The sequence below is a fragment of the Marmota monax genome, unplaced genomic scaffold, assembly GCF_021218885.2.
Source record: "Marmota monax isolate L192 unplaced genomic scaffold, Marmota_monax_Labrador192_F-V1.1 WCK01_AAM20220418_F8-fsc00131, whole genome shotgun sequence".
Taxonomy (NCBI): Eukaryota; Metazoa; Chordata; class Mammalia; order Rodentia; family Sciuridae; genus Marmota; species Marmota monax.
The window spans coordinates 4,673,293-4,877,773 of record NW_026693141.1 but is presented as its reverse complement, the minus strand read 5'-3'; the positions used below and the strand labels follow the sequence as shown (position 1 = coordinate 4,877,773).

At 41.7% G+C, this 204,481-nt stretch overlaps 2 protein-coding genes and 1 non-coding gene across 17 annotated transcripts; 2 read left to right on the top strand and 1 right to left on the bottom strand.

The window, feature by feature from the left end:
- The first annotated feature begins 940 nt into the window (after nucleotides 1-940).
- On the top strand, nucleotides 941-140,711 carry Nrf1 (nuclear respiratory factor 1). Of its 15 annotated transcripts, none has more exons than XM_058582846.1 (15): nucleotides 950-1,061; nucleotides 50,865-51,027; nucleotides 52,414-52,645; nucleotides 52,769-52,807; nucleotides 62,605-62,719; nucleotides 63,128-63,259; nucleotides 65,811-65,937; nucleotides 76,868-77,008; nucleotides 93,606-93,764; nucleotides 94,714-94,905; nucleotides 95,503-95,604; nucleotides 100,021-100,190; nucleotides 108,536-108,660; nucleotides 125,034-125,089; nucleotides 138,687-138,847. In XM_058582846.1, the coding sequence occupies exons 3-15, from the start codon at nucleotides 52,423-52,425 to the stop codon at nucleotides 138,705-138,707; spliced, it is 1,602 nt and encodes a 533-aa protein (XP_058438829.1). In that variant the 5' UTR covers nucleotides 950-1,061; nucleotides 50,865-51,027; nucleotides 52,414-52,422; the 3' UTR covers nucleotides 138,708-138,847. The 15 variants fall into 15 exon arrangements, with proteins under 15 accessions (XP_058438825.1, XP_058438823.1, XP_058438829.1 ...); XM_058582845.1 differs by lacking the exon at nucleotides 138,687-138,847 and adding an exon at nucleotides 125,504-126,168; XM_058582839.1 differs by lacking the exon at nucleotides 125,034-125,089 and adding an exon at nucleotides 19,130-19,221 and having other exon boundaries at nucleotides 968-1,061; nucleotides 138,687-140,711.
- On the bottom strand, nucleotides 54,689-57,552 carry LOC124099853 (cytochrome c, somatic-like). Its single transcript, XM_046455095.1, has 2 exons — nucleotides 57,548-57,552; nucleotides 54,689-55,016 (listed from the first exon to the last, which is right to left on the bottom strand). The coding sequence occupies exons 1-2, from the start codon at nucleotides 57,550-57,552 to the stop codon at nucleotides 54,704-54,706; spliced, it is 318 nt and encodes a 105-aa protein (XP_046311051.1). The 3' UTR covers nucleotides 54,689-54,703.
- A 6,997-nt stretch (nucleotides 140,712-147,708) lies between the features above and the next one.
- Nucleotides 147,709-147,781, top strand: Trnaa-ugc (transfer RNA alanine (anticodon UGC)). Its single transcript has one exon. It is a non-coding gene; the product is annotated as a tRNA-Ala (tRNA).
- Nucleotides 147,782-204,481: the final 56,700 nt, after the last annotated feature.

Genomic DNA, 204,481 nt, shown 5'->3' with positions numbered 1-204,481 from the left:
GACCTTGTTTTAAAATAAAAAATAAAAAGGACTGGGGATGTAGCTCAGTGGTAGAGCTACATTCGATTTCCAACGTGGGGGCGGGGGAAGGAGAAAAATGCTGGTTGGTATGCTAACGAGCCAAGATTCTAACGATACCAATTGGGGATCTACGTTTAAACCACGAGTCTGAGTGATTCTTATGGAGGTGGTCTCCTGCTTACTTTTAAAACAAACAACAAAACTACTCCTCATGTCTCCAAAATCAGGTTGTGCTCCCACTGTCCATTCATTTGTCTGGCACTTGCTTGGGGGATCCCAATTGCTTCGTATAAAACTACATGAGAGCAAGAGCAATGACGTTATTTATTTATTTATTTTTAGTATTTTGCGTTGATAATAGGTGTATCTTAAGCGCACCCAGAACAACATTCGGCACATAAAGGGTTCCCTAGAAATGTTTGCTGAACGAATGAGTGAATAAATTTTATTATCTTGCTTTGTATAAAAACTTTTGCTTTTAAATATCTGGGTAGGGCTTGAAAAGTCACTGCGAAGAGAGGGTGAGGGTGCAAATGGCCCGACAAAGCGGAGAAAAGTGCGAGAGTGAATGCCTTTCCGATCGTCCTGACACACTCCGGAGGTCCTAATTCCTCGGGCTGGGGGCGAGAGATGACACTCTTTTCAGATCAGCAACCATTTTATGCTTCATGCACCCCTTCTCTGCGGCGACCACGTTTTGTTCATCCAGTCGCTTTCATGGTTCCGGCCCCAGACAAACGTATGCAGTGACAGGAGACTTCAAGGAGTAGGCGGGGAGGACGCCAGAAACCTAACCGAAAGCCCCCTCCCCAACCAGGCGCGGAGGAGCAGCGCCGACCTCCCCATCATGGCGGCCGCGGGCGGGGAAGCCGAGCCGTGCGTCGCGTGCGTGCCTCCTCCCTCCCCTCCCCCTCCTCGGCGGCGGCCGCGGCGGCAGAGGCGGCAGCGCTCGCCATTGCCGCTGGTGGCAGGAGGCTGCGAGGAGCCGGCGCGGTCGCAGTCTCCACGGCGCAGGCCCACGGTAGCGCAGCCGCTCTGAGGTGAGTGCCCTACCGCGCAATCTCCAGCTATTTCAGCCCCGGCGCAGCCGCAACACGCCGCCCGCCCGCCGGCCGGCCGGCCCGCCCCGCAGCCGGCACCCTGCCGCCCCCGGCTCCGGGCCTGGGCCCCCGCTGGATTCTGCCCGCCTGGGGCTGGGGGCCCCGGCCCGGCCCAGTCAAACCGCCACCCCGAGGATGCGCAGGCCGCACTAGGCCCCAGGCGTCCTGGCGGGCTCGGGAGGGAGGCGCTGCCCTCCAGATAGCTCCAGGGTTCCGGCCTGCCCTGCCACCCGAGGCTCTCGGGGCCGCGGCCTCCTCCCCGTGGTGGAACCCAGAGCCCGGCCTTCCCGCGGGCTCGGGAGCGGGCGGCCCGGGAGAGCGCGCCGGGCCCGGGAGCGGGAGGTGGGCGGGCTGCGCGGGACCGGAGCCGCGGCTCGGCATTCGCCCCCTGGGCCCTTCCCTGGTCTCGTTCGCTGGCGGCACGGCCCGGCGGGACCGGGCGGGGCGCGGGAGCTGCTGTCTCCTGCGGGAGAAGAGGCTGGCTGAGCTGACGACCTCCGAAGCTTCCCTCCCGCCGGGGTGGCGTGGGCTTATTACCCAGGTGGACTGGGGGACGCTGGAATATGGCGCGTTGCCCACCTTCTTGCAAGTTGTTAGGAGGCGGCCCAGGCGGCAGTTCGAGGAGGAGGGCGCAAAGTCCTTTTGTACGCAGAAATAAGGAGCGACATTGTGTTTTTTTCCCCAGCGGAGATGTGACCGTGGCGGGGTCTCGGTTCTTCCTGTGCCTGGGGTGGTGGTCTCTTGGGTAAGGGAGCGGGGAGTGGCGCGCCCCTCCTAAGGAACCGAATTTTTGCCACTGGAAAGACGGGGCTCGGAGATGGTCTTGTGCGTGGTATTATTACCGTATTCCCAGCCTTTTGGGGGAATTCGAGGGTTTGCCGTTGCGTGTTATGCACTTCACTGTACCGTGATGTCCACCACTTCTCTCACCTGTTGTGTTGTTGCTTCTGGTCCCAAAGTTTCTACTGTGCATCTAACTGTGCCCACCAAAACTTGAAGTTATTTTAAAATCTTGATGTATTTAGGGCTTCAAATGATATCTGCCAACCAGTTGGAGGAGCTGTTGCCTGTTCACCTTCCCTTCTTCCAATCATTAAGTTAGAATACTGTATATTAATTGTTTGCTCTAGAGCTGGTGTCAGTTGTGCTGAATTCTTTTTGTGGTCATAGCAAAATTCACATATTAAAAAAGCGTTTAAAGGATATCATTGCATTGGGAGAAAGGTAGTGTGAGTGAGCCTGTCAACCTGGACGGTGTTCAATAGTATGGGTACAGCTTTTGTAACAGGGCATCTTCTGTGCTCACAGTGGTCCTTTTCCCGTTCTATCTCAGCCTTGTCTCTTAAAAAATTACTATTATTATTATTATTAGGCCTTGAACAATAGGTTATTGGATTCTTCTTCACTCAGGGAAAGCTTTGGAGATGTGTGTGTGTTTTGGTTTCTTAATTCAGTAGTATCCTGACTCCCTAGAATTGTTTGAAAGTTCCTGACAAGTTATCCTATAAATTAGTGAAAATTTGACTAGTTTTATCTGTGTATCTGAATGTAATTTCCTTGTGAGTGCAAAAGGCAACATACAATTACCATATGTAATGTAGTTTATTTAACTCTTGGCTCCTAAATTGTGTGCAGAATTTTTTGTGTCTGGGGACTCCTCCTGCCCCATTTTTCTTTGGTGCTGGGGATCATGCTCAGAGCCTTGGGGCATGCTAATGTTATACCACAGAGCTGCACTCCCCAGCCCTTTTTTTCTTCTGATAGTACACTTTCTTTCAACAGGGTCTTTGACGAAAACAAACAAAACAAAAATCTGATTAGAATAACTGTTTATTTAATCCTTTGGCTCACCTTATTTGCAATATCATAGTCTCAACACTCAGCATAAAGAAGGGAAAATGACCTTTTGCTTAATAGTGAGTAGTCCATATTCTCATTTAGAGGGAAAAAGAAAAAAAAATCTCACGCAAATAATTTATTGCTGTGTTTTAAGGAAATGTAGCTTCTGGAGTTAGTTACAGTCACCTAAGGGACTATAGGAGTTATGAATGTCCTTGTCCAGATACAGAGGGAATAAAAGCAGAAAGGATTTCAGTTTTTCCTCCCAATTCATGTGTAGTCCAGTGGAATCCAAAACTGGAGTTTTTTTGTTTTTTTGTTTTATTAAAGCATAGTTATGCAACCATTGCTGTTTTAGGTAGGGTGTTGAAGGCCCACTTCCTACAATTAAAATACGAGTTTACATTGCCTGTACACCAGATTTAACCAGACCTCTGGGTTGTTTTCAAGAAGCATTTTAAGTGAAGTACCCAAAAATGGGTGACTGAGAAATTAAGCTTTTTGTCTAGGATTAATTTTTTACAACTTTTCTTATATGTAGTAAGGCATTCAGTAAATGTTTGTTGGGGAACAATAATGATGAATGACAATTATTGAAATTAAGCTTTTTTCATAAGTATTTGAAAAGGCATGATGAATTTTTGGTTTGGTGGGAGGGCTATGAACCTTAGCCTTCAGAAGCACACACTTCAGGAAGTTAATGTGTATGTCAACTTCTGTCAGATGTCTTTAGACAAGCCCTGTGCTTGATGCTGAAGCAGGCTTATTCATCTACTCCAGGTTGAAGGGTGAGGGGAAATTGTGGGTTGTTGAGTTTCACAAATACCTACTCTAACCTCAAGAGTTTATATGCATCCTTTCTGGGTCTGTAATCAAGGCCAGTCCAGGAAATGGGATATTTGAGAATTGAGATGTGTATGTGTGACTATATATGATGCTTATTAACATATAGAAATAGTATTTGGAAAATCCATTTTACAAAATATCATTCTTTGGTTTCGTAAAAAACATTTCAGAAACTGTTCAATGCTAAGGACGTTTTCTTTCAGCTCTTTCATGTTTTCCTTGAGAGCTAAGGCTAGTGTTTTCAGCCTAAGCTTACCCATGAATGTTGAGTAAAATAGCCATGAAAAAGAAACCCACTTGTTAAATTTCTTTTAGAAACATTTTATTTAGTCCAAGTCCAGTGTTTTTTGAGTCTCTGGATACATATTAATTTTTGTGTTATGTATCATATAGTTACTTCTTTATTAACTAGAGGGGTGCATTATCCACTTTGTTGGGTGTTCAGTTTAGTGCTTTTATCCATCAGTATTTTAAGGTGAACAGGCTAGAAGAGAAATAATAAAGGTAAAATCTATTTTGGTGTTTGCAAATTACAACCACATTGAGTTATTGGAAACTTTTAATCTCAGAGTAACAAAAATGTTTTGTTTGAGATTATTGTTTTAAATATTTTTTTAGTTGTTGATAGACGTTTATTTTATTTATGTATTTATATGTGGTGCTAAGAATCGAACCCAGTGCCTCACACATGCCAGGCAAATGCGCTACTGCTGAGCCACAACCCAGCCCTGTTTGAGATTATTTTATGTAGCATGGACAAAACTTGAATAATGAGTTTTAGACTGCTCAAGGAAAATAATGGGATTATATATATATATATCTTGGAATATATATATTTTTCTAAAGTGCAGTTCAGAGTTAGGCTAATGTGTTTTCAACTTCATGCAATGCAATTTAGTTGCTGAGATATTAAAAAGGTTTCATCCTGTGTTCTTTTTTTTTTTTTTTTAAGCAGGTTACAGGTTTATTTTTTAGTTTTTTGGTGGACACAACATCTTTGTTTGTATGTGGTGCTGAGGATCGAACCTGGATCGCATGCATGCCAGGCGAGCGCGCTACTGCTTGGCCACATCCCCAGCCCTCATCCTGTGTTCTTTATGCCTAAAATGTTCTAAATATGTGCATTTATGTGATATCAAATTAAACCTATGCACTGAAGAAATGCCAGAAATACAGCTGTTTAAGATGATTGAGTATATTAAGGAACAAAATTAGTTGCAGTTGTGGCAGGCCTACTACATTTGTGATCCTTTGAGGCAAATCTGTATTCTGTCACTGATATCAGTCACTTACTTAAAAGAGATAATTTGACCATGAGGGATCTTCTGAATCCCAGACTGAGACATCTGCTTTGGCCAACCACAAATGGTTTAAAATTCCACCTGCACCAAACCATCAGGCAATTTCTTTAAGAAGCCATGTCTTATAAAGAAGGTATGTGTGTATTGAGGAAGGGTTGGTGGGGAGAAGAGGGAAAGGGAAAGTGATATCTGATTTAAAAAAAATTGGTGGGGATATTTGAAAAAAAAAATTGTAGTTGTAGATGGACAGAATGCCTTTATTTTACTTGTTTATTTTTATGTGGTGCTAAGGCTCGAACCCAATGCCTTGTACGTGCTAGGCAAGGGCTCTGCCACTGAGCTACAGCCTCAGCCTAGGGTGAAGATATTTTTAAACCTACTTTAATCATTTTGGTGATTTAGAGTATCTCTTGTTTGTGGTAATTGCATTTTTTATTATATAAGCATTGTATTTAATTGGGGTATGCTGGTTTCTGTGGTTAGAAATGTGAAAAGTTTGATAATTTAAGTGGACATTATCTTAAGATTTCTTAAAGTGGTGCCTGTTGGATAAACTATATGGGCCTTTTTAAGGCATCTTTGTGAAGGACTTCAAATGCTTGTATGTTAAGACCTTTTTTTTTTGAGAGCTTGTATTTTACTGTTGCTAGTTGTAAAGTCTTTGCTCTTTAGAACTTAGTCTGTTTTGTTGCTGCTCCTGAATGCTAATGTGGTTAGGCTGGCAGCTAAACCTACAAATAACAAGAGGAAATTAGGAAATGTCCCCATGAAACATTGCTTAAAGCTATTAAAGCAGTGGACTAGAAATGGGGAGCTAGGGATCAGGAGACCTAATTTTTGTTTTGTGTTCAGAAGAGAGTGAGGCATACCCTCCATTGAGAAATAACCTCCATAAGTGTGTCCTTTTTTTAGAGTTTTGCTTCATTTACCAGACATTGATTAAAGACATTGAACATTCTTGGCATGTGCTAGGTGCTAGAGTCACAAGTGAACTGGGGGCCTTGTCTAGGAAAGGATAAAGATTGGGCTCTTCAAACTATAGTATAATTTGTTGAAAACCAAAATAGAGTAAAGAAAGAGTGGTGTGGGATTGGGAAGAGAGGGAGGGATACCTTTTGGGAAGGGCTCAGTGACAGGGAAAATAGGTGAGGTTAGGGATCACTTTTTTCATGTAGGAGAGGTTTGAGGCCTCTGAAGGAAAAATAGCCATTTTACTGATAGAGAAGAGGCGGCTACAAGAAGGCCATCAACAGTATAATTTGAGAAATGGCAAGTAAAGTTTACTGTAGTTGTGAGTACTAGAAAATGGAACCAATAAAGTTGTGGCTTCATAGGAAGAGTTTGTAATCGCATGCTCACAAGCATGGATTTTATTCTGTAGGTATTTTGGGGACTATATGAAATTTGAGTAGGAAATCTCTGGTTTTGAATTTTTTAAAGTAATAACTATTTTTTTTTTTTTTTGTTAATGCTGGGGATTGAATCCAGGACCTTGCTCATGCTAGGCAAATGCTCTTACATTGAGGTACACCCCCCATTCTTACTCTGGTTTTAAAAAAAGATGATGTGAAGATTGGATTGGATACCTTTGAGACTACTAAGTTGTGATTTAAGAGGAGATAAATTCTGGAGATTATTTTTAAAATTGTCAGGTTTTGGTGGTATTTGAGTACAAGATTATAATCTGGTTAAAGGATGAAAATGTATTTAAGTTAGAGAATGTGTAGGAAGAACAGAATTTGAGGAGGAAGATAATAGGGCATTATTCCAGATGTGTTTAGTTTGGGGAGGGAATGAACTGACTGAAGCGAATGTAGGGATTAATTAATAAGAGATTTGCATTCATCAGCATAATGTCATGGAAACTGTAAAAATAGTATAATATTAGAAGTGAGGAAAAAACTAAGGGCAGCCTTGGGAACATCAACATCTGAGGGTCAACTAGAAGAGGATCCTAGAGGGAAGTTGATGAAATTGTGAATAATTAATAGAATGATGTAGGGTTGAAGAAGCTGAGGAGAGGGATTAAGAGAATCTTAAGAGGGAAGTTTGCCATGTGAAATACTACAGAGAACTTACTGGGATAAAAATTGGATTTGGCATTTAAGAGGTAAAAGAAATTTTCAAAATATCCCTGTATATATGTATTATGCATGTATTGTTTTGCCAGGCATCATGATAATTTAGACAATATATTTCTAGAGCAATTCTAAATATGGGTAGAGGCCTTTGAAACCCAATTTAATAGAAGACCCATGCTTAGAAATAGGTTTTGTTTTTCCCTTTCTCTTATGGGAATGGCAGCTTGAAAGTTTCAGGAGGTGACCCCCAGTGGGGACTGCCTAAAAATCTTTTCTCCCCATTGTTGGGCTTTTGTTGTTTAATTTTTTATTAACACCATCTTGAAAGCCTGTTTCTAATTCTGAGAATTAGAATCCATTTGAGTTGCTAGTCTCTTAAAATACAAATTCCTCTTGGAGGATTTTGAGGTTTTATGATATTAGTATGTTAAATATAGGGATTTCATACCTAAGATTTATGGTTCTGGGGTTCAAGAAAATATATTTTGACTGCATGACCCTGAATCTCTTGAAACTGCATGAAAAATTTTTACGAGTACCTGTGCAATAATGTGGGGACAAGGGTTCCTTCTCACTTTTACAAGATTCTCAAGGAGCTGGGCCTCGTGGTGCACACTTGTAATCCCAGTGGTTTAGGAGACTGAGGCAGGAGAATCACAAATTCAAAGCATGCCTCAGGAATTTAGCAAGGGCCTAAGCAATTTAGGGAGACCCTTTCTCAAAAATAAAACATAAAAAGGGTTAGGGATATGGCTCAGTGATTGAGTGCTCTGGGTAATCCCTGACTACCCTCTCCCACCACCACCAAAAAAAAAAAAAAAAAAAAGATTCTCAAGGAGATTTTGACACAAAAGTTAAGGGTCTTTTCACTAACATTAATGATTAAATAAAGTGTTGATTGTGTTAGTTGGCTGAAACCAGTTATCTTTACTACTGGAATAAATCAAGGGAAAGAAATTTTGAGTGAGTGTTTAGGTGAGGAACTTTTGGAAGATATGAGGCACCTCTTTTTTGGGGGGGCAAGTACCGAGAATAGGGGCACTCAATCACTGAGCCACATCTCCAGCCCTATTTTGTATTTTATTTAGAATCAGGGTGCCACTGAGTTGCTTAGTGCTTTTGCTGAGGCTGGCTTTGAGCTGGTGATGCTGCTGCCTCAGTCTCCCAAGCCTCTGGGATTACAGGCACATGTCACCGTGCCTGGCTGATTCACCTCAGAGATGGGAATAAGGACCACCAGGAGGAAGATAAGGGGAATGCTAAAATAAAGCTTAATAACCAGTTTCATAATTTTGCCAGTATTTTATTGGAGTCCTTGTTTTTTGTTTGTTTTTAATATACCAGAACTCATACTAATAGATGACTCTTTATGCACTATTGATACAGTAGGCTTTGGGGGTGATTTAATGGTAACACATTGTAGTGTTCACATACAAGAATGATATGAATAAATGGGTAATCTTAAACTGAAAACTTGTGTTATTTAATTTGTAAGTAGCTTGTTTGTGGATTACCTGTTTTGACACATAATAATTGTATACGTGTGCTACCGTGTAATATTTTTACTTATATTTTATATGTTTACTATTGTTTTAAAGGAAAAGTGTGTTTTACTTCATCAATTATACTCGTAGACAAAATTCATTTTTGAGTTAGGAGTTGCTTATACTTTGGAAAATTTCAAAGGTGTACAAATGTTTTAGTGATATGGGATAAGATAAAGAAAAAGGAAAAAATTTTCTTATTTAGTTTTTCTGACCACAAAATGAAAGTACTGTTGAACTATTTTGTAAGGTCTTTCTGAAATACAACAATTATAGAATACCTTGAGATCTAAGGTGATTTAATGGAAACACATTGTAGTGTTCACATTTCTAAAGTCATGAATAAAATGTAGGTATTTAAACACATTATTTATAAAATATTCCATACTAGAACTTATTTGATTTCTACAATATTTCTTTCTAAAACTTTAGATAATTGTTCATTTTTAGTTTCTTCCTGAAGTCTTTGGATCTTTGAAATCGGATTGGGAGACAGTTTTGTCTGCTAGTCCCTAGTTGCCAGGGCAGTGATCTTCAAACTTTTTTTTTTTCTTGAGCTACACCATTAGCACAATCTCCACATTTTTTAAAAAAATATTTTTCAATTGTCAATGGATTTTTTAATTTATTTACATGCGGTGCTGAGGATCAAACCCACGGCCTCACACATGCCAGGCAAATGCTGTACCACTGAGTCACAACTCAAGCCAATCTCCACACTGTTAATTGCCAAACTTTATAATTAAAATAATTAATATCAGTTGGCATTGTTTTGTAGGATACCCTATGAAAGTATTAGTAAAAGCAAGAATGATATGAAATAATGGGTAATCTTAAACAGAAAACTTGTGTTATTTAATTTGTAAGTAGCTTGTTTGTGGATTACCTGTTTTGACACATAATAATTGTATATTTGTGCTACAGTGTAATATTTTGACTTTTATATACAATGTACAATGATAAAATCAATAATTAGCGTATCCATTACCTCATTTATCATTTATGTTGTAAACATTCAAAATCCTCTCTTATCGCTATTTTAAAATATGCAATTAATAAATAACTATAGTGACCCTACTATGCTATATAGAACACAAGAACTTAATCCTTTGATATTATTTATGTACTCATTAATTAACCTTTTTCTATCCCTTTCTTCCCAGTACTCTTCCTAGCCTCAGGTAACCACTATTCTATTACCAACTTCTATGAGATCAACTTTAGCTTCTACTATGAGTGAGAACATTGGATATTTCTGCCTGACTTATTTCATTTAACGTAATGTCCTCCAGGTTCATTCATAGTGCTACAAAATGGATTATCTTTACATTTGCTAAATCTACAAAGAGTGTCCAAATAAAACTAGAATATTTTGTCTTTTCCTTTGGGCACTTGTATTTGTTTTGTCTTTCATTAAACAATTATGACAATTTTTGGTAATGTATCTTCCATATAAAAGTGGCCCATAAGGGGCTGGGATTGTGGCTCAGCAGTAGAGTGCTCACCTAGTGCTTGTGGGGCCCTGGGTTCGATCCTCAGCACCACATAAAAATAAATAAAAAAGGGTATTGTGTCCAACTACAACTAAAAAATAAATATTAAAAAAATAGCCCATAAGTCATAGAACCAGCCAAGGTTTGCTAAGTAAGAACAGTGTCATAGAACTAGCATCTTGACCCAAAAGCTAGCTTCAGGTAATAAATCCGAAGAAAAAAATAATAATCCTGATATATCACCAATTACATGACTTAAAATTTTTGCCTTTTAAAATTCTTGACTCTAAAGTTTCTCTTAAATAAAAATTCCTTCTAAAATCTGAGTCTCTTATAAGACTATAGACTGTATATTTTATATAGAGACTATATAACATTTTATACTATATATTTTTATATATTTTAATTTAGAAAGGCATGTAATATGTGCTCATTGTAAAACAGCAGAAGAGTAATCATGGTTCTACACAAAATTAATATTTTAATTGTTGATTTATATGATTATACACCATATGTATGCATATATAAAAATATAAAACAAAATAATACAGTGCATACTGTCTTGGACCAAAAATGTCTAAGCACATTTGATATTATCAGCCTTTTTTTATTCTGGAGATTGAACTCAGGAACACTTTACCACTGAACTACAATCCCCAATTCCTTTTTTTTGAGAAAGGGGCCTACTAAGTTCCTGAGGGTCTTGCTGAATTGCTGAAGCTGACTTTGAACTTTGATCCCCTTGCCTCAGCTTCCCAATTCATCGGGGTTACAGGTGTGGGCCACAGCTCCTGGCCCACGATCAATTTTTGTCCTGAAACATTTAAAAAAAAATTTTATTGATAGACCTTTATTTTATTTATTCACATGTGGTTCTGAGAATCGAACCCAGTACCTCACTCAGTACCAGGCAAGCATACTACCTGTGAGCCCTGAAACATTCTTAATGGGACAGTTACAAATCTATAGTTTAAAATTTTCTCTCAAATACACATTTACTTGAGAAATGCTTGCTATTTATTCCATGCTCTGTGGTTTTGCTGAGGTAAGGATAACTTTGGAGTAAGGGTGTAAAGGCTTGCTAATGAGAGCTTACTTAGTAAATACTGAAAGCTAAATCCTGGGTTAACCTCAATTTCATTCACATATTAACTTGCTGCTTCTCCACTCTGGCATCATACTTCCTAAGCAAAGATTTCTATTTGCAGGGTAATTTCAGAAGTGAACATCTTATTTCAGTATATTGTTGGTCTTTCATGTTACCCTGGGACCTTCTGAGTTGTTATCCCCATTGATAATAAATTAAGTATTATTATTAGCGGTGGTATAATATAGTTGTGTTAAAAATACCTTTTTTGGGAGGCTGGGGTTGTAGCTCAGTGGTAAGTGCTCGCCTCGCACATGTGGGACCCTGGGTTCGATCCTCAGCACCATATAAAAATAAATAAGTGAAATAAAGGTATTGTGTCCAACTACAACTGAAAAATAAATATTTTAAAAAATACCTTTTTTTGGAAGAAAATCTTTGGAAGCTCAAAAGACTTTAAATCTATAAAATATAAATATTTTTATTTCTATGAAATATGTAATTCATATTCCCCCAATGAAGTGATATAATTTATGTGTGTATATAAAATTCTAATTTTACATATAAAGTAACTGGTCTTTCTCAAAGCTTCCCAAAGATTTTTATACAGTAGAATCCTCTTTAGAACTATTAATATAACCCAATTTTCCTGACTACTCACTTAATTCTGTATTTAATCCTTCTGATAGCTGTTTAGTTTTTGTACAAAGTGGTAACCAAATCTTGGGTAACATTTTTCATCTAAGTGCAGTCATACTTTGGCTTAACAATGGGGACATGTTCTGAAAATTGCATTGGTAGGTGATGTTGTTTAAGAATACCATAAATTGTGCTTACATAAACCTCGATGGTACAGCTTTCTTCACACCTAGGCTATATGGTAGTGAATCTCTCCTAGGCAACAAGCCTGTACAGCATTTTACTGTACAGAATCCCAGTAGTTGATTATAATAGAATGGTGAATACCTGTATATCTAGATGGAAAAAGGACTGTAAAATACTACTTAAAAGAGGGTATGGGGTTGGGGTTGTGGCTCAGCGGTAGAGCGCTTGCCTAGCATGTGCAAGGTCCTGGGTTCGATCCTCAGCACCACATAAAAATAAATAAATAAAATGTATTGACAACTACAACTAAAAAATAAAAAGAGGGTACATCTGTATCAAACACTAGTGAATGGAGCTTTCAGGACTGGAAGTTGCTGTGGGTGAGTCAGTGAGTGGTGAGTACATGTGAAGTCCTAGGACATCACTATAGACTATTTTATAAACACTGTATACTTAGGCAACACAAAATTTATGAATTTTTCTTCAGTAATAAATTTCTCATACCTTTCTATAACTTTTTAATAAACTTTTTACATTTTAACTTCCTGACAGTTAACTTAAAACAAACATTGTATAGCTGTACAAAAATATTTTTTCTAGGCTGGGGCTGTAGCTCAGTGGCTTGCCTAGCACCTGTGGGGCACTGGGTTCAATCCTTAGCACCACATAAAAATAAACAAATAAAATAAAGGCATTTTGTCCATCTATAACTACATTTTTTTTTCTTTTATAAGTTTCTTTTTTTGTGGGGTGGAGGAATAATGTAAGTTGAACCCAGGAGTGCTCTACCATTGAGCTACACCCCTATCCCTTTTTATTTTTTGAGACATGGTCTCACATAATTTCTCAGGCTGGCCTGGAACTTGTGGTCCTCCTGTGTAAGCCTCCCATATTGGTGGGATTATAGGCGTGCACTACAGCAGGCGAATCAAATTAAAATTTTTAATTTAATTTTTTACTTTTAAAACTTGTGGTGTTATTTAAAACAAATTAAAGAAAAAAAACTTGTTAAAAACTAATCTAGACCTATAGAGGGTCAGGATCATCAATATTACTGTCCTATCTCCACATCTTTTCCAACTGGTAGGTCTTCAGAGGCAAGAACACATGTAGAACTGCCATCTCTTAAGATAACAATGCTGCCTTCTGAAATTCCCCTTCAAAGACCTGTCTGTGGCTTTTCTTGAGGAGTTGTCACTCTTTTCTGAAATATGTCTAGAGGGCTTGCTTGGTTTGTTTCTTTAATTCATCATAGATTTGCGTGTTAGCAGATACTGCACCATTAGCATTCCTTTCTATTAATAAAAACCTTTTGGTCTTGGTGTTCATGGTTTTGAACTTTAGGGAACTGGTTGAAGTCTGCAAAAGCTTTAAACCCTTGACTGATTTTTTTATCTTTTAAAGTGTTCTGTAGTTTCCTTTTCTCTTGCCTCTTCTTCAGCAGTGTATTCCTTCTTTATTTATGCTTGACAAGATATTAACTCAGTGTCTTGTAGATGTAGTGGGAGGTAGAGAATCTGGGAATTAAAAAGTATTGATGTTTTGTCTCAGATTTTGTTTTCAGTTTTTTTATATCTGAAAAGAGTGAGAGCAGTAGCTAATTTTCACATGAGAGTCCACCAAGAGGATGGATTGTCATCTCTCAAGTTTTATAGCCAAATGTTACTCAATATTCTTTAAATAGATAGTCTTTGTTTAATATTAATTTAGTGCTTGTGGTACAGTAGTGATTCTTTCAGATTTGCACTGTTTTGAACTTTTTAACTAGAAATAATGATGTTCTTATGAAATAATTGTTTTTCTTTAAAGATAAAAGATTGTGCAAGTGTTCTGCATCAATATGCATACTCAGATTTGGCCAACCATTGGAGGTTCAGGATTCTATGTACACTGCCTATTCTTGAATACCTGGAACACACTGCATTACAAAATGAACTTCCTTTTCAAACTTGCCCTGTTCCATTCTTGGTTACCTCAGTCAATAGTGCCATTTCATCCAGTTTCTCACAGCAGACTCCTTGTCTTTCCATATTTTATAATCCTGTTCATTTAACCTTCTAAATAAGCTTAGTCTGTCCTCTTCATTTTTACCACTACATTTCTATCTTAGCTGCTTGTTGTCTTTCTTGGACACTTGCAAGTGGTCACTTGCATCCAGTGTGACCCAGCCACTCATACATTAGTGCAGCCAGAATGAATTGATTTTTCTAAATACATAGGTCTGAACATGTTATCTTGGAATTTAGGATGAAGATGAAGTTGCTTAATGTGGCTGTGCTAAACTTTTGGACCATTTTGTACCAACCATTTTCCCTATTAGATTTTTTTCTGTTTCTTGACTAGAAAACCTTTTATTTCTTCTCTATGTAGGAAATCTTATAAATTTTTTGAGTCTCTGCTCAAGCATAATTTCCAAGTTATACTTGATTTCCCTCATTTTTGAGCTTTTTCTTTATGCATTCATTTATGCAATTTTATCTTTATTGCATATTACCCACCAGATTATAAGAGTGGATAATGTGCTTGTGTTCATTTTCAGGCACCAGACTTACCAGAAGATAGTACCTGACACATAACAAGCTGTCAGAATTATTTGAATGATTGTAGAATCCTCACAAAACTAATTTGTATTATTATACCTTATTGTTAGGCTGTTGTGGTACCATCTAACATTTTATAATTTTAGGGACTCATGGTGGAAAGAGATTCTAAGCCAGCTGTGTTGCTTAAAAGTAAAGTCATCAGTCACTCCTTGAATACATCAGTCTGGCTAGTCTTTAACACATTTAGGTGGTTAGAAAGTATAATTTCAACTGAAATTTCTCCTTGGAACTTTTATCTACTGATCTTACTTCTTTTTGGGGTGTGGGGCTTCCAAAAACATAATTTCCATTTTCATTGTAAAGTCTTCTGAACTCTGTTTTAGTGTAAATATCCTTATAGCCTCCTTCAGCTTTCTGGGATAGGGTGTGCTTGAAATATGAAGTTTGGGGGCTAAATATAAATACCTTCCTTAACAAATTACAACAAACTTATTGGTTTAAAACAAAAATATATTCTCTCACAGATCCAGAGACCCTTTGTTCAGAATCAAGGTGTTTGCAGTGCTATGCTCCCTCAGAAAGCTCTAGGGAAGAGTCTTTTATGCTTTGTGTAGTTTTTGGTGGCTTGCCGTCACTTGTGGCTACATTAGTCAGGTGTTTGCCTCCATGGCCCCATTTTCTCCTACTCTCCTGTCTGTAATCTCCATCTGTCTGAGTTGTATGAGGACAGTTGTTGGTTTGTATCATCTTGTGACAATATAATTTCAGGATCCTTAATTTAGGGCTGGGGATATGGCTCAGTGGTAGAGTGTTTGCCTAGCATGCATGAAGCCCTGGGTTCAATCCTCAAAAAAAACCTTATTTGGTTACATCTGCAAAGACACTTTTCCCAAATAAGGAAACATTCATTAATTCCAATGATTTAGAACATGGCCATGTCTTTTTGAGAGCTACCATTCAAGCCATTACCAGGCTACAGGCTTAAATTATGGTAATACCACCTACTAGTTTTGCAACCTTGAACATGTTGCTTAACTTTTGAGTCTGAATCTCCTTAAAATTTTAAGTCAAGGACAATAATGCTTTTATCACTGATGTGAAGATATAAAGAAAATTCATGTGAAGTACTTAGCATATGGTAGCTAATGCATTAAATGTTGCCTTCTACGTGTCTAACTACCCAGATCCTACTGTGCTTGGTCAGCATCCCTGGACATCATGTGTGTCCTAGAATCTCACATGAGTTGCAAGACTGATCTGATAAATGCAGGTTTTCTTATGTTATGGACACAATTTAGCCAACTATGATGTTGCCCAAATTTAAATTTAGGTTTATCTGTAGCTGCATCATAGGGCTTTATTGAACTTAGAATTGGTTAAAATCCCCAAGCCTTTTTCATTTATGATTAAATCTATATTGTGTAGTGGAATTTGTGGGTTCAAGTGCATGTTGTCAAAAATTACATTGTATATCACAAGTGCTGATAATATCAAGTCATAGTACCTAGTGCATATTGGGAGCTAAAGCTCCCAATTTTTAAATGCTGAGTTTTTTTAAATATATTTTTTAGTTGTAGATGGACATAATGCCTTTATTTATTTTTATTTTTTATGTGGTGCTGAGAATGGAACCTAGTGCCTCACACATGCTAGGCAAGCGCTCTGCCTCTGAGCTCCAGCCCCAGCCCATGAATGCTGAATTTAATGTTGCCTGTGGTTTAAGAAATTTAGCTCCTTTGTGCTATTCAGAGTATTTTTTAAAACAAGTGCTGTGATTAATGTAAAAAGGAAAAAAAGTTACCAGTGGAGTAGCAACTATATCGGTTAATGTTGGGCAGTTGAATGGCATCACTAGAGTCTCCTGTGAACAAGATGCTCTTCAGGTAATCAATGGCTGATCACTTCTGGTTAATAGACAGTTCTTGATAATGTCTTCAAGTGTGAGATGTATGTCATTACTAATGTGACAAGTGTGTATCCAGTGATTTTTCAAATCTATTTTCATACTAGCATTTTTTGGCATTTGAATTTGAGATAAAAGACTAGAGAAATCAGTGATGTAGAGATGGATTTTTGAAAATATCTAGTCCTTCCCACCACTGCCTTGATACTGGGATTGAGCTCAGAGGTACTTCACCGCTGGGCTACCTCCCCAACCCTTTTTAAGTTTTTTCTTTTGAGACAGGGTCTTACCAACTCTTTGAGGCTGGCCTTGAACTTGTGATTGCCTCAGCCTCTGGAGTCTGAGCCACTGTGCCTGCCTAAAAATATCAAGTTGTGAGTAAGTATTACATGCATGCGGTTAAGAAGACAATGTAAAAAGGAATACAGTGCAAAGCGACTTTCTCTTCCATAGTTTCCCTTTCTGGAAACCACCACCCCTATTTTTTTTGTCCTTCTAGGTAGGCTAAACAAAAATGTTTGTATCCGTCCCTTTTAAAAACAAACATGAAGCTGGGCATGGTGACACACACCTGTAATCACAGCTGTTTTGGAGTCTGAGGTAGTGAATTCAAGTTCAAGACCAGTGTTGGCAACGTAGTGAGACCCTGTCTCAAAATTTCAAATAAATAAATAAATAAATGAAAAGGGTAAATCTCTTCTTAGTTAAATTCCCAGTACTGCCATAATACAAAAATTAAACATAAATGATAGCATATATACATAAACAAGTGCTTTCTTAACAAGATATAGAATTTTTAAAAAATATAGGACCAATGTAGGATTTCAAGGGTTTTTTTTTTTTTTTTGCCCTTTTTTGAGAATCAGGGAACCAAATTCTGTTTACACTATAAATTAGGTTGTGTGGGATCCATTTCCAAGAGAATTGTGAATGAGCTAGCTCCTGTGTAAGAACTCTTTTTAAAAGGCTGACTCAAAGTTATTTATTTAGAAAAGAATAAATAAAAACTCACCAATTCAAATTGGCTTAACACAATACCTTATTATTGCTTGGGCCTTTTTCATGCTTACTAAATGAATTACTCATTTTGATTATATTGACATCAATAGGTCTAGTTTGTCTAGGAATAACTAAAATATCCAGGAATAGAAAGGCTATGGCACACATTCTGCCTTGGATTATTATTTGTTTTTCTCCCTCTTATATTTTAAGCCAGTAATTTTTTCTTTCTTTCTTTTTTTTTTTTTTTTTTGGTACCAGGGATTGAACTCAGAGCCACTGGGCCACTGAGCCACATCCCTAACCCTATTTTGTGTTTTATTTAGAGACAGGGTCTCACTGAGTTGCTTAGTATCTTGCTTTTGCTGAGGCTGGCTTTGAACTCGAAATCCTTCTCAGTCTCCTGAGCTGCTGGGATTACAGGCTTGTGCCACCATGTCCAACTAAACCAATAATTCTTTCCTTTTCTTTCTTTTGGGGATTGAACTCGGGGGCATTCAACAACTGATCCACATTCCCAGCCTTATTTTGTATTTCATTTAGAGACAGGGTCTCACTAAGTTGCTTAGTGCCTCACATTAGCTGAGGCTATCTTTGAATTCATGTTCCTCCTGACTCAGCCTCCGCAACCACTGGGATTATAGGCTGTGCCACCATACCCGTAGTAAGCTAGTAATTCTTAATCTTTGGTCTCAAAACCCTTTTATTCTCTTAAAAATTATTGAGGACTTTAAAGGGCTTTTGTATATGTTGACTACAGATATTAAGACTAAGAAATTTAAAGAATGTTCATTAATTGATTTTAAGATAATAGTAAATTTACTGCATGTTGAAAGGTGTTTCTATAGCCAGTGTGGTGGTGCATGCCTATAATCCCAGTATCTCAGGAGGCTGAGGCAGGAGGATCACTATTTCAAAGTCAGCCTCAGCTATTTAGAGAGGCCTTAAGCAACTCAGCAGTCTCTTAAGTGAAATACTTAACGGCTGGGGATGTGGTGCAGTGGTTGAGGGCCCCTTAGTTAAATCCCTGGTACCAAAAAAAAAAAAAAGATTTCTACAAAGCAATTTTCTGAAACAAGTTAGTGAGATTTTGTTTTCAGTTTTTACAAATCTTTTTAATGTCTGGTTTGAGAGGAAATGGTGGATTCTCATACCTACTTTTGCACTCATTTTGCTGCAGAATGTTGATTTGGTTAAAGTAAAAAAAAGATCTTCTCATACCAAATATGTAGTTGGAAAAGAGGAGTATCTTAAGAGCCATTTTAGATTTTTTTTTTTTAGTGTTAGGTTGACACAATATCTTTATTTTACATTTATGTGGTGCTGAGAATTGAACCCAGTGCCTCACGCATGCTAGGTGAGTGTGTTACCACTTGAGCCACATCCCCAGCCCTCCATTTTAGATTTTTATGCTTCTTGTTCTTTGATGTTATGCCCAAACTCATTAGCAGTGATTTCTCTTTCTTTCTTCCTTTCTTAAAAAAAAATTTTTTTTTTGTAGTTATAGTTGGACAGAATGTCTTTATTTATTTGTTTATTTTTTTGAGGTGCTAAGGATCGAACCCAGTGCCTCACACATGCTAGGCAAGCACTCTGCCATTGAGCCCCAGCCCCAGCCTCAGCAATAATTTCTTTAAAGGTGAGTTGTAATATGGAATAATGAAACCATAACTGTACTCTGTTATGCCCAAACTTACTGGTTTGTCATGCACTTTGAATGGCTCTTTTAACCTATGCATGATTTTGTAATATTGTAGCATTGGTCATTGGAAAGTATTAGTTCACTGAGTTGTACAGATTTTCTAAATGCTGATGCAGAAATCATATTAATATTACCAACTGATTTCATAAGAAAAGCCTTTTAAGTAATGAAAAGCTATCAAGCTCACTGTGGCAGATAAGTTTTCCAGAATTCTAATTATCACTTAAAATTTATCAAATTTCATCATTGACAACAAATATTGCTAGTGACAGGCTGACTTTTAATTTTTGAGAAAATGTCAAATACCCAGGTCTGATCATATAATTTGTGTGACAGCCATTCTTTCAAGTAAAAATAATATTCCTTCAGGAAAAAGTAGCTAATTTTAGCTTGATTCAGAGAATGGTGCCCATATTTTTGTGACCATCATCATACTTCCACATGTAACAGAAATACTTTGTGCATGTTCTGTTTGTTGAATAGAATAAGAAAGACATGAACTCAAGGGTGAATATTTAATAAATTATTAATTTTTACTCATTCATTGAGCCCATTCATAAATAAAATAAACTGCCTTATCCTGCCTTTTTTTGTGAGCACATGATGGTGAAGAGTATAATAGCTACTATATTGTGGCTACTATAGTAGTTAGTAGCTGTTATCTTAAATTGTGCTGTCAGTAGTTTTACCCCACCATTGCTTTGTATCATAAGTGTAAATATAAACACAGTGGGGGGAAAGACAACTAGCTTTTAATTATTATGAAAATGATGTAGATCTCATGGATCCCTTGAGAGTCTGTGGTTCACTTTGAGAACTGCTATTGATGTTTTCCTGCAGTTCCTGATCCAGAACGTGACATGGAAAAGGTGCTCAAGAATATTTACTTAATGAATGTGATATGCTGGCATTTAAACATGTCAAAATTTGGTGAATGAAAGTATGTAGACTGATGTCCATCCAGGCAGTTTGATTGAGCAGCTTTTCCACAGATATTGTGAGAATAAAGTGAACAAATGGAATGTAGGTGATATGTGTTGGCAATGCAAATGATGAAATAAAGAACTCAATATAAGGTGATAGTACCTACAGAGCTAACACTTTGAGCCTTGTTAGGTTGCTATTAGTGAGTCCTCTGCTTTTTGTCTTTAGTGGTGTAAAAGAGGATTCTAAATAGGATGGATTTAACCTGAAAAGCAAATTTCAATTTCAATAGGTCACTGCTGTGCTTGATTTTATTTTTTCAAAGTAGACTACAGAAGGTAAAATGTGAACAAATAATTTCATTTTCCCTTGTGAGTTAAATAAATTTTGTTGTTCCTCTTCTAATTCATATTCAATATGTTGGACTTGCTTTCTTCTTTCTTCTCTCTTTTTCTTTTCTTCTTGTTGGGGGAAGTTGGTTCAAGGAAACCTTTTTCTATAACTTTTTATATTCTTTGAATTTGAGGAAATTGCTTCCCAAATAAGAAAGTCTGACCACACAAGGTAAATTGTCATATTATTTTATCCTCATGGGAATTAAAGTATAAGATTAGGTTAGGACATTGCTTTAAAACGGGGGTTATTGGTTTTCTGTTCTTTTAAGGAAATAAATTAACAAAGGGAATGGTCACATCAAATACTTAGAATACCTTTAAAATAGTTTAACACAAAACTGTTGTAGGAATTTTGAACTTTGACCCCATTTTTGTCTTAAATGGATTTTAAATCAATATCAGGTGGGGGTGGGGAGGATGGTATAAACCTGTAATCCCATTTATGTGGGGATCCTGAGACTAAAGGCTCTCGAGTTTGAGGTCAGCCTGGGCAATTTAAAGAGACCTCATCTCAGAAATTTTTAAAAAGGGATGCTGGGTTAGCTCAGTGGTAGACTGGCCCTGAGATCAATTCTGAGTACTGAAAAAAAAAACAATAATGTTAAATGCTGAGGACCAACAAATTACTCATCTTATGTTGAACAACAACAACAAAAAAAATTAACTATCTTTTAGTTGTCAATGGATCTTATTTATTTATTTATTTATATGCAATGGTGAGAATTGAACCCAGGGCCTCACATTTCAGGAAAGTGCTCTCCTACTGAACCACAACTCTAGCCCCCCAAACAAATTTTTTTTTATATTGAAATATTATCTTGAATTTGAGACAATATTTGAACTGAAGTTTTTGCCTTTATGAATAAGAGACATTTTTGTGAGCTATTTAATTTTCGTAATTTTTTTTTAAATAAAATTGAGTGAGACTGTATAGCAAACTCATGTATATCCTAGAATATATCTGAATGTTTCTCAGAAACTTGATTTTTTAGGGAGAAACCTATTTAGTGTTTCATTGTACTTCTACCTGGTTGGCATAGCATACCACAATGATAAACTATCTGATAACCAGGAAAATAATAATTGTTTAATTATTAAAGTAAATGAATTTCTCTGAGACATTGCCAATGTAGTCATTTGTAAGTATGGACACTTTTAAGAAAAGTAAATAAAAATCCTGTGTGTTTGTAAGTTCTAGGTTGCCACATCTGATCTCATGTCACTGTCAAAACACAGGCACATTACAAAAATATTATATAAAATTAATTTCAGGCTATTTGTATAAGGAAGTATGAAACATTAATTTCATATTTAGACTTGGGTCCCATTCCCAAGGTGTCTTGTTATGTATATGCAAATATTTCAAAATCTAAAGCACTTCTGGCCTCAAACATTTTGAACAAGAGATACTCGACCTATATTTTATTCCCCTGCATTTTTACAAACTTTTAATATATATATATGATTATATGATTATAAACTAAATAATGTACATATTATATGTAAACTGTATTTTCTATGGATATATATATCCATATAAATATATATCCATAGAAAAAGTATATTGTTTTATATCTTTTAAAACTTTGTATAAGTGGTTAAACTTTATTGATATGTGTAGTTATACTCATTTTAAATGCTATTAATATCTAATATAACGGCATGTGAAAATAATTTTGTAAGGCATCTTAAAAATAAAGTAGTAAGATGACAAAAATTTGTAAACCTACCATCCAGAAATATCACATTTGATATTTTTTTCCTTCACTTCCTCATTTCCAACTTTTGTATGTATACTTTTGGTACCTTTTAATATCAAAGGGATCGTGTTTTATGGATTACATAAAATTGTAAAACAGCCATATAAAGACTATAATCCCAGTTTAGTTGATTCCTAGTTGAATAAGGAAAGAATATGGATGAATACTGCATATCAGATATACATAGATATTGATGATTTATTTCTTAGTATAGAAGCACCATATAGGTGGCATCTGGGAAGAGGTGGGTCATATTGTTTAGTGTGTCTTAAAAATTAAAGATTTTTCTAATAAGCATAGTTACTAGGTAGATGACACTTATCTCTTTAAACATTTAGAGCTATTTTGTTTTTAACCATTTTTAATGGAAAAAAATTGGAAAAGAAGCCTATGATGAGTATCATTGTTCTGTTTAAACTGTAATACTATGTACTACTTATAATTTTATCTTTCCTTGTTCATCACCATGAAAAGCACTGATGACTGAACTCTGTTGAAATTTCTGTTAGCCTCTTGTGCACCCTTAGTTAGATCTTTATCAGCATTCCATGCCACTGCAAGGAGGGAGTTGGAAGAGCATGATAAAATCTAAAGGCAGTTCTCACCAATGGCAGTAGTGGGAAAGGCCACCAGCAGCCTTGTCTCTTCATTGGATGAAGCTGACCCACCCTCCTGATCTCTTCAGTCTCTTCCTGCCAGTACATCCTTTATGTGCATGTGTTAAACATTATATGATTATTAACTAAATAATGTACATATTATATGTAAACTGTATTTGAAGAATATAGTTATGTATAAACTATTATATATAAATGATAACACTATATAACTAAAAATATTTGGCATCATGGTGAAATTATTGGAAGAGTTCCTGACTGCAGTTGAAAAACCCTCTATTCCACATTTACTATGATTTCTAATGGGAACGTTTTAAAAACCCTTTTTAATTTTATATATCTTATTTTTTAAAGTAGTTTTATATTTGTAGAAAATTTTGAATGGAAAATATGGAGAGTTCCCTTCCTATCTATTCTGCTATCCCCAGTTTCCCTTAACATCTTACTTTAATGTAAATTTGTTACAGTCAATTAGCCGATATTAACTAAAACTCATAGTTTACATTGGATTTCTTTGTGTTGCTGTCTATGGGTTTTGACAAATGCATATTGATATATCTATCATCTGTTACAGTATCATTCAGAATGGTTTCACTACCCTAAAAATCTCCTATACTCTCCTTCCCTCCTTACTTGCAAACCCTTGGCAGCCACTGATCTTGTTACTGTCTCCCTAGTTTTACCTTTTCTGAAATGTCATATAGTTGGAATCATACATTTGTAACCATTTCAGATTGATTTCTTTCTCTTAGAAGTAAGTTTCTTCCATGTCTTCATGGCTTGATAGCTTATTTTCTTTTTAGTGCCGAATGTAATGTCCCATTGTATGGATGTACTATGGTTTATCCATTCACCTACTGAAGGACATCTTGGTTGCTTCCAAGTTTTTGTTTTATTTTTTGCAATTATGAATAAAGTTGCTTTGAATATTTGTGTGTTGGTTTTTGTACGGATATAAGATTTCAACTCATTTGGGTAAATACCAAGGAGTGCAATTGTTGGATCATGTGATAAGAGTATATTTAGTTTTGTAAGAAATTGCCCCACTGCCTTTCAAAATGGCTGACATGCACTTTTAGCTTGCACATGCTTTTCAAAAACACATTTTTCAGGTACATAAAGGAATGATTGCCTTGTGATCGGATGTTGTTCTTCCAAGAAATTGAGGTTAGTAGGACTGGTATTTCCTACATAAATAATACTGGTTGGTTGTACTTTGTTCTTGTGTGTTTTATGTTGTATTTGTCTATCTTTTCCTTCTTCCATATTGCTCCTACTCTCTTTACTGTATTATACTGTTTCTCCTACTTTGGAAATCAGAGGACTACACTTGTTGGAATAATGCACACATTTAAAAGGCAAAGTAAGACAAAACTAAAGTCCTTCCCAAGGTTCTCTTGGCTGTGTTGTAGATATGGTTGAGATTGCAGCATTAGGTAACACATTGGATTATTAGTTTCACGACATAATCTAAAGAAATAGAAATAAGGGAGTGGTATGTTACTAAAACCTGCTTTCCTTTGTAATTTGTTAATAATTTTTAATTCTATGATATAATAGGGTTTTTTCCCTACATTTCTCTACCCCTAAGCTTCTGTTATAGTGAGAAAGAAATCTATAGAATAGCAAAAACCTCTTTATAATCCAAAATTTAGTTTTTTGCTGTTTTATAATTCCTTTTGTGGGTATATTTCTCCATACCCCTAACTGTTGTAGAATTATAGCCAAATGACCTGATCCAGTTTTTCTTTCTGTTATAAGCTTGTGGATCTCATGGTTCAGAATCTCCTAGAATGAAATGACTTTGCTATCTTTGTGTATGCTAGTTGGAGCCAGGATGCATGCAAGAGCCACGTCTCCAGTGCCCCCAAGTGGTTGTCTGGTATTTGCATGAAAACATCTAGTGGTGGGAGAACTAATTCACTACTTCTGACAACTCACCATGTCTTCACACTCCTGTTAGAAAATAATCTGTTGTTCTGAGTTCAGCCCCACCTTAACTTCTCATCCATTTCTTTTATTAGGGTCCCAAATTGTCTACTTCCTCTTCCTTGTAGTAGTATTTTAATGAGAATGATCCTTTTCAGGAAGAGTCCTTTTTCTAGATTTAAACATCTCTTATTTCTTCCAACTATTCCTTATAATACTGGGTCTTTTCATAGTCCCAATGAAATACAATGGGGTTTTTCTACATCTTTGAAAAGTATAGTACTCAGCACTAAATACAAGTTGGTTGTTATCCACATTTTGTGTGTGTTGCTTATAATGTTTCTTTCCATACTAAGTTTAGTGTGAATCAGTTCCCCCTGATTTTTTTCTTTCCGTGATGATGACATAAGCTCATCATCTATATTTTTCTGCAGAGACCAAAGTTCAGAAATGATATGTTCATGTCTATTAAAATTTATCCAGAGGCTCAGTGGTAAAACACTTGCCCAGTGTGCTCAAAGACCTGGGTTTGATCCCCAGCACTGGGAAAAAAATTATGAGCCAGGCATGATGGCACACATGTAATCCTTGCAACTCAGAAGGCTGAGGCAGGAGGATCACAATTTTGAGCCAGCCTCAGCAACCTAGCAAAACCCTAAAAATAAAAAAAGGGGGCTGGGGTTGTGGCTCAGGGGTAGGGTGCTCGCCTTGCACGTGCGAGACCCTGGGTTCGATCCTCAGCACCACATAAAAATAAATAAGTGAAATAAAGGTATTGTGTCCAATTACAACTAAAAAATAAATATTAAAAAAATAAATTAAAAAGGGCTGGGGATGTGGCTCAGTGGTTAAGCAACCTGCGTTCAATCCCCTTTACTCTGCCCCCTCCCATTATGTTAGATATTCATATTATTCTAGGCTATTGGAGCCATTTTGGAATTGATTTTATCCCTAAGGGTAGATTTTACTAGTTACCTGTCTACTTGGTGAACATACCTTCACAAACAGCCCCTTGGTACTATTTGTTTTTTCCATCTACCTTTCTCAGTGGCTGCTTCCATTACCGCAGTGGATACGTTTGGCTAAACATGAACTCAATAGAAAAACATACATCTGCAAAGCCATCAAGGAATGTGATATGCTTGAATCATGTAGAACTTCAAAAAACCATTATGATTCTTTATTTTTTTGACATTTAATAGTTTTTATTAGTTTATTAGTTTTAATTATGCAGTATTCTTTTGATATTTTGGAGCCAATTCATGGGTGCTTTCAGTTTTCTCTAAACTTTTTGTATGTATATGAAAAGCTCCAAGGCCCAATGTATTTGTAATTTCTAAGATAAAATGACCTTAGGCTAATCAGTAAGACAGATGTCTTAATAGGCTGGGACCCAGTTTCCCAACTGCACAAAGAAGTACTTAATTGATGTGCTCTGTGGCCTTCTAGGGAGTCTCAGCAGTACTGCAGGGGGTAAGGAAGAAGAATGGTCATTGCTCTCCATAGTCCCCATACCCCGCTCACAGGAGAAGTTCCACTTTTATTTATACTTTTGAAGTTCCATAGAGGAGTCTATTTAAAGAAAGAACTTTGTTTAAAAAGAGAAAAAAAGAAAGAAATTGTTTCCCAGAGGACATTGGGCCACTTTGAAGATCACTATGTCTCTGACTCCCTGAGTTTGGACACCTCATATTTTTTATTAGGTGAAGAGAAGTGTTTATCTTTTTTTTTTTTTTCCTTTCCAAAAACTGGAAATAGCTACTATTAGGAAAGTAATTACATACTTAGATTTCTATCTCACTTTAAAATACTAAGTATGTAATTACTTTCCAAAAAAACCTCTTTATAATCCAAAATTCTATTCTGCATAGACAAAAAAAAAAAAAAGCATTCTTAACAGTTTCTGTGTGTCTTTCTAGATTATTTTGTTTGTTCATGGTCATATCCATACTTAAAAAAAAAAGACCATACTCATTCTAGTAGATTTTATCATTGGTTTTTCCATTTTCTAACATTGTGGATATTTTTCTATGTCAATACGCACAGGTCAACTTTATCCTTTAAGACTTCTGTAGTCGTCTTCTGTTTTAATAATTTGTAGCTTCACTAAAAGCCAATATTCTGTCATACACAATACAGGGAATCTGTTATAAAGCATAACCCTAGTTTTACTTATGCATCGGTACGGGCATACTCATTGTGTTTTTCAAATGGCCACTCTTTGGGAATATTATGATACATGTTGCTTTTTCCGGTTTCTTCCTTTTCCTCTGGTTTTACTACATACCAGGACCCCAGTAAATGTTATCTCAGGCAAGCTACAGATGGAGATAGCCCTTTTCTTTAGGCAATAGCTCTAATTTAATGTTCCCTTTAATAGTTACAAGTCTTTTCTGAAGAACAAAATCTTGGCAGCCTGAATTATCTGTGACACTTTTATTCTAGCATATTACTGCTGGTGAGAAAGGCAGTTGATTTGTTTTGACCCAAGTGAGCTTAGTTCTAAGAGACTAGGAAGGTGGGTGACAAGCAGCTTTTGGTTTTTTGACAGCCAGCTGCAGGATGCCCATTGTGGCCAGGCCCAAGCGGCTGCTGATAAATGTATATGGTAAATTATATTTGATGGCCTCTTTTTCCCCTTCTGTTTTTAAGAATTTCATCAAAGATCACATTGAGAAAATGGTAGTGAGAAAAAATATTTTTTATCATCATGGGATAATTATCTTCTTTCCCTTGTACAGTGCTCTATACTTTTTAAAATACATATTCTAAACCGATAAAACACTTAGTTATGGCAGTTTTTAGAATTGGAAATACAGTGTTGTAAATGGATTTAAGCAGTTTTAGTTTCTTTAGAAACCTAGGGTAACATTTTAGAAATCTATGCCTCTTTGAGTTTAGGGATATCTTTTAAAGGTTAAACAAATTCTAAAATGGATATGTTGTTCCTTATTTTTGGTGAAGTTGTTTTAGTTTTACATTCCTAAATTTCATTCAGTCTTGAAATGTGTGCTTTTTTACTTTTCTCTTCCTTTCCTTATCTGAAAGTAAGACAGGCACGCCCACACACACTATCCTAGATTTAATATTGTTTAATAATTCAAAATAATTTATTTTAATGAGTTACAAAGTAGATATGGAGATATTAATTTTTTTGAATGGGTACAGTTCAAATTTATATGTCTGATACTTTTCGAAGTGTTTATGTTATGGGTAGGAACCATTTATATCTTAAATCCTTTAGAAAGGTTTGTTATTTACATTAAAGTATTTAGGGGCTGGGGCTATAGCTCTGTGGCAGAGCACTTGTCTAGCATGTGTGAGACACTGGATTTGATCCTTAGCATCACATAAAAATAAATAAAGACACTTTGTCCATCTACAGCTACAGAAAATTTTTTTAAGTATTTAGGTACTATTTATCTTTGTCTTCACATGTATTTCATATATTTGTTTTCTTGTCCAAGTAGTTTGGGATGTTATAATTTCTTGTTCCTTCAACCCTTGAATATGAGTGCTTATAGTGAGCCTTGAACAGTTCTAGGTATAGGGATAAAACACTGAATAAGACAGAAAAATCTTTGCCACCATGAGCCTACTTTCCAGTGGGATGAGAAAGAAGATAATAAATAAACAAATTTATACTTGGTGTGATGAGTAATGAGTGCCATAGGGAAAAGGATGTCAGCTTGAGATTGTTTCCATACTGATCAGACGATTAAGCCTCTAAAGTACCAAGGCTGCAGATGGAAACCTAGGCTGGGTGTATAAGGAACTTTTTGATTGACTTGATTATCAGTTGATATGTAATTTGAATGGATTTCTCTATGTCTGTTCTCTTTAACATTTCCAGTTTCACAATTGTGTTTATACCTCTTAGTCTAGTTCCATTTATTATTACATAGTACTTTACAGTTAAACATTTTCACACTTTTTTCTTTCCTTTATCCTTTTATTTTTTACAGTCCTGGGAATCAAACTCAGGGCTTTTCACATGCTAGACAGGCGCTCTACCATTGAGCTATATCCCCAGCCCTCACATTTCATTTATTTAAAGTGGTATAGCATAAGAGTCAAGGTTTAACCATTTGAAATAGCTAATGTTTATTTTGGACCTGCAAAAAGTAATTTCACATTGTTTAGTCTAATTCTGTGCTATACCAACTTTGAAAAATAAAATGTGAAAATATCTTAAAATATAAAGCACCATGCACCAAATTGCTAAAGCTTAAAATTTTTTCTGCCATTCACTTCCAGTGTTCCCTAAAACAGTTATTTAACCTCACTGTCATGTCGTGTGTCACCATCATAATACCTCACAGAGTTGCAAATATTACATGAGATTGTATATGTAAAAGTACTTAGAATAAGTGCCTAGCACATAGTAAGGGCTCAATAACTGTAAGCTGTTACTACTATTACTACCCTGTAAGACAGGCATTATCATTCTCAGTTTCATAGATGAAACGAGCTCAGAGTTTATGTATTTTCCCAAGCGTTTATAATGAGAAATCAAGGGCCGGGGATATAGCTCAGTTGGTAGAGTGCTTGCCTTGTACACACAAGGCCCTGGATTCAATACCCAGTACCAAAAAAAAAAAAAAAAAAAAATCTATAGTGAGAAATCAAAAGCAGACATTGTTAACTCCAAGTTCTGGCATTTTCCCCCTTCTGCTTACAATACAGTTATCTCTTATAAAGAAGGAAGGGAACACCAGGCACAGTGGTGTATACCTGTAATCCCAGCAACTCTGGAGGCTGAGTCGGGAGGATTACAAATTTGAAACCAGCCTCAGCAACTTAGTGAAACCCTGTGTCAAAATAAACATTAGAAAGGGCTAAGGATATGGCCAGTGGTAAAGCACCCCTGGGTTCAATCTCTAGTATCCCTCCTCCCCTGCCCCAGAAAAGGATGGAGGGAGGGGGAATATTTTTATAGTAATTTGCAGAGCACATTCTTTAATCTCTCCAGCATTTGTGTAGCTACCTTGTTTTGGTGGACTGGCTTGACATCCTTAAAGAAAATAGCAAACAAATAAAATATGTAATTGTGATCTAGTGTTGTTACCATAAAAAAAGTTAACAGTGCCCCCTGCATCCTGGTACTGGGCATTGAACCCAGTGCCTTACCACCAAGCTGCATCCACAGACCTTATTTTTTGAGACAGGGTCTAAGTTGCTGAACCTGGATTCAAATTTGTACTCTTCCTGCCTCACCCTCCAGAGTCACTGGGTTTTATAAGCATGCACTACTGTGTCTGGCAACAATGATAGTTCTATAAGTGATTTGAAAAACTAATGATCCTAGATAAAGTTGAACTTAACATTTTTCAAAATATAAGTATAATTCTTTTTTTGGGGGGGGTGGGTGGGTGGTACCAGGGATTGAACTCAGGGGCACTCAATCACTGAGCCACATCTCCAGTCCTACATTGTATTTTATTTATTTAAAGACAGGGTTTTACTGAGTTGCTTAGCACCTTGCTGTCGCAATCCTGCCTCAGCTTCCAAAGCTAGTGATTATAGTCATGCACCACTGCGCCTAACACAAGTTTAATTCTTAATTGTGTTCTTTAAAACAGGGCATGAAAGTAGCTAGGAAAAACAAAACAAAAATAAGCCGCCAATTCACATTCTGCTCAGCATTTCCATTTAGATATAGTCATCTAGTCGGCATCTAAGCTGTTTTTCTGATAGTCATTACTGTCTTGGGAAAATGATAGATATTCATCCAGTTGCTCAAATCAAAAACTCTTTGAGTCATTCTTGACTCCTCTTTTTCATTCTGCCTTTCATTCAAATCATCAGGAAATCTTGGCATCTCTATCTTCCAAACATGCAAAATATCAGTGGTTTTTACCACTTCTACTACTATTCCATGGTCCATGCCACACTCATCTTTCAGTAGCTTTATAATTTGTGTCTGCTTCCACTCTCCACCCTCTCTTAGTCTGTTTTTATCTACCACCCTAAGTAACCCTTTAAAAATGTAAATCAGATCATATCTCTCCCCTGCTCAAAACTTTCTGAAGCCTTTCCATCTCATTCTGGGTAAAATGCAACAGTTTTAAGTGACCCTCAAGGTCCTACAAGCCTGACTCCAGGTAATGTCTCTGACCTCACCTGCTACTCCTCTCAAGCTTAGTGCCTTCAGGCACAAGACCCATTTTGCTGTTCCTCTGTCACTTTAAGTGCACTCCTGCCTCAGTGTCTTGGCATGTGATGTTCTTGCTGCCTGCAAGAACACTTTGCCCTAGTATTTCATGCTGTCTCCCTTACTTCCTGCAGATTTGAGTTTAGATGGCTTGTCAGAAAGGCATTCTCTGACTAGTACCCTTCCCTGCCCTATCTCCCTAATACAGCTTCATTATATTTTCCCTTGGCACTTATTGCTCCTAAAAAGACTATTGTTGGTGTGTTTGTAGTTTATTTCCCACCTGGCAGATATAAAATACAAGAAGTCAGGGTTGATTTTTGTTCACTGCATCAATGTTTGACACACAGTAGATGACTCTCATGTATGTGTTGAGTGAATGAATGAACTTCTTGGCAAGTCATTATTTCAATTCTTTTTCTTCTTTCACTGCATTTGATCTTGTTGACCTCTCCCTTTTAGCTTCAGGACACCGTTTCCTGCTTCTCATCTTTCCTTTTGACATCTCCATTTTATCATACTCTTGCCTTCGATATATCCCTTTGAATATTCCCCAAGTTTCCTTGCTTTTGTTATTGTCACACTTTACACATTATTCTGGTAAATTTTTTTCGTGTTCTCTGCTTTCATTACCCACTTCTGTTGATGAGTGGGCAGCTCCTGTAAAGGACCATCAGGTACTATCTTCCAATGCAAATCTGCACTTTTCTTGTTTGTAGCCTGGTTAATGAACCAAAGCCAGAAGGTAGGAGTCATGCTGAACATAACCTTTCCTTGCTGTTCACATCCAGTTCACCAAGTCCTTGGGGGTTTTCACCACCCAAATAAACATTTCACTGGAGCTTTCAGTTTCCATTGTGCTCTTTCAGGCCCCTAGTAGTCTTCTTCATGGACTACTGAGTTAAGTCACCTGACTAGTTTGACTGCCTGTAGCCTCAATCCTTCCTAAACCATTCTTCACACAGTTGGAATGTTTGCAAAACTCAAGGCAGCCATTCATCCTTAGCAATGTTTCCATCATGTAACCATGAAGGTGGCTGGGAGTTATTCAGAGGGCTTTTGTGACCTGTGGTTGTTTATAGGTGGAATAGGTGGTGCTGTCTCAAAAGTACTGCTTACTAAGTTTCAAGTTATTTGTAATATACTCTTCTCATTATTGTTTTTAATAAGTACAACTGTCTTGTAAGGTTACAAGCAGTCTTTTTTCTTTTTTTTGGCAGGGGGTGGGGATGCTTAACCTAGGAATGCTTAATCACAAAGCCACAAACCTAGTCCTATTTTCCTTTTAACATGAGTTGCTGAGGCTGGCCTTGAACTTGCGATCCTTCTGCCTTAGCCTCCCAACTGACTGGAATTATAGGCTGGTACCACTGCATCCACCTATTACAAGCAGTCTTGAAATCTTTCCTGCACTACAAGGGTTTTTTTTTGTTTTTACTTTCTTTTGTTCTTTTTGTGTCATTAAGAAGAGATCTTCATAATATTGGGTACCACTGAACTATAGGAGGAACTACATATTACTTTACAGAGCACATAAGCCTCCACCATCCAACACCCACCTACCCCCGCCAGATGTTGCTTTTTGTGCTCCTGTGTGGCACTGTTTTCTCTACTCAGAATGCTGCCAAACCTCAGCAGCACCTCTAACATGGCTCCTCCAGAGATCTTTTCTGATCAGTATTAAATCCAAATTCTTCCCAAAGCCTTACATCATTTTTCCATGTTGTCTCTTCTCATCTCCACTTCCTCCCCCTTTTCACTGTGCTCTAGCGGTCCCTTTTGCCTGGAGAACGTTTCTCCCAAGCCCTTCACAGGGCTGCCTTTCATTATTCAGGTTGCAAATTAAATGTGCCTAAGAGTTACATTGTCTTGTGGTACCTTCTGCATAGCACATACTACTTTCTGAAATTCTTGTTTATTCTTTTATATTTTTATTGTTATGGGCTCCTGCTATCAGAATGTAAGTTCCTGTAGCTCAGTGGTAGTTTGTGTAGCATGTGTGAGCCCTGGGTTTGATTCCCAGCACTGCCAAACAAAAAACAAAAAAAACAAAAAAAATTTTTTTTTCTTTTTTTTAAGTTCCTTGAGGTTAGGGACTCTGCCTTCTTGCTCATCATAAGTGTCTCTGTCCTAGAATCTGGACCTCAATAAATTTTGTTGAATGATTTATTTACCTGACCTCTCCTTTGAGCCTTGCTCTTCCCTCCATTATCTTCCTTAGCACGTATACATTGTCTTACAAAGTCTTTGTTAGGGTTGCAATCTCTGATGTTGGGTGGACTGGCAGGCATTGTAAATAAGTAGGGCAGCCCAGGAGTGAACATCCTGAAGAGAACTTGCTGGTTGATAAGGAACAAGCAGGGTCTGCTCCCTTTTGCAGTCAGTTGTTGCCAGGCTGAAATAATAATGGTTAGCATTTATTGATAGGGCACTCTACTGAGTGCTTTACTTCATTTCATTTAATATCTTATAAGGAAGGTATTAATATATTATCACCATTTTACAAATAGAGAAAGTGAGGTACACAGGGATAGACTGACTGCTCAGGCTGCCTCTCATCAAGTGGGAGATGAGAAGAGACAACATGGAAAAATGATATGAGGCTTTGGGCTAACAAATGACAGAATTGTTTTCCTTTATCCACCACCCACCCCAGTGCTAGGGATCAAACACACATGCTAGGGAGGCACTCTACCGTTGAGCCTTATTCCTAGTTCCCAGAACTGTACACATATTTTTTTAATCCAAGAAGTCTACAGAGCACAGCTTTATATACAGTATTGCTTCCTGATGTTCCCAACCTTCCTGAGTTTTTGAGAAAAGTCAGAAATCTGGAATTTTATATTATCTTCTAATTTTTAAATGTTTGACCATTCATTTACATTTAAACAGTGACCAAACAAAAACTATTGCAGGCCAAGCAAAACACGTATACGGGCTTTCTGCATCCTGCAGGCTGCCATTTTGATGCTTTAGTTCACATGGTATGTCTCTGATCAGACCAGAAGCTTCCTGCATGTATTAGTCAGGGTTTTCTAGAGGAACAGAATCAACAGGAAGTATGATTATAAAAATAGGATTTATTAAGTTGGCTTACATGACCAGAAGCTGGATAGTCCACAGTGGCTGTCTGTAGGCAGGAACTAGTAGCTGCACAGTCCAAGTGGCTGAAGCTTCAGAACAAGAGGGATCAGTGGTGTTACCCTAGTCCGAGACAGAAGCCTTCTGGAGAATCACTGGCTGAGTCCACTTTGATGTCTTCATGTGATTACAACAGTAATCAAGAACCTGTTGAAGAAGAATGAAGTTAGCATCTACTGTTGCTTCCTTGTTCCAAGTTTTATTCCATCCAAGCCACCATCCTATTGGACGTTGCTACCCACACTTAGGAAGGGTCTCCACTTTGCTATCCCACATGCCAATCATTCCCAGACACACCTTTAAGCCTCTTAATCTCCAGCCACTCTTAATTCAATCATTCAAATTGACCATTACACTGCCTGAAGATCTGGCACTTTGATGCTGAATGGATGGTTTCATGAATGTATGCAGCAGTTATTTGTTCCTTTGCTTCTCTTGCTTGCTCCACCGTGAGACAAAATATTGCCTTATGTTTCTATAGCATGTTTCCATTACAGTGTATTTTTATATATGTTATTTGATTGTTTAAAAAGCCTCAATTGGTATTGTCACCACCAAACTTAGAAGGATTTTTAGCCCTCAGTTTCACAGTGGATCAAAGAGAGAAATAAACCAAGAAATGAATGATAGGCTGGCTGTTCAGACTGCCTCGTCAAGCAATGCTGCTGTTGTTGCCCCACAGACCTTAGGCTCAGCTCATGTGTGAGAAAGCTTTAAAACATTCAGTATGTTTATTTTAGATTAGTGAGTGTACTATTCATAAGTTGTGTATAATTTGTGGAAAATACAGTAGATGTTGGGGTTTTGTCATTAGCTCTTCATACATTTATATGTACTTGATTTCCAGTGATTGGCCTGGCCCCCATTTTTACATGTTAATTTGTGTTTCCCTGCTCCGGAATTTATATAAATAATAATCTGTAGTGTCTTTCACACTTTAAAAATTCAAAAAATAATTTTTATAAAGTAGTATAATGATTACAAACAAAAACTTGGATGCCCAATTCCCCTTTCCTTAAAAAGTCAGCCCCTTCTGGGGAGGTGGCTCAAGCGGTAGGGCGCTCGCCTGGCATGCATGCGGCCCAGGTTCGATCCTCAGTACCACATACAAAGATGTTGTGTCTTCCGAAAACTAAAAAAATAAATATTAAAATTCTCTCTCTCTCTCTTTAAAAAAAAAAAAAAGTCAGCCCCTTGTGCCACTACCATCAGTTAAAAAAAAAATAGTTATAGATGGACACAATACCTTTATTTTATTTATTTGTTTGTTTATTTATATATGTGGTACTGAGGCTTGAACTCAGTGCCTCATATGTGCTAGGTGAGCACTCTACCACTGAGCCACAGCCCCAGTCCCCCAACTACCATTTTTTTAAAATTTAAACCATTTTGTTCCATCAACTGGAAATAGAGTGGATACATAGTGAAATCATTTAATATTTGTGAAGAAGAATATGAAATCAGTTGACAGGGTGCTCACAGAGGATTTCTTTGGAAACTTTATGAATGACATTTATTTCTGTGGCTTAGAAGCATGCTATCAGGCTTCTCAGTTTGCAGGCAGCAGTCCTCAAAGTAGCTGTATCCCCTTATACGGCAGTGGTGTAGAAGGTGAGAGGAGCAGGAGATATGTTAGAGGTACTACAATGGGTAACTGCTGGTGCAGTTTGAACAACCACTTCAATGCAATATGCATATCATTTTTATAACATACATGATAATGTATGATAGTAGTTAGGGAGCCCAAGCAAATGAAGCTTAGAGGGGCTGGGTTGTGGCTCAGAGGTGGAGTGCTCGCCTATCACGCGTGAGGCACTGGGTTTGATCCTCAGCACCACATAAAAATAAAGTAAAGGTATTGTGTCCACCTACAACTAAAAAATAGATGTTTTTTTGTTGTTGTTGTTGTTTTGTTTTTAAATGAAGCTTAGAGACTGTACTTCAATTAAAAAGGGTGAGTCTTTGATGGAACAGATGGAGCACTTGATTTGGAAGCAGGAGATATGGATTTGAGTTTTGCCATCAGCTAGAAATATGACTTTGGATAATTCAACTTGACCTTTTGGGATCATAATTTAATCTGTAAAATGAGAAGCTCAGAATAAGTGATCTCCAAGATTTTAGGTCTGCATCTGGTTAAGGAATGCTCTGTGGCCAGTTGGATCTGACCATTTATCAAGATAAGAGGGCTGCAGAGGCAATGTGAATAGTTGCAGATTTTTCAGCCAGGTTTTGTATACACTGACAAATCAAATAACCATGGAGAGTTTAAGATGAGTACCCTCAAGTCTCTTGTCTCTCTTTCCTTCCATTCCTAGCCCCATCCCATTGTCCAGAGATAGTCTTTAAAGATGGTTTCATCATTTGTTTTTAGCTTCTCTGTGGTTATTTCCATAAGGCTAAATAATGTGTTTAAATTTCTATTCCCTCATTTATCAACCTTAGGCAATATTTTTGGCTTTTTTTAATGTGAAAAATAATAATTTAATTTTTTCTATCCTCTCTTCATCTATCATTATTTGGTATTATCTTGAAAGTTACTTGTTAATTATCTTTATAATTTCAAAAGGTAAGCTTTTTTTTTTAATTCATCAATTTTTGTAGGGTTTATTAGCTTGCCATTTTGGAAAATGGGGTTTTATGCCTCAACACTTCCCTCTTTCTATATTCCACCTTCTAACAGCTTTTCTGACTTTCTTTCCTTCTTTCTTTCTTTGGGTCTTGCTGTGTTGCCCAGGATGGCCTCTACCTTCTGGGCTCAAGTGATCCTCTTGTGCTGCTGAGACTGTAGCATCAAATCATACTTTGCTTTTAAATATATGTTTAAATATAAAGTCAAGGTTAATGGGTTAATATTTTTTATTCTGTCCTCTAACATCAGGTATTATCTACATAACATTATGTTTGGATTATTGTTCTTACTACATGACCTTTCTATATCTGCAGTAAGAGTGTGTCCAGAATGATAAATGTATGATTACTTAACATTTTTAATGTCCTTTAAAGGTAAAAAAAAAAAAAAGGCTATGTGCTTAAAACTTAGCCTAAAAAACTTTTGTTTATTCAAATAAGTATCCAATAGATATTTATTGAATACCAAAATTATCATAGCAGTGTTTAGCAGTGTTTTTCTTTTTTTTATTTTTCTTTTTCCTTAGAGAGAGAGAGAGAGAGAGAGAGAGAGAGAATTTTTTTAGTTTTCGGTGACACAACATCTTTATTTTTTAAATTTTTTTATTTGGTGCTGAGGATCGAACCCAGCGCCCCGCGCATGCCAGGCAAGCATGCTACCACTTGAGCCACATCCCCAGCCCCAGTGTTTTTTATAATAGTGAAAAATTGGAAACAATCTAATTGACTGACTTTAAGGAATTAGGAAAATACAAAGAATGCTCTGTAAACATTTTTAAATTAATGGCAAATTTTACTCCATATTAAATGAAAAATGTTTATAAACAGTTTGTACAATATAAGCTGTCTTTTGTTTAAAAGCATCAAAACAAAACCAACTGTATGAGAAACTGGAGTAGGGGTAGTGGGTGGATTCCTGAAGCATGTAAACCAAATGGTTAACTTGTAATGGTGGTGGTTTGAGTTTCTGTTTTCTCACACCTGTATATTTTCAATAACCTCCCCTCATAAAAAAGTGTGTGTCCCTTCTTTAAGAATGAGTGTTTTTTGAACATAATATATAAAGTGAGAGTTGAAAACTCGTGCTAAAATAAAATAGGAGTATCTGATAAGAATTCAGTAAAGATATGTTGAATGAATAAGATTGAATTGCAGAGATTCCTAGATCTGTGTCATTGGCACTTATACTTTTATAATTTGATGCAGAAGTAAGTCCTTAGTTCAGTTATCTCAAAAGAAAAATCATGCATTGAAGTGTTCTGCAGAAGCTAGGAAACAGCTTTCACTGAATGTCAGTTGTGCAGTGACAGAACCAGCAGAATTGAGGCCCGCCACAGAAGCAGCCAGGCAACAATGCTGTGTTTCACAGTATGCAGGGTCTGAATGAAAGTGTCCTTTGTGTTGATCTCAGACTGAGGGGCGGGATTTGTGGCAATTTATGTTATTTCTCCTTAATGGAAATTGAGGCAGCCTCTAATCCTGCTATCACATGACAACTACTTATTTGATTTTTGGTAATTTGGGAGCAGCTGTGGATAAACGATTATTCTGTAATAATAGCCAGGCCAGCTGCATTCTGACCCAATCGCAATTGCTTGGGCACAACCAGACTTTCCATCCACCATGTTTCTACACCAGGTATAATTTTGTCAAGTCACCTGCTTTTTAATTGATATTTGTGGCTACTTAATAAGCACCTAAATGTTTGGGAATGCATTTTCAAATCCTTTTTATCATAGTCACCAACATTTATTAGGTACCTACTGCATTCAAGGCACTGTGCCAGACACTGGGTTATAAACCATGTGCTGTTCCACGTGCTTTCATCTTTGATAGATGGGTCAGTGTTGGCTTTGTTTTTAGCAGACCAAGTTGCAGTGTAAAGAAAGAATCTGGTGCAGAGGCAGCTGAGAGCCAGGTTTCTTTGGTCCCAGATTCTTCCTGTATCTGTAGTCTTGAGTGTTCATTGATGCCTCTTTGTCATGCCATGTGCTTTTGTAGGTTCTTGCCTCTGCCTGCAATTCCCTCTTTCATTCCAGAGCCCGAAGACTCTTGTCTCCCTTTCAGGATCCCGCTCCACATCCTGGCAATCTTCATAGTGTTCCTTTAGCCCTTGGCAGTTTGCTCTCACTATAATAGGATTTGTTCTTTTTTTAAATAGCAAAGCCTACATATTTAATTTATTGACTCAGTCTTTCAATATGCACTTTTTTTCAAAAGCTTTTTATAACCCAAGGGCTTAAGAATATGTTTGAATTAAATAACAGAGAATTCAGTAGGTAGAGTATTTGGTGAAGAGTAGAAGAAAGCTTTATTTTTGATTGTGAACACCTACAAGGTGGGGAGCAGGCAAGATAATCTTTATCTCTGAAATATTGAATTATTATGAAAGACAGATTGGTGAGAATTATTCGATGAACCCCTTCTTTTAGAAATTCCTAGTAACAACCATATGTAGTAGTCTGTGATTAGAAATCATTTTAAAACAAAAACAGAATATAGAACTTCCCAGAGTACGGTAGTAGCCACAAGCCACATGTAAATTAATTAGATTTAAAATTAAATAGAATTAAAAATGTAATTCTTTAGTCACAGTAGTTATATTTCAGTGTAGTCAGTGTCTACTGTTTTGAACAGTGCCAATTTAGAACATTTCCATCATTGCAGAAAGTTCTGTTGGGTGTTGCTAATCTAGAAACTGTAAGTTGGCATTTTAAAGCATTTGGTGAAGTAGATTCACTTAACTTTTTTATTTGTTCCAGTTGATGAATGTGAGGCAACCTTAAATACCTTATGCTGTCTTTACATTTTTTGCTTTGGTTGTGGCACCCTCTAGTGTTTCATATTTGTTATAACAATACTATCATGAAATGGTCTGTATGTCATTTGAGTTAAAGAGCTTTTCATTATGTATATGTATTTTTCTAGGGAAAAGCTGTGTAGCTTTTACTCATCCTCAAAAGGGTCTATGATTCAGAAAAGATTAAGAACTGTTCTCTGATAGACATCTTTGTGTAGTCAAAACTCCTTGTGTGATCTGTAAGCATTTTTTTCTTCCAGTATTAAAAAAAAAAATCATGTAACTTTTGGCATTTCTATACTTTACCTGTCTTTGTATGTGAAATACTGTTCTGATAAGCTATACTTATACAGCACTCACTGTGTTGCATGTCCCATTTTAAGCCCTGTTACAAATAGTAGCTCATTTGATTAATGTATTCTCCCCATTTTAACTAAGTCACAGAAGCCCAGTGAAAAGGTGCCAATAAGTGGCAAAGCAGAGATTCAAATTCTGTATTGTGACTCTAGAGTCTCTTCTTAACCATCCTGCTATAGCAGTGAGGATCGGGATTGAGATGGAATGGACCCTTATACACAATGGGTCCCTTGTATAATAATAATTAAATCACTTCTAGCCTGTGCTGGAAATTATAGTCAGCATCCATGCCTTATTTTCAGTACATATACATAGACCTACATATACTACCTGCCGCTTATCCACAGTTTTATTTTCCATGGTTTTAGTTATGGTCTGAAAATATAAAAAAGAAAATTCCAGAAATAAACAGTCTATAAGTTTTAAGGGTTTTATGTTTATCCATAAATGTTTGAAATTTTTGGATAAATGATTGTATCTCCTTCCTTTTCCGTCTGTACCCTCTTCTCACTTCTTACCCGTTTCTCTCTTTGTGAGTGATTTTATACTCTTTAATTTTTTAACGATTTGAAACTGATTTTGTACTATCCTTCATCAGTGTATGGAAACAGAAACAGTTTCTGGAAACAGAAGCCCTAACGGTGGTCTTCTAAAATTGGGCTTAGACTCACTTCTTTATTGAGAGCATAAGAAGCCCAGATTGTTGTTTAGCAGTGTTCTAGGAGTAATTTCTGATGAAGATACATAATTTCTTTCCTTTGTATCAAGCAGTGCCTAGAAAACGTATGAGGGTATTTCAGAAAATTTAATTCCAGGTGTTGGAAGACTGAAAGAAGAATAAAGTATACACTGAGATAATCCATACAGGAAACAGCTGCCACCCCTAGGGGTAGGGGAACAAAAAGAGAAGAACCTAAGGAGCTCAGAGGGGACAAGGCTGACAGTCTGACCTCTGGGTGGGATGCCTTCCGGCTGGTGCTCAGCCACCAGGGACAAAAGGAAGGACACAGCTGGAGTTGGGGGATACAGTGTCCTCTATTATTGGAGCAATACTGATGTGAATGAAAACATCAATGAAATACCTTCTCTCCTCTTCCAATCTCCTTGTGCAAAATTTTAAGAAGGAAGCTGGTTGGCAAGTCTGGAAAACTTCCTTAACTGATCCATCCCCCAGCTGGGTATAGAGCCACTCAGAACAAGTGTAGTTGGCCTTCTGCTTCCAAGAGTTCCACTTCCATGGATTCAACCAACAATGGATCAAAAATATTCAGGAAAAAAAATGTACCTGTACTGAACATATGCATACTTTTTTCCCTTATCATCATTCTTTAAACAATACAGTCTAACAATACTTTGCATATCATTTGCATTATGTTAAATATTATAAGTAATCTTGATGATTTAAAATATATATATGGGAGGATGTGTATAAGTCCTATGCAAATGATTCATATGTCATATAAGGGACTTGAAATCATATATTTTGGTGTCCATGCAGAGTCCTGGAACCAATCCTTCATGAAATTTTTAAAAATATAGTTGTAGAAGGACACAATACCTTTATTTTATTTATTTTTATGTGGTGCTGAGGGTCGAATCCAGTTCCTCATACGTGCAAGGCAAGTGTTCTACCACTGAGCTACAACCCCAGCCCCTTCATGAATATTAAAGGACAACTGTTAGAAGTCTTGGAAATGGGATACACATACATACACACATCGATTATATATAATTAACAAAATTATATCTATAATAAAATTAAATATGTATAGAGAAACTGTAATTTTCTGGGTTTAGCTTTAGTAATTAAAGTGCAACCAGTCACCTCCCAATCTTTTATTAAGGGACAAATTATGACATACTTTAAGAGACCTGTGGACCCAACAGTGCCTTCAATGAGCTTACAATGTTTTGTTGTTTTTGGTACCAGGGATTGAACCCAGGGCACTTAACTACCAAGCCATATCCCTAGCCCTTTAAAAATATTTTATTAAAGACAGGGTCTTGCTCAGTTGCTTAGGGCCTCACTAATTTGCTGAGCCTGGGTTTTAACTCATGATCCTCCTGCCTCAGCTTCCTGAGTTGCTGGCATTACAGGCATGTGCCACCATGCCTGGCACAATATTGTTTTAATAAAACCATCCACTCATCCTCAAGTCGTCATGAAATTGTATGGTAAATCTTGTTCTGTAAAAGCATCATTATCGACCAGATGGTCATTGTTAATGACTGTTTACAAATTTAATCAACATTAGTATGAAAAATGTTGTGATTACAGTCATATAAAATTCTTTTAGTTTCAGATACTCCAAGTTAAATTAGTCTTATTCAAGATAAGGCAATTTCTAAACTCTAATGGGGCTGTTCTCTTGGTTCTTAGCATGAGAAGGGTTTGATTTTTCTAGTGACAGTTTTCCTAGCATATCATTGGATTTTAATTTTCAAAAGGATCAGTTTAGAAAGCAATATTTATTTGTTTTTAAAGATCATTTTGTTAAGGGACTGGGGTTGTGGCTCAGAGATAGAGTGCTCACTTAGCATGTGTGAGGCATGGGTTTGATCCTCAGCACCAAATAAAAATAAAATAAGGGTATTGTCCACCTACAACTAAAAAAAAAAATTTAAAAATAAAAAAAATCATTTGTTAAAAGTCATAATTCATATGATAAAAGATCAGATAGAAGATTATAAAAGTCAATGGTCTTTTGCCACACTCTTCCTACCCGCAGTCCCTATTACAGTGGCAGTTACTTTAACATTTTGTTTATAGTTTTAACTATTTTGTTTAGTAGGGTTATCAAACAGTAATACCTCCATAACTCTAAAACATCTATACTATTTTTTCTTGATTTATCACACTTGGGCATTATTGACTTCCTTCTATGAAATGTAATGATTACTTTACAGTATTTTCTTCTATTTTTTTAAATTTTTATTAGTTATTGATGGACCTTTTTTATTTGTTTGTTTATATGTGGTACTGAGAATTGAACCCAGTGCTTCACACATGCTAGGCAAATGCTCTACCACTGAGCCACAACCCCAGCCCCATTCCTTCTATTTTTGATAGTTACATTGTAAATTAAATTTTCCTGTTATGATAGGATCTGCGGCCTCCTTTACTATGAAGTAAAAGACACTAATACTCCTGACCATTGCTCCACCTTTCTGCCCCTACCTCCTGATTTCTGTCAGCCTTATTTTCGCTTTTATGTCATTAACTTTTACATTGTTTGGTATCACACTTAATTGTATTTTGGTCCATACTTGGAGTTTGGAAATGGAAAACAATAACTACACATATGACTGTGACTTTTCTTTTTCTTTCTTTCTTTCTTTTTTTTTTTTTTTTGGTAGTGCCTAGTCATATAGGAGGTTGGTTTGGTTGTGTGTTTTTTTTTTTCCCCTTCAACAATTCAGATATTACACTGTGAAAGAGAATATTCCTGCTCAAGTAGATTCTTCTAGTCTTAAACTCAATTTCTACTCAGAATTAAGCCATATTTCAACTTCTGTTTTCAACTGACTTTTTTGTGCAGTTTACTTTTTTTCTGCTGTGGTGTGAGGTTTGATCCATTACTCTATGTCCTACAAGAAGCAAATTCTAGGGTTGGCTTCAGGCTTTTTTGTTCTGTTGAGTGTAATTTCTGTCTTAGTGATAGTTTGAATTCTAGATGTGTCCAAGAATGTAAATTGAGCCTCTCTGGGTTTTCCTGGGTAGGCACATTGCTTGGTCTGAGATTTTTCCCTTAGGCAGTTCTTACAGTTTTTCTTTTGATATGATAATACTATCGATTAGACTAATGCTTTCTTTTACATTTAATTATACTTTGATTAGATTTCCTAACCTGTTCTTTGCACTTTGATTTTTTAAAAATACTCTACACATAATGTTATCCATTATGTGTGGATTAGACTAAATTTAGCTCCCTTGAACATGTCTCCAGACTCCAGCAGTTCCCTAGATATTATTGACCACAAGTACCAGGATTTGCTGGATGAAGAAGTCTTTTTCTGCACTCTCCTCCATTATCTTCAGTCTTACCCTACCTGGCTTAGAAGGGCAAAAGTAGATACTCATCTCTACTCGGACCTTTAGATGAAGCACATATTGTACCCCAGGTGATTATACCTCAGGCTTAGGAAGAAGTTTTAATAAACTGGTTATACCCTTTTATTTGAATCCATATATATTACCACTATTTTCATCTTTTCACATTGGTTCAGAAGAATCATTGACAGGTCCATCCAAGCCTCTCTTTTTTGGGGGGTGGGAATAGAGGTGGGGGTGGCACCGGGGGTCAGTGTTGGGGGATCTAACCCAGAGCCTTGTACATGCTAGGCAAGCACTGTGCCACTGAGCCACACCCCAGCCATGATCCTCTCCATTTTGTGAGTTATCACAAAATTATACTAGGAGTATTGGTTTCTTGTAGTTTCTTTATTTTGTGTCTAGGAGAACAGTATTTCAGTTGCTGGAGTTAATATAATATAGGGCTTTAGGGTGCAAATCTTTTGAATACAATCAAGAAAACCATCCTCAGAGATGGGTGTCTAATTTAAAGATGAAAAATTGAGGCCTGATGCTTAGGAGACTAGCCAAGGACATGAGTCAGGAAGAATAGAGTTATAAAGTCACATGGATTCTGGCATCATCATAATTAATGTTGAGTACTTGTGTGCCAGGCACTGTGTTCCTGACTTTTATCTGGATCATCTCATTTAATCCTCACCTCATCTTTTTGAGGATAGGTACTGTCATTTTTTTTTTCCACTTAAAAAATGACAGAATTGAAGCTTAGAGGTTATTAAGTAACTTGTCCAGGTGTTCTATATATCTGGGCAATAGTCTATGCTGGTTTTTTTTTTTTAATTTTATTTTAATATTTTATTTTTTAGTTGGACACAATACCTTTATTTTATTTATCTATTTTTATGTGGTGCTGAGGATTGAAACCAAGGCCTCGCACATGCTAGGTAAGTGTTCTACTGCTGAGCCACAACCCCAGACCCTGGTTTTTACAAATTCACATTATCTAATATATTTCAGCCTTTTAGCAATTCCCATCAGTTTTGCTAGCCAGAGAATCTGATTGCTCATGAATGAAAGCTAAATTGCTTCACTAAAATTGACTTAACTGGATGGAGTCTAATGATCTCATGTAATATGTGTATGTCAGTCATATCTGGCTTTAGACAACCTGTTTAATTTATGAAAACATTGAAAGCAACATTTACAGATATCTCACTCTGGTTCAAAGAAACTAGAACACCCTTGCCTTTGCATTTTAGAGTGTGTAGAATACAAATGGTTAGAGAGACTGAAGACTAGGATGAGGGAGGGAGGTGGAAAGAGATGGGGCACTAGGCAGAAGTGACAAGCCTGTGCAGCAGACAGCCCTATTGATTTATACCGTGAACTGCATTTGGGAGCAAAGAATTGAAATCCATTATGCCAAGCATATAGCGTACAAATCCCTTTGAAAAGCAGTTTGATGCCATCTAATCCCAAATCATTTGAAAACAATTTTGAAGTACCCAGAATTCTAAAATGCCCTATGCAATTTGTCTCTTAGATTAGGAGAACAGAGAAATGGATGGAAAAATAGCACTTTATTGGTATTTTCTTCTCATATATTGTGTTTAACTGTGTGACTTAGTGTGTTCAATTACGTTTTAGATAAGTACAAATCTGGGGGCAAGGACATATTCCCTTCGATTTTCTGAAACTTGCACCAAATACAAGATATGGATGAAATCTTGGGGCAGCTTATCAAGTATATCTCTTTAAAAAAAAGATTTTAATAGTCCATAATGTCAGACTTTTAGAAATGTTCCAAATATGATACAAATAATTGTTGTAGTCTCCTTACCCAGATTTTCCAAATGTTAACATTTTACCCTGTTTTTCTTCCTTTTATTTCTCTATTAAATAAATATTATTTTGCCATGTTCCTCTTGAAAAGCTTCATTTGGAAAAAGGAGGGTGTGATGGCGGGGGGAGATGACCTCAACAGGAAAGGAAGAGTGAGAAGGGGATCGGTGTGATAGCTGAGTGCTTGCTAATCTTTTTGGATTTGTGGAACCCTGTGGTTGTTTTATTTTGTAATTATAGTGAACTTTATATTGAAATACAGCATACTCCTTGAGATAATTAAATAGTTCCAAAGTTAATAATTACTATGTTAGAAGGATGAATTGTCATATGTGTAGAATGGTATGAGAGCTTTTTTAAAAAAAGGCAATTAAAAAAGCAGAAAGATTTGTGAATAGTGCAAGAATTAAAACAGAATCAAGAACAAAAAATAAGAATCTGGTCATCTGCATGCAAACAGTTGACCTGAAGAAGAAAGACAGCAGGATGAAACTTAAAGTGATTACTCAGAGGAACAAAGGATTTTAGAAGTCCCCAAAGATGGAAAATGAGACTTATAATAGAGCAGAGTAAAAGTGACAAGAATTTAAATAGATTATTATGTTCCTTTTAGATGTAGCCATAAAAGTCATATGTCTGTATCTATATGGTTGCAATTTCTTTTGGTAAGTTCTAGATATGCAGTGATGTATGTTATCACAATAGTCAAATTTCACATTTTTGTGTGGGTTTATACACATAAGGTTGTATACTCAACTTTTCAATATGGGTGGGTCAAAATTTAAAGTATATGTCCTTTGACCAAGCAATTATATCTTCAAGAATTTATTCTTTTTGTTTGGTTTTGTTTTTGTGGTTGTGGGCATCAAACCCAGGGCCTCATGTCAGGCAAGCGCTATACCACTGAGCCACATCACCAGTTCAAGAATTTATTCTTAAAAACAATTATCAAATAGTGTGTACAATTTTTAAATAAAGAAAATAAAGGGCTAGTTTTTTAATTCTGTTCTGATATTAATCTCATTCTTTGTATAGAAGTGAAACTTGTATAAGGATTTTGAAATTTCAAGTTGTGGTAAAATCATATTGTGCATCCAAGCTCCAGAACTCTTTTCATCTTACAGAACTGAAATTTTGAACCCATGAAGCACCTCCTCATTTCCTCTTCCCCTCAGCCTCTGGCAACTACATTTCCACTTTGCTTAACTGTGATTTTTACTACTCTAACTACCTCATGTAAATGAAATTATATAGTATTTATTTTTGCCACTGGCTTATTTCACTGAGCAAAATGCCTTTTCCTCAAATCTCATCCAGGTTGTAGCAATGTGTCAGAATTTCCTTTTTTAAAAAAATTAGTTTCAAATAGACTACTTTTTTTTGTTTGTTTCAGTAGTTCAAGTTTACAGCAAAATTGAATGGAAGATACAAAGATTTCTTTTATAATCCTTGCCCTCATACATTCATGGCTTTCCCCTCTATCAACTTACTGCACCAGAGAGGTGCATTTGTCCTGGTCGATGAGCCTGGATTTACACATCATTGTCACCAAATTCCAGAAGTATACATTAGGTGTTTACATTGGTGTTGTATGTTCTATGGGTTTGAACAAATGTATAATGATATGTATCTACTACCATGTTGTCATACAGTGTAGTTTTACTGCCTTCAAAATCCTCTGTGCTTTGCCTATTCATCCCTCTATTCCCCTTAATACCTGGAAATCACTGAACCTTTTACTGTCTGCATAATTTACCCTTTCTAGAAGGTCATATAGTTAAAATCATGTGTTATATAATCCTTTCAGATTGACTCCTTTTACCTGGTAATGTTAATTTAAGGTTTTTCTATGGCCTGATAGTTAATTTCTTTTTAGTGCCAAATAATAATTTCATAGTTTGGATCAACAACATTTTTCTATCTGTTCATTTACTGAAGGACATTGTGTTGCTTCCAGGTTTTGGCAATTGCAGATAAAACTGCTGTAAACATCAATGTGCAGATTTTTGTTTTCAATGTGCAGATTTAAGTTTTCAATTCCTTTGGGTAATACCAAGAACTATAATTGCTGGATCGTATAGTAAGAGTGTATTCAGTTTTGTAAGAAATGCCAAACTGTCTTTGAAAATGACTGTACCCAGCAATGAGTGACAATTCTTGATCCACATTCTGGATAGCATTTAGTGTTGCTAGTGATTTGGATTGTACCTATTCTAATAGGCATGTAGTGGTATCTTGTTTTAATATCCAATTCCCTATTGACATATGATGTTGAAAATTTTTTTCTATGCTTATTTATCACTTGTATACCTTCTTTGAGATCTCTCTTCAGATTGGTTATTTTACTATTGTTGAGTTGTAAGAATTCTTTGTTTATTTTGGATAACAGTCCTTTATTAGATATGTCTTTTTACACATATTTTTCTCTAACCTATGAGCTTGCCTTCTCATTCTTTTGACAGTGTCTTACACAGAATAAATTTTTTTTTATTTTTCTGGTTTTATGTTCTGTTTTGTTTTTGGTACCAGGGATTGCATACAGGAGCACTTAACCACCGAGTCACATCCCCAGCCCTTTTTATTTTTTATTTTGAGATAGGGTCTCACTAAGTTGCTGAGAATGACTTTGAACTTTCAGTCCTCATGCCTCAGCCTCCTGAGTCACTGGGATTACAGGCATAACGTCACTGTGCCTGTCTAGAGTAAAAGTTTTTATTGTTTTGAAGTCCAGTTTCTCAATTCTTTCTTTTATGTATCCTGACTTTGGCATTGTATTTAAGAAGTCATTGCCATAAGTTATCTAGATTTTTTTTCCATATTATCATCTAGTCGTTTTATACTTAGGTACATGATCCATTTTGAGCTTATTTTTGTGAAGAATAGAAGATCTGGTTGGGCACAGTGGTTGGTGTCTATAGTCCCAGCTACTCAAGAGGCTGAAGCAGGGGATTCCTTGCACCTAGAAGTTCAAGGCAGCCTGGACAAGACTCCATCTTAAATAATTAATTAGAATAAGGTCTGTGTCTTGATTCGTTTTTTGATGTGAATGTATATGTGTTCTAGCACCCATTCATTGAAAAGACTAACTTTGTTGAAACTTCATATTGGCTTTGCCCCCCCTATGAAAAAAATCAGCTGACTGGGACTTGGGTTGTAGCTCAGTGGTAGAGTACATATCTAGCATATGTGAGGCTCTAGGTTCAATTCTCAGCACTGAATTTAATAAATAAAAAAAGTCCATCAACAACTAAAAAATATATTTTTTAAAAAATCAGTTGACTGTATTTATGCATGTCTATTTCTAGGCTCTCTGTTTTTGTTCCATTGAACTAATTGTTCTTTTGCCAGTACCATACTGTCCTGATTTCTGTTCTTAAAGTCAGATGGTGTCAATCCTCTTACTTTCTTGTTCTTCAGTATTCTGTTGGCTATTCTGGGTCTCCAGCCTCTCCGATAAACATTTGTATGTGTGTGTGTGTTGGTGGCAGCCCGGGGCGGGGTGGGGCGGGGGGGGGCGGAGGTGAATATTGAACCCAGGGGTACTGTACCACTAAGCTATGTCCCCAGCCTTTTTGAGATAGGGTCTCGTTAAGTTGCTTAGAGCCTCACTAAATTGCTGAGAATTTGTGATCCTCCTGCCTCAGCCTCTCAAATCACGGAGATTACAGGTGTGTGCCACCATGCCTAGCTAGCCTCTCAGTATAAATTTTAACAGTTTGTTGATATCCACAATAGCTTGCTAAGATTTTGTTTGGGATTATGTTGAATTTAGAGATGAAGTTGAAAGAACTGACATGTTGATTGTCACATCCTGAGCAACAGTTTATTTACGGGTAACCAAACTGGTTGATAAGGGGATTAGGAAAAAAACAGACAGACACAAAAGTAAAGAAAAAGCTAGGGCTTTGCGGTCCAGCCTGCTTCTGGTGGAGGAAGACTGACCACAAGCAAGCTTGCACGTTTACTATATAGGTTTAAACTTCAGAAGGATTTATTGTGAGAAAGCTGCTTCAAGATAAACAAAACCAGGGGCTGTGGTTGAGCACTTGCCTAGCGTGCACAAGGCACTGGGATCCATCCCTGGCACCACGTAAAAATAAAAACAACTAAAATACAGGTATTGAGTCTATCTACAACTTAAAAAAAAATTATAAGATAAACAACACTGAAGCTGAGGGTAAACGCAGCCCCATTAGAACTCTACTTCCAGGCAGCAGACATTTGAACCCAAAGTTTTGAAATAATAAAACTCCTTGACTAGCAAAGAATTTCCCTTTGAACAGGGCATCACTAAACAACTGGGCAGTTTTCTATCAGGACCTTTGCACTGAGAAATTCCCTTGTCTCAAGAGACATGTTGCCTCTGTCTTTGGGCAGTTCAGAGACCCATAATTCATTTGTTACTCCTGATAATTGATAGTATTGAGTCTTCCTATCCATCAATATGGAATATCTATTTATTTAGTTGATTTCTTTCATCAGAGTTTTATAATTTTCCCTGTATAGATTTAGTACCTATTTTGTTAGATTCATACCTTAGGATTTCATTTTTTGTGGGTGTTAATATAAATAATATCATGTTTTAACTTCAAATTCCATTTGTTCATTGCTGCTGTATAGGAAAACATTGACTTTTGAATGTTCATTTTGTATCTTGCAACCTTGCTATAATTATTATTAGTTCCAGATTTTTGTTGATTGTCTTAAATTTTTTACATAGAAAAATATGCCATCCATTAACAGAAACGGTTTTGTTTCTTCCTTCCCAATCACGGTACTGTTTGTTTATGTATTGTCTTATTGCATTAACTAGCATTTCTAGGACAATGTTGGAAGTATTGAGAGGAGACATCCTTATTTTTTTCTGACTTTAGTGGAAAAGCTTCTAGTTTCTCACCATTAAATATAATGGTAGCTGTAGGTTTTTTGTAGATGTCTTTTAACAAGTTGAGGAAGTTCCCCTTTATTCCTAATTTGCATTTTTTTTCCTTTTTAAGGCTGAATAATATGTGGTATGTATGTACCACATTTTGTTTCCCAATCACCCGTTGATGGACACTTGGGTAGCTTCTACCTTTTGGCTATTGTGAATAATGCTGCTATGAATATGAACATGGGTATACAAATCTCTCTTTGAGACCCTGCTTCCAATTCTTCTGGGTAAGTACCAGAAGTGGAATTGCTGAATTGTACGGTAGTTCTATTTTAAAATTTTTCAGGGACCAATATACAAAATATTATATGCAAGAATTCACGATGCTGATGTTTATAACATCAAAATTTTGGAAGCAGCCTTGCTTCATCAGTAGGTGATTGGTTACATAAATTACAGCACATCATACAATGACGTATTCTGTAGCTTTTTAAAAACAATAAGGTAGATCTATATAGTGATTTTTCAAAATTTATTTTTATTTATTTATTCGTTTATGTATTTATTTATTTATTTGCGTGTCTCACATGTATTAGGAAAGTGTTCTACCACGAGCCACAACCCCAGTCCCTCTATATAGTTTTAATGTGTTAAAATGTCCAGATATATTTTAATATGAGAAAGGTAAACAATATATATAATATGCACATTTTAATTTTAAATCTATATACATATATCTTGTGCTCATTTTTTTTTTCAAGAATAATGAACTAGAAAGGGAAAGGAGATTGTAAGTACAGCAGGAGAGCAAACTTCACTGCATTATAATTTACTGCTTCAGTTTAGGGTTTACAAGAAATGTAGCTTTGTAAGCAGAGAAGTCAATTTGAATAATTGTATGAGGGGGTTAACTCCCATTTTCTTTGAAATACAAAGAAAATGTTAAGTATTTCACTTATTTACAGTTTTTTTGTCCATAATGTCAAATGCTAGTCACTGGGATATTTTGTTTTGTTTTGTGTTTTGCATTACTAGGGACAGGTCCCTAGGACCTTGCATGTGTTAGGCAAATGCTCTGTCACTGAGTTATATCCCTGGCCCTTTTTATTTTTATTTTGAGACAAGATTTCACTAAGTTGTTCATGGTGGCCTCGAACTTGTGATCCTCCTGCCTCAGCCTCCTGAACAGCTGGGATGACAGGCAGGTACTATCATGCCTGGCAATTTTTGTTGTGTTCTAAAGTCTTTTTGTTATTTGTGTCAAGAATATTTGTTAGTTGTGACATGAGATATAAAATTATCATAGTGAATTTCCATCAAAATGGTTTCACATAAGGAAAACGTCCCTCCATTAAAAAAAAAATATTTATTTAGTTGTAGATAAACACACAGTATCTATTTATTGTTATGTGGTGCCGAGGATCGAACCCAGTGCCTCACATATTCAAGGCAAGCACTTTACCACAGCCCCAGACCCCCTCCATTTTTATGTTATATTTGAATAGTGCTTTCTGTTTCCCGTGGCTTGGTGTGATGAGGTAAGTAGTAAAATCAGGCTTGTCAAAGTCCTTTTGTTCTTGGAGAAAGTGTCAATCTTTTTCTTAGTTTAGGAATCGTGCTACATTACACACTGAATTCTGTTTTTTTGTTTTGTTTTTCTTTTATTCTGGCAGTAGATCTTCATGGAGGAACACGGAGTGACTCAAACTGAACACATGGCTACCATAGAAGCCCATGCAGTGGCCCAACAAGTACAACAGGTCCACGTGGCTACTTACACTGAACACAGTATGCTAAGTGCTGATGAAGACTCCCCTTCTTCTCCTGAGGACACCTCTTATGATGATTCAGATATTCTCAACTCAACAGCGGCTGATGAGGTTACAGCCCATCTGGCTGCTGCAGGTAATATTTGGACTGGGTTTTTTTTTTTTTTTTTCCTTTGCTTGTGGTACCATTCTTATCTGAAAGATTTAGGATCAAGGCAGGCACTCTCACATTTATCTTCATCACAATTTTTTTTTTTAGCGGTGCTGGGGATCAAACCCAGGGCTTCACGTATGCTAGGTAAGTAGTCTACCACAATTTTTTAAGCCTTGCATATAATTACTGGGACTTGATCTACAGTCATTTACTATTAATATATGACTTTGGTTTTATTGTCTTATCCCATTCTGAAGGTCTTTGGTACCAGGGATTGAACCCAGGGGCGCCTAACAACCACTGAGCCACATCTCCAGCCCTTTCATTATATTTTATTTAATCAGAGTCCCACTGAGTTGCTTAAGCCCTGGATAAGTTGCTGAGGCTGGCTTTGACTCACAATCCTGCTTCTGTCTCCCAAGCCACTGGGATTACAGCTGTGTGCCACTAGGCCTGGCTCTCTTTTGGCTTTTAACAGAAGTATTTATTCCATTTATATTAAATGTAAGAACTGATATATTTAGATTTATTTATTTATTTTTTTTAAACAAATGACAATGTGGATTTTTTTTTTTTTAAATTTATTTATTTTTAGTTCTCGGCGGACACAACATCTTTGTTGGTATGTGGTGCTGAGTATCGAACCCGGGCCGCACGCATGCCAGGCGAGCGCGCTACCGCTTGAGCCACATCCCCAGCCCTATATTTAGATTTAAATTTGTCATCTTGGGGCAAGGGATGTAGCTCAATGTTAGAGTGTATGCTTAACATGCTCGAGGTCCTAGGTTCAATCCCCAATACCAAATAAATAAGTAAATTTATTATTTTTTATTTAACATTAAATCTTTAATAATTTGTCTATGTAAACCTTTAAAAATTAAATAATTTCTTCACCTATTTATTTGACATATTTACTACATGTTTTATCTTTGCTCACCTGTTATATTTACCTTTCTGTTTGGCTTTCTGTTTTTTGAGTGATTGAAAAGTTTTCTTTCTTTATTTTTCTTGTTAATTTGGAAGATATATATGCCTTTACTATTGATGATTCCCCTTGAAATTAAATCATACATCATTCATTTATCAGAGTCTTATATACTTGGTACTTTTGTCCTTCATGGGGATATAATTTCATTCCTGTGTTCCTGTCTTATGCTATTATTATCTGGTGTATTCATTCATTGAATATTTTAAACCCCACAAGATATTGTTTTATACATAGTTGATATTCACTTTTTCTATGTCTCCAGCTGCCTTATCAGATCATTTTTCTTCTGCCCCAAGGACATCATTTAATACTTCATTTAGTATGGATCTACTAGTAGCAAATTCTGCTTTTGCTTATCTGGGAACGCTTTTATTTATCCTTCAACTTTGAAGGATATTTTCTCTAGGTATGAAATTCTAGATTGGTGGTTATATTCTTTTCTAATATTAAAGATAGTGTACTACTGTCTTTTTTTTTTTGAGAAGTGTTAAATATTCTTTATTTAATATCATACATAAACCACACTAAAATGCCTTTCCATAAGGAAACAACAGCATTTTAGATACAGGGAATTCTAATTAAATGGGCATGGTCAACAAAAATATAAAGTAGACACTGCTTCCTTATCTTCAACCACTGCCTTTAATAGGCTAATGAACACCAATTGAAACAAATGTGAATCATGCTTGGTTCTGAGAGAGTGAAGTGATTTCACCCATATTTTAAACATATTCACATAATCAGTTCTATAAAACTAAATATAAAGCCAGTTTTCAGATGTCATTCACCATTTTTGTGAAATACTGAACATTACTAATTAAGTCCAACCACAACTTTAAAAAGGGGAAACAGTGATAGAATTTACTGAAGTGGGAATTATAACCAAAATATTAATTTAACTACAAGTCAGTTTTACTTAAATCAGGATTGTCCAACAAAAATAATTTTGTCAGTCATTCATGATCTGATTTCTGGTGTATCACATCAATTAAATTATGGTGCACATAAAAAAGCCAAGAGACATTTCTGTTTTGTACTAAATAAGGCAGTAGCTATTCCTCATTAGTGGCTTTTTTGAGGTAAGCTATTAGGTCTGCCCTTTCTCCCTTCTTCTTAATGCCAGTGAAGATCATTTTTGTTCCAGGGATGTACTTTTTGGGATTCTCCAAATACTCCATCAGTGTATCCTCTCCCCAGGTGATGCCTTTGTTCTTGTTGGCATCTGTATAAGAGAATCCAGCAGCCTGACCTGTCTTCCGCCCAAACAGTCCATGGAGATTTGGCCCAGTCTTGTGCTTGCCTCCCTTTTCCACCGTGTGGCACTGGGCACACTTCTGAACAAAAATCTTCTTGCCTTTCTTGTCGCTAGTGCAAAGAAGGTTCCCGATCAGAAGCTGAATGTCCCACTCTCTCGCGTTCTATTGTCTTTTGGGTCCCATTGTTGCTATTGAGAATCCAACTGTTTCTAGTATCTACTAATTCTTTGAAGGTTATCTCCCATATTGGTGCCTCCCTACTAACTGTTTTTAAGATTTTCTGTCTTTAGTTTTGTGATGTATCTGGCTCTGATTTCTTCTCTTTAGGATTCTTTAGATATCTTGAATCTCAATTCTGAGAAATCTGAGCCATTACATTTTGTTTATGATTCATTCCATCTCTTTGCCTTTATGACTCCAATTATATTCGTTAGTCTTCCTTACTGAATCCTTCATGTCTCTTGCCTTTTGTTCTGTCTGTACCATTCTTTTGTCTTTTGATGCTTCATTCTGTGTAGTTTGTTCTTTTAATTTATTAATTTTTTTCTTAGCTGTATCTAAAATGCTTTTAAATCTGTTCACTGAATAACTAATTTTGATAATTGTTAGTGGTTTGGGCTGTTTTTTTTTTTTTTTTTTCCCCCTCTCTCCCTAGTTTTAGATGTTTATTTATTCACAGTGCTAGGGATCAAACCCAGGGCTTTGTGCCTAGGCAAGTACTATACCACTGAGTTACATCCCGAGCCCTAGAATTTCTAGTGTGTGTTTTTCCCTTACAAATCTGCACTGTTGCAGTTTCTAGTTGTGGTGGTGGTAGTGGAGGGGAGTATTCTTAAATCCCCTTGAATAAAGTAAACACGATTTTACAATTTATCTGGTTATTCAACTTTCTGCAGTACTTATGGATCTCTGTTGTATGCTATTTAATGCCATTTCTTGTTTATGTTGGCTTGTCTCTTCATATACTAGTTATGTTTGAATGCATGCTGGATGATGTTTTTGGAAACTTATTTTTAGAAATAAATTTTGGGTCTAGGATAATGTTAATTTCCTTTTGAGATTTTTTTTTGGGGGGGGGAGTGGGGGGTTGGAGTATTAGGGATTGAACCCAGGGACACTTTACCACTAAGCCACATTCCCAGCCCTTTGAATTTTTTATTTTGAGACAGGGCCTCATTAAGTTGCTTAGGGCATTGCTAAGTTGCTGAGGATAATCTTGAATTCTCAATCCTCCTGTCTCAGCCTCCCAAGTCTCTGGGATTAGAGTCTCTGCACCCAGCTTACAATGATTTTTGTTTGCTTTTGCCAAATATCTGAGGGCAGTGGGAATCCTGGATCATCTTAATCCAGTTTAAGATTTTGAGACTTTCTAGAGTACTAAGTGACTTAAAGCTGGGCTGTATTTTATATTATTCTATTTATATTGTAATAGCACCATAAAAATTATGCCTAGATGGGTCTAGTGTTATATAAAGAATAAATACCTTAGAAGATATTTAGGAAAAGCTGGACAGGAAATCAGTGATCAGGAGTAGCAAAAATACTATCTTTATAAATGAATGCTGTATTTAAGGGGAAGGAGACGGATACAATGAAGAATGAGTAATCTTATATTTTCAGTTATTATCTAATGTGTTAATTCTGGAATAGTGATTTAAAAATAAGGCTTAGAGCTGGGGATATAGCTCAGTGGTAAAGCACTTGCCCAGTATGCATGAGACCCTGGATTTGAACCCTGGCACTCCCGCCCCCACCCCCAAAAGGCTTAGTGGTGTAACAGATGAGATGTTTAACATATGTTTTGTGAAATTCATACACTTCCCAGAAGAGGGCATCCTAACACAGTGAATTTAAGTCAATGTTTTTCCTATAAAGGAAGATACTGCGTTGTCATAGTGTTAAGATCAGAAAAGGTGGCTGGCATGTAGCTCAGTGGGCATGCTTATCTAGCATGCATATTCCCTAAGTTCAATTCCTAGCACTGCATTAAAAAAAAAAAAAAAAACTTAGGATAAGTATTGTAGTGTAACCCTTTCACGTGACATGTGTGGAAACTGAGGGAAAAAAGATTTAGTGTTAACAATAATTATTGAGGAACTATTACTAGAAGACAGGCAAGAACTTGCTCCCAAGAAAGCTGTCAGTCTAGTGGTGGAGGAGGGATACAAATAGTAAAGTGATATAATTTCAGTGAACATTGAATGCTCTGAAGAAAATAACAAGGTAAAGTAATGGTGAGAGAAGGTGGGCTAGTGAGTGGTTGGAGAACGTTCTCTGGAGATGGTTGTCATTGACAGGCAGTTAAGTATCAACAAAGGAAAGGGCATTTCAGACTGAGGAAATAACCAGAGCAAGAACTCACTAATGGGAAATAGGAAGGAGGAAGCGGTGGTTGGAGCTTTGTAAGCCAGAAGAGAAAATGGTGCAAGAGGGCAGGTGTGAGTCAAACCACACAGGGTTTAGGAGCTGTGTAAGGTAAAGAATTTGCAGAGACTGCAGAGGCCATGGTTAATTGCCTGGGCTTGCATTTGAACCCTAACTCCACTTAATGCTAGCTAGAAGATCTTTCTAAGGAGTGAGTCTATAGCATGCATCATGTTTGAAGGAAACCCAGAAAAGGTAAATAACCATCCATCTTACCACATTGTACCTCAAAAATGCTTCTAATTCTCAGCAGCCCATTTTAATGCTGATAGCCCCTAATTAGTGTTGATTTTCAAGGCAGAAAGTTTAGAAGTAGTACAACAAAATGAAGTCAGTAGGTAATAAAAACAATAATATCTCAAGATAGTCAAATGTTTTGGTGTCAATCACCAATGTGAATTTTAGAGGACTTCTTTTTTTTAAGAAAAATTGAATTTATTTTATTTTCTTCAAAGTGATAAGGGATAGCGTAACAGATTATGTCACGTGGTCTTAGACATAATTAGTACCTTCAATGTGATGTTTGGAAAAGTTGCCTCATACTAAAATATAAAATACTTGAATATTTGAATATAGAAACATTCAAGATTGATATGACAAACACATGCACTCACTACCCAGCTTTGTCAATTATGGCTGCTATTTTGACATGTTTACTTCAGTTTTTTTTTTTTTTTTTTTAATAAGAATTACAGATGTGGTTGAAACTTCCAGTGTTCCTCTTTCTAATCTTGTTCTTCTCCCTAAGGAACCATTATTCTGGATTTGGTCTTTCTCATTGTCTTGCATTTCTTTATATTTTTGTTCTGTGTACATTTATCATTAAATAATACCTGGCATTGTTTTACATATTTTAAATTACATATTAATGATATTACTCTTTTTTTTTTTTTTTGTACTGTGGATTGAACTCAGCAGGTACTTGACCACTGAGCCATATCCCCATCTCTTTTTTGTATTTTATTTAGAGACAGGATCTCACTGAGTTGCTTAGTGCCTCACGCCATTGCTGAGGCTGGCTTTGAACTTGCAATTCTCCTGTTTTAGCCTCCTGAGCCGCTGGGATTATAGACATGCGCCACTACACCTGGCTATATTATATTATATTATATTTCTATAATACTATGTTTGATTTAGCATTATTCTCTGAGATTTATTCATGGCAATAATATGGCTGTGTATTCATTTCAACTTTTATTTGGGATTGCATTCATTACCTGAACATTTCATTCATAGATGCTTAGGTGGTTTATAATTTTTTGCCATCATAGTTGCTGCAAATGAAAATCATTTTACATATATTCTTATACATATGTGTGATAGTTTCTCTAAATATGGCTTTCAAACTCTTTATAATGTCTCACATTAATATATTTTAAATTGTGATCCAGAATAAACAAACAGTCAAACCACACAAGGTTTAGGAGCTGTGCAAGGTAAAGAATAAAGGTGGGGGTATAGCTCAGTGCACATATAACAGAAATAACAATTTTTCATGAAATAATACTTAACCCTATTACAAGTAATATTACTCTGTAATATTTTCTAGTCTGTTCTGTTTTATTCTATTTTAGTGGGGGAAAAAACTGCTCACAAGCCACCAAATGGTCATAATCTACAATTTTAAAAATACTACTTGAGGGTATACGCAGGAGGGGAGCTAGAGGGCCAAAGATAGGCACATTTTTAACTTTACTAAATATTGTCTTTCCAAATCAGTGTATTAACTTAAATTTTCATAAACCGTGGTAGAGCAAAATGGGAACTTTAGCAATTTAAGAGCTGACAGGCTGTGGTTTTGCATGCTGACACTCTACAGCTCTGCTTACTGACATTTAACCCATAGGGGCTTATAGCCGCTAATCAGGTACCTTACAGATAACAGCAGTAGTGGAAGCAGGAAACAATAACAGGGACAGAACAATTCCCTTTTAGGCTTAGTGCAATAAAAGTCCCTAAACTATATGAGCTACAAGTCCCTGGGCTGTTGACAAGCTTCATCCATATAAGAAATGAAGAATGCACCCTCCAAGAAAATGACACCAACTTTCTTGCCTGTGTGTACCCAAAACTTGCTTATGCATAAAAGTTAAAACCCTACTTTGATCAGGGTTCAGACTTTGGACTGTGCTGCTGCTTCCAGATCTCGGGGTCCTGACCCTTAATTCCCACTACACTAGAGTACCTGTTGATTCTCATCCTCACATTTGGTATTATTAGTCTTTTTCATTGTTCCCAATCTAGAAGGTATAAAATAATATCTTGATGTTGGTATTTTTTTAGTTTAATTTAATATAATTTTTTTGCAGTTTTGGGGATTGAATCCAGGGCCTCAAGCTCACTTTGGCTCCTTTTCTACCACAGAGCTGTGTCCTCAGTCTTCAGTGTTGGTTTAATTTGCATTTCTCCAAGATAGAGTCTGTTTTTCCACACAGACAATTAGCACCATATTTTTGATAGTCTATTCTTTTCTTACCCATCTGCTCATATGGTAGAATGTTTATGAACTTTTCAATTCATTTTTATTGGCTTGTCATTCCCTGAGCCAGTTCTACACTTAATAACTATAGCTTTATAGTGACTATTTAATTATAGTTATTATTTAATATGTGATAGAATGAGTGTCCTCTCTTCTTAATATCTTTTAAATTCCCTATTCTTGGCCATTGCACTTCCATTTAAATAATAGATTCAATTATCAAGTTCCCCAGAAGCCCTTACTGGGATTTTCATTTGAATTGTGTTGAATTTATAGATTGATCAAATTAAGCAATTTTATTCATAATAGCATAAAACTGGAAATAGCCCAAGTGCCATGGATTAATTAAACTAGTTTATTCTTACACTGGAATACTACTCAACAAGCAAAAAGGAACAAATGACTGAATAGATGAATTCTAAAAACATTTTTCTAAGTAAAAGAACTTTACCAAAGAGGATATATGTTGTATAATTCTGTTTATTGAAGTTCTAGAATAAGTAACACCAAAGTAGCGTGAAAAAAATCAGAAAATAGTAGTACCTTTGGGAGGATTAGAAAGGGGCATGAAATAACCTTTTTTATTTATATATACACACACTATATACTTGAGTTTGTGTGTTTCATTATATGTAGATTTTACCTCATGAAAAAAATGCAAACAAATATTGAACTGTAGCTAATGATATGCCTGCTGAAGTATTTAGGGCTATCATTGACATTTGCATTTTATTTTGAAATGCCTTAAAAGAATTTGGATTGGTGAGTGGATAAATGTATGTAGTGAAATGTTAAAATTCTTTTAACTTTGCTTAATGTGTGGAAGTATTCATGATAAAATGTTGGATTCCTATAACTCAATAGAAAAATGAAGAAGCTGATTTAAAAATGGGCAAAGGACTTGAATAAATGTTTCTCTAAAGAGTTAAATAGATGGCCAACAGCTATATGAAACGATGCTTAACATCGTAGAACATCAAGAGATGCAAATCAAAACCACAATAAAGTAGCACCACACACTTGTTAGGATGGCTGTTATCAAAAATATGAAAGATAACTAATTTTGACAAGGTTACAGAGTAATTGGAACCCTTTTTTGGAGTTTCCTCAAAAAATTCAAAATAGAAACTGTTGGATATTTACCCAAAAGATTTTAAATCAGGATCCCAAAGAGGTATCCCACGTTCATTGATGCCTTGTACACAATAACCATGATGTGAGAACAATCTACATGTCCAGTGATGGATGAATGACTAAAGAAGATACAGCATATATGTACACAAAATGGAATATTCAGCCATACAAAATGAAGGAAATCCTGCTGTGTGACGATGTGGATGCATCTTGAGGACATTTTGCTAATTGAAATAAGCCAGTCACAAAAGGACAAATACTGCATGATTCTACTTATGAAGTATCTGAATAATCAGACTCGTAAAAGCGGAGAGTAGGATGGTGGGACTAAGGGGAAAGAGATCTGGGGAGTTTATGTTCAGCAGAGTTTCAGGGCTGAAGGATGTAGCCTAGTGGTAGTTTTTGCTTAGGGTGTGCAAGGCCTTAGGTTTGATCGTTAGCACCACACATGTGCATGCATGCATACACACAAAGATAGCTTCACTTGTGCAAGAGGAATAAGTTCTTGATATCTGCTTGTACAAAATTATGCTTATAGTTAATTAATATTGTACATACTTAAAAGTTTTGTTAAGGTAGATTTCAGTAATTTAAGTATGCTTACTATAATTTTGTAAAATAAAACATTGGGAAAGAATGCATCAATAAGATTTCTTTCTGTACCAACTGAAAGAAAGCAGTCAAATATTTTCAACTTGCTTTTGGGAATCAAGTTTGGCTGATTAGGCTACTAAACAACATGCACAGAAGCTCATCTGGGTTTTCCTGAAAGCTTATTTTAATTCAGTCACTTAGAATATACATGCTGGTATCATTGTGAGCAATTCAATTTAGATTTATTTAACCCTTCTAGAGGGTTCACTAATTAGGATAAAGGTAGAACACCTTTTTAAAAAGAAAAAGAAATGTATTTGATATATTGAGAGTGCAGGTATCAGAGACTCTCATTGTTCATTAGGGTTACCTTTCATCCACCCTGCAAAAAACACACACACACAAAATACATGAGTTTTAGGGCAAGCCAGACCAGATTTTATTCTGATTTCCTCCTTAGAGCAGGGAAGTTTTCATCTCTTTTCTGCCAGGATGCTTTCATCAACTTGACCTAATGGCCAACATCTCCCCTTTTTGGCAAAATTCCCAGAGATAACAAGAAAAGTTTTCATTTAAGATGGTATTCTTTTACATATTCTTCTTATAGGTGATGTTGTTGCAGTTTCAGGTGTGAGTGTTTTCTCTTGTACCTTAACTTGGCTGAGTGTTATAGTAATGGGAGAGGGCACAGGAATGCAAATGAAAGTAATTTGTCTCGGTTTTGACAAACCTTCATCTTAATGCCACAGTTTGTCCTAGCACCTCTGAGAATATTGCCATTACAGACCAGGCATGCTGGCAAAACAGCTTTATACAAACTTCAAGCTGGTGTGTGGTGAGGAGGTATAAGTCATTTGTGCTGTAAAAAGATTCATTGTAAGTTTTACTAGTAAATCGAAGTATGATTCATGTTAAACAATAGTGAAGTATATTGTTAGTATCAGAAACATTCCATTTTCCCTGACAATATATTAGGAAAGAAATGCTAAGTTTTTTGTGTATCTTTAATTGCTTTCTGTCTTATACAGTTGCAGCCTTCAATCTCAGCACATACTTACTATTTCAGGTCCTGTGGGAATGGCTGCTGCTGCTGCTGTGGCAACAGGGAAGAAACGGAAACGGCCTCATGTGTTTGAGTCTAATCCATCTATCCGGAAGAGACAGCAAACACGTTTGCTTCGGTGAGGGATCCCTTATCCCTATTATAACCCTCCCTCAAATGCTTCATGAATAGATGACAGGGTTCCTCAAGGACATCAAGAGTCCTTAATGACAGATTTACTCTAAAGTAGTATTATAAAATTAAAGAAATGAAAATCTAGAAATATGATTTAAAAGATGTGTTATATTCCATTAATTCATTCAGAGAAAATTTGTATGCTTTCTATGTGCCAGGCATTATTCTAGGCATTGAGAATATATCAGGGAACAAAAAATTCACTTAAAGAGCTTATATTCTGATAGAGGGGGAAAGAAGAGAAACAAATCATGTCGGATTGATTATAAATGTAGTGGAAAAAAATAAAGTGGAGTAAGGAAAATTACTGTAAGAAAGGAGGTGGGGAGAAATAGTAGTTTTTCTCTTATAGGGATGGTCTGAGAAATCTTTTTGATAAGTCAACCTTTGAACAGAGACCTGAAGGAACTGAAGGAGCAACCATGTTGAAGTACAGGGGAAGAGCATTTCGGGCAGAAGGAATATCAAGATCCAAGGCTCTGAGGTGGGGACTCGCAGTCATGTTGAGGGACAGTTGGGGAGAACAAGAGAGGAGAGATGGTAGCATGCTGGAGTAGAGCCCAATCATGAGGTCTTACCTTCTTATATCAGTGTTTTAACTCTTATAGTCTTAAAACCAGTGTTGTAAGTTGGGCACAGTAGCACACATCTGTAATCCCAGAGACTATGGAGGTTGAGGCAGGAGAAGCACAAGTTTGAGGCCAGCCTCAGCAGCTTAGTTAGACACTGTCTCAAAATTTTAAAAAAAAATTTAAAAAGGGCTGGAGACATAGCTCAGTGGTAGAGAATCCCTGGGTTCAATGCCCATTACAACAACAAACAAACAAAACAGACAACCCAATATCAGAGCAGCAGAGGTAGTAAGAAGTGGTCAGGTTCTGGATGTATTTCAGAAGTCAACTCAGCATGATTCCTTGATGGATTGGATGTGGAGAATGAGAGAGAAAAAGAAGTGAAGAGTAACCTCAAGATTTTTGGTTTGATTACTGGAACCAATAGAGATGGCATTTGCTGGAGGAGGAGCAGGTATGGGAGTGAAGGCAGGGCAGAATCAGTCCTTTTGATAAGTTTGTATATCTCTTAACCATTCAATGGTGATACAGAAGAAGCAATTGGATATATGAGTCTGGAATTTAAAAGAGAGTTCTTGACTGAGCATTATATACATATAGATAGTGTTTAAAACACAGAGACTAGGAGTTGTGTGTACCGAGACCTGACCCACTCTACCCTTTTAAGATTGTAGAGATAAAAGGAAGCATCAAAGAAGTCTTAAGAAGCAACCAGCAAGTCAGGAGAAAAAACCAAAGAGTGGTATCCCAAAGGCCAAGTTCAAAAAGTGTTTCAAAAGAATAACCTATGTCAACCCTGTCAAATGTGATTGAATAAGATGCAAATTGACCATTAGATTGATCAGCATAGACCTCATGATTAAATTTGTTGACTGTTTTTCATAGGAATGAGGGTAAAAGGATTGGGAAGAACAGAAAGATAGGAATTGAATACAGTGAATATAAACCATTCCTTCAAGGAATGCTGCCAGATTTCTTGCTGAGTATGTGGTCTTTGCTTACTAGTACCTTGAAAGGGTAGACTAGAACCCAGAAGAATTATGAAATGTAGGACTTTAGAATAATCTGCCCAGGCTTCTATTTCATCCATTGTTGCTATACTGTAGTCTTATCTGCGGGTTTATTTTCTAAGGTTTGTTACCTGTTGTCAACCATGGTCCAAAAGATAGTAAGTGGAAAATTCCAGAATAAATAATCGATGAGTTGGAAATAACTTTTACTTTATAGTGTATTTTTATAATTGTTTTATTTTATGATGACCGTTGTTAATCTCTTAATTGTGCCTAATTTATAAACTTTATCATAGGTAAGTATGTATTAAAAAAATATATTTAAAAACCATATATGTATGTGTGTATATATATATATATATATATATGTGTGTGTGTGTGTGTGTGTGTGTGTGTGTGTGTGTGTGTGTGTGTGTGATTTGATACTATCTGATGTTTTAGGCATCCAGTGGGGGTTCTGGAACATATCCCCCACAGAGAAGGGAGGAATACTATATTTGTAAAGAGAAGGAGGGGGAACTATTTGTAAAAGTTCTTACTCCATCAAGTTGTAAATTCTGGAAAGCAGTCCTCTGCCTCAGGCTCCTGATGCTGATACTAAATGCATGTGCCAACTCACCCACCTTGAGTATTTTTATTTTATAACTATAGTTAATTTTCTAAAAATAGTATTTTGCCTTTCCATACATATACAACATCAACTACTCTTTCTGTGGTCTTTAATCATTAATAGAATAATAATCTGACAGGATTTAAATTACATTTGTTTCTGTGACCCTAGAATTAAGATGCATAAGTGTTATTGTTTATATCACAATGGAAATCTGACACTACAATGTTTTTTAAATAGTATTTTTGGATAAAATTATGTCTGTGAGAAATAAAAAATGACTGTCAATAAAAGAAATTAGAAGCAAGTCATTTAAACCCCTTCATTAAGCATAGACATGATAATAACGTTTGTAAGAGGAGATCTCAGCCATAATCCTTGAAAGTAGCAATAGATGGTGTTGGTTAAGATTAGGAAGACTACTGCTGTGTTCAAAATCATCCAAGGCAGGGGCTGGGGATGTGACTCAAGTGGTAGTGCTCTCGCCTGGCATGCGCAGGGAGCTGGGTTCGATCCTCAGCACCACATAAAAATAAAATAAAGGTGTTGTGTCCACCGAAAACTAAAAAAATAAATATTTAAAAAAATTCTCTCTCTCTCTCTCTCTCTCTCTTAAAAAAAAAAAAAAATCATCCAAGGCAAAATTTTTGTATCACCGGGCTCATTTTTGTTCTTTAGGAGAATGGTCTAAAGAGGCTATCACACCTCACACTCCTTTTTTCACATTTAGGTAAAACAATGAATATCTGATCAGAATTACTTACCAAGTAAGTTTGATTTTTCTTTGTGTCACTATAATTTCTTTTCTTTAACTGCTTTTGTTCTCTTTTCATTCTGATTCAGGAAACTTCGAGCCACATTAGATGAATATACAACTCGAGTGGGACAGCAAGCTATTGTCCTTTGTATCTCACCCTCCAAACCCAACCCCGTTTTTAAAGTGTTTGGTGCAGCACCTTTGGAGAATGTGGTAAGTCAGAACTAAGCTGTGTGCTCAGATGCCCTTTGCTTTGTGTGGGTGTTGTCTTTTGATCTTCTTTCCAGTACAATAGTTAGCACTTCTGTATTCTTCTCCTCTAGGGATAGAAGATGGGAACCGGTTTTCAAACCTTTTAATGCAGATTAAAACAAAAAGGATTATTAGTGTTTCTACTTTCTATAACAAGGTATTTTATCTCGTCAGATGCAATAGGAGAAAGATAATGTTTTGTTTATTAAGAAACCAATGCAAGACTTTGTAAGAAAATGAGTGATTTATGTTTATTAAGAAACCAATGCAAGACTTTGTAAGAAAATGAGTGATTTATGTCTGAAACAAATGCTAGATAGTTCTAAGGTGTCAACTTTTTAAGGGAAACCTGGGAGGTTTTTTTTTTTTTTGACCAGGGATTGAACTTGGGGGCACTGGACCACTGAGCCACATTCCCAGCCCTTTTTTGTATTTTAATTAGCGATAGGGTCTCATTAAGTAGCTTAGCAACTTGCTTTTTGCTGAGGCTGGCTTTGAACTCATGATCCTCCTGCCTCAGCCTCACAAGCTGATGGGATTACAGGTGTGTCCAGCCGGGAGCATTTTATTGACCAGATAACTGAGTTACATTTTTGCATTTCTTCAAAGAATTAATTTAATACTCTGCTTCAGTTGAGAAATACATTTGAAAAATACGTTGCTCAGGCTGGTCTCAAACTTGTGGCCTCAAGCAGTCCTCTGCCTCAGGCTCCTGAGGCTGATACTAAATGCATGTGCCAACTCACCCACCTTGAGTATTTTTATTTTATAACTATAGTTAATTTTCTAAAAATAGTATTTTGCCTTTCCATACATATACAACATCAACTACTCTTTCTGTGGTCTTTAATCATTAATAGAATAATAATCTGACAGGATTTAAATTACATTTGTTTCTGTGACCCTAGAATTAAGATGCATATTAGGACTTTTCCTTAGAAGAATATGATAGAAGCCATCTAGTTCAAATGATGCCTGACAAGCATTCCTTACCATCACACTTTTAATAAATAAGAAATTTGGACATGGCTTTTCCTCTTCAGTATTTAAAATCGTAAACAGTGCTACTACTAATAAAAATGATAATGTGATCTATGAAAAAGACTCATCTGGAAGACCCAGAACAACATTTCTGAAAATTAGTCACTGAAAAATCTAAAAAAAAAGTTTTGGGAAATTGTTGGCCTCCTCCATGGAATACAAAAAGATACTGTCTCTATAAACAAGATGGACCAGACTAAGATTAAAAAGCAGTGTTTGATAAAATATAGGTTAAAAATGCAAATACCAGCAAAATTAGAAGCAATATGCAGGAATTAATAAAATGTGGTTTATCTATGTATCTAGTTTTCCAGACATCTAAAGAAAATTAAAAACAAAAAGCCAAGTCAGTATGCAAAAGATAGAGAACAAGGGAAGAAATTTAAAACAAGAAAGACAAAAACACAAAATATAGAGCAAGGTAATATTAGCAAGGCAAACTAATTCTGTTTTAAGCCATAAATATGAGTGGTTTAAACTGCTTTGTTAAAAACAAAGATTTTCCTTCAGATTAGAACAACAATCCAAATCAAAACTGTAATCAATTTATATGAAATGTTCATAGCCAATCAAAAATATCAAAAGTAGCTGCAAATGATACTACCAATGATTATACCAAGAAAGTATAATCATTAGTTATTAGGGAAATGTCAGAATCACAATGAAATAACACTTTATACCCACTAGGATAAGAGTAAACAATAATGAGTGTTGGTGAGGATATGGAGAAACTGGTGAAAATGTAAAATGGCACAATTGCTCTAGAAGTCAGTTTCACAGTTTCTCAAAATGTTAAAAGCAGACTTATCATGTGCTCTAGAAATTCTCCTCCTAAATTATACCCAAGAGAACTGAAAATATGTTCATAAACAAGCTTGTATACAATGTTCATTATTTATAGTAGCCGAAAAGTGGTAACAACACAAATATTTACCAACTGATGAATAGATAAATAAAATTGGTGTATCTATACAGTGGAATATAGAAGTGGATATGTTGGTGGAAGCCAAGAGGTTGGGTATCTACAGGGAAGGGGTCAGGAACCAGGGAATATAAGCTAGGCAAAAGCTAAATAAGGCAAAGAAATGGAGGCTCCAGCCTTCTGACAACCTTGACTTTATCCCAGAGGAACCAAGAAAATCAATTTGTGATTTTAAGCCATTAAGTTTGTGGTAGCCATAGGAAACAAATATGTATGGTGTGAATTATATCTTAATAAAGCTGTTTTAAATGTTAAAAGTAAAACCAGGCAAAAATGTGTCAGACAAACATCTATAAATCATGGCTGGGTGTGGTGGCTCATGCCTGTAATCCCAATGGCTAAGAGAGGCTGAGGCAAGAGGATCGAAAATTCAAAGCCAGCCTCAGAAACTTAGCAAGGCCTTAAGCAACTCAGTGAGACTCTGTCTCTAAATGAAATACAAAAAAAGGGCTGAGGATGTGGCTCAGTGGTTGAACACACCTGGATTCAATCCCTGGAACCAAAAACAAACAAATAAACAAATAAATAAATAAATCATGGATCACGGTACTAATAGCAGATGAAGCCAGATTCTCAAGGCAAAAATGTATTAACTGAGAACCAGAGGTTATTTAGTATTGATAAACAGTATAAAATTATAATGAACTTTTTATTTTTATGCCTCAGGTACCATTAGAGCAAAACAAGTAAATCAAAAAGTTAAAAATGTAATAAATGAAAAAAGGGAGAATTCCAAAAATGGTAGTAAGAGCTTTTATTATCTTTGCCAGAACAAAGACACAAAATATAAATGAGAATATAAAAATTAGAACAATAGAACTGGTAAGGTTGTTATATAAGAATAAACAAACACATGGAAGAAATTAACAAGTTAACAAACAGAAAAAAGTATAAGAGGGAGACAAAAGGAAATTGATGTAGAAATTCAAGAATTGGTTCTGTGAAAGGTCTAATAAGATAGAAAAACTTCTTGTATATTAAGGAATAAAAAGGGAGAAGAAAAATTTGCAGCCTTAGAGATGAGGTATAGACAGTTAATACAGGCAGCCCCCAACTTCAGATGGTTGGTTTTACCAATTTTTTGGCTTTACTAATGGTGCAAAAACATATACAACCATTCTCTGTCTTTTAAATACTATTCAGCTTATGATGGGCTTATTAGAATGTAACTTCATTGTTAAGTCAAGGAACTTAAATCAGTAAACTTAATAAATACTGATAAGAAAAAAAGGAAGTTATAAGAAATATACAGTAAGGACAGTCTATATATATATATATATTAATCCTGTTCTTTAAAAAAAAAATTTGTAGTTATAAATGGACAGAATGCCTTTATTTTATTTGTTTATTTTTATGTGGTACTAAGGATCAAACCTAGTGCCTCACACAAGCTAGGCAAGTGCTCTGCCACTGAGCTACAGCCCCAGTCCTTAATCCTGTTCTTATAAATTAAAAACTCCAGCTAAGCAGCAAAATGTGATAAGAAAAAATAGCCAAAACATATCCAAACCTCAGCAGAATAATAAAAATATTAACTGAAACTTCAATAGAGCAATAAACATATAAAATTGGAAAAGTAACTAAAGAACTATATTCCTCAAAGAACTACTAGGCCCTAATTATTTTGGTTGACTTTTTGTTAAACCTTTTTTTTTGTTGTTGTTTTGTTTTGGTAGCAGGAATTGAACCCGGAGGTACTTGACCACTGAGCCACATCCCCAGCCCTTTTTATTTGGAGACAGGGTCTTGCTAAATTGCTTAGGGCCTCACTAAGTTGCTGAGGCTGGCCTCAAACATGCAATTCTTCTGTCTCAGCCTCTTTTTTTTTTTTTTTCTTTTTAAATTCTTTTTTTTTTTTTTTTAGTTGTCAATAAATCTTTTGTTTTATTTATTTATATGTGGTGCTAAGTATCAAACCCAGGGCCTCACACATGCCAGGCAAGTATTTTACCACTGAGCCACAATTTCAACCCTGCCTCAGCCTCATGAGTCACTGGGATTACAGGTGTGCTGCATCACCTCAGAAGATTTCTGTTAAACTATTAAGTTATGAGTAATTCTCTGCTATGTTCAGTGGTCCTGGTATTCCCAATGGTGTTAAAAAACTAGAGCCCATTATTTACTGTAATCAATTATGCAGCATATTTTATCACATAATTTCACATTAATAATAGTTAAAAGAAATTATTTAGATTTTAGGTCTTATAATATTAATAGCTAGCAATTATAGAGTGCTTACTGTGTTCAAAGTATAATTATAAACACTTTGTGTTATTCATTTAATAATTTGAAAACTGGGTTGTTTGCATTTTGTTCCTCTGCCTAAACTCATCATAAATTTTTCTTTTGCTCTTCTAGCTGGAGGCTAATCAAAGTTATAGAAAAATTAAAATGCAATAGACCTGTTTATTTTTGGAATATAGACTTCAGATTCAAAACTGCTTTTTTTTTTTATAAATACTTTTTTTTTTTAGGTGTAGATGGACACAACACAATACCTTTATTTTTATGTGGTGCTGAGGATCGAACCCAGGCCCTGCCCATGCTAGGCGAGCGCTCTACCGCTGAGCCACAATCCCAGCCCCTCGAGACTGCTTTAAGTATTTGTTAAGAAGAGATTGAAAGATGTACTAAGCCTTATAATAATATGGATTTTTTTAAAAAAATTTTTTGTAGTTGTAGATGGATACATTACCTTTATTTTATTGATCTTTATGTGGTGCTGAGGATCAAACCCAGGGCCTCACATGTGCTAGGCAAGTGCTGTATCACTGAGCTGCAACCCCAGCCCAATAGTATTGGATTTTTAAAATTTCTTTTCTAGAGTGTTATTTGTTTCTACATATTGTACTTTGCCCATATTACCTCCTTGCCCACAGTTGGAGTGAGTATTAAGCCACTGGGAACAAAATTAAATGGCTTACAACAACTGAAAAAAAATTTTTTTTTTTTTTTTAATAATAACAGCGGGGCTGGGGTTGAGGCTCAGTGCTTGCCTAGCATATGCGAGGACAGAGTTCCATCCTCAGTACCACATAAAAATAAATAAAGGTTAAAAAAATAAGAATTCTTTAAAAAAAATAACAATTGTAATTTATTGTTTATAACACATACCTGTTTTATTCTGAGCACTTTTTAAGTGTATGATTTTTGTTTTATCATTAAAATAACTATATGATATATATATCTGACATTATCTGTGCTTTATAGTGGAAATTTAGGGTTTGATACCTAAATATTTTAGCCAAGCTAATGATTAGTATTCTTAATATAAAAAGAGCTCTCAAAACTCAATAAAAGAACCAGTGTAGTGGCACACACCTATAATCCCAGTGGCTCAGGAGGCTGAGGCAGAAGAATTGCAAGTTCAAAGCCAGTCTCAGCAACTTAGCGAGGCCCTAAACAACTTAGCAAGCCACTGTCTCAAAATAAAATATAAAAAGAACTGGAGATGTGGCTTAGTGGTCAAGTGCCCATGGGTTCAATCCCCTTCATTGTATTGTATTTATATATGATAATACTATTTTTCCAAGATGCGTGCTCAAGTGTTTAAGTATCACAATGTCTGTAAAATCCACCTTAAATGGCCACACAAAATATTGTGTTCCAGAAATAATTGTGTATATGCATGTAGATGGTAGGTGAAATAATTGTGGGCAATTATTGAGTCTTGGTAGCAGATACAGAGCCACTTATTTTTACCATTCTTTCTACCTTTGTGCTTACAAATTTTCATTTAGAAATTATTTTGAAAAAATAACACCATCTACTCGGGAGACTGGAGGCAGGGGGATCACAAGTTCCAGGCCAAGTTGGGCAGTTTGTCGAGATCTCTCTCATAAAATTTAAAAAGGGACTGGGGACATAGCTTAGTGGTAGTCTCTCTGGGCTCAATCCCCAGTAAGGGTGTGTGGGGATGTGGGTGGAGGGCAAAGATAAAAGGAAAAAGGGCCTGAACCAAAAGGGAAAATACAAATGACCAGACATAAAATTTCAAAGAAATGTGAATTAAAACAAAAAGTCATCTTGCTTGATTCATGTTACCAAACATAGAAAAGATATTTAACCTACAGTACTGTAATGTCAAACATTTTACATTGTTATAATTTTTTAGAGGGCAGGTTGGCAAGATAAAGTACCCCAAATGCCACTTTTAGCTGAGTTTTCTGTTTTTATAATTGTTTTAATTTGTTCTTTTTAGTTATACATGACAGTAGAATGTATCTTGACATGTTACTCACATATGAAGTATAACTTCCATAATTGTGGTTGTACATGATGTGGAGTTACACTGGTCATATATTCATATAAGAACATAAGCAAGTTATGTCTGAGTCATTTTATTCTTTTCTATTTCCATCCCCCCTCCCTTCCCCTCATTCCCCTTCGTCTAATCCAATGAACTTCTGTTTTTCCCTACCCGCCCCGCCATTGTGTGTTAGCATCCACATATCAGAGAGAACACTCAGCCTTTAGTTTTTGGGGAGTGGCTTGTTTCACTTGTAGTATGATAGTCTCCAGTTCTGTACATTTACTGGCAAGTGCCATACTTTCATTCTTTTTCTTTTTTAATTTTTTAAAATTTTAATTTGTTATATATGACAACAGAATGCATTGCAATTCATATTATACGTATAGAGCACGATTTTTTATATCTCTGGTTGTATACAAAGTAGAGTCGCATCCTTCGTGTCTTCATGCATGTACTTAGAGTAATTATGACCATTGCATTTCACTGTCTTTTCTACTCCTATGCCCCCTCCCTTCCCCTCCCTACTCTTTTCCTCTTTCTAGAGTTCATTTAATCTTCCCATCCCCATCCCAGCATATTATGGATCAGCATCCTTAAATCAGAGAAATCATTCAGCACTTTATGGCTAAGTAATATTCCATTGTGTATATATACCACGTTTTCTCTATCCATTCGTCTGTTGAAGCGCACCTAGGTTGGTTCTATAGCTTAGCTATTGTGAATTGAGCTGCTATAAACATTGATGTGGCCACATCATTATAGTATGTTGATTTTAAGTCCTTTGGTATATATCGAGGAGTAGGAAAACTGGGTCAAATGGTGGTTCCATTCCAAGTTTTCTGAGGAATCTCCATATTGCTTTCCAGAGTGGATGCACCAGTTTGCAATTCCCACCAGCAATGTATGATTATACCTTTTCCCCATATACACACCAACATTTATTGTTCTCGATAATTCTGATTAAATTGAGATGAAATCTCAGTGTAGTTTTAATTTGCATTTCTCTAATTGCTAGAGATGTTGATGTTGTTGTTATATAACTTTTAAAAATGTTTTCATTTACATAAAATGTAGAAGCATTTAACTGTTTAACACTGTTAGGTACAAAGTATGAGATAAAGAGTCCATCTAAATCCTTTGAAGTTTCCAGGTTCAAAACTAGGAACCCTCAGGTCTAGGGAGAAACTAGAGGGAAGGACTGAAGCAGGAGAGGAAACGAATCTGTCACTGGGGCTAGAAGGAGAACAGGATGAAGCTGGCATAAATTCATGGACACAACCCAGTCCTGGCTCAAGACCAGGTATGCTCAGAATCACTAGTTTGAGGGCATCTTTGTAGTAGGGCAGCTCTTAGTTTTACACCCCCAATGACAATGTATTTTTAATGTCATAGGAGTTTGTAGATAAACTTTTTATTAAATATATATGACTTCTTCAAGACTCCTCTTGTATCCAGAAAAGCTTCAGAAATACAAAAGAATTTTGATGTCTTTTCTGGGTCTGTTTCAATAAGCACATGCTGTGCCCAGAACTATGTGTCTAACTACAAGAAACATGTTGCTAGAGATGTTGATGTTGTTATATAACCTTTAAAAATGTTAAAAAGTAATAACATTTTATGTTAAAAATATGCAAAAGACCTAGTCTCTGGGCTTAATAAAATCATGCACTCTTGTATATAGGATATTCTGGAAACAACATTATAAGCAATACATGATTATTTAGACTATGGAAATTTAAAGGAGGAAGAGTTATGGCAGTAACACTGCCATAATTGGAATGCTTTTCAGAGAACATGGGAATGGAGTTAGGCCTTGAAGATGGGTAATATTTGAATAAGAAGCATAATTAAAGACCTAAAGGTAAGAACTTGCTAGATGTAAAAAGGTTAATGAGGAGACTGGCCAGCTAAAGTGGGAAAAGGAAAGTGGGTTGTATACAACAGGCCCCAGTTGTCTATGGGGTGGGGGGTACACCCTGAGATCCCCAGTGGATGCCTGAACCACAGGTAGTATTGAACACTATGTATACTATGTCTTTTCCTATATATATATACACCTATGATAAAGTTTAATTTATAAATTAGGCACAGTAAGGGTTGGGGTTGTGGCTCAATGGTAGAGCGCTTGCCTTGCACACGTGAGACATTGGGTTTAATCCTCAGCACCACATATAAATAAATAAAGATATTGTGTCCATCTACAATTTTTAAAAAAATTAATAAATAAATAATTAGGCATAATAAGAGTTTAACACCAATGATAAAAATCATAATTTTAACAGTATATTGACATAAAAGTTACGTGAATATGATCTTTCTTTCTTGAAAGAATCAAGAGAAATAGTAATATTTTAGAGCACATTTGACTATAGGAACCGAAGCCATAGATAAAGGGGACTATTGTACTGGGAACTCAGGAATGCTATTCTCATAGTCTGTGCAGGTGAATTTGGTGGCAAAGTAAGTACTGGAAAAGCGGAAAATGACTGAAAAAGTTGAAGTACTGGAATGAGAAGCTTAAACTTCATCCTGTAAGAAGCAGGGACTTGTGGGAGTTTTTTTGAGAAAAAAAGATAATTGATAGTAAAATAACTGAATATTCAGGTATTGGAGCTAGATAAACAGTTTGATTTCCAACAATACTCCTTTATTAACTGCATGATATGGAGAAAATTAGTTTATTAAGCCTCAATTTTATTATCTGTAAAGTGGACATAACACTATTTTCTTTCCAGAATTATTGTGAGGATTGAGACAACATATGTAGTGCTTAGTAAGTGTTCAGTAGATGGTATTTTATGATGATATGTGTTTAGGAAATTTTAAATATCATTAGTATATAAGATGAATTGGAGAAAGAAAGATTGGTACCTGATTTTGATTTTAAGTATTTTTTTAATTGTAATTGTAAAACCAGTTAGTTATTACATTATTCAGTGTCCTGAGTTACCTGTCCTCTGATATTGGGATACATTTTAATATTGCTGTGGCCCAGGCAATATGGAGGCACAGTTGTCACTCCTGCACATACATGACTGTTATATCTGGTCACATACTGCAACACCTTACCTTTTTAGTCAGCAAATCATTTAGTACCATCTGAGAAAGGAATGTGAGTCTTGGTTGTGATATGATAACCTTCCCAATGACAATTTCTGCAACGATCAAGAAGTACCTGACTCTTACTTGTGGTGACTTGGGAAAACAAAATCTGAGATAATCTTAGAGAACTTTTAAAGAAATACAGTAATGTCCATGCTATTGATGGCACAGAAAACAATATTGCACGAAAAAACACAGACAACAATGACTAAAGTAAGAAAACTTACTAAAGTAAATTTTTCTTTCATCCTCTTAGTTATAGACCTATTTGAAGGATCCTTTAACTCCAGAAGGATTGAGACAACATATGTAGTGCTTATGTTATGGACCACACAGCCAATAATATTTACTTTTCCAGGTACTTGGGATAGAGTATGGAAATCTTTCTTTTTTAATCCTCATAATGAGGTATCAATAGGGAAGTATATCCTGACTCAGAGTCCTGTTTACTTAGCAAAAAACCAAGGACTGAAACGTTATCAGAACTTCTGGGAAAATCTCATTTTCTCTTTATTTTATATCCTGAGATAATATCTTGAGGCTTGAAAGCAAGTTCATTTTTTCTCCCATCTTGTCACATTTCCACAATTCCTTTGCTTCTTTGTTATCCCCAGAGTTGTCCCCCAGCCAGTCCCCTGGGTATTCTTCTAAGTGAATGAACCAATCACTGGTGGTTGTAAGATCCAGTGTCTGTCTCCCCTTCTGTTGGTGTACATGTATGTACATTGTGCTGTTGCAAGATTCTCTGTCCTTTGAGAGATGTTTCATTGGCAATGGTGAGGAATGGAGTCAAAGACCAATGCTAATTCAGACTGGGGCTAGAGCTAGATGGTTTTGAAGTTCACCTTGCTCACCAGTATAAAACAGAGTAACAAAAGGGAGGAGGGTTGACCACTGGGGCTCTCTCTAGTCCTAAGCTTTATTGGTAATGGCATTTTTGACACTCTGCTATAATATATGCTTCTGTTTTTTTTGTTTGTTTCCTGATTCTCTTCAGTCCAACCTCTTGTGCCCTTGAGTCTCCTGTGTGGTAATCTGGTTTTGCAGGAAAATAGCAGCAGTTTCTTAGCAGGTTACTTAGAGTTTTAGAAACATAAGTCTGCAAAGATCTTGAAAGTGATTTTTCAATTAACTCTACAGGTAGGTGTTTATCAACCGGCCTGAGAAATGCAGAATAATGAATACCATTCCTGTTAGATCTGGAACAGGTGATGGGCCTGTGTTGACTGCAAAAACATAATTTTTTTTCTGAGAAGCAGTCTTTTTGTAAAACTTTTCCCACTGGTTCCTTTCCACTGTTGTTACCTATAATTTCATCATCTTTTCATTTAATTCTGTTTAGTATGATGTCTTTGGGGCCAGCGAGTATTTTTACCTGCTAGTTGTAGGCGTGTTTGTTTCTAGGGCTCTGAAGTAGCTTGGGGAAGTCTGCTTCACCCACTTGCTTGTTGCTTGGCACAAGTCCTCTGTGGTTGTTGGGCATCTTGTTTACTTCTGCTGTTAATTCCCTACAGGTGCGAAAGTACAAGAGCATGATCCTGGAAGACTTGGAGTCTGCTCTGGCAGAACACGCCCCTGCACCACAGGAGGTTAACTCAGAACTGCCGCCTCTCACCATCGATGGGATCCCAGTCTCTGTGGACAAAATGACCCAGGTAAGGGGCGGGAAGTGAAGAGGAGATGCAAAGGCAAGAGGCACTCATGTGGGCGGGCCTCTGATCACTTTTCCTTGGTGATTCAGAGACTGGAGTGTGATGGTGAGGCAGTATCAGCCTTGGAGAAGACATGGTAGTGCCAGAAGTATGCTCCCAAACAAGGGCATCATTTGCTCTCCTCCTTTTGTTGGCAGTTCTCTCCTTTCACTGGGACCTTTAGGTTGATAAAGAAACTTAGCTTGGGGCTGGGGATATAGCCCAGTTGGTAGAGTGCTTGCCTCACGTGCACAAGGCCCTGGTTTCAATCCCCAGCACCACACACACACACAAAAAAACTTAGCTTGGAGTTGGTTTGAACAGGTGAATGTGAGATTGTTCAGAGTGTGATCACAATCAGTTAGGACAAGTTTAGTCTCAAGCTGAGCTTCTTTCCGTGAAAATTCTGAATACCACCACATTATTGCCAAGTAAAGCTCCCTCCCCAGAGAATAAGAACACAAAGCTTCCAGGCAGAGTGTCATACACTTGTAATCCCAGCTACTCAGGAGGCTGAGGCAGGAGAATTGTAAAGTTTAAGGCCAGCCTGGGCAACTTAGGGAGATTCTGTCTCAAAATGGAAAGGGCTAGAGATGTAGTTCAGTTTAGTGGTAGAACACTTGAGGCCTTTGTTTCAGACCCTAAGGATTGCGGTTCAATCCTCAATACCATATTAAAATAAACAATATTGCCGAAAACAAACAAGAAAACCCCACAAAACTCGGAAGGACACCTACCGGACTCACTCATTCTTTCCCTCTTCCTCTGAGACATCAGTATACCTCATTAACTTTGTCGAAGGCTATCCCTTTTGTGGTTTTCTAGTTTTAAAAGTGATAGGTTAAGATCAACATTTTTTATAACATTTTCCAGTCTATTTATTAATGTATTTCTGTCTTGCTAAATCTAGTCTTCAGTTTTCTTTCTTTGACTGAGTCTCCAGCAGTATTTAACTGAGTTGATTTCACCTTCCTTCTTAAGTAGCTGCTTCTCTCAGTCTCTGTGACTCCTCACTCTCCTGAATATCCTCCTGCCTTACTGGCTGCTACCTACCAGCTCTTTTGCTGGCTCTTCTCCTCTTCTCTCCTGATCACTGTTTTTGTGTCCCAGAGCTAAGGCCTGTGTATACTCTAGTTTATGATCACTGAAATGTCTAGCACCTAACATGCTCAGAACAGGACCTTTGGTTGCCCTCACTCCACTCCGAACCTGTTCCTTCCCTATGTTACCTCTATCAGTTAATAACATCACCATCCATCTGGTTGTTAAAGTCCCAGGGTAAGAATAATCCTTTGAGCTGAGGTGGTAAAACACATGTGAGGCAACAGGTTCAATCCTCAGCACCATATTAAAATAAACAAATAAAGATATTGTGTGTCCATTTATTAAAAATAAAAAAAGAATAATCCTTATTTTCCTGTTCTACTTTCTACCCCTACCCCATTAATTTATTGGTAAATGTCAATTCACTTTTCTCTTTTTTTCTTTCTTTCTTTCTTTTTTTTTTTTTTGTATTACAGATTGAACCCAGAGGTTCTTTATCACTGAGCTACATCCCCAGTTATTTTAAATTTTTATTTTAAGGCAAGATCTCACTAAGTTGGTTAGGGCCTTGCTAAATTGCTGAAGCTGGCCTCAAATTTGTGATCCTCTTGCCTTAGCCTCCCAAGCTGCTGGAATTTCAGGCATGTATCACCATGCCCAGCTCAGTTCATTTCTGAATCACATCCCAAATCTGATTGTTTTTCTCAGTTCCCATCGGCACCCAGGCCAAGCCGTTAGCATCCCTCATGTCAGCTTTTTCAGTTGTCACTGATCCTCCCTACTGCTACCTTTGTTCTGCAATTCATTCTTATGTAGCCAACATAGAGATTTTATTTTTAAACTTACTTGTTTCAGTCCTTTAGTGGCTTTCCACTGTTCCTAGAATCAAATTCAAAGGTTTGAAGGCCCTTTTTAATCTTACCTTTTCCAAATTGTCCTTATCCCCTCAGTCAAGCCTGCAGCCACAGTGGCTGTCTTCGTCATATACCCCAAAGCCATACTTTTGCTTTTGCTTCTCCCTTTGCCTGAAGCATTGTCCTCCTAGATCACTGCAGGATTGACTTTTCCTTATGCAAATCCCTGAGACAACATTCCTTGATTATCCCATATAATCAAAGTTTCTCCTCCCTCCCACCCTCCAAGTTACTGGCAAATACATTCCTGGTAGTGTTGTCTTGGTAGCACTTGCACTGCCCAAAATATCTTATTCATGAATTTTCACACTAGTTTGTGGTCTGTCTCTCCAGCTAAAATTTGAGAGTGAGGACTTAAAGTTCTTGTTCTTTATTGCTCTTTATTACAGCTGCCCAGCACCTTAAATAACACACCATCTAAACACTAGTATCTATTTAGTAAATGACCTAAGGATCAGAGCAAAAATGTATTCAGTGCAGTGACAGGTGAGACCCCTGAGTAGAAGTGTACATTCAGTACAGACGCTGATGATGTTGCTCACAAAATGACACTTTGCTTCCTTAGGTTTGAAACAGCAACACTGAAGTAATACCACATTTTATAAAAATGAAGCTAAATTGTATTTTTGATTGTTGGGTTTATAGACCTTTCTATGGACACTTGAAGGATCTCTAAATAATGGTTTGGTTTTGTTTTTTTAAACTGTCCTTTCGTTGGTTGTTATTACTCTATCCTAGGGCCACTCTGATAGGTTAAAGTAAAGAACACCAAAGGCAAATTTTTTTGCCTGATGTGAAGAATCAACTCTGTACCTCAGATGTAAATTTAGCTAACTTTAAAGCTGACTGAGCCTCTGCTTTAGAATACTGTTAGGTAGACTGTTTCCTCTGAGGGGTGCTTTTTTCTGTCATGGTTATATTTGATGTTTAAAGTTGAAGAAGTCCAAAGTTTTGATTATACTAAATCATCAGATACTGATTTTTATGAAAACTGGTTGATGACCACAGAAGACAGAACATTCAGTTTAGTTATCATTTTGGAGGTAAAACATTGGAGTCTTGGTTGCTTTCCATTTCTGTGAACTGCACTCAGTAGAGTATGGTGCTCTGGTGGATCTAAGGGGCTCTGGTATTTGGTGTCATCAGTCACAACAGAGGGACACTGTTGGAGGTTTCTTGTCATCATACATTCATTTTCCTTTCTCTTCTCACCGTATGTGATGACTAAGAAATGAAACAAACAGTGAGGAGGAGTGAGCAGAAAAAATTTAAAAACCAGCCTGAAATTTTCCTCTTCAACCTTTGTTATCATTGTTTGCTTTGTTTTCCTAAAATACTTCTTCTTAACCTAAGCTAAATACCTCTCTATTCTAATTGATCCTAAAGCTTTTTACTATTAATAGAGTGAACCTAGACAGGCAAGGGTATGGGGAAGTAAGTGCTTCGTTACACTGTTGATAGAATTGTAAACAGGTACACTTTCTAGAGGGCAGGTTGGCATTGCATAGCAAACTTTAAAATGTGCATGTTGTGCCCTCCAATTAAGCAAGATGCTTGGTGTCTGTTTTTCCACAGCAATTATTTACAATAGGGAAATCTAGGAGCAATGTGTTTAGTTTAATTATAATAGTGGTGTTCAGTATTTACATGGAAGGAAGAACAATACAGCTCAAAAAAGACTAGAGGTTTACTATTCACCAAATTATTAGATACTGAAAATGATAATTTGCTTTCTGTTACAGTAGAATAATACTTGTAGTACCTTATGTTAACAAACTGGCTATAAAATAGCATTTTTTACATACTGCAATTTTAGAGGGTTAAGACTCTTTTTATTTCTTTTGAATGGCTAGATTTTTTTTTCTTTTTCTTTTTTTGTACCAGGGATTGAACTCAGGGGCACTCAACCACTGAGCCACACCCCCAGCCCTACTTTGTATTTATTTAGAGACAGGGTCTCGCTGAGTTCTTAGTACCTCACTTTTGCTGAGGCTGGCTTTGAACTCTTGATCCTCCTGCCTCAGCCTCCCAAGCTTCTGGGATTACAGGTGTGCACCACTGCGCCCAGCTAGATTTTTTTTTTTTTTTTTTAAGCTTAGGGTACCCAGAATTAAACTAATTAATTTCATTTTCTAAAATATGTACATAAAATGTATTCAGGTGGATGTATGTGTTAAACTTTTGAAGAGATATACACCAAAATATTTATAGTGATTATTTATACTTGGTGGTGTTATGGATGATTTTCCCTTTCTTTAGTGAGCATAAATTACTTTTATAATCACAGAAATGCAAAACAGTATTTTAATATTTTATATTAAACTTGCATTTGGGGGGCAGGTACCCACGATTGAACTCTGGAGCATTCGACCACTGAGCCATACCCCAGGCCTATTTTGTATTTTATTTAGAGACAGGGTCTCACTGAGTTGCCTAGTGTCTCACCATTGCTGAGGCTGGCTTTGAACTTTTGATCCTCCTGCCTCAGCCTGCCCAGCCACTGAGATTACAGGCAGTAGCTAAACTTGTATTTTTTTTTTAAGTGTAAGTTTGATGATGTTTCTGTTTTCTTTTACCGAAAGATTACTTTTTTTTAATATTAGGGTAAAAATGCCAACATCTCTTTTTCCCACCTTGCTTTTCTCTTAAATAGCTGCCGTATGTTTGAAGGCACATTCCTCAATTCTTTACTGGGCATATAATTTAATCTACCCTCCAGGGGATATTTATGTGTGTATGGTGTGTGTGTGTGTGTGTGTATGTATGTATGTATGTGTATGTGTTCGTTCGTTGATTCAAGGAAGTAGAACTCAGTTATGAGCTATACCCAGAAAGAACAAAATAACTATAACTAGACCTAATTCTAGATTTCAGACCATTTTGGTAATTCATGATTTCCTTAACGTGATCAAATCCTAGAATTGTCAAACTGGACTGTAATAGAGGTAGCCTTGGTTTAACCAGACATCTCTGTTAATTTTCTTATCTGCACTTAATGCTATGGGGATGACTGATGTTTATGCTGATAACCCTAACTTACAAATATAATTCTATATATATGATCATGTGATGTGTTCCGAACCATTCAGAGAGTAAACAATAGTTGATATTGTTCCCATGTTAGGTGGTTCATTAATTCTTCACAAATTAGAAAGTTTGCTTGTTTATTGGAAAGAATCATATACTAACTTAGAGTCAAAGATCTAGTCTACAGTCTAAATTTTACTGTGTTAGCCCAGATTCTCACTTTCATCTTCTGAGAAATAATGCATACCTTCCTACATTTATGAAGTCAGTGGAAGAAAAAAAGTGAGATTTTGTAAGGAAAAATGCATCATACAATTATTATTAACTTTTGGATAACCTGAACCATCTCTCACCCATGTTATATTAGGGAAAGTTAAGGAACTAAGAATTTTTATTTTTCTAAGCAATGAAGTTGGTCAATATAGGTGATAACATACATTGCAGGTTTAAAATTGAGGCATAAATAGAAAAAGCTATTTATTTATTTGTTTGTTTTTTGTTTGGGGGAGGGAGGTACTGGGGATTGAACTCAGGAGCACCCAACCACTGAGCCACATCCCCAGCCCTATTTTGTATTTTATTTAGAGACAGGGTCTCACTGAGTTTCTTAGCGCCTTGGTTTTTGCTGAGGCTGGCTTTGAATTCACCATCCTCCTGTCTCAGCCTCCTGAGCCACTGTAATTACAGGCATGTCCCATTGCACCCAGCCAAAAGCAATTTATGAAACAAATTAAAACTAAAACAGGAATAGAACTTAGAGTTCATATTGCCAATGATTTTTTCTTTTGTTCTATAAAACTATATGTGATCACCACCCAGGTTGAATGTTTCAGCTAATCTTTAAAAGAGTTTCTGGACTTGCTTCAGAGACTCTCAAAACCATCTCCTCCATGGATAGAAATTACGTAGAACAGAGTATCAGAACTTCTGTCAGAACTAACAGTCCTTCTTTTAGGAAGTAGCTCTGTATGGATTGGGGTGTTTTGTCTTTTTTTTTTTTTTCCTTTTTTGATAAAAGTATAATTCTTCATTGGTGAATAGAACATGTTTCCTGAAAAACTTTACTCTTATGTCTTAATTCTGATAATAAATAGTCTTTTCTTATGGTTAATACACACAAACATACACACATGCAGAGCTTTGTAATATTCTTTGTGATAAAACGAAAACTTAAGGCACCTTTAAAAATAGTGGCTGGAACTCAGCCCCTATCTCCTGTCTTTCTGACCATCCTGTGTAAAAATTGGAGGAGGTTGAAATAAATTTTAGCAGAAGATATTATTAGTTTAGGGTAGGTCCTATAACTCCAGAATTCATCAACAATGAAATAATGAAGTCACCATTTTTAGAGATTTTGAAAGTCAGGTCAGCAAATTTTTCTAAAATCATTCAGATCAGTCAGGGCCTAGAGCTTGAGCTAATTGGAGCTTCTCAGATGTCGTTGTGCATAGGAATCACTGGAGAGTCTTCTTTAAATGCAAATTGGCCAGGCGATGTGATGCACACCTGTAATCCCAGTGACTCAGGACACTGAGGTAGGAGGAGGATGGCAAGTTTGAGACCAACCTCAGCAACTTAGTGAGACTCTGTCTCAAAACAAAAAATTAAAAGGGCTGTGGATATAATTCAGTGGTAAAGTGCCCCTGGGTTCAATTCCCAGTACCAAATAAATAAATAAACAAAGGAATCATAGGTATGGAGTGGGACCTGACATTCTGCGGTTGCAGCAAGTTCCCAGATGATGCCAACAGTGCTGATTCTCAGGCTGTTTTGAGTTCAAGGAATTGATATTGCTAATGAAAAATCAGTTCTGTTCTCTCCCACACTTGAATATTATAGGATTCTTTTGTTCTTAGGAATCTGTAAATCTTGGGATCTGTATTTCAAGAGATCCAGGCAAAGATTATTTTATAAAAGAATCATCTCTGGAAATACCTGCTCAGTATTGCTGGCTAAAATCCATTCATCTATCCCTTCTCCCTTCTCTGTGTACCCCACCCCCCATGAACTTTCTGTCCTCCTCTTACTCTCACTGGGCAGTCTTTGTTCTTTAATATTCCCTTGGAGTGATGATGCAACAATATAGTAATTCTTCACCAGTTTCAGAGAAACCTTCAGAAACAGCACAGCGATTTTCTTCATTAGGAAGAAGTTATCTACCAGACTTGACCCTTTTTACTTAGGAAACATTCAGCCAGTTATCATTTTAGGTCTTTTGAGGGTCTGGTTTGGTTTTGAAAAAGCTTACACATGGCATAGCTCTTCTGACAAAAAAGTAAAAAACATTACGCTAAGTGAAATAAATGAGACACAAAAAGAAAATGCAGTCTGGGGGCTAGAGTTGTGGCTCAGCGGTAGAGTGTTCGCCTAGCATAGGCAAGGCCCTGGGTTTGATCCTCAGCACCACATAAAAGTAAATTAAGTAATTAACAATATTGTATCCAACTACAATTAAAAAGTAAATATTAAAAAAAAAGAAAATGCAGTCTGATTCCACTTGTATGGGGTATCTAGAATTGGCAAATTGTAAACACAAAAAGTAGAATAGTGGTTACAGGGGCTGAGGTGAGTAGAAAAGAGGAGTTAATATTTTAATGGGTTTAGAGTTTCAGTTTGGGATGACAATGAAACAATTCTGGAAATAGATAATGAGGATGGTTATATAACAATGAGCGCAATTAATGTCACTGAATTGTATGTGTTACAACAGTAAATTTTATGTTTATGTTATATGTATTTTACCACAATTAAAAAGAGTTTATTAAAAGAAGAGTTAGATAAGAAGTATTTGAGTTCAATTGTCCTCAAAGGTGGCTACACAATAGAATCACCTGTGAATTTAAAGTCCTGGTGCCTAGACCATACTCCAGACCAGTTAAATCAGAATCTTTGAGGATGGGATACAAGTATGTCTGATGTTTAAACTCTTCAGGTTTCATTTTATCTATTGTGGATAACAATGCTAAATCACCTCCTTGTGCTACAGTGTTAGAAAAGAGGTGTTTTTTTTTTGTTTGTTTTTTGTTTTTTTTACTGTCTGATATTATCAGAAAGTGTTTTTGTACATGACACCATGCCACATGCAGGATGAGATTTAAAATATATAGGTAACAAATGAAAACATAGGATGTATTCCTAAATAGAACATAGAATATGTTAAACAGAGAAGAATTAAGCTATATTCAGTAATACTAAAAGATGGTAATAGTCATATAGATTACATATTCAGGATACAACCAGACTAGGGATATATTTACAGTTTATATGGCAAAGAATTAGTATCCAGGACAGATTAATATTTCCTTCAAATTAATAAAAAGATAATTAGAAAAAATATGCAAAGCATTATAAGTAGTGCACAGAAAGAAAAAATAGTGAACATATAAAAATATTCTCAATTCACTAGCAATGGAAATTAAAAAAACCATTTCCCCCACATCAGATGAACCAAAATAAGAATGCTCATAATAGCCAGATACAGGGCACCTGCCTATAATCTCTAGGTACTCAGGAGACTAAGGCAAGAGAACCGCAAGTCCTAGGTCAGCCGGGACAATTTAGACAGAGTTTCAAAATAAAAACTTAAAAGGACTGGGGAGGGGTTGGGGTTGTGGCTCAGTGGTAGAGTGCTTGCCTAGCATGTATGAGGCACTGGGTTCAATTCTCAGTACCACATATAAGTAAATAAATAAAATAAAGGCATTGTGTTCACCTACAACTAAAAAAGATATTGGGAGTGGGGGAAGGACGTGGGATATAGCTCAGTGGTAGGAACACTTGCAAAAGGTCCTGGGTTCAATCCCCAGTATAGGGGGATCTAGGTAATGGCAAAAAAAAAAAAAAATGGGATGGAGGGTGTGAAACAATGGGTATGGTGGGAATGGGATTGGCTAAGTCTTTCTGGAGGACAGTCTGGCAGTAGTTATTAAAGCCCTCAATCAGTGAGTCCAGTTTCTGAATTTCTCCTCAGGAGATGTACATGTGCACAAAGAGACATGGTCAAGCACTATTTGTAAGAGCAAAAACCATAACTATCAATAGAGGAATGATGAAATAAAATGGAAAACCTATACTATGGATACTAAGCAACTGTTAAAAAGAAAAACCATTTGACCTATTTATCCTACTCCTTAGCATATACCCAAAGACTTAAAATCAGCATACTGTAGTAATGCAGCCACATTAATGTTCATAGCAGCTCAATTCACAGTAGCTAAGATATGGAACCAACCTCTATGCCCTTCAACAGATGAAAAGATAAAGAAAATGTTATATATATATATATATATATATATATATATATATATACACACACACACACACACACACACACACACACAATGGAATATTACTCAGCCATAAAGAAGAAAGAAATTATGGCATTTGTGGGTAAATGGATGGAACTGGAGACTATCATGCTAAGTGAAGTAAGCCACTCCCAAAAAACTAAAGGCTGAGTGTTCTCGCTGACACGTGGATGCTAACACATAATAAGCAAGGCAGGGAGTGGAGGTTCACTGAATTGACAAGGGGGAATGGGGGGAAGGGAGGAGGATTGGGAAAGACAGTAGAATGAATCAGACATAACTTTCCTATGTTCATATATAAATATATGACCAATATAATTTCATAACATGTACAATCACAAGAATGGGAAATTATACTTCATGTGTATATGATATGTCAAAATACATTCTACTATCATGTATAACTAAAAAGAACAAATAAAAAAAAATTTTAAAAAGAGATCATTATAGTTGTACTATGAGAAGATCTCTAGGACAAAATATGGAGGGGAAAAAGCAAGTTTTAAAATTTGTACACTATGGTACCATTGTGTTTTTCTTTAATCACATAACTCTGCCTTTTCAGCATATATTTATGTAAATGTATAGAATTTGGCTATCAGGAAGGCTATTGATCAACCTAATAATGCCTCTGGCAGGAGACTGAACTGGGGAGGGTGAATGGCATGAACGCCTGTGCCTTCATCAGTATCATTTTTGTACAAAATCATGTGCTACTCCCGCACATGATAACAGAAACTGACCAATCTGAGATTCTTTTTGAAAGAGAAGGTAGGACTTTAAGAGCATTTTGATTACCAAGAGGGAGTACTTTAATAGGTGGATAAGGTGTAAAGATAAGCGGCAGACATTTTGACCTGAGAGAAGTCTGAAGTCTCTAAATGAGAGTGTCTCCTTTGGCTGGCCCTGAATTTACTCATTCTGAAGTTACACTTCTCTTTCTTTCCAAACTGGCTCTTCCTGTATATTCTAAGGGAATGTGTTTTGTGGGACAATGAGATTGAGAGAAGCCAATGTATCTGTTGGCAAATCTAGGGAAACAGTGCATCAGAGAAGGATATCCACCTTTGTCATTTCTATGAACAGAGACTAATAGTACAAATATAAGTGCAGAGAATGAGCTAAGAAATTATTTATAATGCCCTTAAAATGCCTATTTGAGTATAATTAGGTTTATCAACCTGGAAGTTCATAATTTTAAAATTAAAAAAATAACAATATTGTCTGAAATTTTTTTAGTTTTCCTTCTCTTTCTTCATATTCCTATTTTCCTGTAAGCTATAGAAAACTTAACCTTTCAACTTTGTTTGATTTGCATTGTGTTCTCTTTAAAAATTTATTATGCTTTTGTCCCTTGGTATCCATTTGGGATTTGTTCCAGGACCCAAAGTTGACTAATATTTACATCTCTTTTATCAAACGGCATAGTATTTGCATAGAACCTACGTACATTCTCCCATGTACTTTAAATCATCTCTTGATTACTTATAAGTAGGACAATGTAAATGCTATATAAATAGTTGTCTGTATATTATATACTACATTTATACTGTAGTCTGAATAATGACAAGAAAAAAAGTCAGAACAGACAGATGAAATTTTTCTTCCTGAAAATTTTTGATCCATAATTGCTTGAATCCATGGATACTTCATTCAGATGTGGAAGAGCACAGACCTCTTCAATAGAGAAAGAGTTGGGACACATTTTGCTTTGAAAGTCCTTTTCTTGGTAATTGAACCTAAAATAGACTTGAGGATCCTTAAAATCCCAGGACTTGGGGGTAATAGAGCAAAGATAGAAGGTATGAGAGGAGAAACAAAGAATTAACTGAATTTGTAAGTGGCAGATTTCTAACATAGTAATAATTGTTAGGCTTTTCTTTTTTCTTTTGGTTAGAACCCTGGACCTACCACATGCTAGGCAAGCTATACCGCCAGGCTTTTAGAGTTTTAGGAAATCTTATTTTAAAACATTTATAGTCCCCACATCATCTTTGCTATTGACTGCCAGTCATATGAATTTGATATCCTTTTCTTTTCTGATTGTGCCCTTAGAAAGAGTAGTATTTTCTACTTTTTACTGGTTTGGGTTGGTTTATTAACCAGACTGGGGCACTTTAGGCCTATATAGAGCTCTAAATCAGAGTGAAAGCACCCAGAAAAGCTTGTTCCAGCCCAATTAAAGGACAATGGGAGAGGTTAGGCTTTATCTTGGCTGTTCCTGTTGATTGTCTCCCTGTGGATTAAAGACAGACCTTCCTTAACAAGCACATTGAGGAGCTTTGGTTTCCAAAACTCTAGGACAAATAATTAATCCAACTGGTAATGAGGACATAATGCTGAATTCTAGAAAGAAATCACTTAACTCTTTCTATACTAGACAGCTCATTTTTCCCTTATAATAGTCTCTTTAGACCTAACAATATTTATTTGGGACAGTGTATAAATGGTCTGTTAGAGCCAGGCACACAGTGACACATACCTGCAACCCCAGAGACTCAGGAGCCTAAGGCAGAAGGACCACAAGTTCAAAGCCAGTGTCAGCAACTCAGCAAGACTATCTCAAAATAAAAAAGGGTTGAGGATATGGCTCAGTGGTAAAGTACCCCTGTGTTCAATCCCTATTAGCAGAAGAAAATAATAATAATAAAAAGTTTAGTAGAAAATAGTCTTTTCCAATGAAGTCAGATTATCGTTAAAAGTGAAAGAATCTACCAGGCATGTTGGCACATGCCTGTATTCCCAGCTACTAAGGAGGCTGAGGCAGGAGGATTACAAGTTTGAGGCCAGCCTAAGCAATTTGGTAGGATACTATCAAAATAAAAAGGGCTGGGGATATACCTCAGTGGTAGAGCACCTGTGGGTTCAATTCCTGGTACTAAAACAGTAACCAAAAAAGGTCAAAGAATCCTCCATCCCCAAAACGCATAACTTGAAAAATTAAATTCTATAGTAAAAAATGCTTTTAACTCCTGTTTTAATACAGGGACAAATTTTGTATATTTGGTAATTGGTACTTGGAAAAGTTATGTCTGTCTCCAAATTAGAACTTGTAAGCTAGCAGATAATTTAACTCTGGTTCCTTTGTTTTACTTGTTGCGATTCTGCCTGAGGAAGTCACCTTCCCTTCATGCTGCTTCCATTTCTCCTGCCTTTCATATTAGCTTATTCTTAGAATTTTGAAACGTTTCTCATCCAGGAATTTATAGCATATAAAATGTTTTTGAGAAGTTTTCTAGTCTGTATTTTCTCTAATTACCCTCAAGTCACATTTTCTAAAATTTTCATTAGTAATGAACATTGTACATTTTTTAATGCTGAAGGATCCAGCAGAACAAGTCACCTAAACTACCTATGTATTGAGGGTAGGTTAGTGACAACTGTTTCCTTAATGCAAAGGACTGATTCACATGGTTAATTCGGTTCCTCCTTGGTTCTAGCATTCTTTCTTTCTTTTGTTTTATGGTGGAGGTAAGGATTGAACCATGGACCTTATGCATGCTAGGCAAACATTCAACTACTGAGCTACCGTCCCAATCCTTGATTCTAGCTTTTTTTTTTTTTTGGTAGTTGTAGATGGACAGAATGTCTTTATTTTGAAGTGATAGAAAGTGATAAAGTGCTTGCCTAGCATGCTCAAGGCCCTGGGTTTGAACCCTAATACTGCAAAAGAAAAAAAAATTGTGTTGAATTAGCATCATGATGTCTCTCAACCTTATATGTTTTGCATACAAAATTTGAAGAGTTGCTGTTTAAGATATCTTTTGGTTAAAAAAAAAAATAGAACATTTGTTTTCCTCTTCATAAAATTAGAAATATTAGTCAGTTGCCAAATAACTATGATCTACCTATGTGGAGGATAAATGGTGTCTAAAAGACTTAATATGTCAAGTTCTAAATTTTATGACAGAGTTATGAATGCCAGAGGAGTTGTTGAGGACAATGACATGACTGAAGTGATACTAAAACTGCTATTAATTCTGTGCACTATATCTACATATTTGTTATCATTGATCCTTGCAATTGACCCTGTATGTTTGTCAATATCATTACTATTTCACAGATGAGAACATTAAGATTTAGAAAGAGTTGGGATTCAGAGCCAACTCTCTTGAGTTTGTGCTGATAAAAAGAGCTGATTTGAAAATTTGTATATATCTCATGAAGAATGTAGGACTTGTTGGGCATTAAAAATTGAGTGTTGGCATTGGAAAAGTAGCATGAGGAAATAGTCCAGTAAAGGAGCAAATTAAAAGGCAAAGAAGCAGGAATGAGCTCAATAGCTCATAAGACAGTATGGATACTTGCCTAGAGGACCAGAGCTACTGTGGGAATGAGAGTAACGTGAGGCCATATTGTGGTGGGCAAGAGGAGCTGGACAGAGGGGTAGTTGCTAGTAGTTTAAAGCCATATGAAAATTTTTTTGAGTGTTGAATCTGTGTAGCATTAAGGAAAACTGTCTGTCAAGGATATGTAGAATGAGAGAAAGACATGGGAGAACTTGAGTTACACAAGAAAGTCAACTTTCTGGTTACATTATCCTTGGGGTAGGAATTGGGGAGTGAAGGTGAAACCAGAGAAAAAGGAATGGGCACCACAGACATTTCGAAAATGAAAGAATTGGACTTGCACTTGGCATCTAAGTGAGTATTAAAAATAAGATAACAATAAAGATAACCTTCAGGTTTTGAGCTTGGGTGGCTGGGGGAAGGGGGGTTTCTACTGGCAAAAACAGAGAAGTTGAGAAGACAAGTGGTTGGAGAAAAGGTAGAGTAGGGTTTAAGTGAGGAGGCATAGGCCTATATGTCAAGGAACCAGTGGGTTACCAAAATTCTGTGGAAAGCCTATTAGGAGGACCAAAGCAAGACTGAGTATGAAAGATCTCTATAGCCAGGTGTCAGAGTCACGAAGATCTTCAGAGCATAGAGAAGTAATGTGAGGGATCAGGAGCAGAGAGATCATCATATTAGAGAATGTATGGGCTCCACTTGTATTTGAGCAGGTTGTCAACCTTCTGTCCTCCACAACACATTCTTTCTGAAAACTTTAGAATTTTATTAATTTAGATTTAGTTATCCTTCACTTTTCATTTTCTCCAGACTCACCTAGGTATGATATAAAGGATTCTCCTTTTTGAAGCCTAGTAATAGGATTAAAATAAAGGGGAACTTTTAAAAATCTGTGGTATCAGTTTATTTAATTTATGCATTTGAGAAAGCTGTTCTTTTGTTTATGCAGAAATATAAGGACTAATCCTTTTTCTGCACTGAGTATCTAAAGCTAAAAAAGGAGCACTCCCAAGAAATCAGGATAGGGGAAAAATGACTTTGAGATGCACTTTCTTAAAATAACTGGGTAAATGACCTCATGAGCCAGCTGATAGCATGGGTTTGCAAATGGATACTTTTCTATTAGTCTGCTGCCCAATGCCGCAGAGCCAAATATATATGGAGTATATGATATCATGTCCTGTAGGCAGGAGACTATCTGGGAGGGAATGAAATGGCAAGCTCCGTAGAGGAATTTACAGTATAAATACTGCCCATTAGACCTGTCTTTATTAGATAAATATTACTGATTTGGTTCATGGTTCATCCCTATTACATAACAATTTGTGTCATGTTCTTAGTAAAATAATACCTGGTATTTGTTATAAGAACATGGAATAGTTAAATAAGATCTTCAATATTAAAGGCTACCATACTCCTCTCTCATTAATACTTAAGTATTTTTGTTCATTTGTTTGTTTATTTTTTGGTTTTATAGCTATAGCCAGGTCCTTGAGTCTGACTCATTGTTCAGAATGTCCTTTCTCTTTGGTTGTGTGCTGCAGAGATAGTGCAGACATGTCTTTGGAAGATGTAGGATGTTACTTCTCTGTGCAGTGCTATAGACCACCGGGTCAAAAGGGGAGCAGTAGGTCTTGGAGGAATTCTAAGCTCATAACTTGAGGAACTGCTTTTCTTGCCAAAACTCATTATCAATTATGAAGAATATTCACAAAGCAAACCCCCCTCCTCAGCACACACCCAGAGTGTGTTCAAAGTGCAAGAAATAAAGAAGAATGGCAGGACTGGGGTTGTGGCTCAGTGGTAGAGTGCTTGCCTAGGTATATGTGAGGCACTGGGTTCAATTCTCAGCACTACATATGAATAAATAAAGGCCCATTGGCAATTTTAAAAATATTTTTTAAAACAAATAAGAAGAAGAATGGTAGTTGTCTCTGTGGTTTAAAACCTGTTTGGTCTGAATTCAATTGTAAAATAAAGTCTTAATGGGTCTAGAGGTATAGCTTGGTGGTAAAGAAATTGCCTAGAATACACAAGACCCTGTGTTCAATCAATCCCCAGGGCCTGGGTTCATTCCTCAGCACTGAAAAAACAAAATTTTTAAAAATCTGATTGATGTCCATAATGTATTTAAAAATCATCCAAGCAACTGGGTGTGGTGACACACATATATGATCCCAAGGATTCAGAGACTGAGACAGGAGAATAGCAAAAGGAGGGCTGGCCTGTACAACTTAGCAAGACCCTGTCTTAAAATAAAAAATTAAAAGGGCTGGGAATGTAGCTCAATGATAGAGCACCTCTGGGTTCAATCCCCAGTACCACAAAAACAAAAGAAAGGAAAAAAAATCATGCAAGCTTCATTGTATCTATAGATAAGACTCACAGTGGCCTAGCTTTTTAGAAGAGTTTTAGGGTATTTTCCCCCCTTTATTAAGTAGAAAGTCTGTTTATTTTCATGTGTTTTATAATCAACTACCAAACTGAATTCTCTGATATTTGTAGTAGTTTTTCATTTGATTCTCTGGAGCGATTCAGTCATTTCATCTACAAATAATGATGATTTGATCTGCTCCTCACTTCTAACTCCTCTCGTATCTAATTGCGTTAATTACCAACTCCAGAACAATGTTTAAAACAGCTTGACTTGGACATCTTCAAGTACGTGGAAACTACAGAGGGAAATTAGCTGTAGTGCCAGTAGTATCCTAGGAGGCAAAAATCAAACTTGGGGGTAGATGTGCTAGTTCTTTTAGGAACAGGTCTACAAAAAGAAAAGGGGCCCTTTACCAGCAAATCTACACTTCTCCATCACCCATGAAACGTAGTAACCTGTGGAAAACAGGGTGTTCTCAGCACTAACATTAGAAATTATTTGGGACCTTGGAGGAAGGTTTCATAATCTTAGAATTTGTTAGGGGACATGGACATACCTGAGATGTCTTTCATGAATACTAATGATTACACTCTTCTCTTTCAGGCCCAGCTTCGGGCATTTATCCCAGAGATGCTCAAGTACTCCACAGGTCGGGGAAAGCCAGGCTGGGGGAAAGAAAGCTGCAAGCCTATCTGGTGGCCTGAAGATATCCCATGGGCAAATGTCCGGAGTGACGTCCGCACAGAAGAGCAAAAGCAGAGGGTGAGCATTCCTCAGCCTGAGTTACCCATTGCTTTTCCACTCTGAATTAATCACCTCAAATTTTGTCATTACTATTTCTAAAACGTCTAAAAACATTTGTGTAATAGACCTATCCCTCCCAAGAAGTTCACTGGTCACTGATTTTATAACATTGCTCATTTGTCATTTCTTCCCTATAAAAAGTCCAGGATGGGTCCATGAATTTATATTTTGTCTTCTTAGTTGCCTTTTGAAGCAGCTTTAATTTTATGAGGTGCTTGGGAAAACCCAAGAAACTTAAAGTGAAAATATTAATCACTTGAAGACATAGAAATATTAGTAAGAATCACTGTTGAAAAATACAAGTATGAATTAGAGAGAGATGAACTTTTCCAAGTGAGCCTACTAATAACAAAACTTTGAGAAGAAAGACTAAACTAGATAATAGATAACATCCCTATTTTTCTGCATTTTTTTAAATTTAACTTTGAAGTTTACTGAGAATCTTAATATATGATTCTTGACTAGAATAATGTTTCTTTGTCAGAAGTTTAATAAGAGTTTGGCCTTAGTTTGGAATAGGGTATAAAACCCAAAAGCTAAACTAGACTTTCACCAGGAAGGAAATCATTGGGAAACCTCCTTTAATATTTGGTGCTCAGTTTGCTTATTCCAGAATCAGTCTGTGGGAAATAATCCTAAAACAGTTTACTCTGCATAAGATTTGATTTGGGGCTGGGGATGTGGCTCAAGAGGTAGCGCGCTCGCCTGGCATGTGTGCGGCCCGGGTTCAATCCTCAGCACCACATACAAACAAAGATGTTGTGTCCGCCGAAAACAAAAATAAATAAATAAATATTTAAAAAAAAAAAAGATTTGATTTGGTTTGAAACATAAGCAGCTGCATTATTGGGTTTAGATACTATGGTACTTTGTGGTTTAATGTGCTTTTCTGGTCTTTTGGTGACAGGTTTCATGGACACAAGCACTAAGGACCATAGTTAAAAACTGTTACAAACAGCATGGGCGGGAGGATCTTTTATATGCTTTTGAAGATCAACAAACACAGGCTACTACCACACACAGTATAGCCCATCTTGTACCATCACAGACTGTAGTGCAGACCTTTAGCAACCCTGACGGCACTGTCTCACTCATCCAGGTGAGTAAACCTAATGGTTACCAGAGAGGTGGGTCACTGGACACCTTCCCCAGACTGCAGGAAGTTTTCTTGTGCAAACTCTTGTATAAGCTTCATACACCTCCCCTAGATCTCTCTCCTGGCTAAAATTGACTTTTAAACAGTATTTTAAATTGTTTTCATTTTACTCAGTTCAGAGCTATGAGTAGCTTTCCTGGACATTTCCAAAATAAAACCCTTGAAAGTGGCTTCTTTTTTACTGTTTCACTATCAGTGGCCAGGGAATATTCCTTCTGAATTACCTCTTCTGTGGCAAACCCAATTTATTGACAGGAGGGGAACTTCTAAATTTCAGGTTGGGATGAGAGTAAGAAACCAGTTGACTAGCTCTGGCCACTGATTAGACATGTAATAGCTCTTCTAATACTGATCTATTTGGTTGAAATAAATTTCTGAAACTCATATGAGTCTCTGAGAAATAGTTTAGTAGCTGATTTTACATCACAATTACATATGAATCATTATCTGCTGAATTTGGGGTTCAATGCATCTTAGTTCCTGAGGAGAGACAAGGCAGAGGGTCTAATCACTGATATCAGTTCCCGTGTTTTTCCTTAGGTTGGTACAGGGGCAACAGTGGCCACATTGGCTGATGCTTCAGAACTGCCAACCACAGTCACTGTTGCCCAAGTGAATTATTCTGCTGTGGCTGATGGAGAGGTAAGAAAGAGGATTCTGTCTATATCTGTTTAAATACCTAGATGACTAGGTGAGGGAGAGCTGAGGATTCAGAAGATGAAGAAGTAGCCTCTATGTCTATAACATTGTATTAAGTGTTTTTAACATCATGCTTTGACAATTTGGGGGGGTATCTTATGCTGTGTTTTTTTTTTTTTTTTTTTTAGTTGTAGTTGGACACAAAACCCTTATTTTATTTATTTATGTTTATGTGGTGCTGAGGATCCAACCCAGGGCCTCGTATGCGCTAAGCGAGCGCTCTACCATTGAGCCACAACCCCAGCCCTTATACTGTGTATTTTAATTGTAACAATTAAAATCCACAGGGGCTAAGGATATGACTCAGTGTTGACCGCTTGCCTGTAGGGTGCGTGAAGTCCTGGGTTCAATCCACAGCACCTCCAAAAAAAAAAAGTGAAAATTCATGGATCATTATGAACTGAACCTAGCTGTTAGAAACGTGTAATTTTGCATTTACAATATAGCATTTTATATAATACACAGTAAAAGAGATTGTCTCTTTAATACTTTCATGAGAAGGACCATTTGGGAGCCTGGTATGCCAAGAGTATGCAATAATCTATAGTTATGAAGAAATTAAAATTCTGTAGCTTTAAGCAAAATAAAATTAATTAGAGACAGGTACAAATTACATAGATATTTAGAATTGACTAAAGAAAGAATTTCAAAAAATATGAACATTGCTTATGGACATACATGTTGATTTTAAAATATACACTAACTGAGTGTGGTATTCCATTCCTGTAGTCACAGCTACTTGGGAAGCTGAGGCAGGAGGATTACTTGAACTTATGAGTTCCAGACCAACTTAGGCAACATGGTGAGAACCCTATCTCAAAAGACAAAAACAAAACAAAACAAATTGAGCTGTACCTCAGTGGTAGAGCACTTGTCTAGCATCTGTAAGGCCCTGAGTTTAATCCCTAATACTGAAAATAATAATAATAATAATAATAATAATAATAAATTAAATAAATAATTTTATGCTGATGGCATATGTAAAAATGCAAATGGTTTTAAGAATTTATTCCATTGTGTGATGGGACCAACAGTTGGTATTGGTGATATTAACAGCCATAGGTGTCAAAAAAATCAAAATAGAATATCCAGTGATAATGATCTATGATTCTGCTGGAAGAAGGAAAAAACACCAACGTTCAAAGACATTAGAGACATGAATTTTAAATGGAACTATCAGTACATATATTCATTTTGAAATTGCACAACTCATTTTAGTGAGTTTTTAATGAATGTCAGTTTAACTGAAATAGGGATAAGTTGGATAATAAGTAGAAAAATGTAAATAAATGAGTATATTCTCCATCCAGACACTCAGCAAACACTTTTGGCACCCTGTGCCAGGTGCAGGACAGTAAAGACTGTCCTTGCTGGTAAGGAGCACTAGGCAGGTGATAGGAAAAATCCATGCAGAACCATGGCAGTGAGCTAGATCAGGTGAGCCCAGGATGCTATGGAACTCAGAGGAGAGAGCCTAACTTTGAACCATAGGCTGATGGGTTTTCTCAGGAAATACTTCCTGGGGGGAGTAGAACCTGAGCTCAGACTAGGAGCATAACTAGAAAACAAAAGACTCAAGGATGGGAGTTGGGTTCATGTTGAAGGCAGCAACACATTCTATGCACTGCATTGTGAAAGCATGAAGAAGCCACAATTCAAAGGGCCCCAGTGCAGTGGATCTTTCAGGCATAGAAACTCATAGGCCTTCTCTGAATATCTTCTGTCTTCAAGCTTGTAGCCCTTTCTTTAGGTCATAGTGACATCTAGGCATAGACTATCATACACTGGCTCCCCCCAACAGATGGGAGCAGAGACAACAAGGGTTTAAGCAAAGTACTAAGACTCTAGGATAGGAAGTTCCAAAGAGATCGTAGCACAAAAGCTAATTTATTCCTCACCTGCCATATTTCTGATTAGAAAACTCCCATTTTCTCTCCACATTTTGCTGTCATCCCTGAAAATCTTGTGCCATATAATTTAACTTCTTTAAATTATGTTGTCTATGGCTACATCCTAAAACTATTTTACCACAATGCACTTGTAACTGAATGAGTCTATGCTGAATTGCTGCCACTGGAGAATGGAGATTTGGAAGTTGCCCCAGACCAAGCTCAGATAAGAGCAGCAGCAATAGGATCACTAAAAGAGAGGGCTGGATCAGGACAAAGGAAGACTTGTGTAAGGGCCATAGGTGACAGTGCTGCCAGCTTCAACAGCTATTTTTTTAAAAATATCTTTATTTTTATTTATTTATTTTTATGTGGTGCTGAGGATCAAACCCAGGGCCTCTCGTGTTCGAGGCAAGCGTTCTACCACTGAGCTACAACCCCAACCCTCAGCAGCTATTTTGATTGGAATCACGAACCATCTAAGAATTGACAATGTAGCTTGCCATCGAAAGTGGCATTATTGGTAACAATGCTCCTTAGAGAAATGAGATCAAAGTGATCCTACCTGGGGAAGCAAGAGTTTTTTAAGTTTCTGAGTAGGCAGCTTTGCAGCTCTAGGATATCTCTTCCTTTGTAGTGAGGAGCCATGAAGGCTTGCTGGCACAGCCATCTGCCCAAGAGAACCAAGAACACACACTAAGGAGCTAAGGAATGTCTCCTCTGGGAGGCTTTTGAGAAACATGCTGAGAAGCATTGTCCTAATCTTAGGATGTAATTTTATGATTCACAGGACCAAACCAGGTTATTTTAAACGTTTCTCCTAGAGCTATGGCACTTTCTATGGATCTAGCAATGTGAAGCAGGGACAACAAGAACCCTTTGAAGCACAGCTAACATCCTAAGGTCTAGGAGTTCAAGGAGGTTTTAGGCCTGAACTGATTTATCACCACCACCCCCATATCTTTGCCCTGCTCTTTTTTGGTTGGGAGGGTGTGTGTGATAATTAATCAACCAGTATTTATTGAGCCAAATGAATTAAAGTAACTAGATACTGATATCCAGAACAAGAAGTCTTTCCATAGAAGGTATGTTACTAAAATCAGTGGTTCTTAACCCAGAACCAGAAGGGACATTTTGACAGTATCTGGAGACATATCTGATTGTCATGACTGGTGAGGATACTGTTGGTAGAGTGCTTGCCTTGTTTGCACAAGGCCCTGGGTTCATCCCCAGCACCACACACAGACATACACACACACACTCACCAAAAAAAAAAAAAAAAAAAGATATTCCACAGCATTGTTGGTAATAGCAAAAGACTAGAACCTGAATGTCCATTAAAAAATGGCTGCTATGTCAGTCATGGTATTTCTGTGTAGTACAGTGCCCTGCAACCATTATTATGAATTCTGAATCATGAATGAATGAGGAAGTTTTCTGTGTTCTAAAGTGGAATCATTTCAGAGACGTATTGTTTGTGGGGGAAAAAAACAAGGTATAAAGGGTATGTAAAATAATCTGTCATTTTCATTTTTTAAAAAGAAGGAATAGGGGCTGGGCTTGGTGGCACACTCCTGTAATCCCAGTGACTTGGGAGGCCGGGGCAGGAGGATGAAGAGTTCAAAGCCCAGCCTCAGCAACTTAGCGAGACCCTGCCTTTAAAACAAAACATAAAAAGGGTTATGGATATGGCATAGTGATTAAGCACTCCTGGGTACAACCCCTGTATGTATGTATGTATGTATGTATAGATAAATAAACAAATAACCAAGAAGGAATAAGGGCTAGGGACGTAGCTCAGCACAGGAAGAAGGAAATAGATGTGTGTATATGAGAGAGAATGTGCTTGCATATAAAGAGAATACCTCTGCAAAGATACATAGGAAAACAAACAACAGTAATCAATGCCTAGAGTACTGGCATTTCCTCTGACACAGTTTGAATTTATCAAACACAGCATGATGTTTTGAAGTATATATACATTATGGGGTATAGTGAGAACACTTGAAATCTCTCTTAACAGTTTTCCAGAATTCAGTACAATGCTTTAAATAAAAATTTTGGTAACTACATTTATTGTCTATTTTTAAAAATTACCTTAATTTTTGAATAGATAATATTGATATGGTCCAAATTTTTAAAACAATATTTAAAAGTAAGCAGTGGAAAGTCTTGCTTTCTGTCACATATTCAACCCTGAGGAAGTATTCTCAGTGTGATCCTCCACATTGAGAATATGTATGTTTTCTAGAATTTCTTTATGCAAACTTCAAAAGAATTTAAATATTTATTCTGAAACCCCCCTTTTTATACAAAAGACAACATACTAAAAAACTCTGTACATAGTAGGTCCTTTGCTTTAAAAGTATATATTTGGCTTGAAAATAGCAATTTATTATAAAAATTACTTTTTAAACTCATAACTTTTTCATGGCTTTAATTTTTGATTGTCTTGTCCTTTCTGCCTCAGGTGGAACAAAATTGGGCCACATTGCAGGGAGGAGAAATGACCATCCAGACGACGCAAGCATCAGAGGCAACACAGGCGGTAGCGTCGTTGGCAGAGGCCGCAGTGGCAGCTTCACAGGAAATGCAACAGGGAGCTACTGTCACCATGGCACTCAACAGGTGGAGGCAGGGGTAGGGGAATAAGTGGGAATGGCAGGACTTTGTCTTTAAAGAGAAGCGCTATACCTCAGTTTGTCAGAATTGGCAGTTGGGCCTAACACTCTCAGCTCATAAGATACCATGGGTTGATTTCTAATAAGCCCTCACCAAAAACATTGAACTTTTTTTCTTCCGGAATGTTTAGGAAGGATACTATGGAATGAGACCCTAGTGAGAGGTGGTTTCTTCCTGAATTGTGTTGTTCCTTTCTTGGTTCTTTCTACTGGTTGTTGAAAGGAAAGATTATCCCTATATTAGTCTTCTTTTTCATTCTTGACAGAATTTTAATTTCAACAGATCCAGACATTTTAATTAATGGTTAAGCATATGGTCTTAGAGCCAAACTACATGGGTTTGAAGCCCAGCCCTGTCACCTACTAGCTGGTTGTCCTAGGAAAGTTTAATTGAACTCTCAGTGCCCAGGCTTTTCTCTTCTGTAAAATGAGGGTAATAACTGTACTTATGATAGTGTTATGAGAGAAGTTACTGCAAGTGAAATTCTCGGATGAGCGCCTGGCATGTAGTAAGGGCTGCAACTGTTGTCACTGTGGGCAGCTGCTATTAGTCTTACATAACCATTTAACTCTGCCATGCCAGCACTCTGCTAGATAAGGCTGAAAATAGGGTGATCCAGCACAGAATCTTTGCTCTTGACAAAATCATACTCTTATTGAAGAAACTGATTTCACTAAAACAATCACCTAGCCAATAGTATTAGACAGTAGTTCACTATTGAATTGGGTAGTACAGACTATGCACATTGTAAAATTCAGAGGGGGAGTCACCTCCCCAAAAATATAAAATCAGTCAAAATTTAGATTGGTTGGAACAGATGGAGAGCCTTGATGGGTTTGAATAAAAACAGTGCATTGTGTGAGGCTGTTCATGGTGGTAGTTGAGAAGAGGTCACGTAGATTTGATCCAGATCCCAGCTCCTCCACTTACTAGCCATAAGCTCTTGAGAAATTTCACCCCTGAGCCTTGTTTCCTTCTCATTGTTAAGAGGATAATATTCATCAAATAGATTCAATGATTCAATGATATGATATATATAAAACTTTCATCAGGGTGTCCAACTCATTAGCACTTAGGAATTAATACCTATTGACATTTAAAATGTATTTTAAGATTTGTTTAGAATTGTTTATGGTGATTAGAAGATCAGTTAGGAAGAGGCAGTCTAAGTGTGCCTTATTAAATCTGGAAAACTAAAATAGTAAGAATGGGACTGCATTGAATTGCAATGCAGTAATGGCCAGGTGAATCAGGAATAAGACTGAAATACACACACACACACACACACACACATATTCATATTCTCTCTCTCTCTCTCTCTCTCTCTCTCTCTCTCCCTCCCCCTGTCTCCCCCTCTCTCTCTCTCTCTCCCTCTCCCCCCACTCTCTCAGTGTTACCCGTGAGTCTCTCAGTGACCTGGAATTGAAGCTTTTTTCTCAGCCCATTGAACCATGTCACTCTTCAGGAACATGAAAGTCTTCTTTGGTTCCTTAGACATTGGCTCAGTCTTACTCCTTCCTTTAAAAGAGTTCACCCAGATAAACTTCCTGAAAGGCACAGCCAGAGTGAGAACCATCCTCCCCAGTAACCCTTCACTGCAACTTCTGGTCTAACAGGCAGCATTAAAGACCAGCAAAACCTGAGCCTTCCACTCACACCCTGGATATTCCAGTGAAGTGTAGCGTCCTGGGAACTCTGTATTCATAGTGGAAAATCTGAGGCATGTTCTGGCTCCCTTTGCTGTGAGGACTAGAGCTTATTTCTAAAGGCTAAAGGGGGGGGTAATGGTATCCCCTGAGGGCTTGTTAACAAACTAGGATGCAGCTGAGGTGGCTACAATGTTTACTCCAAAGGAAGGAGAATGTGGTTCACTGTGGCATGAAGGAGGAGTAAAGAGATGTTGAAATCTGTTTGCAATCAGATAGTCCAATGCCCCAGTGAGTCTAGGGGGCTGCAGGGGTGAAGAAACCAAACCTGGCAGCAAACACTATAACCCATGGTCTAATGTCTTAGGATGGTTGGATTTAAGGCAGGCTCTTGGTGATTGTTTCTCTGTGGATGAGACACAGTGGAATCCTTTAGGCTCTGCACTTGTAGCCTCTCCATAGTTTGTTGTTGGAAGTCATCTTAGTGAAAAAACACACAGAGAAATCTGGTCTTTGTTCCTATGGTTACAAAGTGATTTCATAATCTGCCCCCTTCCAGCCTGTCTCAGTTTCAGGTGCAGATGGAATAAGCATGGTTCTCTAATAACCACCTGCACCTCTGCTGCACTGTAAACAGCAGATGCGGGCACAGAGTTAGAAGGGGGAGGCAAGCTGCATGTAATGGCAGGTGGCAGACTAAGAAGGCAGAAGGACTCCTTCATCCATTAGAGGGGAAGGGGATCAGGACAGAGGCAGGACAGACCTGTTTTTCAACCATGTGTTGAAATAGTTTTGTGTAGCAAGTCAGAACAAGGGCCTAGGGCTCCACAGCTGCAGCCCACCCTGGCTTCATCACAATCCAAAGGGGCTGTGGAAAAATTATCGCGAAAACTGAAGACTAAGTTAATTTAAAATTTCAAAATAAAGAATAAAATAGCACTTTTAGGAAGGAGGTAGGGAGGGAATCAAGGTAAACAAATGAAAAGCAAAACATCACAGCCCAAACAACCAGAGAAGAAAGAAGTGATATCTTTTAATTATTGCCATACGGTGGTAAATTTGAAGTTTCATTACTTCGCATAGCTATCCGAGACTTATGAGTTGCGTCCGCCTTCCTCTTCCTCCTCTTCCTGTTCCCCTTCCACTTCTTTTTGTGTATGGGTGTGCACACTGGGGATTGAACCCAGAAGCATTCTACCTCTAAGCTCCATCCTTCCAGCCGTTTCTAAAATACTATGGGTTGGGGACGGTACTGGGAATTGAACTCAGGGGCACTCAACCACTGAGCCATCCTCAGCCCTATTTTGTATTTTATTTAGAGGCAAGGTCTCATTGAATTGCTTAGCGCCTTGATTTTGCTAAGGCTGACTTTGAACTCCTGTCTCAGCCTCCTGAACTGCTGGGATTACAGACATGCACCACTGCACCTGGCTCTAAAATATTGTTTTGAAACGGGGTCTAACTAAGTTGCCCAGACTGACCTCAAACTTGTGGTACTCCTTCCTCTTCAATCTCCTGAGTAGCAGGGATTACAGATGTGTACCACCACACCTGATTTATAATCCCCCTTAAACAGGACTTCCTGCATAGTCAATTCTTGTGTATGACCAATTTAGCCCTTGCACGTAGAGATTCATGATATGGATTCATAGACCAGCCTACATTACCCCAGTAGACATGATGTTAATACTGAGAGAGTATTTATTGTGTGTCTACTGTGCATAGTGCTGAGACTCAGGGTTGTAGGGAAACAGATGTTTAGATCACTTTCACTTCTCAAGGAATTTAGAACTTGCCTTTCTTTAGCTATAGAGATGTGACTTAATAAAAAAATGAACTATATTTTTAAATAAAAATTTACTCTTTTATTTTGGATTGATACATAAAAATTGTACTTATCTATGGGGTACTCTATGATATTTTAATACATGTGTACACTCTTTGTTAAGATGAAAATATTGACTTAAAGTTAGAGACATTATTAAAATATGGCTTTACCATATAGACTGATAGTAATCCATAAAATGGAATGGATAGTATAGATCACAAATTCTTTCTGGAAACAGTGGGCAAAGACTACATAACTGCTTTTCTTTCCTGTAGATAAAGGTTGGAAACTTAAAAAGATGATGGAGCCAGGCCTGATGGCACACACCTGTGATTCCAGTCACTTTGGAGGCCGAGGCAGGAGGATTGCAAGTTCAAGTCCAGCCTTGGCAACTTAGTGAGACCTTGTCTCGAAATAAAAGGGCTGAAGATATAGCTCAGAGTTAGAGTGCTGGCCTGGCCCTGGGTTCAATCCCAGTGCCTAGGGATAAAAAAAAAGAAAGAAAGAAAGAAAATGACTTTTGTCTAAAACCTGTAAAGTGGTAGCTTAAGGAAATATTAATCTCTGTTCACCTTTAAGTAAAGGTAATCTTTTTCTCCTACTTATGTTTGATCATTTCCCATTAGATCTAGTATAAATGAGTAGAACCAATATGGAAATGATAGGCCTGCTAACCACGAGAAGTCATTGCTGTCTTTATGTCCTATGCTTTTTCTCTGGCTCCTGACCAGGGGAATAACTAACTTCACCCACCTGTCAGTGCATCACCCCCATCAGACCACTCATCCTTAGTCATCACAAATTGTTTTTGGTTATTGCTGGGTTTTTATTTTTTTTTTATATTTGTTTGATTGTTTTGTTGCTGGTTTTAAATCTTCTTCTTCCATACCATATTTTAGAAAGAATTAAAGAAAATAACTTCAAATACATAGAGCTTTAGGAAGACTAAAGGGCATGCTTAGATACAGACATGCCGAGTCAGGCCTGGGAGCTGCCTCCCTTCACTGCCCCTGCCTCGCCCTGCAGCATGTGTCTAGGTTGGATACTTTCCACTTTCCATAAAGTCTCAGGTCAGAATTGTTTTTGTTTTTGCAGTACTAGGAATTAAACCCAGGGCTAAGCTCCATCCCTAGCCCTGTTTTGTTTTGTTTTATTTTGAGACAGGATCTCATTAAGTTGATGAGGCTGGCCTCGAATTTGCCATCCTCCATGCCTCAGCCTCCAGAGTACCTGGGATTATAGGTATGGGCCACTGTATCCAGTCTGAATGTAAATACTTTTATCATTAAGGCATGATAACTAAGTAATATGAAATTGACTAGTAATATTATTTATTGATTAAAGTTTCTTTAAAAAAATATTTAGGACTGGGAATGTATCTCAGTTGGTAGAGTGCTTCCCTTGCATGTACAAGGCCCTGGATTCAATTCCCAGTACCTCAAAACAAAACATTTTTTAAAACTATGTGAGGGCTGGGGGTATAGCTCAGTGGTAGCATGTTTGCCTTAGCATATGCAAGACCTTAGGTTCAATCCCCACTACTGGTGGGGGGAGAGGAGGTCTGGCTGGTCATGGTGGTACTGGTCTGTAATCCCAGCTACTAGGATGGCTGAATCAGGAGGATCACAAGTTTGAGACCAGCCTGGGCAACTTAATGAGACCTTGTTGCAAAATTTGAAAAACTAAAAAGGACTAGAGATATAGCTCAGTGGTGGAGTTCCCCTGAGTTCAATCCCCAATACAATACAATAAATAAATAACTGTATTGCAGTATGATCCTGATTATCTGATTAACATTTAAGATTAGAAAAAATAATTGCCATCTGAGATTTAAACTTTTCTACTTACTAAAATGTTCCCAATTTTTGCATATGTATTGCTTTATTGTCAGAAAAAAAATTAACTCTTAAATAGAGACATAAAAATTAAAAAGGAAGGGCTGGAGTTGTAACTCATGATAGAGCACTTGCCTAGCATGTGTGAGGCACTGGATTTGATCCTCAGCACTACATAAAGATAAATAAATAAACTATTGTGTCAATCTACAACTAAAAATATTTTTAAAAAGAAAAAAGAAAGGCCTTTCTTTTTTTTTTAAAATTTTTAGTTGTAAGTTAGTAAGGAGAGAATTTTCTACTTAGAATTTTTTCTGCCCACTGAGTTTCTTTTACTGCTCCCTAGAATCCTGAAGTAACCAAGAAGTCCTTCTAAGGGGAATTACTATGTCTGTTACCTTATTTCTCTGCTGAGTTTCTTAGGATAAAGAGAGACAGTGAATTTTGTGCTTTGCACAGTCATAACATGTTTGCACCAACAAAACCCTGTCCACTCACACCCCCCACCTAGAGCCTGTGACTGCAAGATGCTTGCCTCTATGACAGGAAAGCCTATAACTTCAGAGTAAAGCTGAGTCCTCTGGTTTATTTGGGAATCAAACCAGGTCTTGGCCCACCTCTGCAAAACTAAATAATACCACCTTTTCTGCTACATGCCCACTTCTGATATTCCCTCAGTAACTGCAAATTGATACTTTCTATTTTACTATGAAGAATACTGAATTTATGTTTTTTTCACATTTTAACATCTCTGATATTTGTGAGGATTTTTTTAATAATTTTATTTTTTTTATTCTGATTTGTTATATATGATAGCAGAATGCACTACAATTCATATTACACATAGAGCACATTTTTTCATATCTCTGGTTGTATACAAAGTATGTTCACACCATTCATGTCTTCATACATGTACTTAGGGAAATGATGTCCATCTCATTCCCCATCTTTTTTACGCCCCTTACCTCCCTTTCGCCCTGTCTAGAGTTCATCTAATCTTCACATGCTTCCCCTCCCAACCCCACTATGAATCAGCCTCCTTATATCAGAGAAAACATTCAGCATTTGGTTTTTTGGGATTGGCTAACTTCACTTAGCATTATCTTCTCTAGCTCCATCTACATACCTGCAAATGCCATTAACATCTCTGATATTTGGTTAACAAATTTTAATCTTATAATTTCCCCCAATTTTTCTTTTATTCTTTACTGGCACATAAAATAATAGTACATCTTATAGTTTGTAGCATCATAGAATCAAGAAAAGTGTATACTTATGCTCATAGTTAAAGCATACAACAAGGAAATGAAAGAAAAATGAGAAATAGGATATAAACTGCTAAAATACTGCTCCATCTAAACAGATGGTTAATGTCTTTCTATTCTACACAGGGTTTGCTTTACAATGAAAGGGAGTTTATTATTTCCTTGTATTTACAGAGGCAAGAAACTTAGGCATATAGTGATAGTTTTAAGCCTTCATTTTTAGCCCTATCTATATATACAGAGAGGCAAAAAGAAGAGTTGGACTTTTCAGGGTATCAGTCACCATTTATTGTATTAAAAAACATGAAGAGAGGGGCTGGGATTGTGGTTCAGCGGTAGAGCGTTCGCCTAGCACGTGCGAAGCCCTGGGTTCGATCCTCCTCAGCACCACATAAAAATAAAATAAAGATATTATGTCCAACTACAACTAAAAAAAAAAAAAAAAGCTGGGGCTGTAGCTCCGTGGCAGAGCACTTGCTTAGCATGCGTGGGGCATTGGGTTTGATCCTCAGCACCACATAAAAATAAACAAATAAAATAAAGGTATTCTGTCCATACACAACTACAAAAAAAATTAAAAAATTAAAAAAAAAGGCATGGAGAGCCAGGTGCAGTGGCACAACTAGGGAGGCTAAGGCAGGAGGATCACAAGTTCAAAGCCAGCCTCAGCAACTTAGTGAGGCCCTAGGTAACAGCAAGACTCTCAAAATAAAAAAGAAAAAGAACTTGGGATGTGGCTCTGGTTAAATGTCCCTGGGTTCAATCCCTGGTACCAAAAAATAAATAAAAGGCATGGAAAACTGGGTGCAGTGGCATACCTCTGTAATCCCAGTGACTCAAGAGGCTGAGGCGGGAGGATTAAAGGTTCAAATTCAGCCTCAGCAATTTAATGAGACCCTATCTCCAAGTAAAAACTAACCAGAGCTAGGGATGTTGCTCAGTGGTTAAGCGCCCCTGAGTTCAATCCCCAGTACCTAATAATAATAATAATAATAATAATAATAATAAATAAGTGAAATGAATGGATATAGCCAGGCAGTATAGCACACACCTGTAATGCAGCTACCCCTGAGGTTGAGGCAGAAGGATTGCAAGTTCAAGGCCAGCCTTAGTGAGACTCATCTCAAAAATAAAAAGGCTGGAGATACAGCTCACTGGTAGAGCACTTGCCTACCTTGTGCAAGGCCCTGGCTTCAATTTTCAGCTTTAAAAAAAAAAAAGTATAGATATAAACTAAATTGTTTTTATTTAGTTAAATAGCAAGTTCAGGTTGCTGATTCTTCATATTATCTTCCATTCTTGGCTTAAAAGATAGTGTCAGTTGGTCAGCCCTGTGTTACCATAAAGAGGAAGAGAAAACCTGTGATTGCCAATCAAAATGGCTTTTGCATTGTGAATATGGATCACACCTTCCATTATAGCTTTCAAGCACTCAGTTGATATTGATAAGAAGAGACACATAATGAACATCTTCTGTCCTCAAAAACTCATTACCTGGGTTAAAAGAAAATTTCAAATTAGTTTTATAAATATATGGCTTGAGATTTTTCTAGCTTTTTATTATCATTTTAGAATTACTCCTGGCTCTGTCTGTTGCTCTGACTGGCGTCAAAGATTTTCTAGTAGGCTTGCAGCCATGAAGTCAGTAGAAAGATCCACAGTTTGTCTTGCTGCGGTGCTGTACCTTTATCTACTTGCATATCCCTCTCTCCTGTTTCTGTACCCACAGTGAAGCTGCCGCTCATGCTGTCGCCACCCTGGCTGAAGCCACCTTACAAGGCGGGGGACAGATCGTCCTGTCTGGGGAAACCGCAGCAGCCGTTGGAGCACTTACTGGAGTCCAAGATGCTAATGGTAAGAGAGCATAAATATTTTATTGAATTTCTTCCCTGTTTCCACTTAAATCTTCGTGACATGACTGATAACAAACCCTTCAGAAGGAGGTTGAGCTTGGTTTAATTTTTTCTTTATGGGTAGGTATTCAATGCCTAGGAAAATTCTGGGAGCTCCTAATTCCTTTACAAGTAAGAGACTTGGGATTTCCTGAAGGAAAACACCATGGTAATGGCTACCTATTTGAATTGTGTATTTAAAAGTGACTATTTTGCTGTGACAAGACTTGCTGGGAGGCACTTTAGAATTTGCTGTGGGGTACATTTTGTCCTTTACTCTCCTGTTGAGTAAAGGACAGTGTACTTTACTGCAGCAGAGACTCTCCCGTGGGCAGGTGGAATGTTCTGACTCCCTCCAGAAAGGCGCCATCATTTCACCTGCCCCAGGGTCAGGCAGCAGGCTGTGACAAAGGCATTTTTCTGGTTGGTACTATGGGTTCTGCTTCCTGTTATATGTGGCTTCACTAAGGACATCTGGATTTAGCCAGTAACATGCCACCACCCTGCCCTTCTTTCCCAGCTCTTTGTCTTACTGGATATTGGTGAATATCCTGAATAAACAAAAAGGACAAAGTTCATAGAACTATGGTGGCAAAAACTTACAACTCCGATCCAGCTCTTTGGATCCACTTCAGCAGGCTCTGGGAGTCAGTGGCCAAGACTTGGGCTGCCCAGAGAAGTGCCTCAGAAGTCTGGATCAAAGAGGAGGACCAGCCCCAATCTGTGAGACTCTGTGCTTGTTTCTTAAACTTTAAAAGTATATAATTAAGCAGGAAATTAAGTACTCTTTGGTTTGGGGAAAATTGCTGCTTTACATCCTGGAAATGAAATAGATAAATAATATACTTTTATTTAGGCAGAAAGTTCCTTAACGTCATTAGAGGCCGACAGAGAAGTTCCTGGCCCCTTTTTGATGGTGGGTTCCTAAGATCTGAATACCCCATTAGTTGTTGGGAAAGTCTTTGAAGAAAGACAATATATCTTCCTTTGGAACTGGGAAGATATAAAGTACTCTGTCTCCCTATAGAAGAAAAACATAGGAAGTACAGGGCATTTATGGCTTCTGAGAATCATTTTGGGAAGAAAATCCAATACTACAACTACAACTTTCTTTTTCCAGGGGCCTAGGTACTTTCTTGAACTGACCTAAATGGGGCTGATCTTAGCCACAATACTGCAAGATAAAGTGTTCAGAATGAAATAGACCTTAGATGGAATTAAGGGAACATTCCTCTGTAGCTAGAATCCTACACCTATATTCTTGCTTTTTTTGTACCTCATCTGAGTCCTAATCTACCCTGAATAAAGGTAGGACAACTAGCTGTGTGCATCCTTCTGAAGTTGTTGCTATTCACAATAGAACTGTTAAAAACACTTCCCTGTGTGGGCTTGGTAAGAGACTTTGTTACCCATTTAATGGACTTGACCCGTCTGGGAGACAACAGACTGCTTTATAGTTCTGGCTGATCCCCAGCCTCACCCTTTCAGATGTATAAATTCATGGTTAAGTCTAAGGACCCTCTGGGGTTCCAGCCAAGTACACCTGTTCAACCATACAATGAGATTGAACCACACTTATTACCATTGATTACTGGAAGCTGCCTCTTTTCAGTAGCATTGGGTTATGTGAATCTGTAGGTGTTGATTTCGTGTTGTTGCCTGAATTTATAAGAGAAAATTCTGGTCTACATGCTAAATGCCAGTAGAAATTCCATTTAGGCATGGTAGCACATGCCTGAAGTCCCAGCTACTCAGGAGGCAACAGAGTGAGACCCCCTCAACCCCCCAAAAAAGGCCAGTAGTTCCCCTGAAGCAGGCTATACTGTTTGTGACTGCCAGCACTCGCCGAACTTGAACCTTAAGAGTTGGACTTATCCCTTTCTCAACATAGCTTCTCTGAATTAAATCAGATTGCTACCTCCTGCTTTACCCCAGCAGTGTCAGGCAAAGGCCAATAATTTTATAAACCCGTGTGAATCCAGAGAATTAATACAATGTTGGAGATAAGCCAGATAATTCTGATAACTCCTTCTGTCTTCTAACATTTTCACCCAGAGTGCCACAGTATTTTCTCTAGAACTAGAATCGTTTTTTCTACTTAATTTGTTATCTGGCTATCATTTTTTTCATATTGTGTCCTGTTGCCCATCTTTGTCACTTCTGTAATGACAAACTTATGAAATCTGTCCATAAGGTTTTTTTCTTATTAGGAAGAATGAGATGATGAAAGAACAAGGTACTAATTGTAGACATAGAACTTAGAAAAAGACATGCCTAGAAAAAATACACCACAGATTCTAGAGTATGGTTAAATAACAAACTAATTAGCAGATGACTCTTAAGAGCAATATGAGTATGATTTGGACCTGAAGCAGAAAGAGTTTGTGGGATACAACTAGGAGCAATGGAGGACAAGTGCATGGGGAGCTTGATAGAGTCCCATAACCAGAGAATGGTGGGTGAGGGTATGAAATTGTATCCTATAGTGTAGCATTAAAAGAATATGACTCTTAGCATGGGAGAGGGCCTGGGTTTGATCCCCAGTACCACAAAAATAAAATAACTCATGGCAGATGTTTAAACTTCTGGTACCAAGGCAAACCTGACAAAAACTATACTCTGTATCTGAAGACACCCTTTTTTCTGGACACCAGCCTCACTCCAACACTGAAGAAACTACTTAACTCAAGCACTAACATTACTTCATTTCATTTACGTTCTTTGTCTTTTTCAATAGAGATAAATAAGTCTTTTGGTGTCTTAGGATGGCGTTTCTAGGCTAGGTTTGGTTCAGTTTAAAGATTTTCACAGGTGTCTTTTCTTTGAGATAGAGATCAAATTGCCAGAGACTAGGAAAGACCCCTGTATGGGTTCCTTCCTTTACTTCTTTATTTTTTTAACATAATTTCCTCCATATTTTTCTTCCCTTAACATGCCTTAATATAAGAGGTTAGACTCTTTAGCCTGTTCATCCCCTTTCACTCTACCATCCTCTCTTCAGGGACTCACAACCAACAAATATAGGTGTTCACTGTGGGGGCCTTTCACCACTCACCCAGACTGGGCCACCCACTGTGAGCATGCCTCAGAGAACAGGCCTGTAGACCTATTCTCCTTCTTATTGCAGCAAAAATAAATGTAAGAATTATATATGTACTTGGTCACTTCAGAAAGCCACTCTTATGTCTGAGATCTTATTGCAGATTCATCCAACTATCTTTTCTTCCCAAAAATGAGATGGGGCAAGGGGCTGGGGATGTAGCTCAGTGGTAAAGTGCTTGCCTCGCATGTGTGAGGCACTGGGTTTGATCCTCAGCATCACATAAAAATAAAGAAAGATACTGTGTGTTCACTTACAACTAAATAAATATTTAAAAAAAAAAACAGAGATTAGAATCAACATTATTAAAAAAAAAAATGGGGTAAAAGATGACCAAAGTTCATAAGTAATCAAGTCTCTTACCAAAGCTGCTAAAAAAGTCTCAGCATTTTCTAAAGTAGCTGATATTCTTTCTTATGATGCTATAAGAAAAAAGAAGGGACATGGACAGCATTTGCTTTGGACTTTTTATTTTTTGGTATTGATTATAAAAATCATTCATAATTTCACCTGACAGAATGCTTTTGTTTTGTTTTGTTGGTACTGGAGATTGAACTCGGGCACTCAACCACTGAGCCATCTCTCCAGCCCTATTTAGAGACAGGGTCTCACTGAGTTGCTTAGTGCCTGGCCATTGCTGAGGCTGGCTTTGATCTCTCTGGCCTTTAGCCTCAGCCTCTGTGCTACTGGGATTACAGGCAAGCACCACTGTACCTGGCTTGTTTTATTCTTAATTTTTATTTATTTGTTTATTTATTTTTTAGTTGTAGTTGGACACAATACCTTTATTTTATTTATTTATTTTTATGTGGTGCTGAGGCAATTTATATTGGAAAAACTCTTTACATGTTAAGGTTGTAACTTTTATGGTGCATGTTACAAATGAGTTTTCCCAGATGTGTGTTTGTGTGTGTATGTGTGTGTGTGTGTGTGTGTGTTGTTGTTGTTGTGGATGAACCTATTTTTAAATTTGTTTATTTATATGCAGTGCTGACCCAGTGCTTCACACATTCTAGGCAACTGCTGAGCCACAACCCTAGCCCCTCCCAGTTTATTTTTATTTTACTTGTTACTTTCATATTATTTCCCTAATTATTTGTCTTTTGCTTGTATATTATGTTACATCTTTCCTACCCTCAAAATTAGATAACTAATTATAATTTCTATCAGTTCTAGGGTGGTCTTAATTTTTATTTTGAATACTATAAAATACCTGCAATTTCTTTTTTTTTTTTTTTTAATTTTTTATTGTTGGCTGTTCAAAACATTACATAGTTCTTGATATATCATATTTCACACTTTGATTCAAGTGGGTTATGAGCTCCCATTTTTACCCCATATACAGATTGCAGAATTACATCAGTTACACATCCATTGATTTACATATTGCCATACTAGTGTCTGTTGTGTTCTGCTGCCTTTCCTATCCTCTACTATCCCCCCTCCCCTCCCCTCCCCTCTTCTCTCTCTGCCCCCTCTACTGGCATTCATTTGTCCCCCTTGTATTATTTTTCCCTTTCCCCTCACTTCCTCTTGTATGTAATTTTGTATAACTCTGAGGGTCTCCTTCCATTTCCATGCAATTTCCCTTCTCTCTCCCTTTCCCTCCCACCTCTCATCCCTGTTTAATGTTAATCTTCTTCTCATGCTCTTCGACCCTACTCTGTTCTTAGTTACTCTCCTTATATCAAAGAAGACATTTGGCATTTGTTTTTTAGGGATTGGCTAGCTTCACTTAGCATAATCTGCTCTAATGCCATCCATTTCCCTGTAAATTCTATGATTTTGTCATTTTTTAATGCAGAGTAATACTCCATTGTGTATAAATGCCACATTTTTTTTATCCATTCATCTATTGAAGGGCATCTAGGTTGGTTCCACAGTCTTGCTATTGTGAATTGTGCTGCTATGAACATCGATGTAGCAGTGTCCCTGTAGCATGCTCTTTTTAGGTCTGTAGGGAATAGACCGAGAAGGGGAATAGCTGGGTCAAATGGTGGCTCCATTCCCAGCTTTCCAAATTGGCTGCACCAATTTGCAGTCCCACCAGCAATGTACAAGTGTACCGTTTTCCCCACATCCTCGCCAGCACTTGTTGTTGTTTGACTTCATAATGGCTGCCAATCTTACTGGAGTGAGATGGTATCTTAGGGTGGTTTTGATCTGCATTTCTCTGACTGCTAGAGATGGTGAGCATTTTTTCATGTACTTGTTGATTGATTGTATGTCCTCCTCTGAGAAGTGTCTGTTCAGGTCCTTGGCCCATTTGTTGATTGGGTTGTTTGTTCTCTTATTGTCTAATTTTTTGAGTTCTTTGTATACTCTGGATATTAGGGCTCTATCTGAAGTGTGAGGAGTAAAGATTTGTTCCCAGGATGTAGGCTCTCTATTTACCTCTCTTATTGTTTCTTTTGCTGAGAAAAAACTTTTTAGTTTGAGTAAGTCCCATTTGTTGATTCTAGTTATTAACTTTTGTGCTATGGGTGTCCTATTGAGGAATTTGGAGCCCGACCCCACAGTATGTAGATCGTAGCCAACTTTTTCTCCTATCAGATGCCGTGTCTCTGATTTGATATCAAGCTCCTTGATCCATTTTGAATTAACTTTTGTGCATGGCGAGAGAAAGGGATTCAGTTTCATTTTGTTGCATATGGATTTCCAGTTTTCCCAGCACCATTTGTTGAAGATGCTATCCTTCCTCCATTGCATGCTTTTAGCCCCTTTATCAAATATAAGGTAGTTGTAGTTTTGTGGATTGGTTTCTGTGTCCTCTATTCTGTACCATTGGTCCACCTGCCTGTTTTGGTACCAGTACCATGCTGTTTTTGTTACTATTGCTCTGTAGTATAGTTTGAAGTCTGGTATCGCTATACCGCCTGATTCACACTTCCTGCTTAGCATTGTTTTTGCTATTCTGGGTCTTTTATTTTTCCATATGAATTTCATGATTGCTTTCTCTATTTCTACAAGAAATGACTTTGGGATTTTGATTGGGATTGCATTAAACCTATAGAGAACTTTTGGTAATATCGCCATTTTGATGATGTTAGTTCTGCCTATCCATGAACAGGGTATATTTTTCCATCTTCTAAGATCTTCTTCTATTTCTCTCTTTAGGGTTCTGTAGTTTTCATTGTATAAGTCTTTCACCTCTTTTGTTAGGTTGATTCTCAAGTATTTTATTTTTTTTGAAGATATTGTGAATGGAGTGGTTGTCCTCATTTCCATTTCAGAGGATTTGTCGCTGATATACAGGAATGCCTTTGATTTATGCGTGTTGATTTTATATCCTGCCACTTTGCTGAATTCATTTATTAGCTCTAATAGTTTCTTTGTAGACCCTTTTGGGTCTGCTAGGTATAGAATCATGTCATCTGCAAATAGTGATAATTTAAGTTCTTCTTTTCCTATTTTGATGCCTTTAATTTCTTTCGTCTGTCTAATTGCTCTGGCCAGTGTTTCGAGAACTATGTTGAACAGAAGTGGAGAGAGAGGGCATCCCTGTCTTGTTCCAGATTTTAGAGGGAATGCCTTCAGTTTTTCTCCATTCAGAATGATGCTAGCCTGAGGCTTAGCATAGATTGCTTTTACAATATTGAGGTATGTTCCTGTTATCCCTAGTTTTTCTAGAGTTTTGAACATAAAGGGATGCTGTACTTTGTCGAATACCTGCAATTTCTTTTAGTATATGACATTAGGTAGTAATCTAAGTTGGTATTTTTTCCCTGCATAGCCCAGTTTTACCAGCACTATTCTCCATTAAGAAGGTTGAAGTCAGTTGGGATACTGTGGGACACTCCTGTAATCCCAGCAGATCAGGAGGCTGAGGCAGGAAAATCGCAAATTTGCCTCAGTAATTTAGCAAGGCCCTAATCAGCTTGGTGAGACCCTGACTTTAAGTAGAAAATTCTTTTTTTTTTTTTTTTTTTTTTTTTTAAAGTATTTATTTAATTTTTTAGGTGTAGATGGCACAACACAATGCCTTTATTTTTATGTGGTGCTGAGGATCGAACCTGGGTCCCGCCTGTGCGAGGCGAGCGCTCTACCGCTGAGCCACAATCCCAGCCCCAAGTAGAAAATTCTTAATGAAGGGCTGGGAATACAGTTCAGTGGTAAAGTACCTCTGGGTTAAATCCCCAGTACCCCACCACCACACACACACACACACACACACAAAGTTGAAATTCATTCTTTTTACATTGATTTGAAATATCATTAATATCATATGCAAAATACACATACATACACACACACACAAAGAATTAAGCCTAGAGGCCCTCTGCCACCAAACAACACCCCCCAGCTCTTTATCTATTAAGTCTGTTCTTTGTACCAATAATATTTTATCATTGTGATATTAGTATTAGCAATAGTGACAGACTCATCTTTAAATTTGGAGGGAAAAAAATATTAAAATTCCAAAATGTTGGGCTGTGGCTCTTGCTTAGCAGTAGTGCACTTACCTGGTATGTGTGAATCACTGGGTTTGATTCTCAGCACTGCATATAAATAAATAAAGGTCTATTAACAACTAAAAAAATACATTTTTAAAAAAATTCCAGGAATTGGGGTTGTGGCTCAGCAATAGAGAACCCGCCTAAGCGCATGTGAGGCGCTGGATTCGATCCTCAGCACCACATATAAATAAATAAAAAATAAAGGTATTCTACAACTAAAAAAAAAAAATTCCAAAGTGTGTTTTGGAGGAGTGAACTTCACACTAATTTGGAAGTTCATTTAGAGGAATATAGCCCTATTCAACCATTTTTATCCTCACAAGCCTTTTAGCAGCACTACCTATACTGTCCTGGTTTTGATCTGGGGTCTCAGTCTGTCTTCATGCCCTAAAGGAAGGGAAATGGATTGGAGGGCTGTTTAAAAATTAAAACAAATAACAAGGCATTAACACCACACTTACAGAAAGGTCAGCCCTTCTCATTTATCTTCAAAGCAGCAGGTCCCTCTTTGTTCAGGGCAGACGCTGGCAAGTCTTCTGCTGAGGTTCTCCTATGAGACTCTTCAACCTAAAATTTCCCACAACCAAGAAGCCCAACTAGTCTTGCTGTACTGTAAAACAAATGTACATTTTACTACCCATCCCACTGCCAAATTAAACTAAATGAATTTAGAGATTCCTTTAGAAAACATATCTCTTCTTCACACTAAACATGTCATCACCTTTTCCCATCCCTGTTTTTCTTTGAGCTTATTAAAACTTTTTAAAATGTGTATGTTTAATCTCAACTCTGCACCATAGAATACCTTTTTAAAATGTTCTCTTTTTAGCAAAAGGGTAACAGAGAAGATGGGTCAGAACAAACATGAGGTTTATGGAAGGGAGCAGGATTCTTGGGTTGGGTCCTCATATGAGATTAGAATATACATTCCTAGTGTTTGTATTTCTCTAGGATCCATAACTTTGATCACATGTTAAGTAGATAAAATACACTTTAACACACACAAAAAAAAGATTATAAGCCTCTGTCAGTGGGGCTAGAATTGTATTTCAGTTGTTAGAGCAGTTGCCTTGCATATGTGAGGCACTGGGTTCTATCCTCAGCATCACAAAAAAACCTCAGTCAAAGAAATTTGTGATGAGGCTGAGGATGTAGCTCAGCAGTAGCCCAGTGCCAGGCCCTGGGTTCAATATCCCTACAATGTAAAAACAAAAACAAAACAAAACAAAAATAGAATTAAAAAAAAAAAGTGGTAAGGGACTTTTAACTTGTATATGTCTGGCAAGATGTTGAGAATAAGAGGAACAAGGGAGATAGAAGGACCTGTTAAGAGCTGGTTGCTCTTAACACTGCACAACTAATAAATTCTGTGATCATGGGAAAGAAAATTAACCTCTCTGAGCCTTAGCTATAAAATTAGGATAATGATAATTCTTTCATCATAAGGTAGGGTGAGCATTGACCAAAATGATTCCTGTCAAGGGCTTAGCATAGTGCCTGGTCCATAGAGATGCTGCAAACAGGAAATTCTCATTTGCTATCCATGTATCCTGTATTCTTTGAAGTAGTTTAAGTTACAAAGAGTGCAAAGTACTGTTGTAGGTCCTGCTTTCCCTAAGACAAATCCAAATGCCTCTCTATGCAACTGAAGGATCTGTGCTCCAGAAGTAGATACTGTGGGAATAGGCCAGAAATCTTTTCTGCAATCTTGACTAAAGGAAATACAAGGAGACATTGCTTGAAGTCTCCGACTTTGGGTTCTATCACTGTCCTTGGTCTAGGGCTGCTGTTCTCTTCCAGTACATAGTTTCCTGTAGTTAGTTGGCTTTTTTTACTTCTGAAGTGGTGACATCTCTCTGTAGATCTCAATGACTGCATTGAACTCTACCTTCCTTTGGGAAGACTGATTTGTTTTTTAACATTTTTCTTACTACCACCACTATCATCCATTATTATTATTACATGTCCTTGGTCCCAGCTTTTTTATAATAATAAAAAATAAAATGCCAGCCCTTATTTTGATATACTATAAAATACATCTCTCATTCTACCTTTTCTGTTCCTCATTCTCAAGACATGACAGCATATGAAATTGTTTCCAAAGGAGTCAGTGGAGATGTATTAAATTAATTTAGGAAATAGATCCATCCATGTTGTTCACCAACATGGTGCTGATGTGCTGAATTTCCAGTGTGCACTACATCACTTTTTGCCTTGGTATTTTAGTAGAATTTTAAATAAATATATTAAATAAAGTTTTATTGTAAGAGTACATTTTCAGTCCATAATAGCCTTAAAAATGTTTTTGCATTTTATGATTCTGTTTGTACCTTTAATCCAAAGGTATTAAGTTTAGTGCCTCCAAAGCTTAAAGCATGCAGCCTCTGATCATCAGTTTTTTGCATGAGCTGAGTCCCAGCATATGCACCCCCCTCTTGAAGGTCCTCAAAAAGAGCAGCATATGTGGAGCTCTTAGCTCCCCTTTTCCACTGACTTACTTGTTGGTAGATGACTTGAAAGAAAACAGAGACACTAAGGTGGTCTCAATCAAATCAAGCTGACACATTACCTATGTACAGGAAAAAGCAAACCCTGATCTCTAGTGCTCTCTCCACTGCCCAATATGAGCTGCCTTCTTTCCCCTTCACTGCTTCTTGCCAGCCTACCCAATCTATGAAGTAAAAGAAGATGGAAAACAAATGAAAGATGTGGTCTTTGTTATTCATCTAATTAAACTTGTACTTAGTATGGTGGCTATTTTGCAAGATTATTTTATGAAACTATACCCTTATTTATTCATTTGAGAAGTCAGAGTCATGCTAAATGTTAGAGAAGCAAATAAATACAAGATATAAAAACTTAAGATTTAACCGGGTAAAGATCATTGTATTGTCTTGAGCAACGAATAAAAAAAAAAAGATTTAACCGGGTATGGTTGTGCATACCTGTAATCCCAGTGACCCAGTAGGCTGAGGCAGTAGGATCACAAATTCTAAGCCAGCTTCAGCAATTTAGTGAGGCTCTAAGCAATTTAGGGAGGCCCTGTCTCTAAATAAATAAATAGGGTTGGGAATATGGTTCAGTGGTATTTAAAAAATAAAATTAAATAAAAACTAGTCATTTGTGGTCATTACACACCTGTAATCCCAGCAACTCAAGAGGCTGAGGCAGGAGAATTTGCAAGTTTAAGAACAACCTCTGAAACTTAGCAAGAACCTGTCTCAAAAAAATAAAAACAGCTGAATCGCACTGTACAGTATATTAGCTACTAGTTACATGTGGCTATTTGAATTTAAATGCAAATAAATTAAAATTAAATTAAATGTAAAAGGTAATTATTTAGTCACATTAATCATATTTCAAAGAATAAACAGTCACATATGGCCTGAGGTACTAAATTTTTTTTATTGTATACATACATGCATACACACACACACACACACATACACACACAAACAAACAAATACAAATATATACACACTTTTTTTTTTTTTTTTTTTTGGTACTGGGGACTGAACCCAGGGATGTTCTACCACTGAGATATATCCCCAACCCTTTTGTTTTAAAACAGGGTTTGGCTAAGTTGCACAGGCTGGCCTCAAACTTGCAATCCCCTGCCTTGGCTTCCAAAGTCACTGACTGGGATTATCGGTGTGCCCCACCATGCCTGGCTATTAATTATGATTTGTTCACATTTAAATTTAAGTAGATGCATGTACCTAGTGGCTACTGTAGTAGACTAAGCAGCTGCAGATTATTTCCATCATTGCAGGAAGTTCTCTTGGATAGTGTTGATCTAATAGCTACAGCAGGTAGCCCTCTGAAAAGTTGTGTCCCTTCAGTGCAGGTTAGGGCCACACGAATCCTTCATGAGCCTTGTCTCCTAGTGACCTTCTCAGCATGGCTTTGCTTTGGGGGGAAAAAAAGCTACCCATGTGACTGCAGTAATCCGCAGCCAGTAAACAGCAGACAGAAGGGTTGCAAGAGGAACTGGACTATTTTTATGCCCTGCAGAGTCCTGAGCAAGAAAACCTGAGACAGGAGGCAGTGGCGACACCAAAACTCACTTCCTAGTCTTTTTATTCATGACACAGGCCATTTGCATATTTTCATTTTAGATTCCTCACAAATTCAAATTTCTCCTCACGATTATAGGTGACTGTAGCTAGGTGCTCTAATGGATTTATAATGGCCCCCCAAAATCAAATATCTAAAGCCTGCTGGGTCACAGACTGAAAGGAGCCGTTACTATTGGATGAATTCCAAATTTCCCTGTGAAACACAGCTGCTGCTGCTGAGAAATGGGAACACAGAGATATATAATCGTGCTCTCTATTCCAGAACACTCAAAGAGCTTACCCTCTTCACAGCACTGAGGGGAAGAAGGGCCAGCTGGGTGGTCATTCTTCACTCCTGAAATTTGTCCTCCTTCCCTTACTCCCTTCATAATGAATGACCTCCCGAAATCCAAAATGCCTTCCAGAATAGATCTTAAAAGGAAGTGGCAGTTCTCCTGATTCCCCAGTCTCTCCCATTCAGGAAGATGTAATTGTGGCACTAATTTGGGAGTAGCAGACTATTTGTTGCTACTCTGTTTAGTGCCTGAGCATGCAGTAACTATTAACTATCAGCCCTACTAGTATTACTGTTGTTGTTATTGCCATTATCATTATTATTAAAACTCATACTGAAGGGGAAGGGAATCAGTCTTCAGAGGGTTCAGTCTTCACATTTCTGGGAAACATTCTTAAGACCTGGACCTGTAAGTTTTTGTTTGTGGGGAGGACATAATGAATTTCACACTGAGAATCTCTACTTCAGGAATTTTCTGATGAAAGTGTAGTATATCTCTCAGTCACATGAGACTCAGAATTTCCAGGCCTTTCCTGTCATTCCGTAGGCATGACCCCACAACTAAAGGGGCTTCCAGTTGGAGGATTCTTTGTTTCTCCTCCTACAAAGGTGTTAGACTGTGAACCTTCAGAAGGAGCAGCACTGCCCGGTGAGAGATCTCCTGTCCCTCAGCATAGGCTTAGCCCATTTTCTCCTTGCACAGTCTGCAAGTCCCAAGGGGATGTGTCATTCTCCCTCTGTCTTTATAAACTGGTATGGTCTCAAACATTCATTATTTGTACACCAGGAATTGCTAATCTAGGCTCCACTGCTCAAAGATTTAAAAACTATAGAACAAAAGGGGCATAGCGGGCCTTCACAATGAAATGGTAGGCCACTAGACCTTAGTCACTATTCTGAGTATTCATCTGAGCCATGGCCATGGCCTTCAATTGTAGATTTGAGGTACTGTCTATATTAAAGGCTGGATGTCTCCAGTTGACTCCTCAGGGCCTCAGAAGGAATTAGTACCTATTGACAAGCCAACCTGGCATGCCTTCATCTGCTCTACAGACTTTCATGTATTTCCAGCTTGGGGAACATTCTATGAACAGGACACCAATCTGAGCTAGGGACATTCTGAGCAGAAGACTTGAATCAGGGCTGCTAGGCAGAGTTTCCTAGAAGGTTTCTGCCATCTGGCACTTGGACACCAAGTTGAATGCTTCCGTATCTCATTCACCTTCCTCTTAGGTCTTCAGATCTTTCTGAGACTCAATGTATAAAAAAGTCTAGAATGATTCCAGCTCCTTTAGCTGGGGGTCATGCCTACAGAATGACAGGAAACCAAAACAGACAGAATCTCAGTGCCTGTCATCAGCATTCTCTAAAGGGACTTTATATGTATACACTAAATCCAGAGCCATAATTGGACAAGTTTAATTGGAGTCACTTTTGTGCAAATCATGGATGAAAAAGTAAGTTTTAAGTGAGTGTGTAAAGGAGGCACTTGTCACTGTTCACACAGGAACTAGAATATCATAATAGGACATTCTTACAGAATTAAATTTTTAAGGTTCTTGAGTAGAGGAGACTTTCCTCTTTTTGTTTTCATTTCCATTAGGATTTTGAAGGAATGTCAGTGCACTGTTATTAACTCTAATAGCTTGCACATCGCAGCCAGGATGGTGTGGGGCCCTCTGGCTCTCAGGTTACCTGTATAAATATAGGGATTCACTTCCCAGAGCCCAGTTCTGCCATTTGCTTTAATAAAGAGCAAATGTGCAGAACCCAACAGCAGCAGCCTGACAGAAGTAGTAATCTGAACAGGATAAACACGCTTCCTCTTTGTGTGATGCTCTCTCTCCATCCTCCTGCCAGGAGCAGGATATCAAATGAAGGGGGTTGTGGTTGGAGTCAGTAAAGTGAATATCTAAGTGGCACCTGCTTCATTCAACAGATCTACTTTCCCGGGGCCTCCCACTGCACATCTGTTCCTGACAAAGCCTCTTTTCTCCTCCTGTTGGTCAGACTGAGAGCAAAGACCCAGCAAGGAGACATGTTGGTTTTGCTTTGTTATCACTATTGCCTGTGACATTATAATTACACCAAGTCTTCTATTAAGACCCCAATTTAGAGATTTTCAGAGCCTAAGTGGGGTTTTCAAAATGAAATTGATAAAAACATCTTTGCCGTTGTAAAGCCAGCAATTAGATCTGAGAATCATTGAAGGGGTCTCAATATGGAAACTGAGACACTGCTCTGAGCAAGACTACAAAGGCGTTGCTATCAGATTGGCTCACTAAAGAGGTGTCCAGCAATTCTTCTGACTTTGCCTGGTCCAGCATCTCCTTACTGCTTACAGCTACACTGAATTGTTCTTAAATGCTGATAAAGTTTCTCACATATGGGCCTAAGGGGCTGGAGAGCATTTAAAAGTTGAGGAAATAAGCAATATAGGAAAGAACCATGATATAAATAAGGGAAATACAAGGTATCCAAGTTCAGACTGAGTTTCCATCCAAACAAAGGCAATTCTTATAGTGTTATACTGTGTGTGTGTGTGTGTGTGTGTCTGATGCACATTTATGATGTGGAGTCTGGCATAGTAGAAACTGGAAAGATTTAGATCATTATAATTTTTAAACTTGAATTAATTAAAATAAATAAAATTAAAAATTTAGTTCCTCAGTCACATCAGTCATCTTCAATTGCTGTGTAGCCACAATGTTGTACAGCACACAAATAGAATGTGTTCATTGTTAACAGGGAATTCTAGTGGTTGGTGCTTTTAGAGATTGGTCTGAACCTCTTGAAATGTGTTGACTGCTTCAGGAGGTCTTGGAATTTCTATTTATCTTGGTGGAGGGGGGAAAAGAAATTTGAATGTTTCTGAACAACTCCTTCCAGCCATGTTACTACCTAGCCTGTTCTTCGTTTTTTCATATTTTAAAATGTTTTTCATCCAAGAATATCATCCTTAGCTGAGTTAAGTGGCAAACACCTATAATTGGGAAACTGAAACAGAAAGATCAAAAGTTCTGGAGCAGACTTGGCAACTTAGGGAGCTCCTATCTCAAAACAAAAAAAATTAAAATAATAATTTAAAAAAAGGACTAGGAGTATAGGTCAATGGTAGAAAGCTTGCTTAGCATGCATCTGGCTCTGGGCTCAAGTCCTAGCTCTGCCAAAAAAAAAAATTTCCCTACCCTACATCTCATAAAAAGAAATAAGAAATTCTGAATTACAGCAAATGAGAAAGGAATCTAATTTTAGGAATGTCCAATTTGAACTCTCTCCCTGATTTTTTCTTCCTTAAGTTTTAGTCACTTCATCACTGTGCTTTTGGAACAGAGAGTTCTTTTCTCCTTAAACAGCCTCTAACAATAGGACACGTAAATACTACATATATGAATTGTTCATTGAGTAGACAAAATGGTGTGTGGACACACTTCTGGGAGTAGAGCAGTGGGCTGCTAGCACCTGCCCTTCTTTGCAGCCCTTGGAACCAAGATGTGCCTTTATTCTTGCTTCTTCCTGTAGTCTGCCTCCAGTAGCCATTATACTCCTGGGAGAAAGTCCATATTATTATTATTACCTCAAATTTGGACTGGATTTTTTCTCTCGGTAACTTAAATCTTATAAACATAATGTTACATATGCTCATAGGAGCCCTAAGAAATCAAAAGTGTGGTATATACCAGTAATACCAGCTTCTTGGGAGGTTGAGGCAGGAAGATTGCAAGTTCAAGGCCAGCTTGGACAACTTAGCAAGACCCTATCTCAGATTTTTAAAAACAAAAAGGGCTGGGAATGTAATTCAATGGTAAATGCCCTAGTTTCTAACCTACTACCACAAATCCCGATGTACCACAAAAAAAAAAGAAAAGGAAAAAAAAGAAAAGAAAGAGGCCAAAGTGGCCTGTGGGTTTTATAAATGTAAATATAGACAAATCTTAGTCGTCACATACAGATTATCTGTCATGCAGATTACTCGTGACACATTTTAAATCCTTGGACAGTTTCTCTAAGCAAGCCAGTGTAAGCCAGGACCATCTCCTCCACCCCCAACCCAGCTGCTGGGTACTTAGGGAATACCAATTAGTCTTCATATTAGCTTAGGGAAGGCATAATTAGGAAGGTAAGTCTGCTACAAGAAAACCACATCACAAATATGAGTTTAGAGGGGGAAGTAAAGGGAACTGACCTACTCTTGCTTCAGCTCATCCAAGTTGACTGTAAGGTATGTTTTATAAACATGTGCACTGTAAGCACTCAGCAAGCTGACATGTTTACCAAAGGATTTGTTAAACACCCCATGGGTGGACATCAGACATGCCATGCGTATGCCCTGTGATATGGGGTATGTGGGAGGCTGCGGAGCCGCAGCAGGTTCTGGTAGCCCAAGTTGCCCGGTGCCTTTTAACAGTTCTGTGTTCTTGTCAGGCCTCTTTATGGCAGACTGTGGAGGTTGCAAGTGGATCCTGACAAGAAGGCCGCAGGTGGGTTCATCTTTGGGGAAAAGAGGAAGCAGCTGAGGGTGGAGTAACTTCAAGGCTACCACTCCAGGCTCTGCTTCCTACGTGGATGGTGTAATTCCTCTACAATGCAGTCCCCGTCGTCCGTCACCTAGCTTTAGTAACCATTGAAAATTGGATATTTCTAATGTTATCATTCCTTTTTCACTGATTAGCTGGGGTTCTTTCATAAAGAACTTGTCCCCAGTGACAATTTGGCTTTGCCAAGTACATTCAGATAGGAGAGGGAGAATAAGTACTTGAGCAAGATGAATTTACTAGCCTCAGTGGACACCCAAATTCCAAGATGGCATCAGTCGTAATAGCAAAGAAGAAACTCATGGATGTCAAGCTAGGGCAGCTGCCAAGCTGGACATTGATGTGGGATTTCACCCCTAGAGGCGTGGTTGGAGCCGTTCAAAGAGGTTACTGCCGTGTCACAACAATATGTCAGCGTGAAGAAAAAGCATCGCTGGAATTAACATGGTGCTGGCAGCTTACTGCTTTTCAACTACTGCCTTTCTTACAAGGAACACAAATGTGAGCAGTGACTCAGATACCACTGAAGAGGGGCCAGTGCGCAGGGTACTCTGGACTCCTAACCATGACTGCCTTGAACTTAATCATTGCTGTATCTTTTCACATCCTGAGAATCAACGCCCAATAAAAGGGACTGGTTAAAAAAAAAAAAAATGAGGAAGCCTACTGGGATAGGCTTCTGTGTGACTCTCAAACCCCATAACTGTCCACTTTACTATCTGCCTTTAGGTATTGTACTACCTATAGCAAATGTCATTCTGCCCTTGGTATGCTCTTAGAAAGTTTGAGATTAATAAATAATGCTTTACAGATTATGCCAAGTGAAGGGATTGAAAACCAAGAGTACATCATTGGAAGCTTCCTTGCCTTGTCTATCCCTGGTCAGATAGAAGAGGCAGGGCTGTGTAATGGGCACAGGAGAATTCGTTGTACCATTCTTGCTCATGCCTATTTGAAATTTTTCATAATAAAAAGTTTGAAAATAATAACAGAAAAATAAATCTCCATCCCTAACTTCTGGGTAACTCTTGTGTGGGCCTATTCTTCATTTTTATACCTTACTATTACGAGCCCTTATATAGTGTGATAGTTTTCTTCTGAAGTCCCATCATCTCCGCTCTGCTTTCTCCTTAAAAGTCCTGGTACACACTTTGAACCCATTGTACCATCACTAGTACATGGGCTTTGGAGGCCTCAGATGCTGATCTTACCCTTCCACCCAGAAATCTCTTGTTGGAATTTACTGGGCACACCCTGCCCTTCTCTGTGCAGTCAGATCAGATGTCCTGAGCAGCTGCATATTCCACAAGCTTTAGTGGAATGCTTTTCTTTCCCACCATTTTCAGTTTAAAGCTTTCCTGGTCAGGTCAGTTGGCCTAGAAGTTAGCTAGTTCAGCCCCAGCCCCACACTGAGAGCTCAGTCTCCAGGATAATAAACCATAATTTCTTTCTTTCTTTCTTTTTTTTTTTTTTTGTGTGTGTGTGTGTGTGTGTGTGGTGCTGGGAATTGATTGAATCTAGGGCCTTGTGCATGCAGGGCAGGCACTCTACCAACTGAGGTATATCCCCAACCCAACCACAGTGGTTTTAAGTTTTAAGGGACAAAACTATGATTTCATAATGTTTCTGGGCATCTCCAGTAATTTCAAGAGGAAAATTATATCATAAAAATGTGTTTTGAGGGCTGGGGATATAATTCAGTTGATAGAATGCTTGCCTTGCATGCACAAGGCCCTGGGTTCAATCCCCAGCACCAAATACACACATACACACACACACACACACACATATTTTGAGGTACATTTACTAATGAAGTAAAAATGAATTCAATTTTGACATTTGGCTTATAGGATGGTATGTTGGGGGGTGGGGGGGGCACCAAGAAGTTCCTAGTAGTCTGCAAAAAGCAGGTGAAGGACAGAGTGACACTTTCCTGACCAGACAGAGTCACTTCTGTGAATGTTACCAACACCCCATCCCGCCCCCAACAGTTTTTCTAAATGTGTCTCTAGATTATCTAGCATGATCAGGTGCTCAAAAGTGTCCAGCATGCCAGGGCACCTGTGAGGCTGCTCTTGGTTTCATGAGAATATTCAGTATTGCCAGATGTAAGGCATATTTTAATCCATAAATCCCCCAAATGCAGCCAAAAGCCTTGGACTTAGAAAGCACGGAAAAGGAAGATTAAATGTCCCAAAAGCAGCTGATATAACAGAAGCACAGGGAGGAAATGCTTTCTCTTTTTCTCTCTTGTCTTACTATGATAAGGGTTACCTGGACCTCCTTTTGATTTGATATTAACATTCTTTTTCTTTCCTCCCTGTTCTTGCCCTACATCTATCTGTTTTCCCTCTGGTCCTGATTCGTTACTCTCAGCCTGTCTACTGCCTGTTTCCTGGACTAGTTTCTATATCTGTTTTCCTTCTCTCTTCTTCCACTTCTGTACCAGTATCTCCTTGAGATCAGCCACTGATGTAAATATTTCCCAAGCCTTCAAATGAAAAATTTCAAAGGACTTTCCTCCTTCCTGTCACCCCTGGAAAACACTTGTAGATATCCTTGAAGGCTCTTAAAAACTTTAGAAGTTACTTAATATAATTGTTGGTATCATTCCTTGCTTGTTTATTCTTATACTTTCCAGTCACAGTCTTCTAGTTCCCCATTTAAACCAGTGTTTTCCTGGTGTATATAGTTAGCTTTCATCTCAATAAGCTACAGGAGGCATTTTACCATAAATTTTCCTTCCACCAATCGTTGTGTATATTATTTGTTTAGCTTTCTGTTTTTCTCTTACAACATCAGTATTTTTCTCCCAACTAAAAATATTTCCATGGCCAACACAGAAGGCCTTCTGACTGAAAGAGTCAGTTACAGCAAACAATTCCTAAAGGTTCCCCAGGGTGGGAGAACACATGAAAGGTCCATTCTTTCACAGGTTGCCTGTCCTGCCCTATAGGGAGGATGGGAATAGGGTAAGCCATGGTGCTGGGTAACCAACCAGACCTGTAGCCTGTACCATTTGGCTTATGCCTATGCAGTTAGTTTCTGGAGGTTAGAAATTTGTCAGTGATGACATCATATCATATTGCCCCTGATATTGTGTGTGTGTGTGTGTGAGAGAGAGAGAGAGAGAGAGAGAAGCACTCTACCACTGAGCTACACTCCCAACTCCTGATTATATTTTTAACGTTCTTAATATTGATGGGTGCTTTAGCCTTGATTAGTCACTTACCACTGCACGGAATTAGCAACTACTTCGTCTCCATTATGATGAGTTCCAGTGCCAGTTGTGACCACTGGCTTCATTTCAGAGAAGAAGCTGCCTGCTGGTCCATCTGCCTGATTCCATGGTTTTAGCTCTAATCTTTACGTCTTCAAAGGCCTTTGGTGAATGATGTGCTTCCTCTGCAAGTCACTCTTGCAAGATACATGCTACCTCTGCCTCTCTTCTGTTTCCTGAGAGAACATCGATGACCTCAACTAGATTTCCTCACACTTCTCATTCAAAGTCATCTTTGAAAAGCAGCTGATACTTACTGTAGACCTGCTGTGTTCCAGGCACTATACTAAACTTTACTTGTGTTGACAAATCTGGTTCGACAGCCCCGTGAGATTTGTAATTACCATTTTAAACATCAGAAAACAGAGGCTCACAAGGTATTAAATGGCAAAATCAAGATTCACATGTAGGTCTTTCTGACGAGGAAGGCTTCGATGGAAATAAAAGTCTATTTTACTCAACCATGAGAAGAACTTCCATACAGGATTTGACTACAGCACCTTAAGAAATGTTGTTATGGGGCCGGATACAGTGGCACACTCCTAGGATCCCAACTACTTGGGAGGCTGAGGTAGGAGGATCACAAGTTCAAGGCCAGTCTATGTAACTTAGTGAGACTATCAAAAATAAAATTTTTAAAAAGGACTAGGGATGTAGCTTAGTTGGTAGAGTGCTTGCCTTGCATGCAGAAGGCCTTGGGTTCAATTCCTAGCATCACAAAATAAAGGGTCGGGGTTGCTGGAGGTGTAGCTGAGTGATAGAGTGCTTGCCTAGCATGTATATGTGAAGCCCTGGGTTTGATCCCCAGTACCACCAAAAAAAAAAAAAAGTTCTTGTGGAGAAGTCAGACTTTACTCTGAAGCACAGTGAAAGGCTTCAAGGCTCTTCAGTTTGTGGAGGGCCAGGCTAGAGGGGATGTAGTTCAGTTACTGAAAATTGTGAAGGCTGTGATCAATTGTAAGTTATATCAGGGCCTCAATAGTGCCAAAATTGCTCAGTATTTAACAACATAGTCCTACTGGCAGCTTAAGTAAGCAGAGTTATAGAAAGAAAAGCCTTAACTACTTGGAAGCAGATCAGTACAGAGCTGGTGCCAGTGAATGGTGGAAACAGTAAAATCACAGGGTCGTGGAGCTGTGAGAAAATGTGGAAACTGTTGCAAGTGTAGGACTTAGTTTGGCAGGAGATAAATGTAGGCTGAGGTGCTTGTACTGCCTAAGTATACGTGGTGTTTGGGATACATTGAGGGATAAATAATGGTTGTAATGAAGGGAAATGGAGGATGTTTATGGGAAAGGCTTAGATAAACTTGCTCAACTAAACAGTGTTTCAAGATTCAGCTGACTGATTTGTAGGTTTTAAAAATTTGATTAAAATCAAATCAGAATACTAAAAGGTTAAGTCTTAGGAAAATAAGTTCCTCCAAATAATAAATGCCACACATACATACATACACACACACACACTCACGAAAGAAAATTCCATTACACAGCAGGCAGATGACGAAACTCATCATCTCAGGAGAGGTCACAAACAGAGTAGATCAGCTCATGAATGATAAATACACAGAGTGTGCAAGGCTGTGACCCTAACCTTTATGGTTATGCACATTGGCGTCTACGGTCTACCACAGTGCTCCCTTGGTGCTACCATCCTGTACCACAGTAAAACCTCACAACCCCATTTTGCAGAACACAAGGCCCAAGCCCCTTGAGGTGAGCAAATGATAACTTATATTAGAAGACAAGGCTGGGCTTATGAGTAGATAGCACACTCTGCGTCCCATGTAATATGACTAGAGAGGTAAGCAAAGATTATCCACTGTCCAAAAGTATATTCCCTATCACTTAAAAGCTTTAAGTCTCAAATCCCACTATTAGAGATAGAGAGACTGACCAACACCTCATAAGGAATAATCACCCTGATGAGAAGAGCCAGAAGACAAAGCAGAAACTTGTCTTGCTATCAGTCTCCCTGTAGGTTCTCCCCTGAAATGCAGGACTTGAAGAGAGGAAAGGTGTTGCATATACACAGTGTGGGACTTGTGTCCAGAGCTGGCCTGGGAGTTTTCACATAATCTCTCTCTCTCTCTCTCTCTCTCTCTCTCTCTCTCTCTCTCTCTCTCTCTCTCTCTCTCTCTTTCTCACACACACACATACACACATACCACACACACACACACACAATATCTATCAGTTTGTACGGAAGTTTTGGAAGATCCCTCCTCAGGCTAAACCAGGTCAATCTCAAAGGAAGCAAAGATGCAATCCAGGTGATTGTGCCTGTCCAGGGGGGCAGCCACACAAGTGTTGAGTTCTGAGTTTACATTTTAAGGGAGAATTGAAGGATTTACTGCTGGATTGAATGTGAAGTCAAGGATGACTTCTGAGTTTCTCAAGCAACGGGAAGGATGTAATTGCCACTTACTGAGGTAAGGAGATAAGGGAAGACTGGGAGGAGTGTGTTTCACCATTTGGGCTCAAGAATGATACCCAACAGGTTTTTTTTAAAAAAGATCATTCAGGGTCAGTCCTCATTGTCCTTTGCAGAGAAGCATGGCTCTGGAGCCAGCAGTTCTCCCAGAGAGTTTGGAATGGCTGCAAGAAAATTCTTGTGCTGGGATCTGAAGTTTCTAAGTCACCTTTAACCTCTTTTTTTCCATTTTGGCCAATTTCATATGCCTCATCATGAAGCCTGAGATGAGAGGCAGCAGTGAGCCAAAGACGATGGTCCTCTCCCTTCTGGGTCCACTGGCCTGAGTGTTAGATGTCAGAGGCACTCTGGGGCATAGAAAGGCTCCCAGATCCAAGGCCTAGACACCTAGATTTACTATAAATTTAGTTTGTTTTTGTTATTGTTGTTGTTTGAAAAGGGGTCTTGCTATGTCTCCCAAACTGGCCTCAAATTCCTGGGCTCAGGCGATTCTCCTGCCTCAGTCTCCCAAGCAGCTGGGACTATTGGTGTATGTCACTCCACCCAGCTACTTTTATTTCTTTATTTATTTAATTTATTTTAGTTGCTGAGGGTTGAACCCAGAGGGGCTTTACCACTGAGTGATATCCTGAGCCCTTTTTATTTTTTATTTTGAGACAGGATCTCACTAAGTTGCTCTGGGCCTTACTAAGTTGCTGAGGCTGTCTTGAACTTGTGATTTGTGATCCTCCTGTCTCAGCCTTCCAAGTTGCTGGGATTATAGGCGTATACCATCACTCCCCGGCCCAGCTACTTTTTAAAAAATAAAACTTATATGTTTAAAAAAGTCCACTGACAACCAAAAAATATTTTTTTAAAAAATGGATGGGATTTACTAAACTGAATGAATGCTAAGGTTCCGTTATAGCTTTGAAAAACTGGGATGCTGGGGCTGTGGATGTAGCTCATTGGTAGAGTACTTGCCTAACATGTATAAGCCCTGAGTTCAATCCCCAGCACCAAAAAAAAAAAAGAAGAAGAAGAAGAAAGTAAGTATTAGGGTGCTAAGTCTTAAGGACATTACAAATCTTCATGATGAGCCCAGGGTTCTGCCAAAGGAGCTTGCTTTTGATTTGTAAAAGGCAAGGACACCCACCCTTCTCAAGGTCCTAGCAGAAATCAAGAGATAAGTGGCCATGTGAGGGGGCTTTGAGGAGTGCCACACACATGCCAAGGGAGTCATTTCTAGAATTGTATAAGGTCTCCCTGAAAAGGAAAAAGGATAACTCCAAACCTTTAAAGTGGAACATGAAGGGCTTCCTGTTGCATTATCAATCGAAATGACCCAGAATACAATCTCGGATTAACATGCGCCTCTAGATTAGGGCTAATCAGGGACAGGCTGAGCAGATGCAGGGACAATCCCAGCCTGATTACTGTACCTCAGCATTTAATCATCTCTCTTCCAAGGGCAGCCACCCGACTTAGTGCATACTGGGTTTCAAAGCCTGCAGTCCCACCCCCTTTCCCTTCCTGTGGCCATAAAGGCTGCTAGGTCAGAGACACTGAGGCGATTTAATCTAATCCCATGTCAAAATGTCTCTGTGTGAGAGAGGGAGGGAGATCTTAGAATCCCCACAGTAGAATGGTAATGTGTTTATTTAAGGTGGAGGGGGACTGAAACTGCATGTGGAAAACAGTGGAATGGAATTTCAAGACATTTGAGGTTGTGCAGTGACTTTGTGTATGGAATTTCTGAAAAGCTTTTAAGATGTGTAATGCTGTCACCAATTACTCACCCTGAGACAGCTTTGTATGAAACTCGTTTTATCACCCAGTTACAGAGACCAAATTTTCCCCTTCCCTGATGTATGTAATACATAAAATGGAATCTATAAGAAATTATTTTATTTGGACGAGTCCCAAATGTAGTATTTTTTGCACTTATATTTTACATTTTTTTTCTGAGTTGGGATCTCTTATTGTAACACAGCCTCATTCCCTTAAAACTCCCCTATCCTAATTACCCAGTCCCTAGAAGGGAACAAATTAAATCGAAGAAGTCAAGTTTCATTTATGAGCCTAGGAGACATTTATTGAGCACCTGCTAATTGTTAGGGACTCAGAGATCAATATCTTCCTTAAGGAATTTAGTCTGCTTGGCAACAAGAAATACAAATAGTGATAATGAATGTGACATTGCCTCCATGGAGGTCTGTACAAAGTGCCATTGGGCCACAGAGGAAGAGGGCACAAGCCAGAGGAGGGCAGAGACTGGAGCTGACTATTGGAGGAAGAGTAGGAGACCTCTCAGGGAATAAGCTGAGGACAGTAACTCCAGGCAGAAGCTACAGTGTATGCAGTATTTGGAGGACTTCAGCTAGTTCACCTGGTTGGCGTGTGTGGAGTAGGGATTAATGGGCTTAACGGAGCAAGAGGAACCAACATAAAGAGTTGAATGCAACCCTACAAAAGGGTTTAGACTTACAGCCCATGGGCCATTAGAAACCACTAAAGAATTGTAAAGGGTAGCAACAAAATCAGTGTGTTGTATTTGAAAGATCATTCTGATTACAGCAGTACTAGCCAATATCTATGTTTGCATTCAAACCTTTTGAAACATCTTTTCTGGAGTATATCTTCTGCGACACTAAAAACCATCTTTACAGCATGAACCCATATGCTAGAAAACCCAAAAACATCTTAAGCCAAGATGGAGAAGCTTTAACTTCAATAGTTCTTTAGATTTTGAACCATCTTGGCTCTAACCCACATGGTTGCTCACAGAAAAGATCTCCCTGCTCACTGCATCAAGTTGGAAGCTTTTAGGACTGAATCAAGCCCAGTGGCAAGAATGACATGAGACATCCTTGCTTCTCTTTTTGGTTGCTGTTTGCTAGCATTTGAGTTCTTTGGAAGATGACACAGGTGTCCTGGATTTGCTGCTAGGTGTTTGGGGTCATTGCATTAACTGCCTGTTTTGATCAGAGGAGAGTTTAAAAGTGATGATGGTCAAGATATATTGGGATGAGGTGGGAGACCAAGGAGCCATGTGGTCCTAACATTTACTTAGGCCCATGTGATTGGGGACTAGGGCCTAGCTGCATATTGGTTGAAGCCAGCAGTTGGCTCCCTTTGTCTGTTGCCCTCAAGGCTATCTTGTTGCCAATTTGTGGCACACATGTACTTCATACTATGGGGAACGTGGAACAAACCAGAGACAGACCTGGGCTTGACCAGACCCAGGTGGAAAGGACCATGTACATGCCATAAGTGTCCACTATACTGTCCTGGTACCTAATGAGGAGGACACTAGGAGTATGGGCTGGGGTGGGGCAGGCCTCCAAGAGGAAGGACAACTGGACTGAGTTTTAATCTGAGGGTGTAGCTCAGTGGTAAAGTGCTTGCCTACCATGCATGAGGCCCTGGATTTGATCCCTAGCACTGCAAAAATAGTAAATAAAGGAAAAGGAGTCAGAGTAAGAATTCCATAGAGCGAACAACTTGTGCAAAGACCCAGAGAAAGGAGTGTAACTAACATATTGTGGAACTGAGAATAGGCCGGGGGTTGGGAAATGCCGTGAGCACAGAATACCTGTGAGAGGATAGGAAATGACACAATAGAGACAGTGAAGATAGACCAAGGACACTCTCCAAGCGTACCTGTAGTCCCAGCACTCAGGAGGCTGAGGCAGAAGGATCACTTGAGCTCAGAAGTTCAAAACCAGCCTGGGCAACATAGTGAGACTCTGTCTCAAAACAACAGAAAGACCAAGGCAATTCTGAGCAGCCTTAAACACCATGCCAAAACATTTGAACTATATTTTAGGCTTTGGGAATTTCATTAACATCATAGAGCTCGAAATGTTGAGATTGGGGGAGTGATGTGTTATGGGAAGAGAATTTGGCTGGGAGGGGTAAATTCAAAGGGTGATTGGTCAAACTCATTTTAGCTGGTACAGTGGTGCAAGCCTATAATCCCACCCTTGGGAGGCTGAAGCAGGAGGATTGCAAGCTGCAGGCCAGCATGGGTAACTTAGCAAGAAAGACCTTGTCTCAAAATCAAATTTAAAGATTCCAGGTGCGATGGCACACCAGTGGCTTGGGAGGCTGAGGCAGGGGGAATTACAAATTCAAGGCCAGTCTAGGCAATTTAGCAAGGCCCTACACAACTTAGCAAGACTTGTCTCTAAATAAAATATTTTAAAAGGACCTGGGGATGTGGCTCAGTGGTAGAGTATCCCTGGGTAAAGTAACCCAGAACTAGAAGAAAAACATTTTCATCAAAGTAGCATATGGTTTAAATGTCGAAAGTGCTAGAAATAATTTCCCTGGTAGTGGATGGAGCTCCTCTATCCAGCAATTGTTTCCCTGGGCCCACTATTAAAAAGATTGATTATACTGTCTGTATACTGGTGTAGCATGGGTTCCGCACAGCAAAACACTAAAGGACTCAAATTTGTGGCAAATTCTGAGGCAGATTTAAAGTTGAGCTGTTGGCTGCTGTATAGTAAATTCCTGGGCATTCTCAGAAATTGAAAATGGAATGTACACAGGGGACAGAAATACCATCACACCTTATAAGCACTGTATTGTAAGTGGAAGATGCATCATCTTAAAACTATATTTTAAGGGCTAGAGTTGTGATTTAGTGGTAGAGTGCTTGCCTAGCACATGTGAGGCCCTGGGTTCGATCCTCAGCACCACATATAAATAAATAAAATAAAAGTATATGTCCACCTACAACTTAATTTTTTTAAAAACTATATTTTAAATTGACATACACCCCCCAAAAAAGGACTAAAAGTCTTTTATTTAAAAAAAAAAAAAAGGTCTGTAGGTCAGAGGTAATATTTTGGGTTTTTTCCTGGTATGTATTCTCTCTACTCTAAATAATAGTCTTATAATTTTTTTAGGTGAGACATTTTCATAATTTTTGGATGACTTGGTATCTATATTATAATAACATAAAAATTGTTCATTGCCAAGATGAATGTACTATAATTACGATTACATTTCCCTTTTTCTTTAACTTATATTTTTTCTTCAAGTTAATGCTTATTATGGGGGTGGGATGAGGGGTGGAGGAGGGTTTTTTCTTTCTAACCAGTAATCACCAGTTGTATCCAGGTCTGCTGTGGACCCCTGGGTATTCTTTCCAGGGTCACTCCATCTTCGCCATCCTCCACAGCACTCTGTACCCACCAGGTTCCTGCAGGCCCTTCGCCCCATCCCTTCCTCCCCTCCGCATTCTGCTATGGACCCCTAAGTTCCACAGTAACTGCCTCTGAGTTCTCTCACTTGCATGGAGCACATTCTTCAAAGCTTCCCAAGAAAGTGCATGGATAGCCAGGTTTTCCGGTCCTTATGCATCTGAAGACATTATTATTCTGTCCCCATGCTTAACTGATATGGGTATTGTTTCATGTGCTGGATGTAGAATTCTAGGCTGAGAACATTTTCTTTTTGACACTTGGAGGCATTGCTCTATCATCTTTTAGCTTGAAAAGTCTACGATGTTCCCAGTCATAGTTCTTCATATATGACTTTTTTTTTTTTTTCCTTTCTAGAAACTTTTAGGAGCTTTACTATCCCTGGTGTGTCTTAGTGTTTGAACCTTTTTTTTTTTTTTTAATCTATTGTGTTTTGCATCAAGTGCCTTTTCAATGTGAAATGCCTGTTTGTTCAGTTCTAGAAATTTACTTATGTGTCTAATAATTTCCTACCTTTTTTATTTTTTCTGCTTTATCAGAAATTTGATCTCATGTTTTCTCCCCTATTTTCCATCTTTTAATCTGTTCTACTCTCTGTAAGATTTCCTTGACTTATTTTTTTACCTTCTTTTGAAGGTCTGTTTGATTTTTTTAATTCAATTTTTTTTCCTATTCATTTTTCATAGCATCTTTTTTTTTTTTTCCTTTCTTTCTTATGAGTGCTGAGATTGAACCCAGGGCTTTGCATGTGCTAGGCAAGAACTCTACTACTGAACTATACCTCAATCTCTAGCATCCTATTTTTTTATGATACAGATCTCTTATCTCTGAAGTAGAGTTTGAGGGCATGTTTTGCTTTCTCCTGCTCCCCACATTTCTCTGCTATTCCTGTATACTTCTGTGTCCCTTAAGAGTGACACACGGAAATGCCATTTGTTGTGATGTGCAGGGAAAAAGTGAGATGACCTACAGGACTTAGGGTTAGTAATAGGACAGCAGGCCTACCTCCACCCACCAAATGTAACTGTAGGTCTTTTCTTGGGGCCTCTCAGGTCAGTTCCTCAAGACAGTGGTTGAACCTCAAATGTCCTGTCACAAAGGCCTGAGCATTAGAGTTAGGGGTACTAACTGGTCCAGTCAGTCAGATACAAACTTTACACCAGTTCCTGTTTTCAGCCTCATCCACCCTTTCTGCAGGAGCCTGCCTCCAGGTCATGAGTTCATCCCAAACAGGTTGCAACTTCTACTTCCAAAAAGAAATCAGAACAACTTTATATATGCCCTGCATCTTGAAAACTATGTTAATATCCCTCTTATATGCTTACCCCATTTACTGTACTTCTAGTTTCAGAAGGAAGAAAAGGTCTGCCTGTGCACATACTCAGCCTTAGTTAACTGGAATGGACTACCCTTCTCTGACATTGCATGTTGCTTTCTTGTTTCTTGTCTTTTTTTTTTTTTTTTTTTTTGGTAGTAGGGATTAAACTCAGGGGCATTTTACCACTGAGCTTAATCCTCAGCCCCCCCACCCCCCCACCCCCCCCCCCCTTTTTTTTTTTTTTTTTTTTGAGACACAGTCTCCAAGTGCTAATAAGTTGCTGAGCTTGGCCTTGAACTTTCAATGCTCCCACCTCAGCCTCCTGAGTCACTGGGGTTATATGTGCACCACCATGCCTGGGCACTACTTTCTTTATAAACTGTTCTCTCAGCTCTAAGTAATAGGATGATAGTTGAGGATTGGGGTTTTTTGTTTGTTTGGTTTTTGGTTGAGTTGACCCCAAATGTATTTTAAAATTTTATTAGTCTGTGAAATCTAAAACCCGGCAGCAGAGGCTGGGGTTGTAGCTCAGTGGTAGAATGTTTGTTATAGCCCTGGGTCCATCTCCAGTACCACTAATCATACAGACAGATAAGTAAGTAAAATCAAGCAGGGTTTTTTGGTTTTTGGGAGGTTTTTTTGTGTATGTATGTGTGTGTATATATATATATATATATATATATATATATATATATATATATACACACACACACACACACACATATATACACATACACACACATACATACATTCATACATACATACATACATACATACATTCTTGACTTTGAAGGGAGGGACATAGATGGGACAGAGGCCAGATGACATAGGAGAGGGAAAAGTGTTTTTTTTGTTTGTTTGTTTGTTTTTTCTTACCAAGCTCAGAGAAACTTGAGATCAGGCAGGAAAAGTGGTGTATTAGACAGGTAGTATAGCAGAATATCAAAGAAGAGTAACGGTGGCCTGTTCCCAGAAGAAGGTGGTAGTGGGAGGAGAGGGCCAGCAAGTGGGGAGGATGTACACCTGATGGGCCTATACTTCCTAAAGATGGAGGCAGACACAGTTCTCAGGGCAAGCTGTAGAGGCCCTGCCCTGAGGCATGTTTCCACAATTTCTCCAGACTTTTCTTTCCAGAGAGTCTGTTTTGGAAAATTAAAATGGAGTGAGAAAAGAGATTATCTGTGCCTGAAAATTGGGTGATTACCTGAAGCCATCAGACAGTGACACTCTGGAGGACTAGCGTCCGTTGCCCACCCATCCGGCCAGCGTCTGGGAACCTGAGCATGAGCCCCACCAATGGTTTTGCCTTTGTCTCTCCAGGCCTGGTCCAGATCCCTGTGAGTATGTACCAGACTGTGGTAACCAGCCTCGCCCAGGGCAACGGACCAGTGCAGGTGGCCATGGCACCTGTAACCACCAGGATATCGGACAGCACAGTCACTATGGACGGCCAGGCTGTGGAGGTGGTGACATTGGAACAGTGACATGCAGCCGTATCATGGCATCGTTTTCTAGTCTACTTCAAAATTTTTTACACGTTTGCAGAGGTGCAATCAAATGGAATTAAGTCTCACGACTTTGGAAGAAAAGTTTTGTTAACCTTTTTTTTTTAAAAGGAAGAAAGGCAGCAGATTTTGGAATTGCATTTTTTTAAAGCACCACTCTTGATTTTCTGGGATTGGTGGAGTAAGAAACTGCATTGTCAATTTCACTGTCCCAAAAAAGCCAAATTGTGGCAGGACTTCTTTCTGCGGAAACGTGTGTATACTTATGTGTGTGTATGTGTGAGTGTGAATATATGTATATGTGTACATATGGACATACACATTTACATATATATATAAAATATATATATACATACATATATATGTATATATATGTATGAAACCCGCATGGAATTATCTGTATGAAATCAAGGTGAGCTGTGGAAACAATTATCCACCCAGTTTAGTGGGTGGTAGGGTACGTGGCCAGATACAGTCACCTGGTTTTTGTTCATACCAGGGTTATGCGTTGAGCTACTGACAAACTCAGGCAGAGGTGACCATGCCCTTCACCAAAGCTGCCTCCCAGTGGCCGCCCAGAACTTCCCTGCTGGACTCACTTGAGGAAGGAGGTTCCAAGATGCAGTGGGATCCAGAAAGTACTTGCAAGGTCCAGGGATCTCACGGTCCGCCAGCTGAGACACTCCTCGGGCTGGCCCAGGTGCTGACCTTGCCACAGGCAGGTGAATGTCCTGAAGCTCCCACCAGGGACATAAGGGTTTTCCTCAGCTTCCCATCTCCTCCATATCCCAGGAATCCTCCTTGATCTTATGACCATTAAAGAGTTGCTTTGGTCTTAAGGTCAGTCCTGAATTGGTCATGTATATGAACTGAAGGTAACAGAAGTAATAAGGGTCTGAGGAGTGCGTGCTAAGCGTGCTTATGGGTGTGCGCGCTAAGCGTGCTTATGGGTGTGCGCGTGCATGGTAGGGGAGAGAATGGGAAGAGGTGGAGGAGCTAGAAGGGAAAGGAGGAAGGGAGAAAGTCTTCATAGACCAGGGTACACCAATGGGAGCCATTTCTTTTCCTCTAGTTGTCATTTCTCTGCAATGAAAAGGGACACCTGGCTTAGGAAGGGTGGCCATCACAATGGGATGTGTCAGAAGAGAAAGGGTCTTCATACCTGGATCTGGCCCTGCTCTGGGAGTGGTTCTAAGAGGCCCATTTTCCTAGCTGCATCCTAGTGGCCCAGGCCCTGTGTGGCCCTCCTGCTCACAAGTGTGGATTGGTCTGGGTGTTATTTGTCAGTTAAATTCTGTCCTTCCCTAGCTGCAAGCCCTGAGTCTCCTGTGGCTACATTCACCCGACTTTTTGACAGGCCAAATCCCTGCTCCTTAAGTATAGGGATAACTCTTCCTTCCCCCTCCCATGTCCCCCCATGTGTGATAGTGTATTTAATGTTTTTTTTTTTTTTTTTTTTAAGCAACATTAAAAGATTCTTCATGTCTTGCTCAGCCTTTGAGAAAAGTTTCAGATTCTTGTATTTGCTTGTTTTATATAAAACTATCCAATGTTCTTTGTATGTTCTTTTCTGTACGTAATGGGTGGGAGGGAGGGAAGGGAAATTTACATATGAACGGTCCTAGTTCTAATTTGTTATTTTTTTAATTATTATTTTTTATCATCATTGTGAAGCTGTCCAGGGGCTTTAAAGTCCGTGTACCTTTGTGGTGAGATAACTTCCTAATAGTTTGAAAAATTGCCAAGAAGAAAAAAGCAAAATCCCAGTAGCAGAGCATGGATTCTGTGTTGTTTTCCATTCTGTCTATACTGCCTCATTCAATAAATAGTTAAAAATGTGGCAACAGGAAGTGGAACTGTTCATCTCTCTAGGAGCCCTTGACCTCTTGGGCAAAAGACTTGGCTTATGCTTCTCAAAAGGTGCTTGTACTCAGAGTCAGTGGTCTTTGTTCTACATGGCACTAGAGTTCCAGGAGGTGGTCAAGGCCAGATCAGGGGCTTCTGCCATCCCCAGCCCTAGCTCAGCTCCATTTCATTTAATGTGTTTTCTGTATAATGATGTTCTGGAAGAAAAATCTAGTTTGAAAAATACTAAAGATGGTTTGAAAGTCTTTATTCTGGAGTTCTTTTTATTTTTAGGGGTTAATTTGATATCCACGTTAAAAACCAACCTCCATCTTGGGAGGCTCTCTCACCACGAGCTCTAATACCTGAGTGGATTACCTTTCCCCAGCAGAAGCCCCAAGTCATGAATTATTTTCTTCCATCCTTCCTACCCCGTTTCTCACACAGTTGACTGACTTAATTTGGCAACTGCTGCCTTTCCAGTTGTGTCCTGCCCCATCCCCAGCTCAGGCCCAAGTCTCTACACCTTCCTGACTGTACTCACGGTGCCTCAGTCTGGAATGCCCTGTCCTGCCATCCCTCTTTTTGCTGTTGGATGTCTTGGTCAGGTTCCTGGTGATAATGATTAGAATAATTAAATGAGAAGGTCAAGAAGTATTTTCCTTGAAGCCTGACAGTGGTTCGGTAAAGCCAAGTACCCTCCCCACCACCTTCTTGCACAAATGGCATAGTGCCACCTATTTTCACCAGAGAGGATGGACCAGAAGGAGGAGTGATTACAGCCACCCAGGGAACAGCAAGGTTACCAATACACTTTCCTCTTCGGCCTGAGCCAGGCACTGCTTTCGTCACAAGCATTGTTAAAACTGTCTTTGGTGGATCTGAAAGAGACCTCCTCTTCTATTAGAGCCTAAGTCACCTACAGATGCTACAAACTGAGCTGCTCGGGCAGTCAGGTAAGTAGGTAAGTGCAATGGATGCAGCAGCAGCAGTTCAGATGGCAAAGGAGTGATGACACAGGCAGAGTGGAGAGCAGCCATCTTCGGTTTCATTTGGCAGTGCTGGCATTGAACCCAGGGCTTTGTGCATGCAAGGCAAGCAAAATGTACCACTGAGCCTCATCCCAGCCTGAAAGCATCTATCTAGAGCGGCAGACTCTCCTAAGTGCTGGCAGATCTTCCCTTCACAGGAAGGTGGGCCCTGCTGCCACATCTTCACAATTTTCCAGAGAATCTAAGGAACCCAGGTTTTTATATGAAATCTCTTGATTTCATCAACAATCAAAAATTGTTTACATGTTCTTCAGGTAAAATAAAGCCCATCTAGAGATCAGATCTAGCCTGAGGGTCAGTTTGCTTGACATCATAAATGCCTAGCTCATGCCAGGTGATTGAAGCATTTCAGTGGCCATGAAACAAGACAAGGAGACATCCGTATGAGCAAATTGCTGCCGCCCAGGGAGATGAGGGGACATCTGGACAGGGTGCCACAGAAGAAAGAATTCTATTGCCTCGTATCTCCTTCAGGGCCCTGTGAGTTAAGTCATCACCCAGGCTGCAAGCACAGATCTGCAAGCACAGGTGATGGTGGTGACCACTGGAGTCATCCAATCTTGAATGAATGAAAGAGGAAGGATACCATGCTGAGAAGAAGAGCTCAGGCTGCAGTGCACCCTGGGCCTCACTCAGGCCCAGCAGAGTGCTCTTCCTTTGTAAGGCCCCTAAAGCCTCAGCTGCTAGCATGGCAGAATGGATCAGGCTCATGGTGGGCCCTTTGGTGTTAGTACCAAAACTCATTAGAACAAATTGAGGGCTGGGGTTGTAGCTCAGTGGTAGAGCGCTTGCCTAGCATGTGTGAGGCAATCTGGTTCCAGCACTGTGCCACTTGATATGCTTTTCTTATGGTCTGTGATGGATGAAAGCAGAGGATATAAGAGCATTCGTTTATATTTCTTTTTCTTTTCACTTTTTTTTTATTGGTGCATTATAGTTGTACTTAATGGTGGGATTTGTTACATATTCATACATGCACACAATATAACAATATAATTTGGCCAATATCTCTCTCCAACACTCAGCTATATTTTTAAAATACTTAACCAATATTGGGAGAAAAAGCTAAGAAACCTCCTGCCCCATTTTAATGCACTTGCAAGTAAAACTGTTAACAGGGATAAGGATGTGGCTCAGTGGTAGAGGGTAGAGTGCCTAGCATGTGCACGATTCCATTCCCCAGCACCAAAAAAAAAAAAAAAAAAAGTGTTAAAATTTAAATTAACTGTCTCAACTAAAAATTCTTCTGAATTTATTCACAAACTAACAGTTATAGCTTCCCATTACTAAATGGCTGCTCTGCCTTTTACCATGTAAAATGTTTTATCTCCTTATTTCTTTTTTTTTTTTTTTTAGAATTATTTATTTATTTTTTTAGTTTTTTGGCGGACACAACATTTTTGTACGTGGTGCTGAGGATCGAACCTGGGCTGCACGCATGCCAGGCGAGCGTGCTACCGCTTGAGCCACATCCCCAGCCCTTATCTCCTTATTTCTAATCCTTTACAAAATCCTGTAAGGAGAGAGATTCCATCTTGCAGATGTGGGAATTCACACTCGGAATCATCCCCAAGTGCACAACTAGCAAATGGAGGACTGGAGTCATAACCTCAGGTGTCTGGCCCTGGCAGCTCTACTCTTTGTGCCAATCACTCAGGCAGATCACAGAAAACAAACTGCACATCAGGATTCTAAGTAAGCCTCCAGGTTTATCTTGAGCTCAGCCCAGGTGCAGCCCCTCCCAAGGTCAGTATGTTCTGGGACAGTCCTAGGGTTGTGCCACGATCCTTGCCCAGGGCTTGCCAAACCCACAGCAGCTGCTGCTGCTGTTGCTTCTTCTTCTTTTTTCTTTTTTAATATATTTTTAGTTATACATGGACACAGTATCTTTTTTTTTTTAATGTGTTTCTGAGGATCAAACCCAGTGCCTCACCTGTACAAGACAAGTGCTCTGCCACTGAGCCACAACCCCAGCCCATAGCAGCTGCTTATGAGCTAGGCCTTTTCATATCTGTATCTCCCCCTTCCTCCGCCCACCCCCACACACACAGCAGTTATGGCGGCAGGCACACACCTATAATCCCAGCAGTTTAGGAGATTGAGATGGGAGGATTGCAAGTTCAAGGCCAGCCTCCGCAACTTAGTGAAACCCTGTCTCAAAATACAAAATTAAAAGGCTGGGGTAATAGGGGCTGAGGTTGTGGCTCAGCGGTAGAGTGCTTGCCTAGCACATGGGAGGCCCTGGGTTCAATCCTCAGCACCACATAAAAATAAATAAATACAATAAAAGCATTGTGACCATCTACAACTAAATATATATATATAATTTTTTTTTTTAAAGGCTGAGGTAATAGCTCAGTGGCAGAGCACGCCTGGGTTCATTCCCCAGTACCAACACACATATACACAGACTTGAATGTAGCAGGAGCTCAACACATGGATGAGTAAACTGGTTTACTGGTGGTTCCTTAATCAGAAAATTCAGGGAGCCTAAAACTTATATTCCCACACATTTCCATTACTCAAGACCTCCACAAAAATCCACTCTTGGCAATCATTAAATAATTTGATGTAAAAATAATGTTTGTTTATTTGTTTTTGACTGCTGAGATGGAATGCAGGGTCTTGGGCATGCCAGGTGTGTACTCCACCACTGAGCTACACCCCAACTTCAATAAACTGGCCAGGTGCTATCCTACCAGGGGTGAAAGGTAGTAAAAATGTTGATGCCTCAATGTTACCTTATGTTGGTCTTTAAAAACCCCAAGGCCCAAATAAAAGATTGGTTAATGATGAGTAGCATTGGGCAAAGTTGTTGGATTGTGTAATGGTCAGTTAGGTCTAAGACCTAAACAGCCTTGCTCCTTTCTTGTGCCCTTTTGTAGAAGACAACTCTAAAGCTAAGGAGAATAATGAAATGATGGCATTTGCCAGTAAATGGATGGAGCTGAAGAATATTCTGTTAAGCAAAATAAGGCAATCCCAAAAAAACCAAGGCTAAATGTTTTCTCTGATATCAGGATGCTAATTCACAACGATGAGGGGGAGCCTAGGGAAAAATAGAGCTACTTTCAATTGGGTAGAGGGGTGTAACAGGAGGGAAGGGGGTAGGAAGAAGAGTAGAATGAATCTGGCATTACTACCCTATGTGCATATATGACCTCATGACTGGTGGGATTCTACATCATATACACCAGAAAAATGAGAAATCACACTCCATTTATGTATGATGTGTCAAAGTGCATTCTGTTGTCATGTATAACTAATTAGAACAAATTTCTTTAAAAAGTTTAACTCAAAAAAAGATGCCCAATTGAAAAACAAACTTTAGGGCTGAGGATATAGTTCAGTTGGTAGTGCTTACTTTGCATGCACTAGGCCCTGGGTTCAATCCCTAGCACCACAAAAAAGAAAAAAACAAAAAAACTTTAAAGCTGGAAGGATGTTAGCCTGCACCGGCTCATTCAGGCTGTGAAGGTTACAACCTGGAGACAGGGATGGGCCCAAGGCCACCTGGCTCTGCTCTCTCTCCTACTGGTCTTCTCCCCTTGCCTGAATATTTTAACTCACACCTTAAGTATCCTTACCAGAGCTATTTTGGAGATACCAATGTTTAAGTCAAAGAAATCAATCTATAATTTACGAGAATTTCCTGAAATGGGTGCAGAAAGCAGAAAACTGTGCCCCTCCCACACACACACTCAGTGCCAAGGATTGAACCCAGGGCCTCAAACACAAAGCGCAAGTGTTCTAGCACAGAGCTACACCCTCAAGCCCCTCCTTTCCCAACACCACATCACCCCTTTTTAGACCAAAAAAAAATTAACTCACAAAAGTTAAGGGATCCGGCTGGGGATGTAGCTCAGTTGGTAGAGTGCTCTCCTAGCATGCACAAGGCCCTGGGTTCAATTCCAGCACCACCAAAAAAAAAAAAAAATATATATATATATATATATATATTAAGGGGTCCTATCACACTATAATAGGATTCTCTACCGCGGTCTTAATGTGCACGTCTGTTCAGAAGCAGTTTCGCCACAAGGAAAGTTCGTGGTGTGCTATCAGTGTGATGACCTGGGTTAGGTTGTTTGCCACATGTGAGTTCCTGGCCTCAGTTTCCCTTTGTCCACACCTACCCCAACACTCCTGCAGGTCCACCGAGTACAGGTGCCCTGCCCGCCTGCTGAGACGGGAGGATGACGGGACCAGCTAGGGCTCGAATTCTCCGAGCCGGGCACAGCAAGACCCCGCCACGTGGCCTGGGCAAACACGGTTTCACTCACAGCTGACAGGGCGGGCAGTGGGGTCTTGGCAAAGCGCAGCCAGTCTCAGCCCCCCCCCCCATCCGGTTGGCCGGCCAAGGTCACATGTCCTTCCGCAGTACAATCAGCAATGGCCAACGGACCGAGCCACTAGATCCAAACCCCAGGGTCCAGCAGCCTTGCAACATTGGAGCAGGGATCCTAAGGGCTTCCCCAATGGGGCGCTCTGCCTTTGTGTAGTGGCCAAGATCCGTCCTGGGTCATCAGAGTGACTGCTGCATCCCTCCTCGTCCACCATCCCCAATAACCTTGTTTGTTTTTAAGTTTTATTGATATAATTTACATACCGTTAAGTTAATTCGTTTGAAATGTACCATTCAATGGTTTTTACTGTATTTACAAAATTGTACAACAATCACCATACTCTAATTTTAGAACATTTTTTATTATCTCCAAAAAATCAGGCATTTTAAACTTAAAAAAAAAAATGAAGCAGGTTACATAAAAGATTTTATATAATGAAGTTTAAAAAAAAAAAAAAACAAGAACGAGAAGTCAGACCAAAGGAAGTCCCACATTGCCAACTCCAAGTCAACATTGGTGAAATGATGAAGGTTTCCACTTAGCTCTGGCCTAGCAAAGTGTCTGGGTTCCTAGAAAGGGAATAAAGAACAAAGCACCAAGTACTCCTTTAAAAGCTTAAGATAATTCTAAGTTATTTTATATTCAAATAACTTTTTTTTTTTTTTTTTTGGTACTGGAGATTGAACTCTGGATCGACCACTGAGCCACATCCCCAGCCCTATTTTGTATTTTAGAGACAGGATCTCACTGAATTGCTTAGTGCCTTGCTTTTACTGAGACTGGCTTTGAATCTGCTATCCTCCTGCCTCAGCCTCCTGAGCCACTGGGATTATAGGCATGCGCCACTGTGCCCAGCTTGAAAAATAACTTTGGTTATTTCCTTAGGCTTTGAAAGCCGTAAGTATTACTTTTATATATATAAATTACTTTAAAACATCTCAATTGCAAAGATATTCTGAGAGTTAGAATAATAAGGCATCTAAATGTTTATGTGCAGATCATTATCTGTGGGATGGGTGGTAAGCAAGTCAATTGGTGTAGCAAGCAATTGCCTGGACTTTTCCCTTCCCTGGGATTGGTGACCAGAGCCACAACTGACATTGGAACATGCTTTAGAAAACCGCCAACCATAGGAGCATGAAGCTGCAAAATGGGCCTGCTTCTGGAGAGCTCCCAGGTCCATTTGAGACTGCAAGGAAATGGGAGAGGCTGTTAGGGCACTTCATCTTGGGGAAGCACTTGAGAATTTCTGCCTTCCCTTCCTGTCCTCCAAGATGTGTCCACCACCCTCCCAGATCCCCAATCCCGGAGGATCTGGACCACAAGGAAAGAAAGAAAAGGTTCAGGAGGCAGACAATCCTAACACCCAATTCCCTGGGACTTGCCTTCCTCAGAGACTGAAGCTTCCATGTAGATGACTTAATGGTGGGATATGTTCACAGAATTATGGAATTCACCCAAAACGTCCTTAAGGGTCCAGCAAGGAGTCAACAGAAGATGGTAAAGTAGTGACTGTAAAAAATAAAACCATTTTGTGTTAAGAACCAAAGCATTCCATTTGCTCACACACATACAAAAAATCTATTCTTGGGCTGGTGATATGGCTCAGTTGGTAGAGTACTTACCTTGCATGCACAAGGCCCTGGGTTCAATCCCCAGCACCACCAAAAAAAAAAAAAAATCTGTTCTCATAAAAGTTTGAGACCCATCCACGCACCCTCCTTGAGAACATGGGGAATGGGCAGGCACCTCTGCCTGCAGCAACCCACACACACCATTCCAAGGGAAGCTGTCCTTTCTCTACACATCCTCAAGGTATTCTGCCCCCACCCTGCCCCAGTCCACCTTTTCAGAAGTGTGTAGGAGGCAGCAGGTTGGCTCAGATGATAGGGACCTCCAGGACAGGGCAGGAGTTGAGGCTGATTGACCACATGTAGGAGACCCTCCAGAAACATCATTTGATGGAGCTGGGAAGAGGAAGCCTTAATTGTCATCTCCGCTGCCATCCCCATGGCCTGCTGCCTGCTTTTCCAACTGACCTCTCACCTAGGAAACCCCAGCAGGGCCAGTGCAGGGGTGGGGGCCTCCATCCCTTGAAGTTCCAGCTCATGCCTCGGCCGACACCTGGAGAAGAGCCTTGAGAACCTGTATCCAGTAGTGCCTACCTCCCACTGCAGGACCAGCTCAGCAGCACCTGCAGATCCAGAAACGGTACAACCACGATGAGCACAAGGTTCAGTGCAGTTTTTTCATCACCCTGGCACTCACACACAAGAGCTGGGATCAGTGACAGCCGAATGATGCCCAGCACACAGCTAGGGGCCTAGGGACAGAGACCCCCCACACTTGGGTGAGGAACCAGCCAAAACGCAAACTTGTGGTTGTCATGATGACCAGGTTCTCTGTTCTAGTTCTCCACCTAACCCACCACAGACCTCAACACTTTGCTTGATCATCTCTGGAGATGAAGAAGCCACCAAGTCTCTCACCACCGGCTAAGGAGCTCTGGGAGGCTGACAGCCAGGCTCCTCTAGCCTCTGCCCTTTGCTTCAGCTCCTGTTGAGGCCCAAGTCCTCACCTTCTCCAAATGCTGCTAACATCCTCATTCCCACCCAGACCTTTCCTAGGTAAAATCACCGGTTTCAGCTTTTCCTGGAGATAGCCGAGTTGTTTCCAGTAATGGAATGGACTAGATTTCCTGAATGGCTTTCCCCATGAAAACTAAATAAACTGGATCAAGGGGTTTTTTTTGTTGTTGTTGTTTTTGTTTTGTTTTGTTCTTTTCAGTGTTAAAAGATTAAACCCAAGGCCTCGCACATGATAGGTACTCTACCACTGAGCTACACTACACCCCCAGGCCCCAGGAGATGTATTTTTATTTTATTTATTGTACCAGGGATTGAACCCAGGGGCACTTAACCACTGAGCCACATCCCCAGCCCTATTTATTTTTTATTTTGAGACAGAGTCTCACTAAGTTGCTTAAGGCCTCATTAAGTTGCTGAGGCTGGCTCTGAATTTGCAATGCTCCTGACTCAGCCTCCTAAGCCGCTAAGATTGCAGGCATGCACCACAGCACCCTGCAAAAGATGTATTTTTAACTATCTCTTTAAATGTACAATAATAATCTACAAAATGAACCTGGGTATCCAGGCTGCCAATGATCTGGTCCAGTTCAGAGGCAGACCTTTCTGAAGAAGGTGTCAGAAGCTGACCAAGGCACAGGGATGTTCTTCTCCCTCTCGTGATGCACAAGCTGTGCCTCCTCCAGGTACATCCCAGGTGAAGAGTTGCTGAACGGAAGTCGCCAAATCTTTCTTTCCACCTTCATCTCGGTTCACCCTGCTCTCCTGCTCTTGTACAGTTGATTTTCTTCTAACCTAAAGAAGATGTTACACTTGTTCTTCTTGGATGTCAACTTGTTGGTTCAACCCTATCGCTGTGCCAGCATTTCTCACCCTCAGCTCTACTGACACTTGGAGTCAGATAATTCACTGTTGAAACGGTCCATCCCGTACACTGTAGGATGTTGAGTGGCCTCCACCCACCAGATGCCTGCAGCACCTTCTCTCCAGCTGTGACAATCAAAAATGTTTCTAGGTTTTGCCAATCATCCCCAGAAGGGGCAAAAAACAAAATCACTTCCCATGGAGATCCACTGTCCTGTGCTGACCTGATGTTAACCACAATCTCTGCTATATTGGTGGCAAATGACTGAGGTGGGGACAGGACACATCGTAGCACTGACGTGCAGACTAAGCCCACAGCCTAAAGGGCAGTGCCCAGGGCTTCATCTCATGATACCCTCTTGTGAATCTCCTGCCATCACGTGGCTATGGCTTGTTCCTTCTAAGCGCCATACTTGGCCACTCATTCCTCCTCCTGCAGCTACTTCTTCCTTTCTTAAGGCTCACTTTAGGTGCTACCTGCCCTCAAAGCCAGCTGCTCCAACCCAGTCCTGGGCTATTCCTTTCTCCAGTGCCAGTACCTGTCTGTAACATCCACCTGCCTCCTTCCTTAGTCCTTACTGCTCAGCAGGGCTGTCCCCAGGAGGCCTATCTCCCTAGCCCCTTTATTTGTAGCAGAGGTCAGCTCATCTCTCTTGGTGGCCGTGCCTCCAGCAGCACACCAGCCCTTTGCTGGCTGGCCTATCTGTGGACTCACTGCAGCTGCACAAGGGTTGGGTTTCGCAGGAGCCTCTCATAGGTGGTTTGAAAGACACTTTCAAGGACACAGTCTGTGTTCTAAAAGGTGCTCAGATCTCCAGCTGCCTGCCCTGGAAGGCTGCTGTCCTCAGCCCTCCCGCTGGAGCCAGCTATCAGCACTGACCCCAGGACAAGCACCTCCCTTTATCCACGTCAAAGCCAGAAAGTCCATTTCATGACCTCAGGGGCCCATGGACTACCTGCACATGAGAGTCCCTTGCACTGTGGGAACCAGGAGTCTGGGGAACCAGCCTCCTAGAAGAAAGGCCTTTGGTCCAAGATCATAGCGTATGAGCTGGGATGAATTCCCAGGCCTGAGGGACCCAACCCTCCCTGCTGCAGGGCCTGCATCATACCAGGCATGAAACTGGGAGTGAAATCACATGCTCTTGAGAGCTCCAGGTGGGGTGCAGAACCCTTCACAGGTGACTTCAACGAGGTCAGAGGGAGGGAGAAGCTGCCTGACTGCAGCTGGGGAGCACCGAGGCAGGGAGGGCAGGAGCATGACCAGGGTGAAGGGCAAGATGCCCGCAGTTTCCTCCTAGCCAGCATGAAGGAAGGGGGTGGGGAGCGCCAGACTGCAAGTCAGGGCCAGGTCACACCAGTTCACAACCCAGGTAAGGAGCTTGGGCTTATCCCTGGGGAAGGGGTGGGGGGACCATGGCAGATTAGCCTGGAGGACAGTCAGTGGAGCAGGACAGGAGGCCCAGAGGGGAGGTAGTGGTGCTGGTGGTGGTGATGGTGCTAGTTTTCCCCCTATCCCCATGGGGCCACCCCACTTGACAGTCCTGCCTCCCCAGCATCTGGTTCTACACTTGCCTCTGGCCCCAAGCAACCATGACTCCCAGAGGAGGGCAGGAGTCCCTTCAGGGGCTAAAGGGAACACCCAAAGAAGGCCAGCGTCTATGGGCCACAGTGGCCCAGCTCCTGGCTGCGTGGCAGAGAACACAGAGATCACAGCCTCTGGGGGCAGCTGCCAAGGCTCAGGGTCCTGCCTACCACTCTCCTTGGCTATAGTGCTTCAGCTTCCGGATCCTGTTTGCTCGTCTGTGCTCTGTCCATAATTGTGAAGATTAGTTGAAATCATGAAAATACAGCATACACCAAGTGCTCCCAAACTGAATCTATCTAAACTTCCCCCCATCCCTCAATGGTTTCTTTAGCATCAACCTGGGGAGAATAATCTCAGCCCTGTCTGCTCCTCCAGGTCCCAAATCAGCCTGTTCCCTCAGCTGTACCAGCAAGTGAGGTGAGGCCAGTGGAGCTGGAGGAGGGGGACAGATGCCTCCATGCTTTGACTATGAAATGCACTCTTGCTCTCATCACCATGTCGGCTCACTGTTTGGTTTTGCAGAAGTCCTCAGCACTGTGATTAGGCACATCATTAACAATCAAGTCTCCTGTGGTTTATTACCACACTAAACCCTGCATCCCAAGCCTCCTTGTTTTGTTTTCAGGTTTAAGGACAAAGACCTTTAAGGGATTAGTCTCTGGTCCCCTTCCTGGGAAGTATTTTCCAAGGACTTTCTCCAATCCAGCTGCTGTCCCTACTGCCCTTGACCCATCTGCCCACCATCCCCACCACCCTCCTTCCATTCTCCACTTAACCACAGTGAGACTCACCAAACACACACCTGATCATATGCCCTTCTACCCTGCTCAGGCTGCTTTTAGATTCAAGAACAATTATGGCCTAAAAAGTGGCCTTCCTTTCAGCCTGGCATGGTCTCCAAACATCTATGCTTTCTCAACAGCCTCCTTCCTCTTTCTTAGTCTCACTCACTCCCCAGGGACCCCCAGCCATGCCCTTGACCACATAGCCCTCTTCCCTCGCCCTCAGCACAGCCCGGCATGTGCCTGGCTGCTTCCCCAGTGTGCACCCTGTGAGGGCAGTCCCCTTCTCTTCTGGGGTGCTCCTGTCTCCCCACTCCTTACTCAGCCCACTCTTCCTGGGTGGTGCTTCTGAGCTACACAGGGCTAGGCCTGCCTGGAACAGTGATGGACATCTGCTCCGTCTGCCCAGCTCAGATGCTGGAACCACTAATGACTCTCTAAGGGTAGGGGAGGGAGGAAGTGGGGGAGGCAGATAGAAGTTAGGGTGACAAAATCTCCCTGAAGAAAGGTTGATTGGGCCTGGGAAGCAGTAGAAAGGCCTTTATATTTACATCTGTACTGTTCGCTATTGGTCAAACTACACACACACACACACACACACACACCTCCCAATCTGGCTCCTCTGAACCTGCTGTAGACACAGGAAAGAGACCCCAGGGCCCAGATTCCATAATAGGTCTGCCCAAGCTTGACCCTCTGCAAACTGTCACTCATGCTCACCCTGGAGCTGGGTCCCAGGAACTTCCTGCAAACACGGGCTCTGAAAAGGTGGAAGGAACTCACTGGGTTCAGAGGCATCAAAGGCGGCAGAGCTGGAGTGGGTGGCACAGAGGTCCAGGCCATGGGCCACCAGTGCCCCAGGAGGCTAGCCCTGCCTTTATACAAGTGACTTTAACCCATATCCCCATCACATTTTCTGGAGCCTTCATCCCATCCTTCTCTAGTTTCAGCAAATCACCCAGTGTTTGTGGGTGTATGTGTGTCCTCTCTGGTTGCTTTCATCTTCCCAGCTAGCAGTCCAAAGCACAGACCTACTCTCAGTGTGTGGAACAGGAGACCCTCCTTCCTGGCCTCGGAGCCCACCTTGAGCAGGGCCTTCCCAAGAAGAGGTGAGAAGGCACATCCCCCAGAAGACCTGGGGGAGGACACTTGAACTCCACACTCCCTCCTCCCCAAGCCCAGGCTCCCCTACCCCCAGTTACCTCACTTGCCTGGCTTTAGATCTGATTCCTTTAGATATGAGGGCAGCCTGCATCAGGGCTGAACCCCAATCCCTCTTGGTAGCACCATCGAAAGGCCAAAAGGATGACATCCCAGCTGACTCAGAGACCTGTGACCTCAGGGGGGTGCAGGGAAACACAGTGTCACTTCCAACTGCACCTGCCCTCTGCCACTGCCCAGTGGTCTGGGGATTACAGTCCCCTCCTTCCTGTTGAGCTGCATGTTCCAGCATGTGGTAAACCCTCCCTCTCTCCCTCTACCTCGGCAGCAGCTGAGCCCTCCACCATAGTTGGCAAGTCTAGAACCACCGGATCCCATTACCTCACCAGTGTGAGTTCTACCATTGCCAAAAATGGTGGGAGGCAAGCGACAGCAGGACCAGACTGGGAAGCTGGGGCGGCCTATGCTGAATAAGAGATGGGCGTTAGGGCAGACCAGGCAGGGCCAGGAGGTGTCCACCTCCACAGCTAGGACAAGTCACATCTGTGGTTCTTCCTGCTCAGCTGCCTGGTGTGGAAATCCATCCCCACAGTAGTCCACCTCTCCCGAGAGCATCTCCACTCTCCAGGCTCCTGATGGCAGGGGTTCGGGGAACAGGTGCATCCTAGGCCAGGGACTTCTCAGCCTGGGCACCAAGTACCCAGTACCCCATGGCAGTGCCCCAGTTAATACAAGAAAACTGCTCCCAAAACCTGAAGCTCCCCAGCTGCCCCACCCCATGGGGGAAGGGCAGGTAGTTTCTGCACATAATTTCCCTCTTCTCTGTCAAGCCCAAGGGAAAACCATTCCACTACCTGAGGTCTCCCCTCTGGGAGAGGTCTGGGCAGCCATGATCTTGCCCCCCCCCCTCCCCATGGGACTGGGCATGGCAGGAAAGGACCAAGCTAAAACTAGTTGCACATCCTACTCACACAGCATGCTCCAAACAGTACAGCCCACCCTCCACCCCCCACCCCACCCCCCCTCCCAGGGTTGGCTGCAATCTGATTCCCAGAGAGGAAGTTCCTCAGTCCTCCAGGAACTTACTCCAAGGATAGTACATTTCTGTGTCCCCAAATAAAAAGGGGACTCTTTTGTAAAGCTGAAGGCCAAGCTGGGAGAGCAGCTGGCCCACAGGGACCCTGAGATAGCAATGCCATCACCCCTTTGGTCCTTCCTGCCGCGTAAGGCAGAGAGAGAGAGAGAATGGGGGATGATGGCTTGTAAAGAGCAGAGCTAAAACAGATCCAGGTTGTTCCTGAGCTGGGCAGGACCAGCTGCCTGGGGTTGAGTGCTGGGGTGACTCCTCTGCCCAGAAAGAAATCTGCTTGGTACGGAAGGTCATAAGCCAGCAAGGGCAAAGCCCCTGAAGCCGCTCCCTATGGTGAGCAGGCCTGTTTGCGGATATCAGCAGGAAATGGGCTTTCTTGGTCCCATGTTATCCCCAAAGCCTGAAGATGTGGTCAGGATGCTACTCCCCCTCCTCAGAGTGTGTGGAGGGGGTCCTTCCCTTGTCCCCATCAGTGGCCTTGCCATCTTGGGCCTCACCAGCCAGCCTCAGGCAGGCAGCCCCGCCCGCTGGTGATCAATGGAGCCAGATCACATTTCCACGAGCCTGAGGCCAGCAGAGCTGGGGCAGGGACTGGGATAATGGCCTGGATTGAATAAGCAAATGGAGTGGTGGGGGATGGGTGGGAGTCCGGAAAATCCACTCTGCCAGGGGCCCTGGGGAGCCGCCAGCTCCAACACTGGAGAGCAGAGCAGGGGGCCCAGGGGGGAGTCCTTACTCAGGCACCTGGGAGTGGCTGTTCTAGAAAAATATGGAAAAACAGGGCAAAGTGCTTCCCAGATAAACCTCTCCAACAAGCCCTGGTAAGGCTGGGTGGATAAATCCTTCAGCCATACCACAGACTGCAAGCGAGGATTGGGCCCCCTCCCACCCCAGCACGGTGGTTGGCAGGAAGGTGCCTCTCTGGGGAGAGCAGCCCAGCTGAGGTGGCCTCTACTCACATACTGTAGGTGCACTTTCACCCAGGGCTCGCCTGAAATCAGCAAAAAAGAGAAGAACCAGAAAGTGGTTATGGCCTGGGTTGCTCCCCAAGAGTGCTGGGGCAGGCCCTAGAGGTAGCAGGGCTGGGAGGCACGGAACTGGCTCTTTGCTAGAGCCCACACCAGCACCAGCTAGTCAGGGCTCCACAGAGGTACTGACCTGCGCAGAGGCAAAGCCATGGGACAAGCCACAGGGTGGGGGGATGGGAAATGGGAGCCTGTGGGGGACCACCCAGGGGCTGAGGGTGGCTGAGGTCTAAGGATGGAGCCCCCTGGAAGAAATACCCTTCCCAGTCAGGCAGAAAGGGTCAGAAATGTGGCCAGACCTTCCAGAAGTTCCAGGGATGCTCCAGATACTGCCAGGGTCTCTCTCCTCAGGGGCAGCTCTCTGTCTAGACCAGCCACCGTGGGTGGGAGCAGGAGTAGATAGAACCAGACCCTGGGTATGGGGGACGGGGGACTGGACCAGAAGGGAGACCCAGTTGCTGCCCCTAGCTCAGCAACCTAAAAATGACTCTTAATGATTAAACTAAGTTGCCAGCTCTTGCCTGAAGCTCGCCAAGGAGCAGCAGCTCCATCAGGGGCTGGCCCAGTGACTTCAGTGTCCCAGGTCAGCTTGCTGACATCTTGCTGACTGCCAGTCACCAGGGCTTCACATGGGGACAGCCAGGCTTGCAGGCTTTCTCTAGCTTTGAGGGACCAGGTCCAGGCCTCCCAGCCTCAACCTCTGCCATCAGGGGCAGCCTTCGCACCCAATGTCAGCCCTAACGGTGGGGTGTGTGCTTGCAGCACAAAGCCCACCAAGAAGGCCAACTCCATATAAGGTGTGTTATGGTGACAAGAGTCACCTGTCCCTGTTCTACATCTCACCAATGTCTTCAGCCAGGTTCTCTTCTCAGAGCCTCAGATTCTCCATTTATAAGATGTTTTACAAATGGTACACCCCATAGGGTGGTAGAGAGCCATAAGATTACATATATAATGTCACATGGATAGCAGTGCAGGCTCAGTGAGACATAGCCCAAATCCAGGGACACAGGAAAATATCTAGTGTGTGGATGTGAAGGAACACTCCCCCTGCCCCAGAACACTCCGATCCAGCCCCACCAAATCCCCGCTTCTCTGAGGGCCATCTAGAGATAATCCATTCCATGAGAGCCTCCAGGGACAGCGACCTCACAAAACATGGAGGTTGACTATAAGGATACCCCCACTGCCTAGAGCTGCCTCCCTCAGAACATGCAGCAGAAGGCCAGGACCCGTGTTGCCACCCAAGGTCTCACCCCAAGGGTGTACTGGGAGCCAAGCTGGGCCTCCCCAACCTATGGCATCACTCAGGTCGGCCCTACAGATGGCGACCCCCACCCCCACCCGGCCTGGGTGGCTCCATCTGCTGGCCTAGCTCAGATTGCCCTACTCCCACTCCACTGTGGCCCCAGGCAGTGTAAGGCGATCTGGCTGCCCACCGGGCTGGGGCCGCCTCACCCAGCAGCAGGACCAGATGGGCCATGGAGGCTTCAAGACACACACCGGGCCCCGACAAGGGTGCAGAAGGAGGTGGCCGCTGCAACACCTGCTTTTCCCATATTGGCACTGCACATGATTGCTCAGAGCGGAGAGACACAAGCAAAAATGTGCTAGTGCCAAAATCGGCCAAGCAGATGGGACTGGCACAAGCCCTCTGGGGACACACTGAGCGAGGTCTTTGCATCCCTGCACCCCTTTAACCAGCGTCGTCCAGGCCCTCTCGGAAGCAGAAGGTGAGGCACTCGCGGATCTGTCTCTGCTCTGTTTATGGCCCTTCGGTAATTCACTGACTGAGACTGTTCACAGTGAATTCTACCAGTGCCATACACAGAACAGGAGTCAACTCTCCAGCCCGCTGACCCTGAGGAGAGGCCAGCTGCCCCCAACTCCGGCTCCCAGTTCGCAGCAGCCTGAAGCAGAACGTCCAGCTCCAGGCCTCCCAGCCTGTCTACCCACTTGGGCCCCCACCAGCTCTGCAACTGTGCCCCCACCACTGCCACCAACCACAGCTCACCAGCTTCTTGACCCGCCTGACGTGCCTTCTCAACCCAAGGTGACCTTCAAGGACACAGACAGAGGAGTGGAGAAAGGCAGATATGGCTTCACAAAGGGTGGAGCAAGAAAGAAAGCCTATCAAGGCATTCCTATCTCAACCCAAAGGCCTGAGACCATCCACCCTCACCTAGGTGGGGGTGGAGGTGGGTCCAGACATCTTTTTGTCAGTCAGTCCAGCCCTGAGTAGCAAGCAGTTGCCAGATCTTCTCTCTACCTATCATGACAGGCCCCACCCGGCCCTAAATGAGCAGTGACAAGGACGACATCTAAGATGCCTCTCCTGCCTCTGAGGCCAGACACCAGCAGCCCCAGCTCCAAAAGCTTTGGTCTCCAGCAGCCCCCATCCTCAGCCGGCCCTGCAGCACAGGCAGAGCCCCAGGGGGTACATCCAACCTGCTGCTCATCCTACCCTCATCCCAAACCTGGCTGGGCTGAGCATCACGGCTGCCTGGCTCGGATCACAGCAGAAGGCCAGCAGGAGGGCAGGAGGGTGAGAGGCCTTCGTCAAGGAGGCAGCTTGGAGGAGCTGAAGACTTGCTGCCCTCTGGCAAGGGGAGCAGCTTCTGGCTGGCTGAGGGGACTGCAGAGGAAGGCAGAGGCCAGGGAGTCAGGGGAGGGGCAGGAGAGGTTGCATCAGTGGTTGCCAGAGCGGCTGCCTCCAGAGAAGTCACAGTGGAGGCTCCTGCCTCTGGTGCCAAACACCCTGGGGAAGGAAGGGAGAGGAGGGGAGAGGGAGGATGGTTCTCCGGGGAACAGGCGCCCAGGACAGGAGGGCTAGGTATTCTACAGAACGGTCTCAGCCTGTTCCACACCAGCCTGGAGCCCAGGGGCAGAATGGCTAGAAAAACACCTTGGAAGGGTCAGAGTGAAAGTTCCTTGATCCAGAAACTATGTAAACTTCTTGGTGACACTACCCCCAGGAACATTCTCCCAATGACCTCAGGCTGCCCTTAGGCAAAACCCTCACCTGCAGTCCTCAGCTCAGGACTCCACCCTCCCACCTCCAGGGCCTCCCGGTCCTGCTTCAACACAGGCCTACTGCAGGACTCTGACCCTCCAGCCCAAACATCTCCCCAGGGGCCAATTTGGCTTGATAAAAGTGGTGGTCCCAGGAAGTCACTTCCTGATCTTCTGCTTCAGTTTTCCCCACTAAGTCTTTGAACTCTGCCTAAGAAAACAAGGACATCACCTCCCAGCCTGGAAGTCATAGGGGTGTAGCAAAGAATGTGGATTAAGTGGAGGTAGGTAGTTGTCAAAAGGGCTTAGGGTATGACCCAGGAAATCACTCAATGGACCCCTTGAAATGTAGATTTGTGGGCACACCCAGAAATCTGCATTTCAGTAGAAACCCAAACAATGCTCCGACAAGGAAATGAGAATCCATTTTGAGCAAATGTCTTGGAACTTCCCAGGAAGTCTCAAAACAGGGGACCTAAGGAAACAGAATCCTGAATTCCTTTCTTTTTTTTTTTTGGGGGGGGGGGGTGGTGCCAAGGTGGGGAGAGGTGATTTGAGGAAGAAAAAACAGATGCTTTGCAATCAAGAAGCAGGTCTCTGCCTGAAAACAGAGGACTGGCTTAGGGATTCTGCTGTCCCGGCTCACTCCCAGTACAAACCATAGGATGAGAAGAGCCCTATAATAGAAAGTGGCCCGGCAGGCCTGCTCCCTCTCACCCACTGTGGCATCTCTCTGGAGAACCTCGGTCCCCTTCCCTCATCTTTACAACTGATGAGGGTGGAGGGGCAGCGAACAGTTTACAAAGCCAAATCCCCTCCAGCCTCCGGTTCTAATCAGCAGAACGAGGCTCCTCCCCTGCGCGGCCTCGCCCCTCCTAACACAAATGCCGCAGAGATCAGTGCCGCAGTGCACCGGCAGCGCCACACCCGCCTCTGAAGCCCCGGTCCACCCAAGAGGCAAGCAGTAACTCTTGGACCTCAGTGGGGTGGCCTTGGGCCCTAATGAAGCAGGGTCTCATAGCTCTCCCGGAACCGGGCATAAGGGGAGCTTGGGGACATAAGCAGCAAAAGCCCCACTGGAAATCTCAAAAGGGAAAGCAGGCCCAAGATTTGGGGCCAGTCCTTAGAGCAGCCTCTCCTGTCCTCCCTGCAGGCCACAACCCTGACCTTGAGATCAAAGAGACAAAAATCCACTTCTGGCAGTGGAAGACAGTAGTCTCCTAGTTCTGCGTGACATGAGCTCCTGACAATGAAAATAACGTCAGAGCTGATGTGCCAGGGAGATTTGCAGGTCGGGTGGGAAGGCTGGGGTCTGCCCAGGATATATACTTTCAACACCTTACACGGTCTCTGCTAGCACACCCTCAGCCCACTTAAGTTGGGCTCAGCCCCACCCTCCTGAACTCCACTTGGACCTTCTGAGGCTTCTCAGAGTCCTCCTTTCCCTAAAGGTTTCTCTCCCCTGGCACCCACACCCAGGCGCAATGGGCTGCGCGTTTTCTGTGCTGGTGGCTCCCCGGACTCAAAGTCACAGGGCAGTGAGAATTCAGGTCTCCTTCTTTATCATGCAGCCCTATACCTAGATAGCTCTCTGCATGGCTTCCACCTAACGAATATGGAGCCCAAGTTCGCCACCCACAACCACCTGGGGCCTGTAACCCTGGGTCTCCATCGAATGCGCTGGGGCCCAAAGGGCTGCGGGAAGCCAGGTCCTCAGACAAGCCCAGGGCGCGCCCCAGCCAATTTGTCTTCCTAAGGAGGTCCCAGCGCAGAGCCCCAAGTGGCTTTCAGCTCAGCTCAGACCACCAGCGCCCCACTAATAATCTGGATTTTTAGAGTTGCACGGGCTAGCTTCAGGAGCCACTGGGCCAGTTAACCCGCCTCATGGAGAAAAGGAATAAACGAAATTCTCACAATGACACTAGCACACTGAAATTGTTTCTTCTTTGCGTAAGGCCGACTCCAGAAATTCCTCTATGCCACCCCCAGGAACTTGAAGGGGCGGCCATGAGCTGTGAAGAAAGTGATGGCTGCAATTCCACAGCAGGAGGCCAAACAAACTAAGGGCCTCCTGGACACCCGCCTGAGGCTGAGAGGTGGGCTCATCCACAGTGAGACCACACCCGCACAGCACAGACAGAGTAAGCCCAACTGGCTTACTGAGGGACAGGTGGAAGGTGAAGCACTCTCGGCAGAGCTGAATGACCCGGAGCGAGGACCAGGGTCTTTGTGCAGGCATCTTCCACCTACCCCGCAGAAGGGAAATCGGGTTCCTTTAGTCCTCAGGAGTCTTGCAAAGGCAGTGGGGTGAGGGTGGGGGCGAGGTGGGAGGTTGATTAGGGCACCTCCCTCTCTCGGCCCCTAATCTCTGAGCCCGCATTACCCGTTCGGCCACCGCAGGTATTTCTAAGTACAGAGTAGGGACACTAAAACTGGAGAAAGGGAAAGCGAATGACTCAGCCCGGAAGGCTCGACGGAATTGGGCGATCCCTGACTGCATTGACCCCCTAGGATGCTCTGGCCGGCGAGGCGCCCAGGCGCGCCAGGCGGCAGCGAGCCCCTGAGCAGGGTTCAGGGGTCGCAGGTGCTGACCAGCCCTAACAGGAATGGGAGCGGGTACAGGAGGGGGCGTCTCGGCCTCGCGCTCCCAGACTCCCAGGACTGATGGCCGACAAGTGGAAGCGAGCTGGAGGTCAGAGACCTACTTTCCCTAGGGACAGGGCGGGGCTGGCCCGGGACCACGGAAGCAGTAACTAACCTGCCATGAAACCCCGAAAACGAGCCGAAGAAAGGAGCTTTCCCTGCCAGAACGCTCCCAGCAGCCGGCGTCGCGGCCCGCCTCCTAGCCTTGCGCTTCCACCGGGGCCCACCAGGGCGGCGAAACGCCAGCGCGACCCCAATCGGATTCCTCAGGGAGGCGGCGCTTGGGCCCGCGCGCATAACGCACGTCGCCAAACACAATCCGCACCCCCAAACTGTCGCTGCCCAGATCCTGGGTAACGGCTGAGCTCAGGGCACAAGCAACTGGGAACCCTGACCCCTGGATCTTCGCCCCGTGGACACCTCTGCCGCAGGAGCCCGAAAGGGCTAGAAGTCCGCACTGCCGCGTCATCCCCGAAGGCCGGCCGCGCAGAACAGCCTCCGCTGGCCCGGCCGCCCGCCCCCAACCCAGGTTCTAGCACTGCTGGCCCCGGGGCACTCGCCTCCACCTTCTCTTCCTTGCCTAGAGCAGGCTCCGCCCGGCCCCGCCCCGAACACTCACCTGCGCCGGCTCGGGGCTGGGCGCACTGCCGCCTCCCAGCTCCGCGCGGAGTCCACCCGGGAAGAACAAGAAAAAAAGGGCCCTCGTTTGGAGCGGGCCGGATGGACGGAACTTGAGGCGCGCCAGGGTTGGGCCAGGGCGGCGCCCCTAATCTCCACTGCCCGGGCAGGAGGAGGCGGCGCCCCAGCGCGGAGCCCAGAAGGGGAACAAAGAGGAGCCGGGATGGGGCCGCGCGCTTCCTGGGTGTCGGGTGACAGGTCTGCAGGGAAAGGCCCCGGCCGGGCCACCTGAGGAGCAGACACCTTCGCGCGGCAGGCAGAAGGCACCCTGGTACTAGGGCCCTAGAGGCCGTAGAACAGGGTGCACCGGCCTGCCTCCGACCGCGCAGACGGAGGGAGGCCTGCGGTCTTCGGCGCGGAGGCGCTGGGACTCGACCGAGTGCAGAGATAATGACTCCAAGAGGGTTTTACCGCCCCCTGTGCCCCGCCCGCCCCCCGCGCCGTGCCATTGGCTCAGGTGCCGAGAGGCGGGGGAGGGACAGGAGGCGGGCCAGGGATGATTCACCTTGAATGTGGCTTGGGTTGGTGCGCCACGCAGGGCACGCCCGACGGGGACTGCAGAGACGCTGGGAGCCCCGCCTGCTCGTCCAACCTCTCCGGGTTTGGCCTCAAGGGGTCCCATCGCCCACCTTCTATCCCCGCCTCCTACCTTCGGGCTGGGGTTCCAGTAGCCGAGGTGCGCCCCGACGCCCTGCCACTCCACCACCCTCCGAGCCCGAAGCTAGCCGAGGTGTGTGTAATTTAGCATGCTTGGAAATTCGATTCTGGGCTGGGGGGAGGGGAGGGGAGTTTGGCGGCGGGGCCACTGTGGGACCACTAGACGGATCTCCACAGTCTCCCAGCAGAAGGAGGCTCAAGGCTGACCAATCTCAGAGGATGCGCCCAGACCTGGAGGCCCAGGACTGGAGTGGGAAGTAGAAGCTCTCCACTGTGTCCTCACCCACCTTTGCCCAGTTCTGCTACCTCACAGGTGTCTGGCCACCGCCGCTGGCGGGAACAAAGGCTGCTTGTCCCGGAAGGGGGAGGGGAAGGGAAGCCGCCCCCAGACCCGTTCCCATCTCCCTTTCTCCCCCCCCCCCACCACCACTGCGGCAATGGCTCCCCCGGGAGGGGGCGGGGCCGAACGGGGCTGGGGCGCGGACACCGATTACATCCTTCTCGACCACTGTTGCTCAGTTACCACCGGGAGTATTTGAAAAGGGGCTCGGGTCGGATGCTCCCAAACTGTCAGCATTGGGGTGACCTCTTCCAACATCCTGATCACAGGAGCGCCCCGCCCCTCGCCGCTGTTTGGGCGTCCTTCCCAGTCGCTGCCGCGCCCGGCCGCCCAGACGACAGTTCAAAACCAGATTAAAATAAAACGCTAATCCGCCTTCCTCCCTTTTAGCTCCTAGTTGTTCCAATGGACCCCGGCAGGTCTGGTGGCCTAGAAACCTCTAAAAAGGCACGTCAGGGACTGGGGGGCCTAAGCGGATTCCTCCGCCAAACCTAAAGGCCCGTTGCGCTGAGATTGAAAACCGTTAGCACCCTGTCTTTGGCTCGCGCGAAGGAAGGGGTTAAGTGGAGGGAGAGTCAGTCTCCCCGCCCCCCCCCGCCCCTGCTGAGCCGCGGGGGCCCGAGAGTGACCACGCAGATACTAACCCTTCTATACTCCCGATTCCTGGGCAGGGCCTGCTCCAGCCATCGATGTTGCGGATAGATGGGTCAGGAGGCAAGACCCACCCCAGGTGGGATGGCCAGGCGAGTCTCGGTACCTGAGTGTCCCTCTCCCCACACAGCCGAGAATGAGAGGTGATGCGCCAGAACCCGGGCAGAGGAGATAATGAAAAGGGCACAACCCAATAGACCCAAAGAGGGGGCGGTCCCATATTAACCCTTCCATGACCCACTCATCCTCTCCCGAACCCATTGCCCTGAGCCTTCCTAGCGGAGCCCCCACCCGCGCCCTACCTGATCCCCAGACCCTTAGGGTACTGGACAGTCTAAGCGCTGTAAGCTCCAGAACACTGGCCACACTGGCAGCGAGCGGCCTCGGCTGCCTGCTGAGCCCCTTTATAGCGTGGGCCCCGCCCTCGGGGCCCCTCCCTTAGCTCATTCACCTGCTGTTGAGAACCGGACACCGCACCGCGGAAAGCTAGCCCCTGGCCTGCGCGGTCCGGCCGTCGAGGCTGCCTGCACCGGGGCGCAGCCGAGACGGATCTAATTTCCACCTTTTCTTAAATGCGCTGCTGAAAGTCGAGACGGTCGCGGCCTAGGAGCCAGCGACGCTTCCTCCCCCCGCAGCTCTCTGCGCACCCCGAGCCCCCAGCCTCACTCTGGGAGGGGCCGGGAAACTGCACCCGCAAGGGTCTCATGCATATTTTAGGGAGCAGGCTCGGCGGGTAACTGGAGCTGGACCCGGACGGTGAGGGGGCGGCCCCTGGGGACCCGATACCCGGGATCTCTTACGGCTCGGGGCTCAAGTAGGGGAAGAGGTGGCTCTGGCCGACCTTGGGTCCTCAACTTTCTTGGCCTGTGGAGCACACTTAACGCCCGCAAGCAACCTACCCTCCTCCTGCAGTCCGACGTCTGCCTGCCAGCTGCGGCATTTCCCTCCTCCTAAAGAGATCCCTTTCCCTCTCGCCCTACGACCCACTCTGCTGGGAGTCGTGCTCCCCGGGACGCGTAGTTTGGGGTTTCCTGACCCTCTCGCCAGTTTTAGGAAAGGTTTGCCTTTCCTTCCGGCACGCAGAAGACTCAGCGCCTTGCCCTGGGACCTCAAACACGGCCCTTCTTTCTTGCTGAGTGTCTTGTCCTCGGGCTCTCTAATTCCTAACCCCAGCGCCTCGCCCTCTACATGACAGTCCCCGTGGTGTTGAAGGTGTTGGGCGAAGAAGTAACCAACTCACTTTCCTCTCTACGTGCGCCAGAGTTGGGCAGAAGGGTGTCTGGGATACAAGCCTCCTCTCAGGCCTCTAGAGGTAGTTCTGAGGGCTGGGGGTGTGTCTCAGTGGCCTAGCATATGCGAGGCCCCGGATTCAATCCCTAGTACCGACCCACACCCACAAAAGTCAGGTAATTCTGTCATTGGCCTGTGGAATGGTGAGATCCTTGTGCTAACCTGGGACCATATTGCACTAGTAACATAACTCCAGTGAAAAGAACCCCGAATTTTGTCCTTTTCTCTAGCCACGTTTTTGCTTTGTCTTTCTGGACTATTTGAAGTGAATGTGTGTTTTTTTACCATACGTGCCATTTCAGAGCAATTCACTTCACCTCTCTGAGCCTCAGTTTCTCCTTTTGCAAAATGGTTAGAAGAACCCCGACCTCTCAGGGAGATAAAGGAAATACACGCGTGAGCATGCGATTACTTGGTGACCCTGAGATCCCTGCACCCTCCACACGCGACCATCAGCGGGTGCCCATCCCCCGCCGCGGTATTCCAGGCCCCTGGAGCTGCCCCCTCCTAGACGTCGTCCACTTTGGTGGCCAGGACCACGAGCTGGGGATGCTGGCCTTTTGATCTTGGCAGAGCCCCAGGCCTCGGGAATCTAGATGCGCGTGGGTCGACACTTCCAGGGGTATTTGAAACCCAGCTAATATGCTAGTATTTTTTTTTTTTTTAAGACGGTGTGTCTGTGCATCTGTGCGTTTTTCTCCAGGCGGCAAAGGGCCCTGTAGGATTCTATTTGCCTGAGCCCGGCGGGTACTGTTCGGGCTGCAAGGGAGTGGAGTGGGATTTGGGGAAAGAATGAGAAATAGAAGACCGACAAAAGAAAGGCGATTCTGTCTTAAGGAATCGACCCAGCTCTTCAAAAGAATGAGGAAAATATAAATGATCGTTATATATCCTGGAAAATATCCTGGGTGTTTAGTGAAAAGCGCAAAGGGCACGTGGGCTCCCGATTGTGTAAAAATATAAATGGGGCAAGGGTTTAAGTATGAGGTTTGTTATGCACAAAAGGGCTCCGCCCCGAGGACTGAAGACTTTTTTTTTTTTTTTAAAGGACTTCGTTTTATGGCCTTCTGGACTGTTCGAAGCGAATGTGTGTTTATTATATGCTTGTATTAAATTTTCGATTTTAAAAAAAAGATGTTTTGGGATGTCGAAGCCAGGACAAGGTGGAATCCGAGGGCGAGACGCGGAGTGAGCGAAGGGACTGAGGCTGCAGGAGGAGGGAGCCGCCCGGGCTCTGGCTCCTGCGGGAAGTGCTTCCAGAACCCGAGTCCAGTGAAAGCGCGAAGTGGGAGTGAAGCCAGGGGACTTTGCGGTTTCTCAGCTCCAGGTCTTTTCCCTTTCCCTATATGGGGACCCCCAGACTGAGTTCGATCCTGTGCCTCCGAGGCTCGAGAGTCCACTGCAGAGGATCCCCAACCGGAGTAGGACTGGCGGGATAGAGGACTGCATCCAACCCCAGTCGCCTCATTTCTAAAATAAAGCTAAAAACGCCCGCCGCTCATTTTTCTGGAGAAGTTGGAGAGGATGCGCTAGAGAAGGTGCACTAGGAGCCTGGCGTGCCCACCTCGTGGCCCCGCTTCTGCTTGGGTCCCTCCGATGCTGGAAGCGTAGTTTCCCCACCCGCTTCCCCACCCGCGACCAGCTGGGATCCGGGAAGTGGCCCCCACCCTCCCGCATTCACGGTACTCAGACTCCAGAGCCCGCCTACCAGCCCTGAGGCCCGGGGATGGCGTCAGGGATCAGAAACACCGAGGTTCTAACCAGATTGTGTCTGCAGTTGGGGGATTGGCCCCCACAGCCTTCAGCAGATTATCCAAAGGTCGGTGACCCAAATATGGTTTTGGCCACAGGCCATGTTTCACTCCCTGTGTCCAAAGCAGAATTTAGCTGAATAATTCTGCCCCCAAACCAGGCAAATGCTTTTTCGGGCTGGGGATGCTTGGAGGAGTTAGGTCTTAAGTGTTTCAAATTAGAATGATCTTCGTTATTCACCTTCCAACAAGGATTCGTTCGGTGCCTGGGGCCTGCCTGAGCTTTAGTTTCTTCTGTGGAGTGGGAGCTCGCCCAGATCAGAGAACTACTGGGGAAATCAGTCGAAGTTGTGTTCTTCCCAGCGCCTTGTGGCAGCAAAGCGCTTCTTCAGGGGACAGTTCTTTTTAGTCTTGCCGTGGCCCCTTAAATTTGCCGGAATGAAGTTGCCGCCTTTCTAGAATGAGAACGTGCTCCTGCTCCAAGGGTTCTGTGGAGGGGACTAGCGTTCTGTCCAGGGCCGTCGGGTTCTTTCCTCCCCATCCCCATCCCCATCCCCACAACCCGGCTTTTCCCCATGCGCGGACACCTCCTCCGCGCCCTGCAGCGTGCCAGCGCTCCTGTTGCTCTCAGCACCGAAGTCTTGGGCTTTGGTTTTGACTGACTGCCTTAGCATCCCTCCCGGTTGCCCCCAGACCCTCAAACTCTCCCAGGGCCCCGCGCCCTGGTCCTGCTCATTTGTGGTGGCCGCTGACCGAGAGTCAAGCGGACTAAACTGTCGTTTTCTTAGGTGAGAGATCCGAAGCCCAGCTAGGCGCCAAATTCTGGGCAGAGCCGCACCAGAGCCCAATTCTCTGGATGTCAGCTCCGGAGTCTTTCCACAGATCCACAGAGAACTCTTGGAGCCGAACACGAAGAAACACTGCGGGCCACACCTATAATCCCAGAGACTCTGGAGGCTGAGGCAGGAGGATGGCAAATTGAAAGCCAGCCTCAGCAATTTAGCGAGGCTCTGTCTCAAAATAAAAATTATAGAGGGCTGGTGATGTAGCTCAGTGGTGAAACCCTACTGGGTTCAATCCCCAGTACAGCAAAAATATTTTTAAAGTTAAAAATTAAAAATGCTGGGGCTGGGGATATAGCTCAGTTGGTAGAGTGCTTGCCTCGAATGCAAAAAGCCCTGGGTTCAATCCCCTGTACCACAAAATAAAATTTTAAAAGATAAATAAATACATAAAAATAAAAATAAACTTTTTTAAAATGGTGAGGGACCTGCTTGGATGGAGCCCGGCAGGTTCCCTGGGTAGCCTCTAGCTAAGGGGGCCAGAGGAAACTTAGGAACTGCAGGGATGTTCTTGGGGACACACCTGAGGGGAGCATTGCCTAGAAAGAGGATTATCCTGGGGGTGCTGCTTGCAGGCTGACAGCCCCTCCTGCCTGGGGAGGATGCGCTGTTGTGGGTGGGAAATAGTCCTTCACAGAAGATAGGGGCAGGATCGCAGGACCACTGCCAGTTGGGAGAGGTGGGGGGCTGGTAGCATTTGTAGCTTTAATCAAGAGCAATCAAGAGGGCTGGGGATGTGGCTCAAGCGGTAGCGCGCTCGCCTGGCATGCGTGCGGCCCGGGTTCGATCCTCAGCACCACATACAAACAAAGATGTTGTGTCCGCCAAATACTAAAAAATAAATATTAAAAAATTCTCTCTCTCTCTCTACCTCTATCTCTCTCACTCTCTCTTTAAAAAAAAAAAAAAAAAAAGAGCAATCAAGAATTTCTGAAGCTCTTTGATCTCTCTTTGATCTGCTATTCTGGAACCTCCAACAATAATCGGAATCCAGCAGTTGGTAATCGCACCCTCGCTTCGCCCAGTGGGAACCTGCTTGATAAAGCCCTCCCAAGACCCAGGGCGAATGAAGCAGGTGGGGAAGCTCCCTCAGCAGCTGCCAGGCTGCTAGCCATTCAGAGTAGAGGCTGGGTGGACCCTGGCCCGGGCCTCCAAGGTGGGTGGCTTGGGGAGGAAAACACCTGCCCATTCCTTCAGCATGAGTCCCCAGTGGTGCCCCAGAGGGGCAAGGGCCCTATCTGTCTCCATCACTGTATCCCATGCCTTCCTATAGAAGGTGCTGGGTGAGTCAGGGAACGCCAGGGTCCTGCTGTGAAGAGCCACAAGAAGAGTGAGACCGGTTCTCCCTGCCACACTGAGAGGAGGCACAGACTACAGGCAGAAAAGGGGCCAGCACTGTCTCTGGTCTGTTCCTCTCCACCACAGCCTCCTGCTCTGTGTTACCCGCCTTGGCCAGCAATGTCCAGCCTGGGTTTTGTCTCGGTAGATCATTTCCAGGGAGTCGCAGACTCTTCTGTGAACTTCTGGGCATGGGGGGCATCTTCTTCTCATTCTCCCTTCTCACAGGCATGAGCCTGGGAAGAGCTGATTCTCTGGCTGCGCTCCCAGCAGGTTCATCTGTGCAGTGAGGACCAGAAGGAAGCCCTGGAATTAGATCTGTTTAGCAGCACCGGTCTGAAAGTGCTCCTCCTGTCTTCCTTCATCCTTTCATTTTTCTTTCCCCACTCACACTGGGGAAGTATGCTATAGCCATAGAAATGGAGGCAGAGAAGCTGGCCATACTTGGACTTTACACTAAAGCCCAGCTGGGCCACACACGGGGCTTCCACTATGCACCAAGGGGCATGGGGTCACGGATGTCTCCTGCTGGTTAAATTAGCACATGAGGATACTCCAGAAGCTAAATGATCCAGTCTTAGAATTCTGAATCACAAAATGGAGACTGTATGGGCCTTCAGGGGACTGACATTCTCCTTGAGATATGAAGATGTGTGTAGTTCCAGCTGCATTGGGAGGAACCAACACTGGCAAGGGTTCCCTTTCCAGCCAGAGCTGGGTGGGGTGGTCTGTGATTGAAGGGCCAACCTTGACAAGGATCCTCTCCTTGGGTCCCCTGCAGAGCCCTACTGGGAATGGACACAGAAGCTCCCTACAGGTGGCAGGAGGGGTGGGTGAGCTCGGCTGGTGTCTGGGAACTCCTCTCCCGATGTCCCCTCACAGGCAGGGCCTGGGGGTCTTCCTTCACCACGGGCCTCCCTTGGGCCCAGGCCTTGGGTCCCCTCCATCTTCTGCTGGAGAGTCCAGGAGCTGTCCCCCCCTCCGCCCCCGCCTTCTCCACTTTGTTGTGTCCCCATCACACACGCAAGCCTCACCCCTAGGCCACCTGCCAGCTGATGGGGTCTCTGTAAGGAATTGATTTCTACAAGTCCCTAAAGTGTTTCCTTAGCAGTAAATCTCCTGCCACCCAGGCTCTCTGCTCCATGAATGATTTAGCACCTCGGAGGGATTGGAACCATCTTCCTGAGCAGTCGGATGGAGGCCTGCAGCTGCCTCCAATAGCACCAGCCCCCCTGCCATGGTGATGGATGGTCTCTTCTGCCCTAATGGGGAGAGGAGTGCAAGGGCTGTCTGCGAGGGGATCTGGCCATGAAAGTAAGTACCCATCTGGCTCCACGGACTCCTGGTTTGGGGTCTCACTGATGGGCCAGCTAGCTAATTGCCCTCAGAGGTACCTAGCGAAAGAGCCTAAGTCTACCCCTTTGTCCTCAGCCCAGAGGGATCCAGGCTTTTTTCAGAGCAAGGTTTATCTTTCCAATTCTTAAAGTGCTTCAGACAAAGGCATTATTTCAAGTGCCCTCTTCCCTTGCTCTGGTTACCACACACACACACACACACACACACACACACACTCTCACACACATGTACCATGTTCACTTTTTTTTTTTTTAGTTGTAGTTGGACACAATACCTTTATTTTATTTATTTATTTTTATGTGGTGCTGAGGATCGAACCCAGCGCCTCGCACATGCTAGGCAAGCACTCCACCACAGCCCTACCATGTTCACTTTTATCAAGAACCTTCTCAGGAAGTTCATCATTATATCCCACCATCATCTTTCCTGCTACACAGAAAGCCCATTTTTCTCAGAATCCATCTGGAACTGACAGAGAACAGCTGGTCATTACCGGCCATATGCTAACCCTCCAAGCACACATGGGAATGATAGCTGGGTCTTGGTCCCTCCTGGTCTTAGATTCCTCCCCACCCCCATCATCTTTCCTCTAAGCTTTAATGACCCTGGTTCTCTCAAGTCCACCCCTTTTGGGGAAAAAAAAAAGACGAGGACTTGCCAGTCAGCATCCTGAGGTCACCCACTTCTTCAATGGACAAGGAAGAAATGAAGAGGGTGGCCCCCAAAGGGGGAGTGGCCTCTGCCTGTCTGCATCCCTGACTCCGGAGGATGCGGCTGGCTTCAGAACAGCTTCCCTGCCCCTTTCTCCTCCAGAGACAGCGGCTGGAGACTGTTGTGGGGTGAGCCTGAGTCTCCCACAGAGGGCGGGGCGCAGCATGGTAAGGGTGGGTTCTGGTTTGTTTGGACAGCTTTGTTGAATTATGATTTACACCGAATAAAATGAATCAAGTTAAACTCACAATTAAATGAGCTTCGTATCTACCTTTATCTGATCCACATGAGCAGTACTGCAACCAGCAAATGGAACATTTCCATCTCTCCAGGACTTCCCTCCTGCCTTTTGTCGTGATCCCCTCCCCCTACCACAACCCACACTATCACTCCAACCCTGGCAACTACTAGTCTGCCTTCTATCACTGCAGTTTTGCCTTTCCCAGATTCCATTTATATACAAGCATGGAGCATGTGACCTTTTGAATCGGGTTCTTTTACTTATTTTTAATTTATTATTTTGGTGGTACTAGGGATTAAACTCAGGGGCATTCTACCACTGAGCTACACCCAAGCCCCCCTTTTTTTTTTCCTGAGATAGGGTCTCACTAAGTTGCTGCAGGTCTTGCTCAGTTGCTGAGGCTGACCTTAAACTTGCAACCCTCTGCCTTCTCCTCCCAAGATGCTTGGATTACAGGTATATGCCACCGAGTCCAACTAATCCGTTCCTTTTTCATTGCTTGGTAACAGTCCATCATAGGGAAGTACCACAGTCTCTTTGACCATTCCTCAGTTGATCAACGTTTGGAATGTTTCCACTTTTTGGTTATTTTTAAAATTTATTAGTTATTGATGGATCTTTATTTATTTATTTATATACGGTGCTGAGAATTGAACCCAGTGCCTCACACATGCTAGGCAAGCACACTACCACTGAGCCACAACCCCAGCTCCATTTTTTGGTTATTATGAATAAAATTACTATGAACATTCATGTACAAGTCTCTGTGTACATATGTTTCCATCAGAGGTGGCACTGATAAGTGTTTAACAACTGGCTGTCTGGAATGGGGAAGCTCTAACTTGTAGTATTTGGGGGTTTCTGGGATGTAAATTCTCCCATTATACCAATTCGCAGCTGTGGATGATACCGCTGATCCCATTTCCCTTGGCCCCCGAGAGAATTGAGATCCACCTCCTCACCGTCGCTAGGTTCACCCATGTTTTAATTTTAGCATTCTAGTGGGGTGTGGTGATATCTCATGGTCTTAATTTGCATTTCCTGAGGACTGGTGATGCTGAGCCCCTTTTTGGGTGCTGGGAGCCAGCGTAGGTAAGAGGGGGAGGGCGGGGAGGGCCTGGCTCCAGAGTGTGGTAAGGCAATGTTGGGAAGCAGGTGCCGCCTGCAGGGCTCTCGGAGCCCTGGAAACCTGAGGCACTTGGGTCAAGGATGGGCGAGGAAGCAGGAAGCTGTCACCAAGGCCCGATGGGTCACAGTTTAGACAACTCTTCTCACTTTCTCGTTTTCCCTCAGATCTCAGCAGGGCGGGAAGATCTGAACCTAGAGGGGAGTGTGTTAGGGTCAAGTTCAGACCCAGGTCGCCTCATGTAGCCCCATAAGGGGGCTGGATGTTGGTTGGCAAAGAGCTTTCCCACACAATGTCCTTCTGATTCTCAGGAAAACTCTCAGTACAGGTGAGGAAACTGAGGTTCAGGGAGATCAAGGGACTTGTTCAGGACACACAGCCAGGGACTGGCAGAGCTGAGAAAAGAACAGAGAGTTGGTTTTGTTTTGTTTTGTTTTGTTTGTTTGTTTTTCGTACCAGGGATTGAACCCAGGGGTGTTTGACCACTGAGCCACATCCCCAGCTGGGATTATGGGTGTGTGCGTCACCACGCCAGGCCATCAGAGTATCTTAATTCTCTGGCTCCCTCGTTAGTCCCTGGGGAGGTCATCTGACTTCCAGTATTCTAGGTGGAATTGAAGGAGTGTCCCCCACCCTGCCCTGGGTTCTAACAGGGGCTTCAGCCCTCAAGCCAGTCCCAGCGAATTATAGCTGAGCCGTGTCTGGAGACCTGCTGTCTCACCACCTGCTGTGGTGGTGTTGACCTTGCCCGTCAGGCCAATGCACTCCCCGCCTCAGGTGGCCCTCAGCCTTGAGATTAAAAAGCCAAGCTCTCCCTCCTGGAGACCCCTCTCACATTTGCTGCACCCTGTTTTCATGAAGATAATCCATACACAGCCTCAGCACCTGGCAGGCTGAGAGCTTGCCCTGAATTATACTCCTACCTGCAGGCCCAGACCCCATCTCTGACGGCCTGAGAGTCCAGGTGTTAACAGCATCTGTTTGGACACATCAAAGGCACTTTTTTAAAAAAATTTTATTGAATAAATGAATGATGGCATTTGTTCATGAGCATGGTATATCTTTCTGGACTTGTAATTAATTTAAAAACCCAGGAGGAAGGGGATCACATTTTCCAGGCAGGTGTGTAGCCTCCTCAGCACAGGCACGTGAGGTTAGTGTCTTTACACCCACTTTATGGTTGAGAAAATGGAGATTTAACAGCTCTGGTCATTTGGCCAGTCAGTGAGCATGGGTGGAGCCAGGACTCAAACTGAGTCTGTTGGAGTGCCAAGGTGACCCTCTGCCCATTACACAGAGGAGAGAAAGCAGGGTCCAAGTGACTTGTTCAGGTCACAGAGGTCAGGTCAACCTAGGAGGCAACCTGAGACTCTGGGTCCCTGACAGGGCGTGGCCCCTCCTGGCCAACTATGCCAGCCACGTGTGCTGGCCACACAACTATGAATTCCATTTTTCTCTGGAACTGAGTCTTCTAATGTAGTGTCAACCCCTACAGAGCAAGTCACTGTGCGCCAAAGAATGGGCCCAGGAGACTTTCTGTCCCTCGTGAATGAAACTAAGAACAGAGAATGAAACAGTTCAGCCTCACTGCCTTCGGCCTCTCAGTGGCCATTGGTGGCCTGTGGTGTAGCTGGCCTAGGCCACCGGAAGCCTGGATATCAGCATTCTGAGTCCCATCCACCCCTGGGAGGGTAATGCTATTCCATTAGTGTCCAGCTTCCTGAAGACCAACAGGACCTGTTTCATTTACATGCTTGTTTGCTTGAGGCCCGCTTCTAGAAGAAGTCTGAGGAGTGGACAGTAGAAGACCTTGAAAAAGAGCTGTCCACACAAAAGGAGCAGCAACCTCCCTCCTCCCAAGAAGAAAGGGGACAAAACCTCCGGGACCCCTGGCTAACGTGGCCATGGTGACTAAACGCTTTCTACATGCTGACCTCAGGGTCCCAGTGACCCCTTAGGACACGTGGTGAGGAACAGACTGACAGTGGCCTTGGCAGCTGCTTCCCCTGGCTCAGCTCACCCTTTCCCCCACCTGAATGTCCAGGGGACATGAGGGGACGGGGTCTTGCCCAGAGGTCGGATCCTGAGTTTGAGTCACATGAGATTCTCTTGCATTAAGAAACACGGGCTCGGGCTGGGGATGGGGCTCAAGCCGTATCGCGCTCACCTGGCATGCGTGAGGCCCGGGGTTCGATCCTCAGCACCACAAACAAAGATGTTGTGTCCGCCGAAAACTAAAAAATAAATATTAAAATTCTCTCTCTCTCTCTCTCTTTAAAAAAAAAAAGAAAAGAAAAAAGAAACACGGGCTCCACAAAGGTACCTGGTGTGGGCTGCATTTGGGGTGGGACACAGTGGCCAGGTGGTTGGGCACCTGGACACCCCCCATGTGCTCTCAGGAGTCCTGTATCTTCTGTCCTGTGGTCTGGGCCATTATGACCCTTTCTACAGGAAGCAGCTCCCAGCCTGGGGAGGAACAGAGCTCCGGTGGGGCCAGCCCGGGGCTTGCCCAGCTGAGTCTCCCGGGGGGCCTTTGGTAGGAGAGACTTCAGGGGCTTCAGCAGGAGCCTATTATCTTGTCTCTTTCCTTCCAGGCCCGTTCCATGGGGGCTTTGGAGGGGAGGTAGGGAGGCTGGCAAAAGGCCACCTGAGGCTGCTTTTCAACGAAACTATCTGTGTGCCTGATCAAGTTACTTGTATCAAGTGCACCACAACTTTTAATCCACTTTGTAATCAAACGGTATCACTGGGGGTCCCCAAGCTTTAGAGGACAGTGCCGTTCCACCCACTTTACAGGTGGGGAAACTGAGGTGCGGGGAAGATCAGAAGCCATCCATTTGAGCCAACTGGGCCGTGGAGAACTCAGAGCTCTGGGCCCCAGGATCAGCCCACATTTTTGCAGAGAGCAGGGTGGGGGTTCACCTAGGGGTTGGGGGGCTTTGCTGCAGGCAACTCTGTTGCCTTTGATGAGTTTACAGTCCTTTCAAGCATGAAATGACATCTATTAACTATGGGGGGTTTTAGTAGGCCAATTCACAGAAAATCGATTTCATCATCTGAGCATGCCCATAAACTAGAGTTTCTGCAGAAGCTTGCATCTTCTTGGGGTCCCACCCCAGACTGGATGAAGAATGAGCAACTAGTTGCCAGGGGTTCTTTCTTCTGCCTCCGGCCAAGATGGGCTCAGGGTCTGGTTGTAACTCTACCATCGTCTCTCTGTGTGCCTTCGGGCTTGTGTGTGCCTGTTGATGCAGCTGTGAAACCAGGGGCAATGCTGGACCTTACAGTTGCGTTTGTTGTGCCTCGAAGAGATGAGAGAAGAAGGAACATTGCAAAGCAGAAAATGCTAGATCCCCATGAAAGACAGGAAAAAAGGCCTCAAGGCCACAGAGGTGAGGTAGCATTTCACAAGGCAGAACACAGCACCACTACAGGGCCAAGGGGCCTGGGCGCTGGGCCCAGAACTGCCTCTTTGGGCCTCAAGAGATTATTAAAATAAAGAATTAAGCCAGTAGCTTCAATCCCAGATACTCAGGAGGCTGAGGATGGAGGATCCCAAGTTCCAGGCCAGCCTGGGCCACATAGCAAGATCCCATTTCAAAAAACACAAGAGGGGGTGTCAGAGCTCTCTCCAGCCATGGCATTCACAGTGTTCCTAGAGCTGTCTGGGGACAGGGTGAACATGTTTCCCTGGCAGTGTCCCCACACCTGGGCCCCTGAATACCCTTAGCAGAGGCTGTGCCTCCTTTGGGCACTTGTCCCAGATTAGCGGCTGCCACCCATCCTTGAGGAACTCACAGGCGCTGTCTCTCAGGCCACCTGAGCCCCTTGGCAGGCTGCTGGGAGCGCAGGACAGCAAGGCACAGGCAGACAGAATGGTTTCTAGATCTGTTCTGGCCCTGGACGGAGGGGCCCTGTCGTGGGTCAGCATTTCCCTGCACTGGGGCAAGGCCTGGCCTCCCTGTGCGAGGAGACAAACGTTGAGTGTGACCAGCACAGGAAGGGCCCCTTCCTGACTGTGTGGAGATGGGCATCAGTGGCCAGAGGGAGCAATCGCCCACTGAGTTCCATCTGCAGCTGAGGAAAGCATGGGCCCTGGGCCTAGGGTGCCAGGTAAGACCCCAAACACCAGTCAGACTGGAATTCAAGGTAAACAGTGGAAACATTTTAGTATAAGTATGGTACTGAACAGCCAGAGGATATAGGAATATTTAAAAAAAAAAATAAGTATTGTTCACTTGACATTAAAATTTGACTGGAAATCTTATATATTTTATTTCTAAATCTGGCAACTCTACTTGGGGTCCCAAACCATGTCCGACCCCCACCTCACCCCTGCAGCCCAGGCAGCCAGGATCCCTGACCCTGTGGACACTGGCAGTCCCTTGGAGTCTCCGGAACTCTCTCTGGTCCTGCTCTTGCTGGCTGCTTCTCTCTCCTTTTTGTCTCCGTCGGCCTGACACCTGCCCTTCTGTCCCCTGCTGTCTATCTGGACCGTCCCTCCTCAGCCTCCCTCCCACATATCCTGCTGCCCTACACGATGGCAAATCCTCAGGGCTCCCCCACAGGGTGCTGCCAGTGGTTGGGGTGGGTCTGCGGGTCCCCTGGGATTGAGCGGTGGTCTTCTCTGCCAGGCCCCCTCCCCTCAGCGAGCTATCCTGTAATGAGATACTCGGATGGCTCGGGCCGGCAGGGTCGGAAAGAAACACGGCACCAGGCTTCCCATTTCTGTGCTTTCTGTAGATTACAGAATGGAAGCCTAAGGCTCCCTGGAGGGAGAGTTGTTTTTAGCCCACCACGAAGATGAAGAAACTGAGGCTAAGAGAGGTGAGGTGACTCGTTTACTGTGACACGAGCCAGGAGGCCTGTTCCGATGGTGCCAGGTCCTTGTCCCTCTCCAGGGTTGTGAAGGAACTTTCCCGGGTTGTGAAGGTCCTCCTGCTGCCCTGCTGGGACAAGTCTGGCAAAGTTCCCTTTCCAGTCGACTCTGCCCCACGCAGGTGGGGCCCAGGAGGCCAGCCACGGATGGCTGCCTTCCCCTACCCTGGGACAAGGGACAGTACTTACCCCTTTAGGGCAAGGCTCCAGTTGGATTGGCCCCGACCTGCTCCTTGGTGCAGCAGGGTCTCCCAGGAGGCTGGAGGGCAGGATGGCAGGAGCTGTGGCCTAGAGCCCTGGGGTCTTCCTCACTGCGAGGCAGCGAGGCCTCATCTCCCATTCTCCGCTCACCCTCAAGGCTCTCCCCTTCACGGCTGCAGGCTGCCCCTCGGAGCGGGGCTCAGTCTGAGCTGCAGGTGTTCCGGGTTTCCCACGAACCCCAGCTGGCCCCAGGCAGAAGAGCCCAGGGACAGGGACCCTCCTCATGGAGAACATCACATGACCTGAGTTTGAGAGAAGATGGCAAAAGGGAGTGGGGAATCGTGCCATGGGGGTGCCAGGCCTGGGTGTGCAACCCAACAGAATTTTTTTGAGTGCACTGAAATTTTGATTTTTTCCTTTTTCTCTGATTTCTTTAAAAACGAATCTTTGGTATCCCCATCACTAGACTGTGGAGACCATGGCAGGCAATGTGAACCCCAGAAAATCGCTAACCCGGAAGCATCATGCTTTTCCTGTCTTTGTTCTATGTGCATGTTGTTTTTAATGAAAAATGAGGCCTTTTTGTACATTCTGTTTCATCCAGTGTCTTACTTTTCTTACAAAGTGACCTTTTCCCATTTGGTTTCTTTCTTTTTGTCCTTCTGGAGGTTGAACCCAGTGGTCCTCTACCACTGAGCCACATCCCCAGCATTTTTATTTTGAGACAGGACCTTGCTAAGTTGATGAGGCTGGCCTTGAACTTGCAATCCTCCTGCCTCAGCCTCCCAAGTTACTGGGATCACATGCATGTGCCGTCACACCTGGCTCCTTCTTTTCCCATTTGGGAAAAGTCATATTCTATGACAGTGAACAGCTGCACAGTATGCCGATGACTTCATCTATCAAGGCCATCTTAAGTCAGGTGGGCAGTTTCCAATTCCCTGCTATCAGAAAATAGTGAATTTCTTTTTTTTTTTAATTTTTTATTTTTTTTAATTTTTAATATTTATTTTTCAGTTTTCGGCGGACACAACATCTTTGTTTGTATGTGGTGCTGAGGATCAAACCCGGGGCGCATGCATGCCAGGCGGGCGCGCTACCGCTTGGGCCACATCCCCAGCCCAATAGTGAATTTCCTTAGGATCCATTCCAAGGAGTGGTATCTCTAGGTCAAAGAAGGTGCAAATTGAAAATATTTTTGGTTAATGTTATAGAAGCTGCACACACTTGCTATCCTACATTTCAACAAGCAGGGCCTGTATGCAGTAGGTGCCCTGGCTCTGGGAGGGGTGGTGCAGGGTTGCAAATTCCAGCGGCCACTGCTGATTGGAGAGCAGAAGCATGGCAGGGCCGATCTAAGCCTGCTGGCCAAGGGAGCCTAGAAGATTCCATACTGGAAGAGGCAGGGTCCAGTCCCACTTTTTGGTCCCTGCAGGTGTCCCTCCTCCTGCAGGCTGCAGGGACCCAGCACCCACAGAAATTCAGACAAGTCAGTATCGATACCTGGAAGGGCCCTTCCTTCTCCTCTAGGGCAGGGGTTCTTTGTCCCCACTTCAAGATCAATCACAGACCTAGAGGGGACTGTGGGGAAGCAGGACCTCAGCCTGGCCTGAGCCAGGGATAAACGATGCAGGTGGAAGGTCCATCACCAGTGGAGTGAGACTGTCATCTGAGGGACTTTGAATGTCAAACTTTGCTTCCTCGGCAGACACAGAGGAGGAGGGGAGGCCCATGGCCCCTAGGCTCCTACTCTCTCATTTATTCCTACTGATCTGTTTACTTCCACCATTCTTCTATTTATTCATTCATTCATTCATTCATTGGTACTGGGAATTGAACCTGGAGTATTTAATCACTGAGCCACATCCCCAGTCCTTTTCTTATATTTTATTTGGAGACAGGGTCTCACTGAGTTGCTTAGGGCCTTGCTAAATTGCTGAGGCTGGCTTTGAACTTTTGATCCTCCTGCCTCAGCCTCCCAAGCCACTGGGATTATAGGCATGAGCCACCAGTCCAGGCTAGCTTTTATTTATTTATTTATTTTTTAGTTATACATGACAGTAGAATGTATCTTGACATACACACGCAGAGTATAACTTCCCATTCTCGTGGCTGTACATGATGAGGAGTTACACTGGTCATGGATTCATATATGGGCATAGGAAAGTTATGTCAGATTCATTCTGCTGCCCTTCTGCTTCTTACCGCCCTCATTCCCCCTCCCTTCCCTTCATTCTCTGTTGTCTGGTCCTATGAACTTCTATCTCCCCAACCCCCTACTATGTGTTAGCATCCACCTATCAGAGAACATTCGACCTCTGGTTTTCCGGGATTGGCTTATTTCTCTTAGCATCACATCCACTGTTCTTAAGGCTTCCTAGAAAGATCTGCTCTGAGAAAAAGCTCCCAGGGCTGAGCGTGTCGCTCAGTGGTAGAGCTCCTGCTTAGTCTCCTCAAAGCCCTGGGTTCCACTCTCAGACAAGAAGAAAAAAGAAAAGAAAAGCTTCAGTCCGACGTGGTGACCCCTGCCATCCCAACTACTCTGGAGGCTGAGGTAGGAGGGTCCCAAAATAGAGACCAGCCTGGGCAATTTGGTGAGACCATGTCTCAAAATAAAATTTAAAAAAGGGCTAGGGGTGCAGCTCTGGTAGAGCACGTGCCTAATGTGGATGAGGTCCTGAGTTCAATCCCCAGGACCACAAAAAACAAAAAACCCTCCAGCTTCTAAAGTTAAAAACATTTTGCAAAAGGACTATTGGTTTACTTTGTCCTCCATACCCCCACTTTACAGAGCAGGACACTGAACCAGAGGTCAGAATGCTTGGACCAGGCAACAGTGAGAGGCAGAGATGGAACCAGACCGAGGTCCCATCAGACCTCCTCACCTGCAGAGAGGATGCCCTTCAAGACCCAGCACTTCCCATCTGCCACCCTGGGGCTTCCAGGCCCCTCCTGGAGGTCTTAGGGATGGCAGTGTCCCCTCCTATGTTCTGGGGCTGCTCAACTTTGCCCATGGCCACTCCTCTGCCTGGCCCTCCTTCAGCCAGCTCCTTTGCCATCCACCCTAAAGGATGCTTCCTGCTGGAAGCTTCCTGGCCCCAGCCACTGCCCCCCCTGTGCTGCCTGGGACAGACCCCTCCTCTCCTTCCTGAGGTTTGGGGCCTCACGTTGGAGAGCAGTGGCCTGGTTGGCGGGAGCCCTGTTTGCCTGGGCAGGAAGCCTGGGGAACAAGGTTGGGAGGAGTTGAGGTTGACAACGTTCCATGTGATTCTGTAGGTGTCAGCAGGGGCCTGGACATGAAGAAAGTGGTCTGGTGACAAAGCAGAAGACGGACTGGAGCAGAGGGAGCAGGTAAGAGGAAGCTCTGGAAAGCCCATGACCTGGCATGACCTGGTACCCAGGGTCCCCGAGGATGCTGGCTGTGAGCACAGGCAGGGGCATGCAGGCTGCCGGAGAAAGGTTTCCAGAGCTGACTCTTGGCTACCACCTGGGCAGCACTGAAAAGGAGTAGTCAAAAGTCCCATTTGGGCTGGGGAGTTAGCTCAGTGGTAGAGCACTTGCCTACCAAGTATGAGGGGCCTGAACATAAAGTCCTACGCAGGTATTAACCGTGCCCACCAGCACCATAGTGGGGAAAAAGTCCTCTGTTCAGGTGTCCTGGCTTCTTCAGTGACTGTCTGAGAGCCAGACAGCTGGCTGACCTCACGCAAGACATGCCATTCCCTGACCCATGCATGGACCGTAATCAGAGCACCTGCCTCAAGGGATTGTGAGGGGGTCAAATGAGGCAATGGGTGGAAAGTGAGGGGGCCACTCAGAGCTGTGCACTGGCACCATCTGTCCCTGAGTCTCATCTCTTAGGCCAGGTAAATGAGCACAAGGGTGCCCGCCTCACAGGACTGTTGTTGGGAGGGTAAAATGAACCTGAGCAGCCAAGTGGTCAGCGCGTCCTAATCAGTGTGAAAAGGCTGCAGTGCCTAGCAGTCTTACTCGGGGGCCCCAGTGGGACCTTCTCTGGGACCCCCATGTGGTCAGCCCGGGACTCTGCAGTGTCACCCCCGGAGGGCCTCTGCTTGTCAGCCCAGGAAGGGCCTGCCCTCAAAGGCATGGTGAGGGACAGGGACCCACTAACCCCCAGCAGCCTCAGGAGCCCAACCAGCAGGGAAAGCTGCCCCCACCCCGCAGCAGGAAGCAGAAGAGGTGGGTGTGGATATGGGGAAGTCAGGCGCCTGGTCCCCAGCCAGCCTGGAGGCCCCAGGGGGCACAAGATAATCACAGCAATTGCAGAAAGACAGGACTTCCTGCGGAGGGTGGGGCCCTGGGAGGCTGGAGCGGCAGGGTTGACAGGATGGCAGGAGGATCCTCTGGGCAGAGCTGCTGCCCGCGGGTGTGGAGTGAGGCCCCTGGCCCTGGAATCCTGGGTCAGTCAGCACTGCCTGGTGTCCCAGGGGAGAGGAGGAAGGCCTCCGAGGCCTTTCACACAAAGAAGCCCAGGATCTGCGGTGTGGGCAGCCTGGAAGTGCCTGTTTAGAGTTCAGGTTATCTTTGTTTACCGCTGAGGGAACATAAAGCCCTACGCAGGTATTAACTGTGCCCACCTGCGCCCAACATTAATTTGTTCCTCCAGAGATCCAGCCAATGGCGCCAGCAATAAAGGAAATTGCTTTTGAAGTTGACAGAGGCCCGGGAGAGAGCTCCAGGACAGGCCTGAGTTCTCCAGGTGGCGGTTTGGCCCCTCCCTGTCCACCTGTCCCCCAAAGCAGAGGGTGTGTACTTGTCGCTGGGTTGCTGGGAAGAAGCCTCCAATTCTCATGTGCACTTTTTACCAAAAGACCCTTTGCCTTTGGTCTCCCAGCCCCCAATATAGGGCCATGCGACAGGACTCCAGCGTTAGGACAAGAGGAGACACTAAGCAGGATTTCCTGGGGACAGGTTCTTGAGCATGAGGCAGAGTGTGGGATCTTTCCCACAGTTCTTTGAGAAAGCACTCTGGGTAACAAGGATTGGACAAGAGGGCCCTCCTGTCTTGGAAGCACTCTGCTGACCTCCCATGATCAGCCTGGTGAGGTCCAGGAAGGCATTCCTGTCGCACGGGAATTCTCTGCTTTCAGCTCCTGAGCTCCTACTTCCCAAGGTGGGAGGCCCTCACAGAGACGGATCATGGTCCCAGTGCTCACAGCGCCCTCTCCCAAACCCTTGCTCCTGTCACCCCAGACCCAATCTGTTTCCATCTCCCAGAGTAATGCTGTAACAGTTACTACCATTGGCAACCACCACAGTCACCCATTTTACTCCCCAAACAATGGCCCATGCGGCAGGTACTGTTGTTGTCTCTTGCGAGGAAGCTGAGCTTCTGGGGCCTTGCCTGTGACATGCAAGGACTCCACCACTGAACTCCCAACCCAAACCAGAACTTTCAAACAGACTTCTTCGCTAAGTCTCAAAGGAAACAGAAGTGGCATCAACGGAAAGCAAAGACGTGTGCTCTCACCTTCTCCAGTCCCTAGCAGGTCCCCTGCAGTCCTGTGGCATCAATGTTGATTCTCAGGGTCCTTGCCTGTTTTCTTCTCTTTAAGATGGGCATGGTGGGTTAAATGGCAGCTCCAGTAAGGGACATCCATGTCCTAATCTTCAGCACCGCCAATTGGAGAAAGACCTTGTTTGGAGAAAGACCTTGTTTGGAGAAAGGGTCTTTGCAGATGTGATTGAGTTGACGATTTGGAGATGAGATGATCCCGGATCATGCAGCTGGGCCCTAAGTCCAAGGACAGGTGTCCTCATCAGAGCCACACAGAGGAGGCAGACTCAGCAGAGGAGGAGGCAGAGTTTGGAGTGACACGTCTATGATCCAAGGAACCCTGAGGACTGGTGACAACCACCGAAGGTGGGCGAATCACAAGGACAGAGCGACCGTTGTCAGCACCTTGATTATGGACTTCTGGCCTTCAGAACTGTGGAGAGGATAATTTTCTGTCATTGCAAGTGACCCAGTTGAGGTCATTTGTTACAGCAGCCTCAAGGAACGGAAACAACTGGTGTTCTGGGGTGTCCCCAATGCCCCCAACTTCCACCTCCACCACCTGCTGCTGACAGCCAGGTCTGTCTCTCAGGCAAAGCTCCACCCTGAGTTTCAGATCTCGGTTCTCTGTGGCCTCACAGAGACCTCTGTCTCTGTTCCCTCCTTAGCCATAAGAGTGACTTTCCTTATTCTTAATGGGCTCCTTTCCAAAGCACCTGAGTTTATGCTGATGAGGTGGCAGGTTAGGGCCCCTGATAGCCTGAGGGTAAGGCTGCTCACCAGAAACCAAGTGATCAGAGGGTTGGGACACTCAGCCCCACACAATTCTGGAAGGGGGAACAGGTGCTGGGATTAAATGCAATTAAACTCTATAGATTCTTCTTCTTTTTTTTTTTTTTAAATTTTAATATTTATTTTTTAGTTTTTGGCAGACACAACATCTTCGTTTGTATGTGGTGCTGAGGATCGAACCTGGGCCGCACGCATGCCAGGCGAGCGCGCTACCGCTTGAGCCACATCCCCAGCCCCTCTATAGATTCTTGAATGGGGCTGGGGCAGACAGCTCAGTGGTAGAGCGCTTGCCTAGTATTCTAACTCCTGGGTTCAATTCCTAACAAAATCCTCTCTTTTAAAAAAAATGCGGTGTTCAGGATTGAACCCAGGGTGCTCTACCTCTGAGCGACATGCCCAGACCTTTTTAAAAAGTCTTTGAGGGCACCTGCAATCCTAGCGGAACGGGAGGCTGAGGTGTGAGGATTGTGAGTTCAAAGCCAGCCTCAGCAACTTAGCAAGGCCCTAAACAACTCTGCAAGACCCTGTCTTGAAAGAAAATGTTTAATATTTTTTTAAAGACCTTGTCTTAAAAAAAGGGGTGTTAGGGATGTGGCTCAGTGGTTTAAGGGTCTCTCGGTTCAATTCCTGGTACAAACACAAAAAAGTTTTTGAGAAAGGATCTCACTAAATTGCTAGGCTGGCCTCAGGCTTGTCATCTTGCTGGGCATGATGGTGCATGCCTATAATCCCAGTGACTTGGGAGGCTGAGGCTGGAGGATCACAAATTTAAGGATAGCCTCAGCAATTTGGTGAGACTCTGTCTCAAAATAAAAATTAAGTAGGGCTGGAAATGTGGCTCAGTGCTAGAGCATCCCTGGAGTTAATCCCCAGTACCAAACAAACAAAGACAAACTTGCGTTCCTCCTGCCTCAGCCTTCCATGGATGGGATTAAAGGCATGCGGGGATTATACCTGGCCCCTCTTGAGCACTAAGATTTGATGAGATTCCGAACGTGTGGAGGTGACATGCCTGGAGAGAGGGTGGGTTCTGGGCCCTTTCCTGATACCTTGCTTTAGGCATCTCTTCATCAAGCTGTTTATCTGCCTTTTTAAAAATAATAAGCCAATAATAAAGCATCTCCTTGGGCTCTGATCATCCTAGCAAATTATTGAAGCCAATAATTTGAAGAGAGGTGTGGGAACCCCTACTTATAGCTGGTGGGTCAGAAGTACAGGTGCCCACCTGGGACTTGTGATTGGCACCTGAAGTGCGGCCAGTCTGTGGGACTGAGGCTCTGCAGATAGACAGTGTCAGGACTGACGTATGGGGCTCCCAGTTGGTGTGCGAGGGAGGCTTAGTGTGTGGGATGAGGAACCCATATCTGGAGTCAGAAGTGTGTGTGTGTGTGTGTGTGAATGAGCAGAGTGTGTTTTCACCCCAGACTGGGTCCTTTTTCCCTCTTGGAATTGTGGATAATGAGACTGAGGGCACTGACTGAGACTTTTGTTCTCGGCTGAGAACAGGAGAAGTGGGAGACAGACTCACAGACAAACAGATCCATCTCTCCCCCAGTTGGCAGCTGGGAGGTTATAGCTATAGAGCAAAGGAACTCGGGGTGGGGGGACACACAGGCTAATAAAGGGGAGGAATATTCTTTTCTGGAAATGAGCAGAGATTTCCTAGGAAGTTACCAACACGCATTTTTGTTCCTTTTACATTTATTTTTTTTTCCTAGTTATCCTCAAGGCAATTGTCAACTGTCATGGCACTAGGGGTATGTCCTCTATGAGGCCAATTTGGGCAAGTAAATAAATAAATAAATAGGAATGGGTATAGCTCTGGTAGAATGCCTCTGGGGTCAATCCCCAATACCTCAAAATAAATAAATAAATAAGTAAGGCTACTGTAACAAAATACTTAAACAACTAGTGTTTATTTCTCACACTCATACCGTATGCAGCTTTCAAACTGGCCTCTTTCATGGTTCATCTTATAATATTCATTTAAATTTCTTCCTTGTCTTTCTTTTTTATTTTTGGTACTGGGAATTGAATCCTTGGGTACTTTACCCCTGAGCCACATCCCCATTCCTTTTTATGTTTTATTTTGAGGCAGGGTCTCACTAAATTGCTAGGGCCTTGCTAAGTTATCAAACTGTGGTTCTCCTGCCTCAGCCTCCAGAGTTTCTGGGATTACAGGTGTGCACCACCACACCTGGCCAGGCCACTTACTTTGCAGAATGGGCCTTGTTTGGGATTTATCTGGTGACTCTTCATGATTGAAGTCCTCAGGATGTGCATCTTCTGCATGAATGCTGGGTTCCCACCGTATCCTACCAGAGAGATGGAGTCTCAGGATGAAATGACTCTTGTCCGCTTTGTTAATGATACGTATTTTATGAGGAAATGCTTTGGCACTATGTTGATATCCTGTTTCTCACCAAACTTTCACTTAATTTGTTCATTAGTGTATTATGTGTTTTTCAGTGCTGAGGATCAAACCGAGGGCTGCGTGCATGCTAAGCAAGTGCTTACAACTGAGTTATACCTCTCACCCTAATTTGTTTATTTACAGCAGTATAAATTCATGGATTCAGATTTTATTCAATGGATTCTCATTTGTTAATATCATTAGATATATTTGATGCTAATTCACCTTTGATTTGGCCAGTGGGACCCCACTCAAGTAGGCTCCTATGTCCTTTTGACATGTCCCTATATTTCTTTGAACATGTCCTTATTTGTTGCCTCAAGATGTCCCAAGGCTTATTTGTTCTTATTTATATTTTTATTTTTGGAGGTCCTGAGGATGAACCCAGAGTCTCACGCAAGCTAGGCAAGTGCTGAGCCACACCCCAGCCCTCTTTGAAAACATTTCTTGCCTGGCATCAACCATTGCTCCAGGGAGCCCTGGGTCCTTGTAGTGGAAAAAGGTATTTAAAGTCTACCTTGTTTGTACTGCAGTAGAGTAGTTTATTCCAGTCCTTCCTTTTAGTGGACATTTGGGTTGTCAGGTTTCTTTCTGATGAAACTGGAAACTGGCACTTGGAAGGTTTTGTGCCCACAGTCCTGTTCTGTGCCAGCTGCCCCTGATTAACTGCACCAAGAGCTGATGCTGGAGCCAACATGTTGGACTTCAGGGAGGCCAACAGCCCTTGAAGATTTGTGGAGCCCGACAGGGGGGCTCCACATTGGAAGGTGAAGAACCCAATCAGAGCCTCTGCTTTAGGAAGCGTGACCTCCAGTAGTATATAAAGAAGGAGGTCACAAGTGCCCTGACTGTCCCAGATAGCCTGAGATCTGTTCCATAAGAAGGGTTTCAGGAGACAGCCAGGGCTCCACTATAAGGAGACGGTTGCCTGGGCCTTGGGTCTCCCTGCTCTGGAAGGCAACCTTGAACTGAGTGAATTGGATTCTTGTAGGATATTAAGCCTTGTTCTCAATTGTGCTATTTATTTACTCGAGATTAATTTTTGCATATAGGGTGTACAGGGGCATTTCTCCTTGCTCTTGTCATTAGAAGGTCAAATTATGAATTAAGGAGGTTTAAGGGGCTGGTGTGTATTTCGGTGGTAAAGTGCTTGCCAAGCATACACAAGGACCCGGGTCTTGTCCTCACCACTTAAAAAAAAAATAGTTTTCTTGCACATGCTCTTGCAACAAGAGCAATGTGTGCACGTGTGTGTGTGTGTGTGTGTTTGGTGTGTGTGTGTTTGGTGTGAAAGTCTCATATTTGCATTTGGGCCAGACCTGAATGAATGATTTTGAGAATGAGACTCAAGTCATTATGACACAAGGCAACTTGAGGGGGAGGACATGCGTCTACCTGAGGACAGAAGCTTTATTTGACTGTGTTCTCTCCAGGAGGGGAAGACACTGGCGAAGCATTTTGAAGACATGGTCCTCCGGCTCACAGGAACATGGGCCACTACAGTCTCAGGGAGCACAGAGAGGCTGGTGTCGATGTTCCAGAAAGGTGAGACGAGGAATGTGGTTGCTGTCGGCCCTGCCAGCTGGGTGCAGAGTATTCATGGGGCGGCACATGAGCACAGTGGAAAGCTCCCTGGGCTGGTGATGAGATGGAGGTGTGCCCTTGGGTGAGTTTTTTGACCTTGAGCGAGTTGCTTTAGTTCTCTGAGCACATGTCAATGCACAAGTGACACAGGGCAATGAGCCTGTCCTCAGCACCTTCCAGGACTGAATGGGACACTAGGTATGAATTTCAGTCCTTGCAGCAGTAAGACAAGGTATAGACAACAGCTGGACAGACGATCAATACACCCAAGGCATCAGGGACCCAGTGGAGAAACTGAGGCCCTGCCCAGGAAAGCCCTATGCCCGGGAAGGCAGGAAGTGCCCAGATCCTACCTCAGGGAGCAGCAGACTGCCTCCTGGGGGCTTCTCTGTCCTGAGCAGCCCCTGGGGTACTGGGAACCTTGGGATGAATGAGGAGACCATCCAGGTGGAGGCCTGAGAAGGAAGGCAGGCCATTTCCCTTGCAAAAATGAAATTCAAATCCAAGGAGGTATCAGCTCCAGGGGAGGCAGCTGGGCACAGATGGGTCCTGGGAGGCTCTGAGGGGTGGGGATCATGTCACACAAGAGTGCTGGGCCAGGATTCTGCTTGACCCCTCTTTTTTGCTGTCTGAGCTCTCAGGCTGGGAGGGCTAATTGTTGCCCCAGGTCAGTCTTGGTGTTTCCCCAGGACTGTTGCTGGGGCCAGAGGTGACCATGGGCCTTAGGCCCCAGTGCCTCCAGTCCCCCCGTGGGGCCACCTGTGGAGGCTGAGAGAGCTGGTCAGGCACAGCCAGCACATGCATTAGTAATGGCCACCGATCCGCTGGCCCCGCGCCCTGTTTCCAGAGCAGGATAGTAACCCAAGCCTGGGCGCCCCTACCCGCCAGACTCCACCGTACATTGGTGGGGCCACTGGACACCGCCTCTTGTCCTTAGCCTCTGCATTGAAATGAAGAGAAATGCAAACAGGTTACCTCTCCCCCAACGGGTGTTGTGAGGTCAGTTCTTACAGAGGCTCCCGCCATCAGAAGAGTGAGAACAGAATCTGGAAGGCCTCTTAGGACACCTTTGCTAGGGTGTAAGTCCTCCCTGGGCTGAGCCTCAGTTTCCTCTTGGGGAGTGGTCTGGTCTGTTCTGAGGCCCTCTCTGAATCTGGGATCTGACCCCCTGCCCTATTGGAGGTCTCAGTGGTGGGGGACCCCTGTTGAGGCACTTTAACTAAGCAGGCCAGGAGGATGAGAGGATTCAGGGAGAGCAGGGCAGGGGGCCTGCAACTCAGGGGCAGGCCAGGGCCCAGGGGGCCCAGCTCTCTCCCCATGGCCCGTACAGAGCGTCCTCAGGCCTGGTAGAGGGAAGCTATCCAGCCTGGGCCTGGAGGCAGCTCCTTCCCTTCTTGGGCAGGGGTTTGAGCCTTTTCCCTGGACCCACCTGGCAGTTTCCACTCCCAGAGCAGCTCTGGGCTATCTCCTGAGGGTCCCAGACTCTGTCCTAGGCTTGTGGCCTGCTTCTAGCAGCTTTCCTTGGGTCAAAGGGTCCTGGCTGCCAAAACATGCTTCTCCTAGGAGCCCTGAAATTCTCCCTCAGAGAGATAAGGCTTGTTACATGACCACCTATCTGGCTGGAGGAAAAAACCGCCTCCAGGAATTAGGCCATCAGCGAGGGAATTGAGAGGCCTGTGTCAGGAGGAAGCGAGAGGGAGGGGCTACATCCTATGTGGGGCAAGTGAGGGCTTGGGAGAGCCTTGAGCACTGAAAAAGCCGGGTACTACAGCCGGGAGTGGTGGTGCACACCACTCCCAGGTACTCAGAGGCCGAGGCAGGAGGAGCACAAGTTTGAGGTCAGCCTCAGCAACTTAGCAAAAAAAGATGCTGTCTCAAAATAAAAGGGCTAAGGATGTGGCTCAGTGGTTCAAAGTGCTCCTGGGTTCAATCCCCAGTACCAAAAGGAAACAAAAACAAAACCAGAAAACAGTGGGGTGCTAAATGGGAAGTGGGGAAGACTTGATTCCTTATGGAGGGTGGGACCAGCCACGGCTCTATAGGTGTGACCTCCTCCCTGGGCAGCTGGACCCTAGAGTGTCTCCTACCCCACCCCCCAGGCCAAAACTGCTCCTCCAGCCCTGCATTCCCCACAGCTGTGACAGTACCAAAGCCATCTGTCCCGCCTCTCCCTCATCCTGAGTCGCCCAGCCTTTGCAGTTCTACCAAAAGCCCTTTGATACATCTGCACCCCTCCATCTGCCTGACTCTACCATGGTCCAGGCCAGCACCCCACTGTCCTCTCCAGGAGTCACAGCCACCGCCCCACCCCCACCGCCTTACCCCCATGGCCCGTACAGAGCTTCCTGTCTACAGAATAGCAAAATAGCTGCCCGTCACTCTACTGGTGACTACTGCCCAGACACTTTTCTGGTTGCTTCGTAAGTTTTTCTTTCTTTCTTTCTTTCATTTTTTTTTCCTGTAGTTTCAATGTGAAGTATGGACGTGTAAATTTCTTTTCATTCATTCTGCTTGGGATTTGTTAGACGTTGGGGTCTGGGTACTGGTATTATGCATCGCACAGGAAAGTTTCTTGAGCCAGCGTTGCTCCAGCTGTTCCTTGTGCTGCATCTTCTCTCTGCACTTTCAGATTCCCCTGTAGCCGAGCTCTCTCCCCTGACCTTCTGTGTTTTCCACCCTTTCTCTCTCTCTCTACGGTCCTATGGAGAATTTCTACAGGTTCACTAATTTTTTCTTCAGCGGTGTCTAATCTGCTGTTAAACCTACCCATTGAATTCTTAATTTTGGTCACAGTCTGTGTTTTCCAGTTCTAGAAGTTCTGGTTGATTCTTTTTCATATCTACTATCTCACTTTTTATTTCTTCTTCCTTACAGATATTCTCAATCTTGTCTTTCATTTCTATAAACAGAGTTTGTGTAGGGTTTTTTTTTAGCTTGTATATGATAATTCCAATGTCTGGAGTCTTTGTAGGACTGTCATCTGTTATTATTTTTTCCTGCATGTCCCAGTTATGTTTCCTTGTTTCCCGAGCTACTTTGGTTATCTTTGATTCTGTCTTCATCATTACATTTGGTTATTATGGGGCAGGGTATAGAGAAACATACAAGCATGGCTGGTGGGAGTGTAAATTTGCATAGGCTCTTCTGGGGAACTATATGTCAAAGTTTAAAATGTACGTATTTTCTCAGTAGTTCCATTTCTAGGAATTTATCACATATATACATACTGAGATGTGTGCCATACCTTTTGTACTCTTGTTCTGGTACTGAGGGTTGAATCCCAAGCTTCACACATGCTAGATAAGTGCTCTATCACACTGAGCTACATCCCCACCTCCTATATTGTTTATAATGGGAAAAGATCATTTATCAACAAAGGATTGGTTACTTAAAAGAGTAAATTAATACAACAGAATTGGTTAAAGATATCTTAAGACAATGGAATAATACACAGCTACTAAAAAGAACATAGCAGCTCTCTGTATGCTGATATAGAATTATTGCTATATGAAACAAAGCAAGATGCATAGCAGTATGTGTGATTTCTTTCACTTGCATATAAAGGATCTATTGCTGCAGGGCATGGTGCATGCCTGTAATCCCAGAGATTCAGGAGGCTGAGGCAGGAGGATGGCAAGTTCAACACCAGCCTCAGCAATTCAGTGAAGCCCTAAGCAACTTAGCAAGACACTGTCTCAAAATAAAAATAAAAAGGGCTGAGGATGTGGTTAAGCACTCCTGGGTTAAAAAAAAAAAAGTGGTAGGCTCATCTGTAGCAGGCACCTATGAAGCTGTGAATGTTGGTTGTTCTGAGACAGGAATGGGAATGTAAAGTATAAGTGGGAGCAGAGAGTTATTTTTCACCATATATATTTTTGAAATTTTTTTTTGAAATTTTGTGCTTTGTTTCTGTATCATCTATTCAAAAATATTTTTTTAAAAATAATACTCCCAGGGCTGAGGGTGTAGCTCAGTGGAACAGCACTTACTTAGCACAGACAAGTCCTGGGTTCAATCCCCAGCACCAAAAGTAAATGAATAAAATTTCCTTATTCCTGAATGAATAGACTAAACATTATATAGGTATCTGTTGCCTCAAATAAATTTATGTTACTTTGCAATCCTTATGAAAATCTCAAAAAAAAATTGTTTGGGTTTTGACAAAATACGTGTACAATTCATTTGAAAATAGAAACAGACAATCATTTCAGATATTATGACATAATGGTGGTCTAGCCCTATACCATCAGAATGTGTTATAAAGCATTAGTGTTTTATTTATTTTTTTATTTTTGTATCTGGGGACTCATTTGGGATAAACAGTAGTATTTTTTTTTTTTTTAGTTTTTTATTGTTGTTGTTGAGTTGCTGAGGCTGGCTTTGAACTCACCATCGCCCTGCCTCAGCCTCCTGAGCCACTGGGATTACAGGCACGTGCCACCGCTCCCAGCCAAGCAACAGTATTTTAAACAATATGGTGCTCAGCAAAAAATAGAGACATCAATAAATGAAACAAGAAGCATTTAGAAGTAGCTCTAATGGGGCTGGGAATATAGCTCAGTTGGTAGAGTGCTTGCTTCACACGTACATAAGCCCTGGGTTCAATCCCCAGCACCACAAAAAAAGAAAAAAGTAGATCTAACGAACATAAATATTTGATATAAAGCAAATTTTCAAAAGCAAGGAGATAGGAAGGAGAGTATCCCTGTCTCCTAAGGTAATGTCTTCCAGTTCCACAGGCTTTCAGCGTTGTCTGTGTGCTAAGGCCTCGTGGGTTGGACCTACTCACACAGACTCACTTCCACAGTTTCCTCCGGACACTTCCACTTGCTAAGGGGTGCTCCTCAACTCGCCCTGCCCCCTCCCCAGGTGCCTCCTCCACCTCCTCTCCCACTGCAGTGGGTGGGATCCTCACTACCCAGGTATTTCACAGGTTCAGGTGTAGTTCTTTCTCTGCCTCCTTCCCCCCAGCCCCAGCCCAGGCTACTCTCTCTCCAGCCTGGACTTTGGCACGGGCCCCTGTCCATGCGTGTCCTCAACCTATTTTCCATACAGCAGCTGGAGTACACAGACCTTTCCCTCCTCCACCTCCCATGGCCCAGCCCCGAGGCGCTCCACCATCTATGGATTCTTCCAGTGCACCGCCTTAGACGGGAAGATCTGCAGGATGCAAGCAAAGGCACACCTTGAACATCTACCTGCCTTTCAGTTCTGGGTCTTTGTTGTCCTAGGTGTGCACCTATCAAGGGGGAAGCAGGTGTTAAAAACTGTGCTCTGACCTTGTTGCGGGTCCAGAGCTCAGGTCCACTGTGGAATAGGAGGTGTGGGGGGTGATATTTTGCCTCTTGAGGAGAGGTTAATGCTCTTGAGATGAAGTCCACTAGGGCACAGGCAACGCTGGTATCAGTGACAAATCCTGAGCGCTAAAAATGGTGTCCCGCTTCATCCCACCCTCCTCAGCCCATCAGCCCAAACTTATTTAAATGTAAGGAATGAGGGCCCTGGGTTAGAGCTTCACCTAGCACGCCTGAGGCCCTGGCTTCCAACCCAGCCTCGCACACACAGAGCTATTTCCAGACTAATCTCAGTGGCCTTCTGAACACACACCATTGTCCGAGAACATTTTCCCCCACATACAAGCACCATCTCTCTTGCACACGCCTATCTGTCCCCTTTCCTGTTCCTTTTAAACCCAGGGCCTTGGGGTTCCAGGAAAGAGCTCCACCACGGAGCCACATCCCCAACGCTTTACATTTTTTATTCTGAGACAGGGGCTGGAATTGCACAACCTGGCCTGGAATTTGTGACCCTCCTGATCCGTCTCCTGAGTAGTGGGGATTGCAGGTGTGTATCACAGTCCCTGGCTCAAGATTCAATTTTTTAAAAAGAATTTTCCCTTAATATTTGTTTAAAGATAATCCTCATCTGTATATTCTGATGTAAGTTATTTGTCATTTCCTCGCTGTCTGTGAATCATGTTTCTTTTCTTTTCTTGGTGCTCTACCACTGGGTACATCCCGGCCCTCACCTATTTTCTTTCTTTCTTTCTTTCTTCTTTCCTCCCTCCCTCTCTCTCTCTTTTCTTTTCTTTCTTTCTTTACTAGGGATTGAACTCAGGTACACTCAGCCTCTGAGCCACAATCTCAGCCCTATTTTGTATTTTATTTAGAGACAAGGTCTCACTGAGTTGCTTAGCGCCTCCTCAGTGCTGAGGCTGGCTTTGAACTCAGATCCTCCTGACTCAGCCTCCAGAGCCCCTGGGATTATAGGCTTGTGCTACCACGCCCAGGCTGTTTATTTTCTTAACAATGGACTTTGGTAAGCCATTTTAATTATTTCTTTTTCCCCCTGTTCCCTTCCTTTTATTCTACCCTTCTTTCTGTTATTTACTTAGAGGTTTTGGGTGTTTTTGTTTTTTTTTAAATTGCAGTCTTGTGGATATACACTGAAGGAGAGATTCACTGTGGTATATTCATGTGTGCACAGAGAGAGGCAGGTTGGGCCACATTCATTCCACTCTTCTTCCCTTATCCCATCCCCCTCCCTCTTCTTCCTCTACTCCATTTATCTTTCTTCTATTTTGATGGAATTCCCTGCCCACTTTTTCCTTTCTCTCTCTCTCTCTTTACTTTGGATTAGTGTCTATGTATCAGAGAAAACATTTGACCTTTGACTTTTTGGTCAAATCCACTTTTTGAATTTGCATATGATTGTGGTTTTTTTTTTCCTAAATTAAAATATGTTTTATATACTAAGGTACTTAAAATTTCTTTTAAGTTTTGGCATAAATTGTTATTATTATTAAATATGATTTTGCAGTCTTGGAATTGAACACAGGACCTCACATATGCTAGGCAAGTGTTCTGCCACTGAGATATACCCACAACCCTAAAAATTATTTTAATATAATGTTCCAATTCTAATTAACCTTTATTTTATCTACTAATATTTTTAATGTTTCCTTCTTCTATTAACAAAAATAAAATTATATGCCAGCTGACAGATTGATTACTTCTTTTGCTTTTCTCTTTTAGAATTACTGGAAGAGTTTAAATATGTGTATAACAAAAGTGATGGCCTTCTTTTTGATTTCCAAATACAAGATTCTTATTAATTTCTCCCCAAAACCTAACACCTGAGGTTATTTTGTTGTTGTTGTTGTTTGTTATTTGTTGTTTTTTTTTTTCAGTTCTGGGGACTGAACCTAGGGTCTCACACATGTTAGGTAAGCACTGGACATTGAACTACATTAGATTCTCCTTAAGTGCCCAGGCTGGCCTCAAACTTGCTATCCTCATGTCTCAGTCTCCCCGCTGAGTAGCTGGGATTACAAGTGTGCACCACCACATCTGTCCTAATACCACATTGAAACACTCATAGCCACACATTTATTGGAGGAATTCTGTGCCTACTTATGATATTTAAATCATAAATAGCAATGTATGATTTTAATAATCATTAAATTTATTATTTTATTAACACATTAATTGCATTGCTATACCTTAAATATGAGTGGAAAGATAAATTATCTAAACATGGAAACCGGTGAAAGGATGGCTTTGTATTTTTGTTTTTAAATGACTTATAAATATTTTCTTTCACTTTTTTATAGTGTCCTTTGAAGAATAAAAGCTTTTAACATTTTAAATTGAAAATAATTTATTTTTTCAAAATTGCTGGGTTTTTTTTTTTTTTATTATTTGTGTGTTCTTTTAGTGTCATATCTAAGAACCTGTTACCTAATTTTCAGTGGATGCAAACAGCCAGATGTGGTGGGGTACATCTGTAATTCCAGCTACTCAGGAGGCTGAAGCAAGAGGATAGAAAGTTTAAGGCCAGCCTGGGCAACTTGGTGAGACTCTGCTTAAAAGCATAACAATTGCTGGAGCTTAGCCATTGCCTAGCATGTGTGAGGCCCTTGGGTACATACCACCAAAAAAAAGAAAAAAAGAAAGAAAGAAAAAAAATTTTACACCTGTTTTCTTCTAAAAGTTCTATAAATACTTAGATTAACTTTGAGTTGATTTTTATATATGGTGTGAGATAGGTATCTAGATTGATCTGTTTGCATGTGCATAACCAGTTGTCCCAGAACTATTGGTTATTGGTTGAACTGGGAATTGAACCCAGGGGCACCTTACCATCGAGCTACATCCCTAGCACTTTTTATTTATTTTATGACAATGTCTCACTAAGTTGCCCAGATTGGCCTCGAACATATGATCCTCCTGCCTCAGCCTCCCCAGTTGCTGGGATTACAGAAATGCACCCCTGGACCTTTATTCTGATAACATGGTATATTATATGAATTCTTTTTTCTTTTTAAAGAAGATACTTTCCAGTATTTTATTTTATTTATTTATTACTTTGGGGCTGAGGATGGAACCCAAAGGTACTTGGCCACTGAGCTACATTCCCAACTCTTTTTATTTTTTATTTTGAGACAAGGTCTTGCTAAATTGCTGAGGATGGCCTTGAACTTGTGATCCTCCTGCCTCAGCCTCCCAAGTCTCTTGGATTATAGGTGTGCACCACATTAATTCATTTTTACACCTTAAAACTATGTGGCAATTCTGGGACTAATCCCAGCTGATCATGGTGAACAGTTTTCTTATAATGTCTTTGGTTTCAGTATCGTGATGATGTTAGCTTCACAGAATGAGTTGTGAAGTGTGCCCTTCTTTTATTTTTAATTTAAAAAATGTATATGAGTATAAAGTTGATATAAATTCCTCTTTACATTTTCTGTAGAGTTTACCAGGGAGCCTTATGGAGCCTGAGTATTCATTTGTGGGTGGTTTTGTAATTACGGATTTAAGCTTTGTTGTAAGTCTGTTCAGATTTTGAAATTCTCGAGTCATTAGTTTGTCTCTCAAAGAAGTTGTCGGTATCATGTAAGTTATCAAACTTGATGGCTGTTGTCGTTCATGAGATTCACTTTTTTCTTTCCTTATTTCTATAAGGTTAGTAATAATGTCCCTTCTTGAGTTCTTTGTTTTTCCTTGAGATCCCCCCTTGCCCCTGGCCTTGGTACTGGAGGTTGAACCCAGGGTCAGTTCTTTGTTTTTTTGGTTTTTTTTTTAGAGAGAGAGAGAAAATTTTAATATTTATTTTTTTAGTTTTCGACCGACACAACATCTTTGTTTGTATGTGGTGCTGAGGCTCGAACCTGAGGCTGCACATATGCCAGGCGAGCGCGCTACCCCTTGAGCCACATCCCCAGCTCAGTTCTTTGGACTGTTTTGAGAGAGTCTTGCTAAGATGCAGAGACTGACCTAAAACTTGCCATCCTCTGCCTCGGTCTCTGCAGTCTCTGGGATCGACTTCAGTTCCTTTAAATGCATTAGGGTTTGTTTTTATGGCTTAGCAGATGTACCATCCTAGAGAATGTCCCATGTGGCAGGCACAGCAGGGACTCAAGAGGCTGAGGCAGGAGGATTGCAAGATCAAGGCTAGCCTCAGCAACTCAGAGAGGCCCTACGCTACTTAGTGAGACCCTGTGTCAAAATAAAAAATATAAAGAAAGGGCTGGGGATGTCGCTCAATAGCGGTGCACCCCTGGGTTCAATCCCTAGTACTAGGGGAAAAATAAAAGTCAGGGGGTGTGTTCTGTGGCTAACTATTAGGTCAGCCTGGTGCACAGGCTTGTAATTCCCTGCTTATTTCATTTCAGTTCTATTTCCTTTTTGCTCTTCTATCTAGATTTTCATCTATTATTGAAAGTGGGACACCGAAGTTTCCAACTATTATCTCGGCAGGGTCTGTTTCCTCCTTTGATCCTGTTTTTTGCTCCATGTCTTTTGCGGTTCTGCTGTAAGGTCCTTAGATGTCTGTAACAGGGTGTTCCTGATGGAGTGGCCCTTGGGTCAATCAAAACCTCCCTCGTTTCCTCTAGTAACATATTTTTCGTTTTGAGACAGGGTCTATGTAGCCCAGGCTGGTCTCAAACTCCTGGGCTCAAGTGACCCTCTTGTTTCAGCCTGCTGGGTGACTGGAACTTCAGGGAGGGCCACTGCACCCAGCTTTTTGTTTTAAATTCTATTTTGCCTGATTTTAGCATTGTAACTCTCGATTTCTTATGGCTGCCACTTGCAGGATGTATCTTTTCCAGTCTTTATTTTTAACCTATTTGTATCATTGAATCTAAAGTGTGTCACCTGTAGATAGCATGCTATTGGAACTTGTTCCCTTGTATTTATTTATTTTTAATTTTTTTTTTTTAGAGAGAGAGAGAGAGAGAATTTTTTTTAATATTCATTTTTAGTTTTCGGCAGACACAACATCTTTGTTTATATGTGGTGCTGAGGATCGAACCCGGGCCGCCCGCATGCCAGGCGACCACGCTACTGCTTGAGCCACATCCCCAGCCCCTGTTCCCTTGTATTTAGAAGAGGGATATTAAAATGCTGATCAGAAGCTCTGCGTCTGTGGGTGAGACTGTCAATGGGTGATGTTCATTCATTGTGATCAGATTTCATTGGGGCACTTCTAACGTTAGCATCTTTGGGTTTTTCTTCTTGAGTTGATCAAAGTGTCCAAAGAGGACCACTTCCATTTCCTGCCTGGCTTTTGTGAGAGAAGGAAGTTGAGGTACTACTGTTTAGTGTGTTGACTCTCACCTTGAGCCTGGATTTCTGGGAAGTTCATTTCCCCTAACTGTGCCCCTGTCCCTCTGGTTCACTTTTTCCTTAGCAAAATCCTCTGGTCATCTGCTCAGTTGGGAGAGGATCAGAGACCGAGTGCACCAAATTGGGGAGGGAGGCCCGGCCTCTGACACTTTTCTTTTTCCTTTTGTCGGTGCTGGGGATGGAATCTAGGATCTCACACGTGTGAGGCAAGTGCTCAACCACTGAGCTACATCCCCAGCACTTTTTATTTTTCATTTTGAGACAGGGTCTCACTAGGTTGCAAGGCTGGTCTCTAACTTGGGATCCTCCTGCCTCAGCTTCTGGAATCTCTGGGGTCACAGGCATGCGCCGCCATGCCTGACTGCATTAGATTTTTGAGAGGACAGAGTAAACTTGGGTTTGTAGCAGCCCCTTTGGGTTTTCTTGCCTAATAATGAAAACGCTGATTAGTCAGGATTCTTGGCTGTAGGTGACAGGGAGACAATGCCACCTGGCCCGGCTCCAGGCTCCCATCAGCTCTGCCACCGAGGGGGGAAAGAAAGCCTTTCTCTTTTCCAGTCCTTCCAACAGCAGCCCTGGCTTTGTTCTCCTCTCTGAACAAGTCACCTGCCTGTGAGGGAGGGAGAGCGGAACCTCCAGAACCCATATGGCTGAGAATGAGCAAAATGGCATTGCAGTACCTGTGGCAGCACAGGAGGGAACAGCTGCTGGGCAGGCAGGAGTAACAGGTGTCCTCTGCAGGCTGATGCGCCAGCCTCCTCGCAACCCTGATGTAAGTTAAGCCCTCAGCTCAGTGGCTGGAACTTGACAGCGTTAGCTGCTGTCGCTGTTGGTCACTGTCATTATTGATGAGAGACTTCACGGCCCAACTTTTTATGCTGAACCTTGCAACAGACACAGAGGTACCGTTTCCTGTGGCCCCAAGCCACAGCAATAGACACAGAGGTACCGTTTCCTGTGGCCCCAAGCCACACTGTGGGCAGCGAAGCTGGCAGAGCCTCCTGATGGAGTCAAGTCAGGGCCCAGGCCTCGCCCTTTTTGATAGCACATGCAGTGCGCTTGGCCAGACTTGGCTCCTTAGAGCCTAGGCTCATTGCGTGGGCCTTGGGCAAATAAATGAGAAACCGCTTGGGCTAGGGCTGGGGTCTCCTAGGCCTCCAATGCTGGCTTTCTCCTTCCTCCCATGCCCATAGTGCAAGTCTGGGCACATGCAGGCCAGTGAAGTGTCTGGTGGCCTGGCATGGAGAGCAGGGACAAGACTATTGGGGACACTGGATCATGGAACGTCACCTTCCAGTAACTGACACACAGACTGCTCTGCATGTTCCCCAGAGCCAATTTCCCCTATTTCTTAGAAAAAAGGATCCCAGTTTTTAGGATTCCAATTTTTCAAATATGGATCTTAGTACTTTTACTTAAAAACAGAACTTTAAAGAAACTTACGACTGTGCGGCAATTGTGTACAATGGACCAAAACGCATTCTGCTACCATATATACCTAATCAGAATAAATGAATTAATTAAAAAGAAACTTATGAAAAATGTTTCATCTAATCTAAAGCAGAGAGAATGGCGTAACTCGCAAGTAACTGTCACTTCAGCAGCTGTCAACACGGGGCTCTTCTCCTTTCCTCAGCTTGTTACACCCCTCCACCATTGTATTATTTTGAAACAGACCCAGACATCACATTGTTTCTTCCACAAATTCAGTGTTTTTTTGTTTTTGTTTTTGGTACTGGGGATTGAACTCAGGGACACTCAACCACTGAGCCACATCCCCAGCCCTGTTTTTGTAGTTTATTTAAAACAGGGTCTCACTGTTTGTAAGCTAAGCCCCTCATCATTGCAGAGACTGGCTTTGAACTTGAGATCTTCCTTACTAAGCCTCCTAAGCCGCTAAAATCAGTGTGTTTTTGAACATATATGAGATGTGTCATTTTTTTTTAAAAGCTGACTTATTCCAACAGATTCCAAAAACAAAAGATCCACATGTTGCTTTGCTAGAATCCTAATTTTATTCAAGGGGACAATATGCTCTGCTGAAGAAGTAAATTTCCCAACTTCCCTGAAGCAGGGTGTGGCCACGTGGCTCAGTTTGGCCCTGGAGATGTAAGTGGAAGTGGAAGCGTCCGAGAAGACTTTTTATAAGGAGCAGTCAGCTGAGAGATGAGCACCTTTTATTCTTCCCTTCTTCCTTCTACCTGGAATTTGAGATATGATTTCTGGAACTCTAGCAGCTCTATCTTGGACCAAGAGGTGGGTGACCTTGCAGATGGAGGCCAAAGCTGGGGTTGCAGACAGAGAGAAGGAAACTAACCCTTCTACTGTTGTTTACAGTGTTTGTGTGTGTGTGTGGGGGGGTGCCAAGTATCAAACCCAGGACCTCAGGCATGCTAGGCAAGTGTACTGCTACTACTAAAACTACATCTCCGGTCCTTCCCAGACTTTATTATCAAATAATTTAAGGTTAGTTTCAATTGTAATGAATAGAAAACAAAAATATTAAAGCAGTGGCTTAAATATGACAAATTATTTTTCTGTAAGGCTAGAGATGTGCAGTCTCGGGCTAAAACAGTGCTTCCACAAAGGCATGGAGTATTGGGTGTCTATTGCTGCATAATGAATTACACCCAAAGCTTCCAGGCTTAAAACAATAAACATGTCTTTCCATCCAATTCCAAGGGTCAGGAGTTCAGGCAGGAAGCTGCGCTCAGGTGATATGGCCCAGGGTCTCCCCATGGCTGGACTGGTCTTGGGGATGGACTTCCAGCTCATTCTCCTCGGGGTTGGTGGCCCTTGGCTCTTGCCAACCTGCATTTTCAAAGCTTCAGTTCCCAGACACGTGGGTCTCTCCAGAGAGCTGTCAGCGCAAAAGTAGCAGCGGGCTTCCCCAGAGCTGGAGATGCAAAGCAGAAAGAGGAATGATTGGGCCGCCTCAGGGTGCAGCATAATCTTGGGTTCAGCCTGCCACTGAACGCCCTGAAGCCCCCTTTTTGCATCCTGGCCCTTCCTCTAGCCCAAATGCGTGGCTCCAGGGCCCTCGGCCTGCAGCCCCGAAGGCCCATGCGCTCAGCTTCCTCCTGGGCTTCACCCTCTTGCCCCTCACCCCCAGAACGCTTCAGGTCCTGGCCATGTCTCTTCTGCTCTGTACCCTCCCTTGTCCCTCTGATGCACGATCTGGTCCCAAGGCACCACTCTCTTCCCTGTAGTCCTGACCAGCCCCCTGTTCCGTCCTCTCCCACCTCCCTGCACTCCCCGGCACACCCTTCACCCAACTCCTTCCCAAAGGCAGCCCCTCCTCCCGGGAGTCCCGACCTTTTTATGGAGTCTCCTGCTTTTTCCTCCCTTTAGCAAAGGTGGGCAAGTCAGAGGGGAGGTGGAGGGAGGAGGATAGGGCAGTCTCCTCATCTCGCCTGGCCTCCCTCGGCCCCTAGCCCCTGAGGGGAGGGTCGGCAGTGTTGTCCCATAGGCAGTGAACTTAGGGCCTCACCCCGTTTCTGTCGGGGCTGGTCCCCTCCCAAGCAGTGGAGTCTGTACCTGCCAATCAGGGCGGGGCTGGCTCCTGGGCCTCCAGTCCAGACTGGAGTCGAGGCTCAACGTGAGGCTCGGGCTCCCCCTGGTGGTCAAGGAGGGGACAAAGCGAGCTCCTTGTTGCAGGTGGCAGAACTCAAGGGTCCCCGACCAGTGGGGATAGTTGGGGGACCCTTGAGTTCCGTGGAGAAATGTACCCATAGAGTGACTCCAGTTGGGCCTTCTGTTTCTGGAAGTCACCCTACAGGGGTTGGAGGTGCTCCCCAAGAGTCCCTGTGAGCCTGTTGGGGTCACCCTGACAGGGTCAGGGCAAAGGCCACAGGGACACAAGGTCCCAGCTGCAGGGACATCCCTTGTAAAGACTGGCTACTTTGCTTCCAGACCCTGATCATTCTGTGGAGTGTGAGGTCCTGAGTTGACTCCAAACTCCCAAGAAAAGCAGCGTTTCCACTCTTATGATTCCCCCCCAACCACCACTTAAATTCTTGCAGAAGCCGGGATGTTTCTAGGGCTACCTGTGCAACAGGTAATCATGTGTCTATTGAGTACCCAATGTTTTATTTTTTGTGGTGTGGGGCGAGCACCAGATTTTTCATGGTATGTAATTTCAAATAAATTAAAATCTGAAAACAAGCAGTGTTTTTCTGCAAAACAACTGTTTTGGTAGGTCTAGGTATCACTTTAAACAGTGAATTGAAGATTTAATGTCCAGGGGCTGGGATTGTGGCTCAGTGGTAGAGCACTCGCCTAGCATGTGCAAGGCACTGGTTCCATCCTCAGCGCCACATAAAAATAAATAAATAAATAAAATAAAGGTATTGTGTCCAACTACAACTAAAAAAATATTTTTTTAAAATTTTTTTTTAATATTTATTTTTTAGTTATCGGCGGATACAACATCTTTGTTTTGTATGTGGTGCTGAGGATCGAACCCGGGCCACACGCATGCCAGGCAAGCACGCTACCGCTTGAGCCACATCCCCAGCCCCAAAGAATTTTTTAATATTTTATTTTTTAGTTTTCGGCGGACACAACATCTTTGTTTGTATGTGGTGCTGAGGATCGAACCCGGGCCGCACGCATGCCAGGCGAGCGCGCTACCGCTTGAGCCACATCCCCAGCCCCTAAAAACATATTTAACAAAAGATTTAATGTCCAAATTGAGATATGTTATGTGAAGTACACACTGGATTTCAAAGAAGTAATTATAAGGTAAGATTTAAAAATAACTAATTAATTTTAAAATATTAATTATACACTGAAATATTTGGGGTATATTAATTTTTTAAAATATTTGCCTCTGGGGAGTGAAACCAGGCACACTCCACCACTGAGCTACATCCACAGTTCTTTTTATTTTTTAGATTTTTGAGATAGGGTGTTGCTGGGTTGCTCAGGCTGGCCTTGAACTTGCTATCTTCCCACCTCAGACTCTGTGCCACTGTCTGGCTTAATTTTATTTTAAAACAAAGCCAACAAAATGTGGGCACTAGAAAGTTTTTGGTTACTCACGTTCACGTAGACCACATTCTATTTTTATATTTCTGCTCTAGGGAGCAGGTCCCCAATAAATCTGGTTTTATTTTCTGACTCCCTTGGAGGCCTCAGAGGTTGGGGATGTATGTGGGGATAAGCCCTGATCCTTAGATGTAGCACAGGATCAGAAGAGGGACCACTGGACAGCTCAGATAGGTGACATCTGATAGGGTCCCAAATAGCAGGATAACAGATAATAGGTGCCCACAGCTAGTGGGGCTGGAGATGGGACCCGGGCTTAGCACAGCATAAGCTCTTGGAAAGGCACTCAGGCGGGGCCTGAGGCCCCAGGTTCAAGCCTCAACCATGCCTCTCCCTGTGTGTCTACACTGCTTGGCATCTCACAAGAAGTTAATGGGCAAAAGAGTCAAAGCTTGTTCTGCTTACCAGAGTACTCTCCGTGAGGCTCACAAGGAGAGCCCTCTTCAGTCATGGTTGGTGGTGGGCATCACTGGAGGGAGGCGTTATGGAAAAGTCTACATGTTTCTGGAATGATTTGATGGCACATTTTTAAAAAAATCTGTAGAAATGGGGACTGGGGTTATAGCTAAGTTGGTAGAGTGCTTGCCTTGCATGCACAAGGCCCTGGGTTCAATCCCCAGCACCACCACCACCACCACAACAAAAACCTGTAGAAATGTATTTTTTAAAAGGGTCATTTCAGCCTGGCATAGTGCCTGTAATCCCAGTGACTCAGGAGGCTGAGGCAGGAAGATTGCAAGTTAAGGTCAGCCTCAACAGTTTAGTGAGGTCTTGAGCAACTTAGTGACACAGACACTGTCTTAATAAAAAAAAATAAAAAAGGGGTGAGGATGTGGCTCAGTGATTAAGCATCCCTGGGTTCAATCCCCAGTACCAATCAATCAATCAATCAATCAGTAAATAAGGCTGGATGTGTAGCTCAGTGGTAAAGCACCCGAGTTTAATCACCAGTACCCAAAATGAATTTATGAATGAATGGGTCATTTCATGCTTTTAAATGAATACAAGTGGCCTATAGCTGGCTAGGGATATAGGAGGGCAAGCTGAAGGAGACCCAAAGCCCAAACTGCATCTGCCATCTGACACTGCCTCTTTGGTTCACTGACTACGGGGCTCCCAGAAAGTTTGAGTTTTTCTCTTAGGGTGCCCAAGTCTGTTCCTGCTCCTTCTGACTACTTGACTTAGGAGCCAAGTCCTGAACTCCAAAGAGCTCTGAAGAGTCCAGGACCACAGAAATGCCCAGTCTTTGTTCAAAATAAATATCCCGTAGGTTCAGTGGCACAGGTCTGTAATCCCAGCAACTCTGGAGGCCGAGGAAGAAGGATTCCAAGTGTGAGGCCAGCCTGGGAACTTAGAACTTGTCTCAAAATAAAAAGAACTGAGGATGTAGCTCAGTGGTAAGGCTGCTCCTGGGTTCAATCCCTAGTACTCCCCCCCCCCCAAAAAAAAATCATTCATTATACACACACACCCACACCCCCTCCCCCACACACCACAGCCAGAGGGAAAATGCTCCTTTCCCACCTTTTAATGTTAAATTCCTGAGGGTCAGGGGAAGACTTTTCTTCCTTGA

Excerpts from the sequence above, each read along its gene's own strand:
- Nrf1 (XM_058582842.1), top strand. The coding sequence starts at position 52,423 with ATGGAGGAACACGGAGTGACTCAAACTGAACACATGGCTACCATAGAA. Across the intron at positions 52,646-52,768 it reads AGCCCATCTGGCTGCTGCAG|CGGTGCTGGGGATCAAACCC; the intron begins GTAATATTTGGA and ends TTTTTTTTTTAG. Across the intron at positions 62,720-63,127 it reads CAGCAAACACGTTTGCTTCG|GGATGGTCTGAGAAATCTTT; the intron begins GTGAGGGATCCC and ends TTTCTCTTATAG.